This window comes from Lithobates pipiens, unplaced genomic scaffold (genome assembly GCF_037356315.1).
Source record: "Lithobates pipiens isolate NorthernLeopardFrog02 unplaced genomic scaffold, aLitPip1_a1.2 Scaffold_10, whole genome shotgun sequence".
NCBI lineage: Eukaryota > Metazoa > Chordata > Amphibia > Anura > Ranidae > Lithobates > Lithobates pipiens.
In genome coordinates, this window is record NW_027507686.1 from 80,834,781 (window position 1) to 81,123,138 (window position 288,358).

At 47.2% G+C, this 288,358-nt stretch overlaps 1 long non-coding RNA gene across 1 annotated transcript; it reads right to left on the reverse strand.

Moving 5' to 3' along the window:
- Positions 1-61,102: 61,102 nt before the first annotated feature.
- Positions 61,103-176,302, reverse strand: LOC143933319 (uncharacterized). The gene is made up of 3 exons (XR_013263087.1): positions 175,937-176,302; positions 115,214-115,335; positions 61,103-61,356 (listed from the first exon to the last, which is right to left on the reverse strand). It is a non-coding gene; the product is annotated as an uncharacterized LOC143933319 (long non-coding RNA).
- Between the last annotated feature and the right edge of the window lie 112,056 nt (positions 176,303-288,358).

Below are 288,358 nucleotides of genomic sequence, written 5' to 3' on the forward strand. Positions count from 1 at the left end.
CTATCTCGGTGCTGGTGTTAGTGTTCTCTATCTCGGTGCTGGTGCCAGTGCTCTTGAATCTGGGTGCTGGTGTCAATGTTCTCTATTTTGGTGCTGGTGTCAGTGCTCTCTATCTCAGTGATGGTGTCAGTGCTCTCTATCCCAGTGATGGTGTCAGTGCTCTCTATATTGGTGCTGGTGTCAGTGCTCTCTATCTCGATGCTGGTGTCAGGGCTCCCTATCTCGGTGCTGGTGTCAGTGTTCTCTATCTCGGTGCTGGTGTCAGTGAAGGAGATAGCAGCGGAAGCCATTTACCAGGCAGTGCCAGCACAGGATGCGGAGCACTCGACCCACCATGGCTGAGGATCAGCACTGGTCTGGGACCTCCCAACCCCCCCACAGTGGAGTCCCGCATAAGTAGGGGTAAGGGAAGGGTGGAGGGAGGGGTCAGGGGTTGCCATTCATACTGGGACTGAGCTGTCCTTACTGTTAGTGACACATGATCAGGAGGAAGGGAGTGGAGTGGATGGGATGGGACAGGGGATAGCTGTGCCTCTCCCTGCAGCTGGAGTCTCGGTCCCCCCTCCGCCCCCCGCACTGATTGACAGCCCCAGAGAGGGGCAGCCTGGTCAGGACACCTCTTCTTTCCTACCTCCCTTTCTATTGGCTCCATACAGCACTCTTGGGGCCTCCTCCACGTGACCTTCCTCTTCCCGTCCTCGCCACTGGATGCCAGATGCTTCCTCCTGCCGGTGTGTGGACCGCTCCGCTGAGCACTCCAGTGGTGGGGGTGACGGGGGGTGCAATCTGCATCTCCGGAGCAGCGGGAAACATTTTGCTCTGGCCACTGGAATCTCCTCCCCCTCTCCTACCCCGAACAACACAGCGATGGCCCCGCCTCGTCCCCAAGACACAGCCACGCTCCGTCTTCTCTCTCCACTGCCTGGCCGTAGAGCACACAGGCAATGTTAAACCGCTGCTGGCTGGAGCTTAACGCTGCAGCAGAATTATTGTCAGCAGAGGCGGCTCTTTGATTAGGCAGTCACGAGGCCCCTGTGAGTGGGAGGCCTTAGGCGACCGCCTTATTTGCGTAATTAGAGAGCCGCCTCTGGTGGTCAGCATTTAAACTATATCTAAAGCCAAAAACATTTTTTTAATATTGGACAGGATAGCAAATGGTGAAACCCTGTTTCTTTGCCATCTGGGTTTAATTTGGGAAATGTGTCCCCATTGTAAAATGTCCCCTCTATGCCAACTCTGGTGATGACCTAGAATGTTAGCTTTTCTTTTACTTTCAGTTCCCTGTGATACCGTATTCAAAATGTAAAAAAAAAAGTTTACAAGTGTTGCGGCTGCGGTCACCCAGCAAGGGGGGACATGTTTCCTTCTAGGGCGCAGGTAAAGAAAACCTATTTCTATGCAGGGTCTGTGCTCTCTATGCCTTAGGCATTCCTATCCTGGGTGCTCTGTTGGGTTTTCAGGTGAGTGAAAGAATTAGTAAGAAAAGTCAGTACAAAAACAACCAGTTGGTATATTGGCAGAGGTGCCCGATGTGGTTATACAATAGATAGGCATCATTCTTCTGCTTTAGTAGAGCCCTGTGTATAATGTAGAGCCTGGTATATGATGTACAGAGCCCAGTTCATAATGTAGAGTCTGGTATATGATGTACAGAGCCCGGTGTATAGTATAAGATATACAGAGCCCTGTGTATAATGTAGAGCCTGGTATATGTTGTACAGAGCCCTGTGTATAATGTAGAGCCTGGTATATAATGTACATCCTGGTATATGATGTACAACACCATGCTCTGTGCATCATATGCCAGGCTGTATATTATATACAGGGCTCTGCACATCATATACCAGTCTGTATATTATACACAGGGCTCTGTACTTCATATAACAGGCTCACCATTATACACAGGGCTCTGTATATCATGTACCAGGCTCTACATTATACACATGGCTATGTAAATCATATATAGATTTGTGGGATGAAAATATCAGTCCAGGTTTTTGCTTCTGAAGTTCGCCCTTTTACATCAGAAGCCCCTTCCATCAGAATACCTCTTTCACATCAGGAGCTCCCCATGACATAAGAGTTCCTCCTTTTACACCAGACACCCCCTATCACATCAAGATCCCCCTTTCACATTAGAAGCCCCCTCATCACATCCAAGAGCCACCCCTCCCCCATTATGTCAGAAACCCCCATCATATCAGAGTTGCTGCAGACCGGGTAAAATCTTGTAGTGGGTCAGATGTGGTTCTCATGCCATCGTTTGGAGACCCATAGTCTATACTGCCTTTCAAGTATGCAATCTAAAGTGAAATACCCCAAAATAACAACTGATAGCTATTGTTTTTCCAAGATAAACTGAACATTTCTGGCTGTGTTTTTCACATGGCAATATTGAATAAACATGCATCCAGAACAGCTGGGAAAATATGATCAGATTGAACCTACATAATTTACCCTGTACCTGTACACTTGTCCTCTGAAGTCTATTGCCAGTATAAAATCCAGCCAGGAACTCAGCACTGGGATGGGGGGGGGGGGGGGGGGGGCCTATAATGGACATAGCAGCCAGCAGGTGTACAGACCTAGGATCTCAGCACAGGCATGGTAGGAACTCCTCATTATGGGCACAGCCGGTGTACAGACCGAGGAACTCAGCACAGGGATGGTGGGACCCCTGATAATGCGCACAGTGGGTGTATAGACCCAGGAACTCAGCACAGGGATGGTCGGAACCCCTTATAATGGGCACAGCAGCCAGCAGGTGTTCAGACCTGGGAACTCCGCACAGGCAAGGTGGGTTCCCCTCATTATAGGCACAGTGAGGCTGCATATGATGTGCGCAGTGAGGCTACATGTGATGTGCACAGTGAGACAGCAAGTGCCCACCAGCACCATCAGTCAGTGCCCACAGTGCCACCTGTCAGTGCCCACAGTGCCATCTGTCAATGCCCACAGTACCACCTATCTGTGCCCCCAATCAGTGCCTGGACAGTGCTGCTGAACATCAGTGCCCATCAGTGTCACCTACCAGTGCCCATCAGTGCCATCTCTCAGTGCCCATCAGTGCCATCTTTCAGTGGTACCTATCAGTGCCCATCCATGCCACCGATCTGTGCCACCCATCAGGGCCCATCAGTGCCACCTTATCTGTGCCTATCAGTACCGACTTATCTATCCCCATTAGTGCCACCTTATCTGTGCCTATCAGTGTCGCCTTAACTGTGCCTATTAGTGCCCATCAGTGCAGCCTATCAGTGCCCACCAGTGCCTCCTCATCAGTGCATATCATGAAGCAGAAAAATTACCTGTTTGCAAAATTTTATAACAAACTATTAAACATGATTTTTTTTTTTTTGTCTAAATTTGTTAAGCAAAAAATAAAAACCCCAGCTGTGATTAAAAGAAAATCAGAACCAAAAAGAACCAAAAGAAAGCTCTACTTGTGGGGAAAAAAATTATAAAAATTTAATTTGGGTACACTGTTGTATGACCGTGCAATTGTCATTCAAAATGTATCAGCGCCGAAAGTTGAAATTGGTCTGGGAAGGAGGGGGGTTTAAAGTGGTTTTAAACCCTTTTTAAAAAATCCTGAAAAAAAAAAATCCTGCAAGACAAAGACATAATGAGCTCATTATGAATAACTTACCTGAGAACGAAGCCCCCGAAGAGGTCTTCCTCTTCGTCGCTGCCATGGATCCCAGAGCGACTTCCGGGTCTCGCGGCTCTGGCGCTGTGATTCGCCGGAACCGAGATGACGTCACTCCCACACATGCACACGGGAGCCGACGCTCGCGACATATCGCCACGATCTGTGGCCTGCCACAGTGTGCCTGCACGCCGCTATCTACGGCGCATGCGCCATAGACAGTGGTGGCTGTCTTCGGGCAGATATCTCCTAAACCATATAGGTTTAGGAGATATTTCTTGGACCTACAGGTAATCCTTAATCTAGGCTTATCTGTAGGTCAAAGTTGGTTGTAAGGGTTTACAACCACTTTAAGTGCCCGGTAAGCAAGTGGTTAAAGGAGTTGTTATTCCCTCTAGTGGATAACATTAGTATTACAGCCTTCATCTGTGTTAGCTGCCTGGGCATCAGAAATGCATGAATCTTGATCTCCCTTTATAACTTAAAACTGAACATTTTAAATTACTAGTTTAAAGTTATGAAGGGAGATCAGTTTCAGTGTTTTTGACTCCATAATTTCTCAGAACTCCATACACATGGACAAGACATTCTTAGTAAATATGTCAAGTTTCATGCATTTCTGATGAGAGCTGACAGAGATAAAATTGACATTTTGTCATGACTACATCATTTTTGTTTTTATCCTGCACTCTACAGGTCTATGATACTATACTCTTACACATGGGCGTTCGCAGGTAGGGGAAAGGAGGGACAAGTGCCCCCCCTGGAATCAGGTATCGGATCAGGAGTGATGACCCCCATCACCCCTCTCTGTCACCCCCTCTCTCTCTCTCTCACCCCTCTGTCTTTTTCACCCCCCCTCTCTCTCTGTCACCCCCGTCTCTTTCTGTCACCCCCCTCTGTCTCTTTCTGTCACCCCCCTCTCTCTCTCTGTCACCCCCCCACATGTATGCAGTTTCTGACAGTCTCTTGTGCCATGTCCGCAGTCTCTTGAGCCATGTATGCAGTTTCTGACAGTATCTTGGGATATGTATGCAGTCTCTGGTCATCTCTTGTGCCATGTCCGCAGCCTCTTACAGTCTCTTGAGCCATGTATGCAGTCACTGACAGTCTCTTGGGCCATGTATGCCATCTCTGACAGTCTCTTGGGCCATGTTCCCAGTCTGACAGTCTCTTGGGCCATGTTCTCAGTCTGACAGTCTCTTGGGCCATGTCTGCAGTCTCTGACAGTCTCTTGGGCCATGTCCGCAGTCTCTGACAGTCTCTTGGGCCATGTCTGCAGTCTCTGACCATAACCTGTACTACGTCTGCAGTCTATGATCGTGATAATGACATTGTCGAAAAGGGTCAGAGCATGGGTGACCTTAAAAGGATGCCCCTCCCTGAAAAAAAGTTCTGCAGACGCCCATGCTCTTACACACCATGCAACGTTTCTCCTTCACAAACTACCTTATTAGTGCCGCCTTGCTTCAAGCAGACAGGTTTGAACTTGACTATTGTATAACAGATGTCCCTTTTCTGCTAACATCCCTTATACTCCAACTTTACCCTCTGACCTTATTAATAAAAGCCATACAAAAATCTAGAGTAAGCATAGGCCGTGGCAGCCCTATTTTCGTAATATATATATATATATATATATATATATATATATATATATATATATATTCCAATTAACATCAACATGAAAACATCTGTTATGAAAAACCATCAGTCCCTCATAGCATTGGTCTTTGCAGGATCCTCCATAACCATCTGTATCAAAATACTACATTGCGGTACCTCTCAAGTGAGTTATTAGGCCTCAAGCCGACAGGCTGGCTCAGAGACACCCATTACCAATTTCCAGATAACCTCCACTAACTGGAATACCACCATCAGGACCCATGCCAAAAACAGGTCCTGAACTCTTCCTTCCGAAATATCTCCCTTCACGCGGAAAGATCAACACCAGCCACAGCACTCAAGAGAAACACCTTACCCTTGGGTACCCCTCCACACCCTCATTACTCTCTGAGCGCTATCCTGCAGCTCTAAAACCCCACATATCGATCCCTACTTTGTTAAGGTGCACTCCATCTCCTCTTAAATACCTCCAAGTTCCAGATGCCTTATCCCCAAACCCCCATTCCTCACCACAAACCTGCTTATATCCCTGTTAATCTTCCTTAGAGCCCTATTCACCCCTTCCGCAGATCTAGCTATCCCCCATGATGTCTGAGCCACCATGTCCGACCACACTATTATCATGTCCGGAATCATTACCACCCACGTGCAAAATGAAAACGTTGGGCGGCCTGTTCAGACGTACAAAATGGTGTACCTCTGAGACCATCCTGCTCCTCAACATTCCCAGAAATGCCAGCCAGCGGACACAGGCTTCCTGTCTGAAGAAACCCAATTGTCACCCGTTTGGTGTCACATCTGCCCTTCTTGCCCCCCAGCACACATAGGTATGGTACAAAATCCATATTAAGCATTGCTTTGTACCTGAAATAGAAGAAAAACAACACACCACCATGGCCTCAACACCCAACTTACACAAAACCACTCCCAATATCCCCCAGCCCTTTTAGCTCTTACCCCACCAGCAGGTGGGGGTGAATGTACAACCTAAACCTACGCATCTCCCAACACCCAATGCGCTTAACTGATTCATCCTGTATCCCACACCTGGCTGATTCAGTTGCTGCCCCCTATCCTGAAAGAATGAGAAGAAAATTCCTTTTCTTCTAAACCTAACCCCCTCAAACATTTTCTAAAAATTGTAACAACATGAAACTTTGATAGGGGAAATCCGTCTGCATGCAGTAAAAAGGACCCTACCCCCGCCGGCCTCCTCTCTAAGAATCCCTGCACTGCCTTTACTGAACACAGCGGCGAGTCCGTCAAAGAGAAGACTTGTACCTTCTTGCCTGTACTCCCTTGGTCCGTCTTCAATCTACGCAACAGCAATGATACCCCTTCCTCCCTGCATATCACATCTTGACACCCAATCCCCCCTTGCACCTTTTTGGAGGGGCGAACCAACTCACTAATCCTAAAAGCTCCAAACAAAGCCACCCTGAACAACAAGACCTCATAGGCTGAAGAACACACCCCCGCTAAATTCTCTATTATCCCCCTAAGGATATCAAATGACACTGGTCGTCTGATGTCCCGATGACCAACTGCCTATATCCCTTCAGAGCCTGGCGCACCCAGAAATCCTTTGTAAAATCTGGCAACCTTTGCCACTTAAACAAAAATGCCAATCCAGCAATCTTCTTACTCCATAGCGGACCCCTCCATGTGCTTGGATATAAAATACAACACCAGCAACCTCACCTCTGGGCCAACAGGATCCTCCCCTGTCCCGTGAACGAAGGCCAACCATTCCTACCATACCTTGTTATACGCAGACCATGTAGCCTCACTCACTGACCGATTGATCCATCCGGCGACTTGTCTAATGCAATCTTTCACAAACAGTCAGGACAAGGTACCAACTCTGTCCCACTGAAAGCGAGATAACGCATCAGCTATAACATTCTCAACTCCTGGAAGATGCACTGCATGAATGAACACATTTAACTGCAAGCAGTGCAACGCCAAGTGTTGCAGCAACTGTACAACCGGTGGAGATGATGCCGATACTCTATTAATTACCTGCACCACCCTTAGGTTATTGCCGTGAAAAAGCACCTTCAGATCCCTGAACGATGTACCCCACAATTCAACTGCCAGCACCACCGGAAACAATTCCAGCAGCACCAAATTTTTGGTAAACCCTGTGTCAGTCCATGACTGCAGCCACAGGCCCACATTCCACTGTCCTTGTAAAAAGGCCCCAAAACCAGATGAGGCAGCGGCATCTGTGAACAACTCTAGATCAAAATTTGCTCACCATCCACAGCGCCCTACCATTGAAGGACTCCAAAAAGGAATGCCACATCTCCAAATCCTCCCTGTGCACCTTCAACAGGCACACAAACTGTTTGGGCGACTTGATCCCAGCCATACTTGCCGACTGTTGGCAAAATACTCTCCCCATCGGCAGTATCCGACAAGCAAATTTGAGCTTCCCCAACAATGACTGTATTACCCGGAGCTGGATCTTGCGCCTCCTAACATCCCCCTGATCTCTTTTTTGAGATCCTCCAGCTTATCCTCCAGCAAACGGCACTCCGAGTCCAATACGATGCCCAGAAAAGTAATGGCCTTACTTGGCCCCTCTGTCTTTTCAGGTGCTAATGGTATGCCGCTACGATCTGCAATATGTTCCAGCGTAGCCAAGAGCACCCCGCAGACCTTCGAAGACGGCAGACCCATGCAGAGGAAATCATCCAGGTAATGGATGATAGAATTCACTGCCGACACGTCACTCACTACCCATTCCGTGAATGAGCTGAACATCTTGAACAAAGCACATGATAAGGAGTAGGGATGAGCCGAACACTCCCCCGGTTCGGTTCGCACCAGAACTTTCGAACGGACCTAAAATTCATACGAACTTTAGAAACCCATTGAAGTCTATGGGACTCGAACGTACGAAAGTAAAAGTGCTAATTTTAATGGCTAATATGCAAGATACTGTCCTAAAAAGGGTTTGGGGACCTGGCTCCTGCCCCAGGGGACATGGGTCAATGCCTAAAATGTTTTTAATAATGGCCGTTTTGGCGGGAGCACTGATTTTAATGACGATTAAAGTGAAAAAAAAAGTGAAATATTCCTTTAAATATCGTGCCTGGGGGGTGTCTATAGTATGCATGTGAAGTGCCACGTGTTTCCCGTGTTTAGAACAGTCCCTGCACAAAATAACATTTAACGGAAATAACGTCATTTAAAACTGCTTGCGGTTTTAATGTTATATCTGGTTCCGGCAATATGGATGAAAATCATTGAGAAAAATGGCATGGGTAGCCCCCCCTGCCCATTACCAGCCCCTTTGGGTCTTGTACGGATATTAAGGGGAACCCCGTACCCATATTAAAAAAAGGAAATACGTGTGGCCCCCAGGCCCTATATACTCAGAACAGCAGTATACAGGTGGTGCAAAAAAGACAGGGACTGTGTAGGTTTGTTGTGTTAAGTAGAATCTGTTTGTAATTTTCAACTGGTACATTTTATTTTTAAAGTGTAGCTCCAGTCAAAAAATCTATTTTTAAGCTTTTTGGAAAACATAGGGAAGGATTATCACCCCTGTATAATTTGTTTTGCTGTCCGTCTTTTTTCATCTCACTACCTGTTGTCTCCTTCCGATTGCAAGTAGGAGACGTTTGTAAGTTGGATGTTTGAAAGTAGGGGCCTGCCCTATATGCTCTGCAGAAATGGCGGAACAAGGTGTTGGTGTTGCCACAACATTGTAAGCCCTCAAAGTGACTCTTGGTGGGCGCTGGAGCACCCTGCTGTGAACAATTATATCAAGAATTGTAATTACATGCCATTGTTGAACAGTGGTAGAAAAATTGGGCCTTTGGTGGTTGTGGTGCTGGTGCCACAACACTACAGTTACTCTTGGTGGGCACAGGAACGGGCCCTGCTGAGAAATATTATATCAAGAATTGTAATTACATGCCCCTGTTAAACAGGGACTGAAAAATTGGGCCTTAGGCACTGGTGCTGGTGCCACGACACTGCAACCTCTCCCATATACTCTAGTTGTGGTGCAGGAATGAGCCCTGCTACAAAGCATTGCATCAAAAATTGTAATTAAACGCCTCTGTTAAACAAGGGCTGAAAAATTGGGCCTTAGGCACTGGTGCTGGTGCCACGACACTGCAACCTCTCCCATATACTCTGGTTGTGGTGCAGGAATGAGCCCTGCTGCAAAGCATTGCATCAAAAATTGTAATTAAATGCCCCTGTTAAACAGGGGCTGAAAAATTGGGCTGCCAGAACCAAAAATGTTCTTCCAACATATCAGCGGAGGAGGAAGAGGATAGACAATCAACATAACAGGATAATCACTCAGCATCAGCATAGGCAGTCTTGAAGGGATGTGATATTTCAAAAAAAATTTTTTCGGTTACATCAGCTTCAGGCGCTTGGCAGCTGTGGGTGATCCAAGACTGATTCATCTTGATGAAGGTCAGTCGATCAACTGAGTCGGTGGACAGGCGCACCCTGGGATCGGTAACAAAGCCACCAGCAGCACTGAAGGTCCGTTCCGAAAGAACGCTGGATGCAGGACAGGCCAGTAGCTCAATTGCATACTGTGCAAGCTCTGGCGAGTGATCCATCCTCAAGACCCAGTAAGCCAGAGGATTTTCGGTGGGGAAGGTGTCCAAGTCTGACCTTGCCCCTAGGTATTCCTGCACCATGTAAATCAGACGCTGGCGATGGTTGCTGGAACCGATCATACCTTGGGGCTGCAGACTAAAAATTGTCTGAACGCATCGGTCAGACGGCCACCTTCTCCACCGCTCCTTCTGACCGATGCCTCAGCAACACGTTGTCCAGGACCAGGAGTTTGTAACCTCCCAGTCTCTGGGAACGCGTTGCACAGACCTTTCTGCAAGGCCTCCCGGAGATGTCTCATCCTCTGCTCCCTCTGCGACGGCAAGATAAGGTCGGCAACCTTACCCTTGTACCGTGGATCAAGGAGAGTGGCCAGCCAATAATGGTCCCTCTCCTTGATCTGAAGAATACGAGGATCCTTCCGCAGGCTTTGCAGGATCAGGGAGGCCATGCAGCGTAGGTTAGCTGAGGCATTCGGTCCGGAGTCCTCTGGGTCACTAAGGACAACATGATCCGCAGCTACCTCCTCCCAGCCAGGTACAAGTCCACGTGTTTCTTGGGACTGTAAATCATCCCTACAAGACTGCTGCTGCTGATGCTGAGTGCCAGCCTCCACCTCCATGCTGACACAATCATCCTCCTCCTCCTCCTCATCCTTTTCCTGTGTGATGGGTGGCACAGCAGGAACACTGTCTGGATAAAGGGGGCCTTGAGAGGCAAGGAAGTCCTCCTCTTCCTGACTTGTTCTGCCTCAAGTGCCCTGTCCATTATTCCACGCAGCGTATGCTCCAAGAGGTGGACAAGAGGTACAGTGTCACTGATGCATGCACTGTCACTGCTCACCATCCTTGTGGCCTCCTCAAACGGTGACAGGACAGTGCATGCTTCCCTGATCATGCCCCACTGGCGTGGTGAGAAAAAACCGAGCTCCCCTGACCCTGTCCTGGTGCCGTAGTCGCACAGGTACTCATTGATGGCCCTCTGCTGCGTGTGTAGCCGCTGCAGCACAGCCAACGTTGAGTTCCACCTGGTGGCCATGTCACATATAAGGCGGTTTTTGGGCAGGTTCAACTCCTTTTTGAGCTCAGCCAGCCGAGCACAGGCATTAAATGATCGGCAGAAATGCACACAGACTTTCCTGGCCTGCTTCAGGACATCCTGTAAGCCCAGGTACCTGCCCAAGAACCGCTGCACCACCAGGTTAAGGACGTGAGCCACACAGGGCACATGGGTCAGTTGTCCCTGTCGGTGGACGGAGAGGAGGTTGGTGCCATTGTCGCAAACCACCATTCCTGGCTTAAGCTGGCGTGTCATCAACCACCTCTCGGCCTGCCCCTGCAGAGCTGACAAAACCCCAGTGTGGCTCCTGTCCCCCTAACGAACCAGCGCAAGCACGTCATGGCATCGTTTTGCCTGCGTACTTGCATAGCCCCTGGAACGCCTACGGAGCACCGCTGGTTCTGAGGACAGAGCACTGGAAGAGGCCATGGAGGAAGAAGAAGAGGAGGGGGTGGAGGAGAGAGGTGTGTCACAACCAATAGTAGTATTTTGGAGGCGTGGTGGCGGAACAACCTCCATCACTACTGCACCTTGTCCTGCATCCTTCCCAGCTGCCAGAAGAGTGACTCAATGGGCCGTGAAAGACAGGTAACGTCCCTGTCCATGCCTGCTGGACCATGAGTCAGCGGTAATATGCACCTTACCGCTGACCGCCCTGTCCAGCGAGGCAAGGACATTGCCTTCCACATGCCGGTAGAGAGCCAGGATCGCCTTCCGTGAGAAAAAGTGGCGTTTGGGGACCTGCCACTGAGGAACCGCACGTTGTACAAACTCACGGAAGGGGGCCGAGTCTACCAACTGAAAAGGCAGCAGTTAAAGTGCTAGCAATTTAGCCAAGCTAGCATTCAACCGCTGGGCATGTGGATGGCTGGGAATGAACTTCTTTCGGCGGTCCAGCAGCTAGGGCAGGGACATTTGCCTGCTATAATCGGACGTGGGTGTACTGCTAGCAGAATGCCTGGAAGCATTTGGCTGTGACACACCTAATTCTACACCTTCATTCCTCTCAGAGGAGGTTTCAGAGAGGACTGAAGGTCTAGTGGGGTTGGAGATCCCAGCTGATGAGGAGCAAGGAGAGGTCCGCTTTGTTCTTTGGTGTGGGTCTTTGAGGTACGCTTGCCAACGAGCTGCATGGCAGGACAACATATGTCTGGTCAAGCATGTGGTGCCCAAACGGCTGATGTTTTGGCCACGCGAGAGATACGCTTGAGACATATGTTGCAAATATGAAGCACTCGTCTCAAAAAAGGCCCACACCAAAGAACTTTTAGAATAACGCGCAGAGGCAGCGCCCTGCACAGGCGGAGCTCTGCGGTGTGATTCAGTCGGTGTGCTGCCCCTAAGCTGGCCCCCGGAGGGCATCCTGCCTCGTTGGACATGTGCCTCCTCCTCCTCCTCTCTCCTACCAGGCACCAACGTGGAGTCAGTGCCCTCATCATCCCCTCCCTCTTCATCGCTGGAGCAAACCTGGCAGTATGCTGTAGCTTGTGGAACATGACTGCCAGATTGCTGTCCTTCTTGAGCCTCTCTGCGCTCATGCTACTGCCTTCCTCTAGCTGAGTATCATCATCAGAGCCTACAAAACACTGGGCATCCTCCTGGAGCATGTACCCAACACTGTGCTCAAAGAGTTCAGGAGACTCCTCAGGAGGATGTGGTGGGTCTAGGGAAGGAGTCACTGATGATGACATTGAGAGGAGGGAAGACGATGCGTTGGCAGCTGCTTTGCTAGTACCCTGAGCCTGGGTGAGAGAGGATGAAGAGGGCTTGGTCATCCACTCTACCAAGTCTTCGGCATGTTGCGGCTCAACATGTCCAGCTGCCGAAAAGAAGGACAAGCGTGTCCCATGGCCACGTGCTGATGATGATGATGCACCGTGTCCACGACCAGCACTGTTGTCTCTTGCCATCTTTTATCGGCTCGCGCCTGTCTGCCTCTCCTTGCTGGCCTTCCAGACATGGTAATGGCCTGAAGGGAGATGGGAAAACCAGCAATTGGGTAGTGTATATTGTGCTGGAGGCACACACAACACCCACTCCTGCAGATGGCTCAATTAGAGAAGAGCTATGTAGGTGGATATAACCTTGTATACTGAGGTCAGGGCACGCAGACAGCACGCACAATCTTCTACAGCTGACTGCAAGCTCTATTTAAAAAGAGCAAGATAGCTAGCTATATAGGTGGATATAACGGTGTATTCTGCGGTCAGGGCACGCAGACAGCACGCACAATCTCCTACAGCTGACTGCAAGCTCTATTTAAAAAGAGCAAGATAGCTAGCTATATAGGTGGATATAACGGTGTATTCTGCGGTCAGGGCATGCAGACAGCACGCACAATCTCCTACAGCTGACAGCACGCACAATCTCCTACAGCTGCCTGCAAGCTCTATTTAAAAAGAGCAATATAGCTAGCTATATAGGTGGATATAACGGTGTATTCTGCAGTCAGGGCACGCAGACAACACGCACAATCTCCTACAACTGACTGCAAGCTCTATTTAAAAAGAGCAAGATATCTAGCTATATGGATATAACGGTGTATTCTGTGGTCAGGGCACGCAGACAGCACGCACAATCTCCTACAGCTGACTGCAAGCTCTATTTAAAAAGAGCAATATAGCTAGCTATATAGGTGGATATAAAGGTGTATTCTGCGGTCAGGGCAAGCAGACAGCACACACAATCTCCTACAGCTGACTGCAAGCTCTATTTAAAAAGAGCAATATAGCTAGCTATATAGGTGGATATAATGGTGTATTCTGCGGTCAGGGCACGCAGACAGCACGCACAATCTCCTACAACTGACTGCAAGCTCTATTTAAAAAGAGAAAGATAGCTAGCTATATAGGTATATATAATGGTGTATACTGCACTACAGAAGAGCAAGAACGCAAAATCGGCCGATAACGAATGGTGTATACTGTGTTGAAGGTACACAGAACACCCACTAACTCCTACAGACGCCAACACACTACACAAGGCCGCCGCGCTGGCGGCCTTATATAGTGTGGGGCGTGTACTACACAGCCTGAGCTATGATTGGCCACAGGCATCCTGCCTGTGGCCAATCTTGGCTCTCCTCGTTGCCGGCGCTGTGATTGGCCAAGCATGCGGGGTCACAGTGCATGCTTGGCCAATCATGAGCCAGCAATGCACTGCGATGGTGCAGTGCATTGTGGGCCGTGAGCGCCACACGAATTTGGCGCGAACAGCCCATAACGTTCGGTATTCGCCGAACGGGCGAACAGCCGATGTTCGAGTCCAACGTATGTTCGACTCGAACACGAAGCTCATCCCTAATATGGAGCATCCCATCGGAAGGCATTGGTCTATATAGAACTCATTGTTCTAGTGGTACCCAAAGAGCCGAAAGCTTTCTGGGTGAACAGGGAGCAATTGAAAGGCCGATTCAATACTGTTTTTTGTTATCGACGCCCCCTACCCATACCGTCGAACCCAGCCTACCGCTGCATCAAACGAGGTATAATCAATGTACAATCCTCCGGGTTAACGGCATCATTGACTGACCCGCCTTTTGGAAAGGACAAGTGGTGAATAAGCCTAAATTTATTGGGTTCTTTCTTCGGCACTACCCCAATAGGGACACCTCCAAATTGGTAAATGGCGCGGATGTGAAGGGGCCCCCCATGCACCCCAATTCTACATCCTTAGGCAGTTTCATTGAAGCTACGTCTGAATGAAGCATGGTCGATTTCAAATTGAGAGACAAAGGTGGAACCACGTCCAACTTACATGGTATCCTGAAACCCTCAGTAGAGCCCCTGTCTAGCAATCGTGCCGCTTTCTTATCCAGATACCTACCAAGGAATGGCCGCAACCTCTCCACCATCACCAGCATCCTCCCTCTTGTGCGCAGAATCTCCGGAACAACCTTTTCCCTGCTTGAAACATCTGGACAGAGGGTGGGCCCTCACAACCTGAACACTCATGCTTGCAACAGCATGATCCCCCAAACCTGCAGTTTCCTTCATTATACTGCCAACATGCCCCCTTTTTGTTACTGGCCAATTGTCTGGGGGAAGAAGGTCCACCGCCCCCCCCCCCCCCCGGAAAACTGACTCGGGGCCCTTACCGATGTCAAGAGCCGCATCCAAAGGCTGATATCCTTATGGTCTTATCTCAACGATGGACGACCACCTTCATTGACGGAACTGCTCACCATATCTTAGGCACGCTGTGCCCCTGTATACTCGGTATGCTTCACCCGCTGAATCCAGGTAACAAAAGAGCTGAACAATGTTCGGCATTCTTTTCTCCAATAGTACTGGCCATGGCAGCGAAGGCCTGCAGCCAATTGGCAAACATCCTAAGGATCAGCCTATACTTCCTCTTCTCTTCATCCTCTTTTTTGGAATCATCTGGCTTCACCCTATCCAGATTAAATGTTAATAACGGCAGTAGTGAAAATATTTCTACATACTCACCCTTCCATATTTTTTCCTGAACCTCGGGCTTCAGGCGGGCGTACCCAGTGGCCCCTCAAAACAAACATACACCTCACATTTAGCGGAATCCACCAAACGGATGATGTCTTGTTTGTTCGCAGCCTCTCTGGCCCCCGCAGCCTTAGGGGTCACCTGCTGTTCTGGCACCGCGTTCTCTAACACTGCTGGCACGGCTGTCCCCGCTGGGGAATTCACCTCCCCCCTCGGGCCCCAGGACTACCCCAGCCCCCAAACTGGAGGGACCCAAGCCGCCGCCGGACTGGTAGGGACTCTATTAGGCTTTTCAAAACTACTAACCAGTTCCTTAATACCCGCCCAGAAACCCATCAAGCTGTTCTCAGCCCCTACTGCAGTACCGTGAACAGTGCCTGCAACTGCTGCGGAATCACTAGGCCCCACCAGCCCCACCACTAACCCAGCCTGTATCTCCTCTCCACCCCTATGGCCTGCCTCCACACTATTGCTCCCCCCACTGTAAGTAAAGTTAAATTGGACTTACTGGGCTGCACAGGGATGGACCCACCAGCCGACCATCCCGTCTCCCTCACTGGAGCATGTCTCAGGGGAACCTCCTCCTACCCGTCATTTAACCCTCCGATCTCTGACTGGTCCTCTCCTCTTCTCTGCCAGACAGCCCTCCGGGAGATATGGCCCTGGATGCTGAGGGTCGCATCAGTCTGCTCACTTCTCCTTGCTGCATACCCATCATCTGATTTCTGCGACAATTTACGTGGGCCGGTGTGGGCAACCACAGCACCACTGGACTCCTGCCTCAGCGTCCCTCTATTTTCTTCTGCTTCTAATCTCTAGGGAGCCCTGGCCATGGGGGTAACAGGCCCAGCCACCGTAGCTGCGGTTGGGTCTCCGAGCTAGCATAGCCTCCCTCCCCCCAGTACCTGTCGTCTCTGCCCCAACACATTCCCAAGCGTCTCCTTTAGCCTCTCAGGACCCCGGGTCACTGCTTCTGCCCATAGCTGCGCTAAAAGCTGCTCCACGTCTGCCATCTTTTCTATCCAGTAACTTTCCCTCCCACTCTTCTGCCAGGGGGGACAGGCCAGCTTCCTATATTAACTCCATCCCCCTCCCCTCTCCGCCCTGGCCAATCCTAGAGCCCCTACTATCCACTACCCCCTGTTAACACTGTCATGTCAGCCCTTTGCTTACCTCATTTTATTAATTTAGCTCTGGGCTTTTCTGTACGCAGTGGAATTTCCAGAGGATGCACTGAGTAAGACTTTGAAGGGCTATCCACTGCTCAATAAGACTAAGTTAAAGACAGAGCTTAGTCTCATCTACCGCACAGAAGAGTTCAGAAAGTGTAATGGTGCTGTGGACCTATTCCAGCTGTTTATGGAGAACAATCTTGAAAAGTATTTAGAGAGACTGTCACTCTGCTGAAGATCTTCTTCACCTCACTCATGACCACAGCAGAAGCTGAGAGATGCTTCTCAACCTTAAAAAGGATTACGACTTTTCTGAGAAATAGCATGACCCAGGAGAGGCTGAAGGCATTGGCCATGCTGTCAATGGAAAAGAAAGTGGTGACAGACATGGGCGTCCGCAGAACTTTTTTCGGAGGGGCATCCTCTTAGAGTCACCCATGCACCGCCCCTTTTCGATAATGTAATTATCACATTATCATGGTCAGAGACTGCAGACATAGTGCCGTCCCTAGGATAAGTAATGGATAATGGCCAACAGACCCTCTTACCAGACCCAGCGAAACTACAGCAGTGATCCCTCCGGCTGGACAATTTCTCACTCTGAGTTCCCCAGGGGCGACTCTGGTCAGTAGTGTAGCATGTCTGTACCCTGGTAGTGGCTCTGTCTTTCTCTCTCTGGTGGTGCTGGGCAGCGTGGCTCTCTCTCTGGCTTCTGCCCAGCACACTCCTCATTCTTTGTCCTGTAGCACTCTCTCCCTCAGCTTTTTTCCAGGCTGCAGTCTCTCAATCTCTCTCTTGATCGAGCTGTAGCCTCCTCCCTGTGGAAAACGGGACCACCAATCTTTGGGACTACATGTCCAATGATGCTCTAGTCTCCTTTGATTGGCCCTCAGTTATGGCAAATAGGAAAGGAACAGAGCAGGCAGGAAGCTGAGCAGGGAACCTGGTGAGAGCCGCCGTCTCTTTTCCCTGACAGGAGAAAGGGGGGTGAGCGGGGGAAACCTCTGATAGCCCAGAGCTCACCTTTCTGCTGTCACAGTGCTGCTGAGTTCTCTGCTGGGCTGAGCAGGGAAAAGAGCCCAAAGTCACACTATACTGATGGAGGGGCTTGACAGCACCTTGGCTGCCCGCACCCCCATAGCGAGGCAACTGTGCTGTATTTAAGATCCGATCCCTGATTACAGGGGGGGGGGGGCACTTGACTCCCCTTGCCCCTACCTGCGGACGCCCATGGTGACAGAGATAACTGACTTCAACCAAAAGGTCACTGAGAAAGCCAGAAAGGAGAGCAAATTGTAATTTCAAATAGTACTACTGTCGCTAATGTGAATGTGGCGTGCATATGTATTGCGTCATCTTTACTCTGATTCAGAGTTTTTTGTTGTTTGTTGTACAATAGAGTTTTTTTTTTTTAAATCACTGATTCGTGGTACATTTATTGCATTCTTTAACAGTTGACTTAAACATTAAAATTTTCTATATTTTATCTAGCAGTAATGACACTTAATCACCTGATAAATGCCTATTTAGGGTCCAGCATTACTAACGGTGTAAATTTTCAGTTTGTGCTGAACTGTGAGGCTGTGCTATATACCACAATTTGCGAGGTTGCGCTATATACCATGATCTGTGAGGCTGTGCTATATACCATGATCTGTGAGGTTGCGGTCAGGTACTCACAAGAGCCGAAGTGCTGAGAGCGGCTTCCCTTGCAGCGGGGTGCACAGTACCCCTGAGGATGGAACAGTGGGTACAGGGCACAGAGGGGCGTGGGTTGCCAGCAGGTGACTTGTATGCAGAAGGTCTTCTGAAGGAAGAGATGCCCATGCAGATGGTCTTGGAACTAGTTAGAAGGGAACGCCCGGCAAGGGTTCTAACACCTGGAGTGAAGGATAGCAGGAGGCTGAGGGTCAAAAACCAGGGAGATTAGATCAGAGTCCAAGAGCAAGCCAGGTCATACACAGAGGTAAGTCCGTGAATCCAGGCATCACAACACAGGGAATAGGCAAAGTCCAGGAGGCAGGCCGAGGGTCAAACACAGGAACAGCAGAGCGGGGAATCCAGGAAGCAAGACAGAGGTCAATCACAGGAGAGGTCCAAGAGAGTAGTCAGGTATGATCCGGGTCACAATGGGAAGGCTCAGGAAATAAGGCACAGGGACAGAGGAACACTGGAGCTGAAAAGACAAACCAGCAAAGACACAGAGCCCATTAATGCCTTTTATAGGCCTGTCAGGCCAATCAGGTGATGCCCATAGCCATGTGCACAGGTGTGCGCATGCGTGCACGACGTTGTATTGTATTGCGCATATGCGTGCGGCAAGCCGTGGAACTGTGTGTGCGCAGGCCCGCCGCATCACGCACCCATATGAGCAAACCCGCCGCATCGCGCACCCATGTGCGCTGTTCTTACCCACAGGCGCATGGGGAAGTGCCGATATTGAAGTCTGGTGGTTCTCTGACATTGCACTATATACAATGATCTGTAAGGCTGAGCTATATACCCTGATCTGTGATGCTGAGCTATATACACTGCCCTGTGATGCTGGGGCTGTATACTCTGTCCTGTGATGCTGAGCTGTATACTCCTGACACTATGGGTGGAAGCAAGTGGAATACAGGGGATGGAGTAGGTGGATTATATAAGGGGTGGGGCTTGTGAGAAGTGGGAGGGGTCAACACGGAGGGGCGGGGTCTGGTGCCCCCCATCCTAAAACTTCATCAGCCACCACTGTTCCCAGCAGTATCTTTTCCACCACTAGATATCATAAGCCTTCTATTTTGAATGACAGCCAGTGTCATACAGCCAATTTCCTGTGAATTCAGGGCATCGGGAACTCATCTCCTAGGGGCACATCATCCAGCTGCCCATGGATTTCAGGAGAATGCTGTAGTATTCAGAACTCACCAACAAGGACAGAAGGGAAGTCAATTATCCTAGGATGTTATGCATCTGTACTGAAGATTCATGGAAAATTTATGTTTGTATTGTTTTTTTAAACCAAATTTGGTGGAGCTGCCAGAAAAACACTGGATTCCCCATTATCTGTACAGCTGCAGTGGCTACAGTATAAAGAACCTTGTCATAATGCAGGCTACGGTGTTCACTGGTGGTGATGGTGCTGCATGCATGATTGCCCCTGTTTTTAAGGGACTATCCCTGATTTGGAACAAAGTCCCTCTGTCCCTCTTTCCTCCTCATTTGTCCCTTATTTAGGTATGATCTATATAGTTGAATATAAAATGCACTATTATCTTTCAAAAAGTGTTTCCCAGTGCTAAAACTTTCATACAATTTCTAAATTGCTACATTTGTAAATTGCTGAAGACAGGTATGTATGAAGGAATAATAGTGGTTACAAAAATTACCTGGGTGTTTAACTAATATTTTTTATTGTATAATTCTCTTTTAAGGGGGTGTGGCATTGGGGTGTCCTTACCCCATGCTCTTTTTGTAGCATAAACATAAACTTCAGCTATCCAGTAGTAGCCTCTCTCAGAGGCGGCTCTCTAATTAGGCAAAGTAGGCGGTGGCTTAAGGCCTCGCCCTCCCAGGGGCCTCGTGGACCTCCTACTTTGCCTAAAGAGCCTCCTTTGGCTATCCTCATACATCAGTCCAAGGTCCAATCAGCAGAGGTTTGTGCCACCTCGTTCAGAGTACAGTCCAGTCAGTCTGCCTCCTCTCTGCTCAGAAACACCCTGCCCCACCAGGGCACTGCCCAGTCTCCAATCCTGTCAAGATAACTCCTGGCAGACACACACACACACAGACCGTCAACTGCCCTGCCGCCCTGCCCCACCCCACCCTGCCAGCAAATCCTGTCCCTCCATTCAGCCAATATCTTGCAAGGGCATAGCTAGCACCTCAGCACAGGATTGCAGAGTCCACCCTCCTTCCAGGGCGGGGCTTCCATGGTGGAGGCGGAGCCAATTCCAGTACGCTGTGTGCAGCCTACTGACTGAGCTGTGAGGGGACAGAGCCTTGCTATGTGTGAGGTACATGGGCGGGGGGGGCAGTGGATGTGACTGGAGGGGTGCATGTGACTGAGGGGGTGGTATATATGACTAGGGTGGTACATGTGACTGGGGGGGTGGTACATGTGACTGAGGGGGTGGTACATGTGACGGGGGGATGGTATATATGACTAGGGTGGTACATGTGACTGGGGGGGTGGTACATGTGACTGGGGGTGGTACATGTGACTGGGGGGTGGAACATGTGACTGGGGGGTGGTACATGTGACTGGGGGGTGGTGCATGTGACTGGGGGGTGCGGTACATGTGACTGGGGGGTGGTACATGTGACTGGGGGATGCGGTACATGTGACTGAGGGGGTGGTATATATGACTAGGGTGGTGCATGTGACTGGGGGGGTGGTACATGTGACTGGGGGGTGGTGCATGTGACTGGGGGTTCGGTACATGGGACTGGGGGGTGCAGTACATGTGACTGAGGGGGTAGTATATATGATTAGGGTGGTACATGTGACTGGGGGGTGGTACATGTGCCTGGGGGGTTGTACATGTGACTGGGGGGTGGTACATGTGACTGGGGGGTGGTACATGTGACTGGGGGGTGGTGCATGTGACTGGGGGGTGCGGTACATGTGACTGAGGGGGTGGTATATATGACTAGGGTGGTACATGTGACTGGGGGGGTGGTACATGTTACTGGGGGTGGTACATGTGACGGGGGGATGGTATATATGACTAGGGTGGTACATGTGACTGGGGGGGTGGTACATGTGACTGGGGGGTGGTACATGTGACTGGGGGGTGGTACATGTGACTGGGGGGTGGTGCATGTGACTGGGGGGTGCGGTACATGTGACTGGGGGGTGGTACATGTGACTGGGGGATGCGGTACATGTGACTGAGGGGGTGGTATATATGACTAGGGTGGTGCATGTGACTGGGGGGGTGGTACATGTGACTGGGGGGTGGTGCATGTGACTGGGGGTTCGGTACATGGGACTGGGGGGTGCAGTACATGTGACTGAGGGGGTAGTATATATGATTAGGGTGGTACATGTGACTGGGGGGTGGTACATGTGCCTGGGGGGTTGTACATGTGACTGGGGGGTGGTACATGTGACTGGGGGGTGGTACATGTGACTGGGGGGTGGTGCATGTGACTGGGGGGTGCGGTACATGTAACTGAGGGGGTGGTATATATGACTAGGGTGGTACATGTGACTGGGGGGGTGGTACATGTGACTGGGGGGGTGGTACATGTGATTGGGGGATACATGTGAATGGGGAGTTGAGAGCACTGACAACAGCACACAGTACTAAGTATTAATTCAAATTAATTGCATATATTAAGAGCCCTGGTGTCAGTGTGCTCTATCTCAGCGCTGGTGTCAGTGTGCTCTCAGCGCTGGTGTCAGTGTGCTTTCAGTACTGGTGTCAGTGTGCTCTCAGTGCTGGTGTGATAGAGCACACTGACATCAGTACTCTTAATATATGCAATTCATTTTTATTGCTTCAATTATTTTTTCCCCCCATTTTAGAGGTGAGTGGGGCCTCACGTCTAGGTTATGCCTAATGCCCCGTACACACGTTCCGATTATCGGACCACAAAAGTCGCTTTCGGACGGATCGGTCGATAATCTGATCGTTAGTACGCAGCTTTCGACAGCCGATCACGACAGTCCGTCCAACCAAATCCGAAGGGACAAACAGGAAAACTTTGGTCGAACGACAGCCCATCGTACGACAATCGTGTAGTCAGTACAGTATGCGTCCGATAAAAGTCGTTCGACAAACACCACGCATGATCAGAAACACAAAAATAAACCAGATGGACACACGAGTCACACGTATTTGACATCATTTAAAATACGTAGCTACGCACGACGGAAGATTTTGCCAGAATCGTACGACAGAAATCTTACACACATTTTGCACTGTTGTATTCGATCTTAGTTGTATGCAACAAAATACGAACGATCGGTCTTACGATAATCGGAACGTGTGTACGGGGCATAAGGCCTCACAAAGCCTAGAGCTGCCTCTGGCCTCTCTTAATAGTGACAATACACCTGTCTGCAAGTTAATTTAGGATTAATAAATAGACCCAATCCCCATGAAAGATATGTACAGCACCCTGGCCACTGTTGCAAGTGTTGGCAGAACACGCCTCCTGGCAAGGATAGAAGAGGAGGAAGAGGACCCATGATATCATGCATCCTTACTGAAGGCCCATGCAAAACAGGTATGTATATAACATATTTATTTTAAACCAAAAAGTGTGCAGGGTGATTCAAGGTAGTAGGAGGACAGATGGGGGAAGATTAACTGAGCTGAACTTTAAGGCTGAGTAACAGGGAACCTATGAGGCACTGTGAGCCATTTCTCCTGATCCAGGCTCCAGACCCTTTAATTGCTGGGGTCATCAATAGTGGTTTCAGGAATTGTGGATCAGCTGGAAAAGCCATGGACATCCACTTTATCTGATATGTATGGCCGTGCAGCTCTATCTGTGGCTGTAGAAGAAGAACGTAGTTAAAATGCAGGCGTCAATGTTTGAGGATGAGGATGGTGCGGCTTGTGCTGAAAAGCAGAGTGAGGTCCTCTTGTGACTATAGGTGGCAGGCAGTTGTGTAAGGAAACATGAAAAAAAAAAGTCTGATTACTGACCCCTGGACATGAAACACTTCCATCCCTAAATTATATACAAAAACAGAGAAACGGTTGCCCATGGGACTTTAAATGAAGTGTTCATGCTGGTCAAAAAGTAAACAAATATGAGTAAGAAAGTGACCAAGTTTATTAAATGGTATCAAAGGTATCCAACATAAAAACATAAGCATGGGTAGCAGATGAATCAGCAACATAACATAATTGTCCTCTAGGTATAATCATAGTAGTATAACATCACAGATTATTAGTAATACAGACATGCATAGTACATCTCTAACCCGACGCGTTTCGCGGGCTTTCCTCGCATCTTCAGGGGCTGATGTGCATATCTAATATCTGTAACAACAATAGAATATATATTAAAGTAAAACTTGTAATGTGGACACACGTATGAGGCCTGAACTGATCATCCCATACTTACTTGTCAGATAATTGACCTCGATGGCCGATCCCAAAGAAAGGTCAGCAAGAGATGTCTCCCAAGGGAGCTGAATGGACGGAGACCACAGCGTGAAGGACCAAGGCTGGACACAGGGTAGACATGGCAAAAATGTGAAAAAAGATGAACCCATGCTTCTCCCATGGACTTGTAGGGCGTACTCACTGTATAAAATGTATATTAAGATAGGTATGAGTATCTAAAATAACAATAAATAAGGGCGTACTTACTATGTAGCAAATGTATAAAAATATGAGTTTATGTATCTAAAATAGAGATATCCTATATGTATAAAATCATATATGCAGTACAAGGTGTTCCAAGGTGTCCTGCAAACCATGGGAGAAATCTAATGTGAAAAAAAAAAAAAAATAAATAAAATAAAAGGGGAAAGAAAGGAAAAGAATGTTGTATGAATGTGAAAAATTGGAACAAAGTACCATAAGGTGCAAATATAAGAGTGAATGAATGTGCTCGTAGTGTAGTAGTGTTGTAGGTATATATGCCAAATATAAAGTGCTTACCAGTGTAGTTGAACCTCTCGAGTGTGTGTTGGGAGACCAAATAAGAGAGAAGATTTGCCATGCCAAAAAACCCCTGCTTAAAAGCCCGGACATCCGCTACAGCCTCCGCCCATAACGTCATGCAATTGGTGGTCAGGGGGGGGGGGGCGCGCGATGCGCCCGCCAATCACAGCAGCGCAGTGGCACGCCACCGCAACCTCCACCCACCGCCCATGATGACACGATGCGCTCGAACACGTGGAGACGCCGCATACAGCGGAAGTCCTCCACGGCGCACACAGGCATGACGCCGATGCACAGGTGGCTCCGCCCATCCATATGAATAGAGGGGCGGAGACAGCAGGGAAGAGAACTTCCCATTTGTGCATCGCAGCTCCCGTCTGGGAAACAAAACAGCATCCCCAATCCAAAGGAAACGTACAAGGGGGCCAAATGCACAAGTAAAGGGATTATTCAAAGTAAAATGAACAAACTTGTCTATTGTAAATACATCATAAGACGGTATAAAACCGTCAAGATCTGGGGGCAGCAGCAGACAAGGGCATTTGGGTGTCTTCCACCCGGATAGGTTTAGCAAGAAAAAAAAAGTCTGATTACTGACCCCTGGACATGAAACACTTTGTCATGGAAGGGATGCCTAACACAGGCATCCAGCACAAAGTAAACAGATCAATGGGCTGCACTAAGGAATGAGGCTCGAAAGGTAAGTGAAGATATAAATATTTATTAAGGAAAAAGACACACGTGCAAACCAAATAAACACAGCAAACCATAAACAAGCAAGAACACAAATAATACACAGCAACCATAAACAAGCAAGAGCACAAATAATACACAGCAAACCATAAACAAGCAAGAGCACAAATAATACACAGCAAACCATAAACAAGCAAGAACACAAATAATACACAGCAAACCCCAAAACCCTAAACTAACTAACTAACTATATACATGGAAAGGGAACACATATATAACAAGGCAGGGATGAGAGACAAGGGGAACAGGAGGCCAGGTGGAGGAAGCGGAAGTAAGGGGAGCCAAGGCAGGAATCAGGGGACAAGTCACAGGTATAGGGAACAGAGTCCAGGACAGGAAGCAAATCAGGAACAGGTCTCAGGCAACAGGTCAGGCAGGGACAAGGCTAGCAGGAAGGATTCTGAAGCAATGAGCCTCAGTGAAGGGCGGGCTTATATACTTCCAAGCCATACCACTTCAGGTGCAGCTGGATTATTAGAATGTCTGTTTGCTGGGGGACACCCGCTGGTGACCACCAGAACTGCAACCTTTGATGGCAAAAGAAACAGTGACACCAGCAGGCGACCCCAGCAACAACACCGTTCCTGACAGTCCCCCCCCCTAAGGAGTGGCCTCCGGACACTCCATTCTGCCCTTGACCTGACAGTGCATGTAAATGGGGAAAAGTCCAGAAAAGTCTCCCCTGTGATTGCTGACTTCTTTGCGCTCTCCCGCCAGAGTCTCTTAACCTACTGGGAGGCATGCCACCCAAGTCCGACAATGGAACATGTATCCCACCACCAGGGTCTGGAAGTTTAGATCTGGAAATAAAAACAGGCTGGGCAACTTGCTTCGGGTCATCGGGCTGGGCAGCAGGCTCCAGGTCATCAGGCTGGGCAGCAAGCATCGGGTCATCAGGCTGGGCAGCAAGCATCGGGTCATCAGGCTGGGCAGCAAGCATCGGGTCATCAGGCTGGGCAGTAGGCTTGGCAGCAAGCACCGGGTCATCAGGCTGGGCAGTAGACTTGGCAGCAAGCACCGGGTCATCAGGTGGGGCAGCAAGCTCCAGGTCATCAGGCTGGGCAGTAGGCTTGGCAGAAAGCACCGGGTCACCAGGCTGGGCAGCAAACACTGGGTCATCAGCCAGGGCAGAAGGCTTGGCAGCGAGCTCCGGGTCATCAGGCTGGGCAGCAAGCTCCGGGTAATCAGGCTGGGCAGCAAGCATCGGGTCATCAGGCTGGGCAGCAAGCATCGGGTCATCAGGCTGGGCAGTAGGCTTGGCAGCAAGCACCGGGTCATCAGGCTGGGCAGCAAACACCGGGTCATCAGGCTGGGCAGTAGACTTGGCAGCAAGCACCGGGTCATCAGGTGGGGCAGCAAGCTCCAGGTCATCAGGCTGGACAGTAGGCTTGGCAGAAAGCACCGGGTCACCAGGCTGGGCAGCAAACACTGGGTCATCAGCCTGGGCAGAAGGCTTGGCAGCGAGCTCCGGGTCATCAGGCTGGGCAGCGAGCTCCGGGTCATTGGGCTGGGCAGCGAGCTCCGGGTCATCGGGCTGGGCAGCGAGCTCCGGGTCATCGGGCTGGAAGGCCGGGACATCAGACTGCAAGGCATCGGACTGGAAGGCCGGGACATCAGACTGCAAGGCATCGGACTGGAAGGCCGGGACATCAGACTGCAAGGCCGGGACATCAGACTGCAAGGCCGGGACATCAGACTGCAAGGCCGGGACATCAGACTGCAAGGCCGGGACATCAGACTGCAAGGCATCAGACTGGAAGGCCGGGACATCAGACTGCAAGGCCGGGACATCAGACTGCAAGGCCGGGACATCAGACTGCAAGGCCGGGACATCAGACTGCAAGGCATCAGACTGGAAGGCCGGGACATCAGACTGCAAGGCATCAGACTGGAAGGCCGGGACATCAGACTGCAAGGCATCAGACTGGAAGGCCGGGACATCAGACTGCAAGGCATCAGACTGGAAGGCCGGGACATCAGACTGCAAGGCATCAGACTGCAAGGCCGGGACATCAGACTGCAAGGCATCAGACTGCAAGGCCGGGACATCAGACTGCAAGGCATCAGACTGCAAGGCCGGGACATCAGACTGCAAGGCCGGGACATCAGACTGCAAGGCCGGGACATCAGACTGGAAGGCCGGGACATCAGACTGCAAGGCATCAGACTGGAAGGCCGGGACATCAGACTGCAAGGCATCAGACTGGAAGGCCGGGACATCAGACTGCAAGGCATCAGACTGGAAGGCCGGGACATCAGACTGCAAGGCATCAGACTGGAAGGCCGGGACATCAGACTGCAAGGCATCAGACTGGAAGGCCGGGACATCAGACTGCAAGGCATCAGGCTGGAAGGCCGGGACATCAGACTGCAAGGCATCAGGCTGGAAGGCCGGGACATCAGACTGCAAGGCATCAGGCTGGAAGGCCGGGACATCAGACTGCAAGGCATCAGGCTGGAAGGCCGGGACATCAGACTGCAAGGCATCAGGCTGGAAGGCCGGGACATCAGACTGCAAGGCATCAGGCTGGAAGGCCGGGACATCAGACTGCAAGGCATCAGACTGCAAGGCCGGGACATCAGACTGCAAGGCCGGGACATCAGACTGCAAGGCCGGGACATCAGACTGCAAGGCCGGGACATCAGACTGCAAGGCCGGGACATCAGACTGCAAGGCCGGGACATCAGACTGCAAGGCCGGGACATCAGACTGCAAGGCCGGGACATCAGACTGCAAGGCATCAGACTGGAAGGCCGGGACATCAGACTGCAAGGCATCAGACTGGAAGGCCGGGACATCAGACTGCAAGGCCGGGACATCAGACTGCAAAGCCGGGACATCAGACTGCAAGGCATCAGACTGGAAGGCCGGGACATCAGACTGCAAGGCATCAGACTGGAAGGCCGGGACATCAGACTGCAAGGCATCAGACTGGAAGGCCGGGACATCAGACTGCAAGGCATCAGACTGGAAGGCCGGGACATCAGACTGCAAGGCATCAGACTGGAAGGCCGGGACATCAGACTGCAAGGCATCAGGCTGGAAGGCCGGGACATCAGACTGCAAGGCATCAGGCTGGAAGGCCGGGACATCAGACTGCAAGGCATCAGGCTGGAAGGCCGGGACATCAGACTGCAAGGCATCAGGCTGGAAGGCCGGGACATCAGACTGCAAGGCATCAGGCTGGAAGGCCGGGACATCAGACTGCAAGGCATCAGGCTGGAAGGCCGGGACATCAGACTGCAAGGCATCAGGCTGGAAGGCCGGGACATCAGACTGCAAGGCATCAGACTGCAAGGCCGGGACATCAGACTGCAAGGCATCAGACTGGAAGGCCGGAACATCAGACTGCAAGGCATCAGACTGGAAGGCCGGGACATCAGACTGCAAGGCATCAGACTGGAAGGCCGGGACATCAGACTGCAAGGCATCAGACTGGAAGGCCGGGACATCAGACTGCAAGGCCGGGACATCAGACTGCAAGGCCGGGACATCAGACTGCAAGGCCGGGACATCAGACTGCAAGGCATCAGACTGGAAGGCCGGGACATCAGACTGCAAGGCATCAGACTGGAAGGCCGGGACATCAGACTGCAAGGCATCAGACTGGAAGGCCGGGACATCAGACTGCAAGGCATCAGACTGGAAGGCCGGGACATCAGACTGCAAGGCCGGGACATCAGACTGCAAGGCCGGGACATCAGACTGCAAGGCCGGGACATCAGACTGCAAGGCCGGGACATCAGACTGCAATTCATCAGACTGGAAGGCCGGGACATCAGACTGCAAGGCATCAGACTGGAAGGCCGGGACATCAGACTGGAAGGCCGGGACATCAGACTGCAAGGCATCAGGCTGGAAGGCCGGGACATCAGACTGCAAGGCATCAGGATGGAAGGCCGGGACATCAGACTGCAAGGCATCAGGCTGGAAGGCCGGGACATCAGACTGCAAGGCATCAGGCTGGAAGGCCGGGACATCAGACTGCAAGGCACCAGACTGCAAGGCCGGGACATCAGACTGCAAGGCCGGGACATCAGACTGCAAGGCATCAGACTGGAAGGCCGGGACATCAGACTGCAAGGCATCAGACTGGAAGGCCGGGACATCAGACTGCAAGGCATCAGACTGGAAGGCCGGGACATCAGACTGCAAGGCATCAGACTGGAAGGCCGGGACATCAGACTGCAAGGCATCAGACTGGAAGGCCGGGACATCAGACTGCAAGGCATCAGGCTGGAAGGCCGGGACATCAGACTGCAAGGCATCAGGCTGGAAGGCCGGGACATCAGACTGCAAGGCATCAGACTGGAAGGCCGGGACATCAGACTGCAAGGCATCAGACTGGAAGGCCGGGACATCAGACTGCAAGGCATCAGACTGGAAGGCCGGGACATCAGACTGCAAGGCATCAGACTGGAAGGCCGGGACATCAGACTGCAAGGCCGGGACATCAGACTGCAAGGCCGGGACATCAGACTGCAAGGCCGGGACATCAGACTGCAAGGCCGGGACATCAGACTGCAAGGCATCAGACTGGAAGGCCGGGACATCAGACTGCAAGGCATCAGACTGGAAGGCCGGGACATCAGACTGCAAGGCATCAGACTGGAAGGCCGGGACATCAGACTGCAAGGCATCAGACTGGAAGGCCGGGACATCAGACTGCAAGGCATCAGGCTGGAAGGCCGGGACATCAGACTGCAATGCATCAGGCTGGAAGGCCGGGACATCAGACTGCAAGGCATCAGGCTGGAAGGCCGGGACATCAGACTGCAAGGCATCAGGCTGGAAGGCCGGGACATCAGACTGCAAGGCATCAGGCTGGAAGGCCGGGACATCAGACTGCAAGGCATCAGGCTGCAAGGCCGGGACATCAGACTGCAAGGCACCAGACTGCAAGGCCGGGACATCAGACTGCAAGGCCGGGACATCAGACTGCAAGGCCGGGACATCAGACTGCAAGGCCGGGGCATCAGACTGCAAGGCCGGGGCATCAGACTGCAAGGCCGGGGCATCAGACTGCAAGGCATCAGACTGCAAGGCATCAGACTGCAAGGCATCAGGCTGGAAGGCCGGGACATCAGACTGCAAGGCATCAGACTGGAAGGCCGGGGCATCAGACTGCAAGGCCGGGGCATCAGACTGCAAGGCCGGGGCATCAGACTGCAAGGCCGGGGCATCAGACTGCAAGGCATCAGACTGCAAGGCATCAGACTGGAAGGCATCAGACTGGAAGGCATCAGACTGGAAGGCATCAGACTGGAAGGCCGGGGCATCAGACTGGAAGGCCGGGGTAGCAGGCTGGAAGGCGTCAGGCTGGAAGGCCGGGGCAGCAGGCTGGAAGGCGTCAGCAGGCTGGAAGACGTCAGCAGGCTGGACAACAGGCAGAGACACTGGCACAACAGGCTGAACAGCAGGCATTGGAACATCAGGCGTGGAGGCAGAAGTGGGTGATGACAGAATGGTATGGGTTGGGAAAAACTTCCGTTTCTTTTTGGTTTTAGCAACTGAAGATTTGTATGTGGGTACAGGGCTGTAGGTAGTGGATGCAGCTGGTAAGAGCGAAGAGTGGAAGGATGGTAAAGCAGAGGGAGCAGATCTTGAGGGGAGATTCAATGGAACTGATGAAGGCAGCTGAGAAGTAGCAGAGGGGTTAAAGGCTGGGTAGGTACAGCAGGAGGAAACAGGGTACTGGTACTTCATTGGTAGCAGGGTGTATTGATCAGAAATTGTGGTTGTTGGGGGTAATAGAGAGGAAGATATCCCAGCAGGCTGGTATCTGGACACAGAAATGGGTGGTTGGGAGCTGACAGAAGCTGAGTACAACAAGCTTGACCAGGCCTGTAATAATGGTTGCACAAAATCTGGTTTGCACACGGTTTGTCTGACCAGAGACTGCACTGAATCAATACATGCTGCAAGCACCTGTTGAGGACAAGCTGAGTACTGCTCAAAGAAAAAGGCTGAGTCATCTTCCAACAGCCACACCAAAGACTCTACCTGAGCTGCACTAAAAGGGGGTGTATAGTCATCACCTCCACTAGGGACATCAGACAGGGCCAAATCTGTACAGATCCGAATCAATGGCTGCACATCCTCAAACAGAAAACTGCCCTGATCAACAAAAACATGGGCTATACGGATACATTCCAGCAGTTGCTCTCTAGTGTATTCACCTAATGTCTGATGACAAAAATCTCTGTCATCTGTTGCCAGAAGCGAAAGATACAGGATATCTTCCAGATGCATTTTTCTAGGCAATAGCAAGTGTCCAGACCCTATTCCCAAGTGCAGCCGATCTGTTGGTATGGCTTCAGAATTCTGTCATGGAAGGGATGCCTAACACAGGCATCCAGCACAAAGTAAAAAGATCAATGGGCTGCACTAAGGAATGAGGCTCGAAAGGTAAGTGAAGATATAAATATTTATTAAGGAAAAAGACACACGTGCAAACCAAACAAACACAGCAAACCATAAACAAGCAAGAACACAAATAATACACAGAAACCATAAACAAGCAAGAGCACAAATAATACACAGCAAACCATAAACAAGCAAGAACACAAATAATACACAGCAAACCATAAACAAGCAAGAACACAAATAATACACAGCAAACCCCAAAACCCTAAACTAACTAACTAACTATATACATGGAAAGGGAACACATATATAACAAGGCAGGGATGAGAGACAAGGGGAACAGGAGGCCAGGTGGAGGAAGCGGAAGTAAGGGGAGCCAAGGCAGGAATCAGGGGACAAGTCACAGGTATAGGGAACAGAGTCCAGGACAGGAAGCAAATCAGGAACAGGTCTCAGGCAACAGGTCAGGCAGGGACAAGGCTAGCAGGAAGGATTCTGAAGCAATGAGCCTCAGTGAATGGCGGGCTTATATACTTCCAAGCCATACCACTTCAGGTGCAGCTGGATTATTAGAATGTCTGTTTGCTGGGGGACACCCGCTGGTGACCACCAGAACTGCAACCTTTGATGGCAAAAGAAACAGTGACACCAGCAGGTGACCCCAGCAACAACACCGTTCCTGACACACTTCCATCCCTAAATTATATACAAAAACAGAGAAACGGTTGCCCATGGGACTTTGAATGAAGTGTTCATGCTGGTCAAAAAGTAAACAAATATGAGTAAGAAAGTGACCAAGTTTATTAAATGGTATCAAAGGTATCCAACATAAAAACATAAGCATGGGTAGCAGATGAATCAGCAACATAACATAATTGTCCTCTAGGTATAATCATAGTAGTATAGTAGTATAACATCACAGATTATTAGTAATACAGACATGCATAGTACATCTCTAACCCGACGCGTTTCGCGAGCTTTCCTCGCATCTTCAGGGGCTGATGTGCATATCTAATATCTGTAACAACAATAGAATATATATTGAAGTAAAACTTGTAATGTGGACACACGTATGAGGCCTGAACTGATCATCCCATACTTACTTGTCAGATAATTGACCTCGATGGCCGATCCCAAAGTAAGGTCAGCAAGAGATGTCTCCCAAGGGAGCTGAATGGACGGAGACCACAGCGTGAAGGACCAAGGCTGGACACAGGGTAGACATGGCAAAAATGTGAAAAAATTTGAAAAAAGATGAACCCATGCTTCTCCCATGGACTTGTAGGGCGTACTCACTGTATAAAATGTATATTAAGATAGGTATGAGTATCTAAAATAACAATAAATAAGGGCGTACTTACTATGTAGCAAATGTATAAAAATATGAGTTTATGTATCTAAAATAGAGATATCCTATATGTATAAAATCATATATGCAGTACAAGGTGTTCCAAGGTGTCCTGCAAACCATGGGAGAAATCTAATGTGAAAAAAACCTAATGTGAAAAAAAAAAAAATATATAAATAAATAAAAGGGGAAAGAAAGGAAAAGAATGTTGTATGAATGTGAAAAATGGGAAAAAAGTACCATAAGGTGCAAATATAAGAGTGAATGAATGTGCTCGTAGTGTAGTAGTGTTGTAGGTATATATACCAAATATAAAGTGCTTACCAGTGTAGTTGAACCTCTCGAGTGTGTGTTGGGAGACCAAATAAGAGAGAAGATTTGCCATGCCAAAAAAACCCTGCTTAAAAGCCGCTGCGCTGCTGTGATTGGCGGGTGCATCGCGCGCCACCCCCCCCCTGACCACCAATTGCATGACGTTATGGGCGGAGGCTGTAGCGGATGTCCGGGCTTTTAAGCAGGGGTTTTGGGATCGGCCATCGAGGTCAATTATCTGACAAGTAAGTATGGGATGATCAGTTCAGGCCTCATACGTGTGTCCACATTACAAGTTTTACTTCAATATATATTCTATTGTTGTTACAGATATTAGATATGCACATCAGCCCCTGAAGATGCGAGGAAAGCTTGCGAAACGCGTCGGGTTAAAGATGTACTATGCATGTCTGTATTACTAATAATCTGTGATGTTATACTACTACACTACTATGATTATACCTAGAGGACAATTATGTTATGTTGCTGATTCATCTGCTACCCATGCTTATGTTTTTATGTTGGATACCTTTGATACCATTTAATAAACTTGGTCACTTTCTTACTCATATTTGTTTACTTTTTGACCAGCATGAACACTTCATTTAAAGTCCCATGGGCAACCGTTTCTCTGTTTTTGTATATAATTTAGGGATGGAAGTGTTTCATGTCCAGGGGTCAGTAATCAGACTTTTTTTTTCTTGCTAAACCTATCCGGGTGGAAGACACCCAAATGCCCTTGTCTGCTGCTGCCCCCAGATCTTGACGGTTTTATACCGTCTTATGATGTATTTACAATAGACAAGTTTGTTCATTTTACTTTGAATAATCCCTTTACTTGTGCATTTGGCCCCCTTGTACGTTTCCTTTGGATTGGGGATGCTGTTTTGTTTCCCAGACGGGAGCTGCGATGCACAAATGGGAAGTTCTCTTCCCTGCTGTCTCCGCCCCTCTATTCATATGGATGGGCGGAACCACCTGTGCATCGGCGTCATGCCTGTGTGCGCCGTGGAGGACTTCCGCTGTATGCGGCGTCTCCACGTGTTCGAGCGCATCGTGTCATCATGGGCGGTGGGTGGAGGTTGCGGTGGCGTGCCGCTGCGCTGCTGTGATTGGCGGGCGCATCGCGCGCCCCCCCCCCCTGACCACCAATTGCATGACGTTATGGGCGGAGGCTGTAGCGGATGTCCGGGCTTTTAAGCAGGGGTTTTTTGGCATGGCAAATCTTCTCTCTTATTTGGTCTCCCAACACACACTCGAGAGGTTCAACTACACTGGTAAGCACTTTATATTTGGTATATATACCTACAACACTACTACACTACGAGCACATTCATTCACTCTTATATTTGCACCTTATGGTACTTTTTTCCCATTTTTCACATTCATACAACATTCTTTTCCTTTCTTTCCCCTTTTATTTATTTATTTATTTTTTTATTTTTTTTTCACATTAGGTTTTTTTCACATTAGATTTCTCCCATGGTTTGCAGGACACCTTGGAACACCTTGTACTGCATATATGATTTTATACATATAGGATATCTCTATTTTAGATACATAAACTCATATTTTTATACATTTGCTACATAGTAAGTACGCCCTTATTTATTGTTATTTTAGATACTCATACCTATCTTAATATACATTTTATACAGTGAGTACGCCCTACAAGTCCATGGGAGAAGCATGGGTTCATCTTTTTTCACATTTTTTCACATTTTTGCCATGTCTACCCTGTGTCCAGCCTTGGTCCTTCACGCTGTGGTCTCCGTCCATTCAGCTCCCTTGGGAGACATCTCTTGCTGACCTTTCTTTGGGATCGGCCATCGAGGTCAATTATCTGACAAGTAAGTATGGGATGATCAGTTCAGGCCTCATACATGTGTCCACATTACAAGTTTTACTTCAATATATATTCTATTGTTGTTACAGATATTAGATATGCACATCAGCCCCTGAAGATGCGAGGAAAGCTCGCGAAACGCGTCGGGTTAGAGATGTACTATGCATGTCTGTATTACTAATAATCTGTGATGTTATACTACTATACTACTATGATTATACCTAGAGGACAATTATGTTATGTTGCTGATTCATCTGCTACCCATGCTTATGTTTTTATGTTGGATACCTTTGATACCATTTAATAAACTTGGTCACTTTCTTACTCATATTTGTTTACTTTTTGACCAGCATGAACACTTCATTTAAAGTCCCATGGGCAACGGTTTCTCTGTTTGTGTAAGGAAACATGGGAGAGTTGGCTGCAGAATATGCCTTGATAGTGTTTTAACATAGCTTGAAGTAGGAATGAGCTGAACAAATCTTGATTTGCCTTGAGGCAGGTTTGGCATAAATTAAAGGATCATTAAAGATAATTTTCTTTTTCGGACATCACGGGACACAGAGACTCAGTAATTACTGATGGGTTATAGGGTATCACTAGGTGATTGGACACTGGCACACCCTAGACAGGAAGTTCAATCCCCATATAACCCCTCCCCATACTGGAGGTACCTCAGTTTGTTCGCCAGTGTCTTAGGTGTTGGTCACAAGTAAAGATGTGCTGTGCTGAGCTCCACGGGAATATCCTTACTGGGGCCAGCTATGCAACCGGAATCCATTCAGTGTCTTTTCCAGGCTGAATTAGATGGTACCCGGGCCTCGTGTCTGAAGAAACAAGGTTTTACCTGTAACGCTACTCTTTTTAGAGAGCTGGACCCTGGGATCCAGTATTTTGTTTTTTTTAGCCATACTCCTGGCAGGGTGCTTTACGGGCCCAGAACTGCGGATCTCCCTATTCAAGGGGGGCACAGTCTCTGAAGGCTTTTTTCCTAATGGAGCCCACCGTGGGAGGTGAAGATTCGGTCTTTTATTCAGACCCTGCAGCTGGATAAGGCAAGGGAGACTCCTCAAGAATTTTTCTAATTCTAGTAGGTTTTCTCCTTTTAAGTAAATGTATGCTATGCCTATAGTCGCCACCAGGGGCTGCCAAGAGCCCATACCTTTTCATGCCTGATCTGTCTGCTTGGTGTCCACACTCTATGCTCCTCCAGCCATGCTTCAGGAAGGATGAAGGTAAGGGTTTTTTTTCCCTTCTGGGATTCTCCCTCCATGAGTTAGGGGGCTAAGACAGGCCTGGGCAGAGAGCAGTAATATACCTTACCACCCGCCGCTGTCCACCGCCATTTGCCGCCGCCTCCATTATAGCGGCTTCACATCCACCAGCCCTTCCCTCTCCTCTGTCCCAGCCTCCCCTCCATGCTTGCCAGCAGGGTTACAGCCTCTGCTCGTGCGGGAAACGCTCATTTTTAAAAACTGTGGTACCTCTATCTTTTGTTGCTTTGCACTATGGGTAAAAGAGGTACAAGTACCCCGAAGAATAGGGGCTCTAAGGGGTCCCCTTCAGGCTCTGAGGACCCCCCCTCTGCAGCACCTTCCCCCCTGCAGGACCAGAGGAAGCTGGCCAGGGAGAGCCGTCGGGGTCAGGGGTTGCAGCAGCTTCTGGCACTTCAGCCCCTGTGTACATTACACAGGAGGTTTTTTCCTCAACCATAAACGGTTTAGAGGAAAGATTAGTGGCCTTAATATCATCTTCACTCAGTGGAAGAAAACGCACTAGGCCCCCTTTGTCACCCAGGACCCTCAGAGTGAGGAACTCTGGGATAAAGGAGAGGAATCCCCCTCAGAGGATCGGGAGGAAACTGATGATTCCACTTCTGAGGAATCTAGTGGAGAAGGGCCCTCTTCAGCTTCTCAGGATGAGAAAATGTTGGTGCGAAATTCTTGCTGGATTGGTCCATTCCACGTTTAAGTTACCCGTACCTGAGTCAGTTAAAGAACCCACTTCTTCTCTGGGTTCACTGAAACCACCTCAAACTGCACATGCTTTTCTTGTTCATGGTTTGCTGGAAAGGCTTATCTATGGGATCACCCAGATAAACATTTTTTTCCTCCTAAAAAGTTTTCTACACTTTATCCTATGGAGGAAAAATTTACTAAGTTGTGGGGTATACCGCCAGTTGACGCCGCCATTTCCTCCGCAAACAAAAGCCTGACTTGTCCTGTTGACAATACTCAGATGCTTAGGGATCCAAGTGATAAGAAAATGGAATTCCTATTAAAAAATGTTTTCTCCTTGGCAGGTTCAGTAGCACAACCTGCAGTGGCAGCAATTGGAGTATGTCAATATTTGAGAGACCATGTTAAACAGGTGCTTAAAGCCTTACCTGAACAGCAAGCCCGGGGGTTAGCTAACCTTCCAGCGGCTCTGTGTTTTTCTGTTGATGCTATCAGAGATTCTATCCTTCAGACCTCTTGCCTTACGCTTGGATTGGTACATGCGTAGAATCTTGTGGCTGAAAAAGTGGTCAGCCGAATCACCATGTAAGAACCTACTGGCGGGATTTCCCTTTCGTGGTGTAAAACTGTTTGGAGAGTGTGACGGATCCGATCCCACACTCCGATTGAGTGCTTCCATCAGTATATCCCGCTTCCTCCAATCTGACTATCAGAGAGATATATTCTCATAGTTGCAATGAATACAAGTCTAGCCAAAAATAGCTTGTAGAATCTTGAACTCTTTATTGGCCAGAATAGACTTTTATACACATTTTACATAAGGGGGTAGATAACGAGGTAGGGCTGCTCATGGATACTCCCCCCTCCCCTATAGCAACAACTTAAAATACAATTACACAATTAACATGTTAATTACCCCAGCACTTAAGGCAGCCTAGGTGACCAAACAGTCTGTCTCCGGAGGTCAATGCAATCAGCTCATTCAAGGATTGTGTATTCAGAATTAACAACCTAAGAATAGTATTTACATATATGCTGGGAGATACTGTGTCACGTACCTGGTAGGCGAGCCCAGAATGCAGGGAGCGGCCTCTCGTAGCCTCTGGCTCGAGAACCCCTGAGGGTGGTAACAGGGATTCAAAAGTTCAGAGGGCACAAGTGCCTGGCTGGTGTAAGGCAGATCCGGATCGTCAGCAGCAAGCACAGGTAGCAGATAAGAACGGCTGATGACAGTCGGCAGATGACAGCAGGCACAGGCAGTCGGACTGGAACAGCAGAAGGTCGTCAGCAGGTGACAGCAGGCACAGGCAGTCGGACTGGAACAGCAGAAGGTCGTCAGCAGGTGACAGCAGGCACAGGCAGTCGGACTGGAACAGCAGAAGGTCGTCAGCAGGTGACAGTAGGCACAGGCAGTCGGACTGGAACAGCAGATGGTAGGCAGCTGGTGGCAACAGGTATTGGGTATCCGATCGGAGCAGCAGGAGGTAAACGGCAGAGTCGGGTACAGGCCGGGTCGGTAACAAGCGGGCAACAACGGTACACAGGAAGAGACGGAGACGTAGTCAGACAGGCAAGAGGTCGGTGGCAGGCAGCAAACGAACATAGTCAGGAACAGGCCGGGTAACAGGAATCAAGGCAACAGATAGTGGGTAACAGAATCACCGGACACGCTGTAGACTGGACAGCAAGAAGGAAACCGAGGCAGAGTCCTTAAGTAGCCTTTAGGGCGCCAAAGCGGTCGCACGGCGAGTCTGCGTGCCCCCACGAGTAACCGTATGCCCGTTCGTGACCCCGCGCACCCGCGTGCGCTCGTTCGCACCATCGCGCACCCGCGTGTGCCAGATTGTACCAACGTGCACCCGTGTGCGTCCGTTCGCGTTAACGCGCACCAAAGGGTACCGACAAGTTCTCAGCAACGGGCCCCTGCGAGCAGATCTCCCATGTGCGATCGGATCACCAGGACGGTCATGACATTGCCCCCCCCCCCAAGGGGCAGCCTCCGGATGCCCAATTGTGCCATCTTACCCGGATGGGACCTTTTAAAGGCAAGGATTAGTCTCTTCGCATGGATGTTGGATTCCGGTTCCCAGGAATTTTCCTCAGGCCCATATCCTTTCCATTTAACCAGGAATTGAGTCTGGTTCCGTCTCTTCCTACAGTCTACAATGGATTCAACCTCGTATTCGATTTCTCCATCGATAATCACGGGTTCCGGAGGACTGGCATTTCGGTTGGCAAAAGAATCCAGAACTGCAGGCTTGAGTAGAGATACATGGAAAACTGGGTGGATCCGAAAAGATTCTGGAAGCTTCAATTCGAATGCCACGCTATTCAACTTCCTCACGATCGGAAAGGGACCCACAAATTTTGGGCCCAATTTCTTAGATGGGCAAGCCAGCTTTAGATTCAGGGTGGACAACCAGACCTGATCCCCGACCTTGAGATCCAGTTCCCCCTTCTCTTCCTATCAAACACTTCTTTATTGTACTCCTGTGTTTTGGTCAAAGTCTCTTGCAGAAGTTTATTGTTTGTCGTGAAGAAATTGAGGTTCTCCTGCACCGCCGGTACCGGACATTCAGGGAGATTGCTAGATAGAAATAGCGGGTGAAAGTCGAAATTCGCAAAAAACGGGGATTGCTTGGTGGCAGAGTGAACAGAGTTGTTGTAGGCAAACTCAGCCAAGGGCAGAAACGAGGCCCAGTCGTTTTGAGAAAAGGAAGAGAAGCAACGCAGATACTGCTCCAGCGTCTGATTCATCCTTTCGGTCTGGCCGTTGGTCTGGGGATGATATGCTGAGGAGAAGCAGAGTTCAATTTTCAGGGCCCCGCAGAGCGCTCTCCAGAACCTAGAGGTGAACTGCACCCCCCTATCCAATGTGATATTAGTGGGGATGCCGTGGAGCCTCACAATCTCCCTAATGAAGGTCTTGGCCGTCTCTGTGGCAGGAGGAGTGCCCCTCATGGGCAGAAAGTGAGCCATCTTGGTGAGCCTATCTACCACCACGAAAATTGTAGAATAATCCTCCGAAGGCGGTAACTCGACGATAAAGTCCATGGAGATCATCCTCCATGGTCTATCGGGAACGGGCAGCGGCTTCAGCAGACCCCAGGCTCTCGACTTACTGCCCTTGCTCCGAATGCAGGTGGTACAAGCCTCCACATATTTCCTGCAGTCTTCCTTCATCTGTGGCCACCAGAACGTACGTCGAAGTAACTCCAAGGTCTTATGTACCCCAAAATGGCCGGCCAACAAATGGTCGTGACAGGAACTCAGAACTAAAATTCGTACTTCCTGAGGAACAAAGATCTTATCCTTGTACCAAAGGAGATCATCACTGGATAATAGCGGGATGTCGGGTGGAGAGGCAGTGCCTATGGAGGCCTGCTTAATTTGGGACAGTAAGTCTCCCTGGAGCAAGAGGAAGTTCCCTGCGGAGAGGATGGTATCCAGAGACGAAGGGCTTTCTGGTTGACTATACATGCGAGACAGGGCATCAGGTTTGGTGTTCTTGGATCCTGGACGGTAGGTAATATGGAACGAAAATCTGGAGAAGAACAGCGCCCACCTGGCCTGACGTGGTTTCAGTCTTTTAGCAGATTTAAGATATTCTAAATTTTTATGGTCTGTATAAACCAGGATCGGGTGGGTGGCACCCTCAGGAAGATAGCGCCATTCCTCGAGTGCCGCCTTTATTGGCAGTAGCTCACGATCACCGACATCGTAATTCTTTTCCGCCTCAGATAGCTTGCGGCAGAAGAAGGCGACCGGGTGCAGAAGAGACTTAGGCCCCTGTCTCTGGGAAAGCACCGCCCCAACCGCTATTTCTGAAGCATCCACCTCTAGGATATATGGCAGAGTTGAGTCGGGGTGTTTTAGGACTGAAGCCGATACAAACAAGTCTTTCAAGATCTTAAAGGCCTCCTGCGCCTTGGGGGTCCATTGGAACCTCCGACCCTGTTTGGTCAGTCCGGTGATGGGGGAAATGATAGAGGAGAATCCCTTAATAAATCTTCTGTAGAAATTAGCGAATCCCACAAATCGCTGGACCCCCTTTTTGTCAGAAGGGGCAGGCCAGTCCTGGATAGCAGAAATTTTCTGGGGGTCCATCTCAATCCCTTTTACTGAGGTGATCAGACCGAGGAACTGGATGCTTCGTTGCTCGAAGACGCACTTTTCAGGCTTGGCATACAGGCCGTGAAGACGGAGACGAGCTAAGACATTCTTGACATGTTCTCGGTGATCAGCTAAAGTGGAGGAAAAAATCAGGATGTCATCAAGATAGATTATTACAAACAGGTCAAGGTAGTCTCTAAAAATATCATTTACAAAGTGTTGGAATGTGGCAGGGGCATTGCACAAACCAAAAGGCATAACTAGATATTCAAAGTGCCCGAAGCGGGTACGGAAGGCAGTCTTCCATTCGTCACCCCTCCGAATACGGACGAGGTTGTAGGCACCCCGAAGATCCAACTTGGTGAATACTTTAGCAGATCCTAGTCTCTGAAATAGTTTGGGTACTAATGGCAGGGGGTAACGATTCTTAATAGTAATCTTGTTCAGTGCCCGATAGTCCACACATGGGCGTAGGGAATGGTCTTTCTTTTCAACAAAGAAGATCCCTGCACCCACCGGGGAGGTGGAAGGTCGGATGAATCCCTTCTCCAGGTTGTCATCCAGGTAGGATCTCAGGGTACTCAACTCTGTCTCAGATAAAGGGAAGATTCTTCCGAAAGGAATCTCTGCCCCGGGCAGCAATTCTATAGGGCAGTCATATGGCCTATGGGGAGGTAAGGTTTCGGCACCCTTTTTACTGAATACGTCCAGGAAGTCATGATAATCCTTAGGTACGGCTTGTCGGATCTCAGCGTCTGTTTCCAAGCAGAGGAGGGAAGAAGAGTCCTTGTTGTCAACCGGGAAACAATGCTGGAGGCAGTAGGCTGAGGGGAACTCAATTCTTCCTGTGGCCCAATTGATGCGCGGGTTGTGTGCCCTCAACCAAGGCATGCCTAGAATGACAGGGAACAACGGAGACTTGATGACGTCTAGGCATAAAAACTCCTGGTGAACCCCGGGAATGATAGCGGACAGTGGGGAAGTCTCCTGAGTCACTGGTCCAGACTCAAGGGTAGAGCCATCGGCCAGAAATACTGAAAGTCCTTTCTCCCTAGGCCAAAGAGGAATATTGTTCCTTAGGGCAAAGGACGAATCCACAAAGCCACTACACGCCCCGGAATCAATAATTGCGTGGGTTTGGATAGTCCTTCCTGGAAGCTGCAAAAGAAAAGGAACAGCCAGGTGAGAGGTGTTATTAGACAAAACGGGAGGGATGAAAAGGCACTTACGCATCTTAGCAGGGCAAGTGCGAACAAAATGTCCCGGTTCTCCGCAATAAAGGCAAAGGTTGCCGGCCCGGCGGCGTTGGCGTTCCTCGGGTGTCAGGGATGGTCGGAGTAACCCCAGCTGCATGGGTTACGAAAGGTCTGGTGCGGCCGTGGCAGGAGCAGAAGGGGCCGAATGAGAGGAGCTTGGCACGCGTGGCATCATCCAGACGGGGCGAGTGGTTGTGGAGGAACGCTCCTGACGACGCTCTCTTAATCGTCTGTCGATTTGGACCGAAAGGTCTATGAGGGCTTCCAGAGTCTCGGGGGTACATACTCGGGTCAGTTCGTCTTTCAGAGACTCTGAGAGGCCCATACGAAACTGGTATCGAAGAGCTGCGTTATTCCAGTCCGTGTCGGAGCTCCAGCGTCTGAATTCCGACACATAATCCTCCACAGGCCTGCGACCTTGTTGCAGGGCGTGTAAGGCTGCCTCTTTGGTAGCAGCAAGTTGAGGGTCCTCATATAACCTTGACATTAACAGGAAAAAGGTATTCAGGGTATCTAGAGATGGATCCTTCCGCTCCAAGAGGCGGTGTGCCCAGGCCTGAGGTTCGTCCGTCAATAGGGAAATGACGAATCCTACTTTGGTTGCCTCGAGGGAGAAGGTCCTTGGTTGCAAGGCAAAAAAGAGTTCGCAGGAGTTACGAAAGGCTCTGAACTTATTCCGGTTGCCAGAGAACCGTTCCGGAGTAGGGACCCTAGGTTCGGGCGGCATCATCACCACCGATGGTGGGGCAGAGGACCCGGAGATGGCTGGCAAAGTAGCAGATAGGGCTTGGACTTGTTCTTCCAGTCTGCCGTAACCTTCCTGCAGGTTCTTCACCGCCTGGGTAAGGCCGGCAAAATGGCGGCAGAGCTCGTCCATAGGGGAGGCTCCCTGCGTGGGCTCGGACATGGCTGTCCAGTACTGTCACGTACCTGGTAGGCGAGCCCAGAATGCAGGGAGCGGCCTCTCGTAACCTCTGGCTCGAGAACCCCTGAGGGTGGTAACAGGGATTCAAAAGTTCAGAGGGCACAAGTGCCTGGCTGGTGTAAGGCAGATCCGGATCGTCAGCAGCAAGCACAGGTAGCAGATAAGAACGGCTGATGACAGTCGGTAGATGACAGCAGGCACAGGCAGTTGGACTGGAACAGCAGAAGGTCGTCAGCAGGTGACAGCAGGCACAGGCAGTCGGACTGGAACAGCAGAAGGTCGTCAGCAGGTGACAGCAGGCACAGGCAGTCGGACTGGAACAGCAGAAGGTCGTCAGCAGGTGACAGCAGGCACAGGCAGTCGGACTGGAACAGCAGATGGTAGGCAGCTGGTGGCAACAGGTATTGGGTATCCGATCGGAGCAGCAGGAGGTAAACGGCAGAGTCGGGTACAGGCCGGGTCGGTAACAGGCAGGCAACAACGGTACACGGGAAGAGACGGAGACGTAGTCAGACAGGCAAGAGGTCGGTGGCAGGCAGCAAACGAACGTAGTCAGGAACAGGCCGGGTAACAGGAATCAAGACAACAAATAGCGGGTAACAGATTTACCGGACACGCTGTAGACTGGACAGCAAGAAGGAAACCGAGGCAGAGTCCTTAAGAAGCCTTTAGGGCGCCAAAGCGGTCGCACGGCGAGTCTGCGTGCCCCCGCGAGTAACTGTGCGCCCGTTCGTGACCCCGCGCACCCGCGTGTGCTCGTTCGCACCATCGCGCACCCGCGTGCGCCCGATCGTACCAACGTGCACCCGCGTGCGTCCGTTCGTGTTAACGCGCACCAAAAGGTACCGGCAAGTTCTCAGCAACGGGCCCCTGCGAGCAGATCTCCCTTGTGCGATCGGATCACCAGGACGGTCATGACACACTGGGGATAAATATTACTTATTTACATTTTAAGCAATCCAAGATATATTTTCTCACTCACCCTGTACCAGGATGGCACAGGGTGATTTAGACATAAGAGTTGTACGGTGAGCTGAAACATGGGTTTCCCAACCTTTCCAAGGGATTCTGGGTTCCATGTGCCCTCCCGTCACATCTCCCCCCTTTCGGCAGAAGACTAGCACAGGAGGAGACCCCAGACGGGTTGACTCCGAAGTTAGTCCATAGTTCCAGTCCTCTGATGCTTGTACCCACACAGTACCCCAAACAAATTGTTCCAAACAGAGCACTACTCCCCCAGCCAACCTCTGCCTCTCTCACAGAACATGCTCCCTGCTGGGCAGAAGAGCGGACCAGTCCTGCCCCCTGGAGTCCCTTTAGCCACAGGAGAGAAGACAAGGTTATTGGGCTCAGTCCGTCATGCTGTTGGGCATCTGGGCCTACTGTCCAGAATCCCTGGGGTATACAAGTGGAGACTGAAGTCCCATCCACCTTTACAAGAAATCTGTCCTCTGTTTGTTGTGAACAGAGGCCAGCAGCGCTCTGTTCCGTTGACAGCAGTTCAGCTAGGCGTAGAAGCTTCCCTACATCATCTGCTCCAGCTAACTGTTGGGGAGAGAGGCTGATTGCCCCTGCTCCCTGGAACTCAGCAGTTGTTGCTGGTGCTGGGCAGAGGTTGGTAGCACTCTGCCCGGTTGCTAGCACTTCTGCTGGTGTTCTGTTAGTGGAGACCACAGGCCTATCCACTGACGCCAGATCAAGCTGCAGTTGTGAGGTGACGACTGCATTCTCTCTATGGATCCTGATCTGCAGCCTGTGATAGACTGCCACCTCCTCACCCTGGGCCTCCAGAATTGCTGCAGGTGTGGGGCAAAGGTCTTGGACCCTCTGTCCGGTTGCCAGCACTTCTACAGAAACGTCTATTAAATGCCCAGTCTCTGGAATTGCTAAAAGTGTGGGACAGAGGTCTGGGACCCTCTGTTCAGTTACCAGATCTTCAGCTGGAGAAGTTTGTTGTAACTCCATAGATGCTGCTGGCAGAAAATCACATGTCCCTGTCAGTGATGTGGGAGAAAGGCCGACTACCTTATCTCTCAAGAAGGCCAAAGCCACTGTGGGTGCTGGGAAATAGTTAGCAGAACTCTGCCCTGTTGTCAGCACTTCAGGTTTGGGGACGGCAGTCTCCGAAGTTTCCACTGCCGATTCTCTGGCATGCTGCTGAACGTGTTCTAGCAGTTTCCTGTATGCCCTTTCCAGATGCTGTTCCTTCCTTAACAAATGGTCCAGATCAGGTTTAAGCTCTGAGACCCCTGCAAGACCGAGCATAGCCTCTCTATATTCTCACAGGTCCTCAAGGGTAGGTTCTCCTTCATCGCCAAACACAAAATGATCTGTAAGGCTCTCCCACAGCAATCCAGGGCCTCCAAAGTCATATCCTTCCGGAGAGCATTCTGTTGTCTCCCCTAAATATCCCTGCTCTGCGTGCCATTGCAGAGCCCAATAATGATTGTCCAGCTCTATCTCCTGCTGGACCAGCCTGTCCAACTCAGTCACCCATTGCTCCTGGGGCCACTCTCCCAGGAATGCCATCCGCAATGCCCGTTGGTCACTGCTCTTGGGTTGGAAAGCACTTGCCCTGTTTTATACCAGTGAGCTGGAGGGCTCCAATCCAGAGCTCCACCCGAATCCGCTGCCTGAGCTCCAGGTATTCATCCTCAGACACAGTCCTGGTGTATGCCGAAAGGATGATCCGCAGCAGCCCCGGGAACTCTGATGCCAGGTCCATATCTCCGCTGGGGTGACTTAAGTCTGCTATCCTGATCTTGGATCCCAGTGGAGGTTTGGATGTCCCAGACTGCAGGAAGCAACCCACTGCTTGCCACCAATGTGACGGATCCAATCCCACACTCCGATTGAGTGCTTCCATCAGTATATCCCGCTTCCTCCAATCTGACTATCAGAGAGATATATTCTCATAGTTGCAATGAATACAATTCTAGCCGAAAATAGCTTGTAGAATCTTGAACTCTTTATTGGACAGAATACAGACTTTTATACACATTTTACACAAGGGGGGTAGATAACGAGGTAGGGCTGCTCATGGATACTCCCCCCTCCCCTATAGCAAAAACTTAAAATACAATTACACAATTAACACATTAATTCGGAAAGTCGTTCGGAAAGTCCGGCAGACCTCCGCTGCAAAGTCCGCCAGATAGTCTGATCATGTGTATGCGGCATAAGAGTCCAGGGCTAACTACGCATGCACCAATTGCGCGTTACCATAAGAGGAAATCCATACCAACTGAGCATGCGGCAAAGACGCCTCCTGCACTAATGCACAGAAGACTTGATGGAAAAATACAGAAAAATGCCCAGGACAAGCACAGGAAGTTTCTTCAACCTGATGGAAAAAGGCAGGAAAATGCCCGGGGGTTGCACTGGAGGTGACCTCAAACTTCCCTATGTAAGCCCAGCCCAGACACTGCCAAATTGCTGGATTATCTTCAGTCCCTCCTTGTTCCTATGCTAGTGTGTGATCTGTCTTAACTTGTTGTGACCTGGAAACCTATTTGACTACTCTTGATTGCTGCTTGCCAATGACCTCAGATTTGTACCTTAGCCATTCTACTTCTTTGCCTCTTTTGTACTAGCTGCCAGATTGGAACTGACTCCGGCTTGGATCTCGACCATTCTTCTTCTGATTAACCCTTTTATACTTCGTTATCCAACTGTACTTGACCTCACCTCGGATCTCGGACTAAGGCTTGCACAGTGCTCCGCATCCCTGGCACCCGTGCCACTCGGTGTCCACCAAGTCTCTGTCTAAATAAAGTATGTGTGAAGCATGGATTGCGCTAACTTATTTGACCTAAAGTGCTAAACTCAAGTAAAACACCTACTTGCCTGTGAAAAAAAATATATAATATGGGTCTCCTGTCACAATATTGCAAAAGTGCCAAATGTGGGCTAAAGGGTATTCAAAAAATGTTCAAATATATTAGTGCCAGTGCAGAGCCAACCTGTTACCTGGGTTGCTCACCCCCGCATTGGCATCAAAACATTTAAAGTGCCTTACAGTGCCCTACCATACAACAATAAAAGTGCCTAAACACCAAACAGTACAAAAATACTATGAATGCCCCAAGGAAGTAGTCGCATGGGAGCACCCACAGAAATATCAAATACAGTGCTTTATAGTGCCTCAGATCACATAATATAAAAAAAATTATAAAAAACAGATCACAATATAACATGAATGTCCCAAGTGAGTGATCACTCCTGTAAAGAAAGTGCATGGTGCATAAGAATAAACAATCACTTCAATACTAGTTCCTCTTGTTTCAAAAGTGCTTCTTTTTAGATTTAAAGTGCTTCTTATAATCACCAATCACGTGCTTATACCACCACCAGATAGAATGGCCACTCACCAGACCTAGTCTGTATCTGCGCCTTTAGTTCATTAAGGATAAGCACTCCTTTAAGGGTCTCATCAACAGCCTCTCCAAGTAGGAAGATAGAAGCTTTCTATGCTATTTGGCTCATAAAAAATATATAAGGGACCATCATAGTGCAGTAAGTCAAGACAGGTTTATTAAAAAATTCAAAAACAATAGCTAAATGCACACTCACATATGCCTGTGCCTGAGCCGGCACCAAGCATGTCCAGCAATGTACGTGGGAGTATGGATGGGGGTCTACCTTTCCGTATGGTCAAAAGCCCTCAGTAATGATCCGCGGTTCCTGAGAATACGTTCCAATCCTTCTCCCTCATCCACCGAACCTAATCAAATAGAAGCAATAAAAGCAAATAGAACTGTTGCATCCTCAGGTAACTGCCGTTAGCAATCATTAATGCTCTTTTATACTGTCCCCTGCCCTAATTGCCGGTGATCCCCCCGCCCCGCTTGCTGAACGGAGACGCTTCCGGAAGTTGTCATCAACTGGATGTGCATCACCGGATGTTTACATTCAGCCATCTTTGTTCCTGTATTTTCGGCCGGACATCTCCCGCTGGAAATACATCAACGGATGTTGCGAATCGGCCATCTTTGTTCCTGTACCTCCATCTGGAGAGGCTCCGCCGGACAAGCATCACCAGATGTTCAGACTCGGCCATTTTAGTAACTGTTATTAGCCCATCTATTCCTGTGATTATCCCCTTACACCCCAGTGTGTCTCCCTCTCCAGAGGCTTCGAGGACCCGAGGTGCAAGGAATGCCTCCCCACTACTTCGGTCTCAAATCAGATACATGGCTCTCATGACAGGTAGGCAGGCTGGCTGATCTTTTTTAGTCAATTACATGCATAGATGGCAAAGGATTGAGTTTAGGATACCCGGAGCTCCTCTCAGACAGGTCTGCTGCCACTCACATCCGGACACGCTCTGATAAAAAAAACGCTTTAATTTGATAGCAAATGAGAGCTCCCAGCTGCTTCTGTTTGCAAACAAAAAAGGTTTGGGACTCCCTTTCCTCAATGACAATGGGGACCCCACCAAAACAAATGTGTGTGGAGTTCTGACTAAAAACACATACCAGAACCTTATCTTTGATGGAAGTCTGGTATGGATGTCAAGAGGGACCTCACGCAAAAAATAAGAACAAAAGTGAGACCCCCAAAAATCCATACAAGATCCTTATCTGAGCTTGCAGCCTGGCTGTCAAGGAAAGCAGGAGAGCCTGCACCCCAACCCCTAATAAACCATACCAAGCCACATGCCCTTAACATGAGGAGGGTACCTTGCCTGGCAAAGTACCCTGTTCCAATATCACTTATCCTGGCCCGGTGGTTGTGTGGTCTGTGGCCAGGGACTTATTGTGATCTGGAAGCCCCCTTTAACAATATTCCTATTCATTAACACAAAAAAGTGAAAAGTAAAAAAAAACGCACACAGCTTTTGACAAATCTTTTATTAAAAAAATAACTTGCTGCCGAGTGACAACTCCCAATACCCCCTGCTAAAAGTAGACAAATGGGCAGGGGTTTCCAGGTGACATCATCAATCATATATATGTTTGGTTAGGGATTCAGTTCTATCCCTGTCCATTCGTTTACATGACCAGGAATCCCCAGCCAGCAAATTAATGGAGCTGGGTGATGTCACTGGTTTTTAAGTGGGTGTCAGCACCCACTGCTTCCTTAAGCACTTAAGGACCAGGCCTCTTTTTCAGACTTGGTGTTTACATGTTTAAAACAGTTTTTTTGGCTAGAAAATTACTTAGAACCCCCAAACATTTTATATTGTTTTTTTTCTAACACCCTAGAGAATAAAATGGCGGTCATTGAAATACTTTTTTTCACACCGTATTTGCGCAGCGGTCTTACAAGCGCACTTTTTTTGGAAAAAATTCACTTTTTTGAATAAAAAAATAAGACAACAGTAAAATTAGCCCAATTTTTTTTATATTGTGAAAGATAATGGTACGCTGAGTAAATTGATACCCAACATGTCACGCTTCAAAATTGCGCCCGCTCGTGGAATGGCGTCAAACTTTTAGCCTCAAAAATCTCCATAAGCGACATTTAAAAAATTCTACAGGTTGCATTTTTTGCGTTACAGAGGAGTTCTAGGGCTAGAATTATTGCTCTCGCTCTACCGATCGCGGCGATACCTCACATGTGTGGTTTGACTACCGTTTTCATATGCGGGCGCTACTCACGTATGCGCTCGCTTCTGTGCGCAAGCTCGTCGTGACGGGGTGTTTTTTAAAAAAAAAAAATTTTCTTATTTATTTTAATTGATTTTATTTATTTTTACACTGTTTTAAAAAAAAAAAATGGATCACTTTTATTCCTATTACAAGAAATGTAAACATCCCTTGTAATAGAAAAAAGGATGACAGGTCCTCTAAATATGAGATCTGGGGTCAAAAAGTCCTCAGATCTCATATTTGGGCTAAAATGCAATAAAAAAAAAGAAAATCTGACATTTAAAAAAAATATACCTTTAAGAGGTATGGGCGGAAGTGACGTTTTGACGTCGCTTCCGCCCTCCTATGGTATAGAGACGAGTGGGGGCCATCTTAGCCTCACTTGTCTCTATGCCCAACTAATGAAAGGACCCGATCGCCTCCGCCGCTACCGACGGCTCCGGTAAGCGGCGGAAGGTGCGGGAGGGGGGGTTGCACCTCTCCCGCCGCCGATAGCGGTGATCTCGCGGCGAATCCGCCGCGGAGACCACCGTTATCGTACAGCCGACCGCCGCCTGAAGAGATGGATATCTCGGTTGTGGCAGCAGCTGCTGCCGTTACCAAGATATCCCTCTTCAAAAATAGGACGTACATCGTCGTGCGGCGGTCGGCAAGTGGTTAAAAACCTTTGACAAAAAGTGGTCATATAAAACAGCAGATGAAAAAACAACACTATATATGACATTTACTGTATCTTTCCCTGAATATGCAAAATGTTTGGGGTACAGAACACCTGAATAGGCAAAGTTTGATGAGAACCTGTGTGTGTAATCATTCCTAAGCAAATGTCTAAAAAATGACCCTATTTTTTTTTTTTTGCAGCAAGGGTCTGAAACTGTGACTATCAAGTAGTAGCCTTCTTTTGCCACTGTACAAACATACTGTACAGGAACAACAAATAAACAGAAGGCACCACCATCTAAGTGTATCTATTTATTAAAATTCATGAGTAAAGCACTTTAATTGCAGTTTAAGCAGTTTAATTGCACTCACAGAGGTAGAAGAAAAATGAGCATTACATCAGTCCCAGTACACTGTCCAGGCTCAGGAAGCAGAGGGTCAGAAAGTAGTTAATGTGCACCTCTGTATATTCCACTGTAATGAAGCGTTGCTGAGTGGTTTCAAAAGGGGCTCTGCAGGACCAGCAGGCAGGTGAAGAGATCCACAGACTAGAGTTGTAGCCATGCTGGAACGCAAGTCAGCGATAGGACCCTAAGGACGTCAGGACGTAATGACGTCACAAAGGGGGTGTTTTGCTTTCGTCTATCTAGCAAGGTTGTTCTGTGGTATAACAAGGAAGCTGAGACTTCTGCAGTGTGTAAATGTGCTTATACTATACAAAGATGCTGTACATACAAAACTATTACAATCTTAGGAATACAATACAAGACTGACAGATATCTATAACAAGCAAAATGCCTAGCAAATGAACAGCCTATGGTCTATAACTACAAATACATTTAAATGTTACTTATCTTATGTTACTGTATGTTCATGATCTCCATTGTTTCTTCTGGAGGTAAGGCACTTGTTCTTCTATCATGAGTGGCTTCCGATCTTCAAAGCATGATGTGTGTTCTGATGTTACAGCATGATGATCATGATGTGTGTGTCCTATCTTATGCCTGAATCCCCCTTTTATGTGTCAGGCTGTTTACCATAATTACCAAACAACAGAAAACATATCTGTTTACTGTAGCTGTAGAAACAATGGACTATCAGTTAAATACAACAATGCTATCGACCCATTGTCTACTCAAACCTGCCAGTAATCTAACAGTCATTCTTTCAGTTTGAGAGACCCTCTCTTACTTGTTTACTGTAGCTATAGAGAAAATAGCCGTCTTGAAACTGTCAATTTGAATATCTATGTACCCATTGTATGAAATAGCATGTGTTTGAGAAATCTACTTAAGCCAAAAACCTGGCAGTATCTCTATGACCAACCACTATTGTGTAATGTTTTATGTCTGATTGATTCATTAAAAAAAATCATATTTTAAGAAATGCAACACATTCCGCCCTAGATTTTTTCCCCTTTCAGATTCCATACAGAAAATCACTTCATTACTATTAAAACTAATTTTAAACATTAATTTTCCTTGAATGCAACACCTCCCATATTTCTGTCATTGAGAAGGTGTTTCAGTCTTTAACTAAAAGTTTGTTAGAAAGTCCATTCTAAAGTTCTTTAGAAACAAGTCCAGGCTTGTAATACATCAAAGGCCTTGGTCTCCACAGCTCTTGTGATCTTCCGTCATTCTTTCCATCTTGTAACCACTTTTCTCTGGTCTTCCTAAGGATCAAATCGGAGACAGCCTGTGGAGTTGAAAACAAAGCGGATTACCTGTTCCTTCTAATGCCGCGTACACACGATCAAACAATCAGATGGAAAAGTCCGGCAAACTCAAGTCCGCCAGACAATCCCCCCATGTGTAGCCTCCGGCAGACTTTTTTTGCCCGAAAGTACGGCGGACTTAGAAAGTAGTTTTGCACTCCAATCTTCCCGCCGGACTTGCATTTCGGCGGACAATCCAGCCGTGCGTATGCCAGTCCGCCGTACTTTTGAAATGAATGGACTTTTTCCGCCCGGAGAAAAGTCCGCTCATTTTAAGCGGGTCTCCGGGTAGGCGGGGCCCGCGAAGGAGACGTCACTGGCCCAGCCACCTGGTATGGACTTAAAGGGGAACCCCAAAGCCGAAAAAAATCGGCGTGGGCGTCCCCCCCAGGTCCACATCAGACCCTTGTCCGAGCACGCTACCTGGCCGGCCAGGAAAAGGGGGGGACGAGTGAGCGCCCCCTCCTCCTGAGCTGTACCATGCCGCTTGTCCTCAACATGATGTCCCCGCCTATTATGATGTCACAGTCCCAGCATCCTCTAGGACTGTGACACCATAATGGGTGGGGACATCATCTGGTGATGTCCCTATATAAGTCGCCGCACGTCCGGTCCCCGTCATTGTGAGCGGAGAGAGCGACAAGTCAACATCTGAAGAGAAGAACAGAAGAACAGAAGAACAGAAGGCAGCGACGACAGCGGCGACAGAAGACCGGTGGCCTGGCAGAAGATCGAAGAGGGGACAAGACCCCCGAAGTCGGAAGAAGAGGGCGGCGGCGAGGAAGAAAGCCAGGCTCCTCCGCTAGTAAAAGAGCTAGAAGAAGATAGTGGAGGAGTCCGTCGAGTAGACCCCCGGAGCTGTGCAATAAACTATTTTTACCCTGTGTTGTGTTTTTTTTGTATTTTTTTTCACAGGTGAATGGGTAGGGGTACATTGTACCCCATACTCATTCACATAGGGTGGGGGGCTGGTATCCGGGGGCCCCCTTATTAAAGGGGGCTCCCGGATTCCAATAAGCCCCCCGTCCGCAGACCCCGACAACCAACGGCCAGGGTTGTCGGGAAGAGGCCCTTGTCCTCATCAACATGGGGACAAGGTGCTTTGGGGTGGGGGGGCCACGCGGCCCCCCTTCCCCAAGGCACCCCCCCATGTTGAGGGCATGAGGCATGGTACGGCTCAGGAGGGGGGGGGGCGCTCGCTCGTCCCACCCCTTTCCTGGCCGGCCGGGTAGCGTGCTCGGACAAGGGTCTGATGTGGACCTGGGGGGGAACCCCACGCTGATTTTTTTCGGCGTTGGGGTACCCCTTTAAGTCCATACCAGGTGGCAGGGCCAGCGACGTCTCCTTCGCGGGCCCCGCCTACCTGGAGATGCGCTCGAAATGAGCGGACTTTCCTACGCGTGTGTGGGCGAGTCCGTTGATTTCAAAAGTACGGCGGACTTAGTTCGCCGTATTAGTTCGCTGAAAAGTGCCGTGTGTGGGCAAGTAGCTCGTTCAGAAAGTCGGACGGACAGTCCGGCGGGAAGTCCGCCAGACTAAGTCCGCCGGATAGTTGGCTACGTGTGTACGCGGCATAATAATACATAAACAGTAGATCCAGGCCCTTTAGCTATGATCTCTCCTCTAAATGCTTTCTTGCCTGGATATCTGACTAACACTTTGCCCCCTGCCTGTACCCACTTCTGACCCTCCCAAAGAACATCAATAGGGAGGAGAGGAAATATACTGATATTTCCCAGAAGATCACTGCTGTTTATTTTGGAAGGTCTGATGTTATGTAGCCTCACTTTCCACTCTTGCTGAGAAGTATCCACTAACCAGTCAGAGTCCCAGCCATTGTCTTGAAGCTCATCTGCCAATGCAAATATAACTTCAAACCTTCCTGCCAGATTCCCTCTCATTCCTAGATAGGCTTCAGCTTTAGATACGTCACGCTTGGTTTCTGTGTCGTGGGAAGCAGTAACATGGTATCTGTTAAGCCCTGTTCTTTCAGGAACCTTACATAAATACTGAACTCTGCACTTCAGCTGTGAAATCTGTGCCCCAGCCCCTACCATCCTCTCATATGGTGTGCTTTTGGCTATTGGCCTAGAATTTAACAACATGACTGCCTGTGTGAGGACCCGATCCCACCCCCTTAGTGTATGTGTGGGTGTAAGTCTGCGTATCTGGTCCTGCAATAGCCCATTGTATCTTTCAATCAATGCCTGTGGATGGTATGGGATGTGGCACAACCAGTACACTCCAGAATCTTTGGCCCACTGCTGTACTGTTGATCTGGTGAAGTGTGAGCCGTTATCACGTTGGGCATGTTTGGGACAACCATAAGCAATGACAAGTTTCTGGAGTAGTTGAAGTGTTGCGGCTTGATCTGCATGTTTGCAAGGATGAACAAGCATAAGTCCTGAATAGGTGTCCACTACAGTGCAACAATATCTCAGTCCATTGTTTCCCTGGGGCAGGGGACCGATGAAGTCAATCTGCCAGATCTCTGCAGGCCTCTCACCCCTCTTAATAGAACCGGTGGAGTACTTTTGCAATGGCCATTGTCGTACTTCTCCACACACTGTGCAGTTCCCTATTACAGTCTTTATCATGTCCATGGATATAGGCAATCCTCTCTGCTGTGCCCATTCATATGTTGCTTTCTGCCCCAAATGTCCAGATTGCTTGTGGGCCCAGTTGGCCAAGTTCATTAAGTTCATCAACTGCCTTCACTTTGGCAATTTCATCTGCAACTCTGTTATAGTTCTCAAAGTCTGGGACTAGGGGCACATGTGCATCAACATGCCCCACTTTTATGGTGCGGGAATGAGCTTCCTTCCAGATGTAGTCCCAGACTTCCTTGCCTCCCCACACCACCTTTCCATGAATCATCCATTCATTGGACTTCCACGTGGGCATCTAAGTTGTCTGTCCTTTAAAAACCGCACAGCTGTCAGTGTCGCTAGTGACATCGGAAGAAGGATCCTCCTGAAGAGTCATCACTACAGCTTTCAACTCTGCATACTGGCTGGACCCTCCAATTCTGCTCTCCTGCAGGACTGTGTCTGTACTTGGGTTGTAGGCTGCTGCTGTCCATTTACGCCCAGACGAGGCGACTATGGCTGAACCATCAGTGAACCACGATAACTGCTTCATGTCTTCTGACAGAGACTCAAAGGGTGGAGCCTCTTGAATGGGGGATGACTATAGCACAGGAATATCTTCTTTTGGCCGGGTGCTGGTAAAAGTAACAAGCCCTGCCAACTGTTTTGATATGTCTCTAACATCCCCAGCTGCAATACCCCCTCTTTCTTGAAGGTACCACTTCAATTTCATCAGTGTCTTGTTCTGGGCTACAGCTGCCCTAGTGGTCAGTCCATTATCTCTCACCCATCCTGCTATTGGCAATGCAGTATGGATGGTGACTGTGTCCTTTCCTGTAATGGTCTCTACATGTTGAAGTGCTGTGTAGGCCCCAAACAAGTACTTCTCTAGGGGCGTGTATCTCTTCTGTGCCCCTGTCAGTTGTTTGGACCAAAATCCAATGGGTATTGCTCACAGTCCTCTCTTTTCATTTGGCTGCCATAGACTCCAAGATATGGTACCATTCTGCTCTATTACATCCAGCTGAAATGGTACTCCTTGTCTCACGGGTCCTAATCCCTGATGCTGCAAAATAGCTTCTTTAGCAGTCAGGAATGCATTCGGCTGCTCTGAACCCCATGAGAACTCAGTCTTTTTCCTGGTGACATTATATATAGGCCTCAGAATCAGTCCAACATGTAGGATGAATGATCTCCAGAACCCCACAACTCCAATGAACTTCTACCTTTTTGGTAGTAGGGGGTGACAGCGCCTGGATAGTTTGCATAACTATCTCTGGAATTTTCCTCTGCAGCCCAGTCCACATCATTCCCAGGAATTTCACTTCTATGGCAGGTCCTTGGATTTTGTCTCTGTTGATAGCCCACCCTCTGTTCTCCAAGTGCTCTATCAGCAGGTGCAGTGCTTCAGTTACATCTTCTTTTGTCCCAGAGATCATGATGTCATCAATGTAGTGAAACACAGCGACTTTCAAATTCAGGGTACTTAAATCTCAGGCAATCAGTCCATGACAAATCATTGGAGAATGAAGATAGCCTTGCGGAAGGACAGTGAAAGTGTACTGGCGGCCGTCCCACACCATAGCAAACTGGTCTTGACACTCTGGGTCTATTAACATTGAAAAGAAAGCATTAGCCAGGTCTATCACAGCATGATATTCTCCTGCATCTTTAGCAATTTTCTCAACAATTGAGATCATATCTGGTACAGCTGACTTCAATGGAGGTGCCACTTTGTTTAGACCTCTGTAATCCACAGTCATTCTATATGCTCCATCAGGTTTCTTTACTGGGAACACTGGAGACGAGAAAGGACTTACAGCAGGTCTAATGATCCCTACTCTCAACAGTTCTTGAATAGTCTCCCCAATTTCATTGTGGCCTCCAGGAAGTTTGTACTGCTTGAGACAGACTGAGACTGTGTATAACATTCAGTCATTGGCAAACTTACTACCATTGGCCGACACAGGCCCTCATCACAAATTTAACCCCAAAGTTGTTAAGTTTTTTGGCCTTGGCGGTGGCCCCCCCCGCGACAGAGTACTCTTGCAGTGGGAAACCCTCTGGATTGAGAGGCTCAATGCCACTATTCCACCTGGCTTAAATTAACCACTTCCCGACCGGAGCACGCTGATGTACGTCGGCAGAATGGCACTGACAGGCAAATGGGCGTACCTGTACGTCCCTTTAAATTTGCTGCCATGCCATCGCGTACTCGCGCCGTGAGTCGGATTGCGGGTCCCACGGACTCGATTGCCACAGGGATACCCACAATCATCTCACGGGAGGAAGAACGGGGAGATGCTGGGGGCGTGGCCAGATGTGATCGAGGCAACACGTGTCTTTCCATGGCTCTGTACATCCTGTGCTAATGTAAACAAGCATCTCCCCGTTCTGCCTAGTGACAGTGTCACTGATCATAGCTCCCTGTGATCGGGAGCAGAGATCAGTGACATGTCACACATAGCCACGCCCCCCCACACACTTAGCCCCTTCACTGCCAGTGTCATTTACACAGGAATCAGTGCATTTATATAGCACTAATTGCTGTACAAATGACAATTGTCCCAAAAATGTCCAAACTATCCCCTATTTTGTAAACGCTATTAATTTTGCGCAAACAAATCAATAAACGCTCATTGCAATTTTTTTTAGCAAAAATATGTAGGATACGTATCGTCCTAAACTGAGGAAAAAAATGTTTTTTTTTTAATATATTTTTGGGGGATATTTATTATAGCAAAATGTAAAAAATGTAAAAAAAAAAAGTGTTTTTTTCAAAATTGTTGCTCTTTTTTGTTTATAGCACAAAAAATAAATACCGCAGAGGTGATCAAATACCACCAAAAGAAATTTCTATTTGTAGGGAAATAAATATGTCAATTTTGTTTGGGAGCCACGTCGCGCGACTGCACAATTGTCAGTTAAACCAACAGTGCCGAATCGCAAAAAGTGCTCTGGTCTTTAGCCAGCAAAATGGACCTGGGCTTAAGTGGTTAAGTTAATTCCATTTAAGCCAGGACCATTTCTATAAATTTGATGACTCCTGGATTCCCTCCATACCTTGCCTTTGTTTTTCAATGCAGAATGCCATTTATTCTAAAGTGAGGGTAATCTGTGATGCCTTGTCTCTGTTTAACTGCTTCTTCTGATGCAATTAATTTTGTCTAGCTGCTGTTAGTTTTAATTAACAATATTCCTTTGTACCTATACCACCTATATGCATTTCACCTGTTATGTATATATATATATATATATATATATATATATATATATATATATATATATTTCAGCCTTAAGTCCAGGTTTTCACGTGTCCATTATATGCTGTTTTGGCTTTATGTGGGGAGTTATCCAATCCTCCTATATGTATTTTACATTGTATTGTAATTTTTTGACCAGATTAAGTTTACAACGCTATATCAACCTATTCTGGTGGTTTGCAGCTGCGCTTGGATGTGCCAGAATTATGACCAGTTGTAGGGACTCAGTAGGTTCCCTGGTGGTGGGGCGGCCACCCTTAAGGGGATGATATGTCCTCCCACTTGCACATGTCTTGGCCTGGGCTCCGGCCCTTGGCCATAGTGCATGTGAGCAGGCACGCTCGCGATACTTCCGCGCAAGTGCACTGCAGGACGCTTGACCCTGTGGCGCTGGCTATGGATGTCAGATTAATGTCACAGGGTTAGGAACTACAAGTAGAAGGCAGTTGCTTACTTGCTTACCTTTAAGCTGGACCATGGACCCAGAAGAGCCCCTCTTCACTCCACCTGAACTACAAGTTCTTTATCTTTCGGATTCCTAATGGCCTCTGCATAGCCCTCTTTACCCAAGGACCATTACACTAGATTATTTCTTCTAGCATTAATCAGGACACATTACTTCTCCTTACAGGGTAGGCGGCTGAGAGTTGTGCATTCGTGTGACTGTGCACCTCTCATCCCCTCCACAGAGTACCCTTTCCATCAGTATCTCCTTGGTACCCCCTACCAGTGGAACATTTCCTTCCGTGTTCCCTTACCTACGACCATCTGAAAATTAGGTACATACCACATATCTCTACCTTCACTTGCCTAATGTGATTCAATATTACTTAAATTTTCCCCATTAATGCTTATAGGCCCTCCCTCTCCTTTTTCTCATCTCCCTGCTTCTTCTCACATTTTTCTACTCTCCTTGCTATCACCTCTTTTCTGCCTCCTTCTCTCCCCCTCCTCTTTTCCCCTTTTTCTCCTACCCACTTCACTCATTCCACTCATTTACCCACTTCTTCTACCCCTTCCCCTCTTTCCCCTTCTTTTCCCTCCTGTTCCCCCTTTTTCCTTACCCCCCATTTTCTCCCTTCCCTCTTATTTCCCCCCTTTTCTCTTCCCTCCCTCCCCCTTTTCATCTCCATCCCCTTCCATTCCTCACTGTGGTGTACATGCCTTTGTTTTTTCTCACATCAATTCAGTTTGGTTGTTTTCCTTTGATTTCCCTTCATTCATTACCTAATTTTTATCACAATTTATTCACTATTTGCACCACCAACCTTCCCTTTATGGTAACCACCCATCATTCCACAACACCTTATTCATAGTCACCATTTCACTGGGCTCTTTTCATCCGTTATGTAATTTTTTGGCTCATTTACCTTATGTACCTCATTTCTCCCCTCCCTCACTGGTGATGCCCTGTGCCATGTGCACACCAGAACTTAGGAAAGCAGTTTTACACTCCCCCCTTTTCCCTCCTTGTGTAACATATATTGCTGAATTGTAAAATATATTTTTTATATATGATTGATTATATTACCATTGATTTTGTGTATTATATCGCAGATGTTTTTCCTGATGAATTGGCCTAGCCCGCAAAACTAGTTGAAACACTGTTCATGTTCATGAAGTCACCTATGTTTTTAATTTACTACTGACTTTCCTTGTCATGTATTATGTATCAATAAGCTTTTCTAAATTTTATTATTGTCTATATATTCTACTGTATCCCTGTTTTGTATTGTACCGAGATAGTCCACTTGCTTCCCTCTTTCTCCTTGGTGAGCCCTGGTTGGGGACCAAGTTCCCAAACCCCTTATTTCATTAAATCTTGGATGATGGTGCAAACTTTGTTTTAATATATATAGTTATTGACACTGCTCTTAGAGGCCACCCATATTTCTCAAAGATGAGGTTACACAAAGTAAATAGATACCCAACGTATCATGCTTTAAAACTGCGCACACCCATGGAATGGTGCCAAATTTGGGTACTTAAAAATGTCCATAGGTGACGCTTTAAGTTTTTTTTTTACAGGCTACCAGTTTAGAGTTAGAGGAGTTCCTGTGCTAGAATTATTGCTCTCGCTCGAATGTTTGCTGCAATATCTCACGTGTGGTTTGAACACCAGTTACATATGTGGGCTTGACCTACCTATGGTTTTCACTTCTGAGTCTGAGCACGAGAGGATGCTATTAAAGGATTTCTTTTTTTTTTTTTTTACAGTATCCTTTAAAAAAATCCTTGTAATAGGAATAGGTCTTGGAGAGATCTGGGATCTATAAGTGCCCAGATCTCTCCTCCATTTAATATTTTTTATTTTTACACTTTCCTTTTAAAAAACAGTTTTTTGATCACTTTTATCCCTATTACAAGGAAAGTAAATACCCCTTGTAATAGGAATAGGTCATGACATAGACCCTCTCTGTAAAGAGAACCAGTTATGCCTTATTCCTATCCTAGATCCCTCCATAAAAGACCCGTCATGCCCTATTTCTATTACAAGGGATGTTTACATTCCTTGTAAAAGGAATAAAAGTAATAGTGTTTGAAATATGAATAGGTCATTCTTAAGACCCCCAGATCTCTCTGTAACGAGGACCCATCATGCCCTATTCCTATCCCAGATCTCTCCATTAAGACCACCTGTCATGCCCTTCTTCTATTACAAGGGATGTGTCCATTCCTTGTAACAGGAATAAAAGTGATAGTGTAAAAATATTTAAATTTTTATAAGATAAAGAAATCTGGCGACGTAGGCCCCCTTTGCAGCAAGATCTGGGGTCTAAGTCCCCAGATCTTGCCTCTGTCCTATTATTTTTACACTTTCCCTTCAATTTTTTTATCCCCTTTATTCCTATTACAAGGAATGTAAACATCTCTTGTAATAGGAATAGGGTATGGCAGGTCCTCTTTATAGAGAGATCTGGGGTCTTTAAGTCCCAACATCTCTCCTCTATGTATGCTGGGGAAAAAAAAAATCAATCTCAGGCTTCCCAGCAAAAAACCCAATAGTGCTTGCTTCTACAGGCACCGGAAGGGACGTCCCTTCCTGCCTCTGAGGGTCATAGAGATGGCCAGGGACCATCCAGGCCAGGTAAGCCGGGAGAAGCACATCTCTCCACTTCAACCTAAGAATGTCATACGACGTCCACCATAGGTTAAGTAAACCAAATAAAAGCAAACTACCCACCGCAATCTAGTACAAAATATGTAGTAAAGGAAAGATTGGAAGACATTCGATTTAAAAATCAGGTCAACATTTATTTAGCTATGTACAATGATTTTTATTCTACATTTCAAACAAACAATGGTAGAGTACAGTCTTTGAAGTAATCATAACAGGGCTTCTGCACGATGCTCATCAGAGATAATAAATTGACAAAGGAAATCAGAGGAATTGATGACGTCTTTGGGTTGAATGCAGTTCACCTCAACCTTGCCGATACACCAACACTGCTAGTCCAGTTGAGCAGACTTGTTGAAACAAACAGCAGCTAAAAACAAGACAAATAGGGTTAGAGATGAGATATTTGTAAGAATAGTCCTAAGTGTATTTTATACTTCTGCAGTCTTTCTATTTATTACATTTTCTCATTAACGTTGCAAAAGAAAACAACAAAAAAACAAAACAAAAACCCAACTAGACAACATAAATGAGATGAAAGTTTTCATGGTACGGTTTACTTGTTTTTAAAATCAGATGTGTGCTCAAAGATTAACGCTCCCTATATAGGTTGTATTGTTTTTTCTTTTTTTTCTTTAGCTGTTTTTTTTTGGGAGGGAGGGCTGGGGGAAGGGATAACCTTAAATAGATTCATGTTGATTACTCTACAAATGAGGTGCGTATGGTTAGGTCACAGTAGAAGGCCCCAGGTTATGCCTAGCAAGGCAATGAGAGGTGTATATGAGATGGGTAGATGGTATGATTGGAGTGTTTTGAATGCAAGATATGTAAGGCTCAGTAGGTATCTAAGGTGGAGGGAAGATTGGAAGAAGCACATTCAAGAGAATAGAGTTTTTCACTAAGATACCACAGGCAAAAAGTATTAGTAAAGGGCTAATCGAGTTAATTAGTAAGGAAATGATACACAGTGTCACAAGATTAATAGGAAAACGTAAACACTAATGATTAAAACCACACTGTTAAAAAGGAAAGATATCACCTTATGTTCTTGGAATGTTAGAGGCCTGGGGGACCCAGGGAAAAGAGCAGCAGTTAAGTCAACGGTAAAGACCCATGGGGCTACGCTCCTTTGCCTACAGAAGACACATCTCACTAATATTTCCATTCCACAGTTGGGGTGGGATGCGTTCCATTCCCAATTCCACTCGGTCCATACTTCCTTTTCTAGAGGGGTCAGCATTTTGATTAAAACAGGGGTATCGTTTAACTGTCTACAGGCTAGGATTGATGAACAAGGGCGCTATATCTTTATGCACTGTAAAATAGAGAAAGGATATTAGTCCTGGCCAATGTGTATATACCACCACCCTTTAGCACAGAGATCCTATATGACTTGGTGGAGTTTGTGTTGGATAAGCTGGGAGTCCCACTAATAGTTGTGCGTGACTTCAACATGGTCATCGACCAAATAATGGATAGGCTCCCTCATGGGACACAACGAGGGGGTACACCCGATGGTCGACTATCCCAGTTTGTGGGAGAGTTTCTTCTAAACATGTCACTCTTGTTGATATCTGTTCTTCCCTTTCCCTATATTGTGTTTTTATTTTGGAAATCTGCTGTATCAATAGGCCTCGAAAGTAGGCCTTCAGTGTGCCCCATATGACCCCGAGGGGCCGTACACGGGTTCCAATCTACATATTCTCTTAGGGCAGTTAATACTTAGTATGATTCTCCCATAAGCTCCAACCAAGAGGGACTGATTCTCCACTCCCGGAGATGGTTTCCCTCCCCTAAATCCAGGGAGGCTGTCATTGGTGAGTGGTCTGAAAGACCTCTTGGCAAGTATTTTAAATTGTTTACCATTACAATCGCCTCATCATTCCCCATTATCAAATCTATCCTTGACAAAGTGGAGTGTGTGGTGGAGAAGCACGAGTAGCTCTGGGGTTCGAATCCCAACCAGGACACTACCTGCCCAGAGTTTGCATGTTCTCCCTGTGCCTGCGTGGGTTTCCTCCGGGCACTCCGGTTTCCTCCCACACTCCAAAGACATGCAGGTGGGTTAATTGGCTTCTGTCCAATATTGGCCCTAGTATATGAACCTTGGACTGTGGGCTCCTTGAGGGTAGGGACTGATGTGAGTGTGCAATGTACAGGGTTAGGGACAATTGTAGACACTCCCTCAGGTTGAACTGGATGGACTGGTGTCTTTATTCAACCTTACTATGTAACTATGTACAAAATCTGGTCTAAATGGTTGACAGATCCCTCCTCTGCTTCGGAGGTCTCCTAGTAGTACCTGCTCCAGATAGCTCCCACACGAGTACCAACTGTGCATACCAAATATATCTGATATTATGTCGACATGCAAAAATGTTTTTTTTTACCACCTGCAAAGCAAAAGGCATAATGAGCTAGTATGCACTGCATACTAGCTCATTATGAAATACTTACCTTAGAACGAGGCCCCGACATCTGGCCCGATCCACAGCAAGGGAGCTGACATGCTCCCTCGGCGTTTCTTCCGGGTATCGCAGCTCCGGCGCTGTGAGTGGCCGGAGCCGCGAAATCGTCACTCCCGCGCATGCGCGTGGGAGATTTCATCCCGGCCGGGCCACTGCCGGACTTTCAGCCGTGAATCCCCTTGTGCGCATGCGCTGCTGCAGTCAGCGGCGCATACCGAGGGGAATATCTCCTAAACCGTACAGGTTTAGGAGATATTTTTTTTACCTACAGGTAAGCCTTATTATAGGCTTTCCTGTAGGTAAAAGTAAAAAAAATTTGTATACAACCGCTTTAAATCAATAAAGAGATATTTAAAGAAAAACTATGTAACTGTTGAGAGAGGAATGGAGGGGTGAATGATGGAGGTATTAGAAGGAAGGGATGTGTGAAATATGGGACCATTGGAATTGTAACGCCCTGAGGTAAGATAATGTATAGAGATTAATGATGTTACTCATGAAGGGGGGACCTTTGAAATTCTTTTGATAAATCGCCCTTTTCTTTTTAAAGGATAAATGTATGAGAATAATGTTTTTGTTAAATGGAAAAGAAATTAATAAAAATATAAAGTAAAAAAAAAAAAGATTAACTGGTAGAAGTTAGGTTCTTTTCACAAAAGGTTTGGTAATCAAGTTAGCCTGTCCATTTTTCATACAGATCTCCCAAAAGCTCCATTTAAGACTATGGATTTCCATTGGCTTGTCTTCAAATCCGTCCATTTCTAAAAAATAGGATTTTTAACCACTAGAGATCCGTGCTATAGCCAAATGACGGCTACAGCGCGGACCTCCTTTGCGGCGCGCTCTGTGATCAGCGAGTCTATGAGACTCGCCTGATCATGGATCGAAGCAAGGGGTCGATCCCGACCCTTACCACGTGATCAGCTGTCAGCCAATGACAGCTGATCATGTGATACAACGGAGCCGGTAATTGGCTATTAAAAAAAAGAGCCGATCATCAGCGGCCGTGATCGGGACATCAGTCCCGATCACGGCCAGCTTACCAGTGCCCACCTGCCCCCTGCCAGTGCCACCTCAGTAATTAAAAAGTGCCCCCCATCAGTGCCCATAGTGCCACCCATCAGTGCCCACAGTGCCACACATCAGTGTCCACAGTGCCACACATCAGTGTCCACAGTGCCACACATCAGTTCCCACAATCTGTCTCAACAACGGTGCTGCACCCTAGTGCCACATATCCGTGCCCATCAGTGTCATCTACCAGTGCCCATTAGTGCCGCCCATCAGTGCCACCTATCAGAGCCACCTATCAGTGCTACCTATCAGGCCCATCAGTCCCATCTATCAGTGGTACCTATCAGTGCCCCTTAGTGCCACCCATCCGTGCCACCCATCCGTGCCATCGTATCTGTGCCTATCTTTGCCCATCGGTGACACCTTATCTGTGCCTATTAGTGCCGCCTTAACTATGCCTATCAGTGCCTATCAGTGCCCACCAGTGCCGCCTCATCAGCGCACTTCAATGAAGGAGAAAAATGACCTGTTTGCAAAATTTTATAACAAACTATTAAACATGATTTTTTTTGCATCTTTTTTTGTTTGTTTAGCAAAAAAAAAAAAACTCCCAGCTGTAATTAAATACCACCAAAAGAAAGCTCTATTTGTGGGAAAAAAATTATAAAAATTTCATTTGGGTACAGTAAAATCCTTTTCTTTGATGTACATCTGGGGATACAGAGCCATAGTAATTACTATGTGGGTTATATATTGGACCGTCAGGTGCTGGACCCTGGCAAGCCCCTAAGGCGTGTACTCCCCCATATAACCCCCCCCCCCCCCATTACTGGGAGTCCTCAGTTTTGTAGCCAAGCAATAAAAGTGTATACCAGAAGGGAGGGACCTCTGTGTCCCCTGATGTACATCAAAACAAAGGATTTTACAGGTAAGCCGTTTTAAAAATCCTATTTTCTTTTCTTACATCAAGGGACACAGTGCCAAAGTATTTACTATGTGGGATGTCCCATAGCAATGGCAACTGAAGGGGAGGAGACACAATAAGAAAAGTAAGGAAGTCAGAGGACTCATCCTGCAGCCTGCAGCACACTGCGCCCGAAGGCAATATCCTCATGACCTTTAACATTGGCCTGATGATGCACTGCCCAAGAGGTACTAATCGCCCTGGTTGAGTGTGCTTTAACAGGAAAAGGTGGAATTTTCTTCTTTAAACCATAAGCCTGATTAATGACTTGACAAATCCACTTGGAAATGGTGGATCTAAATGCTGCCTGTCCTCTCTTTGGACCATCTGGCAGTTTTCTCTGTTTAAGCCTAAGGCTGCTTTCACACTGCAGCGGGAGCGGCGTCGGCGGTAAAGTGCCGCTATTTTTAGCGGCGCTTTACCGTCGTTTTAGCGGCGGTGTGCGGGCGCTAGCGGGGTGGTTTTAACCCCCGCTAGCGGCCGAAAAGGGGTTAAACCCGCCCGCTCCTTCACCGCTGCAAAGATGCAGCTAGCAGGACTTTTTTCACCGTCCTGCCAGCGCATCGCTCCAGTGTGAAAGCCCTCCGGCTTTCACACTGGAGTTAAAGGGGCCGGTTTTTTTCAGGCGTTACACAGGCGCTATTTTTAGCGCTGTAACGCCTGAATACCGCCCCAGTGTGAAAGCAGCCTAATCGAAAAAGGAAGATCTGTTAATAGGTGAAATTATAGCCAACCAAAAAAAAACATTAAGGAGAAAGCAAAAAAGTTCCCAAGAAATAGGTTCTTTCCAGCTTAAGCAGCACTCAAAAAAAAAAATACATAAAGTTCAAAAAAAGAAATAAATGCATAAGAGCAACCAGCACTCTAAAAATATAAAAATTGTGACAGTCCAGGTGTTAAGTAATTTCTCATGAGACAGTTCATATCATTGCAGAAATATTCCAACATCACCACACCTTGTGATTCCGCTCCCTATAGGGATTGCTGATGTCCTTTGCACAAAAGGACATCAGCGCGCAATTTCAGAAACGATCAAATCAACAGATATGGTGTCCTGATCCTGAACATTCCAGGATGAACACACCCGCAATCCTCTTATTGTACTCAAGCCTATAGAAAGAAAAGGAATCCTACTGTGAAACTGCAATCCTTTTTTGGTTCAAAAACACCCGACCCTTAAAGGGGTTGTAAAGGTAAATGTTTTTTCACCTTAATGCATTCTATGCATTAAGGTGAAAAAACATCTGACAGTGCCTGCACCCCCAGCCCCCCATTTTACTTACCTCACCCCTCGAAAGTCCCGCGCTCATCCCCCGACATCCTTTCCACCGTTCAGCCTGGCCGCTGTTTGGCTGGAGTGGATGGATGGAAAGCAGCGCAGCCATTGGCTCACGCTGCTGTCAATCACATCCACTGATGCAGAGCATCGGGGGGCGGGGCCGTGTGATACAGCGAGCGGCTACAGCCGCCGGCTGTATCACGGGAGCGCGCCCGCAGATGCTTCTCACCATGCGAGGGAGCTCGCATGAACGTGAGAAGTACCTGCAGGAGGAAGCAGAGACAGCCGCCGAGGGACCCCAGAAGAGCAGGTTCGGGGCCACTCTGTGCAAAACGAGCTGCACAGTGGAGGTAAGTATAACACGTTTGTTATTTTTAAAAAATTCACTTTACAATCCCTTTAAGCTATTGCACTTACACAAAGACTTATTTAAAACAGCACTCTGGTATAATATACACTGCTGGTGAAAGCAGTTCCGATAAACTCACCACCTCAGAGAGACACAGATCGTTTGTGGTGGTTCCCGGGAGAGACTCAGAATGAATCCCCAGTGCAGCAAGCCGTGTGGTCTCCCCTAGATGCGTTTCCGCATTCTGTCTTTGGCAATAGGTGGCTACAAAGTCCACACGGCTCGCTGCACTGGGGATTTGTTCAGAGTCTCTCCCGGGAACCACCACAAACGATCTGTCTCTCTGAGATGGCGAGATTATCGGAACTGCTTTCACCAGCAGTATATATTATACCTGAGTGCCGTTTTAACTATATCTTTGTGTAAGTGCTTAAGGGTCAGGTGTTTTTGGGACAATAAAAGTTTGCAATTTCATACTATGAGGATTCATTTTCTTTCTATATGCTTGAGTGTAATAAGAGGACTGCAGGTGTGTTCATTCTGGAATGTTCAGGATCAGGATGCCATATCTGTTGATTTGATCGTTACTTAACCACTTAAGGACGGCCGCATGTCAATGTACGTCGGCACAATGGCACCGACAGGCACAAGCACGTACATGTACGTGCTTGCCTTCCAGCAGGTTGGGGGTCCAATCGGACCCCCTCCCGCTGGCTGCGACGGTCCGTTTCGCTTCAGGAGTGATCCGGGATGAGGGGATGGCCGTTGATTTCCGGTCATCCCCTCTCGATCGCTCATGGCGAATGAGAAGCTTCCCCTGCCTGTGTAGTGTAAACACAGGCAGGGCGGAAGTGATGCCACTCTCCTCGTGGCGGTCTTTTCGACCGGACGACGAGGAGAGAAGACATCCAAGTAAGTGCACCAACAGTCCACTGACACATAGGTACACATAGGCACACTTTTCACCCCAGTCACCCCCCGATCACCCCCCCCCCCGCCCCCCCAGTCAGTGTCACTGATTGCAGTGATCATTTATTTACTGATCACTGCATTTAGTGTCAGTTGTGACTGTAAAAAGTGTCAGGGCAGTTAGTGTTAGGCCCCTTTAGGTCCAGAGTAGCCCCCTACCCCCCTAATAAAGGTTTAACCCCTTGATTGCCCCCCCCCCCCAGTTAACCCTTTCACCCCCTTTTACCAGTGTCACTAAGCGATTGTTTTTCTGATCGCTGCATTAGTGTCACTGGTGCCGCTAGGAAGCTAGTTATTTTTTTAGGTTCACCGCCAGGTTTTTATAGTGTTAGGTACCCCCATATATAACCTAATAAAGGTTTTAACCCCCTGATTGCCCCTAGAGTTAACCCTTTCACCAGCGATCACCGTATAAGTTACACTGGTGACGCTGGTTAGCCAGTTAGCTATTTAGGTTCCCCGTCAGGTTTTTATATAGCGTCAGGTACCCCCATATAATACCTAATAAAGGTTTTAACCCCCTGATTGCCCCTAGTTAACCCTTTCACCAGTGATCACCGTATAAGTGTTACGGGTGACGCTGGTTAGGTAGTTCACTTTTTATAGCATCAGGGCACCCGCCATTTATTACCCAATAAAGGTTTAACCCCCTGATCACCCGGCGGTTGATATCAATTAGGTTTTAGGGTCAGATAGGGTCTGCGTCGCCCCAGGCAGCGCTAGGTTAGTGCCAGTAACGCTAACACCCACGTGCAAAGCATACACCTCCCTTAGTGGTATAGAATCTAAACAGATCAATATCTGATCTGATCAGATCTATACTAGCGTCCCCAGCAGTTTAGGGTTCCAAAAAAATGCATTGTTAGCGGGATCAATCCAGATACCTGCTAGCACCTGCGTTTTGCCCCTCCGCCCAGCCCACCCAAGTGCAGTATCAATCGATTACTGTCACTTACAAAACACAACACACATAACTGCAGCGTTCGCAGAGTCAGGCCTGATCCCTGCGATCGCTAACAGTTTTTTTTGGTAGCATTTTATACAGTCGCTGGCAGCCTAGGTGCTTTTTTACCTGTGAGTCTCACTAGTGTACCCCTAAATTTAGAGCCCAAAATGGCAAAGCAAAGGTACACTAGTGAAGAGGCCTACACGTTTCTGAGCATGACAGATAGTGAAGAGGAAGACACTGATCTGTCAGATTCAGGCTCAGAATACGATCCTGTAGAGAACAGCGGCTCCATGACAGATAGCTCTGACGACGAAGATGAGGTCCCTGCTAAAGTCAGGTGTACCAGACCCCGATCTTCTGATGTTGTTGAGGTGGAATAAAATCGCAGGTCCCTCGTATGGAGCAGAGAAGTAAAGAAGCCGCTCATCCTTCTGGTGAACTGACAAGCACCAGCGGCCTAGTACACCCTGGACGTACATCCAGCACTGCAGTATCACGTGGTGACGTGGCGAGTCCCATAAGTGCAGTTCAAGCTGGCGAGGTGGCAAGCACAAGTAGTGTTTCCCTTGCGACCAAAAAGAAGACAAAGGCAGGCCCGTCGTTCCCATAGTGCCCTTCCTGCAGAATTCGCCAATCCTGATTGGGTGCCCACCACTTCTGCAGCACCAGTACTTCCCCCATTCACTGGCCAACCCGGTATTCAGGTGTATACAGCTGATTTTACGCCACTTGATTTTTATTCGCTGTATTTCACGGAAGATCTCTATAGATCTATTGTGGACCAAACTAATTTATATGCTGGTCAACACATCGCCATTAATCCCCAGTTGCCTTCCCTTGCCAGAGATTGGAAACCAGTTACGGTTTCTGAATTTAAGACCTTTCTGGGCTTTTCCCTCAACATGGGCACACATAAATTCATGACGTTGCGGGCATATTGGTCCACGCATCCGACTGACCACATGCCCTGGTTCTCTAACTCCATGTCCAGGAAACGATAAGAGCAGATCTTGCGGTTCATGCACTTCAATGATAATGAACTTTGTCGTCCTCGTGGAGACTCTGAATACGATCGGCTCTACAAAATTCGGCCCCTCATAAACCACTTCAACCAACGTTTTGCAGACTTGTTTACTCCCCATCAAGTTGTCTGCGTTGATGAGTCCCTGATTAAGTTTTCTGGTCGCTTGTCATTCAAACAATACATTACCAACAAGCGTACCAGATACGGAGTCAAGCTCTATAAGTTCTGTGACAGGTCCACAGGCTATACATGGAGCTTTATGGTCTATGAGGGTAAAGATAGTTACGTAGAGCCGGAGAACTGCCCTGACTACATAGGAAGCGCTGGCAAGATAGTGTGGAACTTGGTGTCACCCTTGTTCGGAAAGGGGTACCACTTGTACGTGGACAATTAATGCACGAGCGTGCCACTGTTTATTCATTTGTTTGATCATCAGATTGGAGCATGTGGCACCGTGCGACCTAATCACCGGGGCTTTCCCCAGGGGCTTGTAGATTCCCGTCTTAGGCTGGGGGAGAGAGCCTGCTATCGGTGTAATAATTTGCTCGCTGTGAAGTGGAGGGATAATAAGAATGTTTTTGTTCTTACCTCCCTTCATGCAGACACGACGGTCCAAATTCATACGGCGACTGGTATTGTGGGGAAACCCCTCTGTGTCCACGAATATAACAAAAATATGGGAGGGGTGGACCTCAATGACCAGTTGTTGGCGCCGTATCTAGTTGCCCGTAAGGCCAGACGCTGGTACAAAAAAGTGTCTGTTTACTTATTTCAATTGGCTTTGCTGAATGCTTATGTGCTATACAAAGCTTCAGGTGGGACTTTAACCTTTCTTTTTTTCCAGAGAGAGGTTGTCACAGACCTTCTGTATCCAGATGGTTCTGCACCTCACCATTCCCAACCAAATGCAGTAAGCCGGCTGCATGAGAGGCATTATCCTTATGCCCTCCCGAATACCCCTACCCAACGAGCCCCCCAAAGAAGATGTCATGTCTGTACCAAGCACGGATATAGGCGTGACACCCGTTGTTATTGTCCCCGCTGTCCTGGCAATCCTGGTCTTTGCCTTGGTGAATGTTTTGAACGCTACCATTCACTAGTGAAGTATTAGCGTAGGGTACAGCATTTCACAGGCTAGGCACACTAACACAGGGTCTCCCAAGATGCCATTGCATTTTGAGAGACCCGAACCGTTACAGTTGTTACAGTTTACAGTTCAAAAAAAAAGTGTAAAAAAATAAAATAAAAAAAGTAAAATAAAAAAACAAAAAAAATATAAAAACAAAAATAGTTGTCGTTTTATTATTCTCTCTGTCTCTCTCTTCTCTCTAATTTTTTATACTTTACTGTGTTTTATTGTTAACCATTTTTTTGTTTTCAGGTACACCATTCAGCTGCAGCACGGATTTATTTATCTTGACAGTAATAGCGTTTGCTCCCACGATACATGAAGCCGTGACTCCAGTGCTGTAGGAGGTGATTTCACCACCACAGTTAAAAAAAAAAAAAGAGCATATATGCCGAAGCATGGGGGCAGCAGGGGAGGAGGAGCGATTTTGCTCCTAATGCCGCGTACATACGGTCGAAATTCCGACGGAGGGCTTGTCCATGGAAAGGTTTGACCGTGTGTACGTGGCATAACTTTTTTGTGGGAGGATGCCCCCATGCTTTGGCATATATATATTTTAGGCACAGGTTGTGTTAAAAAATGTTTTATTTTTTACTGTTTTTTTTTTGGGCATTTGCTTTGCAGGTATGGTAAGGTTTTACTGTTATACTGTAATGTTACCGTATTTGCCGGCGTATAAGACGACTGGGCATATAAGACGACCCCCTATTTTTCAAGTGAAAACATAGGTTTTGGGCAATACTCATGGTATAAGACTACCCCCCTTCTGAGGCAACACCATTTTAAAAAAACATTAGAACGATTAAAAAATACAAAGCAAGAATGCCAACTACTCATCCGCCATGCTGTGTTATGTCATAAAGTAAATCAAACAAAAATAACACAAACAGATCTATTGAATGCCACAACTCTGGAAAGTAGAATTTTTCACTAACCAAACCTATACCACTTTTGGGTTACATTCTATGGGAATTGTCCACCAAAATGCATTTAATAACCCCCCTGTCATATGTCCCAGATTTACCTGTCCCTCTTGGGTGCCTGAGACCTCAAAGGCAAATAGCAGGATGTATAGTAGTTGGAGATCAGTGAATGGATTTACCCAGGGAAGTATGGTGAGCGGTGTATTATTTTAATGAATACAACGCCTGCTTGGATTGGCAGAGGCTGTAGCATCATCAGCCCTTGTGTGTCTCTCTCTCTCTCTCTCTCTCAGCAGGCTACTCTATGTAGCCTGCTCGGATTGGCAGTGGTTGTTACTCCAATCCAAGCAGGCTCTGTATTCATTAATAGAATACATCGCTCGCCGGGATTGGCTCAACGGCGTATACTGTTTGTTGCTGAAGCCACATACAGTATTAGCAGACATTTGGGGGCTGACATCCATCGGGCAGCATTATATACCCGGCGTATAAGATGACCCCCAATTTTTGGGCATTTTTTTTAAGTGTAAAAGGTAGTCTTATACGCCAGCAAATACAGTACTTTGTTTTAATGTTAACCATAATTTGCTTAGCAGGTACGCCATTCAGTTGCAGCGCGGATTTATTTATCTTGACAGCAACAGCGTTTGCTCCCACGATACATAAAGCCATGACTCCAACGCTGTAGGAGGTGATTTCACCACTACAGTTAAAAAAAAAAGAGCATATATGCCGAAGCATGGGGGCAGCAGGGGCGGAGGAGCGATTTTGCTCCTAATGCCGCGTACATACGGTCGAACCGACGGAAGGCTTGCCTGTGGAAAAGTTCGATCGTGCGTACGTGGCATAACTTTTTTGTGGAAGGATGCCCCCATGCTTCGGCATATATAAATGGTGCATGTATGCCCATCATTAGAAGTGGGCGGATGCAGGGAGGTATTCTAATGGTGGGCATACCCACCGATCAATCTTTTTTTTCGTTCAGCCAACATGACTCTCAGCAAATAGCTTGGGGTGTCTACTTTCCAAAATGGGGTCATTGGGGGGGGGGGTTTGTGCTATTTTGGCATTTTATGGCCTTCGAAACTGTAATAGGTAGTGAGGAGTGAAATCAAAAATTTGCGCCCTTAGAAATCCAGAAGGTGGCGATTGGTTTTCAGGGCCCAAAAAGTCCCACACATGTGGTATCCCTGTGCCTATTAGTGCCGCCTTAACTGTGCCTATTAGTGCCACCTTAACTCTGCCTATCAGTGCCCACCAGTGCCGCCTCATCAGCGCATTTCAATGAAGGAGAAAAATTACCTGTTTGCAAAATTTTATAACACACTATTAAACATGATTTTTTTATTTTTTTGCGTCTTTTTTTTTTTTGTTTAGCAAAAAATAAAAATTCCCAGCTGTAATTAAATACCACCAAAAGAAAGCTCTATTTGTGGGAAAAAAATTATAAAAACTTTTTTGCTTTCTCCTTAATGTTATATTTGATTATAGCAGCTGCTTAGTTTAATTTATGTATCTTGAGTGCTGGATAAGTGACCCTGTTTGCTTTTACTTATTAACCAAAAAAAACATGTATTACTTTATTTGCAATAAAACATTAAAGTGGGGTGCTCCCTAAAAAAATAAAAAAAATAAAAATTAAAAGTCAGCAGCTATAAATACTGCAGCTGCTGACTTTTAATAAATCGGACACTTACCTGTCCCTGGGTCCAGCAATGCGGGGGAACGAAGCCCCCCCCGGTTCCCCGCTCCGCTCATGGCGCCGGCATTCTTACTGTGGGCATCTGGCTGTGGCTTCACAGCCAGGCACCCACTGCGCATGCCGTGATATGCGGCACAGTCATCTGGGATACGTGACAGGTCCCAGATGACTGTGCGAAGCGAGGGGAAGTGATGTCATGGTGCAGTACAGTGTTCAAGTACAGTGTACCATGACTGCGCAATTGTCATTCAAAGTGCGACATCGCTGAAAGCACAAAATTGGTCTGGGGAGGAAGGTGTTTAAGTGCCTGGTATTGAAGTGGTTAAAATTCATTAAATTTTTTTTTTAAAAATTGGAAAAAAAATATATTTTACTTCTAAATGCCTGTTGCTAGGGGGTCCCTCGTAGTCTGCCTTCTTCAATACCCGCAGCCCGGCTGATCACGTGGTAAAGAGTCTCCGTCGGAGACTCTTCACCCAGATCGTAGTTGCAGGGTGTCAGACTGACACGCCGCAACAACGTTCGCTGATCGGCTCAAAATCCTGATCACGTTATATGAGGTCCGGTCAGGATTTTGAAACCACTATGCCGCCATGTTTCTGTTATAGGGCGGGCGGCAAGTTGTTAAGCAATTTTTTTTTTTGGTGGCAACACCATTTTAACATTAACTGATAGACCGTAACTTGGCACAATGAACTGCTTGCCACTACTTAGGAGCATTACCATAACATTTTTCAGTGACCTTAGCCTGCAAAAAACAAAAGGACTTTAGCTAGCTATCCTAGCATAGTTCAAGAAAAATGTCAACGCATAGTGGTACGGAGGACATTAATAGGTACAAATGTTCCTCATCCCTACTGGAATAATATACAGAAAGATGACCAAAGAATGGGATTTTAATGGCACCACAACTAAAGGTAAGTTAAAAATAGAATTTATTGAAAAGTTACATGATTTCAGGTAAAAAACAATTCCCCTCATCCAAGAAATGCATGCAACAACATTTAAAGCTGATGAAACTGCAGTTAGAATTTAGAACATGGAGAATAGACTGAGAGGTCAAACATCCGCATAGTTGGAATGCCTGAAAATCCGAAGGGAAGCACCCTGATGACTTTATTGAAGCATGGCTAACAGATACTTTTGGGAAGAATAATCTTACTCCATTCTTCTCAGTAGAAAGGGCTCACAGGATGCCATTGTGCCCACCGCCACCAGGGGGCAATGACAGCCCATTCTTACTGAAAATTCTGCATTACAAAGATAGAGACATTATACACGGTCTGGTTAGGCAGAAAGCGGACGTGGAAATACAAGGCTTCAAAATATCAATATACCCAGATTTCTCAGCAGCTGTCCACGAAGCAGAGGGCAAAATTCACAGAAGTGAAAAAGAGAATGCGGGCAATCCCATTCATTTATTCCATGCTATACCCGGCTAAATTACAGGTGGTGGAAGATGGATCAGTGCACTTTTTTGAAAGTCCAAACATGGCTTCCAACTGGCTCGACCGTCAGAGACAACTGCAAGGAAATGCAAGAGGCCATGCACCAGCTTGAAATCGCCACATCAACACCACATCTTAAACTTCTGTTGCTCACCTTACTAGTTTTGCTCTTTCTACCAGGACCTATACTCTAGTATCCTACCCAACAGATAAGCTGACACAATTCCTGGACTCTATTACACTACCACAGCTACAGGAAACAGAGAACATTTAAATGCCCCTCTCACCCTGGATGAAATGCAACTCGAACTGGCTACATTCCCAAACTCAAAGGCCCCGGGTAATGATGGACTACCAATCGAATTATATAAAAAATTTGGAGGAATACTCTTACCAGAGCTACTCCATACACTTACAGAGGAGTTTAACTCAGCCTCCTTACCAAAATCCATGTATGAGGAGGTAGTAGTAGTTATCCTAAAACCAGGAAAGGAACCAGATAAACCCGAATCCTATAGACCCATCTTACTGTTATATACAGACCTGAAAATTCTCACCAAAATTATCGCCACAAGACTCTCAAAAGGTGGTAACCAAGTTAGTTCACCCGGATCAATCCGGTTTCATACCAAACAGGTCCATGGCAAACAACATCCGATGCCTCTATCTTAATATGCAAATACCCACTGACAACCAAGGACAAAGAGCTATCCTCTCACTAGATGCCGCTAAGGCGTTTGATAGCGTCGAATGGGAATACCTATGGAAAACGCTAGAAAAATTTAATCTGGGTGAAAATATAATTTCTTGGATCAAATTACTATACAAGGAACCGAGGGCTTGCATTAAGATAAACACCCTATCACCCTCATTTGACTTACATAGGGGGACTAGGCAGGGTTGCCCCCTCTCACCATTACTTTTTGCTCTAGCCATAGAACCCCTGGCAGCTGCCATAAAAGGGAGCCCAGAAATAACAGGATTTAAAAGGGGGGAAATGGAAGACAAATTGGCATTACATACAGACGATGCACTTCTCTTCTTAGATGATACTTCTACATCCCTGGTAAAACTCATGGAATTGCTCCACACATTTGGAACCTTCTCGGGGTTCAGAATAAATTGGGACAAGTCCATGATATTACCCTTAGACCCACTAAAAGGGCCGCTACCTCAGACCGCCGAACAGATAAAAGTAGTGGATAAATTTAAATATTAGGCATAATTACACACCCTAATCTAGCCCAATATATTTAGCTTAATATAGAACCACCACTCAAGCAATTCCAAGAAAAAAACTAGCTGGATTAAGCTACCGCTCTCCGTAGTTGGTCACTGCAACTTAGTAAAGATGGTCTGGAACCCACAGATATTGTATGCACTCCACAATGCCCCTATATGGATACCCATTCATGTATTTAAGAGGTGTAATACTATCTACCGTGCATTGATATGGAGAAAACAGGTTTCAAGAATAAAATTGGAAACCTTACAGGAAGCAAAGGACTCGGGGGGGCCTGGCAGTACCAAATCCATTTTATTACTTTATAGCAGCCCAGCTGCAGCACTTAACAGGCTGGCTTTACCCTGAGCCCTCTGACCCCATTCGTAACATTGTGAACACCCAAGGTTTCAGGTGATGGACTTGGAGTGCATATAGGCCGGAGAACTGGGAGCACTGATCCAGTACCCTATACTATTTCTCATAAAGTATGGAACAAAACCAAACACTTGCAATACACTGGCTATACAAACTGGTCACGTATATGGAACAACCAAAACTACCCAGAACTAAACAAACTACAAAATTTCACTAATTGGTCAAGGAAAGGAGTGAACTTCATCCCACAACTATATTTTGGGGGGTATAATTCGAGACTTCCAATCAATCCGTACAGAATTTGATTTACCGAATAACTCATTTTTCCAATACCTGCAGCTGAGACATGCCATAACGGCACAGGCCACAACTTCCACTTGGGAATTGTCCAGGCCCACAGTGCTTACTCAATTATGTCATTATCCCTGAAGGGATGAATTTCCTCTATCTATAGCTCCTTTCTCTACCAGGGGTCTAAAGCAATGACTCTACCAGAGCCAGATGGGGAGATGACATAGGGCATGTCTTGGATGAGGAATGGAACATCATATTAGACAATGTGCTTAAAGTGTCACTATCCTCCTCTCAGAGACTCACCCAACTATTCATCATCCACCGAACTTACCATACACCTGAGAAACTACTTTTTTTCCCCTGAGGAAGTCACGAGGTACATGACGTAATGCGTAGGACGCAAGCGTGTAACCGGAAGTAATTGCCGCAAACCGGAAGTCGTTACTGTTGACCGGAAGTAAACATCGCAATACCGGAAGTAACGTAGGTGGTGGCGGCGAATGCCAATGTACCATTTGTCTGGCCATTTTACTATATGTTAAATGTAAGCAGCCACTTTTTTAAGCTTATTAAACCAGTCTGTTTATTGGGGTAATAAACTATTGGAGCCTTATTCATTTTTACATGTGGATACTGTTCATCTATGCGAGTATTCATCCAACACTTCTAGTGGACGCTCATTTTTGCATTTGGCACAGTGGTATGATGGATCCAAGGGCCTGTACAGATGGCTAAGGCACCCATTTAAGGCACTTTTAAATGCTTATGAGATAAGAGCACTGTAAGCGCACCAGTGGAATTGTAACCAACGTCTGACAGTGGGAATCTCATCGGCAAGAGCACACTCACTCATGGATGCAATTTTATGAACAATTTTTGGTTGACACCAGTTTTTGCACTTTGTTGGCACTTTGGACCTGTTTTACACTGTATGGACTGTCACCACTTTTTTGGTGTTGAGCACTTTACAATACTTTACTTTATATATTTAGTCAGCTTTTACAGACTATATATGTTATTTGTTTGATTTTATTCATTCACTAAGAGGTTTTGCGCATTATCTGAATTGTTTGCACAATTTTTATAGAAGAGATGATCCCTTTTGTCCCCGATGTCTTGTTGATAATAGTACACTTGTCCATATGTTGTGGAAATGCCCAAAACTACAAAAGTACTGGGCAGGTGTGGTAAATATTGTCAATATCATATGGAATCTCAAACTTGTAACCGACCCTAAGCTGTGTCTGTTGGGTTGGTTGGTTGAAGAAAAATATATACCACACACCACACACGTACATTGCCATTCTTATAGTATTATTCCTGGCCAGGAAACTAATAGCTAGAAAGCGGTAATCTACAATGGCCCCACACAGGCAGAATGGATTACATCCGTGAATGACTCTTATTAGATAGCAACTTACATACAAACTCTGAGGCAGCTCGAGCAAATTTGAGCACATATGGGAGAACTGGCTGGTCACTCCTGTTCTGGCACCATTAAGTTTGGTCCACAATACACAAAACAATTTTAGGGGCAGAACAGCACCGACAATAACACCACTGTAGATCATAGAGCCAAGAGAAATTAATTAAGAATGGGTGAAGGGGAGACAAAGCGGTTTTATTTGTTAGAGTAACCCAGAAGGGAGATACTATGCACATGATAGGTTCTGCAGAAATTAGAATGGTTAAAGTTACTTTACCCAACGGTTAATGTTTATTGTTTAAATTACACACCACTCCCCGCTGGTTAGGGGATAGTGGTACCCCATTCTGCTTGATGGCTGCAGTGTAGCCGGGAGCGGAAGGGGAGGAAAGGATACATGAAGGACACATGTGACCAAAGAACTACAACCACAGGGGCCTTGATACACATAGATTTCTATATTTTGCATATTTCTATATTTTATATATGCAATGTAAATAACAGAAAGCAAGGCCATCCAGCATTGCACCTTATGTGCCCTTCACAGATATATGACATATGTTATATTTGTAAGCTGGAAAAGAAAAAGTTTTTGTATGTTTGTTTTGTGTTTTTCAATAAAAAGTATCTGATTAAAAAAAAAAAAAATGTTAAAAGGTTCATGGGTTCCAACATAAAAATGAAAATTCTTCCAAATTTGATAGTGATATCCAACAAATTGCTAAGTGATCCTTCACCACAACCTAGGAGATCGACACCCGAAGTGACTGGATATAGATATATAGATAGGGTGTACATATGGATGCACATATGGGCATCCCTGGATGTCACCTCCCTTTACACATCCATTCCCCGTGATGTAGGTCTGATGACAGTAGAACACTTCCCATCCACCGATCCACTTATCAACCCATGACAAGCCCACTTTATACTTGAGGCAACAACTTTTTGCCTCAAGCATAATTACTTTGAATTTAAAGATCAGTTCGAGCTACAAACCCAAGTCAATGCCATGGGAGCAAACTTCCCTCCAAGCTACGCAAATCTAATGATGTGTTATTGGGAACTCCATCACGTCACATGTCCCTTTGCTGCCAGCATAATTTTTTACGGGTGTTACTTTGATGATGTAATAACCCTTTTATGACTAAGCCTATTTTTGGAATTTGGTGTTTACAAGTTAAAATCCATATTTTTTGCTAGAAAATTACTTGGAACCCCCAAACATTATATATATTTTTTTTAGCAGAGACTCTAGAGAATAAAATGGTGATTGTTGCAATATTTTATGTCACACGGTATTTGCGCAGCGGTGTTTTAAACGCAACTTTTGGGAAAAGGGACACTTTCATGAATTAAAAAAACGAAACAGTAAAATTAGCACAATTTTTTTGCATAATGTGAAAGACAATGTTACACCGAGTAAATAGATACCAAACATGTCACACTTTATAATCGCACGCACTCGTGGAATGAGGACAAAGTACTGTACCTAAAAATCTCAATAGGCGACGCTTTAAATTTTGTTTACGGTTACCAGGTTAGCATAACAGAGGAAGTCTAGTGCTAGAATTATTGCTCTCGCTCTGACGATCGCGGCAATACCTCACATGTGTGATTTGAACACCGTTTACATATGCGGACGCGACTTCTGTATGCGTTTTCTTTGCTTCGCAAGCTCACGGGGATGGCGGGCGCTTTAAAAATTTTTTTTTTTTAATTTATTTTAAAATGAATAAATTGTTTTAAAAAAATAAAAATAATTTTGATCACTTTTATTGCTGTCACAAGGAATGTAAACATCTCTTGTGACAGTAATAGGTGGTGACAGGTACTCTTTATGGAGGGATCGGGGGTCTAAAAGACCCCCAATCCCTCCTTTACACTTCAAAGTATTCAGATCGCTGAAAACGGCGATTCTGAATACTGTATATTTTTTTTTAAACCGGCGCCATTGGCAGCCGAGTAAACGGGAAGTAAATGGCATCATTCCAGTTCCTCCCCAGCAGCCGGAGGCATCAGATTGTGAATCGGTGCTCCCGATCGAGCGGGAGCACCGGTAACAGTGGCGGGAGGCGGGACGTCCCCTCCCAATCCTCCGGCATAACAGCTGAGCGGCTTTTAGCCGCTTTGGTTGTTATGGCTGGATAGCTAATCGTCTGCTGTAAAAAACGGTACTGGGATGATGCCTGCAGGTGCGGGCATCATCCCGGTATACCCCCCGGAAGCCGAGTACGCACATCTGCGTACGCTCGGCGGGAAGGGGATAATCATCTGGGATGGCACCTCACGCAGTTTATTTCCCATTGTAATCACAACAACTTAGGATTTTCACCTTTGTAGTGGACCCCGACAAACTGGCCTTCTTGGATCTAGAACTCTACCACAGTGGCACACAAATAGATGCCACCAACTATGTGAAATCCACTGCAGGAAACTCATATACACACTACCAGAGTTTCCACCACCCCACATGGAAGAATAATAACCCCAGGAGCCAGTTCCACTGGATCTGACGCAATTATATCAGAGATGAGGATTACCAGACCCAAGGCCAACTCTTAACCCAAACATTTCTGGACAAAGGATACCCCCCAGCTCTTGTAGAAGATGCTTTCCATCAGTATCAGGCTAAACCGACACCTAAACCCAACAGGCCAAAAGGGGTCCAGCCAACAAGGTTTACCACCCAGTTCCATGACCACTACAGACAAATGGAAAAAATCTTCATCAAGAACTGGCTGTCAGAAACCATGAATCAGACTGAGACAGAGGTACAATTAAATCACACTTGTTTATTAATAAAAATAAAAAGGCAAATAGAAAAAGCATAGTCAAGCATAGCCAGAGTCCAGTAACCAGATCGGGTAGTCAGGCAGTCTAAAGTTCAATAACCAGATCGGGTAATCAGCCAGGCCTGAAGTCAGGGATCCAAGTAGAGCAACTGCAAGCAGGATAAGGAGCCAGGAGAGATATCAGCAAGCCAGTCATGAAACAAACCGCAGGTGATGTGACCAACGCGAAGGCAGAGGTGAAGTGAGCTGGAAGGCTTTAAGTAGGCAGGTCAGACTAGCATCATCGGGAACAGATGGTAACTGTGGAGAGAGAAGAGAGCTGGCAATTAGCCGACAGCTGAGCGGCCAGCCCAGAGAAGGAAGGGCTAAGCCAGCCCTGACACTGGCCAATCCTGCTGGAAGATCCTTTTCTGGGTTCTACCCTAACATCCAAACCCAAAGTTTCCTACCGCAAGACCAAAAATAGCAAGAGCCGAATTGCGCCAAGTAAGATCCACAAACCCAAGCCAGATCCCACCACCCACACCCCCCTGATCTCATTAGTGGGCATGTTTCAATGCAAAAAAAAATGATGCATGATGTGTAAATTTGTCCAGCATGGACAAAAAAACCTGCTCTATAAAAAAGGAAAACCTTTCCCTATAAAAGTTTCACAATTGCTCCAGCGATCATTTAGTATACTGTCTGACCTGTCCTTGTGGCCTCCTATATGTTGGCAGTATCATCCGTCCCCTCCAACAACGGTTTGGCAAGCACAGGTGATTCATCGAACAGGGATGTGATGAGCACAGTGTGCCAAGACATTTTTTGACTGAACATCAAAAGTTCACCAAAGTCCTGAAGGTGTGGATCATAGAGGCCATCTCCATCTGCCAGTGGGATACTTTCTGGATATATTCCATCAATTTCCTCCAGGGGGACTCGATGAGGAGTTAGACGCATATACCTTGTTATAACATATCACACACATTTCTGGTTTGTTTCTTCCCCCTTCTCCTTACCCCTGTCTCCCCCCCCCCCCCCCCACAAACACGTCCGTCTCTGCTCCACCGGTCGGGAGTGGTCTCTATCTATAATATATATATATATATATATATATATATATATATATATATATATATATATATATATATATATATATATATATATTTATTTATTACACATGCATACACATGCAAATTACATGATCCATCATTAGCTGCACCCCACTTGTTATCCACACTAGGGACGAGCCGAACACCCCCTGGTTCGGTTCGCACCAGAACCTGCGAATGGACCGAAAATTCACGTGAACTTTAGAACCCCATTAGAGTCTATGGGACTCAAACGTTCAAAATCAAAAGTGCTCATTTTAAAGGCTAATATGTAAGTTATTGTCCTAAAAAGGGTTTGGGGGCCCGACTCCTGCCCCAGGGGACATGTATCAATGAAAAAAAAAGTAAAAAAAAAAAAAAGTTATATATTCCTTTAAATATTGTACCTGGGGGTTGTCTATAGTATACATGTAAAGTGGTGCATGTTTCCCATGCTTAGAACAGTCCCTGCACAAAATGACATTTTTTAAAGGAATAAAAGTAATTTAAAACTGCTTGTGGCTTTAATGTAATGTCTGGTCCCCGGCAATATGGATGAAAATCAGTGAGATAAACGGCATGGATACCCCCCCAGTCCATTACCAGGCCCTTTGGGTCTTGTATGGATATTAAGGGGAACCCTGCACCCAAATTAAAAAAAGGAAAGGCGTGGGGCCCCCAGGCCCTATATACTCTGAACAGCTGTATACAGATGGTGCAAATAAGACAGGGACTGTAGGTTTGTTGTTAAGTAGAATCTGTTTGTAATTTTGAACTGGCAAATTTTTTAAAGTGTAGCTCCAGTCAAAAAATCTATTTTTAAGCTTTTTGGAAAACATAGGGAAGGGTTATCACCCCTGTAACTTTGTTTGCTGTCTGTGCACCTCTTCAGAAGATTTCACCTCACTTTCTGTCCCAATGACAAATGTTTTTTGAAAATGTGGGGTTTTTAGTGAAACAAGGATTGGTGATAAAGCATCAGTGGACAGGAGACACGTTTTTCCCATATAAACTCTTACAGGAGAGAATTTCCCTTCTTAGGGGTAGATTTCAGCTCACTTCCTGTTGTCTCCTTCCATTTGCAAGTAGGAGATGTTTTTAAGTTGGATGTTTGAAAGTAGGGGCCTGCCCTATATGCTCTGCAGAAATTTGAGCCTAAGGTGTTGGTGTCATGCCCTCACAGTCACTCTTGGTGGGCGCTGGAATGCCCTGCTGTGAACTATTATATCAAGAATTGTTATTACATGCCATTGTTGAACAGTAGAAAAATTGAGCCTTTGGTGGTGGTGGTTGTGCTGGTGCCACAACACTAAGTCCTCACGGTTACTCTTGGTGGGAGCTGGAACGGGCCCTGCAGTGAAATATTATATCAAGAATTTTAATTACATGCACCTGTTGAACAGGGGCAGAAAAATTGGGCCTTTGGTGGTGGTGGTGTTGCCACAACACTGTAAGCACTCACAGTTACTCTTGGTGGGCACAGGAATGGGCCAAGCTGTGAAATATTAGATCAAGAATTGTAATTACTTGTCCCTGTTGAACGGGCTGAAAATTGGGCCTTAGGCACTGGTGCCACAACACTGCAACCCCTCACAGATACTCTATTTGGAGCGCAGGAATGAGCCCTGCTGCAAAGAATTGCATCAAAAAAGAGGATTTTTAAAACAGCTTACCTGTAAAATCTTTTTCTTTGATGTACATCAGGGGACACAGGCCATAGCAATTACTATGTGGATTATATCAGACTGACAGTGCTGGACACTGGCATGCCCCTAAGATGTGTACTCCCCTATATAACCCCTCCCATTATTGGGAATCCTCAGTTTTGTAGCCAAGCAATACAAGGGTATACCAAGAAGGGAGGGACCTCTGTGTCCCCTGATGTACATCAAAGAAAAGGATTTTACAGGTAAGCCCTTTTAAAAATCCTATTTTATTTTCTTACATCAGGGGACACAGAGCCATAGTAATTACTATGTGGGATGTCCCATAGCAATGGCAACTGAATGGGGGGAGACACAACAAGAAAAGAAAGGAAGTCAGAGGACTCATACTGCAGCCTGCAGTATACTGCGCCCAAAGGCAATATCCTCATTATATTTAATATTGATTTGATAAAATCTGATAAACTTATGAACCGAAGACCAAGTTTCGGCCTTACAGATCTGAGTGATAGAGGCCTGATGATGCACCACCCAAGAGGCACTAATCTCCCTGGATGAGTGTGCTCTAAAATGAGAAGGAAGAATTTTCTTCTTTAAGCTGAAGCTTAAATAATCACTTGACAAATCCATTTGGAAAAATAGTGGATTTTGATGCTGCCTGTCCACATCTTGGGCCCTATGGCAGTACAAACAAAAGATGTATTTTGTGAACCTGAGCGGGTGCCCTTAAATAGACTCTGATCGCTCTTACTACATCAAGAGAATGTAGTGCCTTCTCTTCCCTAGATTAAGGCTCTGGGGAGAAAGAAGGAAGAATATCTTGGTTTAAATGAAAACCTGTTACCACTTTTGGTAGGAATTCAGGATGAGGACATAAAACCACCTCATCTTTATACATGATGAAATATGGCTCTTACAAGACAGAGACACTAGTTCCGATACTCTTCTAGCAGAAGAAATGATTATCTTTCTTGTCAAAGAACCAAAGAAATTTCTCATAAAGGTTCAAACAGCTGATTCAGCAAAGCTGATAAGACCAATTTTAAATCCCAAGGATTTTGAGGTGCCTTGATAGGGGGAATAAACCATGTTACCCCCTGAATAAGTTATGCACCAAGAGTGGGAAACAAGAGGCCATAGGAAAAAACTATGATAAGGCTGGGATCTGGCTTTTGATAAAAGTCAAGGCCAGCTTCATTTCAGATCCCATATGCAGGACATCAGTAATCCTGCCTATGACATACGTCCTGGGGTGCCAACCCCTGGATCCACACCAAGAAACATATGCCTTCCAGACTCCACAGTAAGTGATTCTGGAAGCCGGTTTCCTGGCATTAATCAAAGTAGACACTACCGAAGGAGATCACCCACGATCTTTTAGAGAGTGAGATTCAACAGTCAAACCTGTTACATTTTTCATCCGTAAGGTAGGATGAAATACTGGACCTTGTGCAAGGTCTGGCTATAATGGCAGAGTCTGAAGGACTCCTACTGCCATCTCTATGATCTCGGTAAATCAAGATCTTCTGGGACCCACTGGGGCCACCAGAATCACCTCCTTTTGTTCCTGCTTAATCCTGCGGAGGAGACGCAGAAGTAACAGAACTGAAGGAAATGCATAGATCAGTGAAAACTGATCCCATGGGAAGACTAATGCATCTGTTCCGCCTGCTAGCGGACCCCTTGTTCTCGACACAAAGTTGTCGACTTTGTTGATGAATCTGGACACAAATAGTTTAATGTCCAGAATACCCCCTCTCTGTCATATCACAAGGAAGATGTCGGGGTGAAGAGATCATTCTCCTGGAAATAATTGTGTACGACTCAAGTAGTACGCCTGAAAAATGGAAATTGCCGATAGGAAAGGAATGTTGTGTTCTGCCCAAGCTAGAACATTATTCACCTCTTTTTGGGCTGCATGACTTATAGTGCCCCCCTGGTGATTGATGTAAGCCACCGCCGTGGCCTTGCCAGACTGAATCCTGACAGGACAGTCCCGTAGTCTGACCGCCAAGATTCTAGGGGCAGATGTACTGCCTGAAACTTCCAAAAAAAAAGTTGATAGGCAAGGTCCTCTAACCTGGACCATCTCCCATGAACAGAATCTTCTTCCAGGGCTGCTCCCCAGTCTAGAAGGCTGGCATCTGTTAACACCTTCCAGGATAAAGATTTTCCCTTTTGCTGGATAACCACCACCAATTTAGGCTCTGACTATGTCGGGAGCTAAGCGTATTGGAAACAAACAAGGCCTGAATCTTTTCTTTTTTTTATTCCAGACCGACAGGATGCTGTCTTGAAGCAGTTTTTGAGTAAAACTGCGTGCAAGTTATGGCCTTGAAGGATGCCACCATTTCCCCTAAAAATCTCCTGCACAGCCGATGAAGGAATTTTCCTTTGTTTTGGAGAGAGAAAATTGAGTACTGTCCGTGATACGTTTTTTATTTGCACTAACATACAATTTTTCAGGACAAGCTTTCGGGGTATGTCCCCTTTTTCAAGGTCCAAGCAGTACTCTTGTCCTTTGTTTTGATAAGTTGAATTAGTCCTACAATGGAACGGATTCTTGTCTGGGGTAAGACTACCTTCTTCTATATGTAACCAGCCCAAGTACTGTAATCTCCTTGATGGTTTTAAGGAGAATCTTCCTAGATTGAGTATCCAACCTAGAGATTTCAGATAGTTACGGCTGAGATCAGACTCTGATTTTAGACCTGAGACTGAATGATCTATTAAAAGTAGATCTTCTAATAGGCTAGGACCGCTATGCCTTGAGCCCTTAATCTGGCTAAAGGAGGTGCCAGAATCTTTCAGAACACTTGTGATGCTGTGGCAAAGCCGAATGGCAGGGCCACAACTGAAAAGATAATTTTATATTTCAAAAACGCAGAAATTTCTGGAGAGCGGGAAAACTTGGCACATGGAGATATGAAACTCCCCTCCTTGCAGGGTGAACACAGCCAATCGAATTATGAAAGAATCGGATGTTTAAGTGCCGATTCAGATAGTCGAGACCTAGAATGGGTCTTACCTCTCTGTTCGGTTCTGGAACCTTAAAAGGTTTGAGTCAAAACCCCCTGTTCCACTAAGGGAACCTCTGATATCACCGAATGGGATAACAGCTGATCCAGAGGCCAGAAAGATAGACTTTTTTTCTCTGGATCCTTAGGAACATTCTCCGAGGAGACGGAAACTCTTGGATTTCTAGTTGTAACCTAGAGAAAAAATTGCAGAAAACCATCTTGTTCTTGCCTGATCTTGAGAATCGCAGGACCATTCCCCTCACCCGAAATTAGTGGGGGTGCCCCTTCATGAGAAGGCTTTAGCATTCTACTTTGTGGGTTTTCTGCTCCAAGATCCTGGTGCTGCCCTTGGGGCCTTGAACCTGACAGTTGAGGCTGTCGAGACTGCCTAGAGGCAGATGCCCCAGGCATAGGAGAGGCCGCACGATAAAAGGAGAAATGTTTGAGCCTCCTTTAACTGGTAAAGAGCTTTACCCTATTAGAGGTCTTTTGGATGTACTTATCCAGATCATCTCTAAATAGCCATACCCCAGGAAGGGAAACAAACTGGCTAAGAGCTTTCACATGGCAGGACATGTGAGACTCTGCTCACTGAGGTGATTGCAGCTATTGCTGGAACCCCGCAATTTCTTCATAGAAATGTTCCCATTTGGAATAAATAAGCTATGCATGAATAGGAAAAAATATCCCCAGGTGGGGGAGGTTCTAATGAACCCAATTAGAGGCAGATACCTCAAGAGCCGGTGTTTCAGCTGATCAATATTTCAGCCACAGAACTCTGTGAGAATGCACTAGTCCAAGTATAAGCCATAAGGCTTAAATGATAGAGTATTTCATAGCATCTACTGTGAGACACAGGGCGTCAGATACAACAGCCCATTGCCGGGCCTGCTGATCAGGTAGAATTTCAGGTATCTCCACAAACTGTTCCTTAACCCCTTGAAGTACACATTTTTCAATGAGTTAGCGTGACTCAAAATGTGCTCCACCAAAATGGTAGAGCAGAACATCAAAGGGTTAATGGACAGATACACCAATTGCAGCAATAACCCTGCTGAGCCAATGAAATGCAAAAGACATTTTGTCTATAAAAGGAAGTTCCAACTTTTCCAATTTGCTGGATCCTTTAACATCAGTGCATTACTGCAGGCAACAAAAGGGTTGAGTAAGGAAGTACACAAGCACCTGACTTGTGATGCTACTCCTTCCATCTTAGGATCCCCCAAAGAGGATAAACAAGTATCTTCCAATATTTGGGAAGATCTACCTGATCCCCAGCCTCCTGCACCTCAACAAAAGGGCCCTGAGGATTAGATGGAAATCTGCTATGTTTAGTCCTACTATGGAGAGACATCATAGCATTAATCTTCTTTCAAAATTTTAAATGGTAGAAGAAAAAACAAACAGTTTGTATGATATATACAGGGACTGAAGTGTTCTACCCCTGACAGCTCAATCTGACTAGCCGTATCGCTCTCAGATGATGACATTCTTTTGGAAATGCATTTAGTTTACAGTGCAAAACAAATGACCTTTTGGAGAAGTTCCTAGTCCCATTAACATTCATAGACTGAAGCATAAAGCAGAGACACTATGCAAATGAATATACATTGCTAAGCAATAGTTCAGCGCCATTAGCTGCTATTAACCCTAGCTTCAGTAAAGTATAATATGCCAGAGTAGTAAGCCTGTGTTTACTAACCTGACCAAGCCATCCACTTGCTCTCTCCCTCCACAGCCAGCAGCAGCTTTTACACATACAGTACAGAGACCAGCTTCCTCCATGTGTGGCTGGCATCTGACGCCATTAGCCACTACCCATCCCCTGCGAATTACAGCGTCCTTTCAAGGAAAGTGCTTTCCTGTGCTAGCAGCATCCTGTGGACCTGTAAGTATGGTGGGGGGGTGAATCCTCCGCTGATGCGGCCTGCCCTATATATCTATATATATATATATATATATATATATATATATATATATATATATATATATATATATACACACACACACACACACACATACACATTTTATTTTTTTTAAAAGTCCCCTGTAATGGAAATTTGTAGGTTCTGTATATAATTGTATTCTATTTTATATGTATTGCACAATGCCCTCACTGTGCACACGGCACTAATAATGTTTTCAGTACATGTTTTGCATTCTTTCGAGTTCTGATTAGAATTAGCCTGCCTATGTAATGCCCCTTGTTACCATAAACGTACAATTGTAATATTAATTTGATACCTACATAATGTGTATAAAAACCTTCAAATGCGTCATAATAAAGGAGAATGGTTATTTGGAAAGATGCTGAGCGTATCTTTTGTGTCTGTTCCCTACTCCAGTAGTTATTATTAATTTGGAACCACCAATCAATATGAGGATAGGAGTTGCCTATCTATAAAATATCCATTTCAGGTGGCGAGCTTGGCCAGCAGGGGTTACCAGGTGACCCTGAGTATCCGAAACGAGGAGCTTGAGACAATCCGAGAATTTCTGATAATCAGCCGGCTGAGGTAAGCCTTTTGCTTACATTTGAGTTATCAGACTTCCTTGAGCGGTAAGGCATTTTCGGGACAAAGGGTACCTATTTTACTCCCCTTAATCGAACTGTATTGATTGGTGGTTATATGTTATGTTGTCACTGTCTACTGTCCATCGGAGTGTTATAGAAAAAGGGAAGAATAGTGCTGTTCACATGTATATGTAGTACATCTGCTAGATAAAGTAGTTTAGAGGCAAGAGGATATAGGCACACGTAGGGAAGACTGGCCAGTCATTATGGGCATTAAATTAAGTAAGGGAATGAAGGGTAAGAGACCCTCAAAAATGCCCAGCGCAAGAGGAGCACTATATATGAACCGAAGGTGCGGTTACGCCTATACTGAGCCCCTAGATTAATGGTTAAAGTGGACAGGGATCCACAATGGATAACTGGGTTACCACCAAAGTCCACAGGGACAAAGAATCATGCAGAGTATACAGCTAGAGAAACAGCTATCTATGTGAGCAAGATGGATCAAGGGTGACAATTAACACTAGACAGAAAGGGACTTTTTGATGTTAAGTTGTGGGATGAATTTGGGGTCAGGCACTACAACTAGTAAAGTCAAGAAACAGTAATGAGAGTTAAAAGAGAATGCTTTATATGTTGTCAGAGAGGGAAGATGGGATGAGCACTATGGCTGCCCCTCTGATCATAGAAGGCACAGTATGTGAAGTATGGTATTACAATACATTGGATGCAAAGGATATCAGAACAAAATAAAGAAAGCGGAAGTTTAAGCAAGGAAGTATTAAAAAAGTTAAAAGAAAGTGAGAGAATGATATGCATGTGTTGTGTACAAATGGGAATAATGTAAGCGATTTTAGAGATATATTTGAGTATGTTTGTGAATGCTGGAACCTTTAGTTCTATCGCTTGTATGTGTCATGTACGCAGATGTGACCCCCCCCCCCTCCTTTGTGCTCTCCTGAAAGAATGTAGCTGGGATGAGAGGTTGGTGATAAGCTGGAAGGACACCATGACAATTTCAGTTTTTTAGACAAAACATTTATAACAAAATGTGCCGGGTTAACGAATCTAATGATAAACAATGTGATCACAATTATTTTTTAATCTGTTTTCCAAACATGGTAAAATGAAGGTTACATTTAACCGTGTCTTACACAAATTGACTATCTTGTGATAGTGGAAAGTGCATTAAAAAAAAAAGAGATAAATTGAGTAAAATTAAGTAATATGTCCCCCTTTAACCACTTCCCACCCGGCCAATGCATATATACGGCCGGGTGGGAGCCGTCTACTCCTGATAGGCCGTTCAGGAACGTCCTTCAGGAGTAGCGGGATCGCGCTCGCGCAGCGGCGCGATCCCGATGTGCTCGTGTCACCCGGACACGGCACATCTCAGATCGGCAGGAGGGCTCTGTGATTGGCCCTCCTGATCACATGACGGCCGTGTCCAATCACGGCCGTCATGTGATGTAAACAAACAGCCGGTTGCTAGGCAATCGGCTCTCCTCTCCTCACACGGAAGTCACCGCTGAGGAGAGGAGAGCAGAACGCTGCAGCCGGCTGATGATCAGTGAGTATGGGCTGCTTTTTACAGCTTTTTACTCACTGATCATCAGTGTAGTGTAAACACACAACACCCCACACAGTACAAACACAGTCCCCACATATGTCCCCAAAACACACATGTCCCCAAAACATACATGTCCCCAAATAATAAAAACACATGTCCCTAATAATAAAAACATGTCCCCCACATATGTCCCACTAAAATCACATGTCCTAATGATTATCTGCACACATATGTACGTGATCACCTGCACATGATCATTTGCGTACATATGTCCGTGATCACACAAACCAATTATTATACACTTAACGGAATTTTTTTTACCAAAAACATGTAGCAGAATACATTTTGGCTTAAATTTATGACAAAATTTGATTTTATTGGATTTCTTTTCAAATAGAAAAAAGAAAATATTGTTTTTTTTCCAAATTTCCGCTATTTTTGCGCTTATATCGCAAAAAAAAAAAAACGGAGTCGTGAATAAATAACACCAAAATAAAGCTCTATTTGTGCGAACAAAATGATAACAATTTCATTTGGGTACAGTGTAGCATGACCGCGCAATTGTCACTGAAAGCGCTAGAGCGCTGAAAGCTGAAAATTGGGCTGGGAAGGAAGGGGGTGAAAGTGCCCTGTATTGTAGTGGTTAAGGACATTTATCTGTGCATATATATTATGTGTGATATTGAAATTATCATACGAGTATTAATTTCTAATATGAGTTTAACAATTTTATTAATAAATATAGATATATTGAAACTAGTTTAGACAACCTTTGGTTGGAAATTAAATCCAGGTTAATGGGGAAATTGGTAAAAATGGGATTAGTTTAGATTAAGATAACAATTTTGTAATTTTACATTTATGGAGTGGAAATAAAAAAAAAGATTAAGATGAGGTTGTTAATTTGAATACAGCTGCAATAATGTTTAACAAAGCCAAGATGGATGGGATACATAAGACGTTTTTCTACAAAAATGAAATCTTAAAGTCTGATAATAACTTGATGTGCGGTCCATGATGTGAGAGTAATAATAAATAAAATGTAAATATAACAGATCCATTACATCAAGTCCACACACCCTGTTAGGATAGATGCTGCCTGCAGCCAGTTGGTTTGTAGTTTTTGATGGCCGAGTGCTTTCTGGTCCACCATACATATTGTTGGTCCTTTTGTTTTTATGTATTTTTATTTTTGAAATCCAAAGCAGAATGTGTGGATTGTGAAATGATGTGCCCCTTTTCCTTGTAAGTGCAGTGGGTATAAGTAGAAGAATATTTTGGATTTATGGGCATCTCTGCATGACTGCAGGGTATTCTTATCATTTATTATAATATTGCCAGGAAAAAGTTGTCTTTTTGAAACATGAAACTGGAGTTCTTACACAAACAGCATGATACAAAACAAGCAATTGTTATATTTATGCAAGCTGGACCCAGTAATGAAGGGTTCACCCTGATATATCAGAGCTGTAGCTTTATGCAAAGTTGCTATTAGACAAAGTTACAGACATTATTTTAGTCAAATATTTCATTTTTAATGGTCCGACATTCTGCACAGCAAATATATAGCTAACTAAATGTTTGTCTAATGAAAGGTTCAAAATATCAATTTGTGTTGTTTGTTTTATGTACAAATCTAACAATGAAAAATGCGTACATTTGAATCCAGCCACCTTATTGCCTCTATTGGAGGAGGCTGGAGACAAAGAAAAACCACATGTGTTAAATTGATGACGTAGGAATCAGCTGCTGTGAGCCCAGTGCAGGACACACTCCCTGAAGACCCGAGTATTTACTTTTTCGTAGTGTTATTCCCGGTTTTATACTGAGGATGAAGTTTATCACCCAGAAGGATTCTCTGTATTCAGAGTCATTGGATCCTTTTTCCCCAGCTCAAGAAGCAGAGCTCCATGTTTTAGCAAAGCCCGTGAGTTATAAAAAGAGTGGATATTTATATAGATAGTTGAGATAGCTAGATAGATAGATAGAGAGAGCTTTTGGTTCCATTTGAAGGGCCAGAAGTTTGTTTTTACTTCGGCAGGTAAACCAATCAAGCACGCCAAGTTAATTTGATCGGCTGTTTTCAGTCTTCCAGGATCTTGCTGAGGTAGCCATACTAACAGTAAAACTCACACATGGAAGCAGACCAGGCAACTCTAAGGATGCTGCATTTACAGCCCCGGACACTTGCTGGGTCTGTGCAACTCACAGATTCCACCCTAGTTCTGGCCCGGTATAGCTGGGATTAATAATTCAACTTTTTTTTTTTTTTTATTCTGTTTATTGATTTGCACATAACAAATAAAACAACTTACAGCCTATTGGGCATACCCAGGCTGATTATTACTACACTCCCTGAAGCAAACAGTCAGGGAACAAACAAACCCCCCCTCCTCCCCAACATAAACAATCAAAAATCCACCGTACCCTCTAGCACCACCGCTCATTACTCAGGACAGTTTGCAAACTCGTTCATGCTCTACTGCAGACTACAGACAACCACAGGATGAACTATGCAAGCAGTCCCCCCCACCTACCAGCCCCTCACCATCCCCCTAAGGAATGACCCAGGGCTACATGAATGTCAGTACCCTAGACACTTCCACTTACTCGCAATGGAACCCCGTCAGTCAGCATTCGAGTCAGCGTTAGTGTCGCACGACTCCGTCCAGATGTCCCAAATTTTATGAAACTTGGCCCCTCAGCCGCGAGAAAGATAGGTGGCCTTATATAAGAGCCGCGTTTACTAAATTCTTCCAGAAATTAACAGAGGGAGCTATCGGAGCCTTCCACTTAAGAACAATAGATTTACGGGCATAATATAGCAATAAGCCGAGGAGTGTGCGGAGCGCCCGGCGTGGAGCCAGCGATCCGACCAACCCCAATAGGCACATCTCTACTGACAGCGGTACATTTACGGTGGTCACAGTCAAAATAAAATTAGTCACCTACACCCAAAAACTAACTATCTGAGGACAGCTCCAGAACATGTGGATAAAATCTGCTGAGAGTGAGTTACATCTCCAACAGGAGGCAGGGACAGAAGGGTAAATTCTGTGAAGACGTTGTGGAGTGTAATATACCCTATGCACTATTTTAAATTGTACCAGTCTATCCCTGGCTGCCACTAATTGTAAGAATGGATATTCCCAGACATCTTCCCAGTCCTCAGTGTCCAATGAGGAAGAATCCACCTCCCACTTTGCCCTCAGGGCTTCCAGGCCCGTATGTACATTTGGGAGCAACACCTTATATATAGCAGACAGAGGTTTAGACAGATCCCCGTCCCTGAGCAGAGTCTCTAGCTTCGAGGTATAGAACACCACTGGGGCATTTCCAAACTGTGTTCGAAAGGCATGGTTAAGTTGTAGAAATCGGAATAAATGTGAGTTAGGCAAGGCATACTGTTGCTTCAGCCCGTCAAAGGTCCGTAGTTTACCCTCAACACAGAGATGCTCAATATACTTGATACCTCTGCTGGCCCATACACTAGGATCAGGAATTGAGCCAAATTCCGGGAGATTCGGGTTAAACCAAAGAGGACTATGTGGAGATATGTATCCCGAAGGTACGGGGCGCACCGAATTAGCCACGTTCCATGCCCTTACAACCGCCCTCATTGCTACAGTAAGTGGGAAAGGGGCCCGAAGACCACGATACAGTAAGTTCTTTAGCGCCTTATACGACCCCAACCACGCCGCCTCCAGAACCACCGCCGCGTTGGACTCATCGGAAACCAGCCAATTGTGAGCATGGGACAGAAGGGCCGCAACATAGTAGGAGTGTAAATCCAGGCAAGCTAAACCACCCTCTCCCCAAGGCCTCTGCAACACCGACAGCTTAAACCTCGGCTGTCCAGCACATTAGTGGCAGATTAGGATCTGCTGCCGCTTTAGCCCCTTTATCTATGGACATAATTTGAGATTTGTCCCAATTTACCTTTAGCCCCGAACAATCAGTGAAATGGGAAAGAATACGTAACGTCTCCCGGAGAGACTGGGCAGGGTCACTTAAAAAGAGTATGAGATCGTCTGCATATAAAGCTACCTTCTCCTGTATGGAACCCACCCGTATCCCATGAACCCCCTCTGCCTTCCTGAGGGCCGATGCAAGTGGCTCCATCGCCAGGGCAAAAAGAGCCGGTGACAACGGGCAACCCTGTCTCGTTCCTCTCTGAACAGCGAAAGGCGCTGACAAGGCGCCACCTATCTTGATCTGTGCCGAGGGCTCCTTATATAAAATATGAATCCATTTACGAAATTCCACTCCAAAGCCCATAACCTCCAGTACTAGGGACATAAACTGCCATGCCACGGAATCGAAAGCTTTCTCGATATCCAAGGTCACTATAACCCTCGTAGAAGACTCAGTGGCTGCTAACTGCAAATGAGTAAATACCCTTCGTAGATTTATGTCTGTAGACTTCCCTGGCATAAATCCGGTCTGGTCTATATCCATCAGGGATGGGAGGACTGTTCGTAACCTTGTGGCCAGAAGTTTTGTCAAAATCTTCAGGTCACAATTTAGCAGGGAAATCGGTCTATATGAAGCACAAAGGGAGATGTCCTTGCCAGGCTTAGGAAGCAGCACTATGTGTGCTCGATACATGGACGGAGGGAGCGCCATCTGAGATTTACAATCGGAGAATACTGTTAACAACTTGGGAGCGACCAGAGAAGCGTACATCCTGTACCACTCACCGGGCAGGCCATCGGGTCCAGGAGTCTTCCCGCCAGGAAAAGAGCGAATTGCCTCTTCTATTTCCTCTAAAGTAAAGTCCCTGTCTAGAAATGCACAATCCTCCTGTGAGAGAGTGGGCAAATCCAGAGAGGATAGAAACTCCCTCTGCTCCTCCACCGACCCCCCTGGGACTTCAGCATACAGTGTTTCATAGAAGGCTCTAAATTCCGCAAGTATCAGATCAGGTGCAGACACAACCTGACCATCAGACCCTCGGATCTCCGAAACCACTGTCTGCATTTTAGTGTCAGCCACTAAATTCGCTAGAAGCTTACTGTTTTTGTCCCCATATTCAAAGATTCTCCCCGCCATAGACTTCAAATCTAAATGAGTAGCTTCCGCAAGATGAAGGGACAAGGCCCGTCGTGTCTCCGCCAGTCGAGTGAAGCGCTCCAAGGTCGGCGAGCTGGAAAAAGCCTCAGCCGCCTCGGTCTCACTCCCCTCGTGCGTCCGGATCTGGGACGACATATCAGAGCGGATTGCTTTAATAGCCGAGATATATTCTCCTCTGGTGTTGGCTTTAAAGGCATCCCAAACCATCTGTGCCGAGGTAGAACCCTCATTCAACTCCCAGTATTGTTGTAGTTTAGGAGCGACCTCCTCCCCCACCCGCAAGTCCTGCAACCATTTGGGCGCTAGGCGCCAACAAGGATTACCCCTGGCACTCGACAACTGTAAGCTGACCTCTAAAGGTGCATGATCAGAGAGACCTGCGGGTAAATACAGTGCCCCCCTCACCAACGTCAGAGCCCCAGGGCTGCCAAAAGCCAGGTCTATCCTGGAACCCGATTTATGTGTGGAAGAGTGGAAGGAGTAGGCCCTAGCATCCGCATGTTTCCATCGCCAGATCTCGGTAAAATGAAATGTTTGAGCCCAGTGCAATAGCTCTGGTGAGCATACCCTACTTGGGTTAGATGAGTCCAGGGATGGATCTAAAATGGAATTAAAATCCCCCGCAATATACAGACTGGAGAAGTGGAGGGGAGCCAGCAGTTCACTAATCTTATACAAAATCTGCGGATGGAAAGGGGGAGGCCCATATACATTAACAAAAGCATAAACCACTCGGCCAATCTCTAATAACAAGATAATGAATCTACCTCCTTGATCAGTATGTAGGTGGACAACTTTATAAGCTAGAGATTTACTGAGCAAGATGGCCACGCCCCTCGCATAGCTTGAGTACGTAGCATGGAACGCTTGTCTCACCCAGGGCTAATAATTCAACTTTAAGGACCCCAGAACGAGAAGAACAAGTGGTCCACAGAGGGCAACTTCTTACGAAACAAGACTTTGGAAAAGGTGATCATTTATGTCTGCCCACGACTCTTTTCCCTTCAGCTTGACACATGGACTGTGTCATCAGTCACAAGCAGTTATGGCTGCCTTAGTAAATGAGCATGGGATAGAGCCAGGGTTCACCAAAGTTTGTTTTTATAACATACCACTTCTTGTTTTACCTGTTATCAAAAGGTGTTACCAAAAGCTGAACATCCCTTCCGGAGATAACAAAAAGATATATCCAGATGCCCAAGTCAGGATCTTACGAGTATGTATTTTGTTTGTATGGACATGTTTTCTGGATGTCCAGTGGCAAATGCTACTGCAAAGGCCACAGTAAAAAATGTTATCAGAAGTAGATTTTAAGTACAGAGTGCAGAATCTACAGAGAGTAAGCACCCGTACACATGGTCGGACATTCCGGCAACCAAATCCGTCGGATTAATTCCAATGGATTTAGTCCAGAAGAGGTCCGGAAGTGATGTTGCATACACACGGTCAGACTAAGTTGTCGGAATTTCCGGTTGCCAAGAACGCGGTGACGTAAGCGGTGTATGATGGGACTAGAAAAAGGAAGTTCATCACCATGTCCGGCACCCTTTGGGCTCCTTCTGCTGATCTCGTGTTTATCGCATGTTAGTAGAAGTTTGGTGAGAGACGATTCGCGCTTTTCAGATTTGTGCTTCAGTTCGGTACTGCTCTCTTTAGTTTGTGCTTGTCTTTGCGTATCTGATTATCAGTGCGTGTAGTCAGTAAGCATTTGTTTCTCATTGTGGACTATATCTTGGTATAGTACGCTTTGATTTGCATTGCTTATTGTCTGCTTGCTTCTGCTTTTCAGGTCGTTCTTTCAGGCATCGCTGTTTATCGGTGCTTTCTGTTGTCCGTTCTGACCAGCCGACCTTTTTAAACCATGTTTTGTGTATGTACTCATCCTAGAGTTTGTGCTGTGCAGGGGCTTGGGGTTGGGCTTTTAACTTTCACACGAGCCTGGTCCATGAACAGGGAGAGGAGGCGTTCGTGGACCAAGAATTGGTTGCGCCAGCGTGACCAGTTCTCGCACATGCCTTTGCTCCGTGAGATCTGGGAGAATAATCCTGATGATTTCAGGAATTATCTCCGGATGACAGACACCGTTTTTCACTGTCTGCTGGCTTTGCTGTCCCCTTATATCAACAGGCAGGATAACTGCATGCGGCAAGCCATCACTCCGGAGCAGAGGCTCATCGCCATGTTGCGCTACTTGGCATCAGGGAGAAGCCTTCAGGACCTCAAGTTCTCCACAGGCATCTCCCCCCAGGCTCTGGGGATCATTATTCCAGAGACCTGTTCTGCCATCATTCAGGTCCTGCAGAAGGACTATATGAAGGTAAGTTTTATCCTTTAACATCACATTCTATGTATTTAATGATTGCTAATGTATTGGATTTCTTTCCTCATTCCCTAATTACCATGATTGCAATATACTCTAATTGATATGCTCTGCCCCTTTGTCCTCATGCATGCTGGAAGCTTTTCAAGTTCCTTTTTTGTCCTTCATGCATATTATACTATAGTCTAGTCACTTACCAATGTCCTTTGTCAGCTCCATAGTATTGCTTTCCCCTAAACACCCCCTAAAATGTCTACAAATGTTATGTGTGTGCTTCAATTCATGCAGAGTGACATTTTTTTTTTGGTTGGGCCAAACTCATTAGGAACCCCCCTCCCCCCAACCGCTAGGTCAGCTGATCCTCTATCTGCTGACTTTACAAAACACAATACCCACTCTACCTACCTTTTTTCTGGTCACATTTATGGACGAATTCACCAAAGCATGTAGTGCAAGGGCCTGCCTCAATACTTTCAAATGCTATATTTTTTTGTTTTTTTCTCCTATTATTATCTTGATAGGTAATAGCAGAATATCAAAATGTGCTTCCATTTTTTAAATTTTTTGGTATTATGACACTTCTTACCTGTCCGGTGGGCTGCCAATAGTGTAAGTAAGGAGGGGCTGCCCAAAGTATCACACATTATTTATGCATTCAGCTCTCAATCAAGTGGAGAGGGTTACCTGTCCAAAACATCCCCCCCTTTTTTTGCAAGGGCCCATCAGATGGGGGGATGGGGGGTTGATTACTCTGATAAGGGGACCTTATACTTTAGGCTTTAAATACTCATTTTCCAAAATGTTATACTGATCTTTGCCAAAAATGTTGGTGTCTAATCTGCTTGCAATGTTGATGTGCCAAATTACAAATTTTTTGTCTTGTTTCACTCCAGTTTCCTTCAACGTCACAGGAATGGCAGACTGTGGCCTCCCACTTTGCCAGCCATTGGGACTTTCCCAATTGTGGAGGTGCAATTGATGTGAAACACGTCCGCATCGTCCCACCCCCCAACTCGGGGTCGTACTATTATAATTACAAGGGGTTTAATAGTATCGTGATGTTGGCGGTGGTGTCAGTGACCTATGACTTCCTGTATGTGGACGTGGAGCAAAATGGCCGGATGTTGGATGGTGGAGTGTTCTCACGGATGGAATTCTACTGGTGTCTCCAGAGTGGCAGTCTGGGCTTGCCACCCCAGAGGAGAATCAGGAAGGACTCCCGTTTGTATTCGTTGCGGATGAGGCGTTTGCCCTGGCAAACCTTCTGATGCGGCCTTTCCCAATGAGGACCCTCACCCCGGATCAGAGGATCTTTAATTTCCGGCTGGCCAGAGCCAGAAGAGTCGTGGAGAACACTTTTGGAATACTGGCCAGCCGGTTCCGCCTTTTTTTAACGCCAATACACATGGCTGAATATAAACCCAATCACATAGTGCTTGCCTGCTGTGTTCTGCACAATTTATTGAAAAGACATTCAGCAAACTATGTGGTCTCAGTTGGCCCAGATGCAGACTTGCCAGAAAATAAGAATCTCACGGCCCTTGAAGCTGCTCGTCCTGGCTTGCCCCCCCAAAACGCCCGTGAGGTCCGAACCCAATACATGGAGTACTTTGTGGGTAGGGGGGCCATTGATATGCCAGACAATGTCTGAAAGGCATTTTTGTAATAAATTTTTCTTTGAAACTACAATAAGCTTTGTTTTCATTTACTGCTTGGCTTGGTTTTAGGTGTCTCCTAGGTAATTTTGCTTTTTTTGTTGATCCTTTTTCTACAACAGTGCAAACCCAAGTTCTGAGCGAGATGAGGGGACAGTCTCTTCTTCAGATAATCTTATTATGTTGTGGGTCTGCTACACACACACCTTGTTTTTGTTACTAATGTATGTAGTGTATTACTGACAAAAATCTTGCTCATTTTCAGCACCATGGTAGAAATATGTGTGGTCAGGAAAATGGCGTGATTGGGAAAATTTACACATCACTGTGGGTGTTATTTACTAAAGGCACATCCACTACGCACTACAAGTGCACTGCAAAAGTGCACCTGAAACTGCACTTGGAGTACAAAGTGGGGTTGCCTTTAGTAAATAACACCCATTGTCACCGAAAACAACAATTTTACTCCAAATACTGCTTTTGCGCATTGAAAAAGGAAGCCACACATTGTTGATAATTTAACTTCAAATTCACATGTGCATTTAGAAAAGGGTTTTACAAAAAACCAACATATTAGGTGTATCAAAAACATTATTTTAGGTAACTTTATTGTAACTTGGTGTTTTTGTGTTAACAGGCATGTATCAAAGCGTAACATACAGAACACAGGAACTTACAAAGTTCGACTTTGAAAAGTGAATACAATATCAGACATGAGTATGTACAAACTGGGCTGATATTGCCTTCATCACATGGGGTGTCACCCCTGGAAAAGCCAAATTTGGAAGATGCACACAGTGTGTCAACATGTGCTATCTCCCATCATGGTGCAACCCCTTCATCTCAGCCACTTTCCACAAAACACGTACATTGATCCCCCATGATGGGAGATAAGGCATGTTGACACACTGTGTGCATCTTTCAATTTCGGCTTTTTGTAAAATACAAAAGTTGTTTTTTCAAAACACAAAAATAAAACCCTAGCTAGTTTGGGGTGTTTCAGACTCTCCCCAAAACATCAATGATGTTCTTCATTTTATTTTGAATATCATTGATGTTTTTCTGTATATTTTCTAAATCGCGATTGCACCCCATTATCTCCTCAATCAGGATCTGGGCACTTTCACTGGTAAAATGTGATTCTTCTTCCACATCACCTAAAAAGAAAGCAAAAAAAAAACACCATGTATTATAAATATGACGACATACATTGATTAGCTTACCGGAAGCTGTGGTCTCCGACACTCTCCTGTTGTGGTGACAATTTGTCCAACTTCAACGATCTCTCCTTCCTCCTCCTCTGTTTCTGGTGTTGGAATTGTGCCTTCTTTGGGAGGTGTGGAGTCCCTGGTGTCCTCAGACTTCCCGAGTCTTCTCTCCCCTATGAGAATGTAAAAAAGGAATACTTAGCACACAGAGGGCAGAAATAGGAATATGAAACATTGCTTGGAAGTGTGGTCCAATTGTGTTTTTTGGCCGAGTTCAAAGGTGAGAACATTATTTTGGACACTTTCTAAAGCTGGAATACTTACCTGCAGTGTATAGAAATGTAGTGAAATGTAATTTGGGAAAACATTGTTTTAGGAGTGGGCTAACGAACGATGTTTCTTACAAACGATTGAACCCATGAACTTGAAAGTGGCCATTTTAAACTGTACAACATTAAATAAAAGCACATGGAGCAGTATGCAAGCAAGAATAATCATATGAACACACGACAACTACTTACTTTTTTGAAGAACACGCTTGATCCTTCTGTACTGATCGTGCTCCCCCAGTTTCAGGTCTGACCAGCGTTTTCTCAGTTGATCCTTGGATCGTCGTACCCCAAAATTCTTCTGAAGACTCTTCACAACTTTAGTCATGATCTTTGGCCTTTCTGATATTTGGGTTTGGGTAAGGCCCATACTTCCCATCATAGTCAGTCCTCTTCATTATGTTCACCATCTCCAACATCTCTCCAAAAGACATATTTGGAGGCCTTAAATCTTCTCCTCCAGGATCGGGACGTTTCAGGCTCCGGGCTTTCCTCGCCCTCCTCCTCATTAGTGGAACTCTGATTGCACATCTGTTTTCTCTCCGCCATGTGCTCTCCCCACTGCGCCGAAAGAGAAGGGGCGGGGAATAGTCTAGAAAGAACGTTAGGGGCGGGCAGAGTTTCACACATGCGCACTGTATATAAAACGCAACACGCATGTGTCGTACGTACGATCTGTGAACAGAGTGAGGAGCTGACACGCCGATCGTGCAAACAAAGGTACAATTTTTAACTTGGTACATCACTAGCCTAGACTGCTTCTATATAGGCCTATGTTGGGACAAGATTAGGAGGGTTTAGCATGACATTATTAGTATTTTAGGGTTTATCTTGTGTTGTGTCTTGCAGACAAGATGGATCCCTTCCAAAACGCAAATTTTATGGGGCTATTCCTTGAACTGTTCAGGGAGATGCTCTGCCTGTGGCAGATCAACAACCCATTTTAAAATGACCGAAGAAAGAGGAAGGCAGCGCTGGAGAAACTTCTTGCTTTGGTACGGATCATGGTCCCCATGGCAGACATGACCTATGTGATGGCCAAAATTGATGCCATGAAGAGTATATATCTCAGGGAGAGAAAGAAGCACCTGGATTCCCTGAGATCAGGAGATCCAAATGACATTTATTACCCCAGGATGTTGTACTTCAAGAGGCTGCATTTTCTGGTAGACCAGGGGGAACCCAGGCCACCACTCTGTCTTCCTTCAAGGCTTCCTTCACCCCCAGCTGAGGCTTCCAATGTCCAACCTGGGCCTTCCAGGCAACAACAAGTGGGGGGACCCAGCTTGAGACAGGTATAGCATTGCTGAACATATTTCTTGTCATACATTTAATGATGTTAACTAGATGTTATTATTGATCAGTAAGTTGTGATTTAACAAAGTGGTTTACATATCAATAGACAGTAGTGACCAAAAATGTTTGGGACAAGAATGAAAAATGCTGGGCTCAGAATGATAGTCTGTTCTATTTGGTAACATTCAATTTGCAACAGTCATAAGCACAAAATGGTGTGATTGATGAGCAAAAAACTAAAACTATGTCCCATTTTCATACACCGGAAGACCTCAGCCGGGGGGAGGCTGTGGCAAGTGGCAGCCAGAAGATCGACCATCGCCCTCCTTCTCCACCTCCTGCCACAACTACAGGAGCCGAGCCACAGCCTGGAAGGAAGACTGGCGGGAAGTTCCCAAGGAAGATGAGAGAGAGATGGCCTGGGTTCAGTCTGGTCTGACAGAAGATGCAGCCTCTTGTAGAACCACATCCTGGGGACATAGATGGCATCTGCTCTTCCTGATCTCTAGGACTTCTGGACCAGACTTCTCTCCCTGAGATATGTACTCCTCAAGCCATCAATTTAGCATTTTTGAATTAGTTCACGTCTGCCCTGGGGGCCAAAGGCTTCACCAAATTGACAAGTTTATCCAGCGCTGCCTCCCTCTTTAGTTGTTTGACACCTAAATAAAGATTTTTTTTTTGTTTGAAGAAATACTTGCGTATGTGTTTTACTTCAAAAAGGACAGTTTATTTGTGAGCAGGCAGGTACATTTCAAAAATACAAAGTGAAATGAATAACAAGGGGCACCAACACCAAACAACCTCCTGTAGATTAAAAAAGAAAAACAAAATACAAAAAAGATAATAATGGTGTTGTGGTAAGTTGACACACAAAACACACCCAAAAAAATGCAAAGATGAGCAAACTGTCAAAAAAGGAGATGTTGATTAAAAAAAAAAAAACACAAAATTAAAAAAAACAACAAAAAAAGATTGTGTAGATGTGACGATTTAAAATATTGTATTGCTGAAATGAGTAAAAAGTCTAAAGAAATACGTTCGGGAGAAGTGTGTGTGAATTTGAGCATCAAAACAAGTTCATTCTTGCAGCATTTTAAAGAACAAGAGAATGCGCTGCATGAAATAATTTTTAACATTGCAGCGTGACGAATGTGCTATATCGATTACGAGCAGTAGTTTTATCTGAGCAAGCGCTTCCGTGTCCGAATTTGATTGTGAGCATGCGTGGCACTTTGTCCGTCGGAGTAGGCTACACATGATCGGACTATGTCCGATCGGAGCATGTTGTCGGAAAATTTTATAGACAAGTTGGAAAATTGGTCCGTCGAATACTCCGACAGAAACAGTCCGATGGAGACCACACACTGTTGGATTATCCGACAACACGGTCCTATCGGACATTGTCCATTGGAATGTCCGACCGTGTGTACAAGGGCTAACAGAGGAAATCAATTTTATAGGAGAGTCCTTACTAGAAGTTTTGAGGTTTTATTTTTACACTCCCTACTGTCTACAATGTAGCGGACAAAGTAGAGTAAGAAACTAGAAAACTTTTGCCTGAATGTTTTATTATATTTTATCAAGCCCCTAAGTGGATGTTGGACTCTCTCCCTATGGGAATTGGTTTGGGAGTGTGTTACTCACTTGCTTATATTTTGTCTCAGCAGCTGAAGTCTTCCATTCAGATCTCACAGAGAATGTTGCTGATCTTTTAAGGTTTTTGAAAAACTCATTTATGTGTTTTCTCCCCAATTCCAGATCCTAAAAGTTTGGAAGGATCTAAAACTAAAGCCAGGTGACTTGTGGATTGTTAAGAGACATTTATATATAAGGAAATGTTTGGAGACTCAATACAGCATTTATTTCATGTACAGTTTTGCAAAACTTGAAGGAAAAGTCACCTGGATCCACACCAGACACTGCAAAAATGACTAAATTAAAGAAATCTCTGTGTTTGATTTGTTTCCCTCTTGCGATCACAGTCTAGGGCACTTTTTGATTCAATTACTTTAATTGTAAGGGATATATATATTTGAAAGTTGATGTTGAAGTCATATTTGTCTTTTGTACGTCTTCCATTTTATGTAGAATTGTCTGTGTTTACATATGCTAATAAGTCAGCATACCAACAATTAAGCTAGAAGGCCATTCTGGCCACAGGAGTGTACACAGCCAGTACTCTGTAAATATGTCTTTGTTTTTCACAATGAAAAGTCATTTTGTAATGAAAAAAGCTGCTCAACTATTATTTTCTCCACAATGGAGTTTTTGCCTCTTTGGCCAGGACTACCTCCACCTAAGTGTGTGGAGGTTCCAGGTTAAAGGTGATAACAGGTATGGTTAGTGATCAAAATATTGATCAAAAGAGAGGAGACTGTAATGGAAATTTGTAGGTTCTGTATAGAATTGTATTCTATTTTATATGTATTGCACAATGCCCTCACTGTGCACACGGCACTATTAATGTTTTTAGTACATGTTTTGCATTCTTTCGAGTTCTGATTAGAATTAGGGGCGTGTTACCATAAATGTACAATTGTAATATTAATGTGATACCTTCATAATGATGTGTAGGGATGAGCTTCGTGTTCGAGTCGAACATACGTTCGACTCGAACATCGGCTGTTCGCCCGTTCGGCGAATTCTGAACATTATGGGCCGTTCGCGCCAAATTCGTGTGGCGCTCACGGCCCACAATGCACTGCAATGGCGCAGTGCATTGCTGGCTCATGATTGGCCAAGCATGCACTGTGACCCCGCATGCTTGGCCAATCACAGCGCGGGCAGCGAGGAGAGCCATGATTGGCCACAGGCAGGATGCCTGTGGCTAATCATAGCTCAGGCTGTGTAGTACACGCCCCACACTATATAAGGCCGCCAGCGCGGCGGCCTTGTGTAGTGTGTTGGCGTCTGAAGCAGTTAGTGGGTGTTCTGTGTACCTTCAACACAGTATACACCGATTGTTATCGGCCGATTTTTCGATCTTGCTCTTCTGTAGTGGTTGTTGTCTGCGTGCCCTGACCGCAGTATACACCGCTATATTCACCTCACCTATATAGCTAGCGATATATCTATCTTTTATAATTGAGCTTGCAATCAGTGTTAGGAGCTTGTGCGTGCTGTCTGCGTGCTCTGTACCCAGTACACATCGCTATATCCACCTACATAGCTCTTCTCTATTTGAGCCATCTGCAGGAGTTATTGGAAGTTGTGTGTGCCTCCAGCACAGCACAGTATACATCTGTATTTACCCTTTATTGCTGGTGTTCTATAATAAAGGCATCTGCAGGAGTTAGTGGGTGTTGTGTGCCTCCAGCACAATATACACTACCCAATTGCTGTTTTACCCAACTCCCTTCAGGCCATTACCATGTCTGGAAGGCCAGTGTCACGATCTAGGGGGAGGCCGAGATGCTGAGAGGGCTCCCCTTGTGGCCGAGTGCAGCACAACCCTGAAGATGACACAGGGATGCGGTGCCCACAGTAGCACAGGTTGCCTGGTAGCAGCAGCAGATGATAAGAGCTGAGTAAACAAGTCTCCGGAGTCAACTGTGCTAGGAAGTCCAGGAGAGAGATAACAGAAGTCCAATAGAAGGGTCAAGGCCAAGCCGAGGGTCAAACACAGAAGATCAGTCCTGAGATCGGAGCAACGGGTCCTGAGCTGAAGACCGGAGAGCAGGAGTCTAAGCCAAGCCGAGATCGGGTGCAGGGAGCAGACAAGGGACGTCGGGTACAAGCCAGTGGTAAGAGCCAGGAGAACAACAGGAGCAGGTCAAACAAGCCGGGTCGGTACACAGGAGATCAGACAGCAGGAATCACGGACACAGGTACACAGGAGAAGCTGACGATAATCCAGCGATGTGGCACTGTCAGGTGAACGTTTAAATAGGCAAGGTGCCTAGGTCACGTCGTGTGCGCGCCATAGCGTTCGTACGCCTACGACGTGTAACGTTATGCGTTCGTATCACCACCTCGTACTCGCGCTCGATCAGACGTAACGTCGGGCGTTCGTCTTGGAAACACATTGCGCCTCCGTGTGCGCTGACGCGCGTTAACACGAACGTACCTCGCGAGGTTGCGCCTATTTCCCTGACAGCCAGCAAGGAGAGGCAGACAGGCGTGAGCCGATAAAAGAGGGCAAGCAGGCTCTGTGTCTAGAGACAACAGTGCTGGTCGTGGACACGGTGCATCGTCATCAGCACGTGGCCATGGGACACGCTTGTCCTTCTTTTCGGCAGCTGGACATGTTGAGCCGCAACATGCCAACGACTTGGTAGAGTGGATGACCAAGCCCTCTTCATCCTCCTCATCCGCTCTCACCCAGTCTCAGGGTACTAGCAAAGCAGCTGCCAACGCATCGTCTTCCCTCGTCTCAATGTCATCATCAGTGACTCCTTCCCTAGACCCACCACGTCCTCCTGAGGAGTCTCCTGAACCCTTTGAGCACAGTGTTGGGTACATGCACCAGGAGGATGCCCAGTGTTTTGTAGGCTCTGATGATGACACTCAGCTAGAGGAAGGCAGTAGCGTGAATGCAGAGAGAGGGGATGCTCAAGAAGGACAGCAATCTGGCAGTCATGTTCCACAAGCTGCAGAATACTGCCAGGTTTGCTACAGCGATGAAGAGGGAGGGGATGATGAGGGCACTGACTCCACGTGGGTGCCTGGTAGGAGAGAGGAGGAGGAGGAGGCACATGTCCAACGAGGCAGGATGCCCTCCGGGGGCCAGCTTAGGGGCAGCACACCGACTGAATCACACCGCCGAGCTCCGCCTGTGCAGGACGCTGCCTCTGCGCGTTATTCTAAAAGTTCTTTGGTGTGGGCTTTTTTGAGATGAGTGCATCAGATCGCACCGCTGCTATTTGCAACATATGTCTCAAGCGTATCTCGCATGGCCAAAACATCAGCCGCTTGGGCACCACATGCTTGACCAGACATATGTTGACCTGCCATGCAGCTCGTTGGCAAGCGTACCTCAAAGCACCCACACTAAAGAACAAAGCGGACCTCTCGTTGCTCCTCATCAGCTGACATCTCCAACCCCCCCACTAGACCTTCAGTCCTCTCTGAAACCTGCTCTGAGAGGAATGAAGGTGTAGAATTAGGTGTGTCACAGCCAAGTGCTTCCGGGCACTCTGCTCGCATTACACCCACGTCTGATTATAGCAGGCAAATGTCCCTGCCCCAGCTGCTGGACCGGCGAGGGACTCCCAGCCATCCACATGCCCAGCGGTTGAATGCTAGCTTGGCTAAATTGCTAGCACTTCAATTGCTGCCTTTTCAGTTGGTAGACTCGGCCCCCTTCCGTGAGTTTGTACAATGTGCGGTTCCGTGAGTGGCAGGTCCCCAAACGCCACTTTTTCTCACGGAAGGTGATTCCGGCTCTCTACCGGCATGTGGAAGGCAATGTCCTTGCCTCAATGGACAGGGCAGTCAGCGGTAAGGTGCATATTACCGCTTACTCATGGTCCAGCAGGCATGGACAGGGACGTTACCTGTCTTTCACGGCCCATTGGGTCACTCTTCTGGCAGCTGGGAAGGATGCAGGACAAGGTACAGTAGTGTTGGAGGTTGTTCCGCCACCACGCCTCCGAAATGCTACTATTGGTTGTGACACACCTCTCTCCTCCACCCCCTCCTCTTCTTCTTCCTCCATGGCCTCTTCCAGTGCTCTGTCCTCAGAACCAGCAGTGCTCCGTAGGCGTTCCAGGGGCTATGCATGTACGCAGGCAAAACTATGCCATGTCGTGCTTGCGCTGGTTTGTTTGGGGGACAGGAGCCACACTGGGGAGGATGTTTTGTCAGCTCTGCAGGGGCAGGCCGAGAGGTGGTTGACACCACTCCAGCTTAAGCCAGGAATGGTGGTTTGCGACAATGGCACCAACCTCCTCTCTGCCCTCCGACAGGGACAACTGACCCATGTGCCCTGTGTAGCTCACGTCCTTAACCTGGTGGTGCAGCAGTTCTTGGGCAGGTACCCGGGTTTACAGGATGTCCTGAAGCAGGCCAGGAAAGTCTGTGTGCATTTCCGCCAATCATTTAATGCCTGTGCTCAGCTGGCTGAGCTCCAAAAGGAGTTGAACCTGCCCAAGAACCGCCTTATATGTGACATGCCCACCAGGTGGAACTCAGCGTTGGCCATGCTGCAGCGGCTGCACACGCAGCAGAGGGCCATCAATGAGTACCTGTGCGACTACGGCACCAGGACAGGGTCAGGGGAGCTTGGTTTTTTCTCACCACGCCAGTGGGGCATGATCAGGGATGCATGCACTGTACTGTCACCGTTTGAGGAGGCCACAAGGATGGCGAGCAGTGACAGTGCATGCATCAGTGACACTGTACCTCTTGTCCACCTGTTGGCGCACACACTGTGTGGAATAATGGACAGAGCACTTGAGGCAGAACAGAGGCAGGAAGAGGAGGACTTCCTTGCCTCTCAAGGCCCCCTTTATCGAGACAGTGTTCCTGCTGTGCCACCCATCACACAGGAAGAGGATGAGGAGGAGGAAGAGGAGGAGGAGGATGATTGTGTCAGCATGGAGGTGGAGGCTGGCACTCAGCAGCAGCAGCAGTCTTGTAGGGATGATTTACAGTCCCAAGAAACCCGTGGACTTGTACGTTGCTGGGAGGAGGTAGCTGCGGATCATGTTGTCCTTAGTGACCCAGAGGACTCCGGACCGAATGCCTCAGCTAACCTACGCTGCATGGCCTCCCTGATCCTGCAAAGCCTGCGGAAGGAACCTCGTATTCTTTGGATCAAGGAGAGGGACCATTACTGGCTGGCCACTCTCCTTGATCCACGGTACAAGGGTAAGGTTGCTGACCTTATCTTGCCATCACAGAGGGAGCAGAGGATGAGACATCTCCGGGAGGCCTTGCAGAAAGGTCTGTGCAACGCGTTCCCAGAGACTGGGAGGTTACAAACTCCTGGTCCTGGAGAACGTGTTGCTGAGGCATCGGTCAGAAGGAGCAGTGGAGAAGGTGGCCGTCTGACTGATGCTTTCAGACAATTTTTTAGTCCGCAGCCCCAAGGTATGATCGGTTCCAGCAACCATCGCCAGCGTCTGATTTACATGGTGCAGGAATACCTAGGGGCAAGGTCAGACTTGGACACCTTTCCCACCGAAAATCCTCTGGCTTACTGGGTCTTGAGGATGGATCACTGGCCAGAGCTTGCACAGTATGCAATTGAGCTACTGGCCTGTCCTGCATCCAGCGTTCTTTCGGAACGCACCTTCAGTGCTGCTGGTGGCTTTGTTACCGATCACAGGGTGCGCCTGTTCACCGAATCAGTTGATCGACTGACCTTCATCAAGATGAATCAGTCTTGGATAACCCACAGCTACCAAGCACCTGAAGCTGATGTAACCGAATAATTTTTTTTGAAATATCACATCCCTTCAAGACTGCCTATGCTGATGCTGAGTGACTGTCCTGTTATGTCGATTGTCTATCCTCTTCCTCCTCCGCTGATATGTTGGAAGAAGATTTCTGGTTCTGGGTGATGCCATCAGCCCAATTTTTCTGCCCCTGTTTAACAGGGGCGTTTAATTACAATTTTTGATGCAATGCTTTGCAGCAGGGCTAATTCCTGCAATAAAACTAGAGTATATGGGAGAGGTTGCAGTGTCGTGGCACCAGCACCAGTGCCTAAGGCCCATTTTTTTCTGCCCCTGTTTAACAGGGGCATTCAATTACAATTTTTGATATAATATTTCACAGGAGGGCCCGTTCCTGTGCCCACCCAGAGTAACTGTAAGGACTTATAGTGTTGTGGCACCAGCACCACAACCACCAAAGGTCAATTTTTCTACCACTGTTCAACAATGGCATGTAATTACAATTCTTGATATAATCGTTCACAGCAGGGCGCTCCAGCGCCCACCAAGAGTCACTTTGAAGGCTTACAATGTTGTGGCAAAACCAACACCTTGTTCCGCCATTTCTGCAGAGCATATAGGGCAGGCCCCTACTTTCAAACATCCAACTTACAAACATCTCCTACTTGCAAACGGAAGGAGACAACAGCAAGTGAGATGAAAAAAGATGTACGACAAAACAAATTATACAGGGGTGATAACCCTTCCCTATGTTTTCCAAAAAGCTTAAAAATAGTTTTTTTGACTGGAGCTACACTTTAAAAATGTACCAGTTGAAAATTACAAACAGATTCAACTTAACACAACAAACCTACACAGTCCCTGTCTTGTTTGCACCGCCTGTATACTGCTGTTCTGAGTATATAGGGCCTGGGGGCCACACGCATTTCCTTTTTTTAATATGGGTACGGGGTTCCCCTTAATATGCATACAAGACCCAAAGGGGCTGGTAATGGGCAGGGAGGGCTACCCATGCCATTTTTCTCAATGATTTTCAAACATATTGCAGGAACCAGATATAACATTAAAACCGCAAGCAGTTTTAAATGATGTTATTTCCGTTTAATGTCATTTTGTGCAGTTACTGTTCTAAACACGAGAAACACGTGGCACTTCACAGGCATACTACAGACACCCCCCAGGCACGATATTTAAAGGAATATTTCACTTTTTTTCACTTTAATCGTCATTAAAATCAGTGCTCCCACCAAAACGGCCATTTTTAAAAACATTTTAGGCATTGACCCATGTCCCCTGGGGCAGGAGCCAGGTCCCCAAACCCTTTTTAGGACTGTATGTTGCATATTAGCCATTAAAATTAGCACTTTTAATTTCGAACGTTGGAGTCCCATAGACTTCAATGGGGTTCTAAAGTTCGTACGAATTTGGGGTCCGTTCGAAAGTTCTAGTGCGAACCGAACCGGGGGGTGTTCGGCTCATCCCTAATCATGTGTATAAAAACCTTCAAATGCGTCATAATAAAGGAGAACGGTTATTTGGAAAGATGCTGAGGGTATCTTTTGTGTCTGTTCCCTACTGCAGTAGTTATTATTAATTTGGAACCACCAATCAATATGAGGATAGGAGTTGCCTATCTATAAAATATCCATTTCACCCCCGAAGGGGAATAAAGCCAATTTGGGGGCACAGGAAGAGACCAGACCCCCCTTTCTTACCAGACGGTCTGTTCCAACTGGAGGAAAGGAGTGTAAAGGCTTCTGCTGTTTCCAGCATCAGGATGGTGAGTGCTCAATACAACCCCCAGTGGAGACACATATGCATGACAACATTATACATACAGTAGGAGAAATTCCTGAGACAATCTCCCTTACCTTATCCTCACAACAGGGTTTTATCAGAGATAAAAACCCAATCTCTGCCCTTCACGGTAAGCTCCAAGATCTTTTAGGAAACATTCAAGAACCAGGGAACCTCGGGTTACCCACAATCCTGGACCTGTGACAGCACCCTGCCAGTGAAAAAGTCTATGGCCTTACTACCAAAAAGTACTGGATCCCAGGGCCCAGCTCTCTAAGCCCACGTACACATGGTCAGAGATTTTGCCAACCAAATCCGTCGGATTTTGCCTGTCGGATTTAGTCCGATGGATTGTGTCCGAAACTGTTGCATACACACGGTCGGGCCAAGTTGGCGAAAAATCCGATCTTTCAGAACGTGATGACGTAATTTCGTTACGATGGGACTACATTCAGGCTAGCAGCCAATAGCTTTGATGTAGGAATTTGATCTGAGCATGCGTGGCACTTGGTCCGATGAAAATGCTCTACACATGATCGGATTAGGTCCGTCCGGCTCGGGAAATATTTCCAACATGTTGGAAAATTGGGTCGGACGGAGATTCGGACGGAATCAGTCCGATGCATACCACACACAGTCGGATTATCTGACGACATGGTCCGATAAGACTCATTCTGACAGATTCTCCGACCGTGTGTACAAGGGCTAAGAGAAGCATTCTCAAGCAAAAGCTCGTTTCTTCAGACACGAGGCCGGGTACCATTCATTTAAGCCCATGAAAAGACATCAGAACGGATCCGGTCACCATGGCTAGCCCTCATCAAGGATTACTACCCGTGGAGCTCAGCACAGCACATCTTTACTCGTGACCAACACGTTAGACACTGGCGAAAAAAAACTGAGGACTCCCAGTAATGGGAGGGGTTATATAGGGGAGTAAACGCCTTAGGGGCGTGCCAGTGTCCAGCACCTGTCGGTCCGATATAACCCACATAGTAATTACTATGGCTCTGTATCTCCCGATGCAAGAAAATAAATTGTAATTACATGCCCCTGTTAAACATGAGTTGAAAAATTGGGCCTTAGCCACTGGTGGCGGCACCCAGAACCAAAAATGTTCTCACAAGCTATCAGCATGATCATTGAGGAAGAGGATAGTCACTCAGCATCAGCATAGGCAGTCTTGATGGTATCTGACATTTAAAAAAAAATATATATTTGGTTACATCAGCATCAGGTGCTTGGTAGCTGGGGGTGATCCAAGACAGATTCATTTTTATGAAGGTCAGTCGATCAACCGAGTCGGTGGACAGGTGCACCCTGTGATCGGTAACAAAGCCTCCAGCAGCACTGAATGTGCGTTTCAAAAGAACGCTGGATGCAGGACAGGCCAGTAGCTCAATTGCATACTGTGCAAGCTCTGGCCAGTGATCCATCCTCAAGACCCAGTAACCCAGAGGATTTTAGGTGGGAAAGATGTCCAACTCTGATCTTGCCCCTAGGTATTCCTGCACCATGTAAATCCAACGCTAGTGATGGTTGCTGGAACCAATCATACCTTGGGGCTGCAGACTAAAAAATTGTCTGAATGCAATGGTCAGACGGCCACCTTCTTCACCACTCCTTCTGTGACTGCCTCAGCCTCAGCAACACTTTGTCCAGGACCAGGAATTTATAATCTCCCAGTCGGAACGCATTGCATAGGCCTTTCTGCCAGGCCTCCCGAAGATGTTTCATCCTCTGTGCCCTCTGCAACGACAAGTTAAGGTCCACAACCTTACCCTTGTAATGTGGATCAAGGAGGGTTGCCAGCCAGTAATGATCCCTGACACAATCCTCCTCCTCCTCCGTGATCGGCGGGCCAGCAGGAACACTGGATAAAGGGGGCCTTGAGAGGTAAGGAAGTCCTCCTCTTCCTGCCTCTGTTCTGCCTCAAGTGCTCTGTCCATTATTCCACACAGCGTGTGCGCCAACAGGAGGACAAGAGGGACAGTGTCACTGATGCATGCACTGTCACTGCTCACCATCCTCGTGGCCTCCTCAAATGGTGACAGGACAGTGCATGCATCCCTGATCATGGCTCACTGGCATGGGGAAAAAAAACAAGCTCCCCTGACCCTGTCCTGGTGCCATAGTCGCACAGGTACTCATTGATGGTCCTCTGCTGCATGTACAGCCGCTGCAGCATGGCCAACATTGAGTTTGACCTGGTGGGCATTTCACATGTTAGGCGGTTCTTGGGCAAGTTTGATTCCTTTTGGAGGTCAGCCAGCCGAGCACTGGCATTACATGACTGGCGGAAATGCACACAGACTTTCCTGGCCTGCCTCAGGACATCCTGTAAGCCCGGGTACCTGCCCAAGGACCGCTGCACCACCAAGTTAAGGATGTGAGCCAAACAGGGCACATGGGTCAATTGTCCCTGTCGGAGGGCAGAGAGGAGGTTGGTGCCATTGTCGCAAACCAGCATTCCTGGCTTAAGCTGGCGTGGCATCAACCACCTCTCAGCCTGTTCCTGCAGAGCTGACAGAATATCTGCCTCAGTGTGACTCATGTCCCCCAAGCACAACAGCGTAAGCACCGCATGGCATCTTTTTGCCTGTGTACTTGCGTAGCCCCTTAAACGCCTACGGAGCATTGCTGGTTTCCGAGGAAAAAGCAAAAGAAGAGGCCATGGAGGAAGAAGAGGAGGTGGTAGAGGAGAGAGGTGTGTCAGAATCACCAGTAGTAGCATTTTGGAGGCGTGGTGGCGGAACAACCTCCAACACTACTGCACCTTGTCCTGCATCCTAACCAGCTGCCAGCAGAGTCACCCAATGCGCCGTGAAAGATAGGTAATGATGATAGGCAGTTGAGTGAGCTATATACTTTTTCATTCCTAACTCAGTCAAGCAATATTTTTGGGTCCACAAAATTCAGTGGTTAACCCAAGCAATGAGTTATGATTAAAGCTCATAACTCTGGCACTGCTTCTATAGCATGTTAGACAATTTATTTTATCATCCTTCATGAGTTTTATGTAGGTACTCACCATCTGCTAATGCTGCAGGAGCAGAAAAGGGATTCCATCTTGCTTGCAGTGTGCCTGGCTTCCCATCTTGCTTTGAGAGATCATGGCTTCCCATCTTGCTGGAAGATTTCATGGCTTATCAACTAGTCATTGAAAAGAGAAAATTTACAATGCCATTATGCTTACTAATCCAGTGATAATGAAATCTGAGGTTTGGGTTAAAAATACACAATCTAAACCATGGCACGATATACATTTTTTTTTTTTACTGTTAACCTAAAATGCTTGCTGCATGGTTGTTATGGTTAAACCTGGCTTCAATATCTCCAGGTCACTTAACCCCTGAATCTCTATAGCTGGCCATGCACATGTCAGTTTTTTTTCATTCAGCTAGTGGGTTAAATAAAAAAATAAAAAAACCTGACTGGATTCCTCCATCCACACACTCAATGTGGGTGCTGGAATCCTCTCCACTGTATCATTGTATTCTGACAGCAGGAAGACTTCCTTGCTGTCAAAATATACAGATCATCTCTCCAGCCTACAGCACTGACTGATTGGGAATATATTGACTTCTGTTCAAACACAGTGGCCACACATGGATCCAAATTCATCTTTAGTTACTCTAAGGCCGCGTACACACGGGCGGACTGTTCGCCCAACTTAGTTTGTCAAACAATCCGACAAACAGTCCGCTCAAAATTTGCATGAGCGGACTTGACCACACACGATGAACGAACAGTCCGCTGAAAGCGTGCGCGATGACGTGAACGGCACGTACGACGGGACTAGAAAAACGACGTCCTATACACTGCAATGCAACCTTCGGCGTGTAAATCCTTTCTGAGCATGCGCGGAACTTAGTTTGACGAACAAGCCTACACACGAGCGGACTGTCCGCTCAAACCAAGTTTCAGCGGACTGTCTTACGGGAATTCGGAAAAACTTTGTTCGTCAGACTGTCCGCTGAAACTGTCCACTGAAGCCCACACACGAGCGGACTGTCCGCTGAAACACTGTTCAGCGGACAAAGTTGGGCGAACAGTCCGCCCGTGTGTACGCGGCCTAAGGCTTGCCACACATGGAAGTTTTTTTTAAAGTGGGCTGATCAAAAAACAAACAAAACAAAAAAAACAACTGAACCGATTACCACATTGACAAAGGTGGAGTCAAAAGAGAAATCCTTCCTTCTTGGTTATTGTATTCTGACAAAGGGGAGACGACTCCACTGTCAAAATACACTAATCAGCACTTATTGAAAGTAAAACCTTCCAACAAGCCAGTTTGAAAGAAGTCGATTAGAGCAAAGTTTCAGGAATGGGAACAGCCAAAGATTGAAGATTCGGCTGGTTCCTGCTGAACCGGTCGAATTTCATTCCATCTATGTCTAGTTTCAGTGTTAAAGAGTATCTGCATGACCAAGGTCTCCAGAAGAAGAAACCCATGAAGAAAGCCTCCATATTTTTCTCTGTTTACGCCTACTCAAAAAGGAACATCTGTTGACCCGTGAAATTATAGCCAACCAAAAAAAACCCCAAAAAACATGCATTGCATTATTTGCAATAAAACATTAACTGATAGACCATAACTTGGTGCCACAAACTGCTCACTACTTCTTAGGACTATTACTAGAACATTTTTCAGTAAACCTTAGCCTGCAAAAAACGAAATGACTCTAGCTAGCTATCCTATCATAGTTCAAAGAAAATGTCAAAGCATAGTGGTGCTGCGGACATTAATAGGTACAGATGTTCCTCATCCCTACTGGAATAGTATACAGAAAAATGGACAAAGAATGTGATTTTAATGGCAGCACAACTAAACGCAAGTTAAAAAATAGGATCTATTCAAAGGTTACATGATTTCAGATAAAAACAATCCCAAATACATAAATATTTCACTATATTTTTTCGTCTGTTGACCCCAAACTGAATTATGCTGATGTCACTGCTAATCTTCAATTTAAAATAGGTAGCCCTCAATTCATCATAGTGTGTATATGGTGGTAAAAACCACCATGGTTTACCCATATCCAGTAGTGGCTTAATTGAGGGGTGGTTATGTCCAGCTTAGCGGCTTGCTCCAAATGTTTTGCATATTTATACGCTTCTTCAAGAGCTTCAGAGTTAAAGTGCTTACATCTATAAAAAAGTAGATCTATAATCATTAGATATCTCAAATGTTCAAAAACATAAGTATAGCGTGTTACATGTTAGCCTCACTTCTCTGGTGGAGGAATGTAGACAGGGGTCCATTTTGCATGACCTCTGACCACAGCCTTCACCGCCCTTACCAGATACACTTTATCAGGATACCCAAATGTGAATGTACCTCTTTCAGTCTGAATTGATTGACCTTGAAGTACATCCATCCCAAGAATATTTTCGGGTAACTCTGACACCAAAACATTGGTCATAAATCCTGATCCCTTGCAAATAGCCATGGGATGGGAAGGATTGCCTTGCAAAAGTGTAACTTCATCTCCGCTATCAACTAAAGCCATTACATGTATAGAAGATGACTTCCCCAACCATACAGTGACAGGTGCATATGGACTTCGGTCTCCTGCTGTCACAGGCCCTCGCTGCTATGATAGGAGATTCACCTTCCCTTCATAAAGGATAAGGAACCTCCCAATCCCCTTTTCTGAGTCTCTCCAACTCCTCCCCAGGATAAAGGTATTTGGGTTTGGGTTCATGTTCAGTTTTGGGAATTGGATTGGGCTAACATGAGTGGTCTGTTCTGTTTCCTCTAAGTCTAGGCTGAAGTTATCTTCACTAGGAATAGTCTTTCTAACCCTGACAGTTTTCCCTACTAAATGTTTCCACCTCTTCAGCATTTCTGCAGTAGAAATGCCATCTATCTCATCTTTAGATGCTCCTGCCTTTAATAGGTCAACCCACATTTCTTTCCTAGAAAGAACCAGCCTGGTTTTCTCTTCACCCCCATTCCCTTTCTTCTCTGTTCTTTTCTGCTTGTATTCTTCCTGTCTGGCCTTGACCTTATCTACTGCCTGGACAGGTTTTATTTTAGTCTCCTCTAGCTCCCCCAACTGGCTTAAAAGGGTTGTGGCTTCATGAATCTTGCAGTTTAATCCCAGGCCTCCCAACAAGGACAATAATGGAGGCCTGAGATTAAATGATGCAGACTTCATCAGCTTAGAGCGCAGAGCAGGTGTAAAGGTTTCCATATCTGGACCCATCCATTCTGGAAACTTATTTAATCCGGTTATACAACCCATCTCACATAACCTGGAAATACCTTCTGCTATTGATCTCCAGGAGTAGGTATCTTGCAGGTCAGTAGGACTAGCGTATACGCGGACTATTCCATCTCTCATGAGGTCTAACAGCTCTGGCTTTTTGCATTGCCTGACACAATTGTGGATCATGGGTTAACACTCCCATAGCTTCCTTACCTGACAAAACAACACTGTCCGCCCCTTCATCCCATAAGCGTAGGAGCCAACTCACTAGGGGCTCCCCAGACCTTTGTTTGTATTGTTTTGCCAGCTCATGGAGTTCAGTTCGTGTAAACTCCCATACTTCTTCAAATTCAACATCTCTGGGGTTGCGATAATGCACCTCCCCATCTGCCATATCCTCTCTATCATGTTGCCATTTCCTATGCTTAGTAATGAGAGGTCTGGCATACTTTTTCTTTTGCACTAACAGATCTTCATGCAAAATATTAAACTATCTCCTCATCCTCACTATCATTTGAGGAGAGCACATCCTCACAATCCCAATTTTGGGATGTGACAATGGCACGTACCCTGGATTTACTAACAGGTTTACGGCCCTTCCTTTTCATTAAGGCATTAATTGATTTGGTCATGAAGGCTGCACACCGCTCTTGCAAATCATCAGCCCGATTAGCAGTTGAACGTACACACTCTGAAGCAACTGCTAGCTGGTCTTTTAATACCTTAACTTCTGCCCCTGCCTTCTTCCTTCTATGTGATTCGGTATAAATAACTTTCAGGAAGTGCCAACCCACTGTGGACACTGTCCTCTTCTCTTTTTTACTTAAATCCAACCCCTTAAGGCTAAAATCTACAAAATGATCTGAGACTTTATCACCTTAAGTCAGGTTCAAAGTAAAAGCATACTTCACAAATTCTTTAGCAAGAGGCTCCCACTCATTGTTTCGGGCCCAGATAGGTAAGCTGCACACTTCCTTCTGGTCACCAGAACCCTCTGCAGCCTTGCTTTTCCTAAACAGCTTACGCAGCATTTTACCTAGCACAAGCTACACAACACGCTACAGAAAAAACAGTTCTGCTTCAATTGAACTATAGCACAGATCCCGGACGAGCCCCCAATTGTTTTGCTTTTGTCTATCTAGCAAGGTTACTCTGTGGTATAACAAAGAAGCTGAGACTTCTGCAGTGTGTAAATGTGCTTATACTATACAAAGATGCTGTACATACAAAACTATTACAATCTTAGGAATACAATACAAGACTGTCAGATATCTATAATAAGCAAAATGCCTAGCAAATGAACAGCCTATGGTCTAGAACTACAAATATATTTAAAGGTTACTTATCTTATGATACTATATGTTCGTGATCTCCATTGGCAATGTTTCTTCTAGAGGTAAGGCACTTGTTCATCTATCATGAGTGGCTACTGATCTACAAAGCATGATGTGTGTTCTGATGTTACAGCATGATGATCATGATGTGTGTGTCCTAGCTTATGCCTGAACCCCCCTTTTATGTGTCAGGCTGTTTACCATAATTACCAAACAACAGAAAACATACCTGTCTACTGTAGCTGTAGAAACAATGGACTGTCAGTTGAATACAACAATGATATCGACCCATTGTCTACTCAAACCTGCCAGTAATCTAACAGTCATTCTTTCAGTTTGAGAGACCCTCTCTTACTTTTTTACTGTAGCTATAGAGACAATAGCTGTCTTGAAACTGTCAATTTGAATATCGATGTACCCATTGTATGAAATAACATGTGTTTGAGAAATCTACTCAAGCCAAAAACCTGTCAGTATCTCTATGACCAACCACTACACATTGTGTAATGTTATGTCTGATTAATTTAAAAAAATCATATTTTAACAAACGCAACACAGGGGTTGATAACATGTTTTGGAGCAAATCTGCTCCTTTGTCAAACCAGAGAGAAGGGAAAAAAAGGAGGGGGATTTGCCTAACTCTTTATAGAGTGCAAGAGACCCGGGGGAGGGGAACTTTCATTAATACTACAAAAGGGAAGGGGAGTGAAAAGGGATGGGTTTAAAACAACCCATTGAGTTTAAAATAGATATGAAATGCAAAACATTTTTGTATAGATATAAAAAAATTATAAATACCTTTTTTTTTATAAATTAGCTGCATAAGAGCTGGGGGGAGAAGAAGCAGCAGCACAATGAGCTTCCCAGTGAATGGCTGTGCAGTGGGCGCTGTCAGGACAAGTCTAATCATTGGAGGAGAGCAGGCTGGGTTTCCATCATAGCTAGAGAACTGACTTCACTGTGCTCTCCTGCTTAGTGTGGTCAGTTTTTAATAGGAAAGGGTTGGCAGAAACACCAGGGATTTCACAGAAAGGGAGCAATACAAAGAGAACAGGATGCTATCTCATACAAGTACATGGTACAGCAGGCACATATAAGGAATATGAAGTTTTGGGGTAACAAATGCTTTAACATCCTGCTAAAATGTTGTGTATTAGTACTGCTTGGACCTTACATCCGAAAGCTTGTCCTGAAAATATGGATCTTAGTGCCAATAAAAAGTATCACAGACAGTAACTCCATTGTTCTTGTTGCAAGTGCACTAATACTGCTACAATCTCCTCAAGCGCAGTCAGTGTAGCAATCCCCTGTTACATTGGTGGTCAATGTAAACTCCCCTTACATTGGTGGTCAGTGTAAATCCCCTCTTATATTGGTGGTCAGTGTAAATTCCTTCTTACATTGGTGGTCAGTGTAAACTCCCCTCTTACATTGGTGGTCAGTGTAAACTCCCCTCTTACATTGGTGGTCAGTGTAAACTCCCCTCTTACATTGGTGGTCAGTGTAAACTCCCCTCTTACATTGGTGGTCAGTGTAAACTCCCCTCTTACATTGGTGGTCAGTGTAAACTCCCCTCTTACATTGGTGGTCAGTGTAAACTCCCCTCTTACATTGGTGGTCAGTGTAGAAATCCTGTTACACTTGGTGATTAGTGTAGAATCCCTATTTACATACATGCAAAAGATTTCCAGTTTTTCAGTGATTCACAATTTGCCACAGCATATTGTCTCCTAACCAGTTTTATTACATAAGATTTTTTCTACCTAGAAAAACCTACAACAATCACAACAGGTGTTGCAGTACTCAGCAGAAAGCTCAGTGTCAGATGATGTTTTCTAAATATTTCATGTCAAATGTGTTTACAGTGTAATTGGTGTTTATTACTGTATTCTCTGCAAGAACTGTTGGGTTGCTGCACTTTAAATAGATTGTGTAAATGTCTCTTGTTCAGCTCCAAATGAAAGAAATCGCTCAATTCCCTTATCCACACTAACCAGTGTGGAAGGAAGAGTCTCCTTTGACGGCTACTGCCACAGCTGTCTGAATACCCAAACAGGGAGCGCATCTGATTTGATGACACATCCGATTGCATAATACATCTGACTGGATGCAGCCACTGTTGACCCATAATTTTCCACCCAGCTTGATTTTGAAGCTGGCTTTTGTTGAAAAGGGTCAAATTTCAGCGGAATCAGCAGGAGCCACGTATGACCAGTTTAAAATTGTAGCTAGGTAAACAAATACATCCATAATTGTTATTGTTGAACAATACATTCTTAGCTATATTTCTATCCTTATTATGATAAATCGTTCTGTCCATACAATAGTTTAAAACTGAATTGTTCAACAGGTTAATGATATGCCTCTTGTAGGACCACTCCCCATTTTAAATTGTGCTGCCCTTAAAGTAATTTTCCACCTACAATGACTTTCTGGGACCACATCAAAAATGGTGCCCATGGAATGTTTTTGAAATGTTGGCAACTTTGGTAGTCAATAATCATCTAATGCACTGTGGAGGTTTCAAGGATCCCTGGGGTCTCTCACCTGGAGATGCCTGTTTTATCAACCTGAGTTAACCTTGCAAAGTATATACAGTATCTCACAAAAGTGAGAACACCTGTCACATTTTTGTAAATATTTTATTATATCCTTTCATGTGACAACACTAAAGAAATTACACTTTGCTACAATGTAAAGTAGTGAGTGTACAGCTTGCATAACAGAGTAAATTTGCTGTCCCCTCAAAATAACGCAACACAGCCATTAATGTCTAAACCGCTGGCAACAAAAGTGAGTAAAACTCTAAGTGAAAATGTCCAAATTGGGCCCAAAGTGTCAATATTTTGTGTGGCCACCATTATTTTTCAGTACTGCCTTAACATCCTTGGGCATGGAGTTCATCAGCGCTTCCCAGGTTGCCCCCGGAGTCCTCTTCCACTCCTCCATGATGACATCACGGAGCTGGTGGATGTTTGAGACTTTGCGCTCCTCCACCTTCCCTTTGAGGATGCCCCACAGATGCTCAATAGGGTTTAGGTCTGGAGACATACTTGGCCAGTCCATCACCTTTACCCTCAGGTTCTTTAGCAAGGCAATGGAGGTGTGTTTGGGGTCGTTATCATGTTGGAATATTGCCTTGCGGCCCAGTCTCTGAAGGGAGGAGATCATACACTGCTTGTCTTTGTACTTCTCACCTGGTTGCCACCACACCATGTGACACCATCTGAACCAAATATGTTTATCTTGGTCTCATCGGACCACAGGACATGGTTCCAGTAATCCATGGCCTTAGTCTGCTTGTCTTCAGCAAACTGATTGTAGGCTTTTTTGTGAATCATCTTTTAAAAAGGCTTCCTTCTGGGACGACAGACATGCAGACCAAGTTGATGCAGTGTGCGGCGTACGGTCTTGAGCACTGATAGGCTGACCCCCACTCCTTCAACCTCTGCAGCAATGCTGACAGCACTCATACGTCTATTTTCCAAAAACAACCTCTGAATATGACGCTGAGCACGTGCACTTCTTTGGTTGACTATGGCAAGGCCTGTTCTGAGAGAAACCTGTCCTGTTAAACCACTGTATGGTCTTGGCCACCATACTGCAGCTCAGTTTCAGGGTCTTGGCAATCTTCTTACAGCCTAGGCCATATTTATGTAGAGCAACAATTCCTTTTTTCAGATCCTCAGAGAGTTCTTTGCCATGAGGTGCCATGTTGAATATCCAGTGACCAGTATGAGAGTGAGAGCGATAACACCAAATTTAACACACCTGCTCCCCATTCACACCTGAGACCTTGTAACACTAATGAGTCACATGACACCAGGGAGGGAAAATGGCTAAATGGGCCCAATTTGGACATTTTCACTTAGGGGTGTACTCACTTTGGTTGCCAGCGGTTTAGACATTGACTGTTTGTTGAGTTATTTTGAGGGAACAGCAAATTTACACTGGTAATTATTGGTTATCCTAGCGCTACAATGGTTAAACAAAAGAGCTAATATGGTTGCAGGAAAACACCGACAGAGGTGCAAACCCTCCCCTCAAATTATGATAGTGATACAAAAATGGTGTTGCGCTCCACACAAAAACTAAATTAAATTCAATAATGGTGAATAAATAATCGCATAAAAGATCTAAATCACACCTATGCGATTATTACAGATCAATTGATTTAAACTATATCAATCCCTTATATACATAAAATCATTTATAAAGTGACCAGTATAAATATTCAAGTAGTACACATATTCCTAGTAAAGTGCAAGTGAAACAATAGGTAGCAAAGTCACAAATAGTAATGATAACAATACAGAAAGTGTACGATCCAAAATGTGTCTCAATCCATAAAGTGCATCCAAGTGAAACAAATATTAAAAAATATATACGTAAAAAAATATAATATAAGAGTAAAATTCAATAAATAAATAGACAAAAAAAGTAAAAATAGATATAAAAACACAATCCAAAAAAAATTCTTAAAGTGTCTCTATTTATAGAAAAAATGGCAATCCATATCAGGTCATACAAATAAGTGAGTCCACACTGTGCTGTGTAATAGACTAGTTCTGTGAACAAACACGGGATAATTCCACCGGTGATCTCCCAAATCCTCAAGACAGGTGCTCGCACACTGAGTGCAGTGGGTACCTTACCTCACTGCTGTCAGTTAAACAGCAATACGTTCCAATGGTTAAAGTGTATGTTCTCAGCTGGTATAGATACCCCAGGCAATCCCCTCTAGGTACTCAGCCATGGACCATAGATCACACCCGGAAAAAAGAGAAGGGGCTCCTCTACTGCCACTTCCAACGTCTTTTCTCTACTAGAGCACTAGAGGGACATGGGTCAATGCCAATTTTTTTTTTTAAATGGCTGTTTTTTTGGGAGCACTGATTTTAATGATGATTAAAGTAAAAAAAAAAGTGAAATATTCCTTTAAATATCGTGCCTGGGGGGCATCTATAATATGCCTGTGAAGTGGCACGTGTTTCCCATGTTTAGAACAGTCCCTCCACAAAATGATATTTAATGGAAAAAAAGTCATTTAAAACTGCTTGCGGTTTTAATGTAATGTCTGGTTCCGGCAATACGGATGAAAATCATTGAGAAAAAAAATGGCATGGGTAGCCCCCCTTGCCCATTACCAGCCCCTTTGGGTCTTGTATGGATATTAAGGGGAATCCTGTAACCAAATTAAAAAAAGGAAATTTGTGGGGCCCCCAGGCCCTATATACTCAGAACAGCAGTATACAGGCCGTGCAAACAAGACAAGGACTGTGTAGGTTTGTTGTGTTAAGTAGAATCTGTTTGTAATTTTCAACTGGTACATTTTTAAAGTGTAGCTGCGGTCAAAAAATCTATTTTTAAGCTTTTTGGAAAACATAGGGAAGGGTTATCACTCCTGTATAATTCCAGTTGGAGTGCAGGAATGAGCCCTGCTGCAAAGCATTGCATCAAAAATTCTAATTACATGCCCCTGTTAAACAGGGGCTGAAAAATTGGGCCTTAGGCACTGGTGCTGGTTCTATGACACTGCAACCTCTCCCAGATACTCTAGTTGGAGTGTGTCAGGGCTGGCTTAGCCCTTCCTCCTCTGGGCTGGCCGCTCAGCTGTCGGCTAATTGCCAGCTCTCTTCTCTCTCCACAGTTACCAGCTGTTCTCGATGATGCTCATCTGACCTGCCTATTTAAAGCCTTCCAGCTCATTTCTCCATTGCCTTCACATCTTTACCTGGTCACATCACAAGGAACCATCTCCTGCTGTTTGTTTCAAGACTGGCTTTTTGACATCCCTCCTGGCTTCTTATCCTGCTTGCAGTTGCTCTCCTTGGATCCCTGACTTCTGGACTGGCTGATTACCCGATCTGGTTTATGAACTTTGGACTGGCTGACTAGCCGATCTGGCTACTGGACTCTGGCTATGCTTGACTACGCTTTTTTCTATTTACCTTTTTATTTTTATTATTAATAAACAAGTGTGATTTGATTATACTTCTGTCTCAGTCTGTTTCATGGTTCCTGACAGTACGTGAAGGCCATGAATTCAGAAGATACAGTCAATCCACTTGTTGGCAATATTTTTTCCAGATTGGAAGAGCAAGATCACCGCATGGATCAGTTTGCCTTGGTGTTACAAACGCTCCTGAATCGCATGGCTCACCTGGAATCCCCCACGGTTGCTACACCGGTACAACCTGAGTCGCAGGCCGTCCCTGCTGCTGCGCCAGTCTCTGTGCAGGCACCCGCCTCGAGTATTACCTCTAAGAAGTATGTCTGGTTCTGCTCTGCATCCCCAGCGATTTGGGGGCGATCCAGTTCAATTGAGAGGGTTTCTCAATCAGGTTGAGATATACTTGGAGATGCTGCCCCAGGTGTTTCGCACAGACAGAAGCAAAGTAGGTTTTGTGATATCTTTGCTTTCTGAGAGAGCCTTGGCCTAGGCTAACCCTCTATGGGAGATGCAAAAACCTGTTGTCTTGAGTTACCCTCAGTTTGTGGCCTCCTTTAAAAGGGTTTTTGACGTTCCTGCACACTCCGCTTCTGCTGCCAAGTGCCTCATGTCCATCAAACAGAGTACGAGAACTGTTGCCGACTACGTCATTGAATTCCGTACTCTGGCAGCAGAGGTTGCTTGGAACAATGAGACCCTCGTGGCTGCTTTTTCTCATGGTCTCTCGGATTCTATCAAGGATGAGATCGCAACCCGAGATATACCCACTGAGCTGGAGAGCTTGATTTCGTTTGCCATCCTCATTGACTCCAGACTCAGAGAAAGACTCTCTCAAGGATAGCTTGCGGAAGCCTCCTGTACGTTTGCCTCCAAGCTTTGTAGTCCCACCCATGTCTCCCTCACCTCCCATGCCTCCTGGTACCGAGTTGGTCAGTGAAGATGAACACATGCACCTGGGCTTCACGCATCTCTCTGCGGATGAGAGAGCCTTTAGGAGGAGGGAGAGATTGTGCCTTTACTGTGGCCAGGCAGGTCACTTTTTGAAGTCTTGTCCTACCCGTCCAGGGAACAACTGAACCTTGAGGTCCTGTCATGGTCAGACCTTAGGTAGCATTGTTTCAGCCCCAGTTATCCAGAAGGATAAGCCCCTGGTTTTGGTCACCCTTTCTTGGGCTGAGTCATCCATCGAGATACAGGCTCCAATCGACTCTGGGGCTGCAGGCCTGTTCATTGATGCTGCATTTGTTTCGCAGCACTCGATTCCGCTGCAGCTGTGTGACACTCCATTTTCCATTGAGGCTCTTGAATGGGAAACATTTACAGCCTGCCCATGTGACTCATGAAACGGTTCCGTTGTCCATGGCCGTAGGGGCTCTTCACCATGAGATAATCCAATTCCAAGTTATTTCCTCACCCAGATTTCCACTGGTTATTGGTTATCCTTGGTTACAGAGGCACAACCCCTCTTTTTTGATTGGCTCCGTGCTGAGGTTCTCTCCTGGTCACCACAGTAGTTAGACATGCTTCCTGAAGGTATCCAAGGTCCTGTGCACCACTTCACTCCCCTTCCTGCCGGAGTAGTACCGTGATTTTGGCGATGTCTTTGATAAAGGTCAATCCGGTAGTTTGGATCCACACCGCCCTTATGATTGCGCAATTGACCTTCAACCTGGTGCCATACCTCCTCGTGGTCGGGTTTACCCTTTCTCGGTCTTGGAGGATAAGGCTATGGAGGAGTATGTTGCTGACGCACTTTCTCAAGGTTTCATCCGCAAATCCTCGTCTCCTGCTGGTGCTGGTTTCTTCTTTGTGAAAAAGAAGAGCGGTGAACTGAGACCTTGTATAGATTATAGGGGTCTCAATCATGTCACGATTAAGAATGCCTACCCGATTCCATTGATTACAGAGTTATTTGACCGCCTCAAGGGAGCAACGGTTTTCACAAAGCTTGACTTGAGAGGGGCATACAATCTCGTGCGCATTAAGGAGGGCGACGAGTGGAAAACTGCGTTTAATACCAGAACAGGCCATTATGAATACCTGGTGATGCCTTTTGGCCTTTGTAACGCCCCGGCAGTTTTCCAGGAATTTATTAACGATGTCCTCCGAGATTTGTTGCAGTTTTGTGTGGTGGTTTATCTTGATGATATCCTCATATTTTCCAAGTCCCTGGAGAGCCAACACACAGATGTCTGTCGTGTGCTTTAGAAACTAAGAGAGAACAATCTCTATTGTAAACTGGAGAAGTGCGAGTTTCATCGTGAACAGGTTACATTCCTGGGCTATTTCATTTCCACTGCTGATTTTTCGATGGACCCAGAGAAACTTTCGGCAGTCCTACAGTGGCCTCAACCCATTGGTTTACGTCCTCTGCAGCGTTTCCTGGGATTTTCCAACTACTATCGGAAGTTTATTCGTAACTTCTCGTCTCTGGTCAAGCCCCTGACTGATATGACCAGAAAGGACGGTAACCCACAGAGTTGGTCTCCGGAGTCCATTAAGGCCTTTGAGACTCTCAAGGCTGCCTTTGTTTCTGCTCCTGTGTTGGCACATCCTGATCCTACGTTGCCTTTTATCCTAGAAGTTGATGCTTCTGAGACTGGATTTGGCGCCCTTCTGTCTCAACGTCCTAACTCTGAGAGCGCTATGCATCCGTGTGGCTACTTTTCCAAGAAATTGTCATCTGCTGAGTGCAATTATGAGATTGGTGACAGAGAGCTGTTGCCGATCATTTTAGCCCTGAAAGAATGGAGACATCTCCTTGAAGGTACCACTGTGCCTGTTCTTATTCTTACTGACCATAAGAATCTTACATTCTTGTCTGAGGCTAAGCGACTCTCTCCCAGAAGGGCGCGATGGGCTCTTTTCTTGTCAAGCTTTAATTACATTGTCTCATTCTTACCCGGTACTAAGAATGTAAGGGCTGATGTCTTGTCACAACATTTTTCCTCCGCTTCCAAGTCGGAGTCGGTTCCGATTCCTATGATTCCTCCTGATCGTATCTTGGCTACGGTTCGCACCAGTCTTACTTCTCCTTTGGGTGACAAAATTCTTGCTTCTCAGGTCCATGCTCCTCCTGATAAACCTTGTGACCGCTGCTTTGTCCCTGAGAGTCTCCGTACTGCTGTGCTCTAGACTTACCATTCTCCCAAGGCAGCTGGCCATCCTGGGAAGAATCTCCCGGTTCTGGCGAGCCTTTTGTGCACAGTTGGGAATCCAGCTTGCGTTCTATTCTGCGTATCACCCGCAGTCTAATGGGGTCGCAGAGCGAGCCAATCCGTCCTTGGAGCAATTCCTACGTTGCTTTATTTCTGACCATCATAACAACTGGTCTGACCTATTACCTTGGGCAGAGTTTGCTCACAACAGTGCCTTGAATTCTGCCTCTTGATTGTCTCCATTTAAGGGCGAATTATGGTTTCCAACCTTCCATGTTGGCTGACTCGTTTGTTCCGCAGAGTATTCCTGCATTAGAGGAGCATCTCCGTGGTCTTCGTTCCACTTGGGTACAAGTCCAGGAGGCTTTGCGTCATGCTAATGATAGGTACAGACTCCATGCTGACCGCAGACGCCTGCCTGCGCCTTCCTACCAGGTTGGGGACAGGGTCTGGCTGTCATCTCAAGGCTGCCTTTGTTTCTACTCCTGTGTTGGCACATCCTGATCCTACGTTGCCTTTTATCCTAGAAGTTGATGCTTCTGAGACTGGATTTGGCGCCCTTCTGTCTCAACGTCCTAACTCTGAGAGCGCTATGCATCCGTGTGGCTACTTTTCCAAGAAATTGTCATCTGCTGAGTGCAATTATGAGATTGGTGACAGAGAGCTGTTGCCGATCAAGAGAGCTGCTTGCCCTCTTATTAGCTCATGACTGTCTGCCTCTCCTTGTTGGCCTTCCAGACATAGTAATGGCCTGCAGGGGAGATGGAAAACCAGCAATTGGGTAGCTTTAGGTGCACACTGAGCAGATGACACAGTACAACGACTGTAATTACTGCAGCTGCCTGCCTGTGTTACAGAAACAGAACAACACCGGCAATAAGGGGTAGCTTCAGGTGTATACTGTGCAGGAGGCACACAACACTCACTTTAACTCCTGCAGATGCCTGTATTACAGAACACCAGCAATAAGGGGTATCTTCAGGTGTATACTGTGCTGGAGGCACACAACACCCACTTTAACAGCGCTAGGTTCACAAGAAAAGAACACACTGTCCCTGCCTATTCTGCTCTCTCCCTGCACGCCACAACACACTACACAAGGCTGCCGCGCAGGCAGCCTTATATAGTGTGGGGCATGTACTAAACCCCCTGAGCTATAATTGGCCACAAATTATGGCTCTCCTTGCTGCTGGCGCTGTGATTAGCCAAGCATGCGGGGTCACAGTGCATGCTCAGCCAATCATGAGCCAGCAATGCACTGCAATGGCACAGTGCATTGTGGGCCGTGAGCGCCACACGAATATGGCGCGAACAGCCCATGGAGTTCTGGCTTTGCTGAACGGGCGAACAGACAGTGTTCTTTCGACTCGAACACCAAGCTCATCCATATATATATATATATATCTTTTTTTATTTTTTTTATTTATTTGCACAGAGCAGCCTGATCCTCCTCTTCTGGGGTCCCACACCCATGCTTCTTGCTCCTCCTCCCCCCACCAAGTGCCCCCATAGAAAGCTACTTTTTATGTAGGGCTCGTTCCTGAGCCACTCTGTATCTATTGACACAGACCTCACAACTTCATACCGGTAGATTGACAGTTGTGGGAGCCAATGGCCCTGTGAGGAGGCAGTGTGCGGATAGAGCTGCTGCTTTGATGCACAGCACTGGATCAAAATCGAACTCAGGTAAGTATAAGTGGGGTGAGCGGGGGATCCTATAACACAGGTTTTTTTTATCTTAATGCATAGAATACATTAAAGTGGATGTAAACCCAATGTTATCAGTTCTAATTTACTTCCATAGTGCTGATCTATAAGGATATACATGCCTCCTGTATGTATCCTTACCTGTCAAATATCTCCCCTTTAGCTGTCTGGAGCCCTGTAATACTGTAGGCAGGTCTGTTGTCCAGGGCTCGGTGGGTGGAGTCATGATGTCAGTAGACTCCCCGTCAACCTCTACACTCCCCTTAGCCAGGCATCAATATTTCTTGCACTGAACTTCTGTTGGTCTCGTGGATTATGCCCCATGATCACTAACATCCAGTCAAAACCCAGGAAAGTCACCACATGACTTCAGCATGCTGAGGTGTAGAACATACAATCATGGGAGAGCTGGAGAAGAAAGGAGGTGGGATGTGAAGTACACAGAATGCCTCTCTCACACTCATACATGAGATAAGGAAAATCACCCATCACTCACAGCAAGGGGGAAGAAACAGACGCCTATTTCTCTATGTGTCTGTGTTTATCTTACTCAAGAAAGATAAGAGGATTGCTCAGAACTGGATTTGCTCTTCGTGGCAAGACTGGGCCCAGATAAAATGACATCCTCTGCTGTAACAGATACGAATCTTAATTAAAAAATAATTTTTTGGGTTTACATCCACTTTAAGGTTAAAAAAAAACCTTCAGACTTCAGTTTAAATCCCATTTTAGAGGGAACTTTATAATAGCAGTGTTATTTTTAATCAGACTGGAAAGAAAAAAAAATAAGAAAAGTAGCTCAATTATGAGTAAGCAGCTGTTGATTGCTGTCAAAGAATCTATTTTTGATAGAACCAACAAACCAAAGAAATTATCATATTCAATGATTTCCAATCAAAAACAATTGTGAGCAATTTACTTTATAGAACCAATTCAGAATAATATTTATAAAATCGGAGAATCTCAACAAAATTTGAAAACAATTTTTAGCAAGATACTTCTTCCTGAGAAAGATTTTTTTTTTTACTAAATGCTGGCTTACATACAATCACCAACAATCTAGTGGCAGGGTCGTCGCTTAGATTCTGTGGCCACACTGCAAAGGCAGTGCAAAGGGTTTTTTTTTATCCAAAAAAAATGTTTTTTTTTTTTTTTAAATTGAATACTTACAGTCTAAAGATCAACATCTAGTCCATATACAGCAGTTATATACAATCCAATATACAATGTAAGCATTTATTATTCACCCACGGACACCATCGTCATATATCATACATCCTGAATAGGGATGAGCTTGGTGTTCAAGTCGAACGTCCGTTCGACTCGAACATCGGCTGTTCGCACATTCGGCGAATAACGAACGTTATGGGCCGTTCGTGCCAAATTCGTGTGGCGCTCATGGCCCACAATGCATTGGCCAAGCATGCACTGTGACCCCGAATGCTTGGCCAATCACAGCGCCGGCAGCGAGGAGAGCTCAGGCTGTGTAGTACATGCCGCACACTATATAAGGCCGCCAGTACAGCGGCCTTGTGTAGTGTGTTGGCGTCTGTAGGAGTTAGTGGGTGTTCTCTGTGTACCTTCAACACAGTATACATCGTTTGTTATCGACCGATTAACGTTCTTGCTCTTCTGTAATTGAGCTTTCAGCCATCTGCAGGAGATTGTGGGTGTTGTCTGTGTGCCCTGAGCGCAGTATACACCATTATCCACCGATTTAGCGTTCTTGCTCTTCTGTAATTGAGCTTTTAGTCAGCTGTAGGAGATTGTGGGTGTTGTCTGCATGCCCTGACCGCAGTATACACCATTATCCACCTATATAGCTAGCTATATTGCTCTTCTGTAATTGAGCTTTCAGTCAGCTGTTGGAGATTGTGGGTGTTGTCTGCGGGCCCTGACCGCAGTACACACCATTATCCACCTATATAGCTAGCTATATTGCTCTTCTGTAATTGAGCTTTCAGTCAGCTGTAGGAGATTGTGGGTGTTGTCTGCGTGCCCTGACCGCAGTATATACCATTATCCACCTATATAGCTAGCTATATTGCTCTTCTGTAATTGAGCTTTCAGTCAGCTGTTGGAGATTGTGGGTGTTGTCTGTGTGCCCTGACCGCAGTATACACCATTATCCACCTATATAGCTCTTCTCTAATTAAGCCATCTGCAGGAGTTAGTTTGTGTTGTGTGCCTCCAGCACAGCACAGTATACACCGGTATCTACACTTTAATACCTGTTGTTCTATTATAAAGGCATCTGCAGGAGTTAGTGGGTGTTGTGTGCCTCCAGCACAATATACACTACCCAATTGCTGGTTTTCCCATCTCCCTTCAGGCCATTACGATGTCTGGAAGGCCAACAAGGAAAGGCAGACAGGCAGGAGCCGATAAAAGAGGGCAAGCAGGCTCTGTGTCTAGAGACAACAGTGCTGGTCGTGGACGCGGTGCATCGTCATCAGCACATGGCCATGGGACACGCTTGTCCTTATTTTCGGCAGGTGGACGTGTTGAGCCGCATCATGCCGAAGACTTGGTAGAGTGGATGACCAAGCCCTCTTCATCCTCCTCATCCTCTCTCACCCAGGCCCAGGGTACTAGCAAAGCAGCTGCCAATGCATCCTCTTCCCTCGTCTCAATGTCATCATCAATGACTCCTTCCCTAGACCCACCACGTCCTCCTGAGGAGTCCCCTGAACTCTTTGAGAACAGTGTTAGGTACATGCTCCAGGAGGATGCCCAGTGTTTTGTAGGCTCTGATGATGATACTCAGCTAGAGGAAGGCAGTAGCGTGAGCGCAGAGAGAGGGGATGCTCAAGAAGGACAGCAATCTGGCAGTCATGTTCCACAAGCTGCAGCATACTGCCAGGTTTGCTCCAGCGATGAAGAGGGAGGGGATGATGAGGGCACTGACTCCACGTGGGTGCCTGGTAGGAGAGAGGAGGAGGAGGACGAGGAGGCACATCTCCAACGAGGCAGGATGCCCTCCGGGGGCCAGCTTAGGGGAAGCACACCGACTGAATCACACCGCAGAGCTCCGCCTGTGCAGGGTGCTGCCTCTGCGCATTATTCTAAAAGTTCTTTGGTGTGGGCCTTTTTTGAGACGAGTGCATCAGATTGCACCGCTGCTATTTGCAACATATGTCTCAAGCGTATCTTGCGTGGCCAAAACATCAGCCGCTTGGGCACCACATGCTTGACCAGACATATGTTGACCTGCCATGCAGCTCGTTGGCAAGCGTACCTCAAAGACCCACACCAAAGAACAAAGAACAAAGCGGACCTCTCCTTGCTCCTCATCAGCTGGGATCTCCAACCCCACTAGACCTTCAGTTGTCTCTGAAACCTGCTCTGAGAGGAATGAAGGTGTAGAATTAGGTGTGTCACAGCCAAGCGCTTCCGGGCACTCTGCTATCAGTACACCCACGTCCAATTATAGCAGGCAAATTTCCCTGCCCCAGCTGCTGGACCGTCAAAAGAAGTTCACTCCCAGCCATCCACATGCCCAGCGGTTGAATGCTAGCTTGGCTAAATTGCTAGCACTTCAACTGCTGCCTTTTCAGTTGGTAGACTCGGCCCCCTTCCGTGAGTTTGTACAATGTGTGGGTCCTCAGTGGCAGGTCCCCAAACGCCACTTTTTCTCACGGAAGGCGATTCCAGCTCTCTACCGGCATGTGGAAGGCAATGTCCTTGCCTCGCTGGACAGGGCGGTCAGTGGTAAGGTGCATATTATCGCTGACTCATGGTCCAGCAGGCATGGACAGGGAGGTTACCTGTCTTTTACGGCCCATTGGGTCACTCTTCTGGCAGCTGGGAAGGATGCAGGACAAGGTGCAGTAGTGTTGAAGGTTGTTCCACCACCACGCCTCCAAAATGCTACTACTGGTTGTGACACACCTCTCTCCTCCACCCCCTCCTCTTCTTCTTCCTCCATGGCCTCTTCCAGTGCTCTGTCCTCAGAACCAGCAGTGCTCCGTAGGAGTTCAAGTGGCTATGCAAGTACGCAGGCAAAACGATGCCATGCCGTGCTTGCGCTGGTTTATTTGGGGGACAGGAGATATTTTGTCAGCTCTGCAGGGACAGGCCGAGAGGTGGTTGACGCAACACCAGCTTAAGTCAGGAATGGTGGTTTGCGACAATGGCACCAACCTCCTCTCCGCCCTCCGACAGGGACAACTGACCCATGTGCCCTGTGTGGCTCATGTCCTTAACCTAGTGGTGCAGCGGTTCTTGGGCAGGTACCCGGGCTTACAGGATGTCCTGAAGCAGGCCAGGAAAGTCTGTGTGCATATCCGCCGATCATTTAATGCCTGTGCTCGGCTGGCTGAGCTCCAAAAGGAGTTGAACCTGCCCAAGAACCGCCTTATATGTGACATGCCCACCAGGTAGAACTCAACGTTGGCCATTCTGCAGCGGCTGCACACGCAGCAGAGGGCCATCAATGAGTACCTATGCGACTACGGCACCAGGACAGGGTCAGGGGAGCTCTGTTTTTTCTCACCACGCCAGTGGGGCATGATCAGGGATGCATGCACTGTCCTGTCATCGTTTGAGGAGGCCACAAGGATGGTGAGCAGTGACAGTGCATGCATCAGTGACACTGTACCTCTTGTCCACCTGTTGGAGCATACGCTGCGTGGAATAATGGACAGGGCACTTGAGGCAGAACAGAGGCAGGAAGAGGAGGACTTCCTTGCCTCCCAAGGCCCCCGTTCCTGCTGTCCCACCCATCACACAGGACAAGGACAAGGAGGAGGGGGAAGATGATTGTGTCAGTATGGCGGTGGAGGCTGGCACTCAGCATCAGCAGCAGCAGCAGCAGTCTTGTAGGGATGATTTACAGTCCCAAGAAACCCGTGGACTTGTACGTGGCTGGGAGGAGGTAGCTGCGGATCATGTTGTCCTTAGTGACCCAGAGGACTCCGGACCGAATGCCTCAGCTAACCTACACTGCATGGCCTCCCTGATCCTGCAAAGCCTGCGGAAGGATCCTCATATTCTTCGGATAAAGGAGAGGGACCATTACTGGCTGGCCACTCTCCTTGATCCACGGTACAAGGGTAAGGTTGCCGACCTTATCTTGCCGTCGCAGAGGGAGCAGAGGATGAGACATCTCTGGAAGGCCTTGCAGAAAGGTCTGTGCAACGCGTTCCCAGAGACTGGGAGGTTACAAACTCCTGGTACTGGACAACGTGTTGCTGAGGCATCGGTCAGAAGGAGCGGTGGAGAAGGTGGCCGTCTGACCAATGCGTTTAGACAATTTTTTAGTCCGCAGCCCCAAGGTATGATTGGTTCCAGCAACCATCGCCAGCGTCTGATTTACATGGTGCAGGAATACCTAGGGGAAAGGTCAGACTTGGACACCTTTCCCACCGAAAATCCTCTGGGTTACTGGGTCTTGAGGATGGATCACTGGCCAGAGCTTGCACAGTATGCAATTGAGCTACTGGCCTGTCCTGCATCCAGCGTTCTTTCGGAACGCACCTTCAGTGCTGCTGGTGGCTTTGGTACCGATCACAGGGGGCGCCTGTTCACTGACTCAGTTGATCGACTGACCTTCATAAAGATGAATCAGTCTTGGATCACCTACAGCTACCAAGCACCTGAAGCTGATGTAACCAAATATTTTTTTTTTTAAATATCACAACCCTTCAAGACTGCCTATGTTGATACTGAGTGACTGTCCTGTTATGTTGATGTCCTCCGCTGATATGTTGGAAGAACATTTTTGGTTCTGGGTGACGCCACCAGCCCAATTTTTCAGCCCCTGTTTAACAGGAACATTTAATAACAATTTTTGATGCAATGCTTTGCAGCAGGGCTCATTCCTGCACCACAACTAGAGTATATGGGAGATGTTGCAGTGTCGTGGCACCAGTGCCTAAGGCCCAATTTTTCAGCCCCTGTTTAACAGGGGCATTTAATTAAATTTTTTGATGCAATGCTTTGCAGCAGGGCTCATTCCTGAACTACAACTAGAGTATATGGGAGAGGTTGCAGTGTCGTGGCACCAGCACCAGTGCTTAAGGCCCAATTTTTCAGCCCCTGTTTAACAGGGGCATGTAATTACAATTCTTGATATAATATTTCACAGCAGGGCCAGTTCCTGTGCCCACCGAGAGTAACTGTGAGGACTTATAGTGTTGTGGCACCAGCACCAGCACCACAACCCCCAAAGGCCCAATTTTTCTACCACTGTTCAACAATGGCATGCAATTACAATTCTTGATATAATCGTTCACAGCAGGGCGCTCCAGCAGCCACCAAGCGTCACTTTGAGGGCTTACAACGTTGTGGCAACACCAACACCTTGTTCCCCCATTTCTGCAGAGCATATAGGGGAGGCCCCTACTTTCAAACATCCAACTTACAAACATCTGCTACTTGCAAACGGAAGGAGACAACAGGAAGTGATATGAAAAAAGACGGACGGCAAAACAAATTATACAGGGGTGATAACCCTTCCCTAAGCTTCCAAAAAGCTTAAAAATAGATTTTTTGACTGGAGCTACACTTTAAAAATGTACCAGTTGAAAATTACAAACAGATTCTACTTAACACAACAAACCTACACAGTCCCTGTCTTGTTTGCACCGCCTGTATACTGCTGTTCTGAGTATATAGGGCCTGGGGGCCCTACGTCTTTCCTTTTTTTATATGGGTACGGGGTTCCCCTTAATATCCGTACAAGACCCAAAGGGGCTGGTAATGGGTAGGGAGGGCTACCCATGCCATTTTTCTCAATGATTTTCATCCATATTGCCGGAACCAGATATTACATTAAAACCGCAAGCAGTTTTAAATGACTTTTTTCCATTAAATGTAATTTTGTGCAGGGACTGTTCTAAACACTGGAAACACTTGGCACTTAACAGGCATACTATAGACACTCCCCAGGCACAATATTTAAAGGAATATTTCACTTTTTTTCACTTTAATCGTCATTAAAATCAGTGCTCCCGCAAAAACGCCCGTTTTTAAAAACATTTTAGCCATTGACCCATTTCCCCTGGGGCAGGAACCAGGTCCCCAAACCCTTTTTAGGACAGTATCTTGCATATTAGCCATTAAAATTAGCACTTTTTATTTTTTTAACGTTCGAGTCCCATAGACTTCAATGTGGTTCTAAAATCTGTACGAATTTGCGGTCTGTTCGAAAGTTCTGATGCAAACCGAACCGGGGGGTGTTTGGCTCATCCCTAATCCTGAATAGGGATGAGCCGAACACCCCGCGGTTCGGTTCGCACCAGAACCTGCGAACGGACCAAAAATTTGTGCGAACTTTAGAACCCCATTAAAGTCTATGGGACTCGAACGTTCGAAATCAAAAGTGCTAATTTTAAAGGTAATATGCAAGTTATTGTCCTAAAAAGGGTTTGGGGACCCGGATCCTGCCCCAGGGGACATGTATCAATGCAAAAAAAAAGTTTTAAAAACAGCCATTTTTTTTCGGGAGCACTGATTTTAAAAAAGTGAAATATTCCTTTAAATATCGTACCTGGGGGGTGTCTATAGTATGCCTGTGAAGTGGCACATGTTTCCCATGTTTAGAACAGTCCCTGCACAAAATGAAATTTCTAACGGAAAAAACATAATTTAAAACTGCTTGCATTTTTAATGTAATGTCTGGTCCCGGCAATATGGATGAAAATCATTGAGAAAAATGGCATGGGTACCCCCCCTTCCCATTACCAGCCCCTTTGGGTCTTGTATTATATTAAGGGGAACCCAGTACCCAAAATAAAAAAAAGGGAAGGCATGGGGCCCCCAGGCCCTATATATGCAAAACATAGAAAAATTTAGTCTTTTGTGGTGGTGGTGGTGCTGGTGCCATAACACTGTAAGTCCTCACAGTTACTCTTAGTGGGCACTGGAATGGCCCTGCTGTGAAATATTATATCAAAAATTGTAATTACATGCACCTGTTGAACAGGGGCCGAAAAAATTGGGCCTTAGGCACTGGTGCCACAACACTGCAACACCTTACAGAAACTCTAGCTGGAGAGCAGGAATGAGCCCTGCTGCAAAGTATTGCATCAAAATTTTTAATTACATGCCCCTTTAAACATGGGCTGAAAAATTGGGCCTTAGCCACCGGTGGCGACGCCCATAACCAAAAATGTTCTTCCAAGCTATGAGCATGATCATTGAGGAGGAAGAGGATAGTCACTCAGCATCAGCATAGGCAGTCTTGAAGGGATCGGACATTTAAAAAAAAATTATTCAGTTACATCAGCTTCAGGTGGTTGGTATCTGGTGGTGATCCAAGACTGATTCATTTTTATTAAGGTCAGTCGATCAACCAAGTTGGTGGACAGGTGCACCCTGTGGTCAGTTACAAAGCCTCCAGCAGCACTGAATGTGCGTTCCGAAAGAACGCTGAATGCAGGACAGGCCAGTAGCTCAATTACTGTGCAAGCTCTGGCCAGTGATCCATCCTCAAGACCCAGTAACCCAGAGGATTTTCGGTGGGAAAGGTGTCCAAGTCTGATCTTGCCCCTAGGTATTCGTCCACCATGTAAATCAGACGCTGGCGATGGTTGCTGGAACTGATCATACCTTGGGGCTGTGGACTAAAAAATTGTCTGAACGCATCGGTCAGACGGACACCTCCACCGCTCCTTCTGTGACTGACCAAAGCCTCAGCAACATGTTGTCCAGGACCAGGAATTTGTAACCTCCCAGTCTCCGGGAACATGTTGCACAGACCTTTCTGCAAGGCCTCCTGAAGATGTTTCATCCTCTGCTCCCTCTATGACGGCAAGATAAGGTCCGCAACCTTTCCCTTGTAACATGGATCAAGGAAGGTTGCCAGCCAGTAATAATCCCTCTCCTTGATCCCATGAATACGAGGATCCTTCCGCAGGCTTTGCAGGATCAGGGAGGCCATGCAGCGTAGGTTAGCTGAAGCATTCGGTCCGTAGTCCTCTGGGTCACTAAGGACGACATGATCCGCAGCCACCTCCTCCCAGTCATGTACAAGTCGACGGGTTTCTTTGGACTGTAAATGATCCCTAAAAGACTGCTGCTGAATGCCAGGCTCCACCTCCATGCTGACAAAATACTCCTCCTCCTCTTCCTGTATGATAAGCGGGCCAGTAGGAACACTGTCTGGATAAAGGGGGTGTTGAGAGGCAAGGAAGTCCTCCTCTTCCTGCCTCGGTTCTGCCTCAAGTGCCCTGTCCATTATTCCACACAGCGTGTGCTCCAACAGGTGGACAGGAGGGACAGTGTCACTGATGCATGCACTGTCTCTGCACACCACCCTCGTGGCCTCCTCAAATGGTGACAGGACAGTGCATGCATCCCTGATCATGGCCCACTGGTGTAGGGAAAAAAAAACATGCTCCCCTCACCCTGTCCTGGTGCAGTAGTTGCATAGATATTCATTAATGTCCCTCTGCTGCGTGTGCAGCTGCTGCAGCATGGCCAATGTTGCGTTCCACCTGGTGGGCATGTCACAGATTAGGCGGTTCTTGGGCAGGTTCAATTCCTTTTGGAGGTCAGCCAGCCGACCACTGGCATTATATGACCAGCAGAAATGCACACAGACTTTCCTGGCCTGCCTCAGGACATCCTGTGAGCCCGAGTACCTGCCCAAGAACCGCTGCACCACCAAGTTAAGGACGTGAGCCAGACAGGGCACATGGGTCAGTTGTCCCTGTTGGAGAGCGGAGAGGAGGTTGATGCCATTGTCACAAACTACCATTCCTGGCTTAAGCAGGTGTGGCATAAACCACCTCTCAGCCTGCCCCTGCAGAGCCGACAGAAAATCTGCCCCAGTGTGGCTCCTGTCCCCCAAGCACACCAGCGCAAGTACGGCATGGCATCTTTTTGCCTGCGTACTGTGGTGGAGATTTTGAAATATAATATTTATAGCAAGGAGCTTAAAGGAAACCATTTTGAGGTAAAATTTCCATGCCCCATTTTATGTATATATATATATATATATATATATATATATATATATATATATATATATATATATATATATATATATATATATATATATTTTTTTTTTTTATTTGCACAGAGCAGCCTGATCCTCCTCTTCTGGGGTCCCACACCCATGCTTCTTGCTCCTCCTCCCCCCACCAAGTGCCCCCATAGAAAGCTACTTTTTATGGAGGGCTCGCTCCTGAGCCACTATATATATATATATATATATATATATATATATATATATATATATATATATATATATATATATATATATATATATATATATATATATATAGGGATGTACGACCTAGGTATGTGTATATATATGTATGTATATATATATATATATATATATATATTTATTTCTTGATCATACATCGCGGGACACAGGAGCTTCATTACATAGTGGGTTATATAGGCACCTCTGGTGATTGGACTCTGGTTGACCCCAATTAAGGAGAATTACTCCCCTATATAACCCCTCCCATCTGGGAGGCACCTCAGTTTTTTCACCAGTGTCTATGGTGGTTGGTCACGTAAAACGTTAGCTCTATGCAGGTCCCTGCGGGGGCCTAAGGGCTAAAACAAAACCGGATCCATACCTTGGGCCGATTTTTGACTCCCAAGATGGTATGGTACCCGGGCCTCGTCAGCCGAAGAAGCGAGGTTTGGCCTGTAAGTCCTCTCCTATTGGAAGACTGGGCTCTGGGAAAACCAGACTTGGTGTACTGTTTATACAGAGCGCACAAAAGTTTCTGGCAGAGCTTTTTACATGGTCCAGGTAGGAGGCTCTTCCGAGAAAGATAATGAAAACGGGCCTTCGCGCTACTAATCAAAAAAACAATAAACAGGGTAAAGATACCTCTTCAAAGAAACAGTGTATAAAATAGTAAATATATGAAAAATCAACAACAAAAGTGCACGTGCAAATGTAAGGTGCAAGAAATGCAGCTGAACCTGATAGCATACACAAACTACCCAGCAAAAATAAAAGTGAACAAAAAGTCCTGCGCAAATCAATCAAAAAAGCCCTTTTAAAGTGCTAAGTGCTGATGAAATATGAATAAATAAAAAACTTATAAATGTATGAAATGTATGAAAAAAATATATATATTATGCAACAAATTAAAAGTCCATAAAGTGTAATTCACAGGCACTAGGGATGAGCCGAACACCCCCCGGTTCGGTTCGCACCAGAACTTTCGAACGGACCCCGCGTTCGTAACGAACGTTAGAACCCCATTGAAGTCTATGGGACTCGAACGTTCGAAATGGAAAGTGCTAATTTTAACGGCTGATATGCAAGATACTGTCCTAAAAAGGGTTTGGGGACCTGACTCCTGCCTCAGGGGACATGGGTCAATGCAATAAAAAGTTTTAAAAGCGGCCGTTTTGGCGGGAACACTGATTTTAATGACGATTAAAGTGAAAAAAAAAATGAAATATTCCTTTAAATATGGTGCCTGGGGGGTGTCTGTAGTATGCCTGTGAAGTGCCACGTGTTTCCCGTGTTTAGAACAGTCCCTGCACAAAATGACATTAAACGGAAATAACACCATTTAAAACTGCTTGCGGTTTTAATGTTATATCTGGTTCCTGGAATATGGTTGAAAATCATTCAGAAAAATGGCATGGGTAGCCCTCCCTGCCCATTACCAGCCTATTTGGGTCTTGTACGCATATTAAGGGGAACCCCGTACCCATATTAAAAAAAGGAAATGTGTGTGGCCCCCAGGCCCTATATACTCAGAACAGCAGTATACAGGTGGTGCAAACAAGACAGGGACTGTGTAGGTTTGTTGTGTTAAGTTGAATCTGTTTGTAATTTTCAACTGGTACATTTTTAAAGTGTAGCTCCAGTCAAAAAAACTATTTTTAAGCTTTTTGGAAAACATAGGGAAGGGTTATCACCCCTGTATAATTTGTTTTGTCGTCCATCTTTTTTCATCTCACTTGCTGTTGTCTCCTTCCGTTTGCAAGTAGGAGATGTTTGTAAATTGGATGTTTGAAAGTAGGGGCTTGCCCTATATGCTCTGCAGAAATGGCGGAACAAGGTGTTGGTTTTGCCACAACATTGTAAGCCCTCAAAGTGACTCTTGGTGGGCGCTGGAGCGCCCTGCTGTGAACGATTATATCAAGAATTGTAATTACATGCCATTGTTGAACAGTGGTAGAAAAATTGACCTTTGGTGGTTGTGGTGCTGGTGCCACAACACTATAAGTCCTCACAGTTACTCTGGGTGGGCACAGGAAGGGGCCCTCCTGTGAAATATTATATCAAGAATTGTAATTACATGTCCCTGTTAAACAGGGACAGAAAAATTGGGCCTTAGGCACTGGTGCCATCACACTGCAACCTCTGCCATATACTCTAGTTTTATTGCAGGAATTAGCCCTGCTGCAAAGCATTGCATCAAAAATTGTACTTAAACGCCCCTGTTAAACAGGGGCAGAAAAATTGGGCTGCTGGCATCACCCAGAACCAAAAATGTTCTTCCAACATATCAGCGGAGGAGGAAGAGGATAGACAATCAACATAACAGGACAGTCACTCAGCATCAGCATAGGCAGTCTTGAAGGGATGTGGTATTTCAAAAAAAATTATTCGGTTACATCAGCTTCAGGTGCTTGGTAGCTGTGGGTGATCCAAGACTGATTCATCTTGATGAAGGTCAGTCGATCAACTGATTCGGTGGACAGGCGCACCCTGTGATCGGTAACAAAGCCACCAGCAGCACTGAAGGTGCGTTCCGAAAGAACGCTGGATGCAGGACAGGCCAGTAGCTCAATTGCATACTGTGCAAGCTCTGGCCAGTGATCCATCCTCAAGACCCAATAAGCCAGAGGATTTTCAGTGGGAAAGGTGTCCAAGTCTGACCTTGCCCCTAGGTATTCCTGCACCATGTAAATTAGACGCTGGCGATGGGTGCTGGAACCAATCATACCTTGGGGCTGCGGACTAAAAAATTGTCTGAAAGCATCAGTCAGACGGCCACCTTCTCCACCGCTCCTTCTGACTGATGCCTCAGCAACACGTTGTCCAGGACCAGGAGTTTGTGACCTCCCAGTCTCTGGGAACGCGTTGCACAGAGCTTTCTGCAAGGCCTCCCGGAGATGTCTCATCCTCTGCTCCCTCTGCGATGGCAAGATAAGGTCGGCAACCTTACCCTTGTACCGTGGATCAAGGAGAGTGGCCAGCCAGCAATGGTCCCTCTCCTTGATCCGAAGAATACGAGGATCCTTCCGCAGGCTTTGCAGGATCAGGGAGGCCATGCAGCGTAGGTTAGCTGAGGCATTCGGTCCGGAGTCCTCTGGGTCACTAAGGACAACATGATCCGCAGCTACCTCCTCCCAGCCACGTACAAGTCCACGTGTTTCTTGGGACTGTAAATCATCCCTATAAGACTGCTGCTGCTGCTGATGCTGAGTGCCAGCCTCCACCTCCATGCTGACACAATCATCCTCCTCCTCCTCTTCCTCCTCCTCACCCTCTTCCTGTGTGATGGGTGGCACAGCAGGAACACTGTCTGGATAAAGGGGGCCTTGAGAGGCAAGGAAGTCCTCCTCTTCCTGCCTCTGTTCTGCCTCAAGTGCCCTGTCCATTATTCCACGCAGCGTGTGCTCCAAGAGGTGGACAAGAGGTACAGTGTCACTGATGCATGCACTGTCACTGCTCACCATCCTTGTGGCCTCCTCAAACGGTGACAGGACAGTGCATGCATCCCTGATCATGCCCCACTGGCGTGGTGAGAAAAAACCAAGCTCCCCTGACCTTGTCCTGGTGCTGTAGTCGCACAGGTACTCATTGCTGGCCCTCTGCTGCGTGTGCAGCCGCTGCAGCATGGCCAATGTTGAGTTCCATCTGGTGGGCATGTCACATATAAGGCGGTTCTTGGGCAGGTTCAACTCCTTTTGGAGCTCAGCCAGCTGAGCACAGGCATTAAATGATCGGCGGAAATGCACACAGACTCTCCTGGCCTGTTTCAGGACATCCTGTAAGCCGGGGTACCTGCCCAAGAACCGCTGCACCACCAGGTTAAGGACGTGAGCTACACAGGGCACATGGGTCAGTTGTCCCTGTCGGAGGGCGGAGAGGAGGTTGGTGCCATTGTCGCAAACCACCATTCCTGGCTTAAGCTGGCGTGGCGTCAACCACCTCTCGGCCTGCCCCTGCAGAGCTGACAAAACATCCGCCCCAGTGTGGCTCCTGTCCCCCAAACAAACCAGCGCAAGCACGGCATGGCATTGTTTTGCCTGCGTACTTGCGTAGCCCCTGCAACGCCTACGGAGCACCGCTGGTTCTGAGGACAGAGCACTGGAAGAGGCCATGGAGGAAGAAGAAGAGGAGGGGGTGGAGGAGAGAGGTGTGTCACAACCAATAGTAGCATTTTGGAGGCGTGGTGGCGTAACAACCTCCAACACTACTGCACCTTGTCCTGCATCCTTCCCAGCAGCCAGAAGAGTGACCCAATGGGCCGTGAAAGACAGGTAACGTCCCTGTCCATGCCTGCTGGACCATGAGTCAGCGGTAATATGCACCTTACCGCTGACCGCCCTGTCCAGCGAGGCAAGGACATTGCCTTCCACATGCCGGTAGAGAGCCGGAATCGCCTTCCGTGAGAAAAAGTGGCGTTTGGGGACCTGCCACTGAGGAACCGCACATTGTACAAACTCACGGAAGGGGGCCGAGTCTACCAACTGAAAAGGCAGCAGTTGAAGTGCTAGCAATTTAGCCAAGCTAGCATTCAACCGCTGGGCATGTGGATGGCTGGGAGTAAATTTCTTCCGCCGGTCCAGCAGCTGGGGCAGGGACATTTGCCTGCTATAATCGGACGTGGATGTACCACTAGCAGAGTTCCCGGAAGCACTTGGCTGTGACACACCTAATTCTACACCTTCATTCCTCTCAGAGCAGGTTTCAGAGAGGACTGAAGGTCTAGTGGGGTTGGAGATGCCAGCTGATGAGGCGCAAGGAGAGGTCCGCTTTGTTCTTTGGTGTGGGTCTTTGAGGTATGCTTGCCAACGAGCTGCATGGCAGGTCAACATATGTCTGGTCAAGCATGTGGTGCCCAAGCGGCTGATGTTTTGGCCACGTGAGATACGCTTGAGACATATGTTGCAAATAGCAGCGGTGCGATCTGATGCACTCGTCTCAAAAAAGGCCCACACCAAAGAACTTTTAGAATAACGAGCAGAGGAAGCGCTCTGCGCAGGCGGAGCTCTGCGGTGTGATTCAGTCGGTGTGCTGCCCCTAAGCTGGCCCCCGGAGGGCATCCTGCCTCGTTGGACATGTGCCTCCTCCTCCTCCTCCTCCCTCCTTCCAGGCACCCACGTGGAGTCAGTGCCCTCATCATCCCCTCCCTCTTCATCGCTGTAGCAAACCTGGCAGTATGCTGCAGCTTGTGGAACATGACTGCCAGATTGCTGTGCTTCTTGAGCATCCTCTCTCTCTGCGCTCACGCTACTGCCTTCCTCTAGCTGAGTGTCATCATCAGAGCCCACCAAACACTGGGCATCCTCCTGGAGCATGTACCCAACACTGTGCTCAAAGAGTTCAGGAGACTCCTCAGGAGGACGTGGTGGGTCTAGGGAAGGAGTCACTGATGATGACATTGAGAGGAGGGACGACGATGTGTTGGCAGCTGCTTTTCTACTACCCTGAGACTGGGTGAGAGAGGATGAGGAGGATGAAGAGGGCTTGGTCATCCACTCTACCAAGTCGTTGGCATGTTGCGGTTCAACATGTCCAGCTGCAGAAAAGAAGGACAAGCATGTCCCATGGCCACGTGCTGATGACAATGCACCGCGTCCACGACCAGCACTGTTGTCTCTAGACACAGAGCCTGCTTGCCCTCTTTTATCGGCTTGCGCCTGTCTGCCTCTCCTTGCTGGCCTTCCAGACATGGTAATGGCCTGAAGGGAGTTGGGTAAAACAGTAGTTGGGTAGTTTATATTGTGCTGGAGGCACACAACACCCACTAACTCCTGCAGATGCCTTTTTTATAGAACAGCAGAGTTAAAGGGGTATATACAGATGTATACTGTGCTGTGCTGGAAGCACACACAACTTCCAATAACTCCTGCAGATGACAATCGGGCCCAAATAGAGAACAGCTATGTAGGTGGATTATAGCGGTATGTACTGGGTACAGAGCACGCACACAGCACGCACTATCTCCTGAGTGACACTACTGACTGCAAGCTCTATTGTTAAAGATGGACCACTAGCTATATAGGTGAGGTGAATATCACGGTGTATACTGCGGTCAGGGCACGCAGACAATAACCAGAAAACAGCAGAGTTAAAGGGGTATATACAGATGTATACTGTGCTGTGCTGGAAGCACACACAACTTCCAATAACTCCTGCAGATGACAATCGGGCTCAAATAGAGAACAGCTATGTAGGTGTATATAGTGGTATGTACTGGGTACAGAGCACGCAGACAGCACGCACTAACACTACTGACTGCAAGCTCTATTATTAAAGCTAGATCACTAGCTATATAGGTGAGGTGAATATAGTGGTGTATACTGCGGTCAGGGCACAGACAGTAACCACTACACAAGAGCAAGATAGTAAATCAGCCAAAAACGATTGGTGTGTAACTGTGTTGAAGGTACACAGAACACCCACTGCTTCAGACGCCAACACACTGCACGAGGCTGCCTTAATGGCGGCCTTATATAGTGTGGGGCGTGCACTACACAGCCTGAGCTATGATTGGCCACAGGCAGGATGCCTGTGGCCAACCATGGCTCTCCTCGCTGCTGGCGCTGCGATTGGCCAAGCATGCGGGGTCACAGTGCATGCCTGGCCAATCGTGAGACAGCAATGCATTGCGCCATCGCAGTGCATTGTGGGCCACACGAATTTTGCCGCGAACGGCCCAAACGTTCGGAATTCGGCGAACGCACGAACGACCGATGTTCGACTCGAACATGCGTTCGACTCGAACACGAAGCTCATCCCTAACAGGCACCAATGGTGAAAAGTTGCAGATGAAAGCAGTAATATAAATCCCAGGATTAAAGGCTCTCAGAACTCTCACCTCCAAGTATAAAAAACAGGCACATCAGAAAAAGCTGACCAACTCCACTCCTCGTCTCCAGCCACCAGGGGGGTCCTCCACTGCAGCAGACTAAGAAGCGATATTCTCCACACCGGGCCACAAGGGGGCCATATAATGCATGTAAACTTATACTGTAGTTGCGGGGAAGATATTCACAGAGGTGTGCAGCTCAAAAATATAATGAAAAACATGGAGAGAGAGGGAAGGCTCTGATAGTATAGTAATTGGTTAAAATATAAGGATTTAATTGAAGAAATAAAAATCGGACTCTCACATTTAAATAAACAACAGCACAAGAAGTAAAATGGTGTTATGGTGTCTTCCGCCAGTCCTACTTCACTTCCGGTACGACGTACGGCCACTCCCAGCCTGCCATAAACCACCTCTCAGCCTGCCCCTGCAGAGCTGACAGAATATATGCCCCAGTGTGGCTCCTGTCCCCCAAGCACACCAGCGCAAGTACGGCATGGCATCTTTTTGCCTGCGTACTGTGGTGGAGATTTTGAAATATAATATTTATAGCAAGGAGCTTAAAGGAAACCATTTTGAGGTAAATTTCCATGCCCCGTTATATATATATATATATATATATATATATAGGGATGTATGACTTAATATTTTCAGGTTTATGTGTATGTATATATGTGTGTGTGTGTGTATGTATATATATATATATATATATATATATATATTAGAGCTTGATCATACATCATGGGACACATGAGCTTCATTACATAGTGGGTTATATAGGCACCTCTGGTGATTGGACACTGGTTGACCCCAATTAAGGAAAATTCCTCCCCTATATAAACCCCTCCCATCTGGGAGGCACCTCAGTTTTTTTCGCCAGTGTCTATGGTGGTTGGTCACGTAAAACGTTAGCTCTATGCAGGTCCCTGCGGGGGCCTAAGGGCTACAACAAAACCGGATCCATACCTCGGGCTGATATTTGACTTGGTGTACTGTTTATACAGAGAGCATGAAAGTTTCTGGCAGAGCCTTTTACATGGTCCAGGTAGGAGGCTCTTCAGAGAAAGAGCCCCAGATAAACCTGAAGGTTGGCTAACAATACCCGCCGTGATGGGTGAAGGCTGGAATTTGTCTGTTTCAGCAATTCCTGCGGCGAGGACAGGTAAGGGAAGTTAATCATATATATATATATATATATATATATATATATATATATATATATATATATATATATATATATATATATATATATATATATATATATATATAATGGATTTTTTCATTGTGAGTAGTTGTATGTCTTACCTGGTTTCCACCACTAGAGGGAGTAAGAGCAGCCTGATGCATACTTACATGCCTTTAAGTACACACGCTCAGTGAAGCCTGGTTCTCCAGCTGTCTCACGTCTCCATTACAGTCCCTGCCACATCAAGGCAAACACAGGGATCCCACGTAGTCTGGGGGTCCCACGCAGCTCCGGTGGGGTTCTCCTTTCCCCCCTGGATCCCGCGGTCCTCGTGCACGCGCGCCGGGCGCGTGCCCGGCCTAATGGAGGAGGGGGGGGGGGGGGGAGTGTGGTTGTGAGCCGTGCACGTCTGTGTGCATGGCGCTGTATTGCGCAGGGGCCAGGCAGCAGATTTAAAAAGCCCAGAGCGTCGGGGGGCTGTAATTGGAGACACAGGAGTTGTGTCTCCGTAAGCATCCGTGGGGATTGGATCCAGGCTAACCTTAGACACCTACTCAGCAGCAGGTTGTGCAGTTTAAGCATTTATATTTATTGTGAGACTTTAAGCACAACAGTGATTGCACTTGTACTAGTACCTCTGATTTGTAGCTTATGACTATGTCTCCTCGTAAGAGGGTCTCAGGGGGAGGTAGCAAAGGCACTGGTAAATCACCGCCTAGGTCCAGGGGTTCTAAAAGTGCCTGTAAGTTACCATCCCCCCTGCAAGACTGGAGCCAGCCTCTCAAGACGAGTCAGTGCCCCTGTCAGGTTTTGCAGCCTCTCCTAATGTCTGTTTATGTCACTGAGGACTCCCTTAGGGCTACATTGGAGGGTTTTGAAGGGAGAATCATGAATTTTATTTCTGCTTCCCTGAAAGATAGCAGGAAAAGGGGTAGATCCCCTCCATCTGCTGAAATCCCTCTCTCAGATGATTCTTCTGAAAATGAGGAGAGATCCCTATCTTGGGATAGGGCTCATGAGCAGTCGGATGAGTCAGAGGAAGAGGAGAGAGTCCCCTCCTCCCAGGCACTCAGAAAACAGGTGCAGTATTATACTGAATTGGTGCATACCACATTCAGAATGCCTGCTGCTGAAGTCGCTACATCCTCTGTTTCTTCCCTGGGAGTCAGGAAAGCCCCACAGACTGCCTATTCCTTCCCAATTCATCCCTTAATGGATAAATTGATGTATGAGGATTGGGGACATCCCGATAAACTGTTTGCTCCTCCTAAAAGGTTTTCTGTGCATTATCCTCTGGAGGAAAGTTTCACCAAGAAGTGGGGGGTCTCATCTGTCGATGCGGTTGTTTCTTGCGTGAATAAAAACCTGACTTGTCCATTAGGTATTTAAAGATCCAACTGATAAAAAGCTGGAAACCTTATTAAAAGCCTCCTTTTCCATGGCTAGCACTGTGATGCAACCTACAGTCGCACCCGTGGGGTTGTGTCAGTTCCTCAAGGAACAGGTTAAGCAGATGCTTGGGCTCCTTCCCAGTGAGGAAGTAGAAAATTATGCAGAATTGCCTCACATTCTGTGTTTCATGATTGATGCGATTTTGGATTCTGTCCAACAAGCATCACGTTTGTCTCTCATGTTGGTTCACATGTGAAGGGCCCTATGGCTAAAGAATTGGGCAGCTGAGCTGTCATGCAAGAAGCATTTGATTGGGTTCCCGTTCAAAGGGGAACGTTTGTTTGGAGAAGAATTAGATAAATTCGTCCAAAAAATCTCAGGAGGTAAATCTACTCTCCTTCCAGTCAAAAGGAGCAAGCGTCCTTCATTCAGGCGTGCTCTCTCTCCCGGAGCATCAAGCTCTAAGCAGTGGCGACGGCCTTCTCAGCCCTCCTCTACAGGAAAGGCTCAGGGCCGAGCCCAGGGGCAGAAAAAGACTTGGGGGCGAAAGCCTGCCAAGCAGAGCCCAAAAGCTTCCTTGTGAAGGGGCGCCCCCGCTCGGCTAAGTGGGGGGAAGGCTCCTGCAGTTTGCAGGAGCCTGGCGGGAAGAGATCCGGGACAAGTGGGTGATCTCTTCGGTATCTCTGGGCTACAGGCTAGAGTTTCAGGAGATTCCACCTTCTCGTTTCCTAAGGTCAAGGATCCCCAGGGATCCAGTAAAGCAAAAACCGCTATTTCTGGCCTTGAATCACTTACTATCCCAGGGGGTGATAGTAGAAGTGGACCCAAAAGAACAGGGTTCAGGATTTTACTCAAATCTCTTCACCGTTCCGAAGCCAAATGGAAGTGTCAGACCTATCCTGGACCTGAACCGGTTTTTACGCATCCGGTACTTCCGAATGCAGACAATTCGCACTGTGGTCTCCTCCCTGCAAGGGGGAGAGTTTATGGCATCAATAGATATCAAAGATGCATATCTTCATGTGCCAATTTTCCAAGCCAAGGTTCGCGGTAGAGCGGCGCCATTTTCAATTTGGGGCCTTGCCGTTCGGGCTTGCTACGGCCCCTCGAGTCTTTAAAAAGATTCTGGACCCTCTCTTAGCAAACCTAAGAGCTCCAGGTATAGCCGTCATGGCTTATCTAGACGATTTGCTTCTCATGGAGAAAACAGCAGCGTTCCTGAACCACAACGTCACCAGAACGCTAGAACACCTGGAACGCCTAGGGTGGATCATAAACCTAGAAAAGTCGTCCCTACAGCCTGCCACCAGGTTGGAATACCTGGGCATGATCATCGACACCGCTCAGGGCAAGGTGTTTCTTCCAAGGCCAATGGCCTTGTCCATTGGGGATCTGGTGCGCCTAATTCTGGGCAGAAGATCTTCCCCCATTCGGTTGTGCATGAGACTGTTAGGGAAAATGGTCGCCTCCTTCGAGACCATCCCATTCGCCCAGTTCCACTCAAGGCCTCTGCAAAGATGCATCCTTGCGGCTTGGAACAGGAAGCCTCAAGCCTTGGATCTTCCTATGCGTCTATCCCCAGGGACATGCAAGAGTCTCGTCTGGTGGTTACAAACCAAGAATTTGCTGAAGGGCAAAAAACTTTTCTTCCTCTTCCATGGAAGATTATCACAACAGATGCCAGCCTGACAGGCTGGGGAGCAGTATTGGAGGAGACGTGCTCGCAGGGGAAATGGTCTGCGATCGAGAAGCTATTGCTCATAAATATCTTGGAGATCCGGGCAGTTTATATGGCTCTCATAAAGTGGTCTTACAGACTACGAGGTCTCCCGGTTCGGGTTCAGTCCGACAATGCCACAGCAGTGGTTTATATCAATCACCAGGGCGGTACCAGGAGTCTGGTGGCCCAAAAAGAGGTGAATCGCATACTTGTCTGGGCAGAAAAGCATGTTCCATGTCTTTCTGCAGTCTTCATTCCAGGAGTAGAAAATTGGCAGGCGGATTTTCTGAGCCACCAGCAGTTGTGCCCAGGAGAATGGGCTCTGCACCCCGACGTGTTTCGAAACATATGTCACAGGGGGGGTACTCCAGACATAGATCTGTTTGCATCCAGGTTCAACAGGAAACTGGACAATTTTGTGTCAAGGACAAGAGATACACTTGCTCAGGGGTCAGATGCTCTGACAGTTCCCTGGGATCAGTACAATCTGATCTATGCCTTCCCCCCGAGCCCCCTTCTGTCGCAGTTCCTGGGAAGAGTCAAGAGGGAGACAAAGTCGGTCCTTTTGGTGGCCCCGGCTTGGCCCAGGCGACCATGAAGTTGGCAGTAGGCAAGCCATGGATCCTCCCTCTCCGGCCAGACCTGCTCTCACAGGGTCCAATCTACCATCCTGCTTTACGCAGTCTGAATTTGACGGTTTGGCTGCTGAGACCCACATTCTGAGAGACCGTGGCCTTTCGGGGTCAGTCTTTTCTACTCTGGTCAATGCCAGAAAGCCGGCCTCCAGGCTTATTTATTACAAAATCTGGAGGGCATATGTTCCCTGGTGTGAACTCAGGAAATGGCATCCTAGAAAGTATGTCATTAGCAGGATCTTGGCCTTTCTCCAGTCAGGCCTAGAAATGAATTTGGCCATAAGCACTATCAAGGTGCAGATTTCGGCCCTGTCAGTGTTTTTTCAAAAGCCACTTGCATCGCATTCCCTGGTACGGGCTTTTATCCAGGGGGCCATGCGGATAAGACCACCAGTCAAACCTCCGGTATGCCCTTGGGATCTGAATTTGGTTCGCTCGGCTTTGCAGGGGCAACCATTTGAACCTTTGCATCTGGCTTCATTAGTTCTCCTGACTAAAAAATTGGTCTTCTTGGTAGCCATATCCACGGCTAGAAGAGTATCAGAGCTAGCAGCTCTTTCCAGCAAGGAGCCGTATCTAATTATTCATAAGGACCGGGTGGTCATGCGTCCCAACAGGTCCCTTCTACCTAAGGTGGTTTCGGGATTCCATTTGAATCAAGATGTAATCCTACCATCCTTTTTTCCGGACCCACAGTCCACAGAAGAAGAATCTTTGCACACTTTGGATGTGGTTAGAGCAATCAGTATTTATCTTCATGCAATTGCTCAGATAAGGAAAACGGATTGCTTATTTATTTTGCCGGAAGGCCCTAGGAAGGGCCAGGCAGCGTCAAAATCCACTCTCTCAAGGTGGATTAGACAGGTTATTTCTCAGGCCTATAGTGTAAAGGGGAAGATTCCTCCTTTTCAAGTGAAAGCGCACTCTACTAGGGCTGTTAGTGCTTCTTGGGCAGTGCATCACCAGGCCTCCCTGGCTCATATCTGTAAAGCTGCAACTTGGTCATCAGTCCACACATTCACCCGATTCTATCAGGTGGATGTCAGAGGGCAAGAGGATATCGCCTTCGGGCACAGCGTACTGCAGGCTGCAGTTTAGGTCCTCCGGTCCCTGGCGGTCTATAATTATGATCTGTGTCTCCCTCCCCTCAATCTGAGCATTGCTATGGGACATCCCACTATGTAATGAAGCTCCTGTGTCGCGTGATGTATGATCAAGAAAATTGGATTTTTATATACAGCTTACCTATAAAATCCTTTTCTTGAGAGTACATCATGGGACACAGGGCTCCCGCCCCTCTTGGGTTTTACGTGGTTTCTTATTGCTTTGCTACAAAACTGAGGTGCCTCCCAGATGGGAGGGGTTATATAGGGGAGGAATTCTCCTTAATTGGGGTCAACCAGTGTCCAATCACCAGAGGTGCCTATATAACCCACTATGTAATGAAGCTCCTGTGTCCCGTGATGTACTCTCAAGAAAAGGATTTTACAGGCAAGCTGTATATAAAAATCCCATTATATATATACGGTGTATATGTGTGTATGTGGGCAGAGGTTTTTACTGGAAGATATTATAATAAATTACCTTTATTGTGGGAACTATTGAATGTCCCCAGGTGTTAGGTGAATTCCCTTTTGTTTTACCAATCGTCTTTGCAGACGTCAAGGCTCTATCTCCCCAGGCGTCATTAACATGCTAATGTCGGAACTGGCAGGGTTGGGGATCAAAGGAAGTTGCTCAACATATATAGACAGAAAGGCACCGGAAGTTTAGGTGGGAAGCATGATGTTTAACTGGGCTTGAAATTATAACCAATCAGAATTGGAGGCAACTTTGAACCAATGAGGTGACCCTGAGTTCTGATTGGAAGGAGTGGGTTATTCTAACAACATAAAACCAAGATCCCTAGAGATGCTAGTTCTTTTAAAGAGGAAGTAAAGGCAGTTGAAAAAATAAAATAAAAAAAAAGGAACCTGCAAGGCAAAGGCATAATGAGCTAGTATGCATAGCATACTAGCTCATTATAAATAACTTACCTGAGAACGAAGCCCCCGAAGTGGTCCTCCGTCTTCATGTCCGCCACTGACGTCACTCATGCGCACAGGAGCCGACACTCGCGGCATATCGCCGCGATCTGCGGCCTGCCCAGTGTGCCTGCGCATGCGCCGTAGACAGCGGTGGCTGTCTTTTTGTAAATATCTCCTATAGGTTTAGGAGATATTTCTTGGACCTACAGGTAAGCCTTAATTTAGGCTTACCTGTAGGTCAAAGTGGTTTGTAAGGGTTTACAACCACTTTAAGACTCATGGACTGGACACATAAGATTCCTGTGTAATGTAATGGACACATAAGATTCCTGTGTAATGTACATTACACAGGAATCTTACGTGTCCAGTAGTGATGGACTAACTTCCGACGGGACGTTTCGTGAATGCAAACCGCGAACGCAATTCGCAAAGTTTTGGCCGCGTTCGCGGTTCACATTCGCGAAACGTCCCGTCGGAAGTTCGTCCATCACTACTGGACACGTAAGATTCCTGTGTAATGTATTCCCTTATCTCTCTTCATCCTGGTGTGCCCCCCCCCCCCCCCCCCTTTGCAAGAATGGTAACTTAGGAGAAATCTAGATAATTATTATGTCTCTTTTCTTTTCTGTAACCCTTTCTACCATAGGACTTAGCCTTAATATAATATTAATCTCTTGAAAGGATGTGTATGACCATTATAGCAATATTTGGTAACATCGTTGTTTTTAAGGTTGTATCCTCCACATTCTATGGGGTAATCTCAACTTTTTTTCTGTACAATAGTAAGTTTAAATAAATTCAATTGTTACCCTTTTCGCACAGGTATCATTCGTTCTTATGCCGCATACACACGTAGCCAACTATCTGGCGGACTTAGTCTGATGGACTTCGCGCCGGACTGTCCGCCGGACTTTCCGAACGAGCTACTTGCCCACACACGGCACTTTTTCAGCGGACTTATACGGCGTACGTTGAAAAGAACAGACTTGCCCACACATGCAGAGAAAAGTCCGCTCATTTTGAGTGCGTATCCAGGTAGCCTGGTATGGACTTAAAGGGGAATCCCTACGCCGAAAAATCGGCGTGGGGGTCCCCCCCCTGGGTCCACATCAGACCCTTGTCCGAGCACGCTACCCGGCCGGCCAGGAAAGGGGGTGGGGACGAGCGAGCGGCCCCCCTCCTGAGCTGTACTAGGCCGTGTGCCCTCAACATGGGGGGTGCCTTGGGGAAGGGGGGCCGCGCGGCCCCCCCACCCCAAAGCACCTTGCCCCCATGTTGATGAGGACAAGGGCCGGCCATGTTGATGAGGACAAGGGCCGGCCAGGAAAGGGGGTGGGGACGAGCGAGCGGCCCCCCTCCTGAGCCGTACCAGGCCGTGTGCCCTCAACATGGGGGGTGCCTTGGGGAAGGGGGGCCGCGCGGCCCCCCCACCCCAAAGCACCTTGCCCCCATGTTGATGAGGACAAGGGCCGGCCATGTTGATGAGGACAAGGGCCAGCCAGGAAAGGGGGTGGGGACGAGCGAGCGGCCCCCCCTCCTGAGCCGTACCAGGAACATTTAATAAGGGGGCCCCTGGATACCGGCCCCCTACCCTATGTGAATGAGTATGGGGTACAGTGTACCCCTACCCATTCACCTGTGGAAAAAAGTAAAAATAAAACACAACACACAAGGGTTAAAATAGTTTATTGCACAGCTTCGGGGGTCTTCTATCCGTCTTTTGGGGTCTTCTCGCCAGACTCCACTATCTTCTGCTAGCTGTTTTACTAGTGGAGGAGCCCGGCTTTCTTCTTCGCCGCCGCCCTCTTCTATCGACTTCGGGGGTCTTGTCCCCCTCTTCGGTTCTTCTTGCCGGGCCACCGCGCCTTCTTCTAGCTCTTTTACAGGCGGTGGGCCGGTCTTCTGTCGCCAATGTCGCCGTCTTCTGTTCTTCTCTTCTTCTCTTCAGATGTTGCCTAGTCGCTCTCTTCGCTCACGACGGGGACGCGGTGTGCAGCGACTTATATAGGGACATCACCGGATGATGTCCCTGCCCATTATGATGTCACAGTCCCAGAGGATGCTGTGTGTACTGTTGGGGGGGGGGGGGGGGGTGATTCTGGTGGATATCAGAATATCAGACTCAGAGATCGATTTTTTTATTAAAAAAAAATAAAAACAATGTCTTCCTTCAAGAGGGATGTCATTTTGGGAGCGGTCGTTTAAGTTTTTTGGTTGTTGGTGAGATCAATGGTTTGTTTTCAACTACAGTGATGGGAAGATTTGGAGATAGTAGGGAACTTCTTGGTCAAAGGAATTTTTGGGCGGTGTGTGTGGTCTTCGTTCAGAAATTACATTGATTTTAAAAATAGAATTTTAAAAACAAGTTAAAATTTCAAACATTCTTTCATTCAGCGAATGTACATTGATTTTTCATCTATGTATTCTCGTCTGAGGGTTGATCTGTGTGGCCAGCATGGGGCTTGGTGTACGCCGATGCAGTTTACTTTTGATCTGTTTCTGCCGTGCTTTTTGCTGTGCGTTTTTGATTTTTACACACGTGATTTTGCTGTGATTTGCATTTTCTTTTTGCCAGTTTGTTGTAGGTCAGATTGGAGGACACGGGTTGCTGCAGGGGCATTGCATGCTTTTCTGCAGCCTCTCCATTAAAGTGTATTGAACCAAAAAGGCACCTTTTTGCGTTGAGGGAGGAGTCCCTGAACCTTTCCAGGTACACTGCGGCTGAAGAGAGCATAGATGTGAATGTGTCTCATGGGAAGCCATGTAGGCAAACTGTGGTGCGTTTCTGCAGGAAGCACCAGAGGGAGAGGGCACATGGGTGTGAGCCAGGTCTAGGACATTTATTAACATAATGGCGTTGAGAAGGCTAGGGTTGGCCCTTTGTGGTGCATGGGGAGCAGATAGTCACTACTGTAAGGGGTTCATTTTTTACTGTAGAACTGTGGAAGTTATATTTACGTTTGCGATTGTTGTTTTTTTTGTACAATAGAGGGCTCATTTTGTTTTTTTAACCCCATTGTGTTACTGGCCGATTGATCGATTTGTGAAGATAGTAGTTGATTGATTTGATGACCGATTGGTTGTCGATTAGTTGTTTCAGCCCTAGTATGAATCTATCTTTTGTAAACTGCTAACTGTGGATGGTGAGCTTTGTAATTAGACCTGTAAACATTGTAAATGCTACAAATCATATTGAAATTAGGTGTGCCTCAGTGGAAGGCCTCCTGTACTACAAGCATCATCAGGGTTCTGATTATCCAAGTTTGTGCTAATCATTGAGATAAAAGAAGTAATAGCCCTTCATTAAGCATTTCTTTTAGAATACTTCAGAAAAGTCCATGGGGGAGATTGAACTATTATTGTTTGGAAAATCTCCAGGGTAATTTTTTTGAAGGACTATAGTCAGAACAGGGAACATTCGGAGTAGTACGCTAGCAGCCCGCACAGGCCGTGTACAATAATTGGAGATGCGGGACCAGTTATAGTGATAAAGGCACAAACAATAACCACTCCAAAAGTAAAGCGCCGGGTTCTCTGTACAGAGAGCCTGAAAAAAAAAAAAAAACTGTTCTGACAAGTAGTGAAAAAAAAGCAGCAACGGTGACAGGGGTGGTACCTGTCAACCCAATTCTTGGCCAGAGAGTAGCTACCTCTGAAGTAAAGACGACCTGTAAAAAGGTTGGGGGAATCAAGGTTCATTGTCCATAAAGGATGGGTAATTGAATCGCTTCAAAGAGGGTGTCTAACCGTGAAGAACCCTACCATTTGACCTCAAAGGAAGAGATGATAGATAAATATGGGCCTTGGGTTATATATGCAAGATTGGGATCGCTGGACTGTAAAGAGGTATTATAAGAAACTTAACGTATGGGAAGATTTGTACCGTGCTCATTACACTAAGATGACACGGCCATATGACTTCAGCTGCCCAGTCAGATAGAGGAGATAACAGAGGAAGGCATTTGGGTATGTCTGAATTCAGAGGGACATCCTCCACACTTAAAGCGGTATTGTACCCAAATATTTCAGTCAATCTGAGCCCATTCATTTACTATCATTGATGCTCAAATGGCCCTTTAAAAAATGAATCTCTCCGTAATTACCTTTTTATTTTAATTATTAGGTGCACTTCCGGTCTCTCCTCCCGTGGGAGTAGGCGTGTTTTTCGCCTTTCCCCTGCTCCGCGAAGTACCCTGGGAGCTTCTTCTGAGTCTTCCCAAGATTCTGTGCGGATCATTGTCCGGCTGAAATCTCGTGAGAGCTCGTTTGTATATGTTTGGTTGCCATCACAACGTGGCGGGAACTTCCGACGACGCCGGCCGTTGTGATGGCAACCCGGAATTTTACAGCGCTGCTTCCTGTTATACAATGAGCATGCGCAGGATCGAGCAGGGAATCCTGGGAGCACAGCATTCACTCCTGGAAATAAATGATTGTGGGCTTCAAATGCCCACAAGCAAAATGAAAACCGCCAGGATACATTTATATAACATCATATTGCTGACGAAATCGGAAAGCAGGGGAAAGATTTAACACAGCAAGTGAGCACTCTGTGTGCATTGCTAAAGTAGTTCAATGACCCAGGAAAAAAAAAAAAACGATCGGTCAATGGAATCCCGCTTTAAGTTATGTACCAACAATGTTCCATCCCTGGTGTTTCTGCAAGAATAAATCCCGGGAAGGTAAGAGTTTTTTTTTTTTTTTTTTTTTTTTTTTTTTTAATTGCCCCCATACAGGCAGAGAAGGAGATAATGAAATGGGATGGATCTCTGAAAGAATTTCAAACTTGCCAAACAGATGTTATGGGTTTAACAAGAACTACTGGTTATGATAGAAAACATGTTGAAATGTGTGATGTCTAGAGGTCGTCTTTAACCTAGTTAATTGTGTGAGTGTGGAGTATGCAATATAGATTGTGTCGTGTGAAATTTGTTCTCAGCTACTGACAGGCCACCCAAATGACCTCCCTTCTTTCTGACCAGGTCAGTGAGAATGTAAAGCAAACTGTATTGACATGCAAATGACCTGAGCCAAGATCTGTACTAATGAATTGAAAGGTGCATTTACTAAATTGTGTTTGTTTTCCAGAGAAGACAGTTCTGGAAGAGGAAATGGTACCCCTAAAAGGTTTATTACAAGTTGCAATTTTTTTTTTCTCTCACCATGGTGAATACATTTTTTTGGGGGGGAATTATTGGTATACCATAAAACAAAAATCCACGTGGTATTAATATGTACTAAGTAATACATAATAATAAGTTGAGCTCAACAATTTTTGGTATTTTAAATAAATGCACTATTTATGTAATGTATATTTGTTTCACACGCTAATGTCTTATCACAGGTATATAACCAGTGGGTTTTTTTTCAGGCGAAAAATGTATTGTTTATTATGAAATTTTATTGGTGTGTTATCCCTCAGATTCAATAATTGGGTTTTGTGGCTTACAGAACAAAGAATATCACCACTTCCATAGACAATTTTTTTCTTTCCTGGTTTCAGCACCATTATCTAGTTGGTGCTTCTATTTGTCAGCCCAATCGGCTGTGTTTTGGACTGTGTGTGTGGTATGTTCTGATTCAACATGTATGAAGCTCTGGTGTGAATGAGTTTCTTTGCTCCACTGAGTAGCAGAACCAACTAACTGAAGTCCACATATCCAGTTCTCACTTAGTTTTTTATTTTTTTGGTATTATCCATAGTGATGGACGAACTTCCAACGGCACGTTTCGCGAACGCGAACCGCAAACGCAGCCAAAAGTTCACGAACCACAAGGTTCGTGGCGGACCCCATTGACTTTAATGGCAGGCGAATCTTAAAAACCTCCAGGTCATATTTTCAGCCACAAAATACTTACTAGCTGTGCACACATAGTCCCACAACATGGACACTGACATAACAAAAGTATTAAGTGAATCTGGGATCGACAACGACAAGCATTCTTTTTTTATCTGTGAAATTTTGACAATTCAGGAGCGCATGAAGGCCATGGAGGAGAGGCAAGGTCAGGGCAGGCTATGAAGGGGGTGCAGGAGATGATCAGTGCCACAGTCAGGGCAGCGCAGTCCTGTGCCAGTATCCAAGTGTGCCAACCTGTGCTTGAGCCCCTCCCTCTGCCCGGCCCTTACACCCACCTATGCAGGGCTCCACTGCGGTGGTCCGGAGGTGCCAGTCCAGTGCTGATCCTCAGCCATGGTGCTAGCACTGCCTGCTGATTGGCTTCTCCGCTGCTATCTCCCTCACCGTGATAGAGACTGAGCACTGACACCAGCACCGTGATAGAGAGCACCGACACCAGCACCGTGATAGAGAGCACCGACACCAGCACCGAGATAGAGAGCACCGACACCAGCACCGAGATAGAGAGCACCGACACCAGCACCGAGATAGAGAGCACCGACACCAGCACCGAGATAGAGAGCACCGACACCAGCACCGAGATAGAGAGCACCGACACCAGCACCGAGATAGAGAGCACCGACACCAGCACCGAGATAGAGAGCACCGACACCAGCACCGAGATAGAGAGCACCGACACCAGCACCGAGATAGAGAGCACCGACACCAGCACCGAGATAGAGAGCACCGACACCAGCACCGAGATAGAGAGCACCGACACCAGCACCGAGATAGAGAGCACCGACACCAGCACCGAGATAGAGAGCACCGACACCAGCACCGAGATAGAGAGCACCGACACCAGCACCGAGATAGAGAGCACCGACACCAGCACCGAGATAGAGAGCACCGACACCAGCACCGAGATAGAGAGCACCGACACCAGCACCGAGATAGAGAGCACCGACACCAGCACCGAGATAGAGAGCACCGACACCAGCACCGAGATAGAGAGCACCGACACCAGCACCGAGACAGAGGGCACCGACACCAGCACCGAGACAGAGGGCACCGACACCAGCACCGAGACAGAGGGCACCGACACCAGCACCGAGACAGAGGGCACCGACACCAGCACCGAGACAGAGAGCACTGACACCAGCACCGAGATAGAGAGCACTGACACCACACCAGCACTAGTGATGGACGAACTTCCGACGGGACGTTTCGCGAACGCGGCCGATAGTTCGCGAACCGGAACGTTCACGGTGGGCCCCATTGGACTTCAATGGAAGGCGAACTTTGCAAACCTACAGGTCAAATTTGCAGCCACAAAATAATTAATAGCTGTGCAAACATAGTCCCACCACATGGCCAATGACATAACACATGTATGAGGTGAATCTGGGATCGACAACTACAAGCATTCTTTTTTTATATGGGAAATTGTTGTGACAATTCAGGACTGTGGAGCGCATGAAGGCAATGGAGGAGTGGGAAGGTCAGGTTAGGCAAAGAAGAGGGCGCAGGAGATGATCACCAGCAGCGTGACATACAGCAATGATACCTGCACCGTGATAGAATCATCTGACACCAGCACCGTGATAGAGAGCACTGACATCAGCAGCGTGACATACAGCAATGACACCTGCACCGTGATAGAGTGATCTGACAACAGCACCGTGATAGAGAGCACTGACATCAGCAGCGTGACATAAAGCACTAACACCAGCACCGTGATATACAGTACTGACAGCAGCACCGTGATAGAGAGCACTGACATCAGCAGCGTGACATAAAGCACTAACACCAGCACCGTGATATACAGCACTGACAGCAGCACCGTAAGCAGCCCCAGGAGGAAGTCAGCATAGCACAGGGATGGTGGGAGCCCCTCAAAATGAGCATAGCACAGGGATGGTGGGAGCCCCTCATAATGAGCATAGCACAGGGATGGTGGGAGCCCCTCATAATGAGCATAGCACAGGGATGGTGGGAGCCCCTCATAATATGCACAGCAGAGGTACAGCCCCAGGAGGAAGTCAGTACAGCACAGGGATGGTGGGAGCCCCTCAAAATAAGCAGCCCCAGGAGGATGTCAGCATAGCACAGGGATGGTGGGAGCCCCTTATAATAAGCATAGCACAGGGATGGTGGGAGCCCCTCATAATAAGCAGCCCCAGGAGGAAGTCAGCACAGCAAAGGGATGGTGGGAGCCCCTCATAATAAAGCAGCCTCAGGAGGAAGTCAGCACAGCACAGGGATGGTGGGAGCCCCTCATAATAAGCAGCCCCAGGAGGAAGTCAGCACAGCACAGGGATGGTGGGAGCCCCTCATAATAAGCATAGCACAGGGATGGTGGGAGCCCCTCATAATATGCACAGCAGAGGTACAGCCCCAGGAGAAAGTCAGCACAGCACAGGGATGGTGGGAGCCCCTCATAATAAGCAGCCCCAGTAGAAATATGACACCGCTCAACCTCTTCAAAGAGGAGGGTACGGGCATATAGTACGGTGTGCTTTTTTTGGACAAGGAAGTGAGCCAAATGAAGAAAGAAAGTCTGTGTGCTCGATTAAAAAATTGTTTATAGACATATACATGGTCTACTGGTCACATGTGTTGAATTTCTCCGAGATCCATGCCTCATTCATGGTTAGAAATGTGAGGTAGTTAACACTGTCGTGAGCTAGGCGAGTATGCTTATCGGTCACGATCCCCCCTGCTGCGCTGAACGTCCTTTTCGGACAGGACACTGGACGAGGGGCAAGCCAACAGTTCCATTGCAAATTGGGCAAGCTCTGGCCAGAGGTCAAGCCTGCCCACCCAGTAGTCCAGGGGTTCATCACTCCTCAGAGCGTCCACATCGGCTGTTAACCCAATGTAGTCGGACACCTGACAGTCTAGGCATTCCCTGATGCTGGATCCGGATGACACCTGTTGATGGGTCGGCTGAAAGAATGACCTCATATCCGAAGTCACCAACACATCTTCAAACCGGCCTCTTCTTGCAGGCGCTGTTGGATTTTTACCCGCAACTCCTTCTCTGGGAGTGGGAATTGCTCCTCTGCCAGCGCACGCAAAAGCAGAATGCAGCATTTCTCAAAGCAAGGCCTGGAAGTGCTGCATTCTGACAGCCCTCTGTGATGGCGGTAGCATTTCTGCCATTTTGTGTTTGTAGCGGGGGTCTAAGTACGTTGCCACCCAGTACTGGTCCTTGACCCTTATGCTTTTTATACGGGGGTCCCTATTAAAACACTGGAGCATGAAGGCCCCCATTTGCACTAAAGTGGAAGTGGTGTGGTGGCCTGGCTCCAGCTCATCATCCAGGATAATGTCGTCCTCTTCATTCTCCTCTCCCCATCCACGCACAACAGGGGTCCCAGAAAGGTTTAAAGCATGCTCTTCTTGCTCCTCCTCATCCGCCCCGGCACCATCCTCCTCTGACTCCTCTTCAGACTCCTGTTGTTGACTTGTCTCAGAGTAGCCCCCCCTGGGAATTCATCCAGCATTGCGACTTCCTCATCTTCCCGCTCCTGCTCCTCCACAGCTTGATTAATGACATGCCGCAATGCTTGCTCCATAAAGAAGGCATAAGGTGCCATGTCACTGATGGCGCCATGGCTGCGACTGACCAGTTTGGTGATCTTCTCAAATGTCCGCAGAAGTCTGCATGCGTCGCGCATGAGCAGCCACTGGCGCGGTGAAAAAAACCCCCAGCTCCCCAGAACCTGTTCTGCCGCAGAGTTCATACAGGTAGACGTTAACTGCATGTTTCTGCTGGAGCAGCCTATCAAGCATATAGAAGGTTGAGTTCCATCACTTCGGGCAATCGCAAATAAGACATCTGACCGGCAGATTGTGTCGCCGCTGAATGTCAGCAAGGCGAGCCATGGCCGTGTAAGATCTTCTGAAATGGGCCGAGATTTTCCTTGCCTGCCGCAAGATGTCCTGGACCCCAGGGTATTTGACAACGAATCGCTGCACGACCAAGTTTAAGACGTGTGCCATGCATGGCACGTGCATGATTTTGCTCTGTTTCAATGTGCTAAGCAGATTGGCACCGTTGTCACACACCACTTTACCAACTGTCAAATTGAGCGGTGTTAGCCACTGATCTGCCTGTTAAACGCAAAGCTGAAAGGAGTGCCGGGCCAGTGTGGCTCTTGGCTTCCAGGCGCAGCACGGCATGGCAACGTCTCAGCTGGCATGTCGAATAGGTTCTGGGGAGCTTGGGCGGCGCAGCGGAAGAGACGCTAGCAGCGGAAAAGGAGGAGTCAGCCGAGGAGGAGGATGGAGTAGGAGGAGAAGAAGAGCCAGGCCTGCATGCAATCCGTGGCGGTAAAACCAAATCTACACGGGTGCCACGGGTTAAATGCTTGACGGCCGTCAGAAGGTTCACCCAGTGGGCAGTAAAAGTGATATACCTTCCCTGCCCGTGTTTGCTAGACCACGTGTCTGTGGTCAGATGTATCTTGGCACCGACACTGTGTGCCAGAGATACATTCACTTGCCGCTGAACATGGCCATATAGCTCTGGAATGCCCTTCTCTGAGAAATACTTCCTTCCTGGGACCTTCCATTGTGGTGTTCCAATGGCCACAAATTTGCGAAACGCCTCCGAGTCCACCAGTTTATATGGCAGTAGTTGGCGGGCTATGAGTTCTGACAAGCCAGCCGTCAACCGCTGGGCAAGAGGGTTATCCGGCGTCATCATTTTTTTTACGCTCGAACATTAGGCCCACGGAAGCCTGCCTTTTTGCAGAAAAAACGTGAGCTTGGCGTGATGGAAGGTGGAGTGGAGAACAATTGTGAGGAGAGAGGAGAAGGAGAAGTAGAAGACGAGGCTGGACGGTGAGAGCCTGGAGTGTGGCTTTGTGTGTTCCGCTGCTCCCACTGGGCTCGGTGATGGCTGCTCATGTGCCTTCTTAAGGCGGTCGTCCCTAGGTGAGTGTTGCGCTTACCGCGACTAATGCGTTGACTGCAAAGATTGCAGATGGCAACGCTATTGTCAGCAGCGGACACGTTAAAAAAAAAGCCCACACTGTGGAGCCATGTGCCGGTGTCCTGGGAGCGCCAGATGTGACCGTACATGATCGATGACTCGCTCCTGATACATTTGCAGTCTGCTTTGTCCCTCCTGTGCAATCTAAGTTATTCCTGCTTCTCCTCCCTATCTGCTGGTCCATATCTCCCTCTGAACTCCCCTCCTCTTCCTCTCTTGTGAGCACCCACGTGACATCACTAGACACGTCATCATCGACGTCACCTTCCCCACCGTTATAAGTAGAGATCTCGGAGTAGGCAGCAACACCGGGGGCAACCTCCTCCTTGGGCTGATCTGGGTACTGTCGTCAGACTGCTGAGTAGCATTTGTTGCTACCTCCTCTTCCTGATCCAATACCAAGAGTGGCTGCGCATCAGAAATGACTTGATATGGATCGGAAAATAATTCATGTGACTCAAGCGGAAGGTATGTGGTGGTGGTGGTGGTGTTGTTGGTGGTAGTGTCTTTAGGGGTGCACATAGCAGAGAGTGAAGAAGAGGGTGCAGATCGAGAGGATGAGGAGGGTGCAGAAGAGTAAGGCTGAGTGAGCCACTCAACCAAGTCTGGTGCGTCCTTTAACCTTCCTGGCGGTATTCCCGAGTCTGGCTCAGGTTAGGAATTTACTAGTAGGAGCGGTAACCCCGAGCCACACTCGGGATGGCTTCGCTCGATGCAGGGGAGGACACAGGGAGAGTTACTTACCTTGTCCCCTGGATCCAGCGATGTCCGCCACGCTGTGTGATTGAGCTGTCCTCCGCTCGATTCACAGTGCTGAATGCCGGCGAGCTCCGTTCCCTGCGGCGTTGCGGCGCACGGGAACGGAGAACGGCGGCAAATTCAAAAAAGTAAAAACACACAAAACACACACAGCACTGTAATCTTACAGATTACAGTGCTGTATTACAAAATTACACACCCTATTTGTCCCTAGTGGTCTGTGCAATGCCCTGCATGCACTTTTATATTATAAATACTGTTTTTTCTGCCTGGAATTTGGAGATTGTCCATAGCAACCAAAACGTGTCCCTTTTTCAGTGTTTTAGGATTTGATTACATTATTGAATAATTTTTATTATTCTTTATTATATTATAAACTTTATCATACCCGGGATGTCTGCTAGACTCTGGTTTGAACAGATTTAAGAGAGTTATTCCTAAGAATTACAGGACTACAAAATAAAAGCCAGATTTCCATGCAAAATAATTGTACCGCTTTCAGCACCTTATTCCAGACTGAATCATACCACCAGGGAGGTTAAAGGAATTGAACGCATCTTCCGCAACTTCCCACTTTGGCTCAAGCCTGTTGCTCCTGCCCTACCCCTACCACCCCTGCGGAAGGGCCTGCCTCTTCCTCTGCCTGCCATTTTTTAAATTACAAAACTCTCAGTCCCTATACTGATAAAGGACTGCTGCAGTATAGGGCAGCAGTCAGACTCAGTAGTAGTACACCTCAACCCTATATATTGTGGACCTATACCAGTCCTTAAGGAATAGCAGACTGTACCTCACTCAACCCTATGTACTGTAGCACCCTAAACCTTACCAGTCCTTATAAGGACCTTTGTGGAACAAGTAGGTTGTGAATGATTAGCAGACTGTACCTCAGTCCCTATACTGATAAAGGACTACTGCAGCAGAAGGGCAGCAGTCAAGTATAATATTCTTTCTATATTTGGAAGAAAGAATATTATACGTGTACAAGCCTATTACCATACCAGTCCTGAAAAGAACCTTTGTGGACCTAAAAGTAACAGCTACTGATTAAACTGACTGTCCCTCACTGCCTCACACACAGCTTCCTGCCTGTCGCTATTTAAACTGACAAAACAGAGGCTGCGGGAACAATAACTTGAATAGCACTTTTGTGGACCTAATACATAGTTACATAGTTAGTCAGGTTGAAAAAAGACACAAGTCCATCCAGTTCAACCTTAAAAACAAATAAATAAAATAAAAAATAATCGTACAATCCAGATACCCAATTTTATGCCCACAATTGATCCAGAGGAAGGCGAAAAAAAAACCAGCAGAGCATGCTCCAATTTGCTACAGCAGGGGAAAAAAATTCCTTCCTGATCCCCCAAGAGGCGATCGGATTTTCCCTGGATCAACTTTACCTATGTTAGTACCTAGTTATATTATGTACCATCAGGAAAGTATCCAGGCCTTTCTTAAAGCAATCTACTGAACTGGCCAGAACCACCTCTGGCGGGAGTCTATTCCACATTTTCACAGCTCTAACTGTGAAGAAACCTTTCCGTACTTGAAGATGAAATCTCTTTTCCTCTAGACGTAAAGAGTACCCCCGTGTCCTCTGGGTTGACCGTACAGAGAACAACTCAACACCAAGTTCACTATATGGACCCCTAATGTATTTGAACATGTTGATCATATCCCCCCTTAATCTCCTCTTCTCAAGAGTGAATAAATTTAGTTCCTCTAATCTCTCCTCATAGCTGAGTTCTTCCATGCCTCTTATCAGTTTGGTTGCCCTTCTCTGCACTTTTTCCAGTTCCTTGATATCCTTTTTGAGAACTGGTGCCCAGAACTGAACGGCATATTCCAGGTGAGGTCTTACTAATGATTTGAACAGGGGCAAAATTATATCTCTCTCTCTCTGGAGTCCATACCTCTCTTAATACAAGAAAGGACTTTGCTCGCTTTGGAAACAGCAGCTTGGCATTGCATGTTGTTATTGAGCTTATGGTCTACCAAAACCCCCAGATCCTTCTCCACTATGGATTCCCCCAGTTGTACTCCCCCTAGCATGTATGATGCATGCATATTCTTAGGCCCCAAGTGCATAACTTTACATTTATCAACATTAAACCTCATCTGCCACATAGTCGCCCAATTAGACAGTGTATTGAGGTCGGCTTGTAAATTGGAGACATCCTGTAAGGACGTTATTCCACTGCATATCTTGGTGTCATCTGCAAAGACAGAAATATTACTTTTGATCCCAGACCCAATATCATTTATAAAGATGTTAAAAAGTAAGGGTCCCAGCACTGAACCTTGGGGTACACCACTGATAACCTTAGACCATTCAGAGTAAGAGTCATTAACCACTACTCTCTGAATTCTGTCTTTTAGCCAATTTTCTATCCATTTACAAACTGATATTTCCAAACCTGTAGACTTTACCTTACACATGAGCCATGTGTGGGGAACTGTATCGAATGCTTTTGCAAAATCCAAGTATACCACGTCCACTGCCACCCCTCTGTCCAAAGTTTTACTTACCACCTCATAAAAAGAAATCAGATTTGTCTGACAACTTCGGTCTTTCATGAATCCATGTTGTCTGTTGCTTAAAGTGTTCTTGTTCAGCAAGAACTCGTCGATGTGGTCTTTTATTAAACGCTCCAGTATCTTCCCAGCTATAGAAGTTAAGCTAACAGGTCTATAGTTACTTGGTAAAGACTTTGATCCCTTTTTAAATATAGGCACCACGTTCGCCCTGCGCCAATCCAGTGGGACTATTCCCGTCATTAATGAGTCCCTAAAAATTAGATACAATGGCTCTGAAATTACAGAGCTCAATTCTTTTAGGATCCGTGGGTGGATGCCATCAGGGCCAGGTGCTTTATCCAACTTTATTCCGTCTAAGTATTTCTGGACCATATCACTTTTGAGCCATTGTGGATCATTTGGGGCTGTGTCACTATCACCCCCATTATGGACATGCGCTCCCCCATGCTCTTTTGTGTACACAGAGCTGAAGAAAGTGTTTAATAAATTAGCCTTCTCTTTGTTCCCAGTCACCAACTCTAGATTGTTTTGTAAAGGGCCTACATGCTCAGACTTGACCTTTTTACTATTAATATATTTGAAGAATTTTTTGGGGTTTGTCCTACTATCTTTTGCAATCTGTCGTTCGTTTTGAATTTTTGCATCCTTGATTTCCTTTTTACATATTCTGTTAATTTCTTTGTAACATTTAAATGACACTAGTGATCCTTCATTTTTATATTTTTTAAAAGCTCTTCTCTTACAGTTTATAGCTTTTTTAACTTTGGCCGTGAGCCACATAGGTTTTGTTTTTAGCCTTTTAAACTTATTGCTAATAGTAACAGCTAATGATTAAACTGACTGTCCCTGCAGCACACAGCGTACTGTCCCTCTCTCTACACTGACAAGAGACAGGCTGCTGCAACAATCAGTAGCACAGCAGTGCCTCAAACCTATATCTTGAACTACACCTAACACCTATACCAGTCGTGAAAAGAACTTTTGTGGACCAAATAGCTAGCGATTTGGGTCACTGCAATCTCTCCCTGCTCCACACAGCAACCTCTCCCTATAGTGACAGAAGAAAGAATGTAAAATGGCCGCCGGATCGGGTCTATTTATAAGTTAGGGGGAATGTCCAAGTGTCCATGTGCTGTAATGTCTCAATTGGCTGTCCTGTACCCCATGATGGATGTGTCATCATAGGTCAAAGTTCTTTTACACAGTAAACATGGAAGTCCGCCGGGCGAACAGCGGCAATAGTCTGCCGATCGGGCGGACGGCGAACAGCCGAAATTCGCCGATAAACGGCCGCCGGGCGAACCGTTCGGCCATCCCTAGTGGTGGACTCTCAATTCGGACTGGCAAATGCAGCAGGAAGAGAACTATGAGCTTGATGGGCCTGTCTTTATCTTCTTGGTGGCTGTGGGACACTAGTTGTGCTAGCTACTTCACCAGCTTGAACTGTACTTTTGGGACTCACCGCAACACCAAGTGTTACTGCAGTACTGAATGTATGACCAGGATGTACTAGGCTGCTGGTGCTTGCCAGTTCACCAGAAGGATGAGCGGCACTAGTACTGTCTCTCTGCTCCATACGAGAGCCCTGCGGTTCTTGCACCTCAACAGCAGAAGAATGGGGTTGTGTATGCATGACCATGCAGGGACCACTACTCCATCATTGCTATCTACTGGTTCATATTTTGAGCCTGAATCGGACAGATGGGTAACTTCCTCTTTGCTCTCATGCATGAGAGAGTGAGAACGATAATACCAAATTTAACACCTGTTCCCCATTCACACCTGAACCCTGGTAGCACTAATGAGTCACATAACACCGAGGAGGGAAAATGGCTAATCGGGCCCAATTTGGACATTTTCACTTAGGGGTGTAATCACTTTTGTTGCCAGCAGTTTAGACATTAATTGCTGCGTGTTGAGTTATTTTGAGGGGACAGCAAATTTACACTGTTATACAAGCTGTACACTCACTACTTTACATTGTAGAAAAGCATAATTTCTTCAATGTTGTCACATGAAAAGATATAATAAAATATTCACAAAAATGTGAGGGGTGTACCCACTTTTGTGAGATACTGTACATACACAATCGACAAAGCCAGTTACAACACAGCTGGACAGTAATATAGAATAACTGCTTAAGCCGGCCATACATGGTTAGAATTACAAATTATAATTTTTTTTTTTAAATTGTAACTAAGAATTTATTAGAATTTTCGCACCTTTATTAGGCTGCAGCAACAATTATCGTGCAGCCATCGAATACGAGTATGAGAATATTGGGCACGTGGGAAATTTTTGGAAAAACAAATTAATTTCTAATCAATGATGGGAGAATTGTGCAAGAAATATAAATGAAAAAGAAATGCGCATTAGCCATGACTTTAAATTCTCTCATAATGGAAGGGAGCGAAATATGAGGATTCATAACATATAAAAGTAGGTCATCCGCATAAAGGTATCATTTACAGTATATTGACGCTGACTGACTGTGATGCCCTGAATGTCAGTATTTTGACATAAAGGGCACCCCTAATGAGTACCATTATGGATCCAGAGGGGTTCTGAAAGAATACCATTAGCTTGAATCCTAGCTATACAAAGTGAAGATTTTGTATAAAAGATTTGGCCCATGGCCAGTGTGTTGGAGACTAAGTTTAGGGAAACCCCAATGAACCCGCTCAAACGCCTTTCCGGCATCCACTGAGATTAAATAGCCTTGTATATGACATTTCTGGGCATATTCCATTAAATAAATAGGTTTGAGGGCCGGTTCACACAGGGGGCGATGCGAGGCGACACCGACTTGCCTCGCCGCGACCTCAGCGGCGACTTGCAAATGACTTCTGTATAGAAGTCAATGCAAGTCGCCCAAAAGTAGTACAGGAACCTTTTTTCTGAGTCGGAGCGACTCGAGTCGCTCCTCTCAGAACGGTTCCATTGTACAGAACGGGGGCGACTTGTCAGGTCGCGGCACGGCAAGTCGTGTCGCCCCCTGTGTGAACCGGCCCTGAGGGTGTTATCGATTGCTTCTTGTCCATAAGTAAATTCCACTTGGTCGAAATGGATCAGGTTGGGTATTAGAAGTGCCATATGATTTGCTAAGATTTTAGAATATAGATGACTATCAACATTGGTGAGCAGTGGCGGCTGGTGCTCAATTTTTGGGGGGACGCAAAAAAATGTTGAGAAAAAAATCATTGATTGCAGCCACCGTGCCATCAAACACTGCCCCTGTGCCCATCAAACGCTGCCACTGTGCCCATCAAACGCTGCCACTGTGCCCATCAAACGCTGCCACTGTGCCCATCAAACGCTGCCACTGTGCCCATCAAATGCTGCCACTGTGCCCATCAAACGCTGCCACTGTGCCAAACGCAGCCACTGTGCACAGCAAATGCTGCCACAATTCCCAAACGCTGCCACTGTGCCCACCAAACACATAAATTGCAGCCAATGTGCCAAACGCTGCCACTGTGTCCAAACGCTGCCACTATGTCCATCAAACACAGCCACTGTGCCATCAAATACTGCCAGTGTGCCCATCAAATGCTTCCAGTGTGCCCCCTGACCTCTCGCTGTCTGCCCGGCACTTACCCTGTCTTGGTGGGGCAGCGGGGTCCTGCATGCGTCTCCTGCCATCCTCATCTCCTGTCCACTCCTCCTGATAGGCATCCAATATCGGCACCTGTCATTTCAGCCAATCAGGTGACAGGTAACAGACCCAAGCACCTGACTGGAGGAGATGTTTAGTGTTAGGAAAGCAAATAGTCATTTGTTTTTCTAACATAGCTGAGTGACCTGCGAGCACCAGCATGACCCTGTGCCCGAAAAGGGCCGGGCACCTGAATAGGGGGTAGCAGCAGCGGCCATAGATAGATTCATGCAAAGCATGAATCTATCTATTTTTAATAGAGGGGGTGGCAGGAGAGAGGGGGCGGTGCCCGTGCTCCCTTAATGCACGGGCCGCCACTGTTGGTGAGTGAGATAGGACTGTGGCTACCACATAAGGACGGAACTTTTCCTGGTTTAGGCAAGACAGAAATGTGTGCAGCCAGGGCAGGACTTAGGGTGGTCGGGCCCCTGGGCTTGAGTCACTTTCGGGCCCTACCTTCTATACATTATCGTATAACACACGTCGGCGTATAACATGCAGCCAAAGTTTAGGAGGGAAGTTTGAGGGGAAAAAAAACCTTTACATTTAAATGCCCATCAATGCAGCCTTGTCAGTGTCATTTGCAGCCTTGTTGTCATTGCAGTCTTTAAGTTTAAAAATGGCGCCGCAGAGATACAGAGTCCTGTGTATCTTTGCGGCTCTCGAGTCTGCTCACAGTCCCGAGCGGAGCCGGGAGTAGCCGAGTATACTTGGCTCGGCTCACAGTCACAGACATCCCAACTAGGGATGAGCTCCAGCGTATTTGCACACTCCACGTGCAGAGCCCGCCAGGAAGTCGGCGCAGCGCTGCGGGAATCACAGGCAGTGAGACATTGCCTCGATGTGTGCTGTGTTGCGCTGACTTCCTGGCGGGCTCTGCACATAGAGCGTGTGAACACGCTGGAGCTCATCCCTAATCCCAACCTGCAAAAACTAATTTCAGGGAGGTGCATGTCAATCATATGTCCCATATATACACCTCATATCACTCACATACAGCCTATGTAGGCTGTGTGTGTGAGTGATGTGAGTTGTATATGTGTAAGACACGGTACAAGAGAGGGTCAGAGACTGCAGACACGGTACAAGAGAGGGTCAGAGACTGCAGACACGGTACAAGAGAGGGTCAGAGACTGCAGACACGGTACAAGAGAGGGTCAGAGACTGCAGACACGGTACAAGAGAGGGTCAGAGACTGCAGACACGGTACAAGAGAGGGTCAGAGACTGCAGACACGGTACAAGAGAGGGTCAGAGACTGCAGACACGGTGCATGGGATGGTCAGAGACTGCAGACACGGTACAAGAGAGGGTCAGAGACTGCAGACACGGTGCACGGGATGGTCAGAGACTGCAGACACGGTGCATGGGATGGTCAGAGACTGCAGACACGGTGCATGGGATGGTCAGAGACTGCAGACACGGTGCATGGGATGGTCAGAGACTGCAGACACGGTGCATGGGATGGTCAGAGACTGCAGACACGGTGCATGGGATGGTCAGAGACTGCAGACACGGTGCATGGGATGGTCAGAGATTGCAGACACGGTCTGCAGACACGGTGCATGGGATGGTCAGAGACTGCAGACACGGTGCATGGGATGGTCAGAGACTGCAGACACGGTGCATGGGATGGTCAGAGACTGCAGACACGGTGCATGGGATGGTCAGAGACTGCAGACACGGTGCATGGGATGGTCAGAGACTGCAGACACGGTGCATGGGATGGTCAGAGACTGCAGACACGGTGCATGGGATGGTCAGAGACTGCAGACACGGTGCATGGGATGGTCAGAGACTGCAGACACGGTGCATGGGATGGTCAGAGACTGCAGACACGGTGCATGGGATGGTCAGAGACTGCAGACACGGTGCATGGGATGGTCAGAGACTGCAGACACGGTGCATGGGATGGTCAGAGACTGCAGACACGGTGCATGGGATGGTCAGAGACTGCAGACACGGTGCATGGGATGGTCAGAGACTGCAGACACGGTGCATGGGATGGTCAGAGACTGCAGACACGGTGCATGGGATGGTCAGAGACTGCAGACACGGTGCATGGGATGGTCAGAGACTGCAGACACGGTGCATGGGATGGTCAGAGACTGCAGACACGGTGCATGGGATGGTCAGAGACTGCAGACACGGTGCATGGGATGGTCAGAGCCTGCAGACACGGTGCATGGGATGGTCAGAGCCTGCAGACACGGTACAAGGGATGGTCAGAGCCTGCAGACACGGTACAAGGGATGGTCAGAGCCTGCAGACACGGTACAAGGGATGGTCAGAGCCTGCAGACACGGTACAAGGGATGGTCAGAGCCTGCAGACACGGTACAAGGGATGGTCAGAGCCTGCAGACACGGTACAAGGGATGGTCAGAGCCTGCAGACACGGTACAAGGGATGGTCAGAGCCTGCAGACACGGTACAAGGGATGGTCAGAGCCTGCAGACACGGTACAAGGGATGGTCAGAGCCTGCAGACACGGTACAAGGGATGGTCAGAGCCTGCAGACACGGTACAAGGGATGGTCAGAGCCTGCAGACACGGTACAAGGGATGGTCAGAGCCTGCAGACACGGTACAAGGGATGGTCAGAGCCTGCAGACACGGTACAAGGGATGGTCAGAGCCTGCAGACACGGTACAAGGGATGGTCAGAGCCTGCAGACACGGTACAAGGGATGGTCAGAGCCTGCAGACACGGTACAAGGGATGGTCAGAGCCTGCAGACACGGTACAAGGGATGGTCAGAGCCTGCAGACACGGTACAAGGGATGGTCAGAGCCTGCAGACACGGTACAAGGGATGGTCAGAGCCTGCAGACACGGTACATGGGATGGTCAGAGCCTGCAGACACGGTACATGGGATGGTCAGAGCCTGCAGACACGGTACATGGGATGGTCAGAGACTGCAGACACGGTGCATGGGATGGTCAGAGACTGCAGACACGGTACAAGGGATGGTCACAGACTGCAGACACGGTACATGGGATGGTCACAGACTGCAGACACGGTACATGGGATGGTCACAGACTGCAGATATGGTTGAACTCAGTGTATAATTATATATATATATATATATATATATATAGTATTGCAGGACTGTGACACTCTATTTAAACTGGTTCTGCAAGATCAAGTCAGTAATCCTTCTCTGAAAAGTGCAACCAAGTGACAAGGCAGCAGCACATTTAATTTCCAAAATAACATTTTTCTTACAAACGGTGATCTGGTCAGGATTAGTGGAGGACAGTAAACAGTTAATGGGTCTGTGAAACTTCCAGCCTGAATCAGCAGGAAATCCTTCACACAAACATTAAACTATGCAGCACATAGAGAGCTCTGGCTAAATAGCTGAGCTGAAATGGTTAACAATCAGCCATGTGTGACCTGTCACTGGACACAGAATGCTGGGGGGGCTGCAGAGACTTCCAGAGATCTGATTAGAATGTGCAGCTATAAAGAAAAAACAAAGATTACAGAGGGAGGGGGAGGATGATTATTAACTTTGCATCTAAAGACACATTTCTGGAAGACACTGTCCAGCCAGCATTACATGTGACTGTGCAGGGCTCCCCACCATCTTCTTCCCATTCAGCCAGAATGATGTGTGTGCTCAGTGCTGCAGGATCTTCCTATAGTCATACCTTCCTCTGCTATGTCCTCCTGGGGCTTCAGGTACTGTGCATCTCCCTCCCAGCTCCCCCATTCACCACCTGTGTAGTCCAATGTGGCGGGCTGGAGAGGGGGAGGGGAGTTACACTCTGTCTGCTGCAAAATACACTGACTTTCTCCTCCAGCCCTCGCTGTTTTCCTCAGCCCCGCCCACTGTTCACAGCACAGCCCCGCCCCCGCTTCTCTCGCTGTTCCAAATCTCCTAGGCTAGTAGCAGATGACAGTGTCCCTCTGAGTGACAGGTTCAGCTATGTATCTTGGCAGGGCTGTGGGGCCCCCTATTGGGCGGGGCCCCTGGGCTTGAGCCCAGTCAAGCCCAATAGTAAGTCCGGCCCTGTGTGCAGCTAAAGCCTGGGGTGGAAAAGGACAGGAAGGCGAAACAGCATTGAACGTCTGAACCAAAATCAGAAAAAGAGAATTTCAGAAAAACGTATAGAATCATGCTACTTCTTCTTCTTCCAAAAAAGGCTTTTCCAACTCTATTTGTACCTGTTATTGGATAGTTGGAAGAGCAATTTCTTTTATCATTTTTAATTTAGGCTAGGTGCCTGCCATAGTGTAATGCAAGCCTTTGAAGTTTTCCCATCTTTTACACATCATATGGTCACATAGGGGTTGATTTGATAAAACTAGAGAGTGCAAAATCTGCTGAAGCCCTGCATAGAAACCTATCAGCTTCCACACAGAACAGGCCCGGAGCAAAGGGAACCTGGGTGCAGGGCCCACGTGACGGGGTTGCTGTTAGTGGTTGCATGGGGTGTATTCTGGAAGGGGGGTTGGTTAAAAAGCTTTTGGAATGGGTTTGGTGCAATGAGAAAGCTAAAGAGGTGGGGTTTACATAGGTAACATGAACAGTGGGGGCGGGGATTAGTCAGTTGGGGGTGAGCAGGAGAAGAGACAACACCATAGAAACTTTTTGTTTCTGTGTTGCACTCAGAATGGGGAATTTTGATCAATTGCTGAGGCAGTTGTACTTAGCTGCCACAGCAAATGGCCCAGAGTGTCTTAACACACAGCTGGCTGCGCTTCTGTGGGGCTCGGGGCAGGTTGCGGCTTCCCCTTCCCCTGCTAGTCCATGTGCGAGGAGGTCTGTTCTTCCTGCAGGCTTCAGACAGAAGGAGTCCCCCAGGGTGAGCCGCCGCTCAGGGAGCCCAATTGCGGACCCTCTAGCTTCCAGGGCAAAGAGACTGGCTTCTTCTCCTGCCGCTGGGGCTGGGAGGAATCCCCAGCACAGGTGAGACCCAGCCCGGAGGGTGCACTCCACACCCCCCTCGTGCACAGCAGCAGAGGTCCCGGTGGAGATTGAGATGAAGGGAGAGTGGCATCTGCTGGCAGAGGGCTCAACGTGCGCTGCAGTCTACATTAAGCCATGCAGGCGGTCGGGCCCAGGATGATGAAGTCACCCCCGGGCGATCGGCCTTCTCCATCATGGCAGCATCCCCTGGTGGACAGGGGGACCATCGGTCCAAAGGAGAAGTCTCGGACATAGATTCAGAGGTGCCCGCGGTGGCCTCTTTTTTTTTTTTTTTTTTTTTACTTTATTTCTTTATTAAGATATTTATTTTGTTTATAAAATACATCAAAATTAAACATCCCCTCAGCCCCCCCCCCCCCCATCACCTTATCAGATAAAAATATAACAACAAGAAAAAAAAAAGGATGGTTTATATCTTGGGTGGCCTAAGAGGGGATTGGTATCATGAGTAGGGATGGCCTAACGGTTTGCCCGGCGGTTGGTTTGCGGCGAAATTTCGGCTGTTCGCGGTCCGCCCGATCAGCGAACTATTGCCGCTGTTCGCCCGTTGGACTTACGTGTTTACTGTGTAAAAAATCTTTGACCTATGATGACACATCCATCATGTGGTACAGGACAGCCAATTGAGACATTACAGCACATGGACACTTGGACATTCCCCCTAACTTATAAATAGACCCGATCCGGTGGCCATTTTACATTCTTTCTACTGTCACTATAGGGAGAGATTGCTGTGTGGAGCAGGGAGAGACTGCAGTGACCCAAAACGCTAGCTATTAGGTCCACAAAAGTTATTTTAAGGACTGGTATGGTATAGGTGTAGTTTAGGATATAGGTTTGAGGCACTTCTATTCAAGTCATTGTTGCAGCAGATTGTCTTTTGTCAGTGCTGAGAGAGGGACAGATAGGATGCTGTGTGTTGCAGAGAGGGACAGTCAGTTTAATCATTAGCTGTTACTATTAGGTCCACAAACGTCCTTTTCAGGACTGGTATGGTGTAGTAGTACAGGATATAGTTTTGAGTGCTATTTAAGTTATTGTTGCAGCAGCCTGTGTTTTGTCAGTTTAAATAGGGACAGACAGGAAGCTGTGTGTGGCAGTGAGGGACAGTCAATTTAATCAGTAGCTGTTACTATTAGGTCCACAAAGGTCCTTTTCAGGACTGGTATGGTAATAGGGTTGTACACGTATAATATTCTTTCTTCCAAATATAGAAAGAATATTATACTTGACTGCTGCCCTTCTGCTGCAGTAGTCCTTTATGAGTATAGGGACTGAGGTACAGTCTGCTAATCACAACCTACTAGTTGCACAAAGGTCCTTCTAAGGACTGGTAAGGTATAGCGTACTAGAGTATATAGGGTTGAGTGAGGTACAGGTCTGCTAATCCTTAAGGACTGGTATAGGTCCACAATATATAGGGTTGAGGTGCACTACTGCTGACTGCTGCCCTATTCTGCAGCAGTCCTTTATCAGTATAGGGACTGAGGTACAGTCTGCCAATCACAATTGAAGAGGCTGAGCGGTGTCATATTTTTCCTGGGGCTGTTTATTATGAGGGGCTCCCACCATCCCTGTGCTGTGCTGACTTCCTCCTGGGGCTGTACCTCTGCTGTGCATATTATGAGGGGCTCCCACCATCCCTGTGCTATGCTCATTATGAGGGGCTCCCACCATCCCTGTGCTATGCTCATTATGAGGGGCTCCCACCATCCCTGTGCTGTGCTGACTTCCTCCTGGGGCTGCTTATTATGAGGGGCTCCCACCATTCATGTGCTATGCTGACTTACTCCTGGGGCTGTACCTCTGCTTTGCATATTATGAGGGGCTTCCACCATCCCTGTGCTGTGCTGACTTCCTCCTGGGGCTGCTTATTATGAGGGGCTCCCACCATCCCTGTGCTATGCTGACTTACTCCTGGGGCTGTACCTCTGCTGTGCATATTATGAGGGGCTCCCACCATACCTGTGCTATGCTCATTATGAGGGGCTCCCACCATCCATGTGCTATGCTCATTATGAGGGGCTCCCACCATCCCTGTGCTGTGCTGACTTCCTCCTGGGGCTGTACCTCTGCTGTGCATATTATGAGGGGCTCCCACCATCCCTGTGCTATGCTCATTATGAGGGGCTCCCACCATCCCTGTGCTATGCTGACTTCCTCCTCTCTATTACGGTGCTGGTGTCAGATCACTCTATCACGGTGCAGGTGTCATTGCTGTATGTCACGCTGCTGATGTCAGTGCTCTCTATCACGGTGCTGGTGTCAGATGACTATCACGGTGCAGGTGTCAGTGCTCTATATCACGGTGCTGGTGATCATCTCCTGCACCCTCTTTGCCTAACCTGACCTTCCCTCTCCTCCATTGCCTTCATGCGCTCCACAGTCCTGAATTGTCACAATTTCACATATAAAAAAAGAATGCTTGTAGTTGTCGATCCCAGATTCACCTCATACATGTGTTATGTCATTGGCCATGTGGTGGGACTATGTGTGCACAGCTAGTAATTATTTTGTGGCTGCAAATATGACCTGTAGGTTTGTAAAGTTCGCCTCCAATTGAAGTCAATAGGGCCCGCCGCAAACGTTACGGTTTGCAAACTATCGGCCGCGTTCGCGGTTCGCGTTCGCGAAACGTCCCGTCGGAAGTTCGTCCATCACTAATCATGAGGGCCATCCTAGCTGATGTTCCACGTCATCTAGATTCCCACTCTATCACACTTCCCTCTCATCCCCATTCTCGCACACTTCCACCCTCTTCATTTTCCCTCTTACTTTAATTCCTATTGGGCCACTATTCATCGTTAAAAATTTTTTTAACACTATTATTATTCACATATCAATCCCTCTGGCTTCCCACCAAGGTTTCCACATCTTGTCATACTTCTTTAAAGTCCCTTGTTTTATATATAACGCTTTCTCTTTAAGAATTACCACATTCATGCTATTTATCCATTCTCTACTGGACGGAGGGGACACCAACAACCATCTTAGGGCAATCAGTTTCCTTGCCTGAAATAGGCATCTCAGAACCGCCGTCTGACTGCTTACCGGGTTTCCAACTCCTTCAACTAATCCCAGGAGACAATACTTCGCCTCCATCCTGGTGGAGGTTCCAAACACCCGATCAATGGTTCCTGTCACCTCCGTCCAGTAGCGGATCAACTTCGGGCATCTCTAAAACATGTGAATCGTGTCTCCCTCCATGTCCCCACACCGGGGGCAGCTTGCGTCTGGCCGTTGGCCAAATTGAAAAAGTTTACAAGGAGTATAATAAGTTCTATATAATAAGAACAGATGTGACATCCTCTGAGAGGGAGAGAGTGATACCAACGGAGCCAATTCAAGAATTCAATTCCATTGGATTTTGGAGATATCTTCCACATCTTTTTCCCACCTCCTCTTGTACATAGGGATCTCTATCCCCTCCCATTCTCCCCTTGTTTATATGTGGGTATATTTTCGAAATTAAAAACAAAAAAGAAGACACCTAGAGGAAAAGTGGAGAACGCTGCACACCCCTAAATACAAATTGTACAAAAAAAGAAAGGATTTCCCCGATGGGGCTTTTTGGCAGCGGAATAGCAAAGTCAAATACCTTTATCATGGTTGTATATAAAGAAATTGATTTATTCAAAAAAATGTCCAATGTCATAGTGTAGTTCAATACAGTGTGTACAGTATATCATCTGGTTCAGAGAATACATATTACATATTCCACAATCCAATAAAGCAAACATTTATAATTACACATTATTATAATATTATATAGTAGTTGAGCTCTGACGCGTTTCGACCAGCATATGGTCTCTTCAGGGGGACAGGTGGATCTGGAAGAATTTACATGAATTCAAAGTTAAAAAACATGTCGATGTAGATAACATTGGGTGAGCCAATGATGGTATATTTGCCACTCAAAAGCGGAATGGGTATTCCTATCACCCAAGATTCTAAGAGCTGCTTAGGGAATCCGAGAGCTCTCTGATGTTCGCCCCCGTCCACCCAGGAAAGGAGAAAGCCCAACCCGGAGGGACTTACAAGGAGCCATACTATTCACGCCCCTGGAGGGACGGAGGAACCTGCGCCTGCAACCAATACCCAATAGCAATCATTTAGTAATTATGTAAAGTTAAATAAATAAACTCATAGCAGTTTCACCAGAGTATCATTATATTATAAGTAATTCTAAGTATATATCATGTGTCAGGCGGCTCCCATGTATTAAACAGTGAGAGTGGGACAGGCTTGGTAGTGCAGCCGATGTGACATGCTGAGCAGGGAGACCTCAGGCAGACTGACCCATTGTCACAATGCTCTCACTCTCTGTTAAATTCTAACAGCCCAGTGAGTGAGTACAACCCCCCCCCCCCCTTCATAGAGATGGAAGAGTTTGCATTAGCTCTGCCCCCTCTCTCCCCTGCGTGTTCCATCCATGCTCCATGCAGCCCGTGTGCTGCGTCTGAAAGGAATGTGGGGGCGGGACCATTTAAACAGTGTGAGCAAGAACATCCAAATAAGTTATCAGCACTGTCCCTGTGTCCAGACTCTGCCCTCTCTCTCCCAAATCTCATCCACCCCCCCCCCCCCCTTTCCTCTGTTGTCCTCCAGAGTTTTTCCATCATGTTCCAATCATATTCCTTTACCAGGGTTTACACTAGTGTGTTTATAGACATTGCATGTGATTCGCACCGAATTGCTGTACAAATCACATGCAATGTCTGTGCGATGCAAATTCAGCCATACAAACTGTATGGCTGAAATAGCATTTGCACCAAAATGGTGAGGGATCCTTTTTTTGGTCTGCACTGGAATTGGATTGGATGGGTGTTTACACCTATGCAATCCGATTCTTGCACCATTTCACAGTTCTCACTGCAATTTGCAAACGGATCTGGGGAGGTCATTAATTTTACATTGACACCCGTAGCAGCTTGCAAAGGGCAGCGTGAACAGCCAACAAGCAACATGCAATGCAGGAATCTGCACTGGAATCTCGCTGATTCCTGCATCGCATATATGTGAACCAGGACTCAAGTGGGTTCACAGTGCTGCGCTGTGGTTCAGTTGCCTCAATTTTCACTACAGTGACAGTCCCCCAGACTTCTATTAGCTTACACATTTTTGCACCATTTTCTGAAAGCGCACCAAATGTCCTCTATACTGAATCTTTCAGAAAACACAGTAAAATTACCCAAGCTAATAGTCGTCTGTGGGACTGCAGCTAAAAATGAGGATTATATGCAGAAAAACTGCATATACCCCAGCACTGTGACAAACTCCAGGACACCAGTGTGAACCCAATGGCTTCAGGGTGCTGTGTAATGTAAAGGGGTCCTGAAGTGCAGGGGGTTGTGTAATGTAAAGGGGTCCAGAGGTGCACAGTGCTGTGTAATGTAAAGGGGTCCAGAGGTGCAGAGGGTTTTGTAATGTAAAAGTGTTCTGAGGTGCAGGGTGTTGTGTAATGTAAAGGGGTCTAGAGGTGCAGGGTGCTGTGTAATGTAAAGGGGCCCTGAGGTTCAGGGGGTTGTGTAATGTAAATGGGTCCAGAGGTGCAGGGTGCTGTGTAATGTAAAGGGGTCCAAAGGTGCAGAGGGTTTTGAAATGTAAAGGTGTACTGAGGTGCACAGTGCTGTGTAATGTAAAGGGGTCCAGAGGTGCAGGGGGCTGTGTAATGTAAAGGAGTCCACAGGTACAGGGTGCTGTGTAATGTAAAGGGGTCCAGGAGGTGCAGAGGGTTTTGTAATGTAAAGGTATCCTGAGGTGCAGGGTGTTGTGTAATGTAAAGGGGTCTAGAGGTGCAGGGTGCTGTGTAATGTAAAGGGGCCCTGAGGTTCAGGGGGTTGTGTAATGTAAATGGGTCCAGAGGTGCAGGGTGCTGTGTAATGTAAAGGGGTCCAAAGGTGCAGAGGGTTTTGAAATGTAAAGGTGTCCTGAGGTGCACAGTGCTGTGTAATGTAAAGGGGTCCAGAGGTGCAGGGGGCTGTGTAATGTAAAGGGATCTAGAGGTGCAGGGTGCTGTTTAATGTAAAGGGGCCCTGAAGTTCAGGGGGTTGTGTAATGTAAAGGGGTCCAGAGGTTCACCGGTTCTGTAATGTAAAGGGGTCCAGAGGTGTGTAATGTAAAGGGATCCAGAGCTGCGGGGGCTGTGCAATGTAAAGGGGTCCAGTTGTGGAGAGGGGGTACAAAGTAGTGACAAAGAGATATTGGGGGATGCAGAGGTATGCAGGGGACATAGTGCAGTGTTTTTACATTTTAAAGTGAGGGGGGGGGGTGCCAGATATATGAGTCGCCCCGGGTGCCGAATGCTCTAGGTACGCCCCTGGCCTGCATACAAGAGAAAGCCACCCCTGATCTAACAAATATACTCACTCCCCTAGAATAGGAGGTGTGTACTGTAGTCCCTCCATCTCAATTGGGGAATAGAGATTTTAGTAAGATGTGTCTCCTGCAAACAAAGGATAGCCACCTCGTATGTCTTTGCAATCAGGAGAACTGCTGTTTTTTTTCTGCATCTCCCATTCCCTGGATATTCCATGAGCACAAAATAATTTTTTTAATCTGGGTGCGCATAACCAAAGTTTTTTTTTGTGAATCTAACCAGTGCCTTTTCAAATTTATATGGTTTTCTCGTATCATTTTTTGTGACTCCATAGTGTCTCTTCTCATACCTGTGATTTAAATCGAACAAACTTTTGTGCCAGAACCACCACTCGTTCCATCCCATACATCCGTACCTCCTCTCATGCCTAAAATTGTGTTCACACAGTCTTTTGTACCAAGAAACCCACTTGTTCTGTTTCGTACACCCATGCACACCATTCACCTGCCCACTGGGCCTATTTTGGGGCATCCTAATGTGACCTTTGCATTCATCTATCAATTTAAGTGTTATCAACTTTAAACTTGTGTTCTCACACTCTTCCCTCCCTATCTCACCCCCTCTCAGAAAACCATACAGCCCACATTTAATAAAACAAACAAGACAACCAACACCCTCCTCTCTCCTTAAATTATTCAAAAGTGTAATGGTTTGTGTCCTAAACAAAATCATATTGCTAATAAAAGTCCAGGGAAATATAGTCAGATTGGTCTACAGTCTCCCACTATAGGTTACTATCCAGTTCTCCACTCCCTCCGGGGTATTGAAAAACACAGTCCCCCCCGGGGCATTTATAGGTAATCTTGCTGGGTATAGCAGTGCATAGTTCCATTTTAATCGTTGCAATTTGCATTTGACTTCTCCAAACTTAGCCCTTCTTTTTTGCAGAGCAGGTGAGAAATCTGGGTACATTGTGAAGAATATTACCCATTTCTCTGGCTTTATTTAGTATAGTTTCTTTATCTTTATAGTAAAGCAGTTTTACCAATAAGGGTCTTGGAGGGGCTCCTGATTGGGGAGGTCTAGAGGGGATTCTATGAACCCTTTGCAGCGCAAAAAGGGGTGAGATTATTCTCCAAATAAGTCTTTAAACCATTTTTCCAAAAATGTAGTGGGATCTGTAACCTCACTACGTTCTGGGAGTCCCACTATCCTCACGTTCTTCCTTCGCATCCTGTTCTCCATTTCGTCGATCTTTATCTGGTAGTTAGCCATCTGTTCCCTTATAGTCCTCATCTCCTGTTTAAGAGGGTTAATGTCGTCCTCTAATAGGCTGACCCTCCCCTCGAGGGCGGTAGTCCTTTCGCATACTTTTTGCATGTCATACCTAACGAGGGACATGTCTTCCTGAATAGTTTGAAGCTGGGTAGACATTTCATTTATGGAAGTTTTACAAGAGTCAATTGCGTTCAGTACTTCCCTCAATGATGGTTCTGCTTCCCCCAGAGCTGCCATTTTATTTGGTGATAATGACCGCTTTTGAGCATCCTCCATCCTCTCCCCCAAAGGGTTTCCTGCAGGGGGATTCACTGCCTTCACAGGAGTTACCTGTCCATGTCCCTGACTCTTTCTTGTGGTGGGAGCAGAGGCCCCGGTCTGTGGTTTGGACAACATGTTGTTTTTAGGGGAGCTCTGCTCAGAATGTTGACCTTGTGCATGCGCAAATTTCCCCGGTTTAGCTGCTGCTGCCTGGCTTACTTTTGTGGTGCGCTGCGATGGCATAATAACATATAGTCGGGTGGTTTAATTCCCAAAAAATATTTATCTCAATCCCCCTTTTTCCCCTCCTCTGCTGTCCCCTAAAGTCTGCCACCTAAATAGCGTAATACGCTGGACCAGTAGGAAAAAAAATAAAAAATAAAATTTCCAAGGTGGAGAGGGGAGAAAAGCGATCCACCACAGTTCAAGAGGATTACTCTTCACAGTCCAGTTTCCAAAATCTACGCCGGGAGATAGTGGGGGGAGGAGTAAAATGGAGTGTGCTATCTCTACACGGCTCTTTTCTCAGCATGCGATTTGTTAGATATACTGAGAATAGGGTGAAAATTATATACAATAAGTTTGCCAAGTCCAGGGTAATAGAGGGAGACAATGCTCACATGTTGGATTTACTAGGTTTGGTATATATATAACCTGTGGCGTATATATGGCAAGATTAGCAATAGGAAATACAGCTGAGAGGTTACCTCAAAAAGTCTCTCAAGCTTAAAGGGGTTGTAAAGTAAAATTTTTTATTTTTTTAAAATAACAAACATGTTATACTTACCTCCACTGTGCAGCTCGTTTTGCACAGAGTGGCCCCGAACCTGCTCTTCTGGGGTCCCTCGGCGGCTGTCTCTGCTTCCTCCCGCAGGTGCTTCTCACGTTAATGCGAGCTCCCTCGCATTGGTGAGAAGCACTGCGGGCGCGCTCCCGTGATACAGCCGGCGGCTATAGCCGCTCGCTGTATCACAAGGCCCCGCCCCCCGGCGCGCTGCGTCATTGGATGTGATTGACAGCAGCGCGAGCCAATGGCTGCGCTGCTTTCAATCCATCCACTCCAGCCAATCAGCGGCCAGGCTGAGCGGCGAAGAGGACGGCGGGGGCGAGCGCGGGATTTTCGAGGGGTCAGGTAAGTAAAACGGGGGGACTGGGGGCGCCGGCAGTGTGAGATGTTTTTTCACCTTAATGCATAGAATGCATTAAGGTGAAAAAACATTTACCTTTACAACCCCTTTAAGTGTTGGATATGAAACACCAGTAATGCAATGTGCTACCTGTACACTAAGATAACAGACTGGATCAGGTTTGGTGCTATATATTGTTCGCTTATCGTCCTTAAAGCTACCAACCGCGTCCGCTTGTCTTCCACTTTGGCTCAGATCCAATTTGCATGGCTGATAAGCAGGAGATAGTGGTAATGAAAGAAAAAACAAAAAACAAAAAACAAAAAAACAAAAAAACAAAAAACAAAACAGGCTTTTGCCTCTCATCCAGTGCTGCAGGGGTTAATCATCCAAGCCTTTGCTCTCTGCATACATTTAAACTGCAGTTAGATCTGTCCCATCATCCAGCTCCTTATCACACATTGTTTCTTGGGGTTATCACACTCAATAATAAAGGTTTGCTCCCTTAGGCTGCTTTCACACTGGGGCGGTATTCAGGCGTTACAGTGCTAAAAATAGCGCCTGTGTAGCGCCTGAAAAAAAACGGCCCCTTTAACTCCAGTGTGAAAGCCGGAGGGCTTTCACACTGGAGCGATGCGCTGGCAGGACGGTGAAAAAAGTCCTGCTAGCCGCTTCTTTGGAGCGGTGTATTCACCGCTCCTACCCATTGAAATCAATGGGACACCGCGGCAATACCGCCGGCAAAGCGCCGCTGCAGCGGCGCTTTGCGGGCGGGTTTAACCCTTTTTCGGCCGCTAGCGGGGGTTAAAACCACCCCGCTAGCGCCCGCAGACCGCCGCTAAAACGACGGTAAAGCGCCGCTAAAAATAGCGGCGCTTTACCGCCGACGCTGCTCCAGCCCCAGTGTGAAAGCAGCCTTAGTGTGTCAACAGCTCAGGGCTGTTAGCATATCAATGATAAACACAGTCCAGGCTGACAGCTTGCAGGAGAAAAAAAATGAAAAAAAGTCAGAGAAAGCAGAGAGTGGGGGAGAAAAAAAATATTTTTTTCACCTGCATCCAGCGCACACGGGATGATCCTCAGAGACACGATTTACTGCTCTTGGCTCTTTATCTGGCATATACGCTGCGGCTGCTGGAACTAGTCTCCTCGTTGTACTCTGACCTGTGAGGGAGAAAGGGATCTCTCATCATCAGCATAGCTTGTCCAGGCTAGTGGGATTGTGTTGGGCAGAGGAGAATTTAGGAGATATTTTTAGCACAGCCTGATGCCTCTCACACATCCTCTGCTGGCTTCCATATCCCCATCAGCCTCTCAGGTGTCTCAGGTGTGTGGGGCAGAGGGAGGGAGAGCCGTCCTCTCACATCCACCTCCGGTCACGCCCCATCGTCTCCGACTTCCTTTTTCGGGACCTCTTCAAGTCCTCATCCGTCCCTGTGTCTTTGCCTAACGATGTGAACATGCTGCCTGTGTCTTTCTCCAGTTAGTGGGTCTCCTGGGGTGCAATTAGGGGGTGGTCTGGTCCTGACACCTGTCATGGCGTCTGGGATTGGGGGGCCCTGGGTAGTGGGATTTCCTTCCCGGAAAAAGGGGATGCATTGCTGCAGCACCTGTTGGCTCCGGTGGTTGGCTTCAGGGACATGGTGGGTAGGGGTGCCATTGAGGGCCCCCTTGTACCCATGGTGTCACCGGTCCTGGCCTGGACGGCTGGGGGGATGGGTCCGCTCTGGCCATGTCACCACCTATCGTTCCAACGACCATCTGTCAAGGCTCCCAGGTTGGCTTCGGTGCTCCCCGGCAGTGCATAATCTTCCCAGGTAAGTACGGTCGGGGGGACGTCCCGGGGGTGTCGTCCCGGGGGTGTCGTCTTCAGATGGCATATGGATGGTGGATGCTGCACGATGTGAAGTGTATGTCTGTTATGAAGGCCCCTTGAGTTCTCATTTAAAAGAAGAGGTGAAGGAGAAGATTTGGAAAGAGGACTACGTGGATACTTTTTGTTGCTACCACTGGAGAAGTTTAACCTGGACAAGGTTAAGCCTGATGAGAGCAAAAAGGAGGAAGAAGAGAAACTGCGCTATAGACTTATTCCACGGATGTTCCACAACTGGCTTCAGGCATTTAATATACTAGCAAACATTATAGGGGAGAAATTTTGTTACTTGGATTCCATCAGTGAAGCCCAGAGGGTGTATGGGGGTGTGGCATGGCCAGGCCTGGATTAGCCATAGGGCAAACCGGGCCTTTGCCCGGTGGGCCGGGGCCACCAGGCCGCTTTTCCTTGTTTGGGGGGCCAAGGCAGGCTGCTCTTTAAGCCCGCGCCAGTCCCCTAACCTTTCCACGGCCGCCAGATCAGCTTAGGCTCAACCATCGGCACAAGGGAGACTGAGACATAAAGGGGGAGGAGCTAGAGGAGCCACGGCTGCCAGTATAGTTTAGCTGTTGGAGCCAGGGGGCGTGACCATGAAGGGGAGAGGAGCCTGATGCAGCCGGATCAGAGAGAAAGTAAGTGCGGCCACCTGTAACCTGAATAGGAGGATCGGTGGGGTGGCTGCATATAGAAGAATCATTCTCTCCACCTTCCTGATGGAGAGAATAATTCTTCTATATGCAGCCACTCCACTGCTCCTCCTATCCTGCTTATCTCTAACCCCCCCAGCAGTGCTCTCTAACCCCCCGCAGTGCTCTCTAACCCACCCAGTGCTCTCTGCTGCCCCCCTGTGGCCTCTGCCTCTCTCTCCCTGTGATATCCACCTCCCCCATGTTCTTCGCTGCGCCCTGTGCCCTTCACTTCCCCAGTGCTATCCAGCCCCCCATGCTCTCCTCCTCCCTCCTGGGCACTCCACCACCCCTCCATGCTCTACACTGCCCCCCTGAGCCCTCCGCCTCTCCCCCCTGTGCTTTCCACCTCCCCCATGCTCTACGCTCTCCCCCTGTGCTCTTCACCTCCCCCAGTGCTCTCCACCTCCCTTCTGTGCTCTCCACCTCCCCCCATGCTCTCCGCTGCCCCCCCTGTGCTCTCCGTCTCTCTCCCTGTGCTCTCCACCTCCCCCCCATGCTCTCCGCTGCCCCCGTGCTCTCCACCTCCCCATGCTCTCCGCTGCCCCCCTGTGCCCTCCTCTTCTCCCCCAGTGCTCTACAGCCCCCCTGTGCTCTCCACCTCCACCCAGTACTCTCCACCTCCCCCATGCTCTACACTGCCCCACTGTGCCCTCTGACTCTCCCCCTGTGCTCTCCACCTCCCTCCTGTGCTCTCCATCTCCTCCCATGTTCTACGCTGCCGCCCTAGGCACTTCACCTCCCCCCAATGCTCTCTAGTACCCCCAAGTGCTCTCTAGCCCCCCTGCTCTCCACCTCCCCCATGCTCTACGCTGCCCCCCGTGCCCTCCGCCTATCCCCCTGTGCTTTTCACATCCCCCTGTGATCTCCACCTCCCTCCATGCTCTATGCTGCCCGCCTGTGCCCTGCGCCTCACCCCCTGTGCTCTCCATCTCCCTCCTGTGCTCTCCACCTCCCTTACATGCTCTACGCTGCCCCCTGCTCCTCACCCCCTGTGCTCTCCATCTCCCTCCTGTGCTCTCCACCTCCCCCCATGCTCTACGCTGCCCCCTCTGCCCTCTGCCTCTCCCCCTGTGCTCTTCACCACCCCCCTCTTTTCTCCACCTCCCTCCTGTGCTCTACACTGCCCCCGTGCCCTCCGTCTCTCTCCCTGTGCTCTCCACTTCCCCCATCCTCTACGCTGTCCCCCAGTGCTCTCTAGCCCCCCCATGCTCTATGGTGCCCACCTGTGCCCTCTGCCTCCCCCCCACTGCTCTCTAGCCCCCTCAGTGCTCTCCAGCCCCCACGTGATCTCCACCTCCCCCATGCCCTACGCCTCTCCCCCAGTGCTCTACAGCCCCCCCATTGATCTCCACCTACCCCTGTTCTCTCCTCCTCTTCTCATGCTTTCTGCTGCCCCCCTGTGCCCTCTGCAGCCCTCCACCTTCCCCCAGTGCTCTACAGCCCCCCAATGATCTCCACCTCCCCCTGTGCTCTCCACCTCCCCCCGTGCTCTCCGCCCCACCCTGTGTTTTTGCTTCCCCCTGTGCTCTCCAACCCCCCACTCCCTGTGCTCTCCAGCCCCCCATGCTCTCTGGCCCCCTTGTACTCTCCTCTTCCTCCGTGTGTTTTCTGCCTCTCCCCTGTGCTCTCTGACCCCCCATGCTCTCCGCCTCCCCCCACGGTGCTCTCCAGCCTCCCTGTGCTCTCGCCCCACCCCATGTTCTCAAGGTTCTGCGCTCTCTATCACGGTGCTGGTGTGGTGTCGGTGATCTTGTCGGGTCCCTTGAGGAGCTCATCTCTTGTCAAAATGCTTCAGAAAAGGAAAGAAATTGGCTGACGCTGGAAAGAGGGACGACACCGGTGAGGGTGGAAAAAATGGCACCGTATCTAAGTAGGTATCCAAACAAGGTAGCTGCACGGGTGCTGTGGTTGAGCTTTAAGGAGGGCTTCCCGATTCCAAGTATGTTGGACCGGGTCCCCCCTGTCCTAGCTAACCTTAAGTCTGCTTATGAACATCCTGATATCGTTTCTAGTAAGCTGCTGAAGGAAGTGACATTGGGAAGGATGACTGGCCCATTTGTGTTGCCGCCGGTGGGGGCGATGCGATCAATCCTTCCCTTTGTACGGTATCTTATGCCTTATTTGGCCAAGCAGTGCGGTGGGTTAAGAAGTTCGGGAATGGAGCTCTTATGGCCAAGACGGACTTTGAGTCTGCCTTTAGTTTGTTGCCGGTACACCCGGACAGTGTTCACTTGTTAGGTTGTCCTTGGGAGGGGAATTATGTTGTGGACCGTTGCCTACCAATGGGTTGCGCCATTTCTTGTTCTTATTTTCGAGATGTTCAGTTCCTTTCTGGAATGGGTCATCAAGGACTTATCTGGCCTGAGTGCTATTTTGCACTGGATGGTTTTTGGTGATAGGCCCACCGTGTGATCAGTCATGTCTCATTTTGTTGGCCACATTGGGAAGATTTGCGGGTGTGGGACGTGTTCTTGGAACCAGCTTACAGCATATTTTTCAAGTTTTTGGGGTTCCGTTGGCTAAAGACAAGACTGAGGGACCCACGGTTTTGCAGTTTTTGAGGATCATCATCGATATCAATTTGATGGAGTGCCGCGTGCAGAGCGACAAGCTGGAGGATCTCCGGCGGATGGTGGACAAGGGATCCACCATACAAAAGTGCAGTTGAGGGAGTTGCAATCATTGTTGGGAAAGCTCAACTTTGCTTGTCTCATCATGCCCATGGGGCCTGTGTTTTTAGTAGACGATTGGCGGCTGCTATGCGGGGGTGAAGGCCCCACATCACTTTGTCCGGATTAGTCAGGAACATCAGGAAGATTTGCGGGTATGGGACGTGTTCTTGGAGCAGTTCAACGGCCAGTCTTTCTGGAAAGGGCCGGTGGTGCAGGCGGCAGAGCTGGATCTCTTTACTGACGCAGCAGGGTCTGTGGGTTATGCAGCTTATTTCAATGGTCGATGTTGTGCAGGACGGTGGCTGGAGGTGTTGTCGGAGTCTGGGCTCATTCGGAATTTGATGTTGTTGGAACTTTTTCCTATAGTGCTGGCTGTGGAGTTTTGGAGGTCAAATTTCCAGAACCAGCGAGTTAGCTTTCGTTGCGATAATCTGAGGGTAATCTGAGGGTGATGCAGGCCATCAATTCCTTGTCAGTATCTTCCCTGTCTGTGGTCCGTTTGCTTCATCACTTGGTGGTATTGTGTTTACAGTTGAATATTTTTTGTGTGTGCTGTTTATATTCCGGGGATTGCGAACAAGGTGGCTGATGCACTCTCAATTACAGTGGGGCAGATTCCGACAGTTGGCCCCGGAGGCGCAGCAGCTTGGAGTCCCGTGCCCTGGTTGTTTGCGGGATCTCATATTGACACCATGATGTTGTTGGTTCATTAGTGAGTGGCAGAGACTATTTGGCAGGCTTATGAGCGGGTGTGGAGAGAATGCTACGAGCAGGTAACTAGGGTCGGGAGTTGTTCCAGCGATGAAGACCGGCTACACATGTTGTTGTACTTTCTGGGTAAGAATTGCGAGGGCGGGATGTCAGTTGCTAGGGTTAAGAGTAAGATGGAGAGTATGGCTTTTTTGTTTAAATTGGATGGTGTGGAGGATGTTACAAAGGCTTTCATAGTTCATAAGGTGTTGAGGGGTTATAGAAAAGGACACAGTAGGCCAGATACCGGTCGACCAGTGTCTTTGGGGATGTTGGTGAAGTTGACGGAGGTGCTGCCTAGTGTATGTTTCACCCCTTTTGAGGTTCAGCTGTTTAGGACACATTTTACCTTGGCCTTTTTTGGGGCACTGAGGGTAGGTGAGTTGGTTAGTCCTTTCAAATCAGTGGCTGGGGGTTTGGTTGTCTCGGAAGTTAGAGTCCGGGGGGGCGACACTGCTATGCTCCTTACTCGTAACCCCTGAAAACCGATCAGATGGGTAAAGGAGCCAAGGTGGTACTAGGGACAGTGAAGGGTCTGGCGTTGTGCCCAGTGGCGGTGATAAGGGAATGGGTGGGGTTGTGGCCTGCTGGGCCTGGTCCCTTTTTGGTCCACAGGGACGTGTCAGCGTTGTCTCAGTATCAGTTTGTGAGTGTGTTCCAAAAAAGCTTGAAGGCGGGTGGTTTCTGTTTGAGGGACTATTCTTCTCATTCATTCAGGATTGGAGCGGCCACTGAGGCGTCAGTGATCATATACTTTGGCATATTGGTCTTGGGAATCTCACCGATTTTGGCTATATGTACTCCCTCATCTCCTTTGAAGCAAGAGGGGGGGGGGGGTGTGGAGCCCTCAACACAAGGGGTTGGAGGGGTCAATGTCCTTTTTTGTGTTGTTGTGTGGTATTGAATGTGTGTGGCCTTTCTGGCTTGGAGATGTTAGTGCAATGTGGGGCTTCTGTGTGTCTGGTGTCTTGGGTCTTGTTGCCTATGTTCTTATTTATGTTTCTGTATTTCAGGCCCGGTGTGCCTGATGTGGATCCTGGGTGTTCACTGGGGGGGGCTAGGAGGGCTGTGTTTAGACCGGAAGGCAGGCAGATGGGTTTTTCCAGTGTGGAGGTCACAGTCTGCTGGACCTGGCATGCTGTGGTCCCGAGTAGTGCCGGAGATACATCGGTTAAACTAGAAAGGATAGGCCTGATATGCTGCGTCTGCATGTTGGGGGCAATGACTATAGTATCAGCACATCCAGGGACCTCATTAAAGACACAAAGTGGGATTTGCTTTGTTTGCGTACGGCCTTTCGAGATACTGTCTTACTATGGTCAGACATCATTGGAAGAGCAGCTTGGAAGGGGGTGAGGTCGGTAGAAAGGATAAACAAGGCCAGGATCAAGGTCAACAAAGCAGTTGCAAAATTTGTGGTCTGCAATGGGGGGCTGGTGGTTCACCATTGTGAGTTAGAAGGAGACTTTGGCCTGTATTTAAGGGGAGATGGGGTTTACTTGTCGGCTGTGGGCATAGATATGTGGTTCCTGGGGTTCCAGGAAGGTCTCCAACGGGCCTTGTGGCTGTGGCGGGCCGCCCACACCTAAGGTGTCACTAGTGGGCACCTGTGGCAGGGGTCTCTGGTTCGTAAAGGTCTGAATGGTGGAAGGTATACAGTATATTCTGTGGAAGGGGGTTGGGCCTATCTTGGTATGGGTACCTTCCCTATATGGTAATCATGGGCTATCGGTCATCGGGCTGTATTGGGCAAGAAGGTGACAATAGTTGTCCCTGAACTGGTGGGATCGCTGCTAGGGGCCGGATGCGGAAGTGGTGGTGGTACAGCCAATGTGATAGAATACCTTCCTTCATGAACCTCTATATTTATTTAAATGGAAGTTAATTTATGGAATTTTGTTATGGTTGTTAATAAAGGGGCCATATGGCCATTTAATCCAGAAGGTGCGGTGTGTTTTACTGGGAAGGTAAGGGTAAGTAATGCAAGAGTGGGGTGGTTAACAGGTTAGAAAACCATACATCATCATACACTAGTCATGTCAAAGCTTAACTGAACAAACTGAAGTTAGAAGCTGATTGGCTACTGTGCACAGCTGCACCAGATTTTTTACTCTCCAGTTTTAGCCCCAATCCCATATTGTCATATAATTTGACATACAGGCATTGAAAAGGATATTCTACCCCACTCCTCAAAGAACACCTAAAAGACACCTAAAAGAAACGATTTTTACAACTGCACAATTAACATTACCTGTGAACTTGCGTATTACTGTTTTTTTGGTGAAAGTATTTCCAGCGTGACATTTATGGACTAGTCCATAGACCACACATTAAATCTGTTCCACAAAGCACAGTTGTAGCAGAAATGTTATATCAATAAGATAGTCATTCACTGTACCACATGACTATACATATGTGACTTCTGGGAAACAGACAACATTTCTATTGATAATATCATTTCAAAGAAGGACAACATTCTCATATAATTAACACATGAAAAAGGCATTTATCATGAACATTTTCCTTCAGAAGAATTTCACCCCGCAGCTATCTAATGACCCCTATACATAATGGTCAGAAAATACATTTTACACCAAAGAAGTCAGACAGAAAGAGACTGCTGAGGCTACAACAGAGTTATTTCCAGGTTAAAAAAACTTAAGCTGCAAATAATCATAAGCAAGAAAATGAATTATAAGTCTGATATAGTAAATATATTCTACTGATCACCCCGACCAAACCAAGTAAAGACTATTTTAAATGATCTTGCTATGAAACTGACACCAGCACTAAGATAGAGAGCACTGACACCAGCACCGAGATAGAGATATGTCATGGTTATGCAGTGATCTTCCTCTGGTTGCTTACCTCCCCTCATGTGTTCTGACTAAGAGGCCAGCCACTTCCACCTGGTGGTTTTTATAACCTCTCCTCTAAGCATGGCCAGCCCAGGCCCTATCAGGGAACCCTATATTAACCTGTGCACTGCAAGCCAACAGGGATAATCAACCATTGTGTATTCATTGTGTGTTTGGCTTCCTGGTACCTGCTTGCCGTGTGCTCTATGTTTGACTCTGTTACCGACCTTGGCATGTTCTCAACGATTCCTGTCTTCTTGTGACCTTGACCTTTTGCATGTCCCTGACCATCCCTGTCTGCCTATGACCCTGAACCTTTGGCGTGTACTCTGTTGTTCCTGTCTGCTAGTTGCCCTGACCTCTACCGTATCCCCTCACTATCCTTGTCGTTCCAGCCTGCTGCTTCCTTCTCCTATAGTCTACTGTGAGCGTGAGCTGTGAGACCCTAGGGGCCGCGACCTAGAGCCAGACTGCAGCGAAGTCCATCCTCACCACTGGAGGCTCTGGCGAACACCTGCTGGCTCTTAGACTCCACGTCCTGGGGAATCTATGCTCCAGCTCCCATTGGGATCTGTTGGTGATCCTGTAGACCTGTGTCCTAGCGGTGCACTTTCGACTCCTACAGAGTGCATCTGTCACCTGGTCTCAAGGGACCCGACAAGATCACTGACACCACACCAGCACCGTGATAGAGAGCGCTGACACCAGCACCGTGATAGAGAGCACTGACAGCAGCACCAAGATAGAGAGCACTGACACCACACCAGCACTGAGATAGAGAGAGAGCAGTGACACCAGCACCGAGATAGAGAGCACTGACAGCAGCACTGATACCAGCAACTCGTTGCGGGACCCAAAAATATGATACCGCTCAACCTCTTCAGGAGGGTACGGGCATATAGTACGGTGTACTTTGTACAAGGAAGGAAGGAAGGAAGGAAGTGAGCCAAAGGTAGAAAAAAGGTCAGTGTGCTTGATTAAATAAATCGTTGATAGAGTTATGCATATACATGGTCTACTGGTCACATGTGTTGAATTCCTCCGAGATCCATGCCTCATTGATTTTTATAAATGTGAGGTAATCAACACTGTCGTGAGCTAGGCGAGTGTGATTATCGGTCATGATCCCCCATGCTGCGCTGAACGTCCTTTCGGACAAGACCCTGGACGAGGGGCAAGCCAACAGTTCCATTGCAAATTGGGCAAGCTCTGGCCAGAGGTCAAACCTGCCCACCCAGTAGTCCAGGGGGTTCATCGCTTCTCAGAGCGTTCACATCGACCGCTAACCCGATGTAGTCGGACACCTGTCGGTCTAGGCATTCCCTGACGCTGGATCCGGATGACACCTGTCGATGGGTCGGCTGAAAGAATGACCTCATATCAGAAGTCACCAACACATCTTCAAACCGCCCTCTTCTTGCAGGCGCTGTTGGATTGGTACCCGCAACTCTTTCTCTGGGAGTGGGAATACCTCCTCTGCCAGCGCACGCAAAAGCAGAATGCAGCATTTCTTGAAGCAAGGCCTGGAAGTGCTCCATTCTGACAGCCCTCTGTGACGGTGGTAACATTTCCGCAATTTTGTGTTTGTACCGGGGTCTAAGTATGTTGCCACCCAGTACTGGTCCTTGACCTTTATGTTTTTTATACGGGGGTCCCTGTTAAAACACTGGAGCATGAAGGCCCCTATTAGCACTAAACTGGAAGCGGTGTGGTGGCCTGGATCCTGCTCATCATCCAGGATAATGTCGTCCTCCTCGTTCTCCTCTCCCCATCCACACACAACAACAGGGATCCCAGAAAGGTTTAAAGCAGGTTCTTGCTCCTCCTCATCCGCCCCGGCACCATCCTCCTCTGACTCCTCTTCAGACTCCTGTTGTTGACTTGTCTCAGATAGAGTAGCCCCCCCCCCCCCCCCCCCGGGAATTCATCCAGCATTGCGACTTCCTCATCTTCCTGCTCCTGCTCCTCCACGGCTTGATCAATGACACAACGCAATGCACGCTCCATAAAGAAGGCATAAGGTACCATGTCACTGATGGTGCCATGGCTGCGACTGACCAGTTTGGTGATCTCATCAAATGGCCGCAGAAGTCTGCATGCGTCGTGCATGAGCAGCCACTGGCGTGGTGAAAAAAAAACAAGCTCCCCAGAACCTGTTCTGACGCAGAATTCGTACAGGTAGTTGTTAACTGCACGTTTCTGCTGGAGCAGCCTATCAAGCATATAGAAGGTTGAGTTCCATCGCGTCGGGCAATCGCAAATAAGACGTCTGAACGGAAGATTGTGTTGCAGCTGAATGTCAGCAAGGCAAGCCATGGCCATGTAAGATCTTCTGAAATGGGCCGCGATTTTCCTTGCCTGCCGCAAGATGTCCTGGACCCCAGGGTATTTGACAATGAATTGCTGCACAACCAATTTTAAGACGTGTGCCATGCATGGCACGTGTGTAATTTTGCCCTGTTTCAATGCGCTAAGCAGATTGGCACCATTGTCACACACCACTTTACCAACTGTCAAATTGAGCGGCGTTAGCCACTGATCTGCCTGTTAACGCAAAGCTGAAAGGAGTGCAGGGCCAGTGTGGCTCTTGGCTTCCAGGGACAACAGACGCAGCACAGCATGGCAACGTCTCAACTGGCATGTCAAATAGGTTCTGGGGATCTTGGGCGGCGCAGCGGAAGAGACGCTAGCAGTGGAAAAGGAGGAGTCAGCCGAGGAGGAGAGGGAGGAGGATGGAGGAGGAGAAGAAGAGGCAGGTCTGCATGCAATCCGTGGCGGTAAAACCAAATCTACACGGGCGCCACAGGTTACATGCTTGACGGTATAGAAGGTTCACCCAGTGAGCAGTAAAAGTTATATACCTTCCCTGCCCGTGTTTGCTAGACCACGTGTCTGTGGTCAGATGTATCTGAGCACTGACACTGTGTGCCAGAGATACATTCACTTGCCACTGAACATGGCCATATAGCTCTGGGATGCCTTTCTGTGAGAAATACTTCCTTCCTGGGACCTTCCATTGTGGTGTTCCAATGGCCACAAATTTTCGAAAGGCCTCTGAGTCTACCAGTTTATATGGCAGTAGTTGGCGGGCTATCAGTTCTGACAAGCCAGTCGTCAACCGTTGGGCAAGAGGGTTATCCCGCGTCATAATTTTTTTACGCTTGAACATTTGGCCCATGGAAGCCTGCCTTTTTACAGAAAAACGTGAGGACGGCATGATGGAAGGTGGAGTGGAGGACAATTGTGAGGAGAGAGGAGAAGGAGAAGTAGAAGACGAGGCTGGACGGTGAGAGCCTGGAGTGTGGCTTTGTGGGTTCCGTTGCTCCCACTGGACTGGTGATGGCAGCTCATGTGCCTTCTTAAGGCGGTCGTCCCTAGGTGAGTGTTGGGCTTACCGCGACTTATGCGTTGACTGCAAAGATTGCAGATGGCAACACTATTGTCAGCAGCGGACATGTTAAAAAAAGCCCACACTACGGAGCCATGTGTCGGTGTCCTGGGAGCGCCAGATGTGACCGTACATGGTTGATGCCTCACTCCTGATACATTAGCAGTCTGCTTTGTCCCTCCTGTGCAATCTAAGTTCCGCCTGCTTCTCCTCTCTATCTGCTGGTCCATATCACCCTCTGAACTCCCCTCCTCTTCCTCTCTTGTGGGCACCCACGTGACATCACTAGACACGTTATCATCAACGTCACCTTCCCCACCACTATAATTAGAGATCTCGGAGTAGGCAGCAACAGCAGGGACCAACATCCTTGAGCTGATCTGGGTACTGTCGTCAGACTGCTGAGTGGCGGTTGTTGCTACCTCCTCTTCCTGCTCCAATGCCAAGAATGGCTGCGCATCGGAAATGTCTTGTGATGGATCGGAAAATAATTCCTGTGATTCAAGCGGAAGGTATATGGTGGTGGTGGTGTTGGTGGTAGTGTCTTTGGGGGTGCACACAGCAGAGAGTGAAGAGGGTGCAGATCGAGAGGATGAGGAGGGTACAGAAGAGTAAGGCCGAGTGAGCCACTCAACCAAGTCTGGTGCCTCCTTTGACGTAATCGCACGCACCTTCTGCAATTTGCCACTTTGGCTCGAGACTGTTGCTCCTGCCCTACCCCTACCACCCCTGCAGAAGGGCCTGCCTCTTCCTCTGCCTGTCATTTTTTAAATGACCCTGTGACAAAAGTCTCTAGAGAAGTGCAGTATGTACGTGAAAGAAGGTATATAACACCCCACTTCAATCTGTCGTTTTTGGGGGCCACTGGTCTATCACACCAGTTATAATACTTTTTTTTAAATTGCGTTTGTCACTCTTTGTAGTATCGCTGCAGAACCGCTCAGCAGTCACAATGCTGCACAGTGGAAATGCACTATACTATGCTTTCTACATGTGGAAGTATTTTATACGTGTATTACACCCCTATATACTGCACACCAAATACTACACACATACCAGTCCTTAAAAGGACCTTTGTGGACCAAATAGTAGATAGCTAGTGAGTTACAGACTGTCCCTGCTCCAAAAACCAAACTGTCCCTCCCTACACTGAGAAACAACAGCTGCAGAATCGGTCAGCAGCACAGCAGTGCAGTGCACTATATATGCTTTCTATATTTGAAAGAAAGTATATTATACGTGTACAACCCTATATACTGTACACCTATAAAAGGACCTTTGTGAACCTAGTAGCTAGTGATTTGCAGACTGTCCCTGCTCCAAACACCAAACTGTCCCTCAGTCCCTACACTGATAAAAGACAGCTGCAGAATCGGTCAGCAATCAGCTCAGCAGCACAGCAGTCAAGTATAATATGCTTTCTATATTTGAAAGAAAGTATATTATACGTGTACAGCCCTATATACTGTACACCTATACCAGTCCTTAAAAGGACCCTTGTGGACCTAGTAGCTAGTGATTTGCAGACTGTCCCTCAGTCTCTACACTGATAAAAGACAGCTGCAGAATCGGTCAGCACTCAGCTCAGCAGTCAAGTATAATATGTTTTCTATATTTGAAAGAAAGTATATTATACGTGTACAACTCTATATACTGTACACCTATACCAGTCCTTAAAAGCAGTGGTCATCAACCCTGTCCTCAGGCCAGGTTTTACATATTAACTTGGGGAGATGCAGACTAGAATACTGCAATCACTGAGCAGCAAATGATATCACCTGGGATGTATTTCAGTTATCTTGCAAATCTGGCCTGTTGGTGGTCCCTGAGGACAGGGTTGATGACCACTGCTTAAAAGGACCTTTGTGGACCTAGTAGCTAGTGATTTGCAGAGTTTCCCTGCTTCAAACACCAAACTGTCCCTCTCTACACTGATAAAAGACAGCTGCAGAATCGGTCAGCAAGCACTCAGCAGCACAGCAGTCAGCAGTGCACATGACCAATGTATTCAGGATATCACTCTCTCCCCGTATACCCCCTTTACCCTTGGCCCCCTCCCCCCCTTACCTTATTGCTTTCCCCCTTTTCCCAATAAATAGACCACACCAGAGTTTGGAGTGTAAATGGCCATAGCAGCCTTTATTAACAAATCTTCAAACCAACTCAAATAACTTTATTAACTATATATACAACACTAATCAGCAACGGCAATTTTTAACTCCCAGTCATTTTGGTCTTTGACGGTACCTCGGTTTTTCCACCTTTTACTTGACACTCTCCACCAGTACACCGCGGGACCAAAACTTTACCATACCAGGCCTCCGGCCGTTTATCAGCCCGGAAACAACCCCCTTTCCGGCAGTGCCACCAATCCCGTATTCCAGCCTACCCTTCCACTGGGATACACAAAAGGGGGGCACATACCACCTATGAGCCCCCCCACACTTCCATCACATCAGTTTTCCTGCCCCATCAAAGACCAAAAGACCCGCCACAGCCCGCAAGGATGACCACCTTATCCTTAAGGGCCCCTCCACACCCGCAGGGCCTGTTCAATCCCATCTTGCAGACCCAATGCCCACACATCAATCCAAACTGCTGTGAGGTGCGCCCCATCACCCCTCAGGTACATCCCCACATTAACCTCCAACAACGTGTGCCGCACCACCAGATCCCCATTCCTTTTTACAAACCTCCCCAAGGCCTTGTTAACTTTTATGCAGGCCTTATTGAGTCTGCCTACAGACCGGGCCATCCGCCACGATCCGTACGTGCCACCATGTCAGACCATACCAGCACCATTCCCGAAAAAATCCCTGCGAAGCAGCAAAAAATCGAATTTTACGTCTGCAATCAGGTCCCTTGTAGATCGAACACCCAAGTCATTACCCCCCACATGGAGCACCAACACATCCGGGGGCCTATCCAGGCTGGCGTACCGGTGTATTTACAGCACCACCCTGCTCCATTTCATACCCGGGATCCCCAACCACCTAATCCATGCCTCACTACGGGAAATCCCCAGCTGCCTTCCCTCTGGCCTGACATCCGCTCTCCTGGCGCCCCAAAAGACGTATGAGTGCCCTAGGATCCAAACGAGGCGTGGTTGACCTCCATCTGAAATGACAGAACAAAAACTGAACAGAATCAACTCCCCCGTCTTACCTTTTTTTTATTTTTATTTTTATTTTTTGTTGTTTGTTTTTTTCTAAAGGAAAGACTCCAGCATTACAAACCCAACCTCATCCCGTTCCGAGAAAAACCCAAACTACACCAAGTGAGGCCGAACATACGACCTAAAACGCCTGGACTCCCGATCCTTTTCACTGCTGCCTCATCCAACCCACACCTGGCGGCCTCAGTGGCCTCCCCAATGCGGAAGGAGTGTGAAGCAATGTTGCGACTTATCAAACCCCCTTCGCCTGCAGACACTTCCTAAAAACTGCCACGAATTGAAACCTGGACAAGAACGTCCCATCCCCGTGCACCAGCAATGGGCCATCCCCCCCAGGTCTGACCGCCAGGAAGTCCGAAATCACCCTCACCGAGCCCGGCAACGCATGCAACCAGATATCCACCCCCTTTGCCCCGTTTATCCGTCTTAGACCTGTGGAGCTTCAACATCACCCTATCCGCCCTTAACACCACATCCTGTCCCAGCAAACCCCCCCAACCCTTTTTGCCGGACTAACCAACTCCCCCATCTGAAACGCTCCGAAAAACGCTAGTGAAAACGCTGGCGGAAAAGCTGCTCCTTCGTAACTCGACACGCATAACCCACCCAATTGTTCGCAGATGGCCTGCAGTATAGCAAAAGTCACTGGTCTCCTCCCGTCCTTCTGTGGGTTACCCTTCCGGTACCCCTTCAAGGCCTAGTTCCCCCAGAATCCCTTCGTAACGTCCTCCTTGCCCCGCAGTTTAAACCAAAAGGCCAATGCTGCTAACTTGCGCTCAATTGACAAAATGGACCCCAACCGTTCCATCTGCCTAGATACGAAATACAACACCAACAAACCCCACTCTGCCCCCCCCCAGCTCGGCGTCCGCCAGCCGTGTAAAGGCCATCCATTCCCGCCACACTTTACTGTATGCCAACCAGGTAGTCCCGCTCACCCTCCTCCTGAGCCATCCTGCGATGACTCCAAAGCAATCTCCCACAGCCACCCCGGGCAGGGGATCTCTCTCGCCGCCACCGCGGCTGGAGCCAAGGCCCGAAATCTCTGCCACTGAAATCATGACAAAGCATCGGCCACGTTATTGTCCACTCCCGGAATATGAACGGCATACATAAAAATGTTCTTCTGCAGGCACCTCAACACTAGGTGGGGCAGCAGCCTGACCACCGGTAGCAAGGACGCTGACACCCAATTAATCACCTGCACCACCCCCATGTTATCGCAGTGTAACCTGATCTTCCGATCACTACACGCCGTTCCCCATAATTCCACCGCCAGCACAATCGGAAACAGCTCCAGCAGAACCAAGTTTCGTGTGAAACCCGCCTCCACCCACGACCGCCGCCAGGCCTCCGCACTCCACTGACCCTGGAAAAAAGCCCCGTAGCCCGTCGACCCCGCTGTGTCCGTCACCAGCTCCAGGTCGCAGTTACTTACTGGCCCCGTCATCCAGACCGATCGTCCGTTGTGTCTCCATAAATGCATGCTACACCCCCAAGTCTTCCCTATGCTCCCTGGGTGGTGGGCACCTGCATCCCCGCCGTGGCCGCTGACAGCCATCGGCAAAACACCCGTTCCATCGGGATGATGTGGCAACCAAAGTTCAACTTCCCCAAAACCGACTGCAACTTGCACAGTTGAACTTTCTGCAGCCCCACCATCTCCCAAATCTCCACCTTAAGCCCGTCCACCTTGTCCCTCAGCAACCGGCACTCCATGGTGACCGTGTCAATTTCAATTTCCAAAAAACTCAGCACCGTCACGGGCCCCTCTGTCTTGTCCGCCGCCAGTGGGACCCCAAATTTTTCGGCAATGTGTTGTAATGTGGCCAAAAGGATCGCACACACATTGGAAGCCGGGGGGCCTACCACAAAAAAGTCGTCCAGGTAATGGATAACTGAAACCCAGCCAGACACGCCCCGCATTACCCTTCCAGGAATGAGCTGAATAGCTCAAACAAGGCACAGGAAACGGAACAGCCCATAGGCAAACATCGGTCCACCTAAAAACATTCTTGCCAACAGCACCCCAACAGGCGAAAGCTCTCCGGGTGCACCAGCAACAACCTGAACGCTGACTCGATGTCCAATTTTGCCATGAGCGCCCCCTGCCCGTAATCACGAACCCAGCCTACCGCAGCGTCAAAGGACGTGTATGACACTGTGCAGGCCTCTGGAGCTATGGCACCATTCACAGATCCTCCTTTTGGAAAGGAGAGGTGATGAATAAGCCGGAACTTATTAGGCTCCTTCTTAGGCACCACCCCCAACGGCGACACTACCAAATCCGGTAACGGCCACTCGGAGAAAGGGCTGCACATCCTCCCCAAGGCCACCTCCTTCGTCAATTTCTCCAAAACCACCCCCAGATTCCGCAGAGCGGACAACAAGTTCCGTGCCATCGGCGGAACCACCGCCAAGGCACATGGTATCCTAAAACCCACTGAAAACCTGTCCCCAAGTACCCGCGCAGCCTCCCTGTCTGGGTACCTACTTAGGAAAGGCCGCATCTTTTCCACCCTCACCGGGGTTGTCCCTCTTGAATGCAGGATCGCCGACACGCTTGCCTTTTTTAAAACACTGGGACAGTGCATGATTGCGCCCGCACCCGGAGCCCTCGTGCCTAAAACGACAGGACCCCCCAAATTTGCAGGACCCTTTGTTGAACTGCCAGCAGACCCCCCATTTTTTTCCGTCCAGAAGTCCAGAGGTGGGAGTTCCCCCAGCTCCCCCTGAAAAAACTGCGTTGGGGTCCTCGCCGACGACATCAAGTGCATCCAAAGGCTGATATCCTTATGGTCCCACCTGATATCCAGACGAACCGCTCCCCACTGCCTGAACTGTTCGTCATAGCGCAGCCATGCAGTACCCCTGTACACCCTATGAGCCTCCCCAATGGCGTCCATATAACAGAACAGTGCCGAGCAGTGTTTTGGGGCCTTCTCACCGATCACGCTGGCCATGATAGCGAAAGCCTGCAGCCAATTCGTGAACGTCCAAGGTATCAGCCGATACCTCCTCTTCTCCTCGTCGTCCTTTTTAGAATCGTTGGGCTTGACCTTGTCCAGGTTGAACTTCTCGAGGGGCAGCAGGGAAAATATTTCCACATACTCACCCTTCCCGATCTTGTCCTGCACCGCCTGCTTCAGATGTGCCCCCAACGGTCCCTCGTAGCATACATAGACTTCGCACTTCGCGGTGTCCGCCGTCTTTTCCCCTCCGGGCCTACCCACCGAGCCGGTCACCCCTGTCGAGACCCCCGGCACCGGTTTCACCTGCTGCCCGCCCGCCGGCGCCTGTGTGATAGCAGGTGGCTGAGCCCCCCAGTAGGCTGCTCCCCTCGTGACGCCCCCAGCTCCTGCGATGAACATGACCCCTGTGCCGACCCCATCCCCGACCGTTCCGTCTGCCCAACCCACGGCGCCACCTGCGGAGGCACCCCGCGGTGTTGTCCGCAAAGTGTTGTATTAAGTCCTTCAGCCCCCCCAACAATGCTTGAAAAGGCTCCTGTGTTCCGCCGGCGGTGGGCAGATTGCCCGCCCCCCACGGAAACCACCTCCCCCATACCCCCACCCGCAGTACTAGTGGTATCCCCAACCTCCCCATCAAGAATTCTACACAATGCAGCATTTAAAACAGTAGGAGATAATTGTAACGTCTTACCTGGCTGTCTGGGTCTGGTCCCTGCAGCCGCCACTCCGGATGCTCCCGCCGCATCTTCGCCTCCTAGGACCTCCTCATCAGAGACCGACAGCTCCCCTTCCGAACGCACTTCTGCCGTAGGTAGCATAGGCGTAAGCAGCCCCCCAGGTGGCGTGCGCCCGGCGGCCGTGACCTCCCGTCTTGGCGTAGCTCTCCCGGTGCCGCTGCATGTGGATGCTGCCATCTGCCCCCGCACGGGCCCCCTCGGTCTCTCTCTGCCCTCCCTTGCTGTGCTTCTCCCATCTGTCCCAGAGGACCTGCCCGCAGCGACTGGTGGCTGCCGCGCAGGCGGGACGCTGCTCCTCCTCCGCCGGGTCTCCTCCTGCGCTGGAGCCACTGCCATGGTAGGGGGAACCGTCCTCCCTCTCAAATCTGCCCCCATAGGTGGGGAGCGGGCGTCATCTGTGCCTAAAACCCCGCTCCCTGAGACCTGCCAATGATGAGGATTCCGCCTGGACCCCCCTGGCACTGCAGCAGCCGACCGTTTGGCCGGGGGGGCGGCGGGTCCATGACCGGGCTCCTAGGAGGGCGCTGGGCTCTGGTGGAGGGACCTGGGGAAAAGTGCTCTGGAGGCCATGACCTCCTAGTGCGTGGAGTGACTTCCCCCCCCGCTGGTGGCCCTCCTCCGCCTCCCGCGCAATGGCCGCTATCTGGCCTTGTAGCCAGTCTGTCCCCCTGAATGCAGCTGCCGCCTGCAGCCGCTCGAACAGCTCCGCAATGTCCGCCATGGAAAAATTCACAAAACAGAGCCCAAACTGTATAATGTCCATCCGTCCATCCTCTCCTCAACTTTCTCCTGCTCTGTCCCCACGCTTGCTTTCCCAGCTCCTCCCCCTCCTTTTATAGTGCTCCACCCCTCTCCCATTCTTTTCGTAGTTCTGCCCCCTTCTCTCTTCCTTTTGCCGTTAACCCCTTCCTTCCTTTTACCCTGACATTTGTCATGCCCAGCCCTCACTTCGGCTTATAGTCTGCATTTCCAGGCCTCCCTATATACCTGAAAGAAAGTATATTCTAAGTGTATTACACGACCCTATATTCTGTACACCTATACCAGTCCTTAAAAGGACCTTTTTGGACCTAATAGTAATAGCTAGTGATTAAACTGATTGTCCCTGCTCCACACAGCGTCCTGTCCCTACACTAGCAAAAGACAGCTGCAGAATCAGTCAGCAGTGCACTCAGCAATCAGCAGCACAGCAGTCAGCAGCAGTGCACCAGAATATACTTTGTAGCTTTGAAAGAAAGTATATTCTAAGTGTATAACAACCCTATATACTGTACACCTATACCAGTCCTTAAAAGGACTTTTGTGGACCTAATAGTAATAGCTAGTGATTAAACTGACTGTCCCTTCTCCACACAGCGTCCTGTCCCTACACTGACAAAAGACAGAATGTAAAATGGCCGCCAGATCAGGTCTATTTATAAGGGGTCATCATGGGTCAAAGTTCTTTCACAATGTAAACGCATATGTCCGCCGCGTGAACAGCGTCAGAAGTCCGCCAGTTTGGCGAATCGCGATTAAGCAAAGTTCGCCGTGAACCGCAAGGCCATCCCTACCTGTCGTTTCATAGAACTATATGGAGAGTCCGTTCAGGTCAGCCTAAAAAACTCACAGCTGGACCTGAACTGAAATCTCTATCTGTATCTCTATTTTTTTTTTTTTTAGCGGAGATCCTAGAGAATAAGAATAGAGAATATTTTTTTTATGTTATACGGTATTTGCGTAGCGGTTATGCAAACGCAATTTTTTTGTGAAAAAATAAACTGCAATATATAAAAAAAAACAAAAAAAAACACTTGTTTTGTTTTGTTTATAAAAATGGCAGGAATATATTATGTTGTATTTTATTGATGATGTTTAATGGAATATTTGGTTACCAGAAAGTATTTCTTATATGTAATTATTATTAACAACTTATGTTTTGTATTCTTGCAAAGAAATAAAGAATAAAAAAAAAAAAAACCCACAATGTATTAATAAATTTTTGTCAAAATATAAAAGATGGTGTTATGCTGAGAAAATAGATACCTAGCATGTCACTCTTTAAAATTGTGCGCGCTTGTAGAATGGCGACAAACTATGATACCTAAAATTCTCCATAGGGGACTTTAACATTTTGTACAGATTACCTTTTTAGATTTACAGAGGAGGTCTACTGCTAGAATTATTGATCATGGTGATACCTCACATGTGTGGTGCGAACATCGTTTACATATGTGTGCGCAACTTACGTATGAGTTTGCTTTGGTGTGCGAGCATGGATGGATGAGGACACTTAAAATTATTTTTTCTTATCTATCTTATTTCAGTTTTTTTTTATTTTAATTTTTTTTAACACTGTCCCTTTCATTTTTTTTTTTTTTTTTTTTTTTTATGTAAACATCCTTGTAATAGAAAAAAGGGATGACAGGTCCTCTTTATGGAGAGACCTGGGGTCTATAAGACCCCAAATCTCTCTTCTACCTTTAAAAGCAAACGATAAAAAAAATGATCTTTTGCTTAAAAAAAATTAAAAATAAAAAAAAAATTGTTTACTTCCGCCCTAGCCCGGAAGTGACGCCATGACGTTGTTCCGGCCCTCCAAGATCATAGAGGTGATCAGAGAATATCTGGTCTCTGTTCACCTCTATGGCCAGCTGCTCAAACTATCGGATCGTTTCCCAGGCTCACCGGTAAAAAAGGTAAGTCCAGGATTAAAACCGATGGGCAGTGGGAGGAGTGGAGATAACAGCTCCTGAAAGTGATCCAGCGGCATTATTATTAATATGAAATGTATGTTTCCAGTAAATTTCCAGTTTAAGGCTCACAATATTTTTTTAATACATGAAAAGTACATAGATCCCTCTTGGGTAAATTGTACAATAGGTAGGGCTGATTATAGGTAACCACACTACACAACCGTGTTGGTATATTTTTATTTAATACAGGTATTTAGTGTTTATAGCGCCAGAAATTTACATACTGCACATCCACATCATTCCCTACCCTCAAGGCACTTGCAGTCTAAGGTCCCACACACACACACACACACACACACACACACGTCATAATGTAGAGTATAAGATTTCCTATCATTTGAGCCCAGTCTTGCCGCAAAGAGTTAATCCAGCTCTGAGCAATCCTCTTTTATTGTTCAGTGAGATAAATCTTGACAGAGAAAAACTTTGTCAAATCCTCCCCCTTGCTGTGAGTGACAGGTAATTTACATATCTCATGCACTAGCCTAAGAGACATGCATTATTTTTTAATTCCCCCCCCACTCCTTTCTTCTGCTGCTCTGCAAGGATTGGCTGTTCCACACCTCAGCATGATTTGGCACGCTGAAGTCATGTGGGGACTTTTCTGGGTTTGGACTGGATGTTTGTGATCATAGCAGAAGTTCAGTGTAAGAAATACACAGAAGAAAATGCATGTTGATAAGAGGAGTGTAGAGGTGGACGGGGAGTCTATTGACATCACGACTCCACCCACTGAGCCCTGGAAAATAGACCCACCCACAAAATCTGTAGTTTTTTGGGCCTCATGGTAGACAGAGGGGAGACATTTGACAGATAAGTATACATGCAGGAGGCATGTATATCCGTCTAGATAACCCATATTGCAGTAGTTTAGGATGAGAGTGGGTTTACATACAATTTAAAGTAGTACAATTTCCAGCTAGCCTGCATTCATCTCAAATACCCTGTCAAGTTCAATGAAGTTCATTGATTTTTTTTTTCAGAACTTGATTGGGTATTAAACACAGACCAGCATGAATAATAACTATTTAGTAAATCAGCCCCTCAGTATACCGAGCTAATACATTTCAGAGTTATTATATACCTTTCTAGAACTGCAATGTTGAATATTGTTCAGTTCTTTGTGCTTAATGTGAGTGTAAAAGAGCAGTTACATCAGGTGTATGTATGGCTCCCTCATAGAAAGTATATATGAAGAAACATGTGTCCACAGTTCCAAGGCATATTGTCCTATGTAAATCTCAGAAATCTATTTTCTGTAGGATCAAGAAAATCTCTTAAAACGGAGTTGCACCCAAAAGTGGAACTTCCACTCATTTGTCTCCTCTCCCCCTCCTCCGGTCTCACAATTGCCACCTTTCGGGGGGGGGGGGGGGCGAGGCAGGATACCAGGTATTCAGACTCCCAGGAGTCCGGGCCGCAGCCCGTGACATCACCACAGGGCTCCCTCCTCCTCTCCCTGTCGCCGGGCCAGGAGGAGAAAGGAGTGGGGTGTCTCGCATGCACAGTAGGGTTCGCGGAGTGTGGAGTGGGAGTGTGTGCCTTTCGTCCACTCAGCTGTCTTGACTGTATGCCAATATTCCACTTCCACTGCTGAACAGTAAGAGAAAATCTGTAACACGATGTGCACTTTCTAAAGGATACATAAAGCTGAAGACAGCAGATATACAGTGCCTTGAAAAAGTATTCATACCCCTTGAAATTTTCCAATTTTGGCATGTTACAACAAAAAACATAAATGTATTTTATTGGGATTTCATGTGATAGACCAACAAAAATTGGCACATAATTGTGAAGTGGAATTAAAACTATAAATGGTTTTCAACATTTTTTAAAAATAAATATCAGAAAAGTGTGGCGTGGATTTATATTCAGACCCTTTACTCTGATACCCCTAACTAAAATCTGGGGGACCCAACTGCCTTCAGAAGTGACCAAATTAGTAAATAGAGTCCACCTGTGTGTAATTTAATCTCAGTATAAATACAGCTGTTCTGTGAAGCCCTCAAGGGTTTGTTAGAGAACCTTTAAACATCTCACAGAGACCTGTTCAATTCATCATCCAAAAATGTAGAGTATGGCACAACTGCAAACCTACCAAGACATGGCCGTCCACCTAAACTGACAGGAAGAGCATTACTCTGAGAAGCAGACAAGAGGCCCATATTAACTCTGGAGGAGCTGCAGAGATCCACAGCAAAGGTGGGAGAATCTGTCAACAGGACAACGATTAGTCATGCACTCCACAAATCTGGCCTTTATGGCAAGAAGAAAGCCATTGTTAAAATAAATCCATAAAATGTCCTGTTTTGCAGTTTGCAAGAAGCCATGTGGAGAACACAGCAAACATGTTGAAGAAGGTGCTCTGGCCACAGCGCTTCCTCCTTCATATTTCACAATTGCTAACCCTGGTATAGACTTCTATACAATAGATATCGCTGCCAAAACTCTAACATTAATCATGTCTAATACAGTAAACCACCCTATCTTTAGTGACAACCATTCAAGAAGACTAACATCCAAGAGTGATATCCAAGCTTTAAGTTTGAATGTCACCACTACTATCAAACTCTGTCAGATTCTACACCATTTTCACATCTTTGTCATACAAACAAAAAAACTCAAATACTGTGTCAACAGATACAGTGTAGTTTTAGATCGCACTTGGACTCTTGTTTCTATATCCAGAATATCCCCAATTTTGTAATCAGGAGGAGGTAAGGTGCCGTCCAAAATATACATACACTGTAGTCTCAACTCACCACAGACTCTATCAATAATCTTGAACAGACATATATTGATAAAAAAAACTCATCATCTGCTACTTTGTCCTATTAAGCAGGCTGTAGTGGGTGCAATCAGGGGCACCATATCCTTACAATGCCAACTATAATGTGCTACTGTGTATCATATAAGGAGGAATGGTTGGAAAGACAATAACTAAAGTGTTCAAGCTGAACCCCAGGCAGATAAAAAATTTTTATTTTATTTTTTATTTATTTTTTATTTTGTTGCGAATTGCGAATTTTATTTTGTTGCGAATTGCGAATTTTATGCGAATGTAATTTTACTTTATTTTACTTGGTATACGCAGGTAACTCCCTGCAGTCCCTGTACATTAAAACTCAGAAGGAGAAGGGAGAAGAAGCACAATAAGTGAATCAGTTCCACTATAGTGCAGAAAGCATGCTGACAGGGGGGGGCAGCCAATTGACAGAGTGATGAGCCCATCTGTGTGCTATTACCTATTTATTTTCTTGTCATTGGGAATTGGGTATTTGTAAATAAAAGTGAAACTGCAACACAGAAAGATCAGATCGCCTCCCCACCCAGCAGTTGTGTAACTATCAGGGTCGCAATGGTTGCATTTGCTGGGCCCTGGCTTTTCCCTACTGTGGGGGGGGGGACCCAGACGACAGGAAGGGGGCCCACTGCAGAACATGTAAAAGGGTTCCGCTGTGAGACCAAAATAAAGGGCCCTGCAACAAGAGTAAAGGGCCCGAGATCAGTAGGAAGGGCTCTGGGCTCAGAGAAAATGGCCCGGGAGCCGAGGGAAGGGCTCTGGGGCTAGAGGGAAGGGCTCCAGGACCAATGGAAAGACCCCCAGGACCAGTAGGAAGGGACCTGGGACCATTGGCATGGGCCTCCGGTTCAACGGCAAGGGCCCTACTCAGGTCCTTGTGCGTGCCATCGTCGATAAATCCAACATTGTCCTTAAATCGTTTTCAGTCAAGGAAGCTGCTATCTTGGCCTCTTAATAATTCTTCAACTGCCATAATGCTGCACATGTGATCAGTTATGACACCAGCCATTGGATGGTTTGAAAGTTTGGTTGAGAGCACAACCAATGTCAAAGTTAGCATTTCCGGCATGCCGGGAATGTAAGTGTTTTTTGAAACTGGGTTTACTCCCGCTTTAAGCCAAGTTTAAATTGGAAACAGAAATGTATTACTGTTTTTAAATATAGAAGAAAAAAATCAAAATCATGCTTTTTTGAATGGGGGTCCTTCATGGTTTCTTGCACCAGGGCACTGAAGGTTCTAGTTACACTTCTCCCCATGTCTTAGATGGGTGGAAATACAAATCCTTTGGCTGGTAAAGCAGCACTGATGTATATGTACTGTATTTCATCTTAGTCTGGAGTTTAGCTCTAATATTTTTGTTTACTGGTTAAGCATCCTACCACAACTTATCTTCATCTCTTTTACAATGTAAACATTAAGGTAAATTCAATGCAATATTCACCTCTAAAGTTCATTACACTTGATTACATTATTGCCTCAAAGAACATTATCATTCAATAGAAACAGTGCTTGAGTCTGGTTATTAGTGGCTTTTTTCCCTCTAAATGCATTTCTAAGACCCCTTTCACCCCTTTCACACTGGGTTGCTTTTCAGGCATTTTAGCACTCTGGCTTTCAGGATGGGAAAAAAAGTCTTGCTAGCAGCATCTTTGGGATGGTACGGGAGCGGTGTATACACCGCTCCTAAAACGCCCTGCCCATTGAAATGAATGGGCATCGCTGCCGTAGCACCTGCAAAGCACTTTGGCAGCCCCGCAACACAGGCGCTTTTAACCCTTTCCTCGGCCGCTAGCAGGGGTTAAAAGCACACCGCTATAACAGTGGTAAAGGACCTCTAAAACTAGCAGCGGTTTACTGCTACTGCCCACAACTCTCCAGTGTGAAAGGGGTCTTATGCCGCATTTGGATTTATGGAATTATGGTCGGAAAAAGCTCTGATGGTTTTCCCGACGGAATTCCGCTCAAGCTGTCTTGCCTACACACGGTCACACCAAATTTCGATCGCCAAGAACGCGGTTACGTACACCATGTATGATGGGATTATAAAAGGGAAATTCTACAGCCAGTGTGCCACCCTTTGGGCTTCTTCTGCTAATCTCGTGTTTATCTCGTGTTAGTAGAAGTTTGGTGAGAGGTGATATGTGCTTTTCAGCTTCCGTGCTTTTAAGATTGTTACTGCTCTTCAGTTTATGCTTGTTAGTTCGTATCTGGTTTTCAGTGCATGTAGTCAGTTTGCATTTGTTTATCAGTGCATGCTATTTATAGTAGTACCATATTTGATTTTCAGTGCGTTCTTGTCTGCTCGTTTCTGATTTTCAACACGTTCTTTCAGGCCTTGCTGTTTTTCAGTTTAGTTTGTTCTGACCAGCCATGTTGCGGGTACATGCTTGTCATGCTGTGCGGGGGCTTGGTGTTGGGCTTCTAGCTTTGATACAAGCCCAGTCCATGAACGGGGTGAGGAGGAGTTCACAGACAAAGAATTGGTTGCTCCAGCATGACCAATTCTCGCACATGCCTTTGCTGTGTGAGATCCGCGAGAATAACCCTGATGATTTCAGGAATTTTCTCAGGATGACGGATCCAATTTTTTGCCGTCTGTTGGCTTTGCTGACCCCTTATATCAGCAGGCAGGATACCTGCATGAGGCAAGCCATCACTCCGGAGCAGAGGCTAGTCGCCACGTTGCGGGACTTGGTGACTGGGAGAAGCCTACAGGGCCTCAAGTTCTCTACAGGCATCTCCCCCCAGGCTCTGGGGATCATTATTCCTGAGACCTGTTCTACCATCATTCAGGTCCTGCAGAAGGACTATATGAAAGTAAGTTTTCTCCTTTAACATCACATTCTATGTATTTAATGTTTGCTACTGTATTGTATTTATTTCATCATTCCATACTTACCATGATTGTAATATGCTGTGAATGTCCCCTTCATGCATGTTGGATTTTTTTAATGCTCCTTTTTTGGTCCTTCATGCATATATGCCTTCACTAACCTCCCCAGCATGCTCTCCTAGCTAACCTAAAATGTGTACAAATGTTATTGTTGCCCTTAAATTCATGCAGAGTGCCAGATGCTTTTTTTTTTTGGTCCAAAATCATTTAGAATCCTTCCTCTCCCCCAACCGCTAAGTCAGCTGATACCAATCCATCTGCTCTATCTGCTGACCTTGCCAAACCCATACACATTATTCCTACTTTTGTGGTCATATTTATGGATGAATTCACCAAAGCATGTAGTGCAAGGGCCTGCCTGAATACTTTCAAATAGTACTGTTTAAAGTTTTGTTCTCCTATTATCTTGATAGGTCATTGCAGAATCTAAAAATGAGCTTCCATTTTTTTTATTTTTTGGTTTTATTATGCCATTTCTTACTTGTCCAGTGGGCTGCCAATAGTGTAATTAAGGAGGGGCTGGCCAAAGTAACACACATTACTTTGCTACTCCATTACTAAGTGGAGAGGGTTACCTGTCCAAAACATAACCCGACCCCCCCCCCCCCCCCAAAATATTTCCAACTGGCCATCAGAGGGGGGGGGGAGGAATCTGATAAGTGGGACTTTTATTTTAGCCATTAAATACTTTTTGCAATAAATGTTATACTGATGTTGTCCAAGAATGTTTGTGTGTCTAATCTGCTTGCAATGTTTATGTGCAAAATTTTTAATTTGATTTTTCTTGTTTGACTCCACGGTTTCCTTCAACGCCACAGGAATGACAGACTGTGGCTTCCCAATTTGCCCAGTGGTGGGATTTTCCTAACTGCGGAGGGGCAATTGATGGGAAGCACGTCCACATCATCCCACCAACCCATTTGAGGTCAACTATTTTAACTATAAGGGGTTTCATAGTATCATGTTGATGGCGTGGTGTCAGTGACATACGAGTTTCTGTATGTGGACCTGGGAAGGAATGGCCGGATGTCGGATGGAAGAGTATTTGCCCAGATGTCTCGAGAGTGGTGGCTTGGGATTGCCACCCCAGGAGGAGAACGTCGAAGGACTGCCATTTGTCTTCATCGCAGATGAGGCATTCGTTCTGGGTAACCATGTCATGAGGCCATTCCCCTGGAGGACCCTCATCCCGGAGAAGAGGGTTTTTAATTACTGGCTGGCCAAAGCCAGAAGAGTCGTGGAGAACACGTTTGGGATCCTGGCCAGCCGGTTCCACCTGTTTCAAACGGCCATAAATATGGCGGAGTACAAACTTTATCACATTGTGTTATCTTGCTGCATCCTGTACAACTTTTTAAAACAAAATAATCCGAATTATGTTGCCTCAGTTGGGCCTAAGGCTAGACTTCAGGAAACAATGACGGCCCTGGAAGCGGCCCGTCCTAGCTTCCCCCCCCCCCCCCCCCCCCAAAGCACCCGTGAAGTTTGTCAAAGTTATTTGGACTATTTTTCGGGTAGGGGGCCATTGCTTTGCCAGCACATTTGGAATAAATTTTATATTTAATCAGCTAAAATCTTGTTTTGGATTTACTGCTTGTGTTTCTTTTTGTTGTCTCCTAGGTTCTCCTAGTGCACTTGTAGTGCCAAGACGGTTTTCCCTTATTAAATAACACCCATTGTCACTGTAAACACCAACTTCAACACAAAAACTGGTATTGATCATTGAAAGAAGAAGCCACACATTGTTGAGCATAAAACCTTTTACACATTAAGAGTCGGTTCACACTGAGGCAGCACGACATGCAGCGCCACTGCCTCAGGCGATCTGCACATGACTTCAGCGGTGGCTTGCAAAATGATTTCTGTATAGAAGTCAATGCAGGTCACCTGAAGTCGCCCAAAAGTAGACTTGAGTCACTCTTATTAGAGCGGTTCCATAGTACAGAACGGGACACGACTTGTCAGGCGGCTAAGTCGCCTGACAAGTCGCCCATGTCAACCGGATCTAACATGTTCATTGTAAAACCTTTTTTTTTTTAAAGTAACAAATTTTGAGTTATCTAAATATTTTTTTTTTGTTTTTTAGGTTACATAAAGGGCCATGTTTCAAAACATAACATACACAACTCTGGAACTTACAAAGTTCAATATTGAAAATTTTAAGGCAAGATCAGACATTATATTTTCCAAAATGTGTGGATTTTGCCTTCAACAGATGGGGTGATGTCATCCCTGTAAAAGCCAAATTTTGAAGATGCACACAAATTGGGAGTCAAACTGAGGATTTCCTTCCTGATCCCATGCATAATGTCAACATGTGCTATCTCCCATCTTGGCGGATCAATGGACGTGTTTTGGGGGTGCAACCATTTCCTCTCTCCTACTTGGGTTTCGAGGAAGGGGTTACAGGCACAAAACACATACATTGATATCCCCTGATGGCAGATAGCACATGTTGACACACTGTGTGCATCTTCAAAATTTGGCTTATAAAATGTTTCCAAAATAAAAGATTTAAAAAAAAATGGTGCCAGTGTAGCGCTGGCCCCTGATAAGCAGGTGCTATGGTTTTTTTTTTCAACTTTCCTGAAACCACAGTTGGGTTTTGGGGCTAATTTTCTAAATTTCTGGTTTCAGTACCAGTCCAGCTGGGTTGCACTGGGTTCTCCTTGGCCGCAGGTGTTGCTGTCACCACTGGCAAGAGTAAGAACGCAGTTTAGCTGGGTGTATTGAATGCCACTGTTTCTCTCGGAACCAGCCCAGTGGGAGTGTTCTCCTGCTGTGCATTCTGGGAGGTGGTATTTAAGGTACCGACATCACATGCTTTGGGGTTCCAGAGATTATTTTCTGCCTGTTCGGTTCGGGTGGTCCTCTTGACCCAGCCCCATGGCCCTCCTGGCCTGGGGTGCGGAACCATGCATTTCGAGTCTCGGGGCTGGCTGGCCCGAGGCAACCCAACTGCAGGGACAGGCCTGAATGGAGTTCGGGGCCTATTGATCCAAAGGTGGTCCAGTGCCGTCTCATCTGAATGGAGAGGCCCAACAACTGGAAAAACCCCAGGGGAGGACTCTTCAGGAGAAGGCCGTGCGCAAGGCTGGCTTCTCTGAAGGAGTCTGGAGGAGCCTGGAGGCTTAGTTGAAGGACACTACCTGGATCTACACTCATGCGTTATCGCTGGAGTGGCTGAGAGATACTGGTAATGTATGATAGCTCTTTAAATTTGTCTACGTCCGAGGGGGGTGTGGCTGAATGGAGGAGGGAGGGCGTGAGTGAGTGAGAGTGCGTCCGGGGTGTCTCACCTCCACCTGCCTCTGCTCCCGCTGATGGAGACCTACCTAGCAGGGAGAGTATGAACTGGCCATGAACTGAACAGCCTCCCTTCCTGTGCCTGTTAGACATGGGCGCCGTCAATAAATTTGTTTCGTTCCGTTCCATTCCGGTTTGTATTAGAATTAATTCGTACTTCGTATTTTGTGTCCGAAACTCAATTTCAATTCGTACGAAATACGACTTGTCGTTAGGTTCGTTAACTTGTACAAACGTTCTTTACGATGAATTTAAAGGAAAAAATATATACCTCAATATGACAATATGTCCAAATTTCGTTACTACGGAAACAACATGTGACTTGGTTGACCAATCAGAGGTTTTCTTCTGCTGCTGAGGCCTACAGGGCAGGCCCGATCATGTGACTTCCCTTTGTGGGTTAGTTAGTGTAGTGGAGCAGATCACACGATTATTTGTCTGTGCATCTGAGCGAATATCTTTGCAATCCTTAGTTTTTCATTGTTCATTTTAGCTTATATCTGTTGTAGTTTGCAAGTGTATCATCTCTTAGTGTTTAGTTTCTGGTTTTATTAGTTTTTTGGTTGGTTTTGAGAGATCATTTTTATTTTAATTTCTTGTTTCATTTAGTTAATATTTTGTTATTTTCTGTTTGTATAATATTTTTTTTGTACTTTTGGTGATTTTGGTGTTAGTTTGCTGCAATTAAAATCATATTTTTTTTTGTCTACATTTTTCTAACTTTTAAAGGAAAGATGAGCAGCAAACAAGGCCAAAAAAGTAGTAAGAGTGCTGCTGGGAGAGGGAGAGCTATGAGCTGTGTACATGAGCAGCAGGTGGGACGTTCTGTCTCTGCGCCCTCTGAGCTCAGCTCACCTCCCATAAAGCTGAGGCGACTGGGAGTGAAGACTGCTGGTGGTAAAGAGCCTGGCAAACAGCAGACATTTGCATGTCGCCAGCTGTTCCATGATTTACCTCCTAGAACCAGCAGCACAATTTATAGCAAAAGTGGTGCTACCACCTCTGCCACTGCTGCTGGTAACATGCTGCCCATTGGTACCTTTTATGGAAGAGGGCAGGCCAAAGGGGTTCCCAGTACACATACATTTGTGCAGCCAAAGCTGGAGATCCTGGCCACGCAGCAGGAAACATGTCAGGAGTAGGGATGAGCTTCATGTTCGAGTCGAACATATGTTCGACTCGAACATCGGCTGTTCGCCCGTTCGGCGAATTCCGAACGTTATGGGCCGTTCGCACCAAATTCGTGTGGCGCTCATGGCCCACAATGCACTGCGATGGCACAGTGCATTGCTGGCTCATGATTGGCCAAGCATGCACTGTGACCCCGCATGCTTGGCCAATCACAGCGCAGGCAGCGAGGAGAGCCATGATTGGCCACAGGCAGGATGCATGTGGCCAATCATAGCTCAGGCTGTGTAGTACACGCCCCACACTATATAAGGCCGCCTGCGTGGCGGCCTTGTGTAGTGTGCTGACGTCTGAAGCAGTTAGTGGGTGTTCTGTGTACCTTCAACACAGTATACACCGATCGTAATCGGCCGATTTTTCGTTCTTGCTCTTTTGTAGTGGTTGTTGTCTGTGTGCCCTGACCGCAGTATACACCACTATATTCACCTATATAGCTAGCGATATATCTATCTTTTATAATAGAGCTTGCAGTCAGTGTTAGGAGCTTGTGCGTGCTGTCTGCGTGCTCTGTACCCAGTACACACCGCTATATCCACCTATATAGCAAACTATCTTGCTCGTTTTAAATAGAGCTTGCAGTCAGCGGTAGGAGCTTGTGCGTGCTGTCTGTGTGCTCTGAACCCAGTACACACCGCTATATCCACCTATATAGCAAACTATCTTGCTCGTTTTAAATAGAGCTTGCAGTCAGCGGTAGGAGCTTGTGCGTGCTGTCTGTGTGCTCTGAACCCAGTACACACCGCTATATCCACCTATATAGCAAACTATCTTGCTCGTTTTAAATAGAGCTTGCAGTCAGCGGTAGGAGCTTGTGCGTGCTGTCTGTGTGCTCTGAACCCAGTATACACCGCTATATCCACCTATATAGCAAACTATCTTGCTCGTTTTAAATAGAGCTTGCAGTCAGCGGTAGGAGCTTGTGCGTGCTGTCTGTGTGCTCTGAACCCAGTATACACCGCTATATCCACCTATATAGCAAACTATCTTGCTCGTTTTAAATAGAGCTTGCAGTCAGCGGTAGGAGCTTGTGCGTGCTGTCTGAGTGCTCTGAACCCAGTATACACCGCTATATCCACCTATATAGCAAACTATCTTGCTCGTTTTAAATAGAGCTTGCAGTCAGCGGTAGGAGCTTGTGCGTGCTGCCTGCGTGCTCTGAACCCAGCACACAGGAGAGGCTTCCCAGGAGAGCAGACGTACGTGGAGGAGCTCTGTGGAGAACCGCAGCTGTCTTGGACATCCGGCCTTATGGCGTCGGCCAGCCCAGGCTCGGGGCCCTCTTCCCGGCCTGGGGCTACAGCTCATCCCCCTGGTGGAAAGGAAGGCCTCTCCAGGGAGGAACGATTGTTTTTATCCACCCAAGTGGAGTTAAGCGTCTGGACCCGGGCACAGCCGGGTGAAGACGGCTTGAAGCTGCAAAGGCGCAGGGTCAGGGTGAAAACCCTGATCCAGAAGGCAGTGGAGGTATACGGCAAGAAGATGGAAAGGCTGACGGCTCTCAGGAACTCCAGAGACCGTTCAGGAATCAAGAAGAGAGCAGAGTACAGAGATACCATAGAAGATCTTAAAGCTGAATGCAGAGACCTCTGGCAGCTCCTGGGCGGTCTCTGTGAGAGAGGAGTAGGAGAGAGAGGATTCCTGCTTGAAATAAAACGGGAACTCCTGAGAATGAGCCAGGAGGGCTCCCAAGCAGTAAGGAGGGGAACGCAGAAGAGCTTACCCAAGCCGGCTGTGGAAGACCCTTCGGCAAGTGTGGAGGAAGAGAGAAGCCAGCATCCCGGTACAGACATCAGTGAGGACGGTGCCCCCCTTGGAGCAGTAAGCACGGAGGGTCCCCGGGTCCATGTAAGTCCGCCTGCCCAGTCCGTGATTGGGGCAAGGGTTGACCCGGGTAGGGTACCCGGTGAAGTGTTGGGAGGCTCCAGGGGAGAGGGAAGAGCGGGAAGTGTGGAGTGCCAAGGGAAAAAACTGGTAGTAGTCCTCACCCGGAGCCATCTGGAAGGGCCGGTACAACCTGTTGTCAGCAAGTCCACGGCTGATGGTGCAGCACAGGCCCCCCCAGTGATCCAGGGTGATCCGTCGGTCCCCTATGCGGTGCGAGGGTTGCCGGCTATAATGGCGGCCCCCGCCGCGGCCGCACGTGGTAAGGGGATGGAGTCTGTGGCGCCAATGGCGTCTGTGGCATCTGTGAAAACATGTGTGGAAAGGAGATCTTCTTCCGCTGCGGACACCATAGCGGGACATGTCGCGGGAAGATCCGCGTCATTTCCGGCGCAGAGGGCCGCGTCCGGAAGTGGCTCCCGCGGACCGGAAGTGACTGACAATGCGTCCCCGGAAGTGCAGGAAATTCCGAAAAGACTGTGGAGTCACCACATGATACTGCCCACGGCCTCTCGGTCGGGGCGGAAGGAATGGACGAGGGTTTGGGAGACCCACTGGGTACTATCTCGGAGGGGCAGGGGGAATCCCCTGGTGTGGATCTCCCGGCCAGGCAGGGGAGCTGGGGTGAATCCCCTATGGGAGAGTTGGGAGCGGAATGCCCCGCACTGAAATTTATAAGGGAGCTAGAGGGATCCCAGCGGGAGGAGGTGATGGAAGATGCCTCCCCCCAGGGTCCTGCAGTAGAGGTGGCTAGTGCCCCGCCCCCCATGGAAAGGGTGAGGAGGAAAGTAAGTGTCACAGGTGGGCCAGAGGGTGGGAAAACAGCATCAGCTCAGCCTGGGCCTTCCGGCCTGGTTCACGGGGAGCCTGACCCTTCCCCCGCAGGCCCCAATGTCATCTTGGGCACGCAAGCCGAGGCTAACCTCCTGAGTGCCCTGAAAACTGGACGTTCGTTTGCCCAGGTGGCAGGTACGTCTGTGCCCCTAAGGCCCCTGTACGGCCAGTTTGGTGCCCAGAACTTCAGGGCCCCCCCCGAGGAGCAGTTCCAAGGGGCGAATGCCTGGTCCAGGGGTACAGGGGGTCCCGAAAGGCGCAGGCGCAACGTGGTGCAGCTCAGGTGGGAGGGAGCGACCGCTTGTCCCAGCAGGGGTCAAGTGATTGATTACCTGTTGGAGCTTCGGTTTAAGGTTTCAGACCTGTTCGCAGTGATACATCCTGCGAACTCGAAAGAGTTCGATATTAGCTTCGTCTCCGTGGTCTCCATGGAGCTTTTCCTGACCCTCTACGAGATTGTCGGGAGGTCTGAACCATGGAAAAGTTTCCGGGTAGTGCCTCTCTCGAGGCAGGAGGAAATTAAAAACATCACTGTGCTGGTCAGGAACGAGTCTCTCCCGCCTGAGGACATCGCCACCTGGCTGGCGCGGTACGGACAGCTCCAGTCAGGGCTGAGGAAGAGCCTTGACGAGCGCGGGGTCTGGACGGGTGCGTGGCAGGTCAGGATCCGGCTCAAGCGCCAGGGCAACACCGTGGCGCACGTTCCCGGTAGCGCGTTTATCGGGCGAGACCGGATCCTGGTATTCTACCCCGGCCAGCCCTGTAGGTGTTTCAAGTGCGGCAGTCCTGCACACCTCAGTGCAGACTGCACAATGCCTCGGTGCGTGAGATGTAATGGCTTCGGCCATTCATCTGATGGTTGCAGACTGATAGTCTGCAACCTCTGCGGGGAAATGGGGCACCCCTTCAGCCGTTGCCCCAAGGCTTTCCGGGGGCATCAGGCGGACGGGGCTGCCCCAGGCCCAGGGGGTGATGGTGACCCTAGACAAAGTGGAGCCCCCAATCCCCCAGAGCCACAGAGGGAGGATCCCCCCCTCCCTCAAAGGGTTAGGCCCCCCAGGCGTGAGCAGGGGGCGGGTAGGGTGGTTGAAGATCCAATAGGTGGTTGCCCAGTAGACACCCCGGCCCAGCCTGGGTCAAGGAGGGATGGGGTAGTGACAGGTAGACCGGCTGATAAGCCGGTAAAAGCCAATAAATCATCCATTAAAAAGTCTCAGACCCCCCCTCCCCCTCCTCCCCCAGCTCCCCGTGCTCCCGGCTCCTCCCCTGCCCCCCCCGGCCCATCCCTCCCCCTCGTACTAAGCTTCCCCCCCCTTCCCATCCCCCATCCCCTGTGTCCTTGGATACAACCCCCCCAAGCCTAGGCCTGGCTGTTAACCCTATGCCCCCCCCAGATTCTTCTGGGGTGGGTGCCAAATGCCAAGCTTACCTGGCAGCAGAAAATCCTTCAGAGACCCCTATGGACACTACTGGTCCTGGGAAAGGGGCAAATAAACGGCCCAAGGACCTATCAAGTGGTAGATCGGACGGAGAGAGTGGGAGGGAGCCCCTACATATTGAGTGGGAAAAAAAGAAAACAAAGAAAAAGAAGAGAAGGAGCCCGGGGAAGGAGGGAGCGGCGGGGGTTCTCAGCCTGAAACCAGTTCGGGGGCGGGAGGGGTCCCTCGCTTGCCCTCTGGAACCGGTTTGGGGTCCTCTCCTCGGACTCCGAGGAGGATTAATGTTATGATCATGGGATTAAGGATCGTCTGATATGGGCAGTTTGAATAGATCCTGTCTGTCCAAAAGCATTTATGCAAGTTGTTCTTTAGTTCTTTTTTGCTCAAGTATGAGTTTTTCTTAAGTTCTTGATTATGTAAATCAGTAGCAGTTTTATTTTAATAAAAATTTCCACCTATATAGCAAACTATCTTGCTCGTTTTAAATAGAGCTTGCAGTCAGCGGTAGGAGCTTGTGCGTGCTGTCTGCGTGCTCTGAACCCAGTACACACCACTATATCCACCTATATAGCAAACTATCTTGCTAGTTTTAAATAGAGCTTGCAGTCAGCGGTAGGAGCTTGTGCGTGCTGTCTGCGTGCTCTGAACCCAGTATACACCGCTATATCCACCTATATAGCAAACTATCTTGCTCATTTTAAATAGAGCTTGCAGTCAGCGGTAGGAGCTTGTGCGTGCTGTCTGCGTGCTCTGAACCCAGTATACACCGCTATATCCACCTATATAGCAAACTATCTTGCTCGTTTTAAATAGAGCTTGCAGTCAGCGGTAGGAGCTTGTGCGTGCTGTCTGCGTGCTCTGATCTCTGAGGACTTCCAGAGAGGTGGAGGAGGACAGGGAGCTGATGGCGTCGGTCAGCCCAGGCCAGGTGCCTGTTTCTCGGCCTGAGGAAAAGCGTGGAGCCCTGAAGCTCCTGGAGTTCGTTGAGGAGGAGAGGCTGTACTTAGAAAACCAGCTTGACTTGGTTGACTGGTCTCTGAGACAGCCAGGAGAAGACGTGGAGAAATCTGTGGAGAGGAAAAGAAAAGCCAAGAGCTTAATGGTAAAGGCTTCTCGCTGTTACTGCGAAAAAATGAAAGTTTTGGCCGAGCTGAGGAATAGACGCGACAGATCAGGTATCAAGAAGAGAACAGAATTCAAACCTGTCATAGATGGACTGAAAAAGCAGTGTAATATGCTTGGTGAGCTTTTATCAAATCTAATTGAAAGTGCCTCAAGCGAAAAGGACTTTCTGTTGAATATAGAAAAAGTTATGAGAGTGGCGTGCGATGAAGGCTCTCAAGCGGTAAGACGCCGCAACCAGCGTCTATCTCAGGCGGCGGAGCCCATGAGAGAGGCGGAGGAACTCGCAAGTGAGAGTGCACAGACAGTGCAAGGGATTATTGAGACCCTTCGTGTGGCTAATAAGGAAGGTTCCCAGGCCGTGAGGAGGCGAAATCTTTCCCAAACAGCGGAGAGTAAAGTTAAGATGGCGGACCTAACTGCAGAGGAGGGAACACAGGAGACCGGGTCAGCGCCAATGGTTAACCCAGCAAGTGTGTATAAAGCGGTGGAGATGAAGGTGGACTTGGCTATGGAAGTAGAGACTTCAGCAATGGATGGTGAGGTGGGGAATTCAAAGGGGGATGTTGTGGAGGGCGCCCCTGTAACATCTAAATCCTTACCCATGTGTGGGGGGGATGGTGCGAGTAAAGGGGGATTGCCTAAGGATACAGCACATGACCCGGTACAGAAAACCCCAGCCGTGAAGAACCCCAAAACCCAAGAAGGAAAGAAAGCAAAAAAGAAAACGGACTTACCTGTGCAGGACTTCCCGGTGAACCTTGGTGGAGACTGTGTGCAAGATGAGCCGTCAGTGGTCCTGTCGGCCATCGTTGCTGTAAATCAGCCCCAGGGTGAGGGGAAAGTTAGGGCTGAACAGCCCAATGTGGACAGTGTAATGGTGTCCAAGGTAGTTGTGGATGCTAAGATGGAGGGAGGTGGGAGAGGCACGCCGTCTTCCCGGAGGGCAGAGGGAGTTACTAGCCCAGCTCAGTCCAATCAGAGAGCGGGCCTCCGGAAAGGGCGCGAAAAAAGGGGGAGGAGTAGCGGGTGACGCGGCTGCGCGTCACTTCCGGCTCGCGGCTTCCGCGATTTCCGGGAATGGCGCAGTGCGTGAGGACAGAGTTCCGGCGGAAGCGGCAGTACGTCACTTCCGGTCCGCGACCTCCGAGGTTTCCGGTCCTCAGACTTCAGCCACTGAGGGCAATGATTCAGGTTCAATGGCGGATGAATCCTTATGCCCAGCACAGAAGATGGAATGGGGTGACTGTCCTATGAGTCCAATGGGTGAGGATGACCCCGCGCTTGCATTTATTCGGGGATTAGAAGGCTCACAGAGGGATAGGTCCGTGGGTGCTCTCATGGATATGGGAGAAGGCTGGTCAGAGGACTGGGATGCGCTCTTGGCTCAGAGTGCATCTGCCGGGGAGCTCCCAGTTTCTCAGGCCCAGTCCAAGGTGGCAGATAAGACAGTCCAGAGTAAAAGTACTGCTGGGGAGATTTCTGCGGGGGCTCCTGCGGGGTCCGGTCCGGGGTCTTCCCTGGGGCGGGTTCTGCAGGGGTCACCGGAGGTTAGACTTTTAACGGCCTTGGGCGAGCGGCGCTCGTACGCCAATGTGGTGGGGTCCACGGCGCCGCTTGATCCAATATACAGGCAGTTTGGTACGGGGAACTTCCGGGTGCCTCCGGCGGATCAGTTCTCAGGGGCTAATACATGGTCCAGGGGGACTGGTGGGCAGGAAAGAAGGCGCCGGAATGTGGTGCAATTGAGGTGGGAGGGTGAAGGTCAGTGCCCCAGTAGAGGGCAAGTAGTAGATATGGTGCTTTCCCTGGGCATCAAAGTCGCGGAGATCTTTGCGGTAATACATCCTGCTGGATCCCGCGACTTTGATGTTAGTTTCATTAGTGCTGTCATTATGGAACTATTCATTACCACCTTTGGGCTTATTAAAAATGCAGAGCCCTGGAAAGGGTTCAGGGTCATTCCCATCAGTAGGCAAGAGGAAGTTAAGAATGTTACCATCTTGGTGCGGAATGAGAGCCTACCGCCGGAGGACATAAGTACCTGGTTGTGTAGGCATGGCCAGTTGCAGGCCCCACTGAGGAAAGGGTTGGACGAGCGTGGGGTGTGGACCGGGGCTTGGAATGCCAAGATTAAGTTGCGGAGGCAAGGTAACTCAGTTGCCCATATCCCAGGTAGTGCCTTCTTGGGCAGAGACCGCATATTGGTGTTCTACCCCGGTCAGCCCCGCCGCTGTTTCCGGTGTGGATGTCCAACCCACCTCAGTGCGGACTGCACAGTGGTTCGTTGTGCTAAGTGCAATAAATTTGGTCATTCGAGTGACTCTTGTGGACTCATCCAGTGCAACCTGTGTGGGCAGATGGGACACCCGTTCAGCAGGTGTCCCAGGGCTCACAGGGAAAAGTCAGGGGGTCCTACTGATGCCCCTTCCTCGGATGGGGTTCAGGGCCCGGGTGGAAATTTGTCCACTGACACTAGGCCAAGTGCTGAGGCCGTGTTGGTGGAGAAAGAAGGATGTCCTAGGGTGGAGGTTCCTGGCGGTGGGGTCCCTCCTCCTACAGTGTCTGAGAATGGGGAGCCTCCTCCCGTCGCTCCTTCTGCCGGTGATGGCCCTGGAGGGGTGGTGGCGCCCCGTAGGGGGTTGAGTCCGGTGGAGGGGAGGCGGAGGAGGGTCTCTAAAAAGAGGGGTACGAGGCGGAGGCCTGAGAGAGTGAGCTCTTCTCGTAGTAGGAGTCCTATTAGACCTTCTAGTCCCGTGCCTCCTTCTGCGCCGCCTGGACCTTCGGTGGTGGCGAGAGAATCTTCAGGCTCATCTATGTCGGAAGATGAGCAGGATTCTGACGCAGGGGAGGAAAGAGTATCTAAGGTGGGTGGTAAAGTATCTGAAGTGGTGTCAGAAGGTGTGAAGAGCCCGGTGTCAAGTGGTAGAGGTGGCATTGGGAAGAAAAATAGTAAGAAGAAGAAAAAAGACAGGGAAAAGTGGGATAAGCTTTTAGACAGCATGACCCCTGCTCAGTTTCTTAGGCTTTGTGCTCCTTATTCTTCGGGAGCAGAATCCTGAGTAAAAATTTTGAGTTAAGTTGTATAGTATTATTATTTTGTTTGTATTTTTGAAGATGTAATAGTTTGAAATGTAAAATATTGTACATATGGTAGCAGTTTTTGGATTAAAAAAATATCCACCTACATAGCTCTTCTCTATTTGAGCCATCTGCCATCTGCAGGAGTTATTGGAAGTTGTGTGTGCCTCCAGCACAATATACACTACCCAATTGCTGTTTTTCCCAACTCCCTTCAGGCCATTACCATGTCTGGAAGGCCAGCAAGGAGAGGCAGACAGGCGCAAGCCGATAAAAGAGGGCAAGCAGGCTCTGTGCCTAGAGACAACAGTGCTGGTTGTGGACGCGGTGCATCGTCATCATCAGCAGCACGTGGCCATGGGACATGCTTGTCCTTCTTTTCGGCAGCTGGACATGTTGAGCCACAACATGCCAATGACTTGGTAGAGTGGATGACCAAGCCCTCTTCATCCTCCTCATCCTCTCTCACCCAGTCTCAGGGTACTAGCAAAGCAGCTGCCAACGCATCGTCTTCCCTCCTTTCAATGTCATCATCAGTGACTCCTTCCCTAGACCCACCACGTCCTCCTGAGGAGTCTCCTGAACTCTTTGAGCACAGTGTTGGGTACATGCTCCAGGAGGATGCCCAGTGTTTTGTAGGCTCTGATGATGATACTCAGCTAGAGGAAGGCAGTAGCGTGAATGCAGAGAGAGGGGATGCTCAAGAAGGACAGCAATCTGGCAGTCATGTTCCACAAGCTGCAGCATACTGCCAGGTTTGCTCCAGCGATGAAGAGGGAGGAGATTATGAGGGCACTGACTCCACGTGGGTGCCTGGTAGGAGAGAGGAGGAGGAGGAGGCACATGTCCAACGAGGCAGGATGCCCTCCGGGGGCCAGCTTAGGGGCAGCACACCGACTGAATCACACCGCAGAGCTCCGCCTGTGCAGGGCGCTGCCTCTGCGCGTTATTCTAAAAGTTCTTTGGTGTGGGCCTTTTTTGAGACGAGTGCATCAGATCGCACCGCTGCTATTTGCAACATATGTCTCAAGCGTATCTCGCGTGGCCAAAACATCAGCCGCTTGGGCACCACATGCTTGACCAGACATATGTTGACCTGCCATGCAGCTCGTTGGCAAGCGTACCTCAAAGACCCACACCAAAGAACAAAGCGGACCTCTCCTTGCTCCTTATCAGCTGGGATCTCCAACCCCACTAGACCTTCAGTCCTCTCTGAAACCTGCTCTGAGAGGAATGAAGGTGTAGAATTAGGTGTGTCACAGCCAAGTGCTTCCGGGCACTCTGCTAGCAGTACACCACGTCCGATTATAGCAGGCAAATGTCCCTGCCCCAGCTGCTGGACCGGCGAAAGAAGTTCACTCCCAGCCATCCACATGCCCAGCAGTTGAATGCTAGCTTGGCTAAATTGCTAGCACTTCAACTGCTGCCTTTTCAGTTGGTAGACTCGGCCCCCTTCCGTGAGTTTGTACAATGTGCGGTTCCTCAGTGGCAGGTCCCCAAACATCACGGAAGGCGATTCCGGCTCTCTACCGGCATGTGGAAGGCAATGTCCTTACCTCGCTGGACAGGGCGGTCAGCGGTAAGGTGCATATTACCGCTGACTCATGGTCCAGCAGGCATGGACAGGGACGTTACCTGTCTTTCACGGCCCATTGGGTCACTCTTCTGGCAGCTGGGAAGGATGCAGGACAAGGTGCAGTAGTGTTGGAGGTTGTTCCGCCACCACGCCTCCAAAATGCTACTATTGGTTGTGACACACCTCTCTCCTCCACCCCCTCCTCTTCTTCTTCCTCCATGGCCTCTTCCAGTGCTCTGTCCTCAGAACCAGCGGTGCTCCGTAGGCGCTCCAGGGGCTACGCAAGTATGCAGGCAAAACGATGCCATGCCGTGCTTGTGCTGGTTTGTTTGGGGGACAGGAGCCACACTGGGGCGGATGTTTTGTCAGCTCTGCAGGGGCAGGCCGAGAGGTGGTTGACGCCACGCCAGCTTAAGTCAGGAATGGTGGTTTGCGACAATGGCACCAACCTCCTCTCCGCCCTCCAACAGGGACAACTGACCCATGTGCCCTGTGTAGCTCACATCCTTAACCTGGTGGTGCAGCGGTTCTTGGGCAGGTACCCCGGCTTACAGGATGTCCTGAAGCAGGCCAGGAAAGTCTGTGTGCATTTCCGCCAATCATTTAATGCCTGTGCTCGGCTGGCTGAGCTCCAAAAGGAGTTGAACCTGCCCAAGAACCGCTTTATATGTGACATGCCCACCAGGTGGAACTCAACGTTGGCCATGCTGCAGCGGCTGCACACGCAGCAGAGGGCCATCAATGAGTACCTGTGCGACTACGGCACCAGGACAGGGTCAGGGGAGCTCGGTTTTTTCTCACCACGCCAGTGGGGCATGATCAGGGATGCATGCACTGTCCTGTCACCATTTGAGGAGGCCACAAGGATGGTGAGCAGTGACAGTGCATGCATGAGTGACACTGTACCTCTTGTCCACCTCTTGGAGCATACGCTGCGTGGAATAATGGACAGGGCACATGAGGCAGAACAGAGGCAGGAAGAGGAGGACTTCCTTGACTCTCAAGGCCCCCTTTATCCAGACAGTGTTCCTACTGTGCCACCCATCACACAAGAAGAGGATGAGGAGGAGGAAGAGGAGGAGGAGGATGATTGTGTCAGCATGGAGGTGGAGGCTGGCACTCAGCAGCAGCAGCAGTCTTGTAGGGATGATTTACAGTCCCAAGAAACCCGTGGACTTGTACGTGGCTGGGAGGAGGTAGTTGCGGATCATGTTGTCCTTAGTGACCCAGAGGACTCCGGACCGAATGCCTCAGCTAACCTACGCTGCATGGCCTCCCTGATCCTGCAAAGCCTGCGGAAGGATCCTCGTATTCTTCGGATCAAGGAGAGGGACCATTACTGGCTGGCCACTCTCCTTGATCCACGGTACAAGGGTAAGGTTGCCGACCTTATCTTGACATTGCAGAGGGAGCAGAGGATGAAACATCTCCGGGAGGCCTTGCAGAAAGGTCTGTGCAACGCGTTCCCAGAGACTGGGAGGTTACAAACTCCTGGTCCTGGACAACGTGTTGCTGAGGCATCGGTCAGAAGGAGCGGTGGAGAAGGTGGCCGTCTGACTGATGCTTTCAGACAATTTTTTAGTCCGCAGCCCCAAGGTATGATCGGTTCCAGCAACCATCGCCAGCGTCTGATTTACATGGTGCAGGAATACCTAGGGGCAAGGTCAGACTTGGACACCTTTCCCACCGAAAATCTTCTGGCTTACTGGGTCTTGAGGATGGATCACTGGCCAGAGCTTGCACAGTATGCAATTGAGCTACTGGCCTGTCCTGCATCCAGCGTTCTTTCGGAACGCACCTTCAGTGCTGCTGGTGGCTTTGTTACCGATCACAGGGTGCGCCTGTCCACCGAATCAGTTGATCGACTGACCTTCATCAAGATGAATCAGTCTTGGATCACCCACAGCTACCAAGCACCTGAAGCTGATGTAACCGAATAATTTTTTTTGAAATATCACATCCCTTCAAGACTGCCTATGCTGATGCTGAGTGACTGTCCTGTTATGTTGATTGTCTATCCTCTTCCTCCTCTGCTGATATGTTGGAAGAACATTTCTGGTTCTGGGTGATGCCATCAGCCCAATTTTTCTGCCCCTGTTTAACAGGGGTGTTTAATTACAATTTTTGATGCAATGCTTTGCAGCAGGGCTAATTCCTGCACTAAAACTAGAGTATATGGGAGAGGTTGCAGTGTGGTGGCACCAGCACCAGTGCCTAAGGCCCAATTTTTCTGCCCCTGTTTAACAGGGGCGTTTAATTACAATTTTTGATGCAATGCTTTGCAGCAGGGCTAATTCCTGCACTAAAACTAGAGTATATGGGAGAGGTTGCAGTGTGGTGGCACCAGCACCAGTGCCTAAGGCCCAATTTTTCTGCCCCTGTTTAACAGGGGCGTTTAATTACAATTTTTGATGCAATGCTTTGCAGCAGGGCTAATTCCTGCACTAAAACTAGAGTATATGGGAGAGGTTGCAGTGTGGTGGCACCAGCACCAGTGCCTAAGGCCCAATTTTTCTGCCCCTGTTTAACAGGGGCGTTCAATTACAATTTTTGATGCAATGTTTTGCAGCAGGGCTAATTTCTGCAATAAAACTAGAGTATATGGGAGAGGTTGCAGTGTGGTGGCACCAGCACCAGTGCCTAAGGCCCAATTTTTCTGCCCCTGTTTAACAGGGACATGTAATTCTTGATATAATCGTTCACAGCAGGGCGCTCCAGCGCCCACCAAGAGTCACTTTGAGGGCTTACAATGTTGTGGCAAAACCAACACCTTGTTCCGCCATTTCTGCAGAGCATATAGGGCAGGCCCCTACTTTCAAACATCCAACTTACAAACATCTCCTACTTGCAAACGGAAGGAGACAACAGCAAGTGAGATGAAAAAAGATGGACGACAAAACAAATTATACAGGGGTGATAACCCTTCCCTATGTTTTCCAAAAAGATTAAAAATAGTTTTTTTGACTGGAGCTACACTTTAAAAATGTACCAGTTGAAAATTACAAACAGATTCAACTTAAAGCGGAGGGCCGGTTATAAAAAAAAAAAAAAAAGTCAGCAGCTGCAAACACTGCAGCTGCTGACTTAATAAACACACTCACCTGTCCAGGGCGCCCCCGCGATGTCGGCCGCCCGAGGCCGACCCGTCCCTTGGCTCTCGGGTCCCGGCGCCGCCATCCCTTGTAAGGGAAACAGGCAGCGGAGCCTTATGGCTTCACTGCCCGTTTCCTACTGCGCATGCGCGAGTCCCGCAGCTACTGCGCATGCGCGAGTCCCGCAGCGCTTTCTGAATGGGACGCGCTGTGTTCTGGAACACACAGTTCCCAGAACACAGCGCGACTCATTACCCAGAAGACGCCGCGACGAAGAGAGAAGACAGAAGATCTCCGCGGAGGAGGAAGAGGAAGATTAGGAGAAAGTGCCTAGCAACAGGCATTTCTGGTAAGTAAAAAAAAAAAAATTTTTCATTTTTTTTTTTTAGATTTTTTGTAATTTTTAACATTTTTTTGTTTTTCAGGGTGGCCCTCCCCTTTAACACAACAAACCTACAGAGTCCCTGTCTTGTTTGCACCGCCTGTATACTGCTGTTCTGAGTATATAGGGCCTGGGGGCCACACGCATTTCCTTTTTTTAATATGGGTACGGGGTTCCCCTTAATATGCGTACAAGACCCAAAGGGGCTGGTAATGGGCAGGGAGGGCTACCCATGCCATTTTTCTCAATGATTTTCAACCATATTGCAGGAACCAGATATAACATTAAAACCGCAAGCAGTTTTAAATGATCTTATTTCCGTTTAATGTCATTTTGTGCAGGGACTGTTCTAAACACGGGAAACACGTGGCACTTCACAGGCATACTACAGACACCCCCCAGGCACGATATTTAAAGGAATATTTCACTTTTTTTTTCACTTTAATCGTCAATAAAATCAGTGCTCCCGCCAAAACGGCCATTTTTAAAAACATTTTAGGCATTAACCCATGTCCCTTGGGGCAGGAGCCAGGTCCCCAAACCCTTTTTAGGACAGCATCTTACATATTAGCCATTAAAATTAGCACTTTTAATTTCAAACGTTCGAGTCCCATAGACTTCAATGGGGTTCTAAAGTTCGTACGAATTTGGGGTCCGTTCGAAAGTTCTGGTGCGGGGGGTGTTCGGCTCATCCCTAGTCAGGAGGCCGAGGCTCATGATGATGTCACCACCACCATTGCTGCCAGTGCCATCACCATCAGCTTGGCAGTGGTCAGCAAGGAGACAGAGTTTACTGCTTCTAATGATCACTGTTCCCTTGGCAATGTGAAAGAGGTGGAAGCAGGCTTTCCTGACATTGTTGTAGACAAATAAAATTTCCAGCCCTCTACCCATGTTGGCACCACCGACAGCCCAGAAAGTATCTCCCCTCATTCCCCACTACTTTTTTCTCCTGAAAAGACCCCTGGCCAAGTGCTTTCTAAGCCTCCAGCATCAGAATGGGCCAATGCAACCATTAGACCTCAATTCATCACAGAACCCAAAATACCTGGGATGTTCAGGTCTCTTCCTCCCACTCCTGCCGAACCTCAGAAAGAGAGTGTGACCACTGCAGTGGAAGGTATTCCATCAGGCAGTGTCCGAGGTGGTGGCTGCCGTTCCAGCATTTGGCAGCATTTCAAAAGAATTGGTGTCGGTCAGAAGGCCAAATGCAATCACTGTGGCAGGGAGGTCAGCCGGGGCCGAGACATAGGGCATCTTAGTAATAGTGGCATGAACCAGCACATGTGTGTGCACCACCATGCAGTGCTGTTAGGGGAGAAAAGTATTATGGCCACTCCTCCAAACACCAAAAGGGGAACCAATAGTGGCACCGCCATAGCCACCATGAGTGCCAGCACCACCAGCCAGTATAAGGCAGAAAAGAATGCTGTTACAATCCCGCATCCAATCCATACCAGCCAGGCCACCCTGGAAGATTTTGGTGGCTGTCAGAGTAAGGGTATGTCTCGGGCGCAGGTGCATAAAATAACACACCTGATTGGCAAGCTCATTGCAGTTGGAGGAGCACCTTTCAACATGGTGGAAGGTGAGCCCTTCAAGCAATTGATGCAGGCTGTTGCACCACAGTACCGTGTGCCATCACGTAAGACCTTCAGCCAAACTGTGGTGCCAGCCTTATACAGGTCTTGTGTCGGGGTGCTCAAGGAGGAGATTGGAAGGGCAGGTGGACAGGCAGTGCACCTGACCACTGACCTGTGGAGTGCGTGTAGTGCCCAGCATGCCTTCCTGTCCCTGACAGCACATTGTTGGCAGGCCAAGGTGTCCCATGATGTAGTTCAAACATCTGGATCCTCGTCAGCAGTTGACAAACATGGGTACCGTTCCTTCCTCCTGCACGCTGAGGTGCTTGATGAAAAGCACACAGCATGAAACATCCTGCAAGCCCTGCAGAAAATGTTGTTGCAGTGGTTTGGACAGGCAGACAGCAACTACCGGATTGGCTATGTTGTCACTGATGGAGGCAGCAACATGGTCAAGGCTGTAAGGGATGGCAGCTTTGTGGGTGTGCGCTGCTCAGCCCACCTTCTCCACCAGGTGGTAACTGACAGTTTTCGGTTGGTGGAGACCATTTCTGGCGGCGATGGAAGGCTGTCCAAAGTGGTGGACTCTTGTCGGAAGATGGCTGGCCACTTCCATCGGAGTGTGAGGGACAGCCACCTCCTCAGGGTGGAACAGAGGAAGGCAGGCCTTCCAGAACACTGCCTAAAACAGGATGTGGGGACTAGGTGGAATTCAACCCTAGCAATGCTGGAATGCATTCTTGAGCAGCAGAAGGCTCTCCATGCCATGGCCTGTGATCATAACATTGGCATAGAGAGACCTTTAGGCAGGGAGGACTGGGCCATAATCGGGCAGATTGTGGCAGTCCTCAAACCTTTCCTCTCTGTCACAGAACACCTAAGCCGCAAGGATGCCAGCATTGGTCATGTGCTCCCACTCTTCAACCACCTTCAGAGCAAATTGGAGCGGTTCAAGTCGGCTGAAGAACTTTTGCCTGGTGGTGGCCCTCAACCTGATGTGTTGGCTCTGCTAAACACATTTCTGATGGAGTTGGGCAGGCGCATGCAGGAGTTGACCGCCTCTTGCCCAGAACTGATGCTGGCTGCCATGTGTGACCCACGCATCAAGGGCAAAATGGCTGTGCAGTGTAGTGCTCTGACAACATGGCGGGACAGACTAATCGACAGGGTGCCTCAGAGGGAAAGGCAGATGGTAAGTCTGGGAGAAGAGGAAGAGTAGGAAGAAGATATTGAAGACCCCCTCTCCCATGCATCATCTACATCTAGTGAAGTGAGCAGAGCTCCGGCCAGCGGAGCATCTTCTGTCTTGGCTGAGGCACTTGACACCCTAATGGGAACCTCCAGCATAGTGCACCCCAAGAAACCCATATCAGAAAAGGAGGTTGTCATGTCACACATGCACATTGAGTTATATCATTCATATTTGTTGTCTCAAATATCTGTGTGTTAAGTATACCTTTTGTTTCATTCTCCTAGGGGAGCAAAGAATCGGGAGATATCAGGTCACCAGGGACCCCTCACCTCCTGAACAAGGGGAACAGAGGTCACAAGCTGAGGATGTGGAGGAAGGAGAGGTGCTTGAGACTGAGACCACAACAGGTGAGTGTCTGACACCCCAGCTTCAGGTAATAAGAGATGTATGCTTGCATATTTCTAATATATGGTGTGTTTTTTTGATTTTTAGGTGATGTACAGGTTGTGGAAGAACAATCATCAGCTAATTTCACCAGTGACAGCGCCCAAAGGCTAATCCAGGACATCATGTGGTGCAGTCAGGATTTACACATTATAAAACAGAAAACTATGGATATTGAAGTAAAACTTAACAACATGATTGATGTCCTAGGAAGAATTACATTTTACCCAAAATTGGCACTATGTTGTGCCAAAATCTTTTACATTTAAAAAAAGCCTAATTTTGAAGATGCACACAGTATGTCAATGTCATGGGAGGGATGCCTAACAGAAGCATCCAGCACAGAGTAAACAGATCAATGGTCTGCACTAAAGGAATCAGGCTCAAAAGGTAAGTGAATATATATATATATATACATTTATTAAGGATAAAGACACACGTGAAAACCAAACACAGCAAACCATGAACAAGCAAGAATGCAAATACACAGCAACCCCAAAACCCTAACCTAACTAACTAACTAACTAACTAACTATACATACACATGGAAAGGGAACACATATATAACAAGGCAGGGATGAGAGACAAGGGGAACAGGAGGCCAGGTGGAGGAAGCAGAAGCAAGGGGAGCCAAGGCAGGAATCAGGGGACAAGTCTCAGGAACCAGGTACAGGAAACAGAGTCCAGGACAGGGCAGGAAGCAAATCAGGAACAGGTTTCTGGCAACGGATCAGATCAGGCAGGGACAAGGCTTGCAGGAAGAAATTCTGAAGCAATGAGCCTCAGTGAAGGGCGGGCTTATGTACTTCCAAGCAATTCCACATCAGGTGCAGCTAGATCACTAGAATGTCCATTTGCTGGGAGACACCCACTGGTGACCACCAGAACTGCAACCTTTGATGGCGAAAGAAACAATGACACCGGCAAGCGATCCAAGCAATAACACTGTTCCTGACAGTTCCTCCCCCTAAGGACTGGCCTCCGGACACTCCATTCTGCCCTTGACCTGACAGTGCATGTAAATGTGGAAAAGTCCCGAAAAGTCTCCCCTGTGACTGCGGACTTCTTTGCGCTCTACGGCCAGAGTCTCTTAACCTACTGGGAGGTGTGCCACCCAAGTCCGACAATGGAACATCTATCCCACCACCAGGGTCTGGAAGTTTAGATCTGGAAATAAAAACAGGCAGGGCAACGTGCTTCGGGTCATCGGGCTGGGCAGCGAGCTCCGGGTCATCAGGCTGGGCAGTAGGCTTGGCAGCAAGCACCGGGTCATCAGGCTGGGCAGTAGGCGGGGCAGCGAGCTCCGGGTCATCAGGCTGGGCAGCGAGCTCCGGGTCATCAGGCTGGGCAGCGAGCTCCGGGTCATCAGGCTGGGCAGCGGGCAGCGAGCTCCGGGTCATCAGGCGGGGCAGTGAGCTCCGGGTCATCAGGCGGGGCAGCGAGCTCCGGGTCATCAGGCGGTGGCAGCAGGCTGGGCAGCGAGCTCCGGGTGATCAGGCTGGGCAGCGAACTCCGGGTCATCAGGCTGGGCAGCGAGCTCCGGGTCATCAGGCTGGGCAGCGAGCTCCGGGTCATCAGGCTGGGCAGTAGGCTTGGCAGCAAACACCGGGTCATCAGGCTGGGCAGCAAACACCGGGTCATCCGGCTGGGCAGTAGGCGGGGCAGCGAGCTCCGGGTCATCAGGCTGGGCAGCGAGCTCCGGGTCATCAGGCTGGGCAGCGAGCTCCGGGTCATCAGGCTGGGCAGCGAGCTCCGGGTCATCAGGCGGGGCAGCAAACACCGGGTCATCAGGCTGGGCAGCGAGTTCCGGGTCATCAGGCTGGGCAGCGAGCTCTGGGTCATCAGGCTGGGCAGCGAGCTCTGGGTCATCAGGCTTGGCAGCGAGTTCCGGATCATCAGGCTGGGCAGCGAGCTCCCGGTCATCAGGCTGGGCAGCGAGCTCCGGGTCATCAGGCTGGGCAGCGAGCTCCGGGTCATCAGGCGGGGCAGCAAATACCGGGTCATCAGGCGGGGCAGCAAACACCGGGTCATCAGGCTGGGCAGCAAACACCGGGTCATCAGGCTGGGCAGCAAACACCGGGTCATCAGGCCAGGCAGCGGGCATGGGCACTTCAGGCACACCAGACTGGAAGGCATCAGACTGCAAGGCCGGGACATCAGACTGCAAGGCATCAGGCTGCAAGGCCGGGACATCAGACTGCAAGGCATCAGACTGCAAGGCCGGGACATCAGACTGCAAGGCATCAGACTGCAAGGCCGGGACATCAGACTGCAAGGCATCAGACTGCAAGGCCGGGACATCAGACTGCAAGACATCAGACTGCAAGGCCGGGACATCAGACTGCAAGGCCGGGACATCAGGCTGCAAGGCCGGGACATCAGGCTGCAAGGCCGGGACATCAGGCTGGAAGGCGTCAGGCTGGAAGGCCGGGACATCAGGCTGGAAGGCGTCAGGCTGGAAGGCCGGGACATCAGGCTGGAAGGCGTCAGGCTGGAAGGCCGGGACATCAGGCTGGAAGGCGTCAGGCTGGAAGGCCGGGACATCAGGCTGGAAGGCGTCAGGCTGGAAGGCCGGGACATCAGGCTGGAAGGCGTCAGGCTGGAAGGCGGGGACATCAGGCTGGAAGGCCGGGACATCAGACTGGACTACAGGCAGAGACACTGGCACAACAGGCTGAACAGCAGGCATGGGAACATCAGGCGTGGAGGCAGGAGTGGGTGATGACAGAATGGTATGAGTTGGAAAAAACTTCAGTTTCTTTTTGGTTTTAGCAACTGAAGATTTGTATGTGGGTACAGGGCTGTAGGTAGTGGATGCAGCTGGTAAGAGGGAAGAGCGGAAGGATGGTAAAACAGAGGGAGCAGATTTTGAGGGGAGATTTAGTGGAACTGATGGAGGCAGCCGAGAAGTAGCAGAGGGGTTAAAGGCTGGGTAGGTACAGCAGGAGGAAACAGGGTACTGGTACTTCATTGGTAGCAGGGTGTATCGGTCGGAAATTGTGGTTGTTGGGGGTAATAGAGAGGAAGATATCCCAGCAGGTTGGTATCTGGACACAGAAATGGGTGGTTGGGAGCTGACAGAAGCTGAGTACAACAAGCTTGACCAGGCCTGTAATAATGGTTGCACAAAATCAGGTTTGCACACGGTTTGTCTGACCAGAGACTGCACTGAGTCAATACATGCTGCAAGCACCTGTTGAGGACAAGCTGAGTATTGCTCAAAGAAAAAGGCAGAGTCATCTTCCAACAGCCACACCAAAGACTCTACCTGAGCTGCACTAAAAGGGGGTGTATAGTCATCACCTCCACTAGAGGCATCAGACAGGGCCAACTCCGTACAGATCCAAATCGATGGCTGCATGTCCTCAAACAGAAAACTGCCCTGATCAACAAAAACATGGACTATACGGATACATTCCAGCAGCTGCTCTCTAGTGTATTCACCTAATGTCTGATGACAAAAATCTCTGTCATCTGTTGCCAGAAGCGAAAGATACTGAATATATTCCAGATGCATTTTTCTAGGCAATAGCAAGTGTCCAGACCCTATTCCCAAGTGCAGCCGATCTGTTAGTATGGCTTCAGAATTCTGTCATGGGAGGGATGCCTAACAGATCAATGGGCTGCACTAAAGGAATCAGGCTCAAAAGGTAAGTGAATATATATATATATTTATTAAGGATAAAGACACATGTGCAAACCAAACCATGAACAAGCAAGAATGCAAATACACAGCAACCCCAAAACCCTAACCTAACTAACTAACTAACTATATATACACATGGAAAGGGAACACGGGGGCGCATGCGCGGAAGCGTCCAAGATGGCCGCATAGACCGGGAGCTCCGTGCCACCCTGGCCTAATGTCCGCCGCTATGACATTCTGAGCCCTCGTTTTCGCCGGTAAACGGTCACATCTGATTGGGGAAACCTCAGGCTTCACACTAATGCCCGGTTCTCAGTCCCGTCGGGACCCCAAACCCGCGCTTTCTACAGCGTCAGCGCTGTCAGGCCGATCCAAGATGGCCGCCGTTACCTCACAACACACAGCCTGCAATGAGGAATCCATAACGGACCAGGACTACACAGTTAAGCACCTCTCTTCAGCTTCAAACGGCACAGTGAGTGAAATTCAACCCGGAGCCCCCTCCCCAGCATCCACGGACCCCCTCCTGAGACATATTGGGGGGGAAAGTAACCCCTCCACACAGCATATGTTACCTCTCAGCTTTGCTCCATTGGACATCGTTCCCAGAGATTCGCCTTCACCCCCCACTGACTTTGCCTCCATGATGAACGCATTCTCCCAAATGCTGTCTAGAGGTTTATCTCAAACTGCCACACAGATCACAGCTTCCATCCATGCTGATCTGCAACAATTAGGAACCAGGATTGAAGCAATAGAGCTACAATAGGACCAGTCATGCCTACGCATTAACCAAAACACAGCCAGGATACAAGAACTTCAGGATCATTTAGAAACAGCCACAGCTAAAATTGACGACCTCGAAAATAGGTCGAGGAGATATAATTTCCGTGTCAGAGGCATTCCTGAATCTATCAAGGACACTCATCTCGCTATCCAAGACCTCATTAAAAGTTTAATTCCCACAATTTCACAGGATCGTCTAGAATTAGACAGGGCTCACAGGGCTCTGCAACCTCTTCGCTCAGATGGACTTCCTAGAGACATTATAGTGAAACCTCACTACTACTCAGTGAAAGAAGAAATAATGAGAGTTTCCAGAACCTCAGATTCTCTGACATTCCAGGGTCATTCCATACAAATTTTTACCGATTTATCACCATACACAGTCCAAAAACGACGAGCACTTAAACCACTACTTCAAGTTCTGACGAGCAAAGAAATCCCTTACAGATGGGCCTTTCCTCTCCGCCTGAATTTTTCATATCACAATAAACCATACCACTTCTCGACGTTCCAAGATGGAGAACGACTTCTGCTTCAATTGGGATTGATCAACCAGGAACTTCCACAGACTCCTACACCGAAAGGAACCTCTTCATCCAAACGCCCCTCACCGACAAGCCCCTTGACGCAAATATGGCAGAAACAGATGCCCAAGAGATCGAGGGAATCTCCACCAACCTGAATATACACCTGAACTGTCCAATTCTTTTTGGAAAAATTTACTTCCTTACGGTTTGTCCTCAGGGCCGAACCTTTACCCGGGCCGGGTTGATAATAGGTCCTGTTTTTCCTGGAAACATCTCCAGGTTTTTTCCCTCAGAAGAAATTATTTTTTCACTTCTTTTTATTTTTGCTTCTAATGCGGAAAATTTAATAATATTTTTTCCTTTTTGACATATACTTTTACTGTGATGCCTGTATTATCTTCCTCTTCCTCTATAATTTTATTATTTATTTCTCTCTCCAACTGACCTTTTGGCTTTATATTTGATGTTTTTTTTCTTATAATGGCTCTTTCTGCCATTAAGTCATGGTCACCCATTTCATAGAGGAGGAGGAGGGCAGTTGCTCATTATTTATATATCCCCTATGCTTATTTTAGTCTGGGCTCAGATTATTTGTTTTAGTGCCTATGAGATAATCAACCTCTGTGGCGGGGTTGTCCAGGGTGGGTACAATGCACCCCCCTTTTTACTTCGATAGGAGAACTAAATCTCCTACCGGGGTTCGATTACAGCGTCCCTTTAGGGCCGCTTTGGGATTTTTCCCTTCCTATTTTATTTATTGTATACATTACTAATTTTTTTGTCTTGAATTGTTATTTTATATAATGCATATTCTGATGTACTTTTATTTTATTTCCTCTTTTTCTAGCTCTATTCTCTCTTTACCTTCTTCTTTCCCCCTTCCATCCTCTCTTTCTTACCCTTCCCAGTCTCCCCACATCCTCCTTCCCATCTCCCTTGTACAGGATCAGGGCCTGGTTGGATTCTCCTCGTTTTTTTCTCACAAGCATTTCTTCAGAAGAACAGGTGTCATCTCCTATCTGCCAGGGATCACTACAAAGACAGGTACTCCTTTTGCACATAGCATGAACTTTTCCATGCTCTTCCCATGATCACTTCCTCACCGGTACAATCTAATCTCCGTATAATGTCCAATAATGTTCAAGGCCTTAATTCCCCAGTGAAAATGCGTAAAATCATGCAACAATTTTATGCCCACAAAGCTGATGCTATCATGATGCAGGAGACGCACTTCCCCATTTCTTATAACCCCATTTTCCTACACAAAAACTTTTCTCAATTTTATCTGGCTAATGCTTCCAATAAAACAAGAGGGGTTGCGATTTGCTTTGCCAGTTCATTTTCAACATTCCAAAACGATTAGAGACCCAGAAGGCCGCTACATCCTGGTCTCTGGGACACTTAATACAGTAACATACACGTTTGTTTCCTACTATGCTCCAAACTCCCGCCAGGACCATTTTTTTGAAAAGACTCTCACGACGCTGAAATCCCATCTTAAGGGAATTATTATTCTGGTGGGAGATTCGAACATTCCATTTGACCTTTCCTCAGACAGATTCAACCCTACGAAGCCAATGCCCAAAAGACCTCCTAAATGCAGTCTTAGGGTTGCACATTCCATCCAATCAGCAGGTCTGATAGACATATGGAGAGAAATGAATCCCCGATCCAAAGACTACACTCACTTTTCTATCCCTCATAATACATTAACCAGAATAGACCATATCTTTATTCCTCCACAATTCATCTCTTTGGTTGAATCCTCCAAAATTTATGATTCCTCTCTCTCTGACCACTCCATCGTTTCATTAATTATTCAAGGGGGAGGAGGAGATAAACGACCGTTCCAATGGCGGCTTAATGAGTCTCTACTAAACAATCAAGCCCACTGTGCGGTATTAGACTCAGCCCTTTCGGACTACTTTACAGACAATAATACAGATTCAATTTCGCCAGGCTATTTGTGGGCGGCACACAAAGCGGTCATGCGGGGTAAAATAATTCAACTCTCAGCCCGACTCAAAAAGGAACACTCCGCAGAGCTTATACGACTCAAAGAGGAATTCCGAATACTTAGTAAAAGTCACAAACGACATCCCACCCCAGATAGCCTGGCTGAACTTGATAGGGCACGCATTGCACTTAATCTTTTACTCACTACCTCTGCGGAAAAACATCTGCGATGGACAGGAGCTCGAAAGGATAAAATAGGGGCCAAACTCGCGAGTAAATTGTGTTCTCGAACTCGTACCTTGGTCTTCCCCAAAATTAGACAATCTTCGGGTACCCTTACACAAAATCCGGTAGAAATTTTGAAATCATTTCATGATTATTATGAAAACCTCTACACTAAGACAACTCATACACATTCCAAAGCTAGGAATAAGTTCCTCGATCACCTCGACCTACCCTACATACATCAAACTCATAAAGATCTAATGGATGAATCCTTCTCCCCTGCCGAAATACTTGACGTCATAAAAGCCCTTAAATCAGAATCAGCACCAGGCCCGACGGTTTCCCAGTCAGATATTATAAGACTTTTGGATCAAAATTAGCTCCCTACATGGCCCGGGTCTTTAATTCTCTCCGGGATGGAGCCCCCCTCCCGAATGATTCTAATACCGCATTTATCTCTGTTATTCCGAAACCTGGTAAAGATACTAGTGAAGTGGGAAATTACAGACCCATTTCGCTGATCAATAATGATCTTAAAATTATGACTAAGATATTGGCCAACAGAATGTCCACTTTTATATCTAACTATATTCATAAGGATCAGGTGGGCTTCATCCCGGGGAGACAGGGAACGGATCAGGTGAGAAGGGCAATTGACTTAATATCACTCTTGAAATCGCAATGGGACGGGGGCCCAGCACAAGAAGGCCTTCTGCTGTCTTTGGACTTGCAGAAGGCATTTGATTCTGTTTCATGGCCATATCTTTTTGAAATTCTCACCAAATGGGGTTTCGGGGCAAATTTTATGAACATTCTACAATCCCTATATTCAACCCCCTCTGCTCAAGTACGTCTATTAGGCCATCTTTCTCAACCATTAGATATCTGTAGAGGTACTAGACAGGGTTGTCCCTTGTCACCGTTAATCTTTACTATAGCTATAGAAACTCTAGCCATCGCCATTAGAGCAGATATAAATATTAAAGGTGTTCGCTGTGGTTTAGAAGAGCATAAATGTGCTCTCTTTGCTGATGATATGCTTATATTTCTGACCTCGCCCCTAATCTCCACCCCCAACCTACTTCATCTTCTTCGGAACTTTGGAACTATTTCAGGTCTCCAAGTTAATACCTCAAAGTCAGTTGCTCTCAATATTTCAGTTCCCTCATTAACCATCTCCCGACTTGCGCCCTTCTTTCCCTTCTCCTGGGCTTCAGATAGGATTCCCTATTTGGGTATTTCTCTCACCAAATGTGTCAGTAACTTATACAATGCTAATTACCCACCCGCCTTCAGATCTTTAGAAGCAGATCTCACTAAATGGTCTAAAGAAGGATTGTCTTGGCTGGGCAGGCTCAATGCAGTCAAGATGAACTTATTTCCTCGAATTTTGTACTTATTTAGAGCCCTTCCCATACCTATTAAAAAGTCGACCCTCAACAAATTCCAATCAAAGGTGGTTGAATTTGTCTGGGGAAAACAGGGACATAGACTGGCGCGTGACATCCTGTTCCGCCGGACAAACCAAGGTGGCTTAGGACTTCCTAACCTCTTTTTATATTATCAAGCAGCACAACTAGCACAATTTTCAGCAATATATACTAAAACCAATAGTCCAGACTGGGTTTCTATTGAGAACCAGGCAGTACCTGACTACACATTAGATCATCTACTATGGAGACCAACAAAGCAAAGACCTGCCATATTGTCCCCCACGCTTTCTCAATCCCTAGCACTATGTGATAGACTATACAAAAATGAACACCTGATGTCCCCACTGAAACCTCTCGTTCATTTATTCCATAATCCTGATTTCCCTCCTGGCCTGAACATCCAAGATTTTCAATGGTGGTTGAACAAGGGCCTTTTCAGAATTGGACATTTCATTACACCAAATGGACCCATTTCAATGGGACACTGCTACTCCAAACTAGAGATGCCCGATTCAGAACAATTGAGACTCTCACAGATTAAACGTTTTATACAATCTCTTGAACTTGACAAATCAAATAGTTACAAGGCTACGATTTACGAGCAATGGTGCTTAAAACAAGGTCTCCGCAAAGGAGGTATTTCCCTCATCTACTCGTCCCTGGCAGATAGGAATGATAAACCGACATATGCTCGTTCTTGGGAAGAAGACTTGGACATCCAACTAGATACGGAAATGTGGTTTTAAGTTTTTAGACGTTCATCTAAAGGTATTTTGAATATTTCCTTAATCGAAGCTAATGTCAAAATTCAAACGAAATGGTATTATGTTCCTGTGAGACTTTCAAAGATGTACCCAGAGATTTCACCGCTCTGTTTCAGAGGATGTGGTGATTTAGGTACAATGTTACATATATGGTGGACGTGTCCCCGCGTACGAAACTTTTGGAATAACTTTATTCATCTAGTGAGGAAGGTCACGAAAGCCCCAATCCCACAAGATCCTTCATATATCCTTCTGAAACGCAGGCTACACAATACCCCTAAACATACTCAACAACTAATCTTTTTTTATGTGCTTGGGAGCCAAGATCACTTTAGCAAAAGCTTGGAAAACTTCTAGGGTTTCTCTTGTGGCTACCAGGCACAAAATCTCCTGGATTATGGTTCAGGAACAAATAGTAGCTAAATTACGGAATACCACTCAACAATTTGAATTGACATGGGATCCATGGGCCCAACACATCAAAGTACAATTATTTCCAGGACACCTTCTGTCTTAAGTTTTACATGGATGGAGCCATGACCCTGAATCCTGTACAACCCTCCCTTCCTTACCCTCCCTCTTCTCTCCTGAATCCACTTTCTACTTTTCTTTTTTGCTTTTCTTTACGCAGGATTTCTCATATTAAGTTATTGATCTGATGTTATCTTGTCCTAATGCATTTACCCTCAGTTAACCTTTGTGGTTCTGACCGGAGTTTACTAGTTCTAAAGAGGTTATTTGGAATAGACTTGGGAATTCTAGAGTTTGACCGTCCGCTTCCCTCCGAGGAGCACAAGTTCTGGGTGCTATCCGGGGGTTTGGAGGGACGGAGGTGGGGGGTTCTTCGGCGGGAATTCCCCGAGCTATCCCACTCCACAGTGTGAGCCCATTGGGGTGGAGTGGTGATCTCGGGGGTCTCCGTAGAAGTTGCCGCCATGTTAACGAATTAAACCTTCTACCCCCCCCCCCCCCACTTAGGCCTTAATTAATTTTTTTTCTTTTTCTTTTTTTTTTTTTTTTATATATATTTTTTTCTTTTTTTTATATATCATTAATATAAATTTCAAATTTGTATATTACGAAGCCTCTTAATGATAGATAACTAACATAAGGAGAGCAGACTGGACTATAGCTATTTTGTGAAGGTCTTATTTACTTACTCCTAGGCTGTTTGCCATATAGAAGTTTTTATGGAAATTTATTTTCCATATACTGCTTTTCGTTCATAATAGGTTATCATTGCTCTGGATCGAGCTCAGCTCCTCTTCCTATACAACATTTATAGCTTTCCTTTTCAGGCCTTAAGAGACCACGTATATCCTTATTAAGATTTAGATAGCTTCTTGCTTTTTCTCGTTGGCTCTAGACCATTGACAACATTTTTTTACTTAGAGGTTGTACACCTAAAAGAAGTGCATCCTTACATTCCAAGTCTTTCATGCCATACAATAGTCCCAGATATAAATGTATAAGATACCTTGTATAACTTGTCTTTTACTGATTGATGAATCCTGCCTTATTTAAACTTTCTGTCTTTTATGTTATGTATTTGCTTTATACCTATTTTTTGATGATACATGATGTATTTATCAAAGATTTAAATTCAATAAAAATTATTGAAAGAGAAAGGGAACACATATATAACAAGGCAGGGATGAGAGACAAGGGGAACAGGAGGCCAGGTGGAGGAAGCAGAGTCCAGGACAGGGCAGGAAGCAAATCAGGAACAGGTTTCTGGCACCGGATCAGATCAGGCAGGGACAAGGCTTGCAGGAAGGAATTGTGAAGCAATGAGCCTCAGTGAAGTGCGGGCTTATATACTTCCAAGCAATTCCACATCAAGTGCAGCTAGATCACTAGAATGTCCATTTGCTGGGAGACACCCGCTGGTGACCACCAGAACTGCAACCTTTGATGGCGAAAGAAACAGTGACACCAGCAGGCGATCCAAGCAATAACACTGTTCCTGACAGTCAACATGTGCTATCTGCCATTAGGGGATAGCAATGTACGCGTTTTGGGCCTGCAACCCCTTCCTCAAAACTCAAGTAGGTGAGAGGAAGGGGTTGCACCCCCAAAACATATCCATTTGGCCCCCATGATGGGAGATAGCACATGTTGACATTAGGCATGGGATCAGAATGCAAATCCCCACTTTGACTCCCAATTTGTGTGCATCTTCAAAATTAGCCTTTTACAGGGGTGACTTCACCCCATCTGTGGAAGGCAAGATCCACACATTTTGGACAATATAATGTGTGATCTTGCCTTTTAAGTTTTTCAATGTTGAACTTTGTAAGTTCCATAGTCGTGTATGTTCTGTTTTGAAACATGGCTGTTTATGTAACCTTAAACCCAAAAAATATGTAGCTAACTCAAAATGTTATATTTTTTTACCAAAAAAATGTTTTACAACACACATGTGAATGTGTACGGAGTAAAATAATTTTTACTCAACAATGTGTGGATTCTTCTTTCAATGATCAATAACATTTTTTGTGTTTAAATTGGTGTTTACACTGTCAATGAGTTTAGATAATAATGTACAAACCACTGTGCACTAGGAGACAGAAAAAATAAACACAAGCAGGAATTCAAAAATCCTGATTTTTCCAGCTTTAAATGTAAAATTTATTCAAAAACGTGCTGGCAAAGCAATGGCCCCCCTCCCCGAAAAATATTCCAAATAATTTTGGCGCACTTCACGGGCACTTTGGCGGGGCAAGCCAGGACGGGCCGCTTCTAGGGATGTCAGTAATTGCGGAAGTCCAGCATCAGGCCCAACTGTCACCACATAATTTGGATTGTTTCTTTTCATAAAGTTATGCAGGATGCAACAAGATAAAATTATGGTATTCAGTTTGTATTCCGCCATATTAATGGCCGCTTGAAACAGGCGGAACCGGCTGGCCAGAATCCCAAACGCATTCTCCTCAACTCTTCTGGCTCTGGCCAGCCGGAAATTAAAAACCCTCTTCTCAGGGGTGAGGGTCCTCTGGGGGAATGGCCTCATGATATGGTTTCCCAGACCGAAAGCCTCATCTGCTACGAACACAAATGGCAGTCATTCAACGTTCTCCTCCGGGGGTGGCAATCCCAAGCCACCACTCTCGAGACGTCGGTAAAACTCGGTCCGGGTAAATACTCCTCCATCAGACATCCAGCCATTCCTCCCCCACGTCCACATATATAAACTCATATGTCGCCGACACCACCGCCATCAACGCGATACTATGAAACCCCTTATAGTTAAAATAGTATGACCCCGAATGGGGTGGTGGGACGATGCGGACGTGCTTCCCATCGATTGCCCCTCCGCAGTTAGGAAAATCCCACCGCTGGGCAAAGTGGGAGGCCACAGTCTGCCATTCCTCTGGCGTTGAGGGAAACTGTGGAGTTAAACAAAAAAATATAATTAGTAATTTTGCACAAAAACATTACAAGCAGATTATACACAAACATTGTTGGCCAACAACAGTATAACATTTCTTGGAAAGAGTATTTAAAGGCTAAAATATAAGGTCCACTTATTAGATTCATCACCCCCTCTGATGGCCCCTTGTAAATATTTTGGGGGGGAGGTATGTTTTGGACAGGTAACCACCCTCTCCACTACGTAATGGATTAATAACAAAGTAATGTTTTTTTACTTTGGCCAGCCCCTTCTTAATTACACTATTGGCAGCCCACCGGAAAGGTAATAAGAAGTGGCATCAAAAAAATGTATAAATGGAAGCACATTTGTAGATTCTGCAATTACCTATCAAGATAATAATAGGAGAATAAAAATGTAAACAGTAGCATTTGAAAGTATTGAGGCAGGCCCTTACACTACATGCTTTGGTGAATTCATCCATAAATATGACCACAAAAGAGGTAGTAGGTATAATGTGTATGGGTTTGGCAAGGTCAGCAGATAGAGGATTGGTATCAGCTGACTTTTTAGCGGCTGGGGGGAGGGGGTTCCAAATGATTTTGGGCCCCCCAAAAAAGCCTCTGGCACTCTGCATGAATTTAAGGACAACAATAACATTTGTAAACATTTTAGGGGGTCTTTAGGGTAAAGCATTACAATGGAGATGACAAAATACATTGTTAAATGACTAGACTATAGGAGTATATGGGCCTCGGATAGCATGCTGGGGGGGGTTAGTGAAGGCAAATATGCATGAAGGACAAAAAGGGAGCATACAAAATTCCAACATGCATGAGGACAAAGAGGAAATTCCCATCTTATTACAATTATGTTAATTATAGAATGATGAAAGAAATCCAATACATTAGCAAACATTAAATACCTAGAATGTGATGTTAAAGGAAAAAACTTACTCTCATATATTCCTTCTGCAGGACCTGTATGATGGCAGAACGGGTCTCTGGAATAATGATTCCCAGAGCCTGGGGGGAGATGCCGGTCGAGAATTTTAGGTCCTGAAGGCTTCTCCCAGTCGCCAAGTACCGCAACGTGGCAACTAGCCTCTGCTCCAGAGTTATGGCTTGCCACATGCAGGTATCCTGCCTGCTGATATAAGGGGACAGCAAAGCCAGCAGACGGTGAAAAACGGGGTCCGTCATCCGGAGATAATTCCTGAAATCATCAGGATTATTCTCACGGATCTCACGCAGCAAAGGCATATGAGAGAACTGGTCACACTGCCGCAACCAATTCTTGGTCCACAAATTCCCCCTCGCACTGTTCATGGACCGGGCTTATGTCAAAGTAAGAACCCCAACACCAAGCCCCCCGCACAGCACGAACTCTACGATGAGTACGTACACGTAACAGGACTTCAAAATGGTCGGCTGGTCAGAAAGGACAACAGAAAGCACTGATAAACAGCAAAGCCTGAAAGAATGAAACGCAAATCAGCAACGAGCGGACAATAAGCCCTGAAAATCAAAGTGTACTATACCAAGATATAGTCCACTATGAGCAACAAATGCTTACTGACTACACGCACTGATACGCACTGACAAGCACAAACTGTAGAGCAGTAACGAACTGAAGCACAAATCTGAAAAGCGAGAATCGTCTCTAACCAAACTTCTACTAACACGCAATAAACACGAGATCAGCAGAAGGAGCCTAAAGGGTGCTGTACGTGGTGTATGTCACCTCATTCTTGGCAGTCGAAATTTGGCATGTCCGTGTGTACGCAAGACATCTTGAGCGGAATTCTGTCGGAATTCCGTCGGAAAAACCATCAGAGCTTCTTCCGACGAGAATTCCAATCATGTGTACGCGGCATTAGATTTTAACTTGAGACATGAGTGGCCTATACTGAATCTAGATTTAGGCCTATATCGGGATAAGATTAGCCTGAGATGACCGTTTTTGTCTTTTATTTGGTCTTGCAGAAAAAATGTATCCATTTAAAGATCAAGAATTCCTGGGCGAATTCCTTGATAAATATTGAGATATGAGAAATTTATGAGAGGTGAAAAACCCATTATATCACAATAAAGCAGCTAGGAAGGCATCGCTGGCGAAACTGCTTGAATTTGTAGAGACTCGGGCCCCCTATGCAGACATGGGGTTTCTAGGAAGTAAAATTGGTAGCTAGAGAAGCACCTATAGGAAGGAGTATCTGAAGGTCCAGAAGTCCCTGAGGTCAGGAGCAGCAGCAGAGGATGTCTATGTACCCAGTCTGTGGTACTACAACAGGATGTGTTTTCTGGATGACCAGATTGAAGCCAGGGAATCGCTTTAGACTCTTCCGGCACCCCTTCCCCCTACCCTTCCATCGAGCCTTCCCTCAACCCTAGCTGAGGCTTTCATGGACCAACCTGGGCCTTCCATCCAGGAAGAGATTGAGGAGCCCAGTTGGAGCCAGGTATAGTCTTTTTAGACATTTTTTATGGGAAAATTATTGTTGTTAACTAGATGTTAATATTGATAACAAATGAATGATTTAACAAAAAGGGTTTGACATCAATAGACAGTAGGGGCCAAAAAAGATTGTGTCAAGAATGAAAAATGCTGGGCTCAGAATGATAGTGTTTTCTATTTATTAAAATTCAATTTGCAACAGTCATGAGCTGAAAATTGTGTGTGATGAACAAAAAACAAAAAAATATGTCCCTTTTTCATACACAGGAAGACCTCAGCCAGGACGAGGCTCTGGCAAGTGGCACACAGGAAGAGGCGGGGGGAAGTGACACACAGGAGGAGGTGGGGGTAAGTGTCAGCCAGGAGGTGGCGGGCCCAGTCACACCCAATCCCAAGGCCCAGGAAGGGGAGTAAAATGGAGGCAGCACTGGCCCTCATCAAGGAGGCTAATGCAGCCCTGAAATCCCCCTTGATTCTGTAGAGGCCTATAGAATCTATGTAGCCTTAAATTTGCAGCAATTGGAGGAGGGGCAATGCTGCAAATGAGAGAAACTAATTTTTGCAACCATCCACAAGGGGTTGAGTGGCGAACTAACTGATGATGACCACTTGTGTGCGCTCCCCCATCATCCTCCTGCTCCTCCAGCCACAAGTCCACCTCCAGAGCCACAACCTCCAAGGAAGGCTGCAGGGATGGTTGCACAGAAGAGTCTAAAGTGATTGTCTGGCTTCAGTGTGGTCTGAATGAACACACAATCTGTTGTAGGGCCACATCCTGGGTGCGTATATGTCATCTGCTGCTGTTCCTGTTCTCTGGGAGTCCTGGACCAGACTGACCTCCCTTCTATATGGACTTCTCAAGCTACCAAGTTTTTTAGCCACAAAGTTGATGTCTGCCTTGGGGGCCAATGGCTTCGCAAATCCAAGCAGTTTCTCCAGCGTTGTCTTCCTCTTTATTTTGTTATTATGATGGAAAATTGTGATTTTTGATTCAGAAAATACTTGCCTATGTGTTTTTCTTCAAATAGCAAATAGCGAATTTTGTTTGTGAGTAAGCAGGTACATTTCAAAAATACAATGTCAAAATTAACAAGGGACACCAACACCAAACAACCTCCTTGAGGTTTACAAATACAAGATAATAATGATGTTGTGGAAATCACAAGAAAATAATAATAAAAAAAGAATGTTGATTAAAAAAAAAAAAAAAAAAAGGTTTGTGGTTGAACTGGATGGACTTGTGTCTTTTTCAACCTGACTATGTAACTATGTAAACTTTATTATTGAGATCTGGCTTTAATTAAAATAAAGATTTTTCAGGAGATCCCTAGAAATAATAAAGAAATAAGTTTGTGAGAACTCTGTGTGAATATGAGTAGCAAAACTTCATTCTTTGAGCATTATAAAAAAGAGAATGTGCAGCATTGAAAGATTTAAAAATTTGCAGCGTGAAGAATCTGCTATCTCCATTAGGAACGCTAGTTTTACCAGACCGAGCAGTTCCGTCTCGTACTTGATTCTGAGCATGCGTGATTTTTTGCGTGTCGGAATTGCATACACATGATCTGAATTTCCAATAGAAAGTTTTTCCGTCTGAAAAATTGAGAAGATGCGCTCAAATTTTTGCTGACGGGAATTCGGCCAGCTAAATTCCGATGGAGCATACACATGGTCGCATTTTCCAATAAAAAGCTCTCATCTGTCTTTTGCTGGCCGAAATTCTGCGTGTATGCGGCATTAGTGTATTGAGTGTAATTTTTGAAGATGCACCCCTCCCTTATTTCTCTCAATTACAGGTAATATATTGGCACTTCTGAGAATGATTATGTAACCATAGCTCCACATAGACTATATTAATTACAACAAACTACAATACCTGCTATAACTTGACTTATGGAAGAATGTCACAGCTAACTGCCAGACTAAACATGTCATCATATCAAATATTAAATTGCTTAGAATAACTACTTGGATGCTGGAGAATGGTATTAAAAGGGGTTGACCACAACTTTATAAAACCAAGCAAGTTAGCATAGTAGTGTGGGTTACAAATTAACATCCCTGTTGCTTTACTCATATCATGCAGAACATATTTATTATTAATGAATTGATAAAAAGAATATGCTAGACTGGTGGCCGGGATGTGAAAGGGAGAAGACGTGTGACTGCTGAGCTCTGCTCCAACGCTCATCCTGCATACTTCCAGCGCCGTTTCTTTCATCGCACAGCCTCTCCCCCTGACACCCTGGGGCGGAAGAAAACCTCCGGTACCCCGCGGCCCTCTCCGCAGCCCCCGGGAAGGCTCCGTTTGTCCACAGCAGGTGAGGCCCGGTCCGCGGCGGCCATCTTCCCCACGAGGCCCCCTGCCGCCACGATGTCTGTCGGCTCCCAGGCCGCCGCTGATCCTCCTCCATCCCAGGATGATTCCCACGCGAGCTCCTGGCAGCGATCAAGGAGGGCAGGGATTCGGTGATGGTGAAGATCGATCACCTAGTGGCCGATGTAAGCCTAATCAGGCATGACATGGGCAAATTTAGGGCCGGTTCACAAAGGCTGAAGGCCGCATATCACAGCTAGAGGACACCACCAGATCTGACTCCCGAGACCTCCGTGCATTACAGTTGCAAGTTAAAGCCTTGCAGGAGAAGTCCATAGATACAGAAAATAGGCTCCGGAGAAACAATATCCGTGTCATAGGCCTCCCCGAGAAAGCGGAGGGCACGCGGCCTGCTGAATTTACTGAGGCCTTCCTAAAAACGCTCCTGGAACTACCTGACATGCCTCCCACATTCATAGTTGAAAGAGCACACAGGCTCCCTCCAACTCCCCCCGTTCCGGGGGCTCCACCGTGGCCTTTTCTGCTTTGGCTGTTAAACTACAGAGACCGGGACAGGGTTTTGATGGCAGCTAGAGAAAAGTGGGATCTTTTCAATGGAGCCAAGATAATGCTTTTTCCAGACTACTCCCCAGAGGTGCAACATCGTCGACGCTCCTTTACTGAGGTCAGGAAGCGCCTGCGAGATGTGGGCCTCAAGTTCAGCCTGCAGTATCCCAGCAAACTCCGGGTGATTGCTGATAATCGTGCACACTTTTTCATGGACCCAGAAGCTGCCATGTCCTGGCTGGATGGTCGTAGATGAGCTACACCCGACTACGGATATCACCTGCACCTTTATACTGCCTGGCACCTTGCTCCTTACTTTGATTCATTCTCACTAGATCCTTGCCAGGTGGCTGCTGCGCCTGCTGACTCCCACCTCTTATCCTGCATGGACACCGGGGAACGGAGTGCTGCTGCATAATAAGTGCCTGCTCCGGCACTTACACCCCGTGTCTTTGTTTTCTTCCTGTACACACGGCTGTGCAACCATTGCTGATCTGTTGGGCACTTTTGCAGGAGCGCCCACTTAGCAGACTGCGGAAGACACACACTACTACAAGCAAGTACTGCCCCCGCAGCATGATTGCCGCCCCCCCCCCCCCCACCCCCCCTGTTTTTTTTCTTACCCTCCCCTTCCCTGTCCCTGTCCCTTTTTGTATTTTTTGTTTCTCTTTTCCTCCCCTTTCTGGTCAGTGGCCAACGTCACCTACTCTTGTCTTGCTCCCTGGCCATATGACTTTGACCAGTGGTGCGAGGGGCGAACACTGACGGTGTAAGGTCCCAGTCGGGGGCGCTTGCACCTATTTGGTTTAACTTTTTTGTTTGGGGACAAACTATTCCCGGACCCCCCCCCCCCTCATTTTTTCTTTTTTTAGGGGGAGCGATGGGACATAGTAGGAAAGGCACTCCGTGCCTGGGAAGTTTGGAACCCGTTTGGGTCTCCACAGTTCTTTATGCAAATGTTTATGTCTGTTTATGTTTTATATTGTGTCTCAGTGCTGACAGTATTATCTGCAATGCAATAATGATCTTGCTGCTTACAGGGTGGTCCTGGGAAGGCTCCCTCCAATACTCCTGCTCCCCCTTTCTTTCTATGCCATATGGCTAACCAGGTCTCGGATTTGTTCACCATCCTCTCCTGGAATGTTAGAGGCCTTAGCTCTAAATTTAAGAGAGCTCTGCTCTTCCAATATTTAAAAACTCACTCCCCCCAGCTTATTCTCCTTCAGGAAACTCACCTTTTGGGCAGCAAGGTCCTAACCTTTAAGAAACCCGGGATACAACGGGGAATACATGCCACTTACTCCACTTACGCCAGTGGGGTATCAATTCTTATTCATATGAATTTTCCTTGTGTTATTGAAGAGGTCCGCACGGACCCCCTGGGGAAGTTTGTGATACTAGTGTTTACCCTATGGTCTCAAAGGTACATTATTATAAATCTCTATATTCCCCCTCCTTCACCTGCATTACTGTACGATGATTTAGACAAGATCTCACCCTTCTGTCCTGGGCGGGTGCTGGTGATGGGAGACTTCAATGCCACCCTATCTCCGGAACTGGACAGGCCTGCACCGGCTAAGAAGCAGTGTATGGAACTCTCCGTGTGGGCTCAGGCGGTTGGTCTGGTGGAGGTCTGGAGGTGGAGACACCCTGAAAAAAGGTCTTACTCCTGTTTTTCAGCTTCTTATAAGACGGCATCCCGGATAGATTTGTCTTTCTCCAACCCCGCACTGTTAGCGGACGTGTTGGAGGCGTCCTATCTCCCCAGTGGATTGTCTGATCATAGCCCACTGTCGGTGGTGCGCCGCTCCCCAGCCTCCCATAACGTGGCACTTTGGCAGTTGGGTGCACAGTGGATCTCACACCCTGACCTTTCCGACAAACTGCCGGACCAGCTAGCAGAATTTTTGGAAAAGAATGTGGGGTCCTCTTCCCCTGCAAATGTTTGGGATGCTTTCAAAGCATATACCAGGGGCCAATACATTTCCTGTATTGCTGACATAAAAAAAAAACAGACGAGTTTGACTCTCTCACTGCAACAAGCTATTGATAATTGTAACGACACATACACTATGGACCCAAACCCTACCAATTTTGACTTACTAATGGCAGCTCAGAGGGACTTGCAGTTACACCTGACGGAAATTACACGACTTGACATGTATAAGGGGAAACAGCGGGTCTTTGAACAGGGACTCCGGATGGAGAAACCGTGACTTCCCCCTCGGATATACTACGGACTTTCAGCGCCTTCTATGAAAAGTTGTACTCCTCAGGCCTCCCTACTGACTTTCGACCCGAGTCACTCCACACTCTATTGGACCAGTTGGTGCTCGGATGGCTGTCTGACTCGGAGAGGGAAACTCTGGTCCAGCCTTTTACAGCACTGGAGGTTCTGGGGGTCATTAGATCTTTTCCCCCAAGTAAAGCTCCGGGGCCTGATGGGCTTCTGATGGCTTTTTACAAAAACCTACGAAGATCTCCTGGCGCCCCTCCTAGCTCAGCTCTATACTACCTGTCTGACTGCTGGCGAATTGCCCGCCTCAATGTATCATGCATACCTAACATTGATTCCGAAGGCCCCTAAGGACCCCACCTCATGTGCTTCCTATAGGCCCATAGCCTTATTAAATTCTGACTTTAAAATATTGACCAAGCTCCTGGCCCGTAGACTTTATCCCATGCTTCCCTCGGTGATAGACTCTGACCAGACAGGTTTCATGCCCCGTAGATCTACAGATATTAACCTCAGGAGACTTTTTACTAACATTCATGCCCAACATTTAAATGTGGGAACCCGGGTGGTGGCCTCCTTGGATGTCGAAAAGGCCTTTGATACGGTGGAATGGCCTTTTCTGTGGGAAACACTGCGAAAAATGGGCTTCCCTTTACTGTTTATCAATTGGCTCCAGGTGATTTATAGGAGCCCTACTTCATCGGTGCGACTGCTACTCTTCCTGAATGATGCTGGTCCTGCGCTGAGGGGAGTGTTGGATGTGCTGGATACCTATGCTGGGGTCACCGGTCTCAGGGTGAATTGGTCCAAATCTCTTCTGTTTCCGATTGATCAGGAGGCAAGGGCCACATCGCTCTCGGACAACCCCCTTGTCTGGGTTGACTCGTTTAAGTATTTGGGGGTTCAGGTATCACACTCGGCATCAGATTACCTCACACTAAATCTTACCCCGATGCTTTTGGATGTCCACTCTAAGCTTAAATTTTGGGGCAACCTGCCACTGTCGTTTTTCAAAACCAGATTTTTAAACCAGATTTTTTCCTCCTTTATTTGGGGCCCCTCGACACCCAGATACCGCCTGACCACTTTGATGAGACCAGGGGCACAGGGTGGTATGGCTTTTCCAGACTGCTACAAATACTACCTATCCGCACAGCTGGTTACAGTGGCCTGGTGGCTGCAACTGGACCAAAGAAACTCCTCCACTGTTCTGGAGGCTACTGTTGTGGGTTCGCTGGAGGCCCTCCAGCTTCTCATCTATCGAGGCCCTCAGGCCCCATATTTTTTGACGCCCTCCATGATCGCTACACTGCGAGCATGGCAGGTGGGGCTGGCCCTGGAGGAACGCGGGTGCACTGATATATCCCCAAATGCCCCAATGTGGCTGAATCCTGGCCTACCTCACCTTTACAAGATCCCTGACCCATACGCATGGACTAGGCACGGGATTAAGCTTATGTCGCATGTTGTGGCGCAGGGCTCTCTACTCCCCTTTACCAGCCTGATCTCTTTGTACAATGTGCCAGTTACCACTACCTATTCAGATACCTTCAATTGGTCCACGCCTTTGCAGTGCAATTCCCACATTCCTCATGCCATATGACACAATCAAAACTGGAACGCACACTCAGGGCCGACTGCGACAAAAAAACCTACTTCCGTTTTATACTCTCATCTCATTAATGTGTCGCTGCCGGCTCTTGATAAACTTTGGACCAGATGGCAGACCGACATCCCCACACTAGATACGGATGATTGGGATGATGTTTGGGACCTTCCCTTTAACTCCCTGGTCTCTATTCGAGACCGCCTTGTGCAATTTAAAATTGTACACCGGGCCTACTACACCCCGTACAGACTCCATAGGATGAACCCCTCGCACTTTCCGAGCTGTTGGCGGTGTGGGGCCTCACCTGGGGACTTTTCGCACATTTTCTGGCAGTGCCCGAGGGTCCAGCATTACTGGGAGTCAGTGCTGAATCTAATTAGAAAGGTCACCATGACTGCTGTGCCTTTGGCCATGGAGGTTTGCATACTGGGACTCATCGAGCCCATGGTGCAGTCCACTGCCAAATGCACAATGATTGGCCTGCTGCTTTTTTATGCTCGCAAGAATATTGCTATGCACTGGAAAAAGGCAGAACCTCCATCTATGGTGCAATGGAAATGCCTGGTGAACAACAGTCTTCCCCTATACAAAGATACCTACCTACACCGGGGCTGTCCAAAGAAGTACAATAAGGTCTGGCACGCTTGGCTGGCTGACCCCGAAACAGCCTAGATGGTGGAATGGAACGTGGCAGCCGACATGGCTTTGTTCCCCCCCTTCTTGGGGGATGCTCTGTTCTCTTGTGAATCCAAATAGGGGATCGAATATAATTTGCCGGTTGAGTTGGGGCCACCAGTGAAGTATCCTTATAATTGTGGAATGTTGAAATGCTGTGTTGCAATGCATACTTCTGTGTCAATGAACGACTCATATACTGTAAGCACTGTTGTTATAAGTGTTGTCTGTTATGAAACTCTTAATAAACTGAACCGGTGGCAATGCGCCGCTGCAGCAGGCAGTTTTAACCCTTTTTCGGCCGCTAGCAGGGGTTACAAGCAACCAAAAAGGGCCACAAAAAAACAAAAATAAAAATAGCAGTGCTTTACCGTCGACATCCCAAATGCCCCAGTCTGAAAGTAGCTTTAAACAGAGTCCAAATGGTCAGGGGAAAAGGCCCCTATTACTTGTTCTGGTAGTAAAACATTGTGGAACTTAGACTTTTCAAAACAGGGTCCAAGGCTGCCAGACGGCGGGTAAGTTTGGCTTCTGGGAGGAAAAGATTCAGGCTGTGGCAATTAGCAGGAGAGGTAGCCTGTAGAGAATTCAATAAACTTGTCAGCATTTTTTTGCTTTAACAGAGTCATATAAAAGGCACATGGTTATACAGACAGGAGTCACACTTTAAAAAATTGTCATGATCAAGGTCCGAATAGAACTGTAAAAAAAGCACATGACTGGTACTGGCCACACAAGAGTTATAAATGGGTAACTGGTAAGCAGTTTTCATTCAGTTCTGGATGCAGATCTGAAACCAGGACCTAATCTTTTCTGTAGCCCAATCTATGTGCAGATTATGAAGTTTAAGCCAGGGATACCCTAAAATAAGAGGATAAACAGGAGATGAGATCAAGTAGAAGCTGATTGTCTCACCATGAAATTCCCCAATGGTCAGGTACCGTGCACAAGGTGACCAGGCCCATGGACAAGGGAGAGTTATCAACAACTAATCCTGAAAAGGATCTGTGCACCTTATCTGTAGACGGTGTGCTAGGTCCCTATCAATGAAATTGATGAAAGCTGAGAGGTGATGAGAAAATTTGGCAGAACTGATGCCCTGCATACACGACCGGTTTTCCTGTCGGAATAAACTCTGAAGGTTTTTCCGATGGAGTTCCAACAGAATTCCGCTGAGACCGTCTTGCGTACACGTGATCAAACCAAAGTCAGACCGTCAAGAACGAGGTGACGTACAGCACGTACGACAGGACTAGAAAAAGGAAGTTCAATAGCCACTGTTCCACCCTTTGGGCTCCTTCTGCTAATCTTGCGTTTATCTCGTGTTCGTAGAAATTTGGTTAGAGATGATTTGCGCTTTTCAGACTCCAGCTTTTTCAGATCATTTTACTGCTGTTCAGTTTGTGCTTGTGGGTTTGTATCTAGACATGTGCACACTGAAATATTTTGTTTCGGAATTTCGTTTTTGTCCAAAAAATAAATTTATTTAGTTACTCCCGAAATTCCAGAGTTTTTATTTATTTAGAAAATCCAAATTAATTAACCACTTCAATACCAGGCACTTAAACACCTTCCTGCCCAGACCAATTTTGAGCTTTCAGCGCTGTCGCACTTTGAATGACAATTGCGCGGTCATGCTACACTGTACCCAAATGAAATTTGTATCATTTTTTTCCCACAAATAGAGCTTTCTTTTGGTGGTATTTGATCACCTCAACGGTTTTTATTTTTTTCTAAACAAATAAAAAAATCCAGAAAATTTGGAAAAAAATGTTTTTTTTGTTTCAGTTTCAAAACTTTGTAAATATGTAAGTTTTCTCCTTCACTGATGGGCACTGATGGGACTACACTAATGGGCACTGATAAGGCGGCACTGGTGGGCACTGATGAGGTGGCACCAATGAAGTGGCACTGATGAGGTGGCATTGATGGACACTGATATTTGGCACTGATAGGCGGCACTGATGGGCACTGATAGGTGGCACTGATGGGCGACACGGATGGGCACTGATAGGTGGCACAAATTGGCACTGATAGCTGGCACGGTTTGGCATGGATAGGCGGTACAGATGGGCATGGATAGGCAGCACAGATGGACATGGATAGGTGGCACAGATGGGCATGGATGGGCACTGATAGGTGGCACGGATGGGCACTGGTAGGCAGCACAGATGGGCACTGATAGGCGGCATTGTATTGTATTATACTGTACTAATTGATGCCAATCAGTGCCAAACAATAAAGCATGCCAATCAGTGAAGCCCATTGTGGGTACTGATTGGCATCCATTGTGGGCACTGACTGGAATCCCTGGTGGTCTAGGGTGGCATACCTTGTGCTGGGCATCCCTGGTGGTCTGGTGGCGTCCCTGGTGGTCCAGTGTGGGCATCCTCGGGGGGGCTGCACTGATAATCGATCAGCACAGACCCCCCCGTCAGAGGAGCAGCCGATCGTCTCTCCTCTACTCGCGTCTGACAGACGCGAGTGAGGAAAAGCCGATCACCGGCTCTTCCTATTTACACTGTGATCAGCCGTTATTGGACACGGCTGATCACATGGTAAAGAGTCTCCGTCGGAGACTCTTTACCGAGATCATAGTTGCGGGGTGTCAGACTGACACCCCGCAACAACGATTGCCGCGATGCGCGCCACCGGGGGCGCGCAGCGGCTCAAAATCCTGATCACATCATATGACATCCGATCAGGATTTTGAAACCACTTTGCAGCCGTGTTTCTGTTATAGGGCAGGCGGCAAGTGGTTAAGGTCAAATCTGTCATTGAAGGCTTATTGTGTCTGCCGAATGTTCAAAGAAGATTAGACGGAGCAGCTAAACTGTCTGACTCCATATAGTTTAGCTTCTCCGTTGAATCTTCTTAGAACTTTTGACAGACACCATAAGCCAAAGTTTCGACGCTTGTATGTTTTTCGCTGCTTTGTCGAATCTTTGATGTTGAATGTATATAGTTCAAATAGAAAATGGACAGGTGATATTGATCACTGATCAGACAATCTAGAATCTCAATCTATAATATAGAATCTATAATAATAGAGCCCCCCCCCCCCCCCCCCACAACACGGGCAGCCGATGAGGCTATCACAACACTAGCAAGCAACACCAGTATCACTATCAATTTCACAACACTAACACAATAGCAGCAGATTATTATTTAAGATTAGAGATGGCCTTGCGGTTCGCCTGGTGGTCGGTTTGTGGCAAATTTTGTTCGTTCGCGATTCGCCAAACCGGCGGACTTCTGGCGCTGTTCGCGCGGCGGACATATGTGTTTACATTGTGAAGAACTTTGACCCATGATGACACATCCATCATGGGGTACAGGACAGCCAATTGAGACATTTCAGCACATGGACAATTGGACATACCCCCTACCTTATAAATAGACCTGATCTGGTGGCCATTTTACATTTGGTCTTTTGTTAGTGTAGGGACAGGACACTGTGTGGAGCAGGGACAGTCAGTTTAATCACTAGCTATTACTATTAGGTCCACAAAAGTCCTTTTAAGGACTGGTTGTAAGGCTGGCCGCAGGCCAGCCTGTATTTGTGGGAGGAGCCCGGGCGCTATTTAAGCCTCCCTCCCTGGCTGTGACGACGTCCGTGACTATTTCCGGGTCACGACAGCATTTCCGGTATCGTGGTTTCCGGTTTGCGTTCCAGCACCAGGCTTTTCGTGGAGCGAGGCGGACGGGCAGACGGACAGGCGGGAGGTAGGTGGCGGTGGGGGGGGTGGGGGAGGATGGCGCTGACAGCGTTGGTGGTGTGGATGGCGCTGATGGCACCGATGGTGGGGCTTATTCTGTGTGTGGAGACTACCACTGGTGGATCATTTGGGGGTATGTTTCTGGCCCACGGGAGGGCATGTCCGCATTTACAGCCCCCCCCCCCCCCCCCCCCGCACAAGCTGGCTTGGTCTGTCTGCTGTTTCTTTTCTTACCAGGTACATTACTTGGTTCGGTGTCAGGGTACATGGCAGTGCCCCGGTTGCATGTGTCTCAGCCAATGCCAGGCACTCGCACAGTCACTCATGCAACAGGGGGGGTTTCATCGGCCATGGGTGGTACCATGGAGCAGTTCATTACAGCATTCTCGCAAGCACGTGTTAGTACTTGTTCATTTCATTCATTCATTCATTCATTCGCATCACTCATTCAGGTCCTGAGTATGACGCATGTGGTTAGCATTTTTTTCTACACATTCAAGATTCCTCATCAGTCTTAGGTTGATGGGGTCATGGCGGGGGCAGCTACTTAGCTGTCTGGTGGTCATACCGTGGGGGGAGAGTCGTTGGGGGGGTGGGGGGGTGGGTTGCTTGGCATCACTGGGGGCATCTCAGGGCGGTCAGGCGCATGCAGGGGCGTTTGGGGCATGCGGCACGTTCTTGTGGGCTCAGTCGGTGAGGGGGGTGGGGGTGTTGGGGGGGCATCTGATGGCCATCCAGGCTTTGTATCTTTTTTCAAGGTTTCACGTTTGTTCCACAGGTTCTGTTCCTAGCTCAGGCGTTGTATGATTGTCAGGAAGCCGTGCTTTGCTTGCCATTATCAGGTGTGTTCAGGGATGGGGGGGGGGGGGGTGTCAGGGTTATCAGGGGTTTTTCAGGCACTTCATTTCTTCAGCAGGGTAAGTAATATGCTTGATTTTCTGTCCGTGTTAACTCATGTTAGGTACATTACCTTGCGGGTGATTCGTTCGTCTTGTCGCAACTTTTCGCAATCAGAAGGTGCGTGTGTTTCTTTCAAGTTTCATGGGTTCTATACATAGGGCAGGTCAGGTTTATCTCGTCTTTAGATCCTTACGGGCCAGGATTCACTTAGGTTTCATAGGTTACAGGCTCGAGGCCAACATTTCATACGTCATACGTTGCACTTCACTTCATACGCTTATTTCGGTACCCACCACGCTCTGTGGGTATTTGTTCTTAGCCCTGAGTGTTCGTTATTAATTACCTGTTGTAGCGCCGCAGGTTGCTCGGGCTTTCTCAGCACACTCATTCAGGTATGGGGGGGGCGCATCAGGTTCCATTTATGCGCTGATTGTTACATGATTACATCCTTGGCATGGTTAGGTCCATACTTCAGGAGGGGAGGGGTCGGGTCGGTATGTAGTTTCTCATGTTCTTGTGCTTTTACCGCAGATTCATCATGTCACATGTTTCTGAGAGTGACGAATTTGCGTTCATTCCGCCATCTGTCACTGGGGGGTCTGTGCATGGCAGCACCCTTTCATTAAGGAGCTGGACGGTGCCCAGGCTTACGGCAGAACTTCGTCGCAGGGGAATTTCTTTTCCAGCTACGGCCAGGAAGGCTGAACTTTTTAGACTATTGCAATCCAGCACGGTTCAGCCACTCCCCGATAACAGCATGTCGCAGGTTTCGGTGCAGAATGCTCTTACGCAGATTCATGCTTTGTTGAACACATTATCTACTTCCATGTCCCAGATGCAGGATAGAATGGAGGTGGTGGAAGCGCATGCGGCCAGAACGCAGGCGCTTCCTGTGTCCCCAGCTCCAGTCCTTTCCGGTGCTCTCACAGGTAACATGGCCATTTCCCTGCCTATCACAGCTCCATCTCCTTTGGCAGCTCCCCCATCTGTGTCACCGTCTCACTTCATTCCTGCCAATTTGAAGAAAGACATTTTGGATGGGAAGGATGTGAATCTAGCCTCCTTACTAATTGCATCGCAAGACATTACTGAGAATAAATCTTATGCTTGCGGTGAGGTGCCGGTTGTGCTGAAAGTCAAAGACCCCAGACGTAATCGCAAACTCAATGTGGCTGAGTTTGTGCTGGCTTTCGGCATCTTCCGGGACATCATTTGCACGGTCAGTCCGGATAGGAGGGTGGAGTTAGATCTATATCTCCACAAGGTGGTAGATCTGGCTCACAAGTATGGGGGTTGCAGTTTCTATGACTACCACCGTTCCTTTTCGGCCAAGGTGGCGGCCACTTGGACTCAGTTCCAGGTGGCCATGTGTTGGAGCAACGTTGATATGGAGCTTTTTTGCAGACATTTCGCCAATCAGAAATCCCCGGTATGCAGCTCCTGTCAGTCTTCAACGCATACCGCTGCTTGGTGTCCTGTGGTTGAGGCCCCGGGTCCGTCAGGGGTTAGCAGACAGGGGGTTGGTGTCTCTTCCACGGGACCTTCAGGCCAGGTGGACAAACTGGGTAGGACCATTCATTTTCTAGGGAAATCACAGGTTTGCAACAATTTCATGCCGGCTGCAATTACAATCAGTGCAGACTCCTGCATGTGTGTTCTAATTGTTTCCGGGCTCATCCCAAATCTTCCTGCATGGTCAAACCATTTGGGACCACATGACTAGGCCGGGTGAATGTTGCTGCTTTAGGGGGTTATTTAGAGGATCACCCATCCACGGTGGTTAGGGATTTTCTGTTTTGAATGGCTTCACGGTTGGGTTCCACACAGGGTTGATCTCGTTGCCTACGGAGACGTTTGAGTGTAGAAACCTTGTGTCTGCTGACCAACATGCCTCATTAGTTGATCAATTGTTGGGTGTAGAAGTTGCCAAAGGTTTTGTGATCGGGCCTTTTCCTTCCTCTCCGTTCGGCATGTGGAGGGTTAGCCCCATTGGGGTTGTATGTGGCAAATTTTGAAATAAATTCCGTCTCATCTACGATTTGTCCGCTCCTCATTGTTCACGCATTCCAAGCATCTACTCACTGATTCCTTCGGAAGAGTTTTCTTTGAAATATTCTTCGGTTGATTCAGCCATTCAGCTTATTCTTCAGTTTGGTCAAGGGGCTTGGTTATCCAAGGCGGACGTTGCTGATGCGTTCAAGTTACTCCCAATCAGTGCGGCACTCTGGCAATGGCATGGCATCAGGTGGCGGGACTGTTATTATTTTGCCACAAAATTAACTTTTGGGGCCAAAAGCAGTCCCTGTTTGTTCAACATTTTCGCCCAGGCTCTCCATTGGATCCTGGGTTATCACAAAGGCTGCCAGGGGGTGGTGCACTATCTCGATGATTTTTTACTCGTGGAGGATCCATCCAGGGCTCCTAGGGACCTGCAGTATCTCATGGATTTGTTCACAGAACTGAACGTGCCATTGGCGGTCCACAAAGTGGAAGGTCCCGGCAATGTCAATACTTTTTTAGGCATTAAGCTGGATTCCAGTCGCATGATTGCAAGTTTGCCCAAGGTGAAGCTGGACAGAATACGTCTGACCATCCATGCGTTTGTCTGTTCTCCCGTCTGTTCGAAAAAGGAGTTGCAGTCACTCTTGAGCATGCTCAATCATTTGTTTCCAGACTTTTGGCCCTCTTGCCCCTCATCCAGGATGTGGACGCTCGTGTCAGCTTGCAAGCTGACGCACGCGCTGACCTGATCATGTGGGATCACTTTTTGTGGGACTGGAATGGCATTTCATTGCTTGTGCCGCAGCCTTCCAGCTCTTCACCCAGGGTGTTCTCGGATGCAGCTGCGTCAGGAGGGTTTGCGGCCATGTGTGGGGTGGAATGGCTGGCTGGTCGTTGGCCTCGGGAGGTGTTTCAGTTACCGAAATTTGCTCAGACTTCGGCTTTATTTGAAATCTACCCAATCGTGGCTGCAGCTGTCACTTGGGGGCCGGTCTGGACGGGATGTTCAGTTATTTTTTTCACGGACAATCAGGCCACGGCCAACATCATCAACAAAGGCAGGTCAGGGTCCCTGGCCATCATGGCCTTCATGCGCAGATTGACATGGTTGGGGTTGACTCACAGGTTCCATTTTCAGGGGGAATTCATCAGTGGGGATTTCAACAGGGATGCTGATGCTTTGTCACGTTTCAAATTCAGTCAATTTTTCTTACAGCATCCGGAAGCAGAACGGATGGGCAAGCCAGTCCCTCCTTTTTGCCTTCTCACCATGGACTGACAAGATTCTGGACACAGGCGATCGGTTTGGCCAACGCATCCTTGTCCAGCAATACGTTTAAAGCCTACTCCACGGGGTGGAGGAGTTTTCTCAGGTTTTTGAGGTTGCATCCTTCCAGCAGCCCGTGGGATATCCGTTCTGTCATGGCATTTGCGGCCTGTTGCCACAGCGAGTTGGCTTTATCCGCCAGTACCATCAAATCTTATCTCGCAGGCATTCAGAATTTCAGGTCCATCCAAGACCCTGCTAGTCCCTCCATTTTTGCCACTCACCCTCTCAAAGCCTTGCTGAGGGGGGTGCAGAAATCACAGGGTCAGGCCCGGGCGGCCAGGCTGCCCATTTCACGGGTCAGCAATCATGCACCTTTTCTGTCCAAGGGTAGTCTTAGCAGGTTCTCGGACCACTTCGCTCTGCAGCTTAACAATAACAAGACCAAGCAGGTGGGTCAGGGGTATGTAGTTAAGTTCTATGGTACCAGCAGTAGGTGGTGTCCACTCCAGGTACTTGATGCGCTTGGCACGTTTTTTTGCTGCATCTCCTCAGCACAGCCCGTTGTTACCATTTCCATCCGATCCATTGACATCCAAACAGTTCATGACACATGTTAGGTTGTTAATCGCCAAGTTGGGGTTGGACCCCAAATCATTTACGGGTCATTCATTCAGAATCGGGGCAGCATCTGCCGCGTCCAAACAGGGGGTGCCCCCTCATATCATTAAGCACATGGGCCGCTGGAATTCCTCCTGTTTTAGCAGGTATATCCCCGATCCACAGGAAGAAGTCAGCAGGGCATTCGCCTCTTTGTTAAATGAATCTCGGTTTGTGCAGCACCATTAAACACTCTATTTATTCACCTATCCACGTGTCTTTTTGCCCTCTTTTCAGGTATACTGACCTACAGGCCGAGGCACAATGCAGGTCTTAGTTAGGTTGCTCTCAGGTGTCGAGGAGGGCTCTGATTACAAGTTGTAAGGCTGGCCGCAGGCCAGCCTGTATTTGTGGGAGGAGCCCGGGCGCTATTTAAGCCTCCCTCCCTGGCTGTGACGACGTCCGTGACTATTTCCGGGTACCCACCCTCCCGGTTTCCCACTTTCTCGGTATTTACAATCAAGCAGGTATTCATACAGGGTATGCCCTCTTTTCAGGTATACTGACCTACAGGCCGAGGCACAATGCAGGTCTTAGTTAGGTTGCTCTCAGGTGTCGAGGAGGGCTCTGATTACAAGTATAGGTGTACAGTATATAGGGTTGTAATACACTTAGAATATACTTTCTTTCAAATATACAAAGTATATTCTGGTGCACTGCTGCTGACTGCTGTGCTGCTGAAGAACTGCTTACAGATTCTGCAGCTGTCTTTTGTCAGTGTAGGGAAAGAACGCTGTGTGGAGCAGGGACAGTCAGTTTAATCACTAGCTATTACTATTAGGTCCACAAAAGTCCTTTTAAGGACTGGTATAGGTGTACAGTATATAGGGCTGTACACGTATAATATACTTTCTTTCAAATATAGAAAGTATATTATGGTGCACTGCTGACTGCTGTGCTGCTGAGTGCTGACCGATTCTGCAGCTGTCTTTTATCAGTGTAGGGACTGAGGGACAGTTTGTTGTTTGGAGCAGGTACAGTCTGCAAATCGCTAGCTACTAGGTCCACAAAGGTCCTTTTAAGGACTGGTATAGGTGTACATTATATAGGGTTGTACATGTATAATATACTTTCTTTCAAATATAGAAAGCATATTATAGTGCACTGCACTGCTGTGCTGCTGACCGATTCTGCAGCTGTCGTTTCTCAGTGTAGGGAGGGACAGTTTGGTGTTTGGAGCAGGGACAGTCTGCAATTCACTAGCTACTAGCTAGCTACTATTAGGCCCACAAAGGTCCTTTTAAGGACTGGTATAGGTGTACTATTTGGTGTGCAGTATATAGGGGTGTAATACACGTATAAAATACTTGCAAATATAGAAGGTATAATATAGTGCATTTCCACTGTGCAGCATTGTGACTGCTGAACGGTTCTGCAGCGATACTACAAAGAGCGATAAACGCAATTTAAAAAAAAGTATTATAACTGGTGTGATAGACCAGTGGTCTCCCAAAACAACCAATTGAAGCGGGGTGTTATATACCTTCTTCCACATACATACTGCACTTCTCTAGAGACTTTTGTCACAGGGTCATTTAAAATATGACAGGCAGAGGAAGGGTCAGGCTCTTCCGTGGGGGTGGTAGGGGTAGGGCAGGAGCAACAGGCTTGAGCCAAAGTGAGAAACTGCAGAAGGTGCCTTCGATTACGTCAAAGGACGCACCAAACTTGGTTGAGTGGCTCACTCAGCCTTACTCTTCTGCACCCTCCTCATCCTCTCGATCTGCACCCTCTTCTTCACTCTCTGCTGTGTGCACCCCCAAAGACACTACCACCAACACCACCAACACCACCACCATATAGCCTCCGCTTGAGTCACAGGAATTATTTTTCGATCCAGCACAAGACATTGCCGATGCGCAGCCACTCTTGGCATTGGATCAGGAAAAGGAGGTAGCAACAACCGCCACTCAGCAGGCTGACGACAGTACCCAGATCAGCCCAAGGAGGAGGTTGGTCCCCCGGGTGTTGCTGCCTACTCCGAGATCTCTAATTATAGCGGTGGGGAAGGTGACGTCGGTGATGACGTGTCTAGTGATGTCACGTGGGTGCCCACAAGAGAGGAAGAGGAGGGGAGTTCAGAGGGAGATATGGACCAGCAGATAGGGAGGAGAAGCAGGCGGAACTTAGATTGCACAGGAGGGACAAAGCAGACTGCTAATGTATCAGGAGTGAGGCATCAACCATGTACGGACACATCTGGCGCTCCCAGGACGCCGGCACCTGGCTCCGCAGTGTAGGCTTTTTTAACGTGTGCGCTGCTGACAATAGTGTTGCCATCTGCAATCTTTGCAGTCAACGCATAAGTCACGCTAAGCCCAACACTCATCTAGGGACGACTGCCTTAAGAAGACACATGAGCTGCCATCACCGAGCCCAGTGGGAGCAACGGAACCCACAAAGCCACACTCCAGGATCTCACCATCCAGCCTCGTCTTCTACTTCTCCTTCTCCTCTCTCCTCACAATTGTCCTCCACTCCACCTTCCATCATGCCGTCCTCACGCTTTTCTGGAAAAAAGCAGGCTTCAATGGGCCAAATGTTCGAGCGTAAAAAAAATGATGACGCCAGATAACCCTCTTGCCCAACGGTTCATGGCTGGCTTGTCAGAAGTGATAGCCCGCCAACTACTGCCATATAAACTGATGGGCTCGGAGGCCTTTTCAAAAATTTGTGCCCATTGGAACACCACAATGGAAGGTCCCAGGAAGGAAGTATTTCTCACAGAAGGGCATCCCAGAGCTATATGGCCATGTTCAGTGGCAAGTGAATGTATCTCTGACACACAGTGTCGGTGCCAAGATACATTTGACCACAGACACGTGGTCTAGCAAACACGGGTAGGGAAGGTATATAACTTTTACTGCCCACTGGGTGAACCTTCTGACGGCTGTCAAGCATGTAACCCGTGGCACCTGTGTAGATTTGGTTTTACCGCCACGGATTGCATGCAGGCCTGGCTCTTCTTCTCCTCCTCCTACTCCATCCTCCTACCTCTCCTCCTCGGCTGACTCCTCCTTTTCCGCTGCTAGCGCCTCTTCTGCTGCGCCGCCCAAGATCCCCAGAACCTATTCGACATGCATGGCACACGTCTTAAACTTGGTCATGCATCGATTCATTGTCAAATACCCTGGGGTCCAGGACATCTTGCGGCAGGCAAGGAAAATATCGGCCCATTTCAGAAGATCTTACACGGCCATGGCTCGCCTTGCCAACATTCAGAGGCGACACAATCTGCCGGTCAGACATCTTATTTGCGATTGCCTGACGTGATGGAACTCAATCTTTTATATGCTTGATAGGCTGCTCCAGCAGAAACGTTCAGTTAACGACTACCTGTACGAACTCTGCGGCAGAACAGGTTCTGGGGAGCTTGGTTTTTTCACTGCGCCAGTGGCTGCGCATGCAGACTTCTTGATGAGATCATTAAACTGGTCAGTCGCAGCCATGGCCCCATCAGTGACGTGGTGCCTTATGCCTTCTTTATGGAGTGTGCATTGCGTTGTGTCATTGATCAAGCCATGGAGGAGCAGGAAGATGAGGAAGTTGCAATGCTGGATGAATTCCCAGGGGGGGCTACTCTATCTGAGACAAGTCAACAACAGGAGTCTGAAGAGGAGTCAGAGGAGGATGGTGCATGCTTTAAACCTTTCTGGCATCCCTGTTGTTGTGCGTGGGTAGGGAGAGGAGAACAAGGAAGACAACATTATCCTGGATGATGAGCAGGAGCCAGGCCACCACACCGCTTCCAGTTTAGTGCAAATGGGGACCTTCATGCTCCAGTGTTTTAACAGGGACCCCATATAAAAAGCATAAAGGTCAAGGACCAGTACTGGGTGGCAACGTACTTAGACCCCCGGTACAAACACAAAATGGCAGAAATGTTACCACCGTCATAGAGGGCTGTCAGAATGGAGCACTTCCAGGCCTTGCTTCGAGAAATGCTGCATTCTGCTTTGAGAAAGTTGTGGGTACCAATCCAACAGTGCCTGCAAAAAGAGGGCAGTTTGAAGATGTGTTGGTGACTTCTGATATGAGGTCTTTCTTTCAGCCGACCCATCGACAGGTCTCATCCGGATCCAGCATCAGGGAATGCCTAGACTGACAGGTGTCCGACTACATCGGGTTAACAGCCGATGTGGACGCTCTGAGAAGTGATGAACCCCTGGACTACTGGGTGGGCAGGCTTGACCTCTGGCCAGAGCTTGCCCAATTTGCAATGGAACTGTTGGCTTGCCCCTCGTCCAGTGTCCTGTCCGAAAGGATGTTCAGCGCAGCAGGGGGGATCGTGACCGATAAGCGCACCCGCCTGGCTCACAACAGTGTTGACTACCTCACATTTATAAAAATGAATGAGGCATGGATCTCGGAGGAATTTATCACATGTGACCAGTAGACCATGTATATGCATAACTCTATAAATGATTTATTTAATCTAGCACACTGACCTTTTTTCTTTCCTTGCTCACTTCCTTGTACAAAAAAGCACACCGTACTATATGCCCATACCCTCCTGTTTGAAGAGTTTGAGCGGTGTCATATTTTTGGGTCCTCCAGCGAGTTGCTGGTATCAGTGCTGGTGTCAGTGCTCTCTATCTCGGTGCTGGTGTCAGTGCTCTCTATCTCGGTGCTGGTGTCAGTGCTCTCTGTCATGGTGCTGGTGTCAGTGCTCTCTATCTCGGTGCTGGTGTCAGTGCTCTCTATCTTGGTTCTGGTGTGGTCCCAGTGCTCTCTATCATGGTGCTGGTGTCAGTGCTCTCTATCATGGTGCTGGTGTCAGTGCCCTCTATCTCGGTACTGGTGTCAATGCTCAGTCTCTATCATGGTGCTGGTGTCAGTGCTCAGTCTCTATCGCGTTGCTGGTTTCAGACAGTGAGGGAGATAGCAGCGGAGAAGCCAATCAGCAGGCAGTGCCAGCACCATGGCTGAGGATCAGCACTGGACTGGCACCTCTGGACTACCGCAGTGGAGCCCTGTATAGGTGGGGGTAAGGGCCAGGCAGAGGGAGGGGTCAGGGGCTCAAGCACAGGTTGGCACACTGGGACACTGGCACAGGACTGCGCTGCCCTGACGGTGGCACCGATCATCTCCTGCACCCCCTTCATAGCCTGGCCTGACTTTGCCTCTCCTCCATGGTCTTCATGTGCTCCTGAACTGTCAAAATTTCACAGATAAAAAAAGAATGCTTGTCGTTATCGATCCCAGATTCACTTAATACTTTTGTTATGTCAGTGTCCATGTTGTGGGACTATGTGTGCACAGCTAGTAAGTATTTTGTGGCTGAAAATATGACCTGGAGGTTTTTAAGGTTCACCTGCCATTAAAGTCAATGGGGTCCGCCGCAAACTTTGCAGTTCGCGAACTTTTGGCCACGTTCGCAGTTCGCGAAACGTCCCGCCGGAAGTTCGTCCATCACTATTTAAGATTAAAGTTAAGTTGAACTGTAGCTTGCTTTACTATTGTTCTGCTGCTGTGCATATGCTTAACCCCTTCCCGCCGAGCGTACGCAGATGTGCGTACTCGGCTTCCGGGGGGTATACCGGGATGATGCCCGCACCTGCAGGCATCATCCCGGTACCGTTTTTTTCAGCAGGCGATTGACTATCCAGGCATAACAACCGATGCGGCTAAAAGCAGCTCGGCTGTTATGCCAGAGGAGCGGGAGGGGACGTCCCCCCTCCCTCCGCCTCCCGCCGCTGTTACCGGTGCTCCCGCTCGATCGGGAGCACCGATTCAAATTCGGCTGCCTCCAGCTGCTGGGGAGGAACTGGAACGAAGCTTCGTTCCAGTCTCCTCATCGTAAACACAGAAGCGACGTCATGACGTCACTTCCCGTTTACTCGGCTGCCAATGGCGCCGGTTTTAAAAAAATATCCGGTATTCAGAATCGCCGTTTTCACCGATCTGAATACATTGAAGTGTAAAGGAGGGGTGGGGGGTCTTTTAGACCTCCGATCCCTCCATAAAGAGTACCTGTCACCACCTATTACTGTCACAAGGGATGTTTACATTCCTTGTGACAGCAATAAAAGTGATCAATTTTTATTTTTTTTTTAAAACAATTTAGTCATTTTAAAATAAATAAAAAAAATAAAAAAATAAAAAATAAATTTTTAAAGCGCCCGCCGTCCCCGCGAGCTCGCGAAGCAAAGAAAAAGCATACGGAAGTCGCGCCTGCGTATGTAAACGGCGTTCAAATCACACATGTGAGGTATCGCCGCGATCATCAGAGCGAGAGCAATAATTCTAGCACTAGACCTCCTCTGTAACGCTAACCTGGTAACCGTAAAAAAATGTAAAGCGTCGCCTATTGAGATTTTTAGGTACCGTACTTTGTCGTCAATCCACAAGTGCGTGCAATTATAAAGTGTGACATGTTTGGTATCTATTTACTCGGCGTAACATTATCTTTCACATTACGCAAAAAAATTGGGCTAATTTTACTGTTTTGTTTTTTTTTATTCATGAAAGTGTCCCTTTTCCCAAAAAGTTGCGTTTAAAACACCGCTGCGCAAATACCGTGTGGCATAAAATATTGCAACAATCGCCCGAAAGGGTTAATTGTTAAATAATTTAGGTTCTCTGACAAATGGACCAGCTAAGGTTGACTGTCTTCTGAAATGATTCAATGTGTGTGTCTCTCTCTGCTAGCAATCGTAAGTGAAAGTAAGTTGGCTGTACATGTGTACTTAGTTCTAACTATTTTACTGCTCTTCCTTTTTGGTTACAATCAGCCAATAACATTCATCATCATCATTATTTTTATTTTACTTCCCTCACCCAATTCCAGCAGCGATATTTTCTCTCTATGTCGAATCTTTTCTCTCTATGTCAAATCTCTTCTCTCTGTGTAGAAAAATCCTGGACTAATAGAGTTAAGGTTAGGCACATTCAACCACGGGTTCGATAGACACAGATTGTTATTGTCAGCGTCATGTCGAATCTCCTATCTATATCGAACTGTTGTCACAACGAAACAAAAAATAAAGCATTTGTTTATGTCGGATCTTTCGTTTTTTGGATTCTGCAATTTCGTTATCGTTTTTTAAAATGATAACGAAAATACCTGAAATTCAGAAGAAAATGCATTCGGACGAAAACTAATGCACATGTCTAGCATCTGGTATGAAAGTAGACGTTGAACACAACAACCCCTTGGCATGCTTGCAATTATTTCTGACCGATGAGGTTATTGAAAAAATAGTTACTGAGACAAACCGGTACAAAGAGCAACAATTAGCTACTACGCATCTGAAGTTTCCAAGAAGTAGAAAGTGTGAACCAGTCACCAAAGATGACATTTGAAAATGTCTGGGCCTAATAATACTCCATGCATATGTGGTATTGGACAACTAATAAATTACTTGCCACTTCATTCTTTGGCACGGTCATGTCAGAGTACAGATTTTCCTTGATCGTGAAATTTTTACACTTCGAGAAACAATAAAGGGATTTGATTAAACTATTCATCCTTCACCAAAACTAAAGAAAATTTGGGAAGTATCTCAAATGATTCTAAAGAATTTCCAACTGAGCTATGTGCCAGTGATATCAGCATAGATGAAAGTCTAATGGCCTATTATTGTTATTATACAGGATTTATATAGCGCCGACAGTTTACGCAGCGCTTTACAACATTGGGGTAGACATTACAATACAATTCAAGACAAGGGGAATCAGAGGGCCCTGCTTGTTTGAGCTTACAATCTAGGAGGGAGAGTCAAGTTATACAAAAGGGTAATAGCTGTGGGGGATGAGCTAATGGAGACAATAGTGAAGTTGTTAGATGGAGGCAGGATAGGCTTCTCTGAAGAGGAAAGTTTTCAGGGATCGCCTAAAAGTGGATAAATTTGGAGACAGCCTGACAGATTGGGGTAGTGAGTTCCAGAGGATGGGGGAGGCTCGGAAGAAGTCCTGTAGGCGTATATGGGAGGAGATGATGAGGGAGCTAGAGAGCAGGAGGTCTTGGGAGGAACGAAGTGGGCGATTAGGTTGGTATTTTGAGACTAGGCTAGTGATGTAGCTGGGGGCAGAGTTGTGGATGGCTTTGTAAGTAAGTGTTAGTATTTTGAATTTAATTTGTTTGGCAAGTGGCAGCCAATGGAGGGATTGGCAGAGAGGGGTAGCAGACACTGTGCGGTTTGTAAGGTGTATAAGTCTGGCAGCAGCATTCATAATGGACTGAAGGGGGGATAGTCTATTTAAAGGTGAACCAATGAGGAGGGAGTAGCAGTAGTCAAGGCGAGAGATAACCAGGGAGTGAATCAGGAGCTTTGTGGTTTCATTGGTTAGAAAGGGACGTAGTTTAGAGATGTTGCGGAGGTTGAGGCGACAAGCTTTGGAAAGTGATTGGATGTGGGGCTGAAAGGAGAGTTTGGTTTTAGACAAGTTGAGTTTAAGGAAGTGTTGTGACATCCATACAGATATGTCTGTTAGTAAGTTGGTGATGCGTGAGGAGACTGATTGGGTGAGTTGAGGGGTGGAGAGATAGATTTGTGTGTCATCAGCGTAGAAATTATATTGAAAGCCGTGAGAGGCTATCAGCTGACCCAGGGAAGAGGTGTAGATTGAAAATAAAAGAGGTCCAAGAACAGAACTTTGGGGGACTCAGACAGAGAAGGGAAGAGGAGTGTAGGAAGTAGAATTGTAAGTGACACTGAAGGTGTGTTGGGATAGATAGGATGAGAGCCACTGAAGAGCACAGTCACGGAGACCAAGGGAGTAAAGTTTTTTGAGGAGGAGAGGGTGGTCAACCGTGTCAAAGGCAGCTGAAAGGTGCAGAAGTAGGAGTGCAGAATAGTGTCCGTTGGTTTTTGCAGTTAGTAGGTCATTTGTGAGTTTTAAAAGAGCAGTTTCTGTTGAGTGTTGAGGGCGAAATCCAGATTGAAGGGGACCAAGAAGGTTGTTTTTAATGAGGTAGCCACTCAGTTGGTTGTAAACCAGGCACTCAAGGAGTTTAGAGGAGAATGGGAGCAAGGAGATAGGGCGTAGGTTGTTAGGATTGGTAGGGTCCAAGGATGGCTTTTTAAGTATGGGGGTGACCAGTGCATGTTTTAGAGCATTGGGGAAAATGCCAGAGGTGAGGGAGAGATTGAAGATGTGGGTTAGAGAGTGTAGTATAGAATCAGATGGCGACCGTAGTGTTTGAGAGGGAATAGGATCCAGGGGGCAGGTGGTTAGGTGGGCGTTAGAAAAGAGTTTAGCAACTTCGTCTGTAGTAGCAGTTTTGAATAAGGGGAGTGTTGAGTGTACCTGTTGTAGTGGGGTCTTAACTGGGGGAGATAACTGTAGAGTGGAGATTTCATCACGGATTGTATCAGTCTTGTTTTTGAAGTGATTAGCAATCTCCTGGGCAGTGAGTGAGTCAGTGGGTGGAGGCGGCGGAGGACGGAGTAGAGAGTTGAACGTAGAGAAAATTTTACAGGGACTGGACGAGAAGGTGTTAATAAGAGTTGTAAAGTAGGTCTGCTTGGCAGTGTGGAGGAAAGAGTAGTATTTTTGGAGGGCAGATTTGTATTGGTTGAAGTCTTCGAGAGACTTCGTCTTGTGCCACAGACGCTCAAGAGCGCGACTAAGTTTTTTGAGAATTCTAGCGTCATCTGTTTGCCAGGGTTGTAGGGGTCGAGGTCTGATTCTGCGTGTAGTGATTGGAGCGAGCTTGTCCAGGGTGGAGGACAGGGTTTTATTGTAGATGGAAGTGGCTTGGTTGGGGCAGGACAGGGGAGAGATTTTGTCATAGAGGTGGTCAGCAGCAGAATAGAGGAGAGAAGAGTTGAAGTTGCGAAAGTTTCTACGGGTGATGGTTAGGTGATTGGAGGGAAAGGTGTTGGAAGACAGGGAGAGAGAGAAATTAATTAGGTGATGGTCTGAAAGAGGAGAAGGATTATTTGAGAAGTTGCATGGAGTGCAAAGGTAGGAGAATACAAGGTCAAGGGTGTTGCCATCAGAATGAGTAGAAGCCTGTATCCATTGCTTCAGGTTAGACTAAGAAGTTTAGAAGGAGTGTTTGTATTAGCAGGGATGTTGAAATCACCAAGAACGATTGTGGGAATTTCTGAAGACAGAAAGTAGGGTAGCCAGGCAGAGAACTCATCAAGGAAAGTTGATAATGATCCAGGGGGCCGGTAGATCACAGCAATTCTTAGGGAAGTAGGAGAGAATAGACAAATACAGTGAACTTCAAATGATGAGAGGGAAAGAGAGGGAGGGGAGTGAATAACCTGGAAGGTGCATTGGGGGGATAGGAGGAGTCCCACTTGACCTCCCTTGCGTCCATTAGGCCTAAGGGAGTGAGTCCAGTGAAGGCCACCCTGGGAGAGGGAAGCAGGAGAAGATGTATCAGATTTGTGGAGCCAGGTTTCTGTGAGAGCAAGTAGATTAAGGAATTAGTGACAAATAGGTCATGAACAGCCGTGAGTTTGTTGCAGACAGAGCGAGCTTTCCAGAGGGCGCAGGAGAGGGGGAAGCTGGTTTTGGGGAGAAGAGGAATCGAGACTAAGTTGCATAGATTGCGACTGCCAGAGGGTGTAGGGTGATGGGTGTGTTGGGTACAGTTAAATAAGGGAGGCCCGGGGTTAGGGGAAATATCTCCAGCGGTTAGCAGAAGTAGAAAAGTAAGGGGGGTAATATGAGAGTAGGATTTGTATGAAGGGACATGCTTCAGTACCCTGGGGTGTTTGTTAGCAAGTGGGTTTAGAGTTAGAAAGAGGTGATGAGTGCAGTAGTAAGGAGAGGGGAGAAGTGATGGCGATATGTACAGATTGTGGGGTGGAGCAGGGGGGTGAAGAAAACGGAGTTTGAGGAGAGAGGCTGCAATTGTGAAAAGGAGGAGAAGTAAAGAGTGCATGTTTCAGAGAGGAAGGAGAGATAATTTGGAAATAAGGTCACCTGCAGTCTGCTGTGGGTTGCTTTGTGCAAATCGCTCAAGTGCAAGAGCAGAAGTGCCACTTATTTAAAGAACCCTACTTCTTTGGAAGAACCCCCTGTATGTGAAGCCCCCTGTATGTGTTCCCCCGTAAAGAAGGCCTTGTTTTTATACTGTGTTGGGTGTGGGTTGAATCTGGCAATTAATCAATCAGGAGGTAATATTGGGCACACATCTAGCAGAGCAAATCTTTTCACATCACAGTTAAATTGAAACAGGACCAAAAGGCCAAAATTGTAAAGATAAGACAAGCCGTAATTTAGGTAAGACTTAAAGTGGAAGTAAACCCATCAATTTAACAGTTTAAAAAAACTGTTACATTCCCGGCATGCTGGGAATGCTAACTGCACATTGGTTGTGCTCTCAGTCAAACTGTCAAACCATCCAATGGCTGGTGTCATAACTGATCACATGTGCAGTACCATGGCAGTTGTAGATTAAACAGGGTCAAAAATGGCAGCTTCCATGGCTGAAAAACGATAGGAGGGTTTACTTCCACTTTAATAGCTAAATAAACATTGAAATAATGTGAGCATGCCTACAGATTGAGATTGAAACAGCAGTGACAAACAAATTTACCAAGAAGCATGTGAGCAGTAAAGTCAGTGTTCAGTTTGAAGTAGATGGGGGTGTAAATGCAGATTTACCAAAGAAGCATGCGAGCAGTAAAGTCAGTGTTCAGTTTGAAGTAGATGGGGGTGTAAACGCAGATTTACCAAAGAAGCATGCAAGCAATAAAGTCAGTGTTCAGTTTGAAGTAGATGGGGGTGTAAATGCAGATTTACCAAAGAAGCATGCGAGCAGTAATGTCAGTGTTCAGTTTGAAGTAGATGGGGGTGTAAACGCAGATTTACCAAAGAAGCATGCAAGCAATAAAGTCAGTGTTCAGTTTGAAGTAGATGGGGGTGTAAACGCAAATTTACCAAAGAAGCATGCAGTAAAGTCAGTGTTCAGTTTGAAGTAGATGGGGGTGTAAACGCAGATTTACCTGTGAAGATAGAAGAAAATGTTCAGATGGATCTTGCAAGAGCAGAAGTGCCACTTATTTAAAGAACCCCACTTCTTTGGAAGAGCCCCCTGTATGTGCAGCCCCCTGTATGAAGGCTTAGCTGGGTACAATACATTGCATCAAAGAGCGCGATTTGGCGTAAAATCCTACATGCTATGCGAATCGTCAACTGGCTACATTTGAAATTCAGTCCTATACACTGAAAAAGGAACAAAATTCAATCTGAAATACAGCAACTATGGAATGGCAACATCTTCCGTTCTTTCACCCATTAAATCATTGCTAAATCAGGGCTATTGAGCAACAACCGACAACTTTTATATATGTCTCCTGAACTTTATGAGTTTCTTCTGCAAAACAAAACAGATGCCTATGGATGCCTAACCAGTACAACTTGCCACCAATGTTTGGCAATAAGAAGCTGAAGACTGGAGAAATGGTTGCCTGGCAGAAAGGCAAAATTATGGCACTGTGATGGCATGACAAGAAAGGTGTGTGCCTAATGAGTACAGTTCATAATACCTCCACTATTATGGTACACACGAAAGGTGGGAAAGAAATCATGAAGCCACAAGTAGTGATAGCCTACAACAGGGATATGCAATTAGCAGACCTACAGCTGTTGCAAAACTACAAGTCCCATCATGCTTCTGCCTCTGAGTGTCATGCTTGTGGCTGTCAGAGTCTTGCTATGCCTCATGGGACTTGTAGTGCTGCAACAGCTGGAGGTCCGCTAATTGCATAATCCTGGGCTAAAATAACACCATGGGAGGTGTCGACAGAGCCAACCAAGCAATGACATTCTACCCAGCAATGAGGAAACAGCAAAAGTACTACAAGAAGATCTTCAGATATCTTCTTAAGCAATGCTTGCGGAATGTATACATTATGCTAAAAAAAAAAAGTGTGACAAGCCTGTGATTCATTCTGACTTAATTTGTAAAGTTGCTGAACGTATCTTTGTGAACCATAAAACACCATCAATGGTTGTGATTAGAGCTGGACGTCATGCAGTTGACGTTGTCAACCCAGAACGCCTGACTGGTCGTCACTTCATGGACTACATCCCACCAACCGAGAAAAAGTCAGCACCTACAAGGATGTGCGTAGTTTGTTGCTCAAAGCATGATCACAGTGGAAAGAAAATCAGAAAGGAAACCAGCTTCCATTGTCCTGATTGTGACGTCGGATTTTGTGCAGTCCCAGGTTTCAAAAACAATGATGCTTACTGAACTAATATATAGTGTCTAGTATTACAGTGACTAGTAATACTGCACCCTTGTTTGGACAAATTTTGTGTTTTTGGTTTGAATACATTATTGAATTAAATGTATTATTATATTATTATTTTTTTGAATTATTAATTATATTCTAATTTATGATTTTATGTTTCTAACTTTATCATACCCAGCATGTCTAATAGACTCTTGTTTGGACAGATCTAAGTGAGCTGCTCCTAAGAATTAAAGGCCTAGTATATAAAACAACAAATTTCCATGCAAAACAACGTACCGCTTTGACATTCAAAACATGACATAAACAGACCGCATGGAGGTTAAAATAAGGACTTTAGATTTTTCATGTCTGTGTCCCATAGCCTTTAATAGAGTTTGCATGTTCGGCCCATCCCTAATAGGTGCCTAAACACACTTAGCCCTTGTACACACGGTTGCAAATTCCGACGGAAAATGTCCGATCGGACCGCATTGTTGGATAATCCGGCCGTGTGTGGGCTCCATCTGACTTTTTCTGTCGCAATGTCCGACCAACAAAGTATGAGAGCTGGATATAAAATTTTCTGACAACATGATCCGATCGGACTTTAGTCCCATCGTAACGAACGAACGTCATCACGCTCCGAATGATCGGATTTTCCGACAACTTTGTCCAACCATGTGTATGCAACACCAGTTTCGGACAAAATCCCTCGGATTTTGTGGTCGGAGTGTCTGACCGTGTGTACAAGACCTTAGGTCTTACTGAATGGGGGGGGATTTACTAAAACTGGAAGAAATCAATCAGATTTCAGGTTTTATTGGCAAAGCTTAATTGAACAAGCTGAAGTTAGAAGCAGATTCTGAGTGCTCCAGTTTTGGTAAATTCCCTCAGTGTCTGCATAAACAAGTTATTTTTTTTGTTTCTTTTTTCACAACAAAAAAGTGGTTCGGCTACAAGAATTGAATTGTTTAAGCAAAATCAGCTGGTTCATTTTGATCAAACTCTTTGTCAGACAGAGATAATAACAACTTTGGCAATCAGAAAAATATTCATGAGCTTTGATCTGCTTTGCTTCAATGTGATCACCACCATGTTTGTTTCACCAGGGCAGAGACAGCCTTACAAAAAAAGGATTGTAAAAAACAAAAAATTGTTAAAAAACTGTAAATCTGTATATAATGTTTTAAAAAAAAAAACAAAAAAAAAAACTACCTTTGCATGCAGAAACTATGGGGTTGATTTACCAAAACTGGAGAGCTTTTATCTTTTTTGAACGCTGACCCTAACAAATGTTTTTACTTTTGTCTACTGTGAAAACAATAAAAAAATATTGGTAAGGAAACAAGGGACAGGGAGTACTTCATCACCTCTTCACTCCCTGAAGCTGATCTATTTCTAACCTGAAGTGTAATTGCTGTAGGATATGGACTCCGCTAAATCTTGGCTCACACATTGGAGAGGGAGGGCATTGTGAAGCTGTATGTATTACTCATGGAGGGTTTGCTGAAGGTTCAGAATCCTGGCCTTTTAACACATCCTGTTCAAATCTTTGTGCAAACATTGTTGTCCAAATATGTGACATGAAATAAGAATGTCATAGTTAACTACCTTCTGCATTACTGTGACCCAGATTTAGCAGAAAGAGGGCTAAAACCATCTCTCGGCTGATATCACATAGAAGTTCCAGGCCTTGCAGGAATCCTGACAATAATGTCAGGATCCACCTAGATTTCTGACTGCAGCTGGCTCAGCCTCTCAGCATGCCACTGAGCTTCACCCAGCCAGTCTCACCACCTCCACAGCCAAGCGCTCCAGAGCAGACAGCCAGTGACAACCCTAGGGTCACAGACACCTGGGTGCACAAATATTTGTGGCGCTCCCACATGGGCATTGTCATCGTACTAACTCCTCCCCTTTACAAATGTTTCTATGCCAAGGACTCAAATACAGAGATGCTCCATTAAGGAGTCTTTCTTACCCCGGGGATCCTCCCATGATCTCTTAACACTAAATAAAATACAGGGAGAATAGCAGAGCACTCTAATGGGACCTGGAGGGGGGTCTCTCTAATGGACCAGAGAGGGCCTCTATTAGAGAGTCTGTTTGAAAGCTCCCCCAGACATACTGCAGGAGATAGCCAGAGGCCGCAGACATGATACAGTCATGGGGATCTATTCCCCATGACTAAGTCACTCTTTGACAAAACGTACATCGGGAGGGAGACGTGCTGACGTCTTCGCTGTCTAGAACAGGTGTTTGCAAGGTGGCCGGCGTTCCTCTTATGAGCTTTTATCGGTTTTAATAATGTAAGTGCAATACTTTTTGCTTCCTTTAATTGTCTTTTATGGATTCACACTATGGCGAGTTTTCTTTTTCCACTGAGATTGTGATCGTTGGGTGCTGATCTGCCTATCGAGTTGCGATCTCTTGGCTTGTTCTCAGTGCACTCACAGTCAACTCCTGCCATTGTCGGTCTGATGTCCGGATGCTGATCTAACAACACAAGGCTTTTCACTGCTTGCCCTCTGGTAAGCTCATATGTTGTGTGGTGGAGGTTCACATGCATCTGTGTTTTGTTTGCACAGAAGGATTTTATTAAGTTATTACTTTCACATATTTCACTGGACTTAGATATAATCTTCTATTATCCTCCTGAATTTGAGGACTGGTTATTTATCACGGAATATATACAATTATAATATTCATGTATTATTATAGTGATTATTTGGTGCAACCTATTTTTTATTTTTGTCATTATATGTTTTAGTGTAATTTTATTGCGCAGCTTTTTTTCTACAGCCTTATCAGTGCCCATCAAATACAGCCTCTAAAGTGCCCACCAATTGCAGCCTACCAGTGGCCATCAGATGCAGCCTACCAGTGCCCCATTGCAGCCTATTAGTGTCCATCAAATGCAGCCTACCAGTGCCCACCAAATGCAGCCTACCAGTGCCCATGAATCACACAGAGCGGCGATCTCCTGCTGTCATGGAGCTTGGGTTTGAATGACCAGGGCGGCCACTGTAACAAAGTCCCACCTCCTAGACTGGCTCATGGCTCCTATGGTACACATCACACTAATTCAATTTTACGGCATTGGATCAATGTTCCGTTTATTACAGGAGCCGGTCTAGGTGTCAGAAACCATGAAATCAGAACGAGACAGAAGTACAGTTAAATCACACTTGTTTAATAATAAAAGTAAAAAAGAATAAACATAGTCAAAACATAGCCAAAGTTCAGTAACCGGAACGCATAGCCAGCCAAGCCATAAGTCAGGGATCAAAGTAGTGGAACAGCAAGCAGGATCTGGAGCCAGAAGAGATGTTAGCAAAGCCAGTCTTTAAACAGGAATGCAGGAGATAGTTTCTTATGATGTGACCAAGGCGAAGGCAGAGTACAGCTGAGTAACTGTGGTGAGAGATGGGAGCTGGAAATTAGATGACAGCTGAGCGGCCAGCTCAGAGAACAAAGGGCTGAGCCCAGCCCTGACAGTACCCCCTCCTCAACGACCCCTCCTCCTCGGAGGACCACCAGGCTTGAAGGGAAAACGTCTATGGAAATCACGGAGGAGGACAGGGGCATGTACGTTCGAGGACGAGACACAAGAGCGTTCCTCCAGACTGTACCCTTTCCAATGCACCAGGTACTTTATGCGCCCACGGAACCTACAGGAGTCAACAATGGACTGTACTTCATACTCCTCATGGTTCTCAACCTGTACAGGGTGAGGATGTGGCACCAAGGTGGTAAAGCGGTTGCAGACCAAAGGTTTTAATAAGGAGACACGAAATACATTTGAAATACACATATTAGAAGGAAGGTCTAATGCGTAAGCCACTGGGTTAATCCTGCGAAGAATACGGAAAGGCCAAATAAACCAAGGTGCAACTTCAGTGAGGGAATACAAAGTCGGAGGTTGCAAGATGAAAACCAGACCCTATCCCCAACCTGGTAAGAAGGCGCAGGCAGGCATATGTGGTCAGCATGGAGTCTGTACCTATCATTAGCATGACGCAAAGCCTCCTGGACTTGTGCCCAAGTGAAACGAAGACCACAGAGATGCTCCTCTAACGCAGGAATACTCTGCGGAACAAACGAGTCAGGCAACATGAAAGGTTGGAAACCATAATTCGCCATAAACGGGGATAGAATGCAAGGCACTTTTGTGAGAAAACTCTGTCCACGGTAATAGGTCTGACCAGTTGTTATAATGGTCAGAAATATAGCAACATAGGAATTGCCCCAAGGACTGACTGGCTCGTTTTGCGGCCCCATTAGACTGTGGGTGATACGCAGAGGCGAAAGCAAGCTGAATTCCCAAGTGTGCACAAAAGGCTCGTCAGAACTGGGACACAAACTGATGGACTACCCCTGTCTGAGACAATCACCTTGGGTAGCCCATCTAAGAGAAAGATCTCCCAAGCAAAAATGGAAGCCAGTTCCTTAGAAGTGGGCAACCTCTTAAGTGGAATACAATGACACATCTTTGAGAACCAGTCAACCACCACAAGGATAACAGTGTTGCCTTGGGTGTTGGGTAACTCCACAATGAAATCCATAGACAGGTGGGTCCAGGGCCTCCCTCCATTGGGTATGGGTTGTAGGGGGCCCACTGGAAGGTGTTGTGGAGTCTTACGCTCAGCACACGGAACAGGCAGCTATGAAGGCAGTTACATCAGCTCATAGACTAAGCCACCAGAATTGTTGGAAAATGGCCCAAATGAGTTGATTCTTCCCAGGGTGGCCAGCTGCCTTGGAAGAATGGTAAGTCTGGAGTACGGCAGTACAGAGACTCTCTGGGACAAAGTAGTGGTCACAAGGTTTCTTAGGAGCAGCATGGACCTGAGCAGCAAGAATTTTGTCACCCAAAGGAGAAGTGAGACTGGTGCAAACCGTAGCCAGAATACAGTCAGGAGGAAGCACAGGAACCAGAACCGCCACCAACTTGGAAGTGGAGGAAAATTGTAGTGACAAGGCGTCAGCCCTTACATTCTTAGTACTGGGTAAGAATGAGACCATGTAATTAAAACTTGACAAGAAAAGAGCCCATCGCGCCCTTCTGGGAGAGAGGCGTTTAGCCACGGATAAGAATATGAGATTCTTATGGTCAGTAAGAATGAGAATCAGCACAATGGTACCTTCGAGGAGATGTCTCCATTCTTTCAGGGCTAAAATGATCACCAACAGCTCTCTGTCACCAATCTCGTAATAGCACTCCGCTGGTCACAATTTCTTGGAAAAGTAGCCACAAGGATGCATAGCACTCTCAGAGGTAGGACGTTGAGACAGAAGGGCACCAACACCAGTCTCAGAAGCATCAACCTTCAAGGATAAAAGGTAACGTAGAATCAGGTTGTGCCAACACAGGAGCGGAAACAAAGGCAGCCTTGAGACTCTCAAAGGCCTTAATGGAATCCGGAGACCAACTCTGTGGGTTACCGTCCTTTAATTTCATCCCTTGCTGTTCAGCTCTAGTCATAAACACATACAAAGCTTAAAATGGACCGTGCACTTCAGGCAAAGTCTGCTTGTTCGGTGAGGCCCTATCCTCCATTTTTGCACTTTTATCAAGGGTTTTAGAAAGGGAGCACCTTGAATACATGGACCTTGCAATGAGGTACAAGATCTGCTTCAACTGGCTCCTGCTCACAATCTAAAGAATAATTATGAACATACTGTACCCTCCTTTAAAATATCAGCTAATAGACTGGTAAAGATCTAAATAAAATGAAATAAGCCCAGTACACATGAATGATGAAAAATACTGCTTTCAAATCGATCGTACGATAATCAGATGATTAGTATATAGCTTTCCAGATTTGAATATACAGTAATAGTTCAACCGAAATTATCCAAAGGGACAAACACAAAATGTTTTCTTGTACAATACCAGATCGTAAGATTTTAGATTAATCAGTACATTATTCCTCTGAAAAAAAGACCACACATGCTCAGAAACGAAAGAATGCATTACAAGACAACTCATTATATTACTTCCAAAGTTGTATTCAGTCTTACAAGAATTGTTGTATGTTTAGTAACCTCTTCATTTTTGATATGAGACTAGCATGTAAAAAAAAAAAAAAGTATGACCTTTCGTGCAATAGTCTCATCGTGTGTATGAGGCTTTACAGTTTACCTTAAAAAAACTCCAATTTAAAACACAAACAGTAATTTAAACTAACAATAAATAGTTGATTATCTGTGTCTATCTTTTTATTTTAAGTAAGCATTATTGCTAACCATTTGTTCTCTGGCAGTCAGTGAGGTTTCGCTGAGGAAAGATTCTGCTTCCTTATGTCATACAATTTTATTCAACACTAAATTTTCATTCACCCATAACTAAACACCTGCACTCCCCTATTGAGACTTCATTAGCAATCTTGAGCTTCTGAAGCTGACAATTGGACATAGAAATTCATAGTGTGTGGATATTTTTTTTAATAATATGGGTTTGAATCTAGACAAATACTCATACGAGTAAAGCTGGCCATACAATGATCAAAATGTTCACAGTTCAGCAGTGATCAGCTGAAGTCTCATCAATGTGTGGCCATCCTTGCTTTGATCAACTTTTTTTGAAAGGACATGGTAGAAAACTTTGGTGATCAGTGGCTGCAGGCTGGGGAATTCCTCCATCCACCTCACTTGTGTTGTGTGGTTGGTAGAATATTTTAGTTTACAGAAGATGTCATCCTTTAGGCTATGCGGAGGTACGGTAAGTTAATCATACAGAACACAATTGCAGATACTGTATATTGGCAATCTACAATTAAACATTTATGTGAACCTAACCCATTTAAATATTGTTACTTTGCAGCTTAACTCTCTGCAAGGACTGGAAAAGAATGAATTTCCAAAAAGCTTCACATTGCTTTGTCACTGGAACCTGAGACTGCTTGTAAAGGTCACTGGTATCCAATGGTTTCCTGAAACTACATAGGATGAAAGGCATCTGGCTTTATGGCTACATCGTTTGTTTTTTTATTAAACACACTATGAACATACCCATGCCTTTATACTAAAAACAGCTTTGAAGATGAGCTACACCCAGTTGAATGAGTATATCAAGCTATGCATGTATTTTAAAAGTCATCATTCTCACCCTGCAGAAAATCAAGGGTGTGGAGGAGGAGTATTTGATTCCTTCAAATTCAACCCATATATAATACCTCTTATCTTATTTTGAAATATCTAACCTTTTAAGGAATGCCAGATATGTGCTTTTTATAATATGTTCTTTACAGTATATATTTAGGTAATTTAATATTTGTGTTGAATGTATTTAAAACTTTATTTGGGTCCTGAAGCTAACCTGGGGGTTGTCCATCCAGGGTAGTAAATTAACTGGTTTGCTTTGATGTCCCCTTTCTAGCAGCATATTTACTTTTCATTTGCTGCACCATCATTCCAGTCAGGTGTGACAAAAGCCCATGGTAATTCCTGTGTGAGTCATTTTTTGGAGATTGTCCTTGTCACATGGGGGTGCAGACGTTGACTTGAGCAATTTAGGAGCTTACAATAGACTGCCATTCTATTTTTTGCTTTAGCTGTGGTCAATGACTCCCTCCTTCTTGATTCCTCATGGCTACTGTTGCTAGAAGGTTCAGGTTATGAAGCTGTTACTTGCGTTACCCTTTGACATTTAGGTGCCATTCAGACCTGTGAATTGTGGTAAACAGGGCTAATTTAGACAAAACTAGGTTTTTGGCAAAAAAGCAGGTGGGGACTTGGTATGCTCAAATAATATACAGCCATGGTTAAAAAGTTTTAGGATTATAAAAATTTATATTTGTATCAAAGTCTTCTGCTTCAGTGTTTTTAGATCTTTTTGTCAGAGGTTACTATGTTATACTGAAGTATAATTACAAGCATTTCAAAAGTGTAAAAGGCTTTTATTGACAATTACATTAAGTTTATGCAAAGAATCACAATTTGCAGTGTTGACTCGTCTTTCTCAGGACCTCTGCAATTCGCCCTGGCATGCTGTCAATCAACTTCTGGGCCACATCCTGACTGATGGCAGCACATTCTTGCATAATCAATGCTTAGAGTTTGTCAGAATTTGTGTGTGTGTGTGTGTGTGTGTGGGGGGGGGGGGGGTTCCACCCTCCTCTTGAGGATTGACCACAAGTCCTCAATGGGATTAAGGTCTGGGGAGTTTCCTAGCCATGGACCCAAAATGTTGATGTTTTGTTCCCCAAGCCACTTAGTTCTCACTTTTGTCTTATGGCAAGGTGCTTCATCATGCTGGAAAAGGCATTGTTCATTACCAAACTGTTCTTGGATGCTTGAGAGAAGTTGCTTGGAGGATGTTTTTGCACCATTCTTTATTCATGCTATGTTCTTAGGCTGAGAAGCAACCCCACACATGAATGGTCTCAGGATGCTTTACTGTTGCCACGACACAGGACTCATCTTTTCTTCTCCTGGCAAGGTTTTTTTCAGATTCCCCCAACAATCGGAAAGAGGATTCATCAGAATGAGAAAATTACTTTACCCCAGTCCTCAGCAGTCTGATACCTGTAACTTTTTCAGAATATTAGTCTTTCCCTGATGTTTTTCTTGAAGAGAATTGGCTTCTTTGCTGCCCTTCTTGACACCAGGCCATCCTCCAAAAATCTTTGCCTCACTGTGCATGCAGATGCACTCACACCTGCCTGCTACCATTCCTGAGCAAGCTCTGCACTGGTGGTGCCCCGATCCCGCAGCTGACTCAACTGTAAGTGACGGTCCTGGTGCTTGATGGACTTTCTTGGGCACCCTGAAGATTTCTTCACAGATGCAGTGTAAATGTTTTTTATGGGATTAGAATAATTTTCATGACAAAGAGGGACTTTTCACAATTAATTGCAATTCATCTGATCACTCTTCATAACATTCTGGAGTATATGCAAATTGCCATCATAAAAACTAAGGCAGCAGACTTTGTGAAAATGAATACTTGTGTCATTCTCAAAACGTTTCGCCATGGCTGTACTGATAACACAATGCCTTTTTATAAGTAAAAAAAAAAAAAAACAACAGCTACAAATGCAGGTTGTAAGATTATTTCTGGAACATTTATTTAGTTAGAATAGTAAATAAGTTGAACTAAAAATAAATAAATAAATAGAAAAGTTAGTACTTTGATTTTCTGCACTCTAAGGCCGCGTACACACGCGCGGACTGTTCGCCCAACTTTGTCCGTCCAACAGTTTCGGCAAACAGTCCGCT